The sequence below is a fragment of the Thalassophryne amazonica genome, chromosome 16, assembly GCF_902500255.1.
Source record: "Thalassophryne amazonica chromosome 16, fThaAma1.1, whole genome shotgun sequence".
NCBI lineage: Eukaryota > Metazoa > Chordata > Actinopteri > Batrachoidiformes > Batrachoididae > Thalassophryne > Thalassophryne amazonica.
This window is the reverse complement of record NC_047118.1, coordinates 42,617,229-42,865,255: the sequence shown is the minus strand read 5'-3', so window position 1 is coordinate 42,865,255 and position 248,027 is coordinate 42,617,229. Positions and strand designations below refer to the sequence as shown.

Sequence of the window (248,027 nt, the reverse complement as noted above, 5' to 3'; positions counted from 1 at the left end):
TGCTCGTTTTTTTTTCTCTGCTAAGAAAATGTGGAGTGTCATTTAGTTAAATAAATAAATAAAATAAATTAAAGCTTGTTAATGGTTCCACACAGAAATTGTACGTAAATTTAACTTGGTATATTATCTCACTTTTGCAAGAAAATGTTACTCACTTGTCATTTGTAAAATCTGCTTCCAAATGGTTCCAAATCTAATAAAGGAAAAATGTGAGGTACTAGTTTCTTATCTTAGAACGGACTCTCCTAATGTGATGCATCACATTCACCACTTCCTCCTTACTGATGAACATTCATGCACACACACAAGATCTGAACCACCGACTGTTCAGTTCCTGGAGACCTGATTCTTCCATCGGAGTTACAGTAAAGTTGGGTACTTACTCCAAGAAATTTGAATTTGCCAGTACCACTCCAGTTTTGCGAAGCGACAATTACACAACTCCTGGTTGGCTTTAGATGGTTGTGCCTCAGCTGGCAGAGGCAGTTACTCGTCGATTAAAATGTTGGAGTCAGGAACCAGAGGGTGTGCAGTTTGGTGACCTCAGAATAGCATCTCTGCTTTTTGCAGATGATGTGGTTCTGTTGGCTTCATCAGACAGTGACTGCCAGTATGCACTGAGCAGGTCTGAGGCTGAGTGTGAAGTGACTGCGATAAGAATCAACACGTCCAAATCTGAGACCATGGTCCTCTGTCGGAAAACAGCGCATTGTCCCCCTCTGGGTCAGTGGAAGAGTTACTGCCTCAAGTGGAGGAGTTTAAGTATCTCGGGGTCTTGTTCATGAGTGGGGATATGTTGGAGCATGAGACTGACAGACGGATTGGGATGTCGTCTGATGTCTTACGGATACTGTTCCGGATCGTCGAAGGAGCTGAGCCACAAGGCGAGGCTCTCAATTTACTATTTTTTTCAATTTATTTTCATTTACATAGCGCCAAATCACAACAGAGTTGCCTCAAAGCGCTTCACACAGGTAAGGTCTAACCTTACCAACCCCCAGAGCAACAGTGGTAAGGAAAAACTCCCTCTGAGGAAGAAACCAAGGGTGTCGATTTATACTCCTATCCTCACCTATGGTCATGAGGTTTGGGTAATAACTGAAAGAACACGACTGCAGATGCAAGTGGGGAAATGAGATTCCTCCGTCAGGTATCTGGGCTAACACTCCTGCACAGAGTGAGAAGCTTGAATATCCGGGAGGGGCTCAGAGTATAGCCGCTACTTGTTTGCAATGAAAGGAGCCAGTTGAGGTGGTTCAGGCACCTGGTGAGGATGCTCCCTGGTCATCTCCCTAGGAAGGTCTTCCAGACATGTTGAAATGGGAGGAGGCCCCGGAGAAGACCCAGGACATGCTGGAGATAATATTTACCAGCTGGCCTGGGAAAGCCTTGGGATCCCTTGGGAAGAGTTACAGGACTTGGCCAAGGATAGGGAATTGTGGGATGAGCTACTTGTTCTGATGCCACTGTGACCTGGATCCAGATAAGTGGCTGAAAATGAATGAATGAACGAACAAAAGGTTGGTGGTTCAATTCCCACTTGTGTGTCCAAATTTCCTTGAGCAAACGAGAAGAGAAGGTTAAAGCTCTTGGGGTGAAGGGATGAGAAGCATCACTGTAGTGTTTTAAGAATATGTTGCAAAAAACTATTTTTACTAGACTTGACACAGTTCTGAAGTAGAATTTACTAAGTACATAAAAAGTTACTGACAAAAACAAGAGAATACACCCAGTTAATTTTACTTAGAATTTCTGTGTGGAAATTATTACCACGTTTTTCCTGTTTAAATAAATTTCACTGCACATTTTTTCCAGCACAGTTACAAAACAAGTAATACTGAATATTGGTCTCCAGGACACTGCAATTAGCAACAAGTCTTCACAAGCAACTTGACAGACCTGCCTGCCTTTTATTTTGTTTTACATGATCAAAGATGACAACATGGCCCAAGATATGAGATGCACTGGTTCACCTCTATCTATCACAGCCCAAAATTTCAGAGAATATTCATTAGTTTTTACAGAGTTACTTATGGAAATTTTGTGGTCTCACTGAGTCAATCACTGACTGGGTCCATTAAACATAAGGATGCCTTGCTAGTTGTGAGGGTTGGGGGTGGGGGGACTTGGCATCCAGTGAAACAAAACACAAAAACAGAATAGCATTCTTTTTGTTGTTGTTGTTATGGCTGTGTCTGTGTTGTTTTTTCTTTTTCTGTCTGTTTTAAAAATGAAGCAGGGAACTTGGAAAGCGCAGACCCCTGCTAAAGTCCAATGGTCTTCTTTTCCGTGGTATGCATTTTGAGCCTCATACAGCCCAAAAGACGAAGCACTATCAGCCACACTGAGATGTTCCCACATAAAGGAACATCTCCCAGATGTTAATAAGGCCTGAGAAGATGAAAGGTAACACCATCTTTACTTCAGCAAACTACAGTATATTCTGTACCTAGCAAAGCCAAGACTGTGCCAATTGTCTGTTGTACACATTAACTTAAAACTACTGTAAGTACTACAATTGCTGACAGTTCGTCATTAGTTTGACATCACTCACTTTGTAGTTAACGCACTTTGGTGGCCTGAAATCTTTTTCTCAGATTAATTTCCAAGTAGATATGAAGCTAAGTTGTCTTTTGTGATGCAATAATATCTATGACGTGTGGCATCATACCTGTGAGTGGCTGCAGCAGCACCTTGGTAACACAGTCTCCCTGATACTGTCCGTACTCCAACACTGTGAGCTCAGTCTGACAAGGCTTGGGGTTCTCACAGCCTGGTGAAAGAAGAGCAGGACAAGTGTGAAAGAATGAAGTATAACTGTGACGGGATATGTACCCGCTTTAACACACTGCAGGGTGAGTGGGTTTGTGTACCATCTGTCCCCTCGATACACATCATATGTGTTTTGCCCTCTGAGGAGTTCTTTCCAATGGAGAAGTCAACTGTTTGTGTCTCCTCTTCAACCCAGCCACGCAACTGCAACACAACAGAGAATACAAATTGCGTTTCCCTGTAAATCGTTTATGTTACAAGAAACTATGTGTGTGCGTGTGCCCTACCAGGGAGAGGTAAGCTTTAGTGACGGTGCGGTCTTTAAAGCAGCGGTATGCTCGCCCGGCAGCAGCCTTGTTCAAGGCAACACAAAGAGCCCCACTGGTGGAGAAATCCAACTGATGACAGAACCTGGAAAGACGAAGACTGACAATGAACTGCTGCAGAAGATGGCATAGTGACTCTCAGAAGATGGCACAGTGATTCTGATCTGCTGAAATTGCCTCAAATCAAAAGGTTTCTAATTCTGAACCTAACAGGAGCCTTCCTGTTAGGAGTTTGGTCCTGTGGATTCCCCCTACAGATGGGCCTGTCACAGTATGTAATTACTTTTGTTGGACCACACACTGTACCATGGAATAATTGTGATAAATAATATTATTGTCATTTTAAGACTATTTTATGCACCAACAATGCAAGTGCACCCTTTTAAAGAGCTATGAATTATTAATTCTTAGGAATAGTCAGACATTGGAATGTGGAAAACTATTTGAATATTCATAAAATAAATAAATTTAAAATGCACACACAACTAAAAAAAAAAAAATGTTTCTTTGGCTCTGTTGTAAAGGGGGAGGGGGGCACACACACATTTGGAGTGTAGATACTGACTCAATCAAGTTAACTGGCTCACCTTAAACCCAATATGTTCCAGCCCCAGAGCTGTGGAATCAAATTTTGAAATCAACTACACTTATATGAGTTACTCTGGAATTATGCAGTGCTTTCAAGGAGTTGGGGTGGGTTGAGAGCACAGCTTCATATCTTCATGTATAACCACAAATCAGAAAGAGTTGGGATGATATGGATAATGTATTGCAGATGAAATAAACCTAGTGTGGTCAACTTCATCTAATTTCTTAGTGTACATCCATTCCTTCATTTAAGGCCTGCAACACTTTCCTAAAAATGCTGGGACAATTTATTCTAAATATAAGGACTAAATCAGCAATTTCACAGCCAGTTTTCTTGAGACAGGGAAAGGGGAAGGGAGGAAGGAAGGGGGGGAGCTACATAGCTCCCCATTTCTGGCAAAATTCAAACACAGATAGCAGATGAGAAAATGGCAGAAACGAAAGCAAAATGTGTCTCCACATGTTTTGTTTTCCTGTTTTTTCAGTTTTTATATGGCACCCAAGTCTGATAATTGCCATGATAACCCTGCTGATGAGTTTTTTTGTTTGTTTGTTTTTTCTTTTGTACGAGGATGGGTAAGAATCATGTATTTAAGATTCTTATGGAAACAATCGTAATCATGTACATACAATAAGCAACATCAAATTCAGCAAAAACTATCAGTCATGTCCATATATCATACATGAACTTGGTATAGCAATTACTGACAGGCCTAGCTGTGTGCATTCAAATCAAGGAAACTGGAAACTGCAACTTTCTCATATGCTGACAAAATATTCTCCCATACAAACTAATGAATGGATTAAAAGTTTGCTCTTAAATTAACCCTTCAATAAATGTATGAAGACTTGGCATCCTTGTTCTGCCACTGTCACGCTACGTTATCCACAGGTCTGAAAAGTCACACTCATGTACACTTTGCTGTTGTTGCTATTTCAGTAGTTCAAACCTGAATCCGTAGTAAGTGTCAGGATCGGCCAGTTGAGGGAAGCGGTGTCGAAGCTGTGCCTGTACGGTGTGTTTCTCGTACCACATTTTGCTGTCGATACGGATGTCCCAGTGCTTGTTCACCACAATAAAATCATCACTCTGGTACAGGACACTTAGGCTCTCCAGGCTCGCAGGTTCTGTGGTAACCATCTGTGACGATTCGCGATCAAAACTGCCGACCTGCAGAGAAAATATTTTGATATTACAGTGTACAAAAAGATTAGGTTCTTATCTATTTTAGATAAAATGTTTTTTAACTGCTTGAATACAAAAGATGAGCTGGTTTAAACAGCAATGGAAAATTGGTTTAAATTGACTAAGTTTAAGATAAACCTATTTTTAATTTTAACCTTTATTTAATATGGTTTGGACAATTATAAAGTTTTCAATTCACCTACATAATCATGAATCCATCAGTAATAAAATAGGCCACCCTGCATCATGAGCAATTTTGTTTTGAGTAAGTTTGATCATGTTAATACATTTATTGATTTGCCTATGTAACATTTTCAATGCGGGACGTCTGTCAAAGAGTATTTCTCCAGCGTTGCATTAATATATATTTTTTATTAAAATAAAAGATCTGAGAACTTCTTCCGCCACTGCCAGAGAACATCTGCACTTGTTAGCAGGTTAGCATCATTAGCGTGCAAAAACAATATGACAACACAGTGACAACTGCCAAACTTTATCCGGATAAGCAGCTTATAACCACATGATTTAGTTAATAAAATACTTTACCAATGCGTTTCAAAATACAGATAATTAGAACGTATCAGATCGTTAACAGAACAGATACATGGCTCCAGCTTCTTCCTGTGATTTTTGGTGGTTGCCAAAATGAAGTGCACTGCCGCCACCTACTGGACTGGAGTATGAAGCAATCTCACACAGAGAGCGAGAGCGAGAGAGAGAGAGAGAGAGAGAGAGTTTGAGCCCAACCCTCTTCAACCTATACGTCAAAGAACTGGCAAAATCATTAGAATAGTCTGCAGCACCAGGCATCACTCTAGTGGACACAGAAATTAAATGCCTGTTTTTCGCAGATGACCTGGTTGTTATGTGTCGACGCGGGTTGAGGAGCGGACCTGCGTCTGACTGAACGCAGCGCTAAATAACCAGAAAGCGGTTCCAAAAACAAAACAATTTTATTTTCCCCTATTCTGTGCAATACTTGTGAACAACATAAGATATGGTTTGTCTGGCGGAGTGAAGGACGGCGCGCTCTCCAGCGCCCAAAGGAATCGAAGCCCGGTGCTTCTGGACTCAATTTCACCGCCAAACACCCCCCCAGGTGGACACGACAAACTGACTCTGTGAAGGATAGAGAGGTGAGGTAAGTCAACAGCTACAACTAATACCCTTCAAAGGCACACACTATCAGCAACACATTCAGGTCTGAATTTAAGCTTTATGTAAATGAGCAGCTTCTCACAACAGGTGGAGGATCATCAGTCCGCACGCCACGGCCGTGAGAAGCGAGCTGCACAATTCTCATCAATATTCAAATATACTGCGTAACAAAATACCAAATTACTATTAACACTTATTCAGACAATCAATCACCTCTGATGTGTGCTGACAGCATGTGTCCCTCACCCGTCCTCCTTCACAGGCACAATGTGTCAAACCCAGGCGCGGTCCTCAGCGTCTCACAAACGAACCTCACAAGGTCGAGTTCCCGGCAATTCTGCTTGAACCACTCATGGCTTAAATGCAGAATGCCATCTAATTATCTGCTTCAGCTGAAAGTCCTTAAGTCTGCACGTGAGCATCATCCACAGGTGCTGCGAGTCATTAGGCCTGCACGTGGACATCCTCCACAAGTGCAGCCAATAATGTTGATGAGGGTGAAGGATTCTTCTGCCAGCACCTTCTCCACAGACAAAAACCAGATTGCATACCACCTGGAGAGCAAAGAAAAGAAAACAACACAAAAATATCCAGCCAAACCCCCCAACACACAACAGTACCCCCCCATCAATGGGAAGCCTCCCGGCGACCGAACAGACCAGGCCCGAGAACAACACCTCCCTCCGGGGTCCATGACAGCAAGCAGATGGCGTAACGCTCCCAAGGTCCACAGCAGACAGCAGGACAGGGCACCGCGGCTGGAAGGCCGGCTGGCATCAACAAAACCCCAAAAAAGTCCCACATACAACCCAACATACAAAAGAAAAAACACAAAACCCACCCAAAACCTCCCCAGGGGACCGTCCCATCCAACCCCGGGACGAAAAGAAAAACTACCAAATGCAAAAACCCAACACAGCCCCAACAACACAATACAAACACAAATTCACAAAGATAAATAACAACCAACCCCCCCCCCCCCAGAACAATATGCAGCCCCCCCCCCCCCCCCCCCCCCCCAGAAGACCTTTACCACCAGTTCTAGGAGAGACAACCAAAACCGGAATCCCACAGAGGTTCCCAGGTTTACATGGAGGAGCAGCGCCCCCCAGAGGACCGTACCATCAACCCCAGGAGGCCCCCTCCCCACAACCCAGGAACCTCAGACCCGGCCACACTTGGTGAGTCGGCCCCACAATCAATTCCCCCCCCAGAGGACCGTCGCATCAACTCTGGAGGTGGAACCTGGAAGGAAGCATAAAAACACAAAAATCCAACCCCCGGCGGACTTCATTAAAACACCCCGGGGGCAAATAAAACAACTGAAAAACCCTGTTACCTCCCCCGGCACCCCGAAAGACCCCAGATCACTCCCAGAGCCAGTCGTTAGCTCCATTTTGGCGAACGGCACAAAATTACTAAGCCGGGGAAGGAAACAGGAAGAACTAATCCGGTCCCAACCCCGAAGCGCAGCGGAAAACCGGAAATACGTCCGGTGCCCCTACCCGACCATACCTCCAGCCTATCGGGAGGGGCGGAACTACCGAAATGGCGAACGGCAACAGATCGGCCCACCCCTCCGACTGAGGTATGTTCCCGCTGCACCACACCCCGGTAACACCAATGACGAACGGTCAAAGGCCCACCGAGGCTGGAGTGGAACCGGGCCCTAACCAAACCCCCCCAAAAAACACCCCTGACAACCCCCCCCAGGTGCAGAGGTCTTCTGAGAAACACTCAGCATGACCAACCTGCACCACCCCACAACCCACAAGACGAACGGTCTTAGGGCAAGTGAGGTTGGGGTTAGGGAAGCAGGGAAATAAAAAACAACAAAACAAAACGACCCAATCCCAAACAGAAAATACCTAAATTCAAATGATAAAAACCGACGATTGGCTGAGTCCAGCCGAGCTCCGACCCGCCAGTCGTTCACTCCACCAGAACCGCCTCCAAACACCCAAACAATTTATAACCCCTCACAAAAAAACAAAAACAGCCCAAGAAACTAATTATGTTTTGTTTTTTTTTTGTGTCCATTATCGTGCCTGTCCCAGAACACCTGGATATACGTCATCACTATCTTTCTTGACGCTTATGTGACTGGGGCAATATGGCGGCTTCAGCTCGTCCGAGCTGCATGGGTTCATCCGCAAGAGGAGCCAGAGGTCCCGTCGGAGGAGTCACAGTGGGGTGAAGAAGAGGCGGCCCAGATCTGTGTCGGGGAAAGCCCCGAGACGAAAAGACCCCCTCTGAAGTCCGCCCTCTCTCACGTCCACGCTCCTTTATTGGATCATCCAGATGAATAACCAAAGATATTAGCTCATCTAAATCGTTTGGTTCGTCACGGACTGCTAGCTCGTCTTTTAATGAATCGTTCAAACCATCCACAAACACTCCTCTTAAAGCTGCGGCATTCCAACCGGACTGAGCAGAAAAAATTCAGAAATCCACGGAATAATCCGCCGCACTCCGCCTCCCCTGCCTGAGATTCAGCAACCGTTGGGCAACGGTATTTGTTTTCACCGGATGGTCAAAAACCAGTCGGCACTCCCAGGAGAAATCCTTAAAGGATCCTAACAATGGAGAGTTATTACTCCATAACGCAGTGACCCAAGCTAAGGCGTCACCTCGGAGCAGCTTCGTCACATATGAGACACGGCTACCATTAGAAGAGAAGGAAGCCGGTCGCTGAGCAAAAACCAGAGAACATTGCATCAAAAACGGAGCACAGGCTTCAACATTTCCCGCATAAGGCTCCGGATGACAAATAATTGGTTCGGAAGCCGAATCTCTGGGTGACAGAGTTATCTGCACCGGTATCGATGGTGCCGCAGCTGGAGCAGCAGGAAGCGGAACGGCTTGCGCTGCAAGCTCCGTAACGCGGGCATCTGTTTGTTTAATTTGGTTTGCGAGATGCTGTAATTGCTCCCATATTTTCTCCAAGTGTTCTCGGACTCTTTCGGCAAACGGAACCGCTTCTGCCGCTAGGTCCATTTTAAAATGGCTGGGAACTACTGTTATGTGTCGACGTGGGTTGAGGAGCGGACCTGCGTCTGACTGAACCCAGCGCTAAATAACCAGAAAGTGGTTCCAAAAACAAAACAATTTTATTTTCCCCTATTCTGTGCAATACTTGTGAACAACATAAGATATGGTTTGTCTGGCGGAGTGAAGGACGGCGCGCTCTCCAGCGCCCAAAGGAATCGAAGCCCGGCGCTTCTGGACTCAATTTCACCGCCAAACACCCCCCAGGTGGACACGACAAACTGACTCTGTGAAGGATAGAGAGGTGAGGTAAGTCAACAGCTACAACTAATACCCTTCAAAGGCACACACTATCAGCAACACATTCAGGTCTGAATTTAAGCTTTATGTAAATGAGCAGCTTCTCACAACAGGTGGAGGATCATCAGTCCGCACGCCACGGCCGTGAGAAGCAAGCTGCACAATTCTCATCAATATTCAAATATATTGCGTAACAAAATACCAAATTACTATTAACACTTATTCAGACAATCAATCACCTCTGATGTGTGCTGACAGCATGTGTCCCTCACCCATCTTCCTTCACAGGCACGATGTGTCAAACCCAGGCATGGTCCTCAGCGTCTCAAAAACGTACGTCACAAGGTCGAGTTCCCGGCAATTCTGCTTGAACCACTCATGGCTTAAATGCAGAACGCGATCTAATTATCTGCTTCAGCTGAAAGTCCTTAAGTCTGCACGTGAGCATCATCCACAGGTGCTGCGAGTCATTAGGCCTGCACGTGGACATCCTCCACAAGTGCAGCCAATAATGTTGATGAGGGTGAAGGATTCTTCTGCCAGCACCTTCTCCACAGACAAAAACCAGATTGCATACCACCTGGAGAGCAAAGAAAAGAAAACAACACAAAAATATCCAGCCAAACCCCCCAACACACAACACTGGTATTGCTGTCTCCAACCAAAGAAGGACTACAACAACTTGACCTTCTATACAATTTCTCCCAAACCTGAGTCCTGACGGTGAATCTAACCAATGATATTCCAAAAAGGACTCATCCTCCAGTCATACAAATATAATTTCTTCCTGGATAAGATGGCCCAAGAACACACAAAAAACTATACCTACCTCAGAATAAACATCAGCACCACAGGCAATTTCAACAAAACTGTGAATGACCTGAGAGACAAGACAAGAAGGGCTTTTTAATGCATCATAAAGAACATCAAAGTGGACATCCCAATTTAAATCTGCCTCAAAATATTGGACTCCATCATAGAATCCATTTCTCTTTATGTTTGCAAGGTCTGGGGCCCGCTTGCCAACCAAAATTTTGCAAAATGGGACAAATACCAAATTGAGACTCTGCATGCAGAATTCTGTAAATCCATCCTCTGTGTCCAACAGAAAACACCAAACAATGCATGCGGAGCAGAATTAAGATGATACCCTCTAATTGTTAAAGAGAGCAATTAAATTTTATGGCCACCTTAAAAATAGTGACTCAAATACACTCCATAACAAAGCCCCAATCCACAGACAGACTACAGAGAGATCCCCCCTCAGCCAGCTGGTTCTGGAACTCTCTACACAAACACAAACAGGGCCACCAAACAAACCCTATTAGACAAAACCAAATTATAAGAAAACAAAAATAAAACCATGTGATGCATTGGAAAAAGTCAACCAAAAACCAGAGTAAATTGGAATGCTATCTGGCCCTAAACAGTCAGTATTATGTGGCAGAGTACTGTGACCAACCCAAAGCTCAGGAAATCTTTGACCATGTACAGACTCAGTGAGGACAGCCTCACCGCGGAGAAAGGCCACCACAGACAGACCTGGCTCCCCAGAGAAGACAGACTGTGCACATACTGCTCACAACACGAGGTGGGGGGAGCGGCAAGCTGCACTTCCAAAACCACCTGCCAGCTTTACCAAGACATCAGACACACCACTGCCCACAGATCACACACACCCAAAAAACCTTGCAAGTGTAGCAAGATAAAGTCCGGATTTAAAAGACGTTCCCGTTAGAGGAACGGCGGTGGGATCGAACCCTGGACTGCTTGAACTAAAGACCAGAACTCTACCAGGTCAGCCAAAGGGGAATTCCCCCTTAGCCAAGCTAGTGGGAACTTCTTTTCAATCCGGACTTCATCTTGCTACATATCTCCCCACCATTTTTGACTTTGTCCCGAAGTCACAGGTGCATTTATGCATGTTCTGTGACTACCCACATCCTGCCAACAACGGCAATTGTGACGGTAGGACCTTTGTGGCCGGGACGGCAGTGGGATTGAACCCTGGACTGCTTGAACTAAAGACCAGAACTCTACCAGGTCAGCCAAAGGGGAATTCCCCCTTAGCCAAGCTAGGGGGAATGTCTTTTCAATCCGGACTTCATCTTGCTACACAAGCATGAACAATATAGAAAAAAAAACTTCTGGAACTGTTGCGTGACATACAACAATGCACAAACACAGGTGCCCAAGGGGTTAGAGTGCTTGGTTTTAGTGCGAAAGGTTCTTGGATTAAACACCGCCCCTGTGATATTTTTTCCATGTAATTGTAGAGTTGCATCAGATAAGGCATCTGGCATAAAACTTGTGCCAAATCAATATGCAGATCTGCTGCGGCTGTCCTGAGTGAAAGCAAGGGAGCAGCTGAGGGGACTTGGATTCCCTTACTAAAATAGATGTTTGATATCATTGTTGTTGTTTAAATAGTTTCATTTAGTGTCAATTTAACAGAAAATGATGGGGATCAAATTTAGTTTGTTAACAATGACCTGCCATCTCAGGTCAAAGATTGTAGATGTTTGTCTGTTGCGTGTGTAACCCATGGTTATTTTGTCCAACTTACTGGTTTATTTTTATTTTTTCCTTCAAACATTAGAATTTTTGTTGAGTTTAGGTTTTTTGCATTTACCATGACAAATATCTGAAGCTTTTGCACAACAACCATTTCCACATAAATTCAGCATTATTTCATCATAAAAGACGGAGGAAGCAATCAGAGTGCTGCAGCCATACTCTCATGAGCGCCACTAGCTTAGCTTATGGCATGCTAAAAGTGGACACTCTTGTTTTGGCCGAACTATTATACAGAGCTGCGCAGGGTCAAAATTACTTTCATGGCATCGAGCTGCACGGAGAAAAGTAAATTTCTCTGCACATTCCCTCGGTCGAATGCGTGAAACAATTCTTTGACCCATGATTTTGAGCATTAAATCTGTTTTGTAGATGCACAAAAGTGTTGTGGAAGTTCAGTCCTGTAAGTTTTGAGCCCAGGAGAGTGAATGTATTTTATGAAGAATATCCTGGTGAGTCTTGCACATTTGTGGTCATGAAATGTGATTGAAAGAATACTTTTGAGTAATAAAACCAATTGAGATATGCGATTGTGTGGAGAATGTGACTGTGACTTTGCTGGCCGTTGTCACTGACGAACGGTCCCCCCTAAAAACTGGTCTGCCTTGCCTTCACTGCGCATGCGTCATTAGCCGTTTCTGCTTAAAACTGCACTCCAGTCATCATCTATCTCAGCGACAGATATCTGAAGCTTTTGTACAACAGCCATTTCCACATAAATTCAGCATTAGTTCATCATAAAAGATGGAGGGAGCGATCAGAGCACCGCAGCCACTCTCACGAGCACCACTAGCTTAGCTTATGGCAAGCTAAAAATGGACACTCATTTTGGCCAAACTATTATACAGTTTTTGTATATTCTGTTAGTACACGCCCGCGGCCGACGTGCTTGATGAATTCCTGTGCAAAAAGTAGTTCCCAAACAATTCTGTATTTGCGATGACAGTGTGTTTTCATGGGTAACAAAAACATAAGGAGTATATTTGGCACAAGAACTTGTGTAAGTCGTGTGTTTTTATGCCTAAATGATCGTAAGTCTATGGGTTGCCGCTGACTTTACACCGAACGTCCTCTGGTGGCCATTTCTGGCCGATGAACACATCGCCAAGCTCAGTAGAAATACATGTAATTTGGTCACTTTTCAAAGGGGTCAGACTCATCAATAAAGTCAATTTAATGTACAATAGTTCATTTCAGGTCAGGTTGGTGTATAAATCTCATCGTTTCAGGTGGTGAGAGCTGTCATCTGGTTGTTAGAAGCAAGTTAGAGACAAAAACCATATGATTTCAACAGTGGTTTTCATCAGGCAGCCAGTCGTGGAAGTACGAATTCTCGCCTTCGGATTGGCCACTTCGCCGGAAGTGACATGGCTCCGTGGCAACCCATACTCACACTCATCCAACAGCATCTTCTCATGTCGGCAAATTCAGCACTGGGTCAGGCGAAAGTAGTCCGGCGAGCTATCCCACAATGCCAAAATAGCAGAGATATCGCTCCAATGAGAGTGGAACGCTGAGCAGGGTACGCCGCAGCTACACGGGCTGCTAGCTGATGTGTTCACTTTGCGTCGGTCATTTCAATGCCTCATTTCTGCTTAAAAGGGCCTCGTTTCTGCTTAAAACTGACTTTGGAATGATTTAAGAGGTTTTATCTTGTCATCTGATGGTTAATAATCCCATTAGTCCATTTGATCGCTTTGGGTGAAGAGACTGTGTCTTAGACAAGCGACTGAGCTCCAAAATGACGCATGCGCAGTGGAGGCAGGGCGAACCAATTTTTAGGGTGGACCGTTCGGTCTGCAACACCATGTTAGCTCCCACAGACATTATATACATAAATGCTTCATGGACTGCTCCTGCCTATTGGAGCTGATGTATCTGCGCCGCCACCATCTTGGTCCCTTGCACAAAAGCAGCACAAAATACCAACATATTTGTTCATTCTCCATCGACTCCGGTTGACTCTGGTGCCAGCCTATTGTGAAGAAACCTATCCAATATGGTGGTGACGCTGGATTACGTTGCAGCAAGTCATGAGGCGTCTATGTATATAATGTCTATGGTTAGCTCCATGGAAATTAAGTTAGCGGATACACGTGCTTTCCTAAGCTAATGCACTTGCATGTGAGATTTAAGCTAACCCAACATGTGCACGGTGTCACTGAGGACCCCTCCCCATAAGGTTGTGATATGCAATTAGTTTTCACGGTTTGGTTGCTGTCCACTGATATATGTAAGGATTAAACAACGAGAAGCCGTGCATTATACGGTTTGAATGCACGACGAGGAGTCTAAGACACCACGACGCGAAGTGCATTCAAACTGTATAATGCACGGCTTGAAGTTGTTTAATCTGCTTAAACCATGGTCCCACACAGTGAGTAAACACACAAATATTTATTTAAGTAAACAGAACTTGATAAAAATGCATAAGTATTTGGGACTATTTTATGCCAGTCTCAAGATATTTTCATCCTTGGCAACCCTTCTCTTCTTTCCCGTCTTCAATCTTGTCCAGTTCATCCGATGTTAAATCTTTATGCCGTTGCTTTTGCTGTTCTTCTCGTTTGCCCTCCTCCTCTTCCCATTCCTCAAACATTTTATTTTGGCCGAAAATATTAAAATTCACTTGGAAATCCATGTTTTATCACATTTCTGTCATTCATCTGTCAAAACACAGCTGATCTGCACCAATTGATTTACGCATTGCTATGGTGATGACCAGAGCTGAGTGAAATTACAGTGACTTGACGAAATACATGTGCGTATACACGAAAAAAAATTACACGCCATTTAGACATGGAATTCTCACTGACCATGGTATAAATGTAGTTATTGCCATTAAGAAACGTATAGACATGAAGGTGGAAGACAATGCATTGGAAATGGGAAATTAATTTATTTTTAATTTAATTTTATTTTAATACAAATGTGATACAAGAGTAGTTATATAAGGTGGATTATATGTTTTATTTTACAAATGAAGTAATTTCTCTGCACATTTGTGTGCAGGCTGTTTTTTTTTTTTGTACAATCTACTCCCAAGGACTGAGCGGTGTCATCTAAGGAGTGGATGCCACCTGAGATGTCTACGTGAAGCAGCAGGACCTTCGTGGCAGGGACGACGGTGGGGATCGAACCCACACAGCTCGTACAAAAGACCGTTCCTCTACCAGGTCAGCCAAAGGGGAACTCCCCGTTAGCCAAGCTAGCGGGAACGTCTTTTCAATTGGGACCCGGGACTTTCATCCCGCTACATATGCAAGACATTCCAGATCTGAAGGCCACCTGTCTCCGAAGAGGGTGGCAGGATGAAAAGCAGATTTCCCACATTGTTTGGAGGATCCCCCCCTTTTTTTTTTTTTTTTTTACTGAGATCTCAGACATTTTGTTTTTATGGGGTCAGGCCTGATACCACACAGATAAACTCATGCATCAGGAAACTGTGATTACTGGACAACTGAAATAACATTGACGTACCAACTAAACGGTGAGTAATAGGTGCACTCAACTGAAATGGACAGTATTATTTGGGGCCCTTATGGACACTTAACGGAATTTCATGAAGCATGATGAAGTTGCATATTCAACCTGAACTAACTGAATTGAAGGGTTACATGTATTTGTCTACACCCGGATTTGTTTAGCATTCTACATGTTAATAGTTCAATACATTTCACCATTTTTTTCCCTCTAAGTGGTAAGTGAGTTATCACTGCAGTCTCCTGACGAACCCAGTTGAACCCAAATTAAGTAGCGATAAGACATTTAGGAGTTTCTTGAAACTACCTTGTTAGGTACTTAAGATTTTCCTGACTACTCAGTCAAAAAGGGTAACATTGCTCTCCAGGTCCTGTAACTCTACCAGCACTGAGATTGGAGCTGTTTCGGTTAAAGAACTTTGAAGGAGAAATCCTGCTTCTTACTCAAGCTAGTCTGTTACTGCATATCATGTGTGCACATTACTGAACTGTCATAAATTGTTCAGAACCAACTACCCAAATTTACTCGCAGTTGAAAAAATGGCTGTAATGTCCAGGAAGGAAATAATATTCCAGTGACATGTCCGACCTTCTCTGCTCCTCGAGCTGTGATTGAATTGACCGTGTTGATGTAACACAGGTTTACAAATAGTTGTATTTGCAACAAAAAAAAAGCCTTCCTTGGACTCCACTCTTCAAATGCTGTTCTGGTGAATGTTCTAATGTCATCAAGTTTGATATCAATCAAGAGGAAGATGATGTGAGAGTCTTTATAGTTTTCAACTGAGACTATATTTAGTTTGCACTGCACACATTTCAGATTCATTCTTCCAAAGTTATAATCATACTTTCATCAGTTTTACAACTTGTTGGTACCGGTAAAGTAGAATTATACATGAAATGTGTCATACCAAGAAATGCCTATAAAATGATATATGCACATATAGAGGGTTTTCATGTGACGTACTGGCCACCTGATTTTGCGCCCCGTGGCCATTTTGGATTACGACACGGTGGCTGCTGTGATACGCTATGTGCATTTGGTGAACAACTGCAGAAGCTTCAACAATGGTCAACTTCTGTGCTGTCGTCAGTTGTTCAAACAGAGATGATAAAAATGAGGCAGGTCGCTCATTTTACAGGCTGCCAGCAGTTATTGTGCATCAAGCAGTGGAGTGTTACGAGCTTTCTAAGTGACACAGAGAGACCTGGCTCAGCAGATCTGAAGGAAGCTTTAATATGGCCAGAACCAAGCAGACCGCCCGGAAATCCACCAGAGGAAAAGCTCTGAGGAAGCAGCTGGCTACCAAAGCCGCCCGGAAAAGCGCTCCGGCTACAGGCAGTGTGATGAAGCATCACTGTTACAGGCGCGGCACAGTGGTGCTGAGAGAGATCTGCCGCTACCAGAAATCCACTGAGTTGCTGATCTGCAAGCTGCCCTTCCAGCGCCTGGTGAGAGAAATTGCTCAGGACTTCAAGACTGACGTCTACTTTCAGAGCTTCGCTGTGATGCTCTGCAGGAGGCCGGTGAGGCTTACCTGGTCGGCAGCTTGTTGGTTTACATAGAATGAATGAGTCAACCAATCGGTGTTAGCGGAGGCACATTTTACCCATAATCCTTTGGCATCTGTCTGTGTTTGTTTACAAAACTTCAGAATTAGTGCATTATTCAACATTAAAAGATAAATGTTATATTTTAACTTTGTACAAATGACAGAATTGACATTAATGGAGTTATTCTATCAGTATTAATTTTATTTATAAACCAAACCATAAGCAGACTTGGGGAGTAACGGAATACATGTAACGGTGTTACGTAATTAGGATAAAAAAAAAAGGTATTCTGTATTCCGCTACAGTTACAGAAAAAAAGACGTATTCAGATTACAGGTATATTTAGTAAAAATGGGGATTAGTTCGCAGGATTACAGTTTTAATGCATTTTTTGATATTATCCAGGGTTCTAGCTAGCGCAAACTTGCGTAACGGCCCGTTACGCTATAATTTTGGACAGTTATGCTTATTTTCAATACAGCATCTGTAATCAACCGTTTCTGCAGCGCAACTCCAGTTTGAAGCGTGAATTGAAGCAATGCTTCGGCTCGTGGCTCTTTGATTCGGGGCTCTTCAGAAGCGGTAAGTCTGCTTCTTAACCCCTCTGAAAGCCATTAAAATATCATGAGTCACTTTTGTATGAAGTGCCTGAAGTGCGGGCTTCAGGCACGAGATGGCGCCAGAGCAACCGGGAGTGACAGCTGTCACTCATCAACAGCAACAGCTGTCACTCATCATCACCAGCACCATAAAAGCCAGGCAGCAACTTGCTGCCGAGATATCATCTACTAACTAGGTAATATTCTCTGCTGTGTCTGAACGTTGACTTACGTGTGATCTGTTTGCAGCCGTTGTCCTGTGGTGCCCTGTCAGCTGGGTTGGCGGTCAGTGAGAGTGCCGACGTCTTCGCCTCTCACTCCAACCAGATAAGTGGTAACAGGAGCTGCTATCGTGTTCCTATTTCGGAGGTGGAGGTGCTCCCTCCTGGAGGAACTGTGTCTGTGAGTGAGGATTTACTGGGTGTGTATCCACACACCCACCATTAACTGTCTCTGCTTCCTGCCAGCAGTACCAGGTCTGACAGCTGGAGACGGTGGCCACCTGGAGATTCAGGACTTGTCGGCTCCGGTGTTCGTCAGATCCGTTGGCGGTGGAAGCCGTGTGGGACTCGGCTCTTCTCTGGACGGACGTCTTCTATCCTCGAGCCTGCCCACACGTCACTTTTCGTATAATTGACTATCATTCTCAAACTGCATTTGTCTGTATTCCGTTGTGCACAGTTTGCAACATTAAATTGTTATATTTTGGCTTATCCATTGTCCGTTCATTTACGCCCCCCTGTTGTGGGTCCGTGTCACTACACTTGCCCAACAGGATATCTCGGCCAACGTCATGGATCCCGAGGGGCGTCAACCATCGGATGAACAACCAATGGAAATGCTAGGTGCACAGGCGCCAGCAGGAGGCGTGTTAGATGAGCTGCAGCAAATCTTAACCGCCTTCACTGCTCGGTTGGACTTGGTAACCGAGCAGAACGTTATACTCAATCGGAGGATGGAGGCTCTCACCGCTCGGGTGGAAGCGCACACACAGGGCGCTGCTGCAGCGCCTCCTCCTGCTGACCGAGTGCCAAATACAGACATTCCAGTGGTCGTTCAACGAACCCCCCTCCCGTCCCCTGAAGCATACATAAGCCCTCCGGAACCGTACGGAGGTTGTGTCGAAACATGTGCAGACTTCTTAATGCAGTGTTCGCTCATCTTTTCACAGCGTCCCGTCATGTATGCGTCAGATGCAAGCCGGGTGGCTTATGTAATAAATCTGCTTTGAGGAGAGGCACGTGCCTGGGCTACGGCGCTCTGGGAGCAGAATGCACGGCTCCTAACGATATATACTGAGTTTGTGAAGGAGTTCAGACTGGTGTTCGATCACCCACATAGCGGCGAGACCGCTTCGAGTGTGCTGCTGTCTATGAGACAGGGGCGTCGGAGTGCAGCCGAGTATGCAGTCGCCTTCCGCATCGCGGCAGCAAGGGCCGGCTGGAATGCTGTTGCGCTCTGCGCCGCCTTTGTAAACGGACTGTCTCTGGTCCTTAAGGAGCACCTGATGGCTAAGGACGAGCCGCGGGATTTAGACGGGCTTATCGACCTGGTAGTACGGTTAGACAACCGTTTAGCAGAATGACGACGGGAAAGGGGTGAAGGGCGTGGTCAGGCATGAGCCGTCCCTCTTCCTTCCGGGTCCGAAAGGGAGCCATCTTCCCCACGCTCCACAACCAGAGGGCTCCGTGTGGCAACAGCTCCCCCTGCTGATGTTGTTAGGGAAACGAGCAGGGCCAAAATTAGATCAGATGACAGACTGAGGAGGCTGGCCCGCAGGGAGTGTTTTCTCTGTAGCTCAAAAGAGCATATACAGAAAAACTACCCCAAACGGCCAAAAAGACAACACTCGCCCTTAGAGACTGGGCTAAGGGTGGGTTATAACACGCACGAGGGGTGCGCACGTAAATCTGCACGACTCCCAGCTACGATCCTGAGTGGGGATCTAACCCTTCACGCCCCAGCACTGGTGGACACGTGGTCGGAAGGGAAAGGAAGTGGGGCTCCCTCTAGTGGCCCTTCCTTCACCATTGAAGGTACGGGCACTAGATGGCACCCTTCTCCCTTTAATCACACACAAGACACAGCCAGTAACATTGGTTGTGTCTGGGAATCATCGGGAGGATATTGTGTTTTTTTTAACACATTCTACCTCCCACGTTATTTTGAGCTTCCTATGGATGATAAAACACAATCCCCGGATTGATTGGCCGTCTGGGGTTGTGGTTCAGTGGAGCGAAACCTGCCACTGGGAGTGTTTAGGATCCTCGGTGCCCCCCGGTATGACCGCTAACGAGGAGGTTAAAGTCCCCCCCCCCCAATCTGACGGTGGTGCCTGAGGAGTACCATGATCTTGCTGATGTCTTCAGCAAAGATCTGGCACTCACTCTTCCCCCACAGTGTCCGTATGATTGTGCCATTGATTTGATCCCGGGCGTCGAGTACCCATCCAGCAGGCTGTACAACCTCTCACGTCCAGAGCGCGAATCAATGGAGACCTACATCCGGGACTCGTTAGCTGCCGGGCTGATCCGGAACTCCACCTCCCCGATGGGTGCTGGTTTCTTTTTTGTGGGCAAGAAAGACGGCGGACTCCGTCCATGCATTGATTACAGGGGGCTGAACGAGATTACGGTTCGCAACCAATACCCGTTGCCCCTGTTGGATTCAGTGTTCACGCCCCTGCATGGAGCCAAAATATTTACAAAACTTGATCTTCGTAATGCATACCACCTGGTTCGGATCCGGAAGGGAGACGAATGGAAGACGGCATTCAACACCCCGTTAGGTCATTTTGAGTACCTGGTCATGCCGTTCGGCCTCACCAATGCGCCCGCAACGTTCCAAGCCTTGGTTAATGACGTCTTGCGGGACTTCCTGCATCGGTTCATCTTCGTATATCTGGACGATATACTCATCTTTTCCCCAGATTCTGAGACCCATGTCCAGCATGTACGTCAGGTCCTGCAGCGGTTGTTGGAGAACCGGCTGTTTGTGAAGGGCGAGAAGTGCGAGTTCCACCGCACTTCTTTGTCCTTCCTGGGGTTCATAATCTCCTCCAACTCCGTCGCCCCTGATCCGGCCAAGGTGGCGGCGGTGAGAGACTGGCCCCAACCAACAAGCCGTAGGAAGCTGCAACAGTTCCTCGGCTTTGCAAACTTCTACAGGAGGTTTATTAAGGATTACAGTCAGGTGGTTAGTCCCTTGACAGTCCTGACCTCCTCCAAAGTCCCCTTCACCTGGTCGGATCGGTGCGAAGCCACATTTAGGGAGTTGAAACGTCGGTTCTCGACTGCGCCAGTTCTGGTGCAGCCCGATCCTAACCGCCAGTTTGTTGTTGAAGTGGATGCCTCTGACTCAGGGATAGGAGCCGTGCTGTCCCAGAGCAGGGAGTACGATAAGGTCCTCCACCCCTGTGCCTATTTTTCCCGCAGGTTGACCCCGGCTGAGCGAAACTATGACGTGGGCAATCGAGAACTCCTTGCGGTGAAAGAGGCTCTTGAGGAGTGGAGACACCTGTTGGAGGGAGCTGCGGTTCCATTCACGGTTTTCACGGCCCATCGGAACCTGGAGTACATCCGGACCGCCAAGCGTCTGAACCGCAGGCAAGCCCGCTGGTCACTGTTCTTCGGGCGTTTTGACTTCCAAATCACCTACCGCCCCGGGACCAAGAACCAAAGACCTGACGCCTTGTCCCAGGTTCACGAAGAGGAAGTCAAAGCCGAGCTGTCAGATCCCATGGAAACCATCATCCCCGAGTCCACTGTCGTGGCCACCCTCACCTGGGATGTGGAGAAGACCGTCCGGGAGGCCCTGGAACCCGGACCCGGGAACTGGCCCGAAGGACAAGTTATACGTACCACCAGAAGCCAGAGCTGCGGTCTTGGACTTCTGTCACGGTTCCAAGCTCTCCTGTCACCCAGGGGTGCGAAGGACCTTGGCAGTGGTCCGGCAGTGCTTCTGGTGGGCATCTATGGAAGCCGACGTCCAGGAGTATGAATGAATGAATGAATGAATGAAAACTGTTTATTTCGAACATTTGATACAACAACAATTACAAGATAGATCAGTAAAGACAACAACAAAAAAGTTCCTACTGTGTACCCAACATGTCCGAAAAGGGGTAGGGTGAAGCATCAGCTTATTTATCCCTATCCTTATTTATACCCTTTGCCACATATACACATAGATTCCTACACACCTAAACCGATATCAATATATATATATATATACACATATACATACACATACATATATACATACACACATCAACATACATACACATATACATATATACACATATATATATACACAAACATAAATATACACCTACACATACCTACTTACATAAAAAATACTATATATTTACAAGCCGAAGCAAAAAACAAAAACACCCTAACCCTCATTACCCTTCCTCCTCCCTATACCCAGAAAAAAACATATTTTTGTACCGCGGTTTGAACTGGTTCATGCTTGGACATTGCTTGAGCCCCACTCCCAATCTGTTCCACATCCTCACCCCACAGACAGAAATACAGAAACCTTTTAATGTTGTTCGTGCCCACTGATGCTTTAAATTAAATTTCCCCCTCAGACTGTAATCCCCTGATCTGTTAAAAAACATATTTTTAATATTTGCTGGAAGTAAATTGTTTATTGCTTTATACACAATTTGTACTGTTTGAAAATGAACCAAGTCTGTGAATTTTAAGAATTTGGATTGTAAAAATAGTGGATTTGTATGATCTCTATAGCCAGTATTATGAATAATTCTTATAGCTCTTTTCTGCATTACTGATAGTGATTGTGTTGTACCTTTATAAGTATTACCCCATACCTCTGCACAGTACTGTAAATATGGTAAAACCAGTGAGCAGTAAAGAATGCGGAGTGAGTTGTGGTCCAGAATATGTTTCGCTTTGTTTAGAACTGAAATGCTTCTTGACAGTTTACTTTGTATATGTTTTATATGAGTCTTCCAGTTTATCTTATCATCTATTATCACCCCCAGAAACTTATTTTCATGTACCCTTTCAATATCTACCCCCTCGACTTGTAACTGAACCTGTATGTCTGTATTACAATAGCCAAATAACATGTATTTTGTTTTACTTAAGTTTAATGATAATTTGTTTCTGTCAAACCATATTTTCAATTTTCCCATTTCTATACTGATCCTCCTCAGTAACTCCTGCAAATCCCCCCCTGAACAAAAAATGCTTGTGTCATCTGCAAATAATACTAATTTTAATATTTTGGAAACATTGACAATATCATTTATATAAATTAGAAACAGTTTTGGACCCAATACTGACCCCTGTGGGACGCCACAAGCATTGTCCAAGCATGATGATGTATATTCCCCCAACTTCACAAACTGTTTTCTGTTACTTAAGTAGCTTCTCGTCCAGGCCTGCACCACCTGCGCCAGGGGAAAAGCTGACCACCAACGGGCACAGGGACTCCTCCAGCCATTACCTGTGCCTCACCGCCCCTGGTCCCACATCGGCCTGGACTTTGTCACGGGCCTCCCGCCCTCCCAGGGCATGACTACCATCTTCACGATAGTGGACCGGTTCTCCAAGGCGGCTCACTTCGTGGCCCTCCCGAAGCTCCCGACGGCCCAGGAGACAGCAGACCTCCTGGTCCACCATGTCGTACGTCTGCATGGGATTCCATCTGACATGGTCACCGACCATGGTCCCCAGTTCTCCTCGCATGTCTGGAGGAGTTTCTGTAGGGAACTGGGGGCCACCGTAAGCCTCTCGTCCAGGTACCATCCCCAGACGAACGGACAGGCAGAGCGGACCAACCAGGATTTGGAGCAGGCTCTCCGCTGCGTGACCTCCGCGCACCTGACGGCCTGGAGCAACCATCTGGCCTGGATCGAGTACGCTCACAATAGCCAAGTTTCATCTGCTACCGGCCTCTCCCCATTTGAGGTATGTTTGGGGTACCAGCCTCCATTGTTTCCGCTCGTGGAGGGAGAGGTCGGGGTGCCCTCAGTCCAGGCCCACCTCAGGAGGTGCCGTCGGGTGTGGCGTACTGCCCGCTCTGCCCTGCTGAAAGCCCGGATGAGGGCCAAGGCCCATGCAGACCGCCGGTGTTCCCCGGCCCCTGTATACCAGCCTAGGCAGGAGGTTTGGCTATCCACCAAAGACATCCCACTGCAAGTGGAATCCCAAAAACTTAAGGACAGATTCATTGGACCGTTCCCCATCCTATTATCTATCGTCCACCTGGTCGTTACTGTGAGTTTCTCTGTGAATTTTCAGACCTTTTGTCTGACTTAGTGCTTAGCTCAGATAAGATAATTATAGTGGGTGATTTTAACATCCACACAGATGCTGAGAATGACAGCCTCAACACTGCATTTAATCTATTATTAGACTCTATCGGCTTTGCTCAAAAAGTAAATGAGTCCACCCACCACTTTAATCATATCTTAGATCTTGTTCTGACTTATGGTATGGAAATAGAAGACTTAACAGTATTCCCTGAAAACTCCCTTCTGTCTGATCATTTTTTAATAACATTTACATTTACCCTGATGGACTACCCTGCAGTGGGGAATAAGTTTCATTACACTAGAAGTCTTTCAGAAAGCGCTGTAACTAGGTTTAAGGATATGATTCCTTCTTTATGTTCTCTAATGTCATATACCAACACAGAGCAGAGTAGCTACCTAAACTCTGTAAGGGAGTTAGAGTATCTCGTCAATAGTTTTACATCCTCTTTGAAGACAACTTTGGCTGCTGTAGCTCCTCTGAAAAAGAGAGCTTTAAATCAGAAGTGTCTGACTCCGTGGTATAACTCACAAACTCGTAGCTTAAAGCAGATAACCCGTAAGTTGGAGAGGAAATGGCGTCTCACTAATTTAGAAGATCTTCACTTAGCCTGGAAAAAGAGTTTGTTGCTCTATAAAAAAGCCCTCCATAAAGCTAGGACATCTTTCTACTCATCACTAATTGAAGAAAATAAGAATAACCTCAGGTTTCTTTTCAGCACTGTAGCCAGGCTGACAAAGAGTCAGAGCTCTATTGAGCTGAGTATTCCATTAACTTTAACTAGTAATGACTTCATGACTTTCTTTGCTAACACAATTTTGACTATTAGAGAAAAAATTACTCATAACCATCCCAAAGATGTATCGTTATCTTTGGCTGCTTTCAGTGATGCCGGTATTTGGTTAGACTCTTTCTCTCCGATTGTTCTGTCTGAGTTATTTTCATTAGTTACTTCATCCAAACCATCAACATGTTTATTAGACCCCATTCCTGCCAGGCTGCTCAAGGAAGTCCTACCATTATTTAATGCTTCAATCTTAAATATGATCAATCTATCTTTGTTAGTTGGTTATGTACCACAGGCCTTTAAGGTGGCAGTAATTAAACCATTACTTAAAAAGCCATCACTTGACCTAGCTATCTTAGCTAATTGTAGGCCAATCTCCAACCTTCCTTTTCTCTCAAAGATTCTTGAGAGGGTAGTTGTAAAACAGCTAACTGATCACCTGCAGAGGAATGGTCTATTTGAAGAGTTTCAGTCAGGTTTTAGAATTCATCATAGTACAGAAACAGCATTAGTGAAGGTTACAAATGATCTTCTTATGGCTTCGGACAGTGGACTTATCTCTGTGCTTGTTCTGTTGGACCTCAGTGCTGCTTTTGATACTGTTGACCATAAAATTTTATTACAGAGATTAGAGCATGTCATAGGTATTAAAGGCACTGCGCTGCGGTGGTTTGAATCATATTTGTCTAATAGATTACAGTTTGTTCATGTAAATGGGGAATCTTCTTCACAGACTAAAGTTAATTATGGAGTTCCACAAAGTTCTGTGCTAGGACCAATTTTATTCACTTTATACATGCTGCCCTTAGGCAGTATTATTAGACGGTATTGCTTAAATTTTCATTGTTACGCAGATGATACCCAGCTTTATCTATCCATGAAGCCAGAGGATACACACCAATTAGCTAAACTGCAGGATTGTCTTACAGACATAAAGACATGGATGACCTCTAATTTCCTGCTTTTAAACTCAGATAAAACTGAAGTTATTGTACTTGGCCCCACAAATCTTAGAAGCATGGTGTCTAACCAGATCGTTACTCTGGATGGCATTTCCCTGATCTCTAGTAATACTGTGAGAAATCTTGGAGTCATTTTTGATCAGGATATGTCATTCAAAGCGCATATTAAACAAATATGTAGGACTGCCTTTTTGCATTTACGCAATATCTCTAAAATCAGAAAGGTCTTGTCTCAGAGTGATGCTGAAAAACTAATTCATGCATTTATTTCCTCTAGGCTGGACTATTGTAATTCATTATTATCAGGTTGTCCTAAAAGTTCCCTAAAAAGCCTTCAGTTGGTTCAGAATGCTGCAGCTAGAGTACTGACGGGGACTAGCAGGAGAGAGCATATCTCACCCGTGTTGGCCTCTCTTCATTGGCTTCCTGTTAATTCTAGAATAGAATTTAAAATTCTTCTTCTTACTTATAAGGTTTTGAATAATCAGGTCCCATCTTATCTTAGGGACCTCGTAGTACCATATTACCCCATTAGAGCGCTTCGCTCTCAGACTGCGGGCTTACTTATAGTTCCTAGGGTTTGTAAGAGTAGAATGGGAGGCAGAGCCTTCAGCTTTCAGGCTCCTCTCCTGTGGAACCAGCTCCCAATTCAGATCAGGGAGACAGATACCCTCTCTACTTTTAAGATTAGGCTTAAACTTTCCTTTTCGCTAAGGCTTATAGTTAGGGCTGGATCGGTTGACCCTGGACCATCCCTTGGTTATGCTGCTTTAGACGTAGATTGTGGGGGGGTTCCCATGATGCACTGTTTCTTTCTCTTTTTGCTCCGTATGCATCACTCTACATTTAATCATTAGTGATCGATCTCTGCCCCCCTTCACGGCATGTCTTTTTCCTGGTTTTTTCCCTCAGCCCCAACCAGTCTCAGCAGAAGACTGCCCCTCCCTGAGCCTGGTTCTGCTGGAGGTTTCTTCCTGTTAAAAGGGAGTTTTTCCTTCCCACTGTGGCCAAGTGCTTGCTCATAGGGGGTTGTTTTGACCGTTGGGGTTTTTTATAATTATTGTATGGCCTTGCCTTACAATATGGAGCGCCTTGGGGCAACTGTTTGTTGTGATTTGGCGCTATATAAGAAAAAAGTTGATTGATTGATTGATCCTCAAAGTCCTCAGTCCGGCCGCAGTGAAGCTGAAGCTACCAACTTCACTGCGGATCCATCCTGTCTTTCACGTGTCCCGGATTAAACCCTACCACACTTCACCACTCTGCACCCCTGGACCGGCACCGCCTCCTGCCCGGATCATCGACTGAGAGCCGGCATGGACAGTACGCTGGCTCCTGGACGTCCGTCGGAAGGGCCGGGGGTTCCAGTACTTGGTGGACTGGGAGGCATATGGACCTGAGGAACACTCCTGGGTGAAGAGGAGCTTCATCCTGGACCCGGCCCTCCTGGCCGAGTTCTACCACCGACATCCCGACAAGCCTGGTCGGGCGCCTCCTGGTCCTGTTGTGTGGGCCGCTGAAGAGGAGGTACTGATGGCCCACCACCAGAGGGCGCCCTGCCTGAAGTGCGGGCTTCAGGCACGAGAGGGCGCCGGAGCAACCGGGAGTGACAGCTGTCACTCATCAACAGCACCAGCTGTCACTCATCATCACCAGCACCATAAAAGCCAGCAACTCCACCTCACTGCCGAGATATCATCTACTAACTAGGTAATATTCTCTGCTGTGTCTGAACGTTGACTTACGTGTGATCTGTTTGCAGCCGTTGTCCTGTGGTGCCCTGTCAGCTGGTTTGGCTGTCAGTGAGAGTGCCGACGTCTTCGCCTCTCACTCCAACCAGATAAGTGGTAACAGGAGCTGCTATCGTGTTCCTATTTCGGAGGTGGAGGTGCTCCCTCCCGGAGGAACTGTGTCTGTGAGTGAGGATTTACTGGGTGTGTATCCACACACCCACCATTAACTGTCTCTGCTTCCTGCCAGCAGTACCAGGTCTGACAGCTGGAGACGGTGGCCACCTGGAGATTCAGGACTTGTCGGCTCCGGTGTTCTTCAGATCCGTTGGTGGTGGAAGCCGTGTGGGCCTCGGCTCTTCTCTGGATGGACGTCTTCTATCCTCGAGCCTGCCCACACGTCACTTTTCGTATAATTGACTATCATTCTCAAACTGCATTTGTCTGTATTCCGTTGTGCACAGTTTGCAACATTAAATTGTTATATTTTGGCTTATCCATTGTCCGTTCATTTACGCCCCCCTGTTGTGGGTCCGTGTCACTACACTTTCCCAACATTAAGACTCAATAAAATGTTGTTCAATTTCAATTTAATCAGCTTATAAAGAGCCAAATTACAACAAAAGCTGTCTCAAGGTGCCTCACACAGAACACTTCAACATTAAAAAATTTAAATGAATAAATAAATAATAAAAAAATTAAAATACCTAATTAAAAACAGAAGTAAAAGAATAAAACATAACAAAATAAAAACTACTCATAAGAAAGAGAATAAAAATAGGTTTTAAGTCTTGACTTAAAAATGTCCACGGACTCCGATTGCCTCACTGAGGGCCATGTACTGGCTAACCCAGAATTGCCCACTCAACAAACTTCCCCAGCCTTATGTGTTGTGAAAGTGTAGTGACACGGACCCACAACAGGGGGCGCAAATGAACGGTCAATAGATGAGCCAAAAGGTAACAATTTAATGTTGTGAAATGTGCACAACGAACATACAGACAATCTCAGAATATAATTACAGTCAAATTACAAAGGTGACGTGTGGGCAGGCTCGAGGATAGAAGACGTCTGTCCTGAGAAGAGCCGGAACCACACGATTTCCGCCCCCACAGAACCTGGTGAATACTGGAGCCGCCAAGTCCCGAATTCCCAGGTGATCACCGTCCCCGACTGTCGGATCTGGTACTGCTGGCGAAGAACAAAGACAGTCAAGTGTGGGTGTGTGTACACCCAGTAACAACAGCGGTGGGAATGCCACCTCCACCTCTCACTCAATATGTTGCAGAGTACCGCAGTGATTCCTCAGGGGAAAAGAGTGCCGCCCTGCACTCACTCAGCCTCCACAGAAAAAGGAGCCGGTACTCCTGCAAACACTCACAATATACAGATATATTGCAAAAGACACAAACGGCTGAGGATATTACCTCCAATGAAGTATGATATCTCGGCGATGAGGTGGAGATGACGTCTGGTCTTTATGGAGTGCGATGATGAAGAATGTGTGACAGCTGTCAGGAATTAATGAGTGACAGCTGTCACTCCCGGCTGTGTCCGTGGCGGCAGCGCCCTCTCGTGCCTGAAGCCCGCACTTCAGGCAGGGCGCCCTTTGGTGGTGGGCCAGCAGTACATCCTCTTCTGGCAGCCCACACAACATTATGGACAAGATGAAGGGACTTGGGCTGTCGTACCTGGCTTTTCCCCTTTGGGTACCCCTAGAATGGCCAATTTTTACCATGAATTTTCAAAAGCTTCCCCCCTTCCGCACCCCCCCAGTCGCTTCACTCCCTCAACATTACCACTACGCTAAACTTTTATCCTAGCTAGAACCCTGATATCTGTATATATTTTTTTTCTTTGAAAGGAAAACGTGGACAGCATGACATCTCCTAACCGGGCAAAATATTGATGAAGTACCCGGATGTTAATGCATTTTCAATGGAGATTCGTGACTGAACACACTCAGAAAAATGCTTGGAAAATACGTGTAAAAAATGCCATTTTGACCTGGATATCGAGCCAGTAAAATTAAATGACATTAAATTATGTCAGGAAAGTATTAAACTTACTCTGACACACACACATTCCCAAATATTAGTGTTGAAAGTTACACGGATCTGCGCTGTTCAAGCTGCTGAGCTGAGGCGTCCTGCAGCTGCTGTTCAACACAGCTCCTGAAACCATTACAATACATTTATATATATATATTATATTATTACACAAATATCCTTTATTGACCGAGTTTCATTCATGAAGTCAGTGGTGTGGGTACACATCTCTATGTGTGGGTGTGACAGTGAGCGGCACAGCACAGGTCAATATAATCTCATTATTTTAAAGTGCAAATTTTAAAAAAAATCCCAGTCTTGTTTAACAATTTTAATCACTAACAACAAGTATTGTAACTAGACATTGATCTAGCAGTGGAAAATATCAACTAGACATAAGTGAAGAGTTAATGGTCCGTGTCATCGGGCGACATGGCAGGAGACATACAGCTGTTTATTATCCAAATATCATGGAAAAAGTGACAAGAATAACCAAAACCACTTACTTATGGAAGGAAATGTTGTCTTCCTTGTTCCTCCATTTGTGGCTTTGCCAACATGCGCAGCTTTCCGGCATATTCCACCTGTTTCTTGAGCTTCTATGCACGCAAATCACTAACTTGCCTGGAATTAAAATGGCGATCATGCCTCCTTACTGACAGTATTTAATGGTTTTCATTATGCTTTTGTTCTTATTTTGAAAGTTCAATAAGTGGACTGATATGTTAAACATGGTGCGAATGCCATGTGAAAGACTAAAGTAAGATAATTTTATGTTTACTGAACAAGTAGCAGAATTTTTTGTTTGTTTTGTATATTGTTCTGCAAGCCACTTTTAATTACAAATTCATCCACCCACCACCTGAGTTTTCATTATTGTTGGGGAAGTGTCGTAACACGGACCCACACCAGGGGGCGCAAATGAACGGACAATGGATAAGAAAAGGAGTAACAATTTAATGTTGTGAAAGAACACAACGGAATACAAACAAGAATAATAATGCCAATTATACACAGGAGGACTGTGGGCAGGCTTGAAGATAGGAGACCTCGGATGAACGAAGAGCCGGGGCCCACACCGCTTCCACCACCAACGGCCTGAAGAACACCGAAGCCGCCAAGCCCCGAGTCCCCAGGTGGTCTCTGTCCTCCGTTGTCGGCCCTGGTACTGCTGGCAGACAAGAAACAGAAGGTGGTGAGTGTGAGTCCTCACACCCAGCAACCTTTACAATTAATTCCTCCGGGAGGGATAACCTCCACCTCCAGGTACGTCTTTACTCGTGCAGCTCCCGTTTGTCCCTCTTCTGGGTCTTCACGGGCATGCGACTGCACACAGAACAATATTAGATAATCAGTAATCACAGCAGAGAAGATTACCTCTAGTCGTAGAAGATTTCTCGGCGAGGAGGTGGAGTTGCCGTCCGGCCTTTATGGTGATGGTGATGAGATGAATGAGTGACAGCTGGTGCTGAGGATGAGTGACAGCTGTCACTCCCAGTGGCTCTGGCGCCCTCTTGTGCTTGAAGCCCGCACTCCAAGCAGGGCGCCATCTGGTGGTGGTGGGCCAGCAGTACCTCCTCTTCAGCGGCCCACACAACAGGACCCCCCCCCCTCAACGGGCGCCTCCTGGCGCCCGACCAGGCTTGTCCGGGTGTCGGTGGTGGAAATCGACCAGAAGGGCCGGGTCCAGGATAAAGCTCCTCTTCACCCAGGAGCGTTCTTCGGGTCCGTAACCCTCCCAGTCCACCAAGTACTGAAAACCCCGGCCCTTCCGACGGACGTCCAGGAGCCGACGAACAGTCCATGCCGGCTCCCCGTCGATGATCCGGGCAGGAGGTGGGTCGGGTCCAGGGGTGCAGAGTGGTGAGGTGTGGTATGGCTTGAGTTTAGAGACATGAAAAACCGGATGGATCCGCAGTGAAGCCGGGAGTGTCAGCTTCACTGCGGCCGGACTGAGGATTTTGGCGATGGGGAATGGCCCAATGAAACGGTCCTTTAGTTTTTGGGATGTCACCTGGAGCGGGATGTCCTTGGTGGATAACCACACCTCCTGCCCCGGTTGGTATGCAGGGGCCGGGGAACGCCGGCGATCTGCATGGGTCTTGGCCCTCGTCCGGGCCCGCAACAGGGCAGAGCGGGCGGTCCGCCACACCCGGCGGCACCTCCGCAGGTGGGCCTGGACCGAGGGTACCCCGACCTCTCCCTCCACAAGTGGGAATAATGGGGGCCGGTAGCCCAGACACGCTTCAAAAGGGGAGAGGCCGGTGGCAGATGATACTTGGCTGTTGTGAGCGTACTCGATCCAGGCCAGATGGTTACTCCAGGACGCCGGGTGCGCGGAGGTGACACAGCGAAGAGCCTGTTCTAGGTCCTGGTTCGCCCGCTCTGCCTAGCCGTTCGTCTGTGGGTGATACCCGGACGAGAGACGTACGGTGGCCCCCAGCTCCTTACGAAAACTCCTCCAGACCTGCGAGGAGAACTGGGGACCACGATCCGAGACGATGTCCGACGGTATCCCATGCAGGCGCACGACGTGGTGGACCAGGAGGTCTGCCGTCTCCTGGGCCGTCGGGAGCTTCGGGAGGGCCACGAAGTGGGCCGCCTTGGAGAACCGGTCCACTATCGTCAGTATGGCGGTGTTGCCCTGGGACGGCGGGAGGCCCGTGACGAAGTCCAGGCTGATGTGGGACCAGGGGCGATGAGGCACAGGCAGGGGTTGGAGGAGACCCCTGGTCTTGTGATGGTCCGCCTTGCCCCTGGCACAGGTGGTACAGGCCTGGACGTAGTCCCGGACGTCGGCTTCCAGTGACGCCCACCAGAAGCGCTGCTGGACTACTGCCAAGGTCCTACGCACTCCGGGATGACAGGAGAGCTTGGATCCGTGGCAGAAGTCCAAGACGGCAGCCCTAGCCTCTGGTGGGACGTAGAGTTTGTTCTTCGGACCGTCTCCCGGGTCCGGGTTCCTTGCCTGGGCCTCCCGGACGGTCTCCTCCACGTCCCAGGTGAGGGTGGCCACGACAGTGGACTCGGGAAGGATGGTGTCGATGGGGTCCGACAACTCGGCCTTGGCCTCCTCTTCGTGCACCCGGGACAGTGCATCGGATCGTTGATTCCTGGTCCCGGGGCGGTAGGTGATCCGGAAGTCAAAGCGCGCGAAGAACAGGGACCAGCGGGCTTGCCTGGGGTTCAGCCGCTTGGCGGTCCGGATGTACTCCAGGTTCCGGTGGTCCGTAAAAACCGTGAAAGGCCCCGTAGCTCCCTCCAACAGGTGTCTCCACTCTTCCAGAGCCTCCTTCACCGCGAGGAGTTCTCGATTGCCCACGTCATAATTCCGCTCAGCGGGGGTCAACCTGCGGGAATAGTAGGCACAAGGATGGAGAAGCTTATCGGACTCCCCGCTCTGGGACAGCACGGCTCCTATTCCTGAGTCTGAGGCGTCCACCTCCACTACAAACTGGCGAGTAGGATCAGGCTGCACCAGAACTGGCGCAGACGAAAATCGGCGTTTCAACTCCTTAAACGCGGCCTCGCACCGGTCCGACCAGGTGAAGGGGACTTTAGTGGAGGTCAGGGCGGTCAGGGGGCTAACAACCTGACTGTAACCCTTAATGAACCTCCTGTAGAAGTTTGCAAAGCCGAGGAACTGTTGCAGCTTCCTACGGCTCTTTGGTTGGGGCCAATCCCTCACCGCCGCAACCTTGGCCGGATCCGGGGCGACGGAGTTGGAGGAGATGATAAACCCCAGGAAGGACAAAGAAGTGCGGTGAAACTCACACTTCTCGCCCTTCACAAACAGCCGGTTTTCTAACAACCGCTGTAGGACCTGACGTACATGCCGGACATGGGTCTCAGAGTCCGGGGAAAAGATGAGTATATCATCCAGATATACGAAGACAAACCGATGCAGGAAGTCCCGCAAGACGTCGTTAACCAATGCTTGGAACGTCGCGGGCGCATTGGTGAGACCAAACGGCATGACCAGGTACTCAAAATGACCTAACGGGGTGTTAAATGCCGTCTTCCATTCGTCTCCCTTCCGGATCCGAACTAGGTGGTACGCATTCCTAAGATCGAGTTTGGTGAATATTTTGGCTCCATGCAGAGGTGTGAACACCGAATCCAAGAGGGGCAATGGGTATCGATTGCGAACCGTGAACTCGTTCAATCCCCTGTAATCGATGCATGGACGGAGTCCGCCGTCTTTCTTGCCCACAAAAAAGAAACCAGCACCCATCGGGGAGGTGGAGTTCCGGATCAACCCGGCGGCCAAGGAGTCCCGGATGTAGGTCTCCATTGATTCGCGTTCCGGACGTGAGAGGTTGTACAGTCTACTGGACGGGTACTCAACGTCCGGAATCAAATCAATGGCACAATCGTACGGTCGGTGCGGTGGAAGAGTGAGTGCCAGATCTTTGCTGAAGACGTCAGCCAGATCATGGTACTCCACTGGCACCGCTGTCAGATTGGGAGGGATTTTAACCTCCTCCTTAGCCGTGATCCCGGGAGGAACCGAGGATCCTAAACACTCCCGGTGGCAGGTTTCGCTCCACTGCACCATGGCCCCAGACGGCCAATCGATCCGGGGATTGTGCTTCACCATCCAAGGAAAACCCCAAATCACTCGGGAGGTAGAAGGTGTCACGTAAAACACGATCTCCTCCCGGTGATTCCCAGACACAACCAGGGTCACGGGCTGGGTCCGGTGTGTGATTAGCGGGAGTAGAGTGCCATCTAGTGCCCGTACCTTCAAAGGCGAAGGCAGAGCCACTAGAGGGAGCCCCACTTCCTTTGCCCATCTGCTATCCAACAGATTCCCTTCGGACCCCGTGTCCACCAGTGCTGGGGCGTGAAGGGTTAAATCCCCACTCAGGATTATCACTGGGATTCGTGCTGATTTGCGGGGTTTCCCCGTGTACATGTTATGGCCCACCCTTAGCCCAGTTTCTAAGGACGGGCGTTGGTGTTTGACCGTTTGGGGCAGTCTTTTAACATGTGTTCACATGAGCCACAGTAAAAACATTCCCCGCGGGCCAGTCTCCTTTGTCTGATATCAGATCTCACTTTGGCCCTGCTCGTGTCCATAGCTTCGTCAGCAGGGGGAGCTGTTGCCACACGGAGCCCACTGGCAATGGAGCGTGGGGACGACGTCACCCTTTCAGACCCGGAAGAGAGAGGGACGGTTTGTGCCCGGCCACGCCCCCCGGCCTGCTCCCGACGGTGTTCATTCAAACGGTTGTCTAAGCGTATAACCAGAGTGACAAGCCCGTCGAAATCCTGCGGTTCGTCCTTAGCCAGTAAATGCTCCTTCAGTACTGGAGACAGTCCGCTTATGAAGGCAGCGCGGAGCGCAACGTCATTCCAACCCGACCTCGCAGCCGCGATGCGGAAGTCGACAGCGTAATCAGCTGCGCTCCGACGCCCCTGTCTCAGTGACAGCAGCACGGTCGAGGCGGTCTCGCCTCTGTTGGGATGATCAAACACATGTTTGAATTCCCGTATAAACCCAGCGTATGACGTCAGGAGCCATGACTTCTGTTCCCAGAGCGCTGTAGCCCAAGCGCGTGCCTCACCTCGAAGCAGATTAATTACATAAGCCACCCGGGTGGCGTCTGATGCGTACATAACAGGACGCTGTGCAAAAACGAGCGAACACTGCATTAGGAAGTCTGCGCACGTTTCCACACAGCCTCCGTACGGTTCGGGAGGACTTATGTAAGCTTCAGGGGACGGTGGGGGGGGGTAGTTGAACGGCCAGTGGAACATCTACATTAGGCCCCGGGCCAGCAGGAGGAGACACTGCAGCGACGCTCGACTCGCGTGCTTCCACTCTGGCGGTGAGAGCCTCCATCCTCTGATTGAGGATTGCATTTTGCTCGGTTACCAGCTGTAACTGAGCAGTGAAAGCGGTAAGGATTTGCTGCAGATCACTTACCACGCCTCCTGCTGACGCCTGCGCTCCTTGTTCTCCCATTGGCTGTTCAAGCTGTGGTTGACGCCCCTCGGGATCCATGACGAATGGCCGAGAAATCCTGTTGGGGAAGTGTCGTAACACGGACCCACACCAGGGGGCGCAAATGAACGGACAATGGATAAGAAAAGGAGTAACAATTTAATGTTGTGAAAGAACACAACGGAATACAAACAAGAATAATAATGCCAATTATACACAGGAGGACTGTGGGCAGGCTTGAAGATAGGAGACCTCGGATGAACGAAGAGCCGGGGCCCACACCGCTTCCACCACCAACGGCCTGAAGAACACCAAAGCCGCCAAGCCCCGAGTCCCCAGGTGGTCTCTGTCCTCCGTTGTCGGCCCTGGTACTGCTGGCAGACAAGAAACAGAAGGTGGTGAGTGTGAGTCCTCACACCCAGCAACCTTTACAATTAATTCCTCCGGGAGGGATAACCTCCACCTCCAGGTACGTCTTTACTCGTGCAGCTCCCGTTTGTCCCTCTTCTGGGTCTTCACGGGCATGCGACTGCACACAGAACAATATTAGATAATCAGTAATCACAGCAGAGAAGATTACCTCTAGTCATAGAAGATTTCTCGGCGAGGAGGTGGAGTTGCCGTCCGGCCTTTATGGTGATGGTGATGAGATGAATGAGTGACAGCTGGTGCTGAGGATGAGTGACAGCTGTCACTCCCAGTGGCTCTGGCGCCCTCTTGTGCTTGAAGCCCGCACTCCAAGCAGGGCGCCATCTGGTGGTGGTGGGCCAGCAGTACCTCCTCTTCAGCGGCCCACACAACAATTATCCTTCATTTGTTTGGCATTTTTTGTTGAAAATTTAGCAGGTGAACACTGGGTGTGTTTAAAACAATATTGTGGCGCTCTTAATTCATAATGTGAAGTAAAACAGAGCATGCTATGTAAAAGAAACAGTTTTATTTTTGCTTAATAAACTGTACTATGTGGTCAAGACTATTTATATTTAGTTTCTTTTGTCTGTATTAGCATATTTGATATTGGAGTAATCCAGAAGTAACTGAAAGTAATCAAATTACATTACTTTAATATTATGGTACTTGGATTACGTTACTGACTACATTTTTCAACAGGTAACTAGTAACTGTATCGGAATACATTTTTAAAGTAACCCTCCCAACCCTGACCATAAGTCAGCACTGCTTCATTTTCCAAAACCTCTGCCTCACGGCAACGCTGTTATTGAGTAGAGAGTTGAGCTTCGTTGCTCCGCTCAACTGCTTCACTACTGGAAGCTATGTAGGAAACACAAGCTTCCAGCAGGGAGCAGGGTGCTCAAAGACAGAAGTGCTGACTCATTGTTTGAGTCTGTGGTTGCCTTTGATGCTTACAGAAGCAATCGTGGTGTTAAAAATCAAAATCAGCTTGTTAGTAGTTGCAAGTGTACTGGAGACAATACTGGAAGTTATCGGTTATCTGTAGCTTCCAATAAATTTTTGGGTGGTTTATTGGTTTAGCTTTATAAAAGATAACTTTTCAGTTAGCTGATTATCTGTTATCGAAGCTAATTTTTTGGTTAGCTGTGCCCACCACTGGATCAGACTGCACCACAAATAGAGAAATGCATTACATAAAAACAGAAACATGTACAAAACTAGGAGGGACATTCAGAGAGTGCAAGACGTGTACCGTACACATTTGACAATAAGCCATGCAAATTAATTTTGTGATTCAGTGATACCATCCTATATAGTTCTGTGTGACTTTGACATTAGATAAATTCTGTCCCAATCTGACTAATTAACACACAACTCCTCCACCATACAGGGGAGGTGATGGTTAAAGCTTTGGGCTTCCAACCAGAGGATCCTCGGTTCAACTCCCCGCCTGACCAAAATCACTCAGGGCCCTTGGGCAAGGTCCTTAAAATGTCCCTACCACGCCATGACATTTTTACATATTCTTGAAGAATAAAAAAGCTTTTTCCACATGCTGTCATTGTTTTTTACCATAAAATTACACTGAACAAGGATTTAGACGTTTCGTTACCCATATGAGAATTTGTATTTCCTGCCTCCAAGCTTGACCTACTTTATCGCTGCAAGGATAGGACGTCATGCGAGTAAAGATGTTGAAACGAGGCTCTGTGTATCAACACGGCAGACACGGACAGCGAAGGCATAGTGAGCGATTATAGCGAAGATTTAAGTAACATATCGATTGTTTTTGAAGAAGATAAGGAAGTTTCTGATGAACGAAGTGGCGGTGAAGATAATGAGGGGCTCCAACCGTATACAGTATGTTCAAGCCGTATGCGACAGAAGACGAAGACGAAGTGGAGGTGTAAGGGGATGACAACAACAATGAAGGCGCTGTCAAGAAGGATATAAGCCGCTTCCAAAACACAGAATGATTTCTTCACTCACCACCTTTTCTTAAAAATGATCATTTATTCCTGGGTAATAGACAGTTCCACCTGCATTTTGATCACTTTGGACCTGGACTGTGGTGTGTTTGTATGTGTATGAAAAAATGATTTCAGCAGCACATCGTGCTTAAATTCAGGAGTTTGTTTTAAAATCACTGAAAATAAAGTTTCTGCACATTCTGTATATATTTAATCATTTATAAGTCAGTTTCTTGTGATTGCTAATTCTTCACATTTTATTCAAAGCAAATGATTGCTAATCTTTATCTGAAAAGCTGCAGACCCACATGGCATGGGGGGAAAAAAAAATTCTAAATAAAAGAAAATTTGACTTCTATATCTGTTGTTAAATTTTATCAGGCATAAATATTGTAGAAAAAAGTTTATGCTAAATGGAGACTTTCCTGTCTAAACCACACATACAGTACATCTGTAATCAAATTGTATCACATCTAATCTACTTTGAATGAACAGAATTCTGAACAAAAAACAGGCCGTTCAGTTTACATGCATATGTATATTTGGAAAACATAAAAATGTCAATGTTCTGTTTTTTTCAGGTGCTCATGTGAACACAGTCAGCTGATGCCACTCGTGATCAAGTCTCGCTGTTGCAGGGAAATTTCTGCTGTCCTGACGGAGATGCAACGTGGTGGCGAAAATCCTCAATGTGTCACACAGCTGGCTAGTTTCTCGATTGTGTGTTTGGATGCAGATGTCCTCAGAGTGGCACACTATGCCTATATGATGCTCCACAGTACGAGTAAGCACATGAAATAGAAAGTTTCATTTTCATGGTTTATAGAAAAAAGTAAAAAAAATATTCAAATACAAAAAGAATAAACTGTTATTTTGAACATAAATCCATGCTGGTTTTTTTTGTTGTTGTTGTTGTTGCAGAAAGTATTGTCATATCACATATCGGCAATTTTTTTGGTTGTGCTGGGGACATTTGAGAAGGCACAGAAGGGTGCCACTACCAGCTTGTGTTGTATTCAAAATAAGGAGTAATAAGGCCGCGGAGTGCAGCCAGGCTGTACACCAAAGCTACACTCCGCGCGAGATTAATTTGACTTTCTGTCTCACTGGTGTTTCTTGACTCTGTTTGTCTTATCAAGGTTTTAAGAATGTTTGGAGGAGAAAATACCCAACATTGACTGGGGGCTACGTCCGGGATCTCAACAATACCGGAGGTGTCCGGCGGGGGTCGCCAAGTCCAGACGTAAATCCTTGGCCAAGGTCCGATCGATTGATCGTGTCTGCAATTGTCGACCGCCGTTGGCATCGTCTGGTTGACGAGATTTTCCCGAAGAAGACAGACAGGAAGTCGAGTCAGTGAGTAGAATTTCTTTGTAACAGTACTGAGTGAGTGGTGATCAGATCACATAAAACAGTTAAACTCCGTAAGCGATGGCGTGGAATCGTCTGTTAATGTAAAGCAGTTAAAATCCGCGAGGAGGGCGGACTCCTCTACGGTTGCGAGGAGCGCACGTAGTTAAATTCTGGAAGGAGGGTACGGACTCCTCTGTTTTAATACGTAAAGGAAATCCCGGGTAGAAATACGTGCACTGTAAAAAGGCAGTTAAATCTAGCAGGGACGGCGGAGTCCCCTAATGCAGGACATTAGTTAAATTTCACGGGAGGGCGAGCTCCCCTGGCCTAAGAATACGCGTACGGTTATTAAAGGTGTTTCTATGTGTAAATAGTGTTTTGTGTAAGTGTAAATAGAATAACTGTGTGAAAGTGTAAAACTTTGGACAACGTTAGTGACAACCGTGTGTGGATGCGGAGGCAAGTGATTCCGCTTCCTACGGGGAGGTGAAAGGAATCAACCACACGACGGCAAATTAATTGTCACGTCCAAAGAAAGTGTGAAAACTTCAGATTTAGAACACCCTAGGTGTGCCCCCATCTGAAGTCCAAATTATAACAAAGAATAATAATAAAAATGGGGGGAAAGACGTCTAAAAATAAGGGAAATTTATCAACTGACGACTGGAAATTTATGGAAGCAAAAAATCCAAAAGCAACAAAGAAATTGGAGACCTGGATAAATAAACATGACTTTGACGGACGACTAAACCTGACTAGTATTCAAAAACTGAAGGAAAGGTTGGAAAAGGAACATAAAGGTGATAAAAAAAAAGAAGCAGAAAGTAGGGGCAGATTTAGTGGCATTTTTGGAGGAGGAAGCAGAGAACAGACGGAAGGGAGCAGAGAAGCGACGATTAGAGAAAGCAAGGAAAAATAAAGCTGTAGGTAAGGCAGAAGAAGATGTGATAATTCAGCACAGAGAACCTGAACAACCTCAGAAACCACCGACGGCTGGACCGCCGGCAACAACGCATTTGTACCCTCCTCTACCAGAGGATGATGATGTGCCGCCACCGCAGTATGATATGGCGGTGCGACCTAAAGTAAAAAGTGAAAAACAAGAAAAGCCACAAACACGCAGTCAAACAAAAGTGCCTACAGCTCCTCCCATGGAGGAACACAGTGACCAGGAAGGTACCTATCCTTTGATAGAAGTACCAAATCCTCGTGCAGGAACTCCAGGGCACCGATCAACCATGCTCGTATATCGAACATGGAATGCTGATGATATCAAAGCAGCAGTTGACATGATACCATCACCTCATGTTGACATTGAGGGATTCATGCAAGACATAGAAAACATTAGAAAGTCGTATCACCTAGATAGAACTGTGGAAGGTGTAACTCCCCCACGAGAAGATGTAGCCCAGTACATTATTGACGTAACCGCTTTGGTTAAATCCTACAATCTTAGAGGGGATGAAGTTCAACAAGTCATAATGGCAACTGTGACAAAGGATTGGGCTGATGTAAAAGGAGATTGGGATCCTGCAGAGGCAGACCACACTCCATTAGCCCATGATAGTCAGGAATTGGAAGATCGATTGGCCGCACTATTGCTGAGAATTAAGCAGAAATACCAGCAGAAGTCAAATTACACAGAAATAAATCGCACAAAACAGAAAGATGATGAACCATTCGAAGACTATCGACATCAAATGGAAAAAGTTTTAAAGTGCACAGTGGTCTTCTACCACTGAAAAATGATAGCGTGTATGAACAACAATTGAAAAATGCACTCCATGCCAACTCCAGATCAGATATCCGAGCATGGGTAGACAAACACATGATAACGTTCCCAACAGCTGGGTTACAAGAGTATGTAGACCACGCCATACACGCAGAAAGAAATCTGAAAACAAAAAAGGCAGCCCGCTACTGTATATACAAATTTGGCCCAGGCCTGGCAGTGCTCTTTGGATCTGTCGGAATTGAGACAAACTGAACAATTATTGGAGGAAGGTCTGATGACCTGTGAAAACAGAGAACATGTAGTAATGATGTCATCTAAAGATCTACACATAACTATACTATTCACTCCACGAAAGGATGAAAGGTATGGAGCAGGATTTCTGAAAATTCCATCAGAATTACAGACAGTAGCACACTTATACACAGACAGAAAAACCACCTCTGTGTGTAGTGTAGTGCTGACCCAAAGTGCAGACAAATGGTACAGAGGAAAACCTGAGGCTGTGCCGCATATTTCACTGACAAGGGCAGACACTCAGTCCTGGAAGGACCTTGGAGGAATTGTTAAGATAGCTGAGGAAGCAACTGATTGGCATGAAGCAGATGCAATGTCGGTGTGGGATTTCAGTCCATCCACAGGCTTGTATCGGAAATACAAGTTTGTAAGTGCTTGAACGACACCGGTGATACATGAAGTAGATCTGGATGATTGAAATTTAACAACATCTGTGTTGTTGACACAGGAAGATGAGACTTTATTGGCCAAACTGCCTCCTCATCTCTGGGTGAAAGCACCCACAGATGTAGGACTGTTGAAAAATATTCCGCCAGTCGAAATTAAGCCACGATCTGATTGGAGACCACGGATCAAACAATATCCGTTAAAACCTGAAGCAGAAAAAGGAAATGATGACTTTTCTAGGTATCTGTAATTATTGCAGAGCCTAGATTCCATGTTATGCAGAGATGGTGCAGAAATTGCAGGATTTAATACACTCTATACCAATGGATATGACTGACAAAATACAGTGGAATAAAGAAGCTGAAGAACAGTTTACAGCTCTTAAACAAGAACTTGTGAGTTCCACAGTATTATCTCTGCCCAGTTATGCCAAGCCATTCACTCTCATGGTGGACACAAAACGGGGATTCATGTGTGCAGTCTTGCTACAACAACATGGTAATAAAAATAAACCAGTTGGCTATTATTCCAAACGTTTGGATACATTCTTATCGCCTGCCAGACAGACAATGAACCATTAATAGATTCTGACCTTTTATTGGATATGCAAAAACAGGCACCAGCGCAGGAACGACATTTGTGGTTGAAAAATGGGGCAACCCCAAACCCCAAAGGACTTTATTGTATACTTAACAAACCCATCCTACCCAAAAGCTTATTCAAAGCAGCTGCAATTGCGACACATGGGTGTGTCGACAGGGGGGATGGTATATATGGTAGACCAATACTTTACTACCTATGGATTTAATTTATACTCAAAAAATTTTTGTAAAGCCTGTGTTACCTGATTGAAACACAACCCACAGGGAAGTATAAGACCCCGGAGAGGGCAATTCCCAAAACCACAGTATCCTTTTCAAATTGTTCATATGGACTTTATTGAACTAAATCGATGTGGACCTTATCAATACAGTCTAGTATTATGGAATACCAGAGACATTGTACAGTGATAATGGAACACATTTTGTAAATGAAGTTGTACAAAGAGTAGCAGAACACATGAAAATTAAGTTAAAACATCATTGTGCTTACCACCCACACAGTGCAGGATTAGTGGAAAGGACAAAGGGCACAATAAAAATAAGATTAAGGAAATGTATAGAAGAGACAAAACGAACCTGGATTGAATGTTTGGACCTAGTAAAATTGTATATGAGAATAACACCAACACCATCAGGGTTAACACCATTTGAGATACTTTATGGACGACCATATCGTCTACCAATTTTGACATGGATACTAAAACAGCAGATGAGGAACAAACATTAGCAAATTTTATGAAAAAGACATTAACACAGAAAGAGATAACTTAAACACATTTACTGCCGAATAATTTTGATCTTCCACAGGACGGCCTTCCAGTAGTCTAGCCAGGAGACTGGGTGTTCATCAGAGTGATTAAGAGGAAGAACTGGTCCAGTCCTCGTTGGGAAGGTCCATACCAAGTGCTGTTAACAACACCAACTGCAGTAAAGATAGCGGAGAGATCAACGTGGATACATCTAAGTCACTGTAAGATACAGCGTGTGATGGCTGCCTCCACAGTGTAAGGGGAAGTCTGGCTACAAAGGGAGTCTATTTAATTAGTAATAGATTGTCTCAATGCCAGTGAAGCAGGGAGATCCTTGCACTATTAGGTGAGGTTGGTTAACAACACTGTATCCTAGCAATCATGACTGAACTACAGCAGACCCCGGAGCGGCGTGCTCAGCGCCGCCGCTGCCGGACTGTTGGTAGGGCAGCCGGTTGCGTTGTGATCTTAGTGTGTTTCGTGCTCCTCGGATTCCTGGCCTGGTGGTTGACCCAAGAATTGCAGCTCACTGTGGACCGAGCCAGAGAACAACGCAAGCAACGTCAGAAGAGGTTTATTCATAATGTTAATGAGACAGATGGACACCCTCATATATACCATACTAATATGTGGTACAGATATGTTCATTTATTGGCTATGGAATTACATTACTAATTGTTATGTTTGTTCGCAAATACCTATATCCTCAACACACCCAGCTCTGACGGCTAAACCGTACCCTGCTAGGGTGACAGAATGTCTTATCATACGGATGCATAATCAAACTGTATTTCGGGGGCAGCAGTTCTCAGCAAATCTGATAAGATGTAACACCACTTGCCTCAGTGCAACCACTTATATGATAGGGATTTCAACAGAGGACGTACAAGCGTGCCCAAGTGCTGCTCCATTGACTAGACTGAAGGGAAACGCAAAAATATCATCACGTTAAATTGTCATCACAACGGCCATTCCCAATTTGCTTTTACGGGACAGGGAATAAAACTGTAGGTAAAATTAAGAAACGTCTGTGTACCCAAACGTATGTTTTATCAAATAATTTAAGCCTAACCAAAACATAATATGTGGATGGTACTTATCTTCATCACATTGGACGGGGATGTAATTATACAGGCTCCTGTCCATGGGGAATGGATGAATCATGTGCTTATGTTAGTAAGTTTTTGCTACCACCTGTAAATGGTACTCCGGTGTATGATGACATCTATTGGCTTTGTGGTTCCAGACTGTACATGAGTCTCCCACCAAATTGGGGTGGTGTGTGTGCACCTACCCAGGTGACTGACCATACATATGTGGTAGTGCCAAGGACCTCCACAGAGAAGAATGGCAGCACCAGACGGAGGAGATTGATATACCCAGATGTGTTACCACATGATCACATGTGGGGCTCGGATGTACCAAAGGACCAAAAATTGTGGTCTGTAGGAGATAAAATAGCACATTCATTGTTCCCCTGGATAGGAGTGGGAAAAAATTCATTAATGATTGAAACTCTGAATTATCGATTGGGTCTGTTCATGAATGTAACTGAAAAAATAGTAGCAGCTCAAAACACTGAAATAGATGCTTTACGTACCATGGTGATGCAAAATCGCATGGTTTTAGACTTGCTTACTGGTTCACAGGGAGGAGTTTGTGTTCTGCTGAACACAACATGCTGTACTTTCATCCCGGACGAGCCCCCAGTCAATGTTGGGTATTTTCTCCTCCAAACATTCTTAAAACCTTGATAAGACAAACAGAGTCAAGAAACACCAGTGAGACAGAAAGTCAAATTAATCTCGCGCGGAGTGTAGCTTTGGTGTACAGCCTGGCTGCACTCCGCGCAAGATTAATTTGACTTTCTGTCTCACTGGTGTTTCTTGACTCTGTTTGTCTTATCAAGGTTTTAAGAATGTTTGGAGGAGAAAATACCCAACACTTTTCCATCACTATCAGCTAACTACACTGGCTTTACACCAGTTTCCTCCTCTGGAGTGAGGGGTTGGGCTCATCGGTCCGCTTGGCAGCATCAGCTTCAGCTTTGTCCGTTCATGATGGCTGTTCAGCGGAGGAGGATCATTGGTGGGGATTTCTGGGCGGTTTGGTGTTTTGCAGGTCTGAAGAACCTCTTTTGCTGTGTCGCTCACGTAGACTGAATAAAATGTTTTTTTTAACAAATTGTAAAACACTTCTCATTTGAATGAAACAATGTTAAACTTATGTGAAACATATTTTTTATTCATTTTATCATGCTATATAAAAATATACAAATAACAATGGTTTTTTTTTTTTTCTTCATTTTTCACATACCAAATGTTGGATGGCTAACGTTCTCACTGTGAATCCTCCTCTTTTCCACTAAGGAAAGTATATTCTGAACCTTGGTCTCCCTTGCTTTGTCTGGTTTTGTTGTCTCCCTGCATTTTCATTAAAATGAAGGGTTGCCACCAGTCCTAAAACAGAAGTTAAAACAAAACACACAAACACACTACAATACAGGTCCAAAGTGATCAAAATGCAGGTGGAACTGTCTGTTACCCAAGAAAAAAATGATCATTTATAAGAAAAGATGGTGGGTGAACAAACCATTCTGTGTTTTGGAAGCGGCTTATATCCTGCTCGACAGCGCCTTCGTTGTTGTTGTTATCCCCTGATACCTCTGCTTCATCCTCGTCTTCTGTCGTGTATGGCTCGAACATATACGGTTGGAGCCCCTCATTATCTTCACCATCACTTCGTTCATCAGAAACTTCCTCATCTTATCAAATTATCGATATGTCACTTAAATCTTCGCTATAATCGCTCACTATGCCTTCGCTGTCCGTGTCTGCCGTGTTGATAAACAGAGCCTCGTTTCAACACCTTCACTCGCATGACGTCCTATCCGTCGCAGCGATAAAGTAGGTCAAGCTCGGAGGCATGAAATACAAATTCTCATGGGTAACGAAACGTCTAAATCCTTGTTCAGTGTAATTTTATGGTAAAAAACAAAGACAACATGTGAAAAAAGCTTTTTTTATTCTTCAAGAATATGTAAAAATGTCATGGCGTGGCAGGGACCCTTGAATCCCCTAGTTGTTCCCAGTGTGTAGTGGGCGTCTTGCATGGCAGCAGCCTGACATCGGGGTGTATGTGAGGCATTGATGTGTAAAGTGCTTTGAGCGTCTGATGCAGATGGAAAAGCGCTATATAAATGCAGTCCATTTACCTTTTAGACTTAATCTATATTGGCTTAAACTGTTTGAATTACTGGGGAACTCCAGAATTTTAAAACCAGGGCACCATTTTTAGATGTTTTGGGGCTCATCTTTTCAGAATCAGAATCAGAAGTTTATTGCCATTGCCAATGAACAGGATTCACAGACTAGGAATTTGCTTCGATATAATGGTGCAACATTAAACAGAGAGCAATATAAAATGCTAAGATAAAATATACAATATGTGCCAAAATAAGACAAAATATAAGATAAAAAATGACATATGAAATATGAAAGGCTGTGTGCAACAGAAAAACAGAAAGAAAGAGGAACAGAAAACAACAGTGCAGTGGGAGGAGTGCAATTAAAACCAAAGTACATTGTCTAAAGTGACCCGTGATAAAATGATAAAGTGACAGAGTTAAGGTTAAGGTGACTGAGTTATGAGGAGTTCATGAGTCTAAAGGCAGAGGGGAAGAAACTGTTCTTATGGCAGGAGGTTCTGGTCCGGATGGACCGTAGCCTCCTGCCCGAGGGGAGTGGTTTGAATAGACTGTGTGCAGGGTGAGAAGGGTCGGCTGTGATCCGACCTGCTCGGCCCAGAGTCCTGGAGACGTGCAGGTCGTGGAAAGATAGAAGGCTACAGCCGATCACCTTCTCAGCAGAGGCCACAATGCGCTGCAGTCTGTGTCTGTCCCTGGCTGTGGCCCCGGCGTACCACACCGTGATGGAGGAGCAGAGGATGGACTCGATGATGGCCGTGTAGAACTGCACCATCAGCTGGACAGGCAGCTTGGCCTTCTTCAGCTGCCGCAGGAAGTACATCCTCTGCTGGGCCTTCTTGATGAGGGAGCTGATGGTTGACTCCCACTTGAGGTCCTGGGTGACGGTGGTGCCAAGGAAGCAGTGACAGTCCACAGTGGTGATGGGGCTGTTGGTGAGGGCGAGGGAGGGCGGGGGCTGTGGCTTTCCTGAAGTCCACGATCATCTCCACTGTTTTCTGGGCGTTGAGTTGTTGCTGCTACACCAGGTCACCAGCCGGTCCACCTCCCTCCTGTAGATAGACTCATCCCCATCCGAAATGAGTCCGATGAGGGTGGTGTCGTCCGCAAACTTGATGAGCTTTACGGAGTCGTGGCTCGAGGTGCAGCAGTTAGTGTACAGGGAGAAGAGCAGAGGGGAAAGCACACAGCCCTGTGGAGATCCTGTGCTGAGAGCCTGAGTGTTCGAGACATTCTTTCCCAGCCTCACATGCTGACTCCGGTCCGTCAGGAAGTCTGTGAGCCACCTGCAGGTGGAGTTGGGCACGTGGAGCAGAGAAAGCTTGTCCTGGAGCAAAGCCGGAAGGATGGTGTTGAATGCAGAGCTGAAGTCCACAAACAGGATCCTAGCGTAGGTTCCTGGGGAGTCCAGGTGCTGCAGGATGGAGTACAGGGCCAGGTTTATGGCGTCGTCTACAGACCTGTTGGCTCTGTAGGCAAACTGCAGGGGGTCCAGGAGGGGGTCGGTGATGGACTTCAGGTGGGATAAAACCAGGCATTCGAAGGTCTTCGTGACTACAGACGTGAGAGCCACAGGCCTGTAGTCATTAAGTCCAGTGATGCGTGGTTTCTTGGGGACTGGAACTATAATGGAGGACTTGAAGCAGACTGGAACATGGCATGACTCCAGGGAGGTGTTGAAGATCCCCGTGAAGACTGGGGCCAGCTCATCAGCACAGTGTCTCAGGGTGGCAGGAGAGACACAGTCTGGGCCCGGGGCCTTACGTGGATTCAGCCTTTTGAAGTGTCTTCTCACGTCCTCCTCTTGGATGGAGAGGGCAATGGGGGGGGGGGGGCAGCGGTGAGAGGGGGGAGGTCCATGGTGTTTGAATATCCAGTTGTGTGGGGGGTGGGCAGGTGTGAGTCCTTGTCTTCAAAGCGTGAATAGAAGACGTTCAGGTCGTTGGCCAGCTTCAGGTCGTCAATAGAACGAGGTGCTTTGGGCTTGTAGTTGGTGATCTCTTTCAACCCCCTCCACACAGAGGCTGAGTCGTTGGCAGAGAACTTTTGCTGCAGATGTGAACTGTACATGGATTTAGCCTTTGCCACCTCCTTGCTAAATCTGTACTTTGCACCTCTATAGCTGTCTCTGTCTCCTTCTCTGAAAGCCACGTCTTTCTGCTGACGGAGCTGCCAGAGTTTAGGTGTGAACCAGGGCTTGTCATTGTTATATCTCACCCTGGTGCGCTGTGGGATGATGCTGTCTTCACAGAAATGAATATATGACGTCATAGTGTCCGTGTAGTCATCTAGACTGTCTGTTGAAGCCTCAACCATATCCCAATCCGTAGTGCCCAAGCACGCGCGTAGCTCCTCCACAGCTTCATTGCTCCATACTTTAGATGTCCTCACAACAGGTTTAGAGAGTTTTAGTCTCTGTCTGTATGCGGGGATCAAGTGGACCATCACGTGATCTTAGAGTCCCAAAGCTGCACGGGCCACCGCGCGGTACGCACCACTCACTGTCGTGTAACAATAATCTAATGTGCTCCCTTCTCTGGTCAGGCATTTAACAAACTGTTTGTATTTTGGTAATTCCTGACTGAGATTCCCTTTGTTAAAATCACCGAGAATTATAACAAGAGAGTCCGGAAAGTCTCTCTCCACGCTCATAATCTGATCCGCGAGCGCGCGCTCGGCCTCGTGCACGTCCGCGCTCGGTGGAATATACACAGAGCAAAGTATGAAAGAGTTAAACTCACGTGGAGAGTAGAATGGTCTGCAGTTTATGAGGAGATATTCCAGAGAGGGAGAGCAGTGTTGGGAGATCACAGTCACATCGGAGCACCAGGCGTTGTTGATATAGAAGCAGAGTCCTCCACCTCTAGTTTTTCCACCAGAGAGTGCTCGGTCTCTGTCTGCGCGGAGGAGTTGGAATCCCTCTAGTTGGAGCGCGCAGTCCGGTGTCTGTACATTTAACCACGTCTCCGTGAAGCACAGTACACAAGATGAGGAGAAATCTCTATTCTTCTTCATCAGCAGTGCCAGCTCATCCATCTTGTTGTGGAGTGAGCGGACGTTGGAGAGAAATATCCCAGGTAGGGGTGTGCGCGTGCCCCTTCGTCTGAGGCACATGAGAGCTCCAGCTTGTTTTCCTCTCCACCGGCGTCTCACTCTTTTGGCCAAAAAGTGAACCAGTTCAGCTTTTCACTAAGAACAAAAACTATTTTAATCGATCCAACTTCTTTTTTGCATAAATGCACTATACAATGAAAGTATGAGGGTAGGCTGAAAAGTTCTAAGGCTCACTATGATGCAGTTAATGCATTAACTGTATAGTAACTGCCTCGTATGTGAAGCAAGCGAAAACAAAACAGTAAAGCACTTCTTGGCATTTAATAGGCTAAGTGGATTCTGTCTGCTCTTCATCTGTTAAGTGCGGGCCATACTATCGTCAATAGTTTTACATCCTCATTGAAGACAACTTTGGATGCTGTAGCTCCTCTGAAAAAGAGAGCTTTAAATCAGAAGTGCCTGACTCCGTGGTATAACTCACAAACTCGTAGCTTAAAGCAGATAACCCGTAAGTTGGAGAGGAAATGGCGTCTCACTAATTTAGAAGATCTTCACTTAGCCTGGAAAAAGAGTCTGTTGCTCTATAAAAAAAAGCCCTCCGTAAAGCTAGGACATCTTTCTACTCATCACTAATTGAAGAAAATAAGAACAACCCCAGGTTTCTTTTCAGCACTGTAGCCAGGTTGACAAAGAGTCAGAGCTCTATTGAGCTGAGTATTCCATTAACTTTAACTAGTAATGACTTCATGACTTTCTTTGCTAACAAAATTTTAACTATTAGAGAAAAAATTACTCATAACCATCCCAAAAACGTATCGTTATCTTTGGTTGCTTTCAGTGATGCCGGTATTTGGTTAGACTCTTTCTCTCCGATTGTTCTGTCTGAGTTATTTTCATTAGTTACTTCATCCAAACCATCAACATGTTTATTAGACCCCATTCCTACCAGGCTGCTCAAGGAAGCCCTACCATTATTTAATGCTTCGATCTTAAATATGATCAATCTATCTTTGTTAGTTGGCTATGTACCACAGGCTTTTAAGGTGGCAGTAATTAAACCATTACTTAAAAGCCATCACTTGACCCAGCTATCTTAGCTAATTATAGGCCAATCTCCAACCTTCCTTTTCTCTCAAAAATTCTTGAAAGGGTAGTTGTAAAACAGCTAACTGATCATCTGCAGAGGAATGGTCTATTTGAAGAGTTTCAGTCAGGTTTTAGAATTCATCATAGTACAGAAACAGCATTAGTGAAGGTTACAAATGATCTTCTTATGGCCTCGGACAGTGGACTCATCTCTGTGCTTGTTCTGTTAGACCTCAGTGCTGCTTTTGATACTGTTGACCATAAAATTTTATTACAGAGATTAGAGCATGCCATAGGTATTAAAGGCACTGCGCTGCGGTGGTTTGAATCATATTTGTCTAATAGATTACAATTTGTTCATGTAAATGGGGAATCTTCTTCACAGACTAAAGTTAATTATGGAGTTCCACAAGGTTCTGTGCTAGGACCAATTTTATTCACTTTATACATGCTTCCCTTAGGCAGTATTATTAGACGGTATTGCTTAAATTTTCATTGTTACGCAGATGATACCCAGCTTTATCTATCCATGAAGCCAGAGGACACACACCAATTAGCTAAACTGCAGGATTGTCTTACAGACATAAAGACATGGATGACCTCTAATTTCCTGCTTTTAAACTCAGATAAAACTGAAGTTATTGTACTTGGCCCCACAAATCTTAGAAACATGGTGTCTAACCAGATCCTTACTCTGGATGGCATTACCCTGACCTCTAGTAATACTGTGAGAAATCTTGGAGTCATTTTTGATCAGGATATGTCATTCAAAGTGCATATTAAACAAATATGTAGGACTGCTTTTTTGCATTTACGCAATATCTCTAAAATCAGAAAGGTCTTGTCTCAGAGTGATGCTGAAAAACTAATTCATGCATTTATTTCCTCTAGGCTGGACTATTGTAATTCATTATTATCAGGTTGTCCTAAAAGTTCCCTAAAAAGCCTTCAGTTAATTCAAAATGCTGCAGCTAGAGTACTGACGGGGACTAGAAGGAGAGAGCATATCTCACCCATATTGGCCTCTCTTCGTTGGCTTCCTGTTAATTCTAGAATAGAATTTAAAATTCTTCTTCTTACTTATAAGGTTTTGAATAATCAGGTCCCATCTTATCTTAGGGACCTCGTAGTACCATATCACCCCAATAGAGCGCTTCGCTCTCAGACTGCAGGCTTACTTGTAGTTCCTAGGGTTTGTAAGAGTAGAATGGGAGGCAGAGCCTTCAGCTTTCAGGCTCCTCTCCTGTGGAACCAGCTCCCAATTCAGATCAGGGAGACAGACACCCTCTCTACTTTTAAGATTAGGCTTAAAACTTTCCTTTTTGCTAAAGCTTATAGTTAGGGCTGGATCAGGTGACCCTGAACCATCCCTTGGTTATGCTGCTATAGACGTAGACTGCTGGCGGGTTCCCATGATGCATTGTTTCTTTCTCTTTTTGCTCTGTATGCACCACTCTGCATTTAATCATTAGTGATCAATCTCTGCTCCCCTCCACAGCATGTCTTTTTCCTGGTTCTCTCCCTCAGCCCCAACCAGTCCCAGCAGAAGACTGCCCCTCCCTGAGCCTGGTTCTGCTGGAGGTTTCTTCCTGTTAAAAGGGAGTTTTTCCTTCCCACTGTAGCCAAGTGCTTGCTCACAGGGGGTCGTTTTGACCGTTGGGGTTTTACATAATTATTGTATGGCCTTGCTTTACAATATAAAGCGCCTTGGGGCAACTGTTTGTTGTGATTTGGCGCTATATAAAAAAAATTGATTGATTGATTGATTGATTGATAATCACAAAATGGGGGAAAAAATGTAACAAAATGGAGCAGATTGACCCAGACTGACTCCAAATAAATACTTTAATTGTTTGGTGTTTGTTCTTTGTGAGATGCGCTCAGTACATGTACTCGGGGCAGGTGCGCCATCTGGGGTTCAAGAGATGAAACTTCAGCCAATGGATCAGTCTGCTTCGCTTAGTTACGTTTTACCCCATTTCCTTATCAGTCCCCATTTTGCTCCATTTCGCTAAAACAATAAAATAAAAGTTACTTAACTGAATCATATTTGGAGTCAGTCTGCTCCATTTTGCTACATTTTACCCTCATTTCATATCACGCGTTCTCCAGATCCACAAAGCACATGTGGACTAGTTTGGCGAACTCCCATGAACCCTCGAGCACCCGATGGAGCTTGTAGAGCTGGTCCAGTGTGCCGCGACCAGGATGAAAACCACACTGCTCCTCCTGAATCCGAGGTTTGACTATCGGTTGAATTCTCCTCTCCAGTACTCTGGAATAGACCTTACCGGGGAGGCTGAGGAGTGTGATTTCCCCTGTAGTTGGAACACACCCTCCGGTCCCCCTTCTTAAACAGAGGGACCACCACCCCGGTCTGCCAATCCAGAGGCACTGTCCCCGACCGCCACGTGATGTTGCAGAGGCGTGTCAGCCAAGACAGTCCCACAACATCCAGAGACTTAAGGTACTCAGGATGGATTTCATCCACCCCAGGAGCCTTGCCACCGAGGAGCTTTCTAACCACCTCGGTGACTTCGGCCTGGGTAATGGATGAGTCCGCCTCCGAGTCCCCAGTCTCTGCTTCCTCTTTGGAAGACGTGACGATGGGATTGAGGAGATCCTCGAAGTATTCCTTCCACCGCCTGACAACATCCCCAGTCAGGCTCAACAGCTCCCCACCCGCACCGTAAACAGTGCTGGTGGAGAGCTGCTTCCGCCTCCTGAGGCGTCGGACGGTTTGCCAGAATTTCTTCGAGGCTGATTGATAGTCCTTCTCCATGGCCTCCCCGAACTCCTCGCAGACCCGAGTTTTTGCCTCTGCGACCGCACGGGCTGCGGCACGCTTGGCCTGCCGGTACCTATCAGTTGCCTTCAGGGTCCCACCTACCAACAAAGACAAGTAGGACTCCTTCTTCAGCTTGACGGCATCCCTTACTTCCGGCGACCACCACCGGGTTCAGGGATTGCCGCCGCGACAGGCACCAGAGACCTTGTGACCACAGCTACGAGCAGCCGCATCGACAATGGAGGTGGAGAACATGGTCCACTCAGACTCCATGTCTCCAACCTCCCCTGGGATCTGGGAGAAGTTCTCCCGGAGGTGGGAGTTGAAGACCTCGCTGACAGAGAGTTCCACCAGTCGTTCCCAGCAGACTCTCACGATACATTTGGGCTTGCCAGGTCTGATCGGCTTCCTCCCCTCCCAGCGGATCCAACTCACCACCAGGTGGTGATCGGTCAACAGCTCAGCCCCTCTCTTCACTCAAGTGTCCGAGACATGTGGCCGAAGGTCAGATGATACGACTACAAAGTCGATCATCAACCTCCGGCTCAGGGTGTCCTGGTGCCACGTGCACTTATGGACACCCTTGTGCTCGAACATGGTGTTCATGATGGACAAACTGTGACTAGCACAGACGTCCAACAACTTGGGTTCAGATCGGGGAGGCCCTGCTTCCCGATCACCCCCCTCCAGGTCTCACTGTCGCCGCCCATGTGGGCATTGAAATCCCCCAGGAGAACAATGGAGTCCCCAGTCAGAGCGCTATCTAGTACCCCTCCCAGGGATTCCAAGAAGGTCGGGTACTCTGCACTGCTGCTCGGCCCGTAGGCTGAGACAACAGTGAGAGACCTGTCCCCGACCCGAAGGCGTAAGGACACAACCCTCTCGTTCACCGGAGTGAACTCCAGCACATGGCGACTGAGCTGGGGAGCAATAAGCAATGCGACCCCAGCTCTCCGCCTCTCCCCATGGGCAACGCCAGAAAAGTGTAGCGTCCAGCCCCTCTCCAGGAGTTGGGTACCAGAGCCCAAGCTGTGCGTGGAGGTGAGCCCGACTATCTCTAGTCGGTATCTCTCAACCTCCTGCACAAGCTCAGGCTCCTTCCCCCCCAGTGAGGTGACATTCCACGTCCCAACAGCCAGGGGCTGTGAGCGCGGACCGGGCCGCAGGGCCACCCGCCCTCGACCGCCACCCAGTCCTCTCTGCACCCGACCCCCATGGCCCCCTCTGCAGGTGGTGAACCCATTTTACCCCCATTTCATGATTATGAGGCTCCATTTCGCTCCATTTCATATTTTAGTAGAGCCAGTTAAGTGCCTATATCATCTATCTATGCTTCTATCTACAGTCTGCTGTGTGCCAGTTTGTGTTATGGTAGTGATGTAGCTTATGCATTGCCTGCTGGCGCCCTCTGGAGGCGGGTAACGAGAGGTTACGGAGGAGGACAAAATAAACGGTGGCAAAGAGTTCAACACGTACCTGTCCAGGTCTTGTTCCTTTTGTACTGCCCGCACTTACAGTTACCAGGACATGGTGTCAGAAGTCGTCCAAGGAAGCGAGAAGTCAGAAGAAGAACTTTCCTTCACTGACCGGAGTGAACTCGCGTCATAAACCGACAGAAACAAGTGCTAAATGTTGAGCTAACCGGAGCTAACAAGGCATTCACCAGAAGACAGAATGGCAGCAGCTGCAGCACCCCACACTGCATTTCAAGTTGCACCGCCACCGAAGTTTGACTTCAAAAATCCAAAAGAGTGGCCAAAGTGGATCAAAAGGTTCGACCGATTCAGGATAGCTTCTGGGCTCGAGCTACAACCGGAGGAAAACCAGGTGAACACGTTGATTTATACTATGGGAGAAGACGCAGTGGACTTGCTTATCTCACTAAACACCACAGAGGTGGAGGCAAATAATTACAATGCTATGAAAGCCAAGATAGAAGAGCATTTTGCCGTGAGAAGAAATGTAATTTTTGAACATGCAAAGTTCAACCAAAGACACCAAGACATAGGAGAGACTGCAGACAGCTTTATGACATCATTGTACTCCCTGGCAGAGCACTGTGGCTATGGTGCGCTGCACAATGAGATGATCAGAGACAGACTTGTGGTCGGGATACGGGATAAGCGGCTCTCGTAGTCACTTCAGATGGATGCCAATCTTACGCTGGATAAGGCAGTCTTAAAAATTTGCCAAATTGAACTTGTAAAGAAACAGCAGGATTTTCTAAAAACCTAGAAGCATTCGGAGAGCGCAAACCAAGGCCATAGGGTCACTGACGTCACATGGAATACCCTTTGGCAAAGAGACTTATTCCACATCGTTTCACGCATCTACCGCCATGTTTCAGATTCAGTGGTTAAACCCTTAGATCTTCAGTAAATATATTTATAAAGAGAAACTACAGAGGAACTACACAAGTTTTTTAATTTTCTAATAAGTTTATTCATTGAGGAGAAACAAATGCTAAATTATTGTTGTGTTGTATCTTAATTTTTGTTCAGCCTTTGTGACCCGTCTTCATGAAGTTAGATGCAAAAGTTTTGAAACTGGCCCTATCCTGCAATGATAAAGAATCCTTTAAAAAAATTACTGGATCCAGATTGTGTTCTGGATCATTACCAAAATTTAATGACTTCTAAGTTAGGCCAAGATACACCCCTGGTAAAAAATTTCATTGAAATCCGTTGAGGATTTTTTGAGTAATCCTGCTAACCAACCAACCAACCAACCAACCAACAAATGGACGCAACCGAAAACATAACCTCCTTGGTGTAGGTAATAATTTCAAGCAAGAAAACCCCTGCAATGTAGACGGTGTCAAAGGGAAAACAAAAATAGTCTCAAAAGCATTTAATAAACCAGCAAAGATAATGAAACAGGGCCAAGAAAGACACACAAAACAGGACACTGAACAATGCAACAGATGTGGAAGAGCACCCTTTCACAGTAAACACATTTGCCCAGCCAGAGATGTATTTTGCAATCAGTGCAAGAAAAAGGGACACTTTGCACATGTGTGTAGGTCAGGAGCAGTCAGAGAAATCCAGGCTGCAGGTCATGACAATGACTGTGAGAGTGAAGTAGCATTTTTAGGCCCAGTGGCTTCAAATAAGTCAGAGGATGCATGGGTTACAACAGTTAAAGTTAACAACCTGGACTGTGCGCTCAAGATAGACACAGGAGCATATGTCACTGTTCTTCCAGAGAACATATATAATGCTTTAGCTCAGACACCTCAACTAGAGCCGTCTAATCTGAAACTGTATGGAGCAGGCATGTCGCCTCTTGCGGTCAAAGGGAAGTTTACAGCCAACTTAAGCACAGCAAAAAAATCTACAGTACAGGCAGTACACGTGGTAGCAGATCTGATACAGGGTTTACTCAGTCGCACAGCGAGTGTAGCTCTTGGGTTGGTGGCTAGACTGGAGACAGTCTCCCTTACATCCGTAGAGACAGTGAAGGAGCAGTTCCCAAAACTATTCAGTGGCTTAGGTAAGATGGAGGGGGAGAATAAAATCGGGCTCAAAGAAGATGCTAAGCCATTTGCTCTGACAACTCCCTGACGCGTCCCACTACCCCTGTTACCTAAAGTAAAAAAAGAACTCACTCATATGGAGGAGCTAGGGGTCATTTCAAGAGTGGAGCAGCCCACTGACTGGTGTGCAGGGATGGTCCAGATTCCAAAGCGAACAGAGGATGAGGTGCGAGTGTGTGTCGACCTAACAAAACTAAATGACTCTGTTAAGCGAGAACGACACATGCTACCATCAGTTGAGCAAACCTTGGGACAGCTTCAAGATGCAAAGATCTTCACGAAACTCGACGCAAACTCAGGATTTTGGCAAATCCCTTAGTCCAGGGAATCAGCACTCCTTACCACATTTATCACTCCTTTCGTAAGATTTTGTTTTAACAGATTCTCTTTGGAATTTCATCTGCTCCCGAACATTTTCAGAAAAGGATGTCACAGATTTTGGAGGGGCTGGATGGTGTGGTGTGCCAGATGGACGACATACTGGTGTACGCCAAAACATAGGCCCAACATGATGTACGACTGGAGCCAGTTCTACAGCGACTGGAAAAGGTGGGAGTAACACTGAAAAGTGACAAATGTGAGTTCTCCAAAACTTCTATAAAGTTTTTAGGACAGCTCATTGACAGCTCTGGAGTGAAAGCAGACCCAGATAAAGTGAAAGCAGTGAGCAACATGGAAGCACCCACAGATGTCAGTGGCGTGAGGCGATTCCTGGGGATGGTTAATCATTTGGGAAAATACCTTCCTCACCTCGCAGAGAAAACACAGCTACTGAGGGATCTGCTGAGCACTAAGAGCATGTGGTGCTAGGGGAAATGCAACAAAAGGCGTTTGACACTATCAAGTCAGAAATAAGCAATTCACCACACATGGCACTGTACAACCCGAGAGCACAGACAACTGTATCAGCTGACGCATCTTCTTTTGGACTTTGAGCGATGCTGCTTCAAAAACAAGAGGATGGCGTAACCAAACCCGTTGCATTTGCATCAAGAGCACTCAGCCTGACAGAACAAAGGTACGCTCAGATTGAGAAGGAGGCACTGGCCATAACCTGGGCATGTGAGCGGTTCTCAGGCTTCCTAATAGACTGACCACAAACCCTTAGTGCCACTTTTGGGCTCAAAGAACCTCGATGAGCTCCCGCCTTGTGTACAGAGACTGAGAATGAGATTAATGAGATATTCTTATGACATCTCACATGTCCCCGGCAAAAGTATAGCAACCGCAGACGTGTTATCCAGGGCACCGCAAAAGACAGAATATGACAAAACATTTGGAGAGGAAATAGACTTGTATGCACACCAAGTTGTCACCTATATTCCTGCGACTGAGAAAAGGTTACAGCAAATAAGGGAACAACAAGACAGAGATGATACACTGAAACAAGTGAAACAATACAGTTGGAAAGGCTGGCCAGACAAACACAAAATACCAGGGCCATGATTTCCCTACCATCAGCATGCGGGTGACCTCACAGTGGAAAATGGTCTCCTGTTAAAGGGGACACGGCTAGTTATTCCCAAGTCCCCGCAACAGGATATTTTGGGGCGACTGCACACAGGCCATCAGGGCATAGCAAAGTCCAGAGAGCAGTCAGTTTGGTGGCCACTGCAGAAGCTAGTGTCTGAATGTGATACATGTGCTAAAGAGAGGCAACACTACAGAGAAACACTGTTGACTACAGAGTTCCCATCACGTCCGTGGGAACTAGTCAGTGCTGACCTCTTTGAATGGAACAACAGCCAGTACCTGCTTGTGGTGGACTATTTCAGCAGATTCATAGAAGTGGCCAAACTCACTCACACTACTTCTAGTGCAGTGATAGAACACATGAAATCCATATTCGCAAGGCATGGAATTCCAACGGAGATTTGGAGTGACAATGGCCCACAATTCTTATCAGAGCACTTTCAAAAGTTCTCAGTGGAATGGAGCTTCATCCACACCACCTCCAGTCCAAGATTTCCCCAGAGCAATGGTGAGGCTGAACGAGCCGTGAAAACAGTCAAAAGTCTTCTACAGAAAGAGAGCAAACCCCTATCTCATGCTCATGGCATACTGTGCCACTCTACTAGCTAATGGCCACAGCCCCGCAGAGCTCCTGATGGGAAGGAAACTTCACACTACAGTGCCTGTTCTTCCATCTTGCCTCAAACCTGGGTGGACAGACATCACTACTCTGAGAAAGAGAGAAAGGAGGAAGAGAGATAAACAGCAGAAATGGTTCAACCGCAGACACAGAACACATGACCTTTCTGGATTACACCCAGGAAATCAGGTTTGGATCACAGACATGAAAGAAAACGGAAAGGTTTCAGCCAGAACATACACCACGGTCTTACCTGGTTCAGACTTCCAGAGGACCTCTTTATCGCAACAGGAGCCATCTTGTCACACTAAAAGGGACTAAGACGGAACCAGAAGACTTCCCTGATCCTTTCCTGCCTGTGAATGACAACGCAACACCTGATGCACCTACCACTCATCCGCTCCCTGCATCTCCAAACGACGATGCTGCTGAGAGATGGTACCCAACCAGAGAGAGAAATCCTCCAAGGTACCTTAAGGACTTTGACTTAGGTAGAAGGTACTCTTGAGCACCTGAGTGACCAGCCCGGGGCAGAATAATTCCCTCACTCAACCGAAGGCATGGGCAGTCTACCCCACCTTCGTAGTTATCCTTAGTTTAGTAAAAAAAAAAAAAAAAAAAAAATGTTTTCAGCAGTTGAATTAAGATGACAGTTCTATTAAAAAAGTTATTTACAAGTAAAATGTTTCTTATAGCCATAAATACCAAAAGTACCTTTAAATGTTTACCTGCTTCATTATATAGATATGGGTATAGTTTCAAGTTAACATTATTGCTCATAATATAATTAGAAGGGGGGATGTTATGGTAGTGATGTAGTTACACAAAGGCCTCTGGAGACGGGTAATGAAAGGTTACGGAGGAGGACAAAATAAACGGCGGCAAAGAGTTCAACACGTACCTGTCCAAGTCTCGTTCCTTTTGTACCACCTGCACTTACAGTTACCAAGACAGTTTGAATTCCAATTACGTGAAAACCTGCCAGTTTCTTGAGATCTATTTATGGGGTTTTGTCTAGGATCCATCACCTCAGTGTTAATGGGGAATTTTTGTCTCCATTTTAATAACTGTTTTGGAGACATCCGATTGTCCATATTGGTTTGCAGAACACGAGCCCTTGAAATATTGAATTGTGAGAGTAATTAGTTTTAGTTTTGTGTTTACAGTATCAGAAGTACTTGAGAGGCTTGTGTGGATGGCCGCGGTTAGATGTAGTGAAAACTTGAATTTGCAAAACTTAATCACATAGAACTGAGGTGCACACTGAGTTTAAACCTCCAAACACTGCTACTGTATCTTTTTAATATACAAGTCAGATTACAACAGTGGGGTATGTGTACTAACCAGAAGGATGGCTTGCTGGTTAATGATGGCTTGTTGCTGTTGTGTCAGCGTTGCCTGATCTAGTTATTGAAAAGGGGGTTCCCTCCCACTTCATTCTTGATCCGTGACTTTTATGCCTCTCGTCGTGCTGTGTCTGGGCCGTCCGGGTCGGCCGTGGGGGGGGGGGGTACTGTCAGGAGTTGAGTTTTTGGTTGTCTCATTTATCACCCAGAAACTCTAGGGCCCTAAGTTAATGGTTTGTATCAGGTGTCTGTCCAGGACAAGTGCTAAATCATGTACAGTGCTCTGACATGATGATTAAATCTAGGATGTTCAAATCAGAATGAGCCAATAAATTTTTTTTTTTTTTAACCGCCAGTCAGCCTTGTTGCTGAGTTTGACTGTAGACTGTATATATAGTGGACAAAGGCTACGTGACATCACCCATATGTTTTCTAACAGCCAATATAAAGCCCATATCTGGGCATCGCCATGTTGGCAGCGTCAACATGGTGACTTAATATGGACTTTTCTGCCTTCACTGAATGTTTCAATGTCCCACCTTAGCCAATGGTCCTGAAGTGATCTGAACTGGGGTTTTCAGTGGAAATTAACAAACAAGAGTAAGTTATCTTACAAACTTTAATCTGCAATATTATTCACATACATTAACAATATACAGTAGTTCATTATAAACAAAAATGACGTGTAAATAATAACTTTCTTAGTACAAAGTTTTCAGTGGCTTTTACTTGTGCCAAAATGTGCAACATCTAACATTATGTTTTCTTTTTGAAGTCTTGGTTTCATAGTGTGTGTCTGTGCATGTGTGTGTTGGGGGTGGGGGTGGATCATGAACGTTAAATTATTTAATATCAAAATATTCTGCTTCTGAAACAGAGGTAGATACAGTGCATTTGTGAGGAAGAACGTTCATTATGAGCTCGTATGTCGCATGAGCGCTACAGCAGGGTGATTTCACTCGGTGGCAATGTGAGTCTCTTCTCTCTGAGTGACAACATGTTCTCCATGTGCATGGCAATCACTCTGCACAGCTCCAGCCCCTGCATGTTAACACACAAATAGTGGTTTCCGTTGAGGCACGGATGGAAATTTTCCAGACCCACTGACTGACACACTGCCTGTCTGACTCCATGAATCCTGTTCTTGCCCTGTTGTTTGCCTACATAGAAAAACAATACTTTAGAAGCAGGTCTCTAAGTGCACACCTGTTCCAGCTGTAGCTGCATGATGTGTTGGTTGAGAAGGTCTCCAATCATGATATCCACATACGGGTAGCTGGAACCTGACGTTGGTCTCTGGGTGCGTGTCGACTGGACTTCCTTCATAGGGAAGCGTACTGTGGCCTCCTAGTCACACATACACACACAAAACCAAATACAACATTTTCACACACATAAACAACACACAAAAATAACGTACGAGGGCTGTCAATAAAGTATAGGTCATTTCAGGCTCTATTGATCCAGGACGTCGTGAGAGAACAGAGAAGTTTCAGAAGAAGTCGGTTTCAGCATTTTATCCGGATATTCCACTGTTAAAGGAGATTTTTTTAATGAAAGACGTGCGGACGGATTGCAGCGTCGGCTCGCAGCCGCTGCGATGCTCCGCCACAGGAAAAACACCTCTGTTGGAAGCCTTAAGGACAAGTTGGAACATGTCCAGCTGTTAAACAATTTCTCATATACTCACTCCAGTGAAAGCCATCAAAAGCCGCCTGGATTTTACAAATGGTTATCAACACGGAGGTGTTTTTCCTGTGCCGCCACACCGCGGCGGCTGCGTCCCGACGCGCGGACCCGTCCGCACGTCTTTCATTAAAAAAATCTCCTTTAACAGTGGAATATCCGGATAAAATGCTGAAACCGACTTCTTCTGAAACTTCTCTGTTCTCTCACAACGTCCTGGATCAATAGAGCCTGAAATGTGGAGGTTTTCAGCTTGAAACAGGCTGACGACGGCGCCTGAGAGCGCTGCGCGATGTCTCGCACTGTGGGAAGTCCTTAAAGCGACAGTATCACCTCAAAATCTCTCATCAGCCGTTAAAATTTTCACCGAAAACCAGCTTAAATTTTCGAACCGTGTCCACTTCGATGTGCCTCACAGGTTTAGAAAAAATTTTGATCAAACAAAGCGCCAGTCTCTCAGCAACTTCTCAGACAAAGGAATTCTGACGAGGGGCTGGACGACTCCTCCCACAAGGAGTGATCACAGGTGAATGACGTCACCGACAGGCGTGGAAAAACTCACGCATGCGCACAAGGGTTTAAGCATGTCTGACGTAAAAACATATGAATGAAATCCATATAGTTTTTGAAAAAAATAAAAAGGACCTATACTTTATTGACAGACCTCGTATATACATGCATGTACACAGTAAATTTTGCTGAGTAAACATTTGGTCCCAGTCTAAATAGAGTAAAATACACTCAGAGTGAAATCAGCTCTACCCTTGTCACAGACTGAATGGTCCCCCATAACAATTGGTCTGCCCTGCCTCCACTGCACGTGTCATTTTGGAGCTCAGCAGCTCCTGGGGATGGACTCTATTCACTGATGATTTAAGAGGTAAAACCTCTTAAATCATTCTAAAGTCAGTTTTAAGCAGGAACGAGGCAATACTTGGTGACGCTTTGAAATAACACTCAGTGAACGCAACAGCTCTGATCACTTCCTCTGTCTTTTATGATGAAATAATGCAGAATTTATGTGGAAATGATTGTTGTACAAAAGCTTCAGGTATCTGTCACTGAGAAAGATGCTGACTGGAGTACAGGTTTAAGCAGAAACAAGTTGATAATCGATGAACCGCAGCTGATGACGCATGCGCAGTGAAGGCAGGGCAGACAGATTTTTAGGGGGGACAGTTCGGTCGGTGATACCATCTAATCAATGAAAGTCGTTCTACTCCAATAAGAGTTGATTTTGCACTGTGTTGAGTTGATTTAGCCCCGTGGTAGAGTATATTTAACTTTATTTAGACTGGGACCAAATGTTATCACAGCAGATTAAATTTTACTCAGCAAAATTTACTGTCTACTGACATATGCACAGTACATAATAACTTAAGATTTGTATGAGAATAATGTTAAAATAATCATATTTGGGCAACAGATTCTATTAAATTATTGCTGTCTATATTCCAGTGATGTCATCATCATACCTACAGTGATATACCGACAATTACAGTTTTCTTCTAGATAGTGTTGAAATATGTACAATGTGCATTTTGTGCATGTTTGATAGTGCATGTAGCTGTGTGACGTACATGAGTGTCCTTGTTAAGGAAGTGTAGTCCGTTCAGATTAACAGCCAGGATGCACGGAGCGTTGATCGAAGCAGAGCTAGAACTTTGGATGTAAAAAAAGGAGGAGCCAAACATGGGGAAGGCGCTGACAAGACCTGAACAGAAACATCACATTTTTTTAAACTGCTATTTTGAAACAAACTGAGATGAAAAGCCAGGGCAGTCTGGAACAAAATATTTCTTTTTAACATTTCTTTCTCTCCATACAGTACTAGCTGAGTTACCCGTTTTGCTCTCTGCAAATTGCTATCTGCAATTTGTGACAGCCTCAAGTGAATGATGATAAAAAGATGATAGCATGTCATATTACTGCAATGCTTTGGCATTCTGTACACAGCAGGTACATTTTAATTGAAAAAATGCACGCCTAAACTAGCACACGGCACGCAGTGGCCTGTTCAGATTGTAATTAAAGTGCACCCTAGCCAGCCACTACTACGTAGTAAGTAAAGTGTGATGCTTGCTACCTGACCTGAGTACCAGATGAACTGTGAAAATAAGGGCTCCAGTAAGTGGGTCATGATCTAATATATAAGGCTGACTGTGTGTGTATTCGCACGGTCAGCTACATATATTAGATATGTGTGTGTCTAAAGATCTCCTGTTGTGCAACATTACTACAAGAATTATTGTTTGAGATTAAGAACAGCATATGCAGCCACATATAGTAGATATTTCATATTACAATGGAGCATCATACTTTCCGGAGTACAAGTTCCACTTTTTTTTTATACTAGTTTGGGAGGTCCTGCAGGATAATCCAGTGTGATTTACATACTGAAAAATTCCACATTCAATATTAAAAAAGTAAAATAATAATTGCTATTATTATAGGTCTTTCAGTGGGGAGCTTGGAGTAGAGCCGCTGCTCCATCACATCGAAAGGAGCCAGCTGACGTGGTTCGGGCATCTAGTAAGGATGCCCCCCTGGGCGCCTCCCTAGGGAGGTGTTCCAGCCACGTCCGTCTGTGAGGAGACCCCAGGGAAGACCCAGGACTAGGTGCAGAGATTATATCTCCACACTGGCCTGGAAACACCTCGGGATCCCCCAGTCAAAGGTGGCTAAGTGGCACAGGGAAGGGAAGTCTGGGGTCCCCTGCTAGAGCTGTTGCCCCCGTGACCTGATTCCAGATAAGTGGTTGAAGATGAGTGATGAGAGTGAAAACAATGGACAAAAATCCCCAAATTAAAGAGCTGATAATACAGAAGAAATGTGTGATTTACACTCTGGTGTGCCTTATATGTGGGTTTTTCTTCTTCAGGAGGCATTTTTAAGAGGTGTGACTTATACTCTGGAAAATATGGTACTACAGAGGGGACACAACTGAAAATACTTTGGCCCCTGGAGCTGTAAATGCATACCACATTGACTGGGGGAATAACCTGCATTGGAGTGGAGTCCCATCCTGGTGGTGGCATAGACTCTCATTCACTTATCAATATGGAATCTTGGAAAAGCACCAGCAGTAATGTGCATTAGGACCTCCACAGGACTTTTTTCTTCTTCTTCTTCTCCCTCTTTTTATTCTCCTCTCTTCCACCCATCCCACATCAACACAACTTTCCTTGTTACATTTTCACACAAAGTACACACATGGTTTAAATTGTCGTGGCAATCCCTCAGTGGTGAGGAAGAGTGTCTCTGGGTAGATTCCTGGAAAGGATGGCGGAATTCTACATTCAGGGTCAATCCAGAGACACGTGCATGAGTTTGTTTAAAGTGAGAATGTCGTTGCTTGCTGACAAACATGCGGCCCTTGACAGATCCATAGCCTGGTCCGATGGGTGGGAAAACCCAGACAATCGTGGGTCTGAGGACCTGCTGCAGATGTCATCTGTGTTCACAGCTGTTGGGTTACAAGCCATCACCTCCTCCACCTGATCTGTCGTTGAGGGCTTCTTGTTTTACCAGAGCCCCTTTAGCTGTCTGATGTTCAGTGTTGCTGTTGGGCCGTCATGGCTACCACAGTGGCAATGTGGCACACAATATCACCACCGCATTACACCCCAACAGGCAATCCCCTACTTGATCCATTATCCAGGTGTCACAACGCGGATGAGGGGTTGGATTTTGACATACGGTTTAAACAGAAAGTTAACATTCAGTCATCTGAGTGCGCTTTGGCATGTTAGTCTTAAAAGGAGGCGTGGTCAGACACAAGTGCTGGTGCATTGTTAATTGAAGGCAGCAGAAAACAGTTGCACCCTAGAAGACCAAAAACCTGGACTAACATTGAGCATTCTGCTGCTATTTACATGGCGCAATATTCATTTATGTCTTATAATTCAAGGTGTGCGCATTCAAGGATGCCCATGAGTGCTCATATTCCTCCTCTTCAATCACCAAAGGAAAACCAAACTGAATAGAACACAAACATAAAAAAAGGTAAAAACTACTGAGAAAAGAAAGTAAAACAAATGGGGAAAAAAGTCTGAGATTGGGGTGGAGACTGAAACTTGGATGGAGGAGGTGTTGTTGAAACAAAGCACTCAACTGCCTCAAGCTAGAGCTGGCACTGCTTTTTTCAAACATATATATATATATATACACACTCAACAAAAATATAAACGCAACACTTTTGGTTTTGCTCCCATTTTGTATGAGATGAACTCAAAGATCTAAAACTTTTTCCATATACACAATATCACCATTTCCCTCAAATATTGTTCACAAACCAGTCTAAATCTGTGATAGTGAGCACTTCTCCTTTGCTGAGATAATCCATCCCACCTCACACGTGTGCCATATCAAGATGCTGATTAGACACCATGATTAGTGCACAGGTGTGCCTTCGACTGTCCACAATAAAAGGCCACTTTTAAAAGGTGCAGTTTTGTTTTATTGGGGGGGATACCAGTCAGTATCTGGTGTGACCACCATTTGCCTCATGCAGTGCAACACATCTCCTTCGCATAGAGTTGATCAGGTTGTCAATTGTGGCCTGTGGAATGTTGGTCCACTCCTCTTCAATGGCTGTGTGAAGTTGCTGGATATTGGCAGGAACTGGTACACGCTGTCGTATATGCCGGTCCAGAGCATCCCAAACATGCTCAATGGGTGACATGTCCGGTGAGTATGCCGGCCATGCAAGAACTGGGACATTTTCAGCTTCCAAGAATTGTGTACAGATCCTTGCAACATGGGGCCGTGCATTATCCTGCTGCAACATGAGGTGATGTTCTTGTATGGCACAACAATGGGCCTCAGGATCTCGTCATGGCATCTCTGTGCATTCAAAATGCCAACAATAAAATGCACCTGTGTTCTTCGTCCATAACAGACGCCTGCCCATACCATAACCCCACCGCCACCATGGGCCACTCGATCCACAACATTGACATCAGAAAACCGCTCACCCACACGACGCCACACACGCTGTCTGCCATCTGCCCTGGACAGTGTGAACCGGGATTCATCCGTGAAGAGAACACCTCTCCAATGTGCCAAACACCAGCGAATGTGAGCATTTGCCCACTCAAGTTGGTTACGACGACGAACTGGAGTCAGGTCGAGACCCTGATGAGGACGATGAGTATGCAGATGAGCTTCCCTGAGACGGTTTCTGACAGTTTGTGCAGAAATTCTTTGGTTATGCAAACCGATTGTTTCAGCAGCTGTACGAGTGGCTGGTCTCAAACGATCTTGGATATGAACATGCTGGATGTGGAAGTCCTGGGCTGGTGTGGTTACACGTGGTCTGCGGTTGTGAGGCTGGTTGGATGTACTGCCAATTTCTCTGAAACGCCTTTGGAGACGGCTTATGGTAGAGAAATGAACATTCAATACACGAGCAACAGCTCTGGTTGACATTCCTGCTGTCAGCATGCCAATTGCACGCTCCCTCAAATCTTGCGACATCTGTGGCATTGTGCTGTGTGATAAAACTGCACCTTTCAGAGTGGCCTTTTATTGTGGGCAGTCTAAGGCACACCTGTGCACTAATCATGGTGTCTAATCAGCATCTTGATATGGCACACCTGTGAGGTGGGATGGATTATCTCAGCAAAGGAGAAATGCTCACTATCACAGATTTAGACTGGTTTGTGAACAATATTTGAGGGAAATGGTGATATTGTGTATGTGGAAAAAGTTTTAGATCTTTGAGTTCATCTCATACAAAATGGGAGCAAAACCAAAAATGTTGCGTTTATATTTTTGTTGAGTGTATATATATATATATATATATATATATATATATATATATATATATATAACAGAGAGGGTATGTGAGTCGGTGTTGAATTACTTATGAGAGCTGGGCGATCTTACCAAGGAACTGTGCACGGGCCTGGTGTGGATTTAGGGGTTGGATCTGCTGCATGTGTTGAGTTGCCATATTCAGCCACTGCTGTGGACCCTGTTTGCTGTAAAATTGAGGGGGGACACACTCCTGCACCTCACGCCTGTTCACACAAACACAGTAATCCAAATGTGTCCTTTGTAACAGCTCTAACACAAGCCTGCATGCTAGTAACAGATGTTTGTATAAGTAGCGTGCATGGCAGTGTATTTGCAAAGATGAAAGTGTATCCTATGTAAGGACATGCCTGTGTTGCTTCATGTGCAGTGTGTATTAGTATGTGCTCATTTACATGGTGGGGAGGTAGACTGTGTCTTTGGCACGGTGCTGTAGGGCTGCCAGTCTGGCGATCTGCTGCAGATGCTGTTCACTGGCCTTACCCTGAGAGATCACACTCAGCAAGGCCTTAAAGTAATCTGGCAACACCTTGGACAGAGAAATATAATTTATTCTTAGTATTGTTCCACTTTTCACTATGGATACATTTGCTCTGACAGTTCTGATGAAGTATAGCGAAGACATGAAGGAGATAAATCGTATTTGTGGAGTGTGAGAAAACTCATGGTATTGTATTGAGGTGGAGATATACTCTGGAGAGAAAAGGAATGAAAGTCAGTTGGAACAAGATGAGTACGCTTGTGAATCAGAGGCAGCACAGTGAAACTATGCTTTTACAAGAGCAGAGGTGGTGAAAGTGGATAAGGTCAAATGGTTAAAGTAGAAGGTGAAGGTGCGCTCTGGAAAGAAGGGGAATAATGGAGTACGTTTGTGTGAGTTGGAATGCATCCGTTGTCATGTTTGGTGTGTGACAGACCAACATCAGCCAGTGCTAATGTTGGAGTCTGAGTGATTTAAAACCAATATCTGCTCTCAGGCCTTAGTGGTTATTGAGATTTGAGCATTGGTCGAATGTTGTCCGTTCTGGAAGTTACCAAGGTCACACTTCATTTTCTCATAATGGTGATAAGAAGCATGCAGAACATGTGTTCATATTCCAAACCAATTTACAGTCTTGTATAAAGTATCTCAAAGTGATACTTGAGTGAAAGTGTAAGTATCTTACCATAAAATTACTTTGGTAAAAGTTAAAGTCTCCTTTAAAAATATTACTTGAGTAAAAGTCTTAAAGTATCTGGCATTTTCTGTACTTAAGTATCAAAGTAAATTTCTCATATAAAATGTACTTTAAGTAAAGGTATCGAGTAAAAGTAAAAACCAAAAGGAGTGGAGAGTGAAACGGCAACTGGATAAACCAGGAGGGGGCCTCAGCCCCTATGAAAGGCTGGATCCGCCTCTGGCAGAGTAGTTGGTGTTGTTGACAGGATGAGAGAGCAACAGGCAGATGGAAATAGGTGTAAAACCCTGCCATTCTTTTTCCTGGAAGACCTACACACACTTTCTGTTAAACACAACAGCCAGGCTCTTGTGAAACAGAACAGTCATTTATAGCTACACAGTTGTGCCAAATTTAAGGAAAAGTAAAAAAACAAAAAACAAAAACAAAACAACGCAAGCATCACCAACACCAGTGATGGGCACAGTTCCAGTAATCTGCTAATTATCGAAGCAAATGTTTTCATTATCGGACTAGCTTTTCAGATAACTTTGACAACCATCAGCGGACCAATTATGTTCCGATCAATTTTGGTCCGATAACTTTTAGATCGCTAACATATTATTGCAGGCATAGTGAATAAAGCTTTAACAGTTAAAAACATTAAGTCTGATATCAAAGATTTTAGTGCTTGCTTGTTAAATGTTTTGTAGCAGATGTACATTTCTATTTTCTGCAAACAGAGGAGAGCTGGTTTCAGGAGAAACTGCTCTATCCTCTGCAGACAAATGAAAACTGGTCACAAGATAATTTCTTTTGACAACATACTAACTTACCGGCAATATCACCCAAGTCATCCAGAGGCATACAGCTTTAACTTATGGTTAAAATTTGAACCAAACTAAGTTTGGACAAGTTATTTAAATTAACGTCATTTCTGAAGTTTTATAAAGTGAAAATGTCAGCTATATGTTTCAGTTTTAAAGTATTGCACTTATTTTGAAGGTTTTAGTGTGGACATGCCTCAGCAGTGCCAGTGCATTATGGGTAAAAGTTCATGAGAGGAGAGATGCATTTGAGATGCTCTGATCAGGCTCCACACGGACAACAGCATTAAACTCTGTATATTGTGCCTAAAACTCTAGTGAATATATTCTCTGGGTTTACAGACTTTTTATTGTGTTTGTTTTATGTAAAAATGCCAGAAGAAGCTCATGTTGATTCTCCATTATTTTCAATTGGAATCACTGTGAGCTGCAATTGCTTCCTGTTTACTCTTTAACGTCTTGCTCATTGTCCTTTACAACAGTGTTTGTCATCTTTGTTCCAGATTAATATATATATGGTTAAACATTGCAGACATGGATTATTTATTTGGAATTATTTGTTTTGGCAAGTTTTCACAGCCTCTACTGTTCATGGCAGTATTCGCCCTAAGTATTGAGATGTACATTTTGGTTGTATAATGTTCATTTAAAATTGTCGTCATGGATTCTCTCTGTGCTGTTTAACCTGCAGCAACTCTGTGGCACGCAAAAAAAAAAAAAAAAACCTCTGGTGTGCAAAGGATTATGGGTTACGGTCTGAGCATCTGGATGCCAGTACATGGCAGTGTTCTATGCATTTTGACCCTGGTTATATGAGACGGTTGTCTAATCACAACTTGACTTTTGGCTTTTGCAAATGTCTTTTTTTTGCATGTGAATGAAATGGTATATTTTACAAAAGCACATTTATATGTAAACACCAACACACGTCACGTCACATTAATGTGTTGGTTTTTACATAGAATGAATGAGTCAACCAATCAGTGTTAGCGGAGGCTCATTTTACCCATAATCCCTTTGGCATCTGTGTGTGTTTGTTACAAACCTTCAGAATTAGTGCATTATGTGAAATTAAAAGATATGTGTTATATTTTAACTTTGTACAGATGACAGAATAGTCATTAATGCAGTTATTCTACCCAGAGTAATTTGATTTATAAATCAAAACCATAAGTCAAAACTGCTTTATTTTCCAAGACTTCGGCCTCACAGGGAAAAACTGCTACATGCTGTTAAGGAATAATGATTTTTCTTCTTTTTTTGTAGCAACCTGGCAGTCAGGCTCCTTTTGCTGCAGTAGAGTTGAGCTTAACACCTCTCTGCTTCACTACTGCAACATATGTAGCAAACAGGAGTTTCCAGGAGTGGGCAGGACGCATGGAAGTGACTCATTGTTTGGGTTTATGATTGTGGTGTTAAAACTCAAATTGCCCCATCAGATTTTTTCTTCTTTTATATTGTAGTAACGAGTGATGACCATGCTTCAGAGAAATGTATTGGAGTAAAAGAATACATTGTATTGAGGAAATGTAGTGAAGTAAAAGTGAAAATTTGTTACGTTACGACACTGTCAATTTATCAGATTCTAGAACAATTTTGACATGCAGATCAACTACAACCCAGAAATCAGCTGCCTGTCTGTCTCTACCTGATTGTAGTGCATGGTGACATAGAGTTCGTTGTCTAATTTGAGAGCCAGACTCCATATGACCCTTCTGAACCACAGGCTATAACTGGTATCCACTGCCTCTGCTTCGGTAGCAATGTCCAGGATGTACTCACGCTTGTTTAAGGGGCGCACATTCTGACCTGCACACACACATCAGGTTTTTAAGGCTGCTAACTGAAGTGTGCAACCTTTGAGTGTTCACTGTGACGTGACATAGCAGATCCATCTTACCTTTGTGCGTGACCAAAAACACAGCATATTCATCCAAAGCCTCCTCCCTGTGTAAACCCATCTCATAGCAAAGCTCCTCAATGACATCCAAAGCAACCTGACAATGAATAAATCCATTCAGGAACAAGCAACACTGTCATTATGCAGCAATGTGCAACATCAGATGGGTCACTGCTTTTCAGAATGTGCGAACAACGACCCCACACTTTCTATCCATTGAGGATCAATTTGGGAACAAGCTCTAAGCCGTCACCTCAGCCTGTCAATTTATCTTTTTTATAGTGTTATTTTTTTCATAATTGTATACAGCCTAATTAAATCAACTCTGGACTCACTGCAGAAATATTTTACTCTAAAATCTACTCTGTGCCATTTTCAAGTTAGCTTTGAGTGACAGTTAAGTGGTTTATGCACAATTTAGGCACAGAGCTTCCACAAACACATCATGGCCCTCTGTGAATCAATATCATTTCACTGTATTCCATATATCTGTCACTCACAGAGCATGTCTTGATTTTCAGGTGTCTTTCAATCCCACCTGGAAGTAGGAACAGTTGTCTCTTGGAGCTCCGCCCAGCCTGCACACAAACAACCAGAGACACTGGTTAGTTAACCCCAGCAAAGGAGCACATGATCGAAATCCTCACCGACCACAGGGTCTGAAATGGCTTGACATAAATAAGAAAATGTATAAATATTCTAACTTAATTTATTTTATTAAAAATAGTGTGCTGCCTGTGGGGATCCACAGGCCTAGACTGGGTAGTGTTTATAAAATAGGTTGCTGATATTTTTCAAGGGTGGTAATAAATTATGCAAAGTTTCTATAATGAGTTGGAATAGTGTGTGTGAGTCCAGAATGCTGTCTGTATATAGACGCCTTTACGGTGTCAAATCTCGTGCGTAATCACGTTCTCGCTGGGGAGGCCGTGCTGTCGTCAGTGTAAACAAGCATTTGCGGCAACTTGTTTGCAACACTGCGTCGTTATGGAGGTGAGTTCAACCAAAATATGTATGTAGGTGTTTAACTAAGATAATCGTGAGTCTTTAATGTGAGTTTTACAAAAAAAAACGGGTTGGTGTTAGGATTGCGTGTCGGGAACCGGTTCTTTTCGGGTATCAATAAGAAATGATTCAATCCATCTACATCCATTCGATCCAAAGATTCCCTTATCGGTCCTTCAGAGTGGCCGTTGTTTTGGGGGTGTTTGTCAGGAAAATGATCATTTCTCTACATTGATTACAGACCCTGCAACAGGTCTGTATACTCAACCATTTCTGCAGTGCGGCTTTGCTTGGAACCTTGAACCAATGAAGCAGTGCTTCGATCTTTGATCTGCTGCTTTGTTGGTTCTTTGTTTTATTTCGCTTTATTTTAACTTGTTCCTGCTAAAACCCTACAGAGCATATGTCTGTGAGTAATATTTACCTTCTTTATGTTAAACCAACCTGTTATGGTCTTCTGAAACAGTTGATAGATATATGTTATAACTTAAAAACGGGACCGATGCTAACGTGTTAGCATGTCTATAGCATTTCCAATGTTAAAGTTAGCATTAGGCTGAGCCATTATCAAGCCTCCCTCCCCAGCGTGCAAAGGATTCTGGGATACTCGAAAACCATGAATGCTGGAGTTGCCTTGACAACAGGAGGTTGTGGAGGAGGGCTGATAGATAAGAGGGGAGCCAAATGCTTCACCAAGGCCGATGAGATCATTCTGGAGGAAAAACAAGCCTTTAACCTTTGGTAGCTGATAAGCTGCCATGTTTGGGGTTGGTTAGAGAAACACAGAAATTCCATGGCTCCTCTGACCATCTGAAATCAATTTATGAGTATTCCCTGGTCTCCAACATCTTCCTTTGCAAGGCGAACATTTGCTCCGAGATGGTATCCGACTTGTGTTTGAGTTCAAAAATTAACGCAGTCTGAGATTGTACCACTTTGCCCACCTCATTAATCATGACGGACAGGTGTGGGGTTGTGGTTCTGGCAGCAGCTGTCTTGCCAATTTTTCAGTAGGTCAGGGCAGTGTATAAACCAATAAGCACCAGCCCTCCTGCCATAAAAACAAATAAAAATAAATCCTTGACGTCTTCCGTGGAGAGTGGTGCCAAGCACGCAACACACCACTTCTCCCAGGCGTTGAGACCATAGCCCACAGGATAGGTTCCATCTGGGCACGCAGGGCTCCCCACACCTGATTTCCTTGTTGAAAAAAATGATATCAATAGCATTGAGACACCAGCTGATCAATTCCATGGTTATTCCAAATGTAGTTTAAATAATTCACAGTCTGCTGAAGTTGGGACTTTTGAAGGTTAGAGCAGAGATAGAGACAAAACGGAAGGGGAGGAGAGGAGAGGAGATGCGACCGCCCTCGCCGGAGTCCCGAGCAAGAACTCGGACCCCGAGTTCTTGCTCGATATTATGTACTTACATTGAACTTATGAAATAAAATCAGGCACACATGCTTTTAATATATTGATAATTTACAGCCCCTCGCTTGGATGGCATGCGAGTCCAGAATGAAATTATCAACATCCATTGTTCAGTGATGTAGCTAATATATATAGTTTCTCCAAAAATATTAGTCCAACCAACTTTCCAATTTTGCGGCGTTCATCTTTAACCCAAAATACGAACATAAGCATACCAAACAGCAAATCTGCTCTCCCCAGTTTGCCTGTGATCAAAGTTATATGGAGGCACACACGCAGAGCTTTTTGTCTTTTCTCCATTCTGCCTCAAGCAAATGCTTTTCTTTTTACACACCCACAACAAGAGATGGTGGCAGAGGACATCAAATGCCATACACGTCTCACTCATCGTAACGGCAACATGACACAAATGAACTGACTAAACTCACTGAACTGTAAAAACACAACAAATCAATAACACTAACAACACTGTTAAACTAATGAGAACTACAATAACATTTAAAACCCCAAACTCCCATGGTGATGTCCATGGTTCACTGCTGTTAGCTAATATCACAAATGTCTCCAAAAATATTAGTTCTATTACCTTTCCGTTGTTGCAGCATTCATCCTTGACCCAAAATATATAAGCATACCAAACGGAAATTGTCAGCTCTCCCCATGCACAGAGTCCACTTGGCTATGATAACATAGACAAGATAAGCTGCTGTGAAAGACTGGTAGCCTCTTTAGGATTTACCCCACCTCTCACCCAATGAAAAAACAGAAAATTTGAACAATCAAGGCAATAAAGGTTTGGTCATTACTCAGACTCAAGTCTGACAGGTTAAGAAGAACACTGATTGGTTACTACAGATGGACTAACCAGCATAGCTTTGAGTTCCATGGTGTTTGGATATTGAAGACGTCCTCCATATTGAAAAGTCCTCCTCAGATTCTGCTCACACGCCTTGGCAATTCCTATGAATTGATGACATCAATCATCAACCAGGTGTCGTTGGGCTGTGGCAATTATTTTTAAGCAGTGAGTGAAGGGTACCCTGGTACTGCAGGCCAGGAGTAGCGGAGACATCCTGCAAGAACTTGAACAGGAACGGCTTCATGACATCGGAGCAGCGATGGAAGGCTGTCAGGATGTACAGCAGCCTCCATCCTCTCTGACAACTGTCTCTACATGCATACAATTACAAATCATGGTTTGCAGAAGTACTCGTACAAACTCATCAGTATGACGCCAGCTGATTGTGAAGATGCTAAAAATACTCACGGCTTGGGGCTGGTGTTGGCAGTGACCTGCTTCATCACCTGACAGTAAGCTTCATCTTTCATCAAGCCGTGGTCAGCACTTAACTACATCATCAAGTTATTAGGACATGAAAGGCAGAAATTGAGACAGACACATGAATGGATTGAAATAAAACTCGGAAAAACATGGACAAATACAATACCTTTAACAATAAAAAGTACTCGCCCAATTGGGAGTTTAAAAAAATCAAGCTTCTTTATCAGCATTTTGTAATTTATATGCCTTTAAATCATCAATTTGATAAGTCCAGTGGCTGCTCCATTCAAAGTCAAAGTGTTTTTATTAGTGTCTCTAGGGAAAAATTTATCTTGGGCAGAGGGGTCTGCTGCACAAACAACACATACAACTCACTGCATAATTAAAATACAAATACATAATCAACAAAAACATACCAGCATCGTAGTGAAAATTAAGCAACATATGACCTTATACTATCTTTTCTCTCCACCCTGAGCCATCTGCTCATTTATGAGCTTCACTGACAATGAGATAAAGGAGTGATTGTATGGGTTATATTTACAAAGAGGAACTACGTATGTCCCTCCTTCCTGAGTTAAATAAAATATATTCAGAGTGCAGTACATGAGACACATCTGATAAACTATTGTCTGCAGTCTGAGGATTGCTTGTTCAAAGAAATCTTTCACGTAGGGTCACCACAGCAGATTCAAGGTGGATCTGGATGTCAATTTGGCACACGTTTTACACCGGATGCCCTTCTTAATGGAACGTCACATTATATGGAGAAATGTGACAGGGGTGGGGTTTGAACGGGGAACCTTTTGCACTGAAACCAAGCACACTATCCACTTGGCCACCACCCCTGCTAAATCATTAATCTTAATAATTTGTGATTTTGTTTTCTTGCAAATTTATAATTGCATGAGAATGTGAGTTTTTGCTTGTTAATTTGTATTTTTTTTCCTACAACTTTTTGGCATTGTAATTTGAGATAATAGTTTTGCTCAATAATTTGGGAGTTTTGTTTTTCTTACAAATTTATGACTTGATAATCTGAGAGAATATCTGAGATTTTATTTATTAATTTGAGAGTTTTTTTTCTTGCAAATTTATGACTTCATAATCTGAGAGAATATGAGTTTTTTCTCATTAATTTGAGGTTTTTTTTATTCAAATTTGGCTTTATAATCTCAGAGAATATCTGAGATCATTAATTTGGGAGTTTTTTTCTTGCAAATATATAACTTCATAATTGAGAGAATATCTGAGGTTTTTTGCTCATTAATTTGGGAGGCTTTTCTTGCAAATTTATGACTTCATAATATGTAAGAATATCTGAGTTGTGCTCATTAATTTCAGAGTTGTTTCTTGAAAATGTATGACTTCATAATCTGAGAGAACATCTGAGTTTTTTCACATTCATTTGAGTTTTTTCTTTTTTTCCAAATTTGCCTAAATTTGGCTTTATAATCTGAGAGAATATCTGACGTTTTTTCTCATTAATTTGAGAGTTTTTTCTTGCAAATTTATGACTTCATAATGTCAGAGAATATTTGAGGTTTTTCTCATTAATTTGGGAGTTTTTTCTTGCAGATCTATGAGATCATAATCTGTGAAAATATCTGAGTTTTGCTCATTAATTTCAGAGTTGTTTCTTGCAAATGTATGACTTCATAATCTGAGAGAACATCTGAGTTTTTTCTCATTCATTTGAGTTTTTTTTCTTTTTTTCAAATTTGCCTAAATTTGGCTTTATAATCTGAGAGAATATCTGATGTTTTTTCTCATTAATTTGAGAGTTTTTTCTTGCAAATTTATGACTTCATAATGTCAGAGAATATTTGAGGTTTTTCTCATTAATTTGGGAGTTTTTTCTTGCAGATCTATGAGATCATAATCTGTGAAAATATCTGAGTTTTGCTCATTAAGTCGAGAGGGTTGAACACAGCAGCTCAGCTGCTGTGAAAAGCTGCTGTGTTCCCGTGTGCACAAAACAGTCGCAGCATGTATTTTTTATTTTGTTATTTATTTTTTCTTCACAGCAGCTGCACAATGTGTAAGGACATTGTGCAGCTGCTGGCACTGTGTTCTCGTGTGCACAAACCATTGCAGTGGTACTGTGCACACCTGCCCGTCGGCGTGATGTTTGCGTGGTTTGCTCATACAAGCTGTTCCGCCGGGAGTCGCCATGAGTTGTACTTTATTTGCACTATGTGTGAAGGGGCCTTAAATTTGGCTATAAAATCTGAGAGAATATCTGAGGTTTTTCTCATCAATTTGTGAGTTTATTCTTTTTTTTCTTTTTACTTGCATCAGTTTTTATTCAAAGTAATATAACCCCAATTCCAATGAAGTTGGGACATTGTGTAAAATGTAAATAAAAACAGAATACAATGATTTGCAAATCCTCATCAATCTATTTTCAGTTGAATACACCACAAAGACAAGATATTTAATGTTCAAACTGATAAACGTTATTGTTTTTGTGCAAATATTTGCTCATTTTGAAATGGATGCCTGCAACACGTTTCAAAAAAGCTGGGACAGTGGTATGTTTACCACTGTGTTACATCACCTTTTCTTCTAACAACGCTCAATGTCCTCTGCCAATGTCCTCTGTCCTCAGCATATTTTGCGCTTCATAATGTGCCACACATTTTCAATGGGCGACAGGTCTGGACTGCAGGCAGGCCAGTCTAGTGCCCGCACTCTTTTACTACGAATCCACGCTGTTGTAACACGTGCAGAATGTGGCTTGGCATTGTCTTGCTGAAATAAGCACGGACGTCCCTGAAAAAGACGTTGCTTGGATGGCAGCATGTGTTGCTCCAAAACCTGGATGGACCTTTCAGCAATGATGCTGCCATCACAGATGTGTAATCTGCCCATGGCGTGGGCACTAACACACCCCCATACCATCACAGATGCTGGCTTTTGAACTTTGCATTGGTAACAATCTGGATGGTCTTTTTCCTCTTTTGTACCACCAGTAGAGGCAAGCTCTTGCTTTAGTTAAGGCACGTAAAGATTACACTGGGAAACAAATCGTAATCTAGATAACTAGATCAATCTAACTGCGCAGATTAAACAGCAGTAGAGGCAAGCAAGAGCTTGCCTCTACTGGTGGTTGGCTCTCACTGCGGTATTGTATCACTTCCTGTTCCGGAGCACAGCGGTGTTTTGCTGTATCTGTTAGCTGTTTAATCTGCGCAGTTAGATTGATCTAGTTATCTAGATTACGATTTGTTTCCCAGTGTAATCTTTACGTGCCTTAACTAAAGCACTCCTTCTGCTGAATCACCTCTAAATTATTTACACATTATTCACTTTGCGTGTTTTTAGGAATCCGCTAGCTTAGCGTAGCTACTAGCTCTTAGCCGATTTAGCATGGCGGCTTCTCCTGTCTCTCCCGCACTTTTCTGCTCTGGGTGTGAAATGTTTAGTTATTCCTCGGCCTCCTTTAGCAGTAACGGTACTTGTAATAAGTGTAGCTTATTCGTAGCTTTGGAGGCCAGGCTGGGCGAATTGGAGACTCGGCTCCGCACCGTGGAAAATTCTACAGCTAGCCAGGCCCCTGTAGTCGGTGCGGACCAAGGTAGCTTAGCCGCCGTTAGTTACCCCCTGGCAGATCCCGAGCAGCCGGGAAAGCAGGCCGACTGGGTGACTGTGAGGAGGAAGCGTAGCCCTAAACAGAAGCCCCGTGTACACCGCCAACCCGTTCACATCTCTAACCGTTTTTCCCCACTCGACGACACACCCGCCGAGGATCAAACTCTGGTTATTGGCGACTCTGTTTTGAGAAATGTGAAGTTAGCGACACCAGCAACCATAGTCAATTGTCTTCCGGGGGCCAGAGCAGGTGACATTGAAGGAAATTTGAAACTGCTGGCTAAGGCTAAGCGTAAATTTGGTAAGATTGTAATTCACGTCGGCAGTAATGACACCCGGTTACGCCAATCGGAGGTCACTAAAATTAACATTAAATCGGTGTGTAACTTTGCAAAAACAATGTCGGACTCTGTAGTTTTCTCTGGGCCCCTCCCCAATCAGACCGGGAGTGACATGTTTAGCCGCATGTTCTCCTTGAATTGCTGGCTGTCTGAGTGGTGTCCAAAAAATGAGGTGGGCTTCATAGATAATTGGCAAAGCTTCTGGGGAAAACCTGGTCTTGTTAGGAGAGACGGCATCCATCCCACTTTGGATGGAGCAGCTCTCATTTCTAGAAATCTGGCCAATTTTCTTAAATCCTCCAAACCGTGACTATCCAGGGTTGGGACCAGGAAGCAGAGTTGTAGTCTTACACACCTTTCTGCAGCTTCTCTCCCCCTGCCATCCCCTCATTACCCCATCCCAGTAGAGACGGTGCCTGCTCCCAGACCACCAATAACCAGCAAAAATCTATTTAAGCATAAAAATTAAAAAAGAAAAAATAATATAGCACCTTCAACTGCACCACAGACTAAAAAAGTTAAATGTGGTCTATTAAACATTAGGTCTCTCTCTTCTAAGTCCCTGTTGGTAAATGATATAATAATTGATCAACATATTGATTTATTCTGCCTTACAGAAACCTGGTTACAGCAGGATGAATATGTTAGTTTAAATGAGTCAACACCCCCGAGTCACACTAACTGTCAGAATGCTCGTAGCACGGGCCGGGGCGGAGGATTAGCAGCAATCTTCCATTCCAGCTTATTAATTAATCAAAAACCCAGACAGAGCTTTAATTCATTTGAAAGCTTGTCTCTTAGTCTTGTCCATCCAAATTGGAAGTCCCAAAAACGAGTTTTATTTGTTATTATCTATCGTCCACCTGGTCGTTACTGTGAGTTTCTCTGTGAATTTTCAGACCTTTTGTCTGACTTAGTGCTTAGCTCAGATAAGATAATTATAGTGGGCGATTTTAACATCCACACAGATGCTGAGAATGACAGCCTCAACACTGCATTTAATCTATTATTAGACTCTATTGGCTTTGCTCAAAAAGTAAATGAGTCCACCCACCACTTTAATCATATCTTAGATCTTGTTCTGACTTATGGTATGGAAATAGAAGACTTAACAGTATTCCCTGAAAACTCCCTTCTGTCTGATCATTTCTTAATAACATTTACATTTACTCTGATGGACTACCCAGCAGTGGGGAATAAGTTTCATTACACTAGAAGTCTTTCAGAAAGCGCTGTAACTAGGTTTAAGGATATGATTCCTTCTTTATGTTCTCTAATGCCATATACCAACACAGTGCAGAGTAGCTACCTAAACTCTGTAAGTGAGATAGAGTATCTCGTCAATAGTTTTACATCCTCAATGAAGACAACTTTGGATGCTGTAGCTCCTCTGAAAAAGAGAGCTTTAAATCAGAAGTGCCTGACTCCGTGGTATAACTCACAAACTCGTAGCTTAAAGCAGATAACCCGTAAATTGGAGAGGAAATGGCGTCTCACTAATTTAGAAGATCTTCACTTAGCCTGGAAAAAGAGTATGTTGCTCTATAAAAAAAGCCCTCCGTAAAGCTAGGACATCTTTCTACTCATCACTAATTGATGAGTAGAAAGATGAAATCTTTCTACTCATCACCGATGCCTCCGCTAGCAGCGGAGGCATCGGTGGAGGCGGTTCATTCAGGCCCGAGGCATCGGTGGCGGCGATACATCCAGGCCCGAGGCGTCGGCTACATCCGAGGCTAACACCGGCTACATCCGCGACTAGCAGCGGCTACATCCGGGGCTGGCGGCGGCTACGACCGTGGCTGGGGCGGCTGTGAATGAGGTTAGCAACGGGGAGGGTTGGGGTGCGGCTACCGGACCTGTGGTGGTGGAGGCTACTGGTGAGAATTGTTTTTGTAATCAATAGTGGCCATACTGAGCCACGACAGTCGGCATGGCACCACCCAGGAAAACAGATAAACTCGAGGAAGATATAGAGGAGATAAAGACCTCATTAAACCATATATCAAAAGACATGTCTAATCTAGACAAACTGATGGTGGAAATTAAAGAACTCCAAAATCTGGTTAAAGAGAAGGACAAGATCATTAAGAAACTTGAGCAACGTGTAGATGAACTTGAACAATTTACTAGAAAAGATGACGTTATAATATCTGGACTAGAAACAAGGCATCGGACATATGCAAGGGTGGTGGATTCTGGTGGAGCCAGTGGGGAGGATGCACCACCTGAAGAAAGACAATCATTGGAACAACAAGTTACAAACTTTTTATATCAAAAAGGTGTTGTCATCCATCAAGACACAATATCAGACTGTTATACTATTCCAACTAAAGATAGAAAAAATAAACTATCTAACATTGTTATACGATTTACAAGCAGAAAATATAAAAATGAGTTATTAAGACAGGCAAAGAATTTGAAAGGAACGAGTGTCTATATAAATGAGCATCTAACAAAAAAAAAATGCAGATATTGCTAGGGAAGCAAGACTACTAAGAAAACAGAAACATATTGTTGCTACATGGGTCTGGAATTGTAGGGTGTGGATTAGAGTGAAAGAAGGAACAAACGGTATACAAATCAAAAACATGGAGGACCTTACAAAATACAGACCTGAATAGACAATCAAATATAACATCTGTTGGTAATTGGACCAACAAAAAATCAGATCAAACATGGAAACAGAGGATAAAATATATGACATAGACACTAATATTGATGAAAGTATATTTGACTTAAAAACAATTGGTTGTGAGTATTATACAGTAGAACAGCTGAATAGTGAAAAAATTGCAGAAGATACCCTGTCACTCATACATATAAACAGTCGAAGCTTGTATTGTAAAATGTCACAAATAAAAGATTATTTAAATCAGTTTAAAAATAGATTTAGTATTGTTGCAATCACTGAATCTTGGCTTAAAGATGATCTCATGGATGAAGTTCAAATGGAGGGATATGAGCTGTATTTTGTAAACAGAAGATATAAAAAAGACAGTGGTATTGCTCTGTATACAAAAACAGATCTGATGTGTACAACTGTTGAAGAAATGACAATTATGAATGATGTCATAGAAATTGTAACAGTGGAACTTGTACATGAAACATCTAAGAATATTTTAATCAGTTGTGTATACAGAGCACCAGATTCTTGTGTTGTGAAATTTACAGATAAAATAATTGAATTATTCCATCAAATTAAAAACAAAACGCTTTTTATGTGTGGGGACTTTAATATTAACATAGAAAGCTCCAGCTGCCAAAGATTAAGTGATTTTGTGAATTCAATGTATAGTTTGGGGTTATTCCCCTTGATAACAAAACCAACCAGAATTACATTGCAAAGTGCAACGGTAATTGATAATATATTTACAAACAGAACAGATGAAATTATCAAGAATGGGATCTTCATGACAGATATTAGCGACCATTTACCAATTTTTTTCAATATTTAAATATAAAAATAGGTACAACAAAAAAACTGATATAAACTTTAAAAGAGATAAGTCAGTAAAAGCCTTAGAGGCATTAAAATATGACCTTAAAAATCAAAACTGGGAAGAAGTTTATGTCAGTGATGTTAATGTAGCATATAACTCATTTATGAAAATATTGATGAAATCATACAATAAAAATAGTAAATTAATTGAAATTAGTAAGAAAAGAGTAAATAAACCATGGCTGACAAAGGGAATAAAAAATGCTTGTGCAAAGAAAAACTATTTATACAGGTGCTTTTTAAAATTGCAAACAAAGGAATCAGAACATAAATACAAAAAATATAAAAATAAACTATTAACAATAATTAGGAAACAAAAAAAAGATTATTACAGTGAAAAACTAAATAAGAGTAAAGATAATATGAGGGTAACATGGGGAATTATAAAAAGTGTGATTGATAGTGATAGAACGAAAGAAACTATTCCAAATTACTTTGTTAAGGAAAATAAAGAGATATATGATATAAAAGAAGTTGCAAATGGGTTTAATGATTATTATTATTATGTAGGGTCAAGTCTGGTGGGAAATAAACCAATAATAGAAGATAAATTATGTACATTGGTGAATACGGTCAATAGTATTTTCCTGGACAATGTGGAAAAAGATGAAATAAGAAATATTGTAAAAAACTGTGTAAGCAAAAGATCAACTGACCATGAAGATTTAGACATGATGACTGTAAAAAGTATAATAGAAATTGTTATTGAACCATTTACTTATATTTGTAATCTGTCTCTGTCAACTGGGGTTTTTCCAGATGAAATGAAAATTGCTAAGGTAGTCCCATTATATAAAAATGGAGACAAACATAATTTTTCTAATTACAGGCCAGTATCATTGCTTCCACAGTTTTCTAAAATTATGGAAAAAGTTTTTGTAACAAGATTGGATAAATTTATTGAGAAACATCATATTTTAAATTATGCTCAGTATGGATTCAGAACAAAACATTCGACAGCTATGGCAATTATGGAACTAATAGAGAAAATATCAACAACAATAGATAATAAGGATTATTTTGTAAGTATTTTTATTGACCTGAAAAAGGCTTTTGATGTTATAGACCACTCAAGATTGCTCCACAAGTTACAACAATATGGAATAAGAGGTGTTGCACATCAGTGGGTAAAAAGCTACTTAGAAAATAGAAAACAGTTTGTTCAGATAAATAATACTAAATCAGAATTGTGTAACATTATTTATGAAGTACCACAAGGATCGGTACTTGGACCCAAACTGTTTATTTTGTATATCAATGATTTTGTGAATGTATCCAATGTGCTTGGCAGCATTTTATTTGCTGATGATACAACGCTGTTTTACTCTGGATCAGATATACAGGAAGTAGCACAAGTGATAAATACAGAGTTGGAAAAAGTTAAACATTGGTTTGATATAAACAGATTGTCACTAAATATAATAAGACAAATTTCATATTGTTTAATGATAGAGCGAAAAAAAAATAATGTGTCATTACAAATAGATGGAATGGATATACAAAGGGTAAAAGAAATGAAATTTTTAGGAGTCATGATTGATGAAGATCTTACATGGAAGTCACACATAAATTACATAAAAGGAAAAATAGCGAAAGCCATTGCTGTTTTGCATAAAGTAAAATATTCATTAAATAGTTATGGTTTATTAACATTGTACAATTCATTGATTGTCCCATATTTAACTTACTGTGTAGAAATCTGGGGATCAACATATACAACCTATATACAACCTTTATTTATTTTGCAGAAAAGAGCTTTAAAAGTGATTAGTAACAGTGGTTTTAGAGATCCATCTAATCCATTGTTTATTAAGTATAGGGTACTTAAATTTCATGATTTAGTCGATTTGGAAATATTACAAACGATGTACCAAGTTAATAAAAATACTTTACCAACAAACATTCAAAATATGTTTGAAAAAAGAGTAAGTAGTTATAAATTGAAAGGAATAGAAGTCTTTAAAAAAACAAGATTTAGAACCAAAGTAAAGGAAAGGAGTATTGCAGTAAATGGTGTCAAATTATGGAACAAACTTAATAAAGAAATTAAAGAATTAAGGTCGCTTTCACTGCTTTCAGTGATGCCGGTATTTGGTTAGACTCTTTCTCTCCGATTGTTCTGTCTGAGTTATTTTCATTAGTTACTTCATCCAAACCATTAACATGTTTATTAGACCCCATTCCTACCAGGCTGCTCAAGGAAGCCCTACCATTATTTAATGCTTCGATCTTAAATATGATCAATCTATCTTTGTTAGTTGGCTATGTACCACAGGCTTTTAAGGTGGCAGTAATTAAACCATTACTTAAAAAGCCATCACTTGACCCAGCTATCTTAGCTAATTATAGGCCAATCTCCAACCTTCCTTTTCTCTCAAAAATTCTTGAAAGGGTAGTTGTAAAACAGCTAACTGATCATCTGCAGAGGAATGGTCTATTTGAAGAGTTTCAGTCAGGTTTTAGAATTCATCATAGTACAGAAACAGCATTAGTGAAGGTTACAAATGATCTTCTTATGGCCTCGGACAGTGGACTCATCTCTGTGCTTGTTCTGTTAGACCTCAGTGCTGCTTTTGATACTGTTGACCATAAAATTTTATTACAGAGATTAGAGCATGCCATAGGTATTAAAGGCACTGCGCTGCGGTGGTTTGAATCATATTTGTCTAATAGATTACAATTTGTTCATGTAAATGGGGAATCTTCTTCACAGACTAAAGTTAATTATGGAGTTCCACAAGGTTCTGTGCTAGGACCAATTTTATTCACTTTATACGTGCTTCCCTTAGGCAGTATTATTAGACGGTATTGCTTAAATTTTCATTGTTACACAGATGATACCCAGCTTTATCTATCCATGAAGCCAGAGGACACACACCAATTAGCTAAACTGCAGGATTGTCTTACAGACATAAAGACATGGATGACCTCTAATTTCCTGCTTTTAAACTCAGATAAAACTGAAGTTATTGTACTTGGCCCCACAAATCTTAGAAACATGGTGTCTAACCAGATCCTTACTCTGGATGGCATTACCCTGACCTCTAGTAATACTGTGAGAAATCTTGGAGTCATTTTTGATCAGGATATGTCATTCAAAGCGCATATTAAACAAATATGTAGGACTGCTTTTTTGCATTTACGCAATATCTCTAAAATCAGAAAGGTCTTGTCTCAGAGTGATGCTGAAAAACTAATTCATGCATTTATTTCCTCTAGGCTGGACTACTGTAATTCATTATTATCAGGTTGTCCTAAAAGTTCCCTAAAAAGCCTTCAGTTAATTCAAAATGCTGCAGCTAGAGTACTGACGGGGACTAGAAGGAGAGAGCATATCTCACCCATATTGGCCTCTCTTCATTGGCTTCCTGTTAATTCTAGAATAGAATTTAAAATTCTTCTTCTTACTTATAAGGTTTTGAATAATCAGGTCCCATCTTATCTTAGGGACCTCGTAGTACCATATCACCCCAATAGAGCGCTTCGCTCTCAGACTGCAGGCTTACTTGTAGTTCCTAGGGTTTGTAAGAGTAGAATGGGAGGCAGAGCCTTCGGCTTTCAGGCTCCTCTCCTGTGGAACCAGCTCCCAATTCAGATCAGGGAGACAGACACCCTCTCTACTTTTAAGATTAGGCTTAAAACTTTCCTTTTTGCTAAAGCTTATAGTTAGGGCTGGATCGGGTGACCATGAACCATCCCTTATTTATGCTGCTATAGACGTAGACTGCTGGGGGGTTCCCATGATGCATTGTTTCTTTCTCTTTTTGCTCTGTATGCACCACTCTGCATTTAATCATTAGTGATCGATCTCTGCTCCCCTCCACAGCATGTCTTTTTCCTGGTTCTCTCCCTCAGCCCCAACCAGTCCCAGCAGAAGACTGCCCCTCCCTGAGCCTGGTTCTGCTGGAGGTTTCTTCCTGTTAAAAGGAAGTTTTTCCTTCCCACTGTAGCCAAGTGCTTGCTCACAGGGGGTCGTTTTGACCGTTGGGGTTTTACAGAATTATTGTATGGCCTTGCCTTACAATATAAAGCGCCTTGGGGCAACTGTTTGTTGTGATTTGGCGCTATATAAAAAAATTGATTGATTGATTGATTGATTGTCCAGAGGACACGACGTCCATGATTTCCAAAAACAATTTGAAATATGGACTCATCAGACCACAGCACACTTTTCCACTTTGTGTCTGTCCATTTCAAATGAGCTCGGGCCCAGAGAAGGCGGTGGCGTTTCTGGATGTTGTTGATGTATTGTTTTTGCTTTGCATGGTAGAGTTTTAACTTGCACTTGTAGATGTAGCGATGAACTGTGCTAACTGACAATGGTTTTCTGAAGTGTTCCTGAGCCCACGCAGTAAGATCCTTTACACAATGATGTCGGTTTTTAATGCAGTGCCGCCTGAGGGATTGAAGGTCACGGGCATACAATGTTGGTTTTCGGCCTTGCTGCTTACGTCTAGAAAGTTCTCCAGGTTGTCTGTATCTTCTTATTATGTTATGGACTGTAGATGATGGAATCTCTAAATTCCTTGGAATTGAACAATGAGAAACATTGTTCTTAAACTGTTGGACTATTTTTTTCATGCAGTTAATGTGTTACAGGCATACATTTCAAAATAAGCAAATATTTGCACAAAACAATAAAGTTTGAACATTAAATAGCTTGTCTTTGTGGAGTGTTCAATATAGGTTGAAGAGGATTTACAAATCATTGTATTCTGTTTTTATTTACATTTTACACAACATCCTGACTTCATTAGAATTGGGGTTGTACAAAAATAAAAATGAGTTAGTCTCCCCACCCAAAAACATTTCATAAATAAATCTGCTTTTTGCTTTACCGTGGAGTTAAAACATGTGTTCTTCTTGCATAAATTGTTTCATATAGTTCACTCGGCCTCTGTATCTTTGCTGTGTTTTAGTTTGTGTGTCTTGTGTACCTTGAGTATAGTGGTGACCAGGTCCTGTTCAGTTTGACCTTTCAGTGAAGAGTCTCCCATAAACCTCATAATGGCTGGACAGAAAACAGCAAGTGAACGTAGAAAAGCACAGCTGTAATCACATTCATTGAAATTATCATCTAGATTAATGACTGTTTTATCTAATTCCTCATCCCTGTTAGGAAGAAACTGCAAACAATCCAAACTTTCCTGAGTCCAAGTGGGTTCAGTTTAATGGTTAAATCTACAGTTAGTGTTGATCTGTAAATCTAAACTTAAATAAATGGCTACTGCCACAGACAAGTTCTCTATTTTCTGTTTTTCTATCACTATTCCTTCATCTGTTGTGCTCTTCTCACCTAAGAAGATGTCAGTCGCCACTCTGTTCATCCCGCTGTCAGAGAAATCAATCAGCGACTCTTGGATCGGAGACTAGATACAAATAACAACAAAAAAATAACTGAATTGTTGCACTTACATTTCTAATGTCTGGTCACATCAAAAGAAAATAAATACTTGACAAGATATTTGTAAAGCAGGACTAAAGAAAACAGTTGGATAAAAATACATGAAGACATGAATATAGTTTCATGGTTCTAGTTTAATATGAACATGAATGCTTTACCTTTGAGAATTTGACCATGTCAGCAGGATCCCTTCCCTCCTTCCCCTTCTTTAGTTTTTGATCACTGTGGGCAAAATAATTAAAATAATTCATTATATAAATTATATGTGTGAAAACTAGAATTTTGACAAAAATGTGTGTGTGTGTGTGTGTGTGTGTGTGTGTTTGTCTTCATTAAAGGTTCAAAGACTTTATTGTTATATGATGGCAGTGCAAAGAAATTCTTAGTTTTCCATCTCAATCCTGAATGAGAAGTCCATTTAGAAGTTAAAAAGAAAATACAAAAGAAACAAAAAATTATTTAAAAAGAAACCCACACAGTCACGATCCTGTGGTTTGTTTTTGCTGTTATTTGTTTGTGTCAGGTGCTGATTAATTGAGTGGAGGTGCCTGGGCCCATTGCTTCTGCTTCAGCTATAAAGGATCACTCAAGCTGGGATTCTTTGCTTTTGGTGTTTTAACTGTAAAAACCCCATCTTGTCTTTTTTTCATTTTGTTGTGTCTTCAAGCTGGATATTACAAATTTATGTGCTTGTCAGAGTTTTATATTCCCCGTACTTTCACTGTGTTAAGCACCTTCACACATGAATGAATCATGACTACTGTAACAACAGAAAATAAAAATTCTCAAATAATACTGTCATAAAAAAATCAAATGTGAGATTTTATTTCTATCCAATTAAAGAATGTTATCAATTAATTTGTAGCTGTTCTGTCCAGTACATGACAACACAAAGACAGATGATGACCAATAATCAAATGATAAATAAATACAGCTGTCAGACATTTACATACACTCATCATGGGCATGAATGTCATGGTACTTTTGAGCTTTTAATGACGTCTTTGAACTGTTCTTTTGCTGACTGTACAGCATAGATCATGACTTTAAAAAATAAGAACTGGGTGCACAAGTTTGAATTTATTTTGGATCTTCTCTAATCTCTGGCTAAATAACAGTTCAAGGACATCACTAAAAGCCTAAAATCAACAAGACATTCATGGTCATGGTGAGTGTATGTAAATGTCCGGCTCCAACTCTGCCTTCTGATTTTGTTTATCATTTTGCAGACTACCTGAAAGATGCTGCATATTTTTAAACGTAAAGAGAGGACACATTTTACTTATGTTGGTATATTTCTAAATATAACAGACACAATTGTGAGAAGTGGTAATGGTGTCGCAGACCGAATGGTTCCCCCACTAAAAATTGGTCCGCCTGCCTTCACTGCGCATGTGTCATTTCGGACCAGAGCGGCACGTCTGAGAAAGAGTCTCTTCACCCAAAGTGATCAAATGGATTAATGGGATTATTAACCATCAGATGACAAGGTAAAACCTCTTAAATTATTCTAAAGTCAGTTTTTAAGCAGAAACAAGGCTGTCTTAAGCAGAGCAGTGAACGCATCAGCTAGCAGCTCATGTAGCTGCGGCGCTGTAATCGCTTCCTCCGTCGTTTACGATGAAATAATGCTGAATTTATGTCGAAATGATTGCTGTACAAAAGCTTCAGATATCTGTCGCTGAGATAGATGATGACTGGGGTGCAGTTTTAAGCAGAAACGAGGTGATAATCCATGAACTTCGGCTAATGATGCATGGGCAGTGAAGGCAGGGCGGACCAATTTTAGGGGAGACCGTTTGGTTGGCGACACCGGCACAGCTTCAGAGGCAGAGTGAAATACTGAATGAACCTTTCATGTTTTCAACATTTTTTTAAAGTCATTTAACCACACAGCAACACGTTCAGGTACAGGTGCTATCAAAATTAATCTAAAAATAATTAAGCTATTAAATTTACAATTTATGATGATTTACTTAATTAATTAAAAGCCTGGTTTATGCAGCTGCAGCTCTGTAACTCCGTGTCATACAATGACATGCGTAACAGTTAAATTCTCCATCTCTGCTTTATGCTTTATTCTGGACTAATTTGACCCTCAACAAGCTGTTTGTGACCGGATGACTTATTTTTGTGGCAAGGATGGTGGTGGGATTCAAACACCGGATTGCTCGCACTCGAGACCAAGACTCTACCAGGTCAGCCAAAGGGGAATTCCCCGCGAGCAGGAACATCTTTTCAGTCTGGACTTCACTTTGCTACATTTGCAACATACTTTGTTGCTTTCACTGCGCAGCCCGCAGCAGCCTGACATGCGTGTCACGTTGTAGGCAGGATTTTTTTTTTTGACTCATCATGGCGCCACTCTTTCTATCTTGGCACACTAAGGTAGAGAACTCCCCCCCCCAAGCAAATAAGCTTGTCTGCCCTTAGCTTACAAACCTTATTGGGGGCTCACAACATCCAGTTTAATTCATTACTTTTTTAAAGGTACCATAGCCTGATATTGTACATTTATTTGTTTGTTTTTTGCTGGTTCTACACACCAACTTTCTTGACAGACCATATGTTGCACAACTGATAAGACCCCTCACTCTCCTGTGAGCAGTTGGGTGTTGTACCCTTCCTGTCGTGGCATCTCTATGAGCAGTTCATCATACTCAGCCAGCTTGTACTCATGGCCTTCCAGCATCTTAGCCTCAGAGAACTGTCACCTTGGCACAATGATTTGATCTCTTGGTAGCAGCGGTGCATTCATTTGTATACTATTAATAACAGTACATAATCACTAGTCTAATATTCATAATATATATTTACAATATTTTACAGTGTGTGAGTTTGTATATGTGTGTCTAACCTCCTGTTCCTCTGTGCCTCTCTGAAGTACTTCTTAGCAAATTCCGCCATGTGGTACTGGCTACTTTGCAGAGGTAAATCGTCCAGGCCAATGCTCAAACTGTCTCCGTGAGAGTCGTTTACAACCTGGTATATTAACACATACGTGAAGATCACAGTCATTTAAAGAAACATGTAACTAAAGAAGTACAGGGCACAGGAACAGTGGCTGATACCGTAATGCAGTACATTATGTATGTTCACAAGTTCATGTTTATTCAATTAGAAATGAAAGAAATTATATTTCTGTCTTCATGCTAGAGTACAGAAGTTAGACATGACCTCAGCACTCCCTATGCTCTTTGGTTAACATGCTTCTTCATGGAATTGTTGCTGCTGTGTTATGGACCTTTCACACTGAACACGTCAGGCTGATGCGTCAAAGCTTTCCAACGCGCCGTAACGCCAGGCCGATGCGTTTCCAACGCGTCGTGACGTCAGACGCTTCGCTTTGGAAGCGGCAAGGGGGCGGAGATTGCTACGTCACACTCTGGCTGTTTCCACAATCTTAAAAAAGTTCAGCGATCGCCATCTTGAATTTGCATCGCCTGAACCACAAAAAAACTTTTAAAGAAACAGCAGTAGAAGGATTTTCCCATCACCCTGCTGGGAGAAGCATTTTTTCAGCTACTTTTCAGAGTGATGCCGACCGAGGGAGGACTGAAGACTTGGTGGAATATCGATCAAATCGCGACAGCAGGCTGACCCGCAAGGAGACTGTGCAGACCGAGCCAGGCAGCCGGGGGATGGAGCAGACCCACTCAGTCCGAAAGCTCCCACTTTTTGGATATATGCGAAGTCCCAGTTTGACCAGTGGAGTTTAGTTCTGCAGCTTTATCAAGGTGAGAATGATATAAAAGTAAAAACGTGACATTTACTGAACTGCTGTGAAGGTTTAATGATCAGCTTAGCCTTTTAGCACAGTTGATCTGAGTGAACGTTTTAATTTGTAAATGGTTCAGTCTTTTTTATTTTTACCAAATAAAGCTACAGCTTTTTTCAGAGACCACAAAAGCTCAACTTTAAATAACGTCTTTTTTTTCGGGTGTTTTTTTCCATAGTTTTTTTTCTGTTTTTTCATATATATATATATATATATATATATATATATATAATTAGTGTTTCTTTATATTTTAAGACATATTTTTATTTGTCCCAATCAGGAACATTTGCAGTGCAGACAACCAAACTTCCAGTGATGAGCTGAACACCATGAAGTCCAGTCGAAAGAAAACTGCTCTGCTCTAAAAAATAGGACAAAAGTGTCTTCAGCAACACCACCAGAGTTCAAAGCTGCAGAAGAGACCTTCATCTGGTCCTGAGAATCCAGCATAACATCACCTGCTTCTAAATAAAAGGCTCTTTCAACAGCAACTATTTTATTATTTTTTAAAAAAGCTATTTCATTTTATATTTTAACAATAAATGAATGGATCATTAAAAATGTCCACAAAATCAAAGTCAAAAGACATTTGCACAGGTAGAAGCTCTCCACTTATTGTGCTCAAATTCATATTTTACTCTGATAACAACATTAAAGGCAATTACATATTTTGACGTAATTACAAGTTGAAATGACTATAAAAAATCATCATGAGGTTTATGTCACAGAAATCCTACTTTACAATCACACTGCAGTCATTGTTAAATTATTTCCTGTTGCATTTATTATAAACATTTGTATTTATTTACAGTGTCTGTTTTTCTGGTTGAAATGAGATATAAATAATCTACCAGACTTTAAAAATGTATAAATTTCCATGTTATTTTATTTGTCTAAAAATAAATGTCCAAGGTTCCTTATGTTAAACAAGAAATTATCTAATCTGAAATAACAGGTGGTTTTAATTTACAGATGAAAGGTTTCTAAAGAACCATTTATTGATTTATTTAGCTATTTTAAGTACAAGTGTTCTAAACTTTTTTTAACAGTAATCAGAAATTCTGAGGTAACAAACACCAACAACAACAGAAAAACAGTTCCAAGGATTTTTCTTTAGAAAACTGCTCTATAAATGAGCAGTCCTGTGACATGTTTCTGTTTTGTACAGATCAGTGGTTTCTGCCACTAGTCTTCCATGTTTTGGCCCAACACATCATTCCTATTGGACAGCGCAAAGCTACGTCACAGCTCAGAGTGTCGAAAGTTGGATTGGGTTGAACTTTGACCGCGTCAGCCTGCCGACAAGCGGCAATGCGCGTTCCTGTCAGAAGTGTCGCTTTAGCTCAGCTTTTGACGCGGCGCTTCTGACACATCTAAAAAGCAACGTGTCTCATTGAAAATAATGCTTTTTAGACCGATTTGTGAAGCCTTTGACGCTTCTGATGTGTTCAGTGTGAAAGGCCCATTAATTTCAGTGATATGCATCATTTTCAAGTTATTTTCTCAACTAGACAGTAAACCTGGCAGTACTCAGACCTGAAGACTTTGCTCTCCATCAAAGTATGCAACCGGTGCTCATTTAGCCCCTGCATTATGTTGTGTTGCCCCACTAGGGGCACAAACTCATGATATACCAGAGGGGAGGCAGGCACTCGAACCACAAGGCTAAAACCCATGGGCTCTGGCATCTGTGGCCAGAACATCTTTTGGCATTGGGGGGGGTCAGGTTTACTGACTACATATGCACAACAACTCCTGTTGGCCTCTGTCATAGTGTTGTTGTAGAACACTGCAAACAATCACAAAAATGAAGTTCCTGCAGATTAGTAGCGATAACCCTTATCTGAGTCTTCCTAAGTAACCGTACTTTTGACACAAAAATATTCAAGGGGCATCCAAGTTGGGCTGAAACGATTAGTCGAGTAACTCAAATAATTTGATTACAAAAAATGTTTGAGGCACATTCTGTGCTTCAAAGCTTTGTTTAACGTTGTACATTTGCCAGGCCTGTGTGTGGCACTGTAACATCCCCAGAAAAACAAATAGAAGAAGACTAGAGCATGCATAAGCTGTCAAATTAGCACAATAGCTACAGCTTTCCAACGCGACACAGAGTGAAATAAAGGCTTTTGGGAGAAAAACGGTCCATGCTGCTCATCTGAAATAGCTTACTGCGCATTTAAAGTGAAGCAGTGTGTTTGTCAGTTTTTTTAGAAAAACACCATTTCGTCTGCTGCCTGCTCTCCACTGTATGTGGGGAGTGGCTATTCGCACGGCGGCCGGCTGCTGCCTCTCTCTGCCCGGTTTGAGCGGCTCAGCACTGCCCTCACAGCTCCGTCCTCGGCCACACTCCACTCTTCCTTCTGTGTTTTGCTCAGATTCGCACTGAATGTTTCGCTTTTTAATTTTCATTTTGTGAGCAACACACAACACTTCACAAGCAAATAAAATAATAATAATTTTTAAAACATGACTGTGAGGCATGCATGTTCAACCTCCAGCTGAAATTCACTGGCTGAATCGCAGAGAAAGAGGGATTAAAAAAAAAAAAATCACGCAGGGACCCAGTTCACCAACCTTAAAAACAAAAAAACTTGAAAGGGTTACATTTTAAATGATGCATTGATTCTGAAGTTTTGTAACAAACACAGACAGATGCCAAAGAGATTATGGGTAAATGAGCCTCCACTAACATTGACTGGTTGACTCATTTATTCTATGTAAAAGCCAACACGTTAGTGTGACGTGACATGTGTGTTGGTATTTAAATGTGCTTTTGTAAAATATGCCATTTTAATTATATGTAAAAAAAAGAAGAAGCAATTGGTAAAAGCCATAACTAAGTCAAGTTGTGATTTGACAACCGTCTGATGTAACCGGGGTCACAATGCATAGAACACTGCCATCTACTGGTACCCAGACGCTCAGACCCTTGCCCATAATCCTTTGCGTACAGGTTTTTTTTAGCGCCAGCGAGTTCTGTGGTTTAAACAACAGAATCCACAACGACAATTGTAAATGAACATTATACAACCAAAATGTATATTTTTTCTTTATCTGCAGCAAGAGGCTGCAACAATTATCAGGCGCGCAAAGAATTATAATTTATGGGATATCTCAATACTTAGGGCTAATACTGCCATGAACACTACTGGCCAGTAGATGGCAGTAGAGACCGTAGAGCAAACAGGAAAATATTGGAGAAGCAACCTGAGCTTCTTCTGACATTTAAAACAAACACAATAACAATTAACAACATCTATAAACAAAAAAAAAAATCTAAAATCTTTGATATCAGACTTAACAAAAGTTTTTAACTGTTAATGCTTTATTCACATCCCTGCAAAAACATATTAGCGATCTAAAAATTATTGGACCAAAACTTACCGGGAGATAATTGGTCCGATAATGCTTTTCAAAGTTATCTGAAAAGCTAATCCCATAATGAAAACATTAGCTTTGATAGCTAGCGGAACTGTGCCCACCACTGCTAAATACGTTAAAATAAATGGATGACACAAGAAAGTGAAAACACTTATTATAGAAGGAATAAAAATATAATAATAATAATAATAATAATAATAATAATAATGTATGTATGATAATGTAACCCGGAAAAATATATTAATGTATTGACAAAGTTCACAAGATTTGCTACAGTTTAAAAAAGGTTAAAAAGTTTGAATAGTTAAAATATATCATATAAATATGGGTAAATAGCATTTAATTTATGTTTTAAAGGAATAAGAACTGCTAAAACTACCTGGGCATTAGTTAAAAACAAGTAAAGTATAAAATGCTTTTGATGTATCTTATTTTTGTTTTATTGTGATAAAACAAAGGAAGGCCTGTGTCTGTATACCATCGCTGCCAGTCTGTTGTTGTAGTAACTTGATGCGAGTGAAAAAAGTTGGGAGAGAGAAGCTTTTGATTGACCACAAAAACGCACCTTGAAGTCAACATTTGCACCGCTGTTTGAGTGATTAAATGAGTTTCCTGATCGTTAACTCAATGGTCGGTAATGGACACTTGTTTAATGCTTTTTAGGCTACATGTGGACATTTCAGCTAGAAGTTTCTGTGATATTTTAAAGTGGTTTAGCATATGGACATTTAGCATTTGCTGGCTAAGTGAATGCATTGCATGAGAGCTAGTTCAGCTAACTCAGCTGACTACAGAGACTACCTGTTCATCATTCCAGCCTGGATATGAAGACTAGTCATAAGTGAAGTGCTAAAAGTGTGCCTTTGGATGATATCTTTCCCTGGAGATCACTCACTAAAGTTTAAGCTTGGACCACCAGACGGGTAACAGCATCACCATCTTAGGACACGGTTTGGTTTCTTCCTCTTCACATGAATTTGGACAAGACTCCATACCTCTTGAACTACTAAATCAGGTACCTATTTATTTTGATTTTGCTCCGAGAGTGAGGCAGCCATTAAGTTCTGGGCTTGCCGCTCCAAAGCATCACTCATGCCTGCAACTATAAGGATTTGATAACTTATGCTGCGTTTACACATAGGCAGGACGCATTCCAAATGTCATATTTGCGTCATTCTTGGCACATTCCTGACATTCTTAATGTGACTTAATGCATGTGAATAGGTTTCTTAATAGTGTGTGTTGGTGCATGATATTCGTGATTTTCGTAGAGCATGTTTTTGCCTGTCAAAAAATCTTCCACGAATGTGACGCACCACCCTCATTCGGCTCATGTTGTGGTGGTCGCAACCGAGCGTGTTGATCCGTCTTGATTAGTGGTGATCCTTAATAGAGCGTGACAACGTTCTTCTCTGACGTGCGCACAATTAAACCCTGCAGCACCGCATTCAGTTTCATTCCTGCAGTATGCTGAAGAAGGACAGTGACACCAAGTCGGCTAAAAGTCTCGTTCCAGTGCTCATCAGCACGCTCCTGCAGGTGTTCCACCTGCTGCTGCTGTGCCTGATGTTTGGGAAAACAAGCGAGACAAGAGCCACGTTGATCCAGACATCTGGCTCTCTCCGTCTCCTCCTCCTCTCTGCGCCACTCCATGGCACAGAGCCCAACTAAGCATGCAATCACAACATTCTGCTGTGGATTAATCTAGATTTTGAGGAGAAAACTGGAGCAATCTGAATTACTCAGCAGCTGACAGTAGGATGAATATGGGGGTGTGTGTGGAGACAAGTCACCTCATTCACAACAGGACAGAATGTAACGATGCGCTGTTACGCACAATAGCATGGAACAGCACGCAACAGCGCAGAACTTTATTCTTGACCGTGCCATTAACAGTAATGCATGGTAACAGGTTACAGCAGTTCCTGAGGAGAACTGATGCCTCTGCCTCAAATCAAAACATTCCTGATCAGCGGCCAAGAATGTATACTTCATGGCATTCATAACTTGTCGTCGTTATGTGTAAATGCAGCATAAATAAGCTGGCTGGTGTGAGTGTGTGTGACTGGTGAGTGGGCCCCTCACATAGAGTCTATAGTGCAAAATCTGGGATGAGATGTGTTTCATAATGATATGTATGTTTGCGCGTTATACGTTCAGTAAACAAGTTCAACCTTAATTATGGTTTGGTTATTTTGCAAAGTTTGAAAGTGTGTGTGACTATGGTTTGACCACTGTGTGTTAAAAGGGTGAATTAAGAGTTAATATAGTACTTTGAAGGGTACATGGGACTTAAGAAGCAGTAAGTTAAATAATGTAGTTGACCTTCATTAGTCTCTAATACTAAATATAAGAACTTAGGGGGAGGCCTTACCTAGTACCGTGGGTAAGGGGGGCTACAGTAACAAGAACCTAAACAAATTATGAATACATTAAGACAGTAAATTAACATTAAAAAATTATGTAATTAACAGGAAATAAAGTTTGAGTTTTCTAAAAACTGTTGAGGTCTAAGGTTCTAAAAAATTGTGAACTCACACTCCATTCCAACTCATTATAGAAACTCTGCATAATTTATTGCCACCCTTGAAAAATGTCAACTACCTATTTTATTTACCCAATCTAGAGCCCGTGGATCCCCATGGGCAACACACTAGTTCAATGACAATGCTGCAATCTAGCCATCAGAGCCTTCTTATTCTCAATAGAATGAAGAAATAATGGGAAAACCATAATTCTCTAGGATGGCTAGATCACAGCAGGACCACTGAAAGCGTTAACAGATGCAACGGTCTCATGGAATTGCCCAGCTGTGTTGTTGTTTGTGCTGCAATATTCCCTGTAAAGTCAAATGAAAGTGTGGTTTATTTTCTGTAGTGCATTAATGGTGGAACTATTAAAGCACAAGTTAATTTGTTAAAATGTTCATTAATTCATTCATGTCCCAGACCTACTGAAAACCTTATGGAGTTATTGGCCCCCATAAATTTTAGGTGCAGACTTCGAAATATATTTAGAAGTAAATGCAGATTAACTTATTTTGGGATTCAGGGTCATTACCTCAGTGGACAGGTCAAGCTCATGGGCCAAAAAGACATTTGCACAGGTAGAAGCTCTCCACTTATTGTGCTCAAATTCATATTTTACTCTGATAACAACATTAAAGGCAATTACATATTTTGACGTAATTACAAGTTGAAATGACTATAAAAAATCATCATGAGGTTTATGTCACAGAAATCCTACTTTACAATCACACTGCAGTCATTGTTAAATTATTTCCTGTTGCATTTATTATAAACATTTGTATTTATTTACAGTGTCTGTTTTTCTGGTTGAAATGAGATATAAATAATCTACCAGACTTTAAAAATGTATAAATTTCCATGTTATTTTATTTGTCTAAAAATAAATGTCCAAGGTTCCTTATGTTAAACAAGAAATTATCTAATCTGAAATAACAGGTGGTTTTAATTTACAGATGAAAGGTTTCTAAAGAACCATTTATTGATTTATTTAGCTATTTTAAGTACAAGTGTTCTAAACTTTTTTTAACAGTAATCAGAAATTCTGAGGTAACAAACACCAACAACAACAGAAAAACAGTTCCAAGGATTTTTCTTTAGAAAACTGCTCTATAAATGAGCAGTCCTGTGACATGTTTCTGTTTTGTACAGATCAGTGGTTTCTGCCACTAGTCTTCCATGTTTTGGCCCAACACATCATTCCTATTGGACAGCGCAAAGCTACGTCACAGCTCAGAGTGTCGAAAGTTGGATTGGGTTGAACTTTGACCGCGTCAGCCTGCCGACAAGCGGCAATGCGCGTTCCTGTCAGAAGTGTCGCTTTAGCTCAGCTTTTGACGCGGCGCTTCTGACACATCTAAAAAGCAACGTGTCTCATTGAAAATAATGCTTTTTAGACCGATTTGTGAAGCCTTTGACGCTTCTGATGTGTTCAGTGTGAAAGGCCCATTAATTTCAGTGATATGCATCATTTTCAAGTTATTTTCTCAACTAGACAGTAAACCTGGCAGTACTCAGACCTGAAGACTTTGCTCTCCATCAAAGTATGCAACCGGTGCTCATTTAGCCCCTGCATTATGTTGTGTTGCCCCACTAGGGGCACAAACTCATGATATACCAGAGGGGAGGCAGGCACTCGAACCACAAGGCTAAAACCCATGGGCTCTGGCATCTGTGGCCAGAACATCTTTTGGCATTGGGGGGGGTCAGGTTTACTGACTACATATGCACAACAACTCCTGTTGGCCTCTGTCATAGTGTTGTTGTAGAACACTGCAAACAATCACAAAAATGAAGTTCCTGCAGATTAGTAGCGATAACCCTTATCTGAGTCTTCCTAAGTAACCGTACTTTTGACACAAAAATATTCAAGGGGCATCCAAGTTGGGCTGAAACGATTAGTCGAGTAACTCAAATAATTTGATTACAAAAAATGTTTGAGGCACATTCTGTGCTTCAAAGCTTTGTTTAACGTTGTACATTTGCCAGGCCTGTGTGTGGCACTGTAACATCCCCAGAAAAACAAATAGAAGAAGACTAGAGCATGCATAAGCTGTCAAATTAGCACAATAGCTACAGCTTTCCAACGCGACACAGAGTGAAATAAAGGCTTTTGGGAGAAAAACGGTCCATGCTGCTCATCTGAAATAGCTTACTGCGCATTTAAAGTGAAGCAGTGTGTTTGTCAGTTTTTTTAGAAAAACACCATTTCGTCTGCTGCCTGCTCTCCACTGTATGTGGGGAGTGGCTATTCGCACGGCGGCCGGCTGCTGCCTCTCTCTGCCCGGTTTGAGCGGCTCAGCACTGCCCTCACAGCTCCGTCCTCGGCCACACTCCACTCTTCCTTCTGTGTTTTGCTCAGATTCGCACTGAATGTTTCGCTTTTTAATTTTCATTTTGTGAGCAACACACAACACTTCACAAGCAAATAAAATAATAATAATTTTTAAAACATGACTGTGAGGCATGCATGTTCAACCTCCAGCTGAAATTCACTGGCTGAATCGCAGAGAAAGAGGGATTAAAAAAAAAAAAATCACGCAGGGACCCAGTTCACCAACCTTAAAAACAAAAAAACTTGAAAGGGTTACATTTTAAATGATGCATTGATTCTGAAGTTTTGTAACAAACACAGACAGATGCCAAAGAGATTATGGGTAAATGAGCCTCCACTAACATTGACTGGTTGACTCATTTATTCTATGTAAAAGCCAACACGTTAGTGTGACGTGACATGTGTGTTGGTATTTAAATGTGCTTTTGTAAAATATGCCATTTTAATTATATGTAAAAAAAAAGAAGAAGCAATTGGTAAAAGCCATAACTAAGTCAAGTTGTGATTTGACAACCGTCTGATGTAACCGGGGTCACAATGCATAGAACACTGCCATCTACTGGTACCCAGACGCTCAGACCCTTGCCCATAATCCTTTGCGTACAGGTTTTTTTTAGCGCCAGCGAGTTCTGTGGTTTAAACAACAGAATCCACAACGACAATTGTAAATGAACATTATACAACCAAAATGTATATTTTTTCTTTATCTGCAGCAAGAGGCTGCAACAATTATCAGGCGCGCAAAGAATTATAATTTATGGGATATCTCAATACTTAGGGCTAATACTGCCATGAACACTACTGGCCAGTAGATGGCAGTAGAGACCGTAGAGCAAACAGGAAAATATTGGAGAAGCAACCTGAGCTTCTTCTGACATTTAAAACAAACACAATAACAATTAACAACATCTATAAACAAAAAAAAAAATCTAAAATCTTTGATATCAGACTTAACAAAAGTTTTTAACTGTTAATGCTTTATTCACATCCCTGCAAAAACATATTAGCGATCTAAAAATTATTGGACCAAAACTTACCGGGAGATAATTGGTCCGATAATGCTTTTCAAAGTTATCTGAAAAGCTAATCCCATAATGAAAACATTAGCTTTGATAGCTAGCGGAACTGTGCCCACCACTGCTAAATACGTTAAAATAAATGGATGACACAAGAAAGTGAAAACACTTATTATAGAAGGAATAAAAATATAATAATAATAATAATAATAATAATAATAATAATAATGTATGTATGATAATGTAACCCGGAAAAATATATTAATGTATTGACAAAGTTCACAAGATTTGCTACAGTTTAAAAAAGGTTAAAAAGTTTGAATAGTTAAAATATATCATATAAATATGGGTAAATAGCATTTAATTTATGTTTTAAAGGAATAAGAACTGCTAAAACTACCTGGGCATTAGTTAAAAACAAGTAAAGTATAAAATGCTTTTGATGTATCTTATTTTTGTTTTATTGTGATAAAACAAAGGAAGGCCTGTGTCTGTATACCATCGCTGCCAGTCTGTTGTTGTAGTAACTTGATGCGAGTGAAAAAAGTTGGGAGAGAGAAGCTTTTGATTGACCACAAAAACGCACCTTGAAGTCAACATTTGCACCGCTGTTTGAGTGATTAAATGAGTTTCCTGATCGTTAACTCAATGGTCGGTAATGGACACTTGTTTAATGCTTTTTAGGCTACATGTGGACATTTCAGCTAGAAGTTTCTGTGATATTTTAAAGTGGTTTAGCATATGGACATTTAGCATTTGCTGGCTAAGTGAATGCATTGCATGAGAGCTAGTTCAGCTAACTCAGCTGACTACAGAGACTACCTGTTCATCATTCCAGCCTGGATATGAAGACTAGTCATAAGTGAAGTGCTAAAAGTGTGCCTTTGGATGATATCTTTCCCTGGAGATCACTCACTAAAGTTTAAGCTTGGACCACCAGACGGGTAACAGCATCACCATCTTAGGACACGGTTTGGTTTCTTCCTCTTCACATGAATTTGGACAAGACTCCATACCTCTTGAACTACTAAATCAGGTACCTATTTATTTTGATTTTGCTCCGAGAGTGAGGCAGCCATTAAGTTCTGGGCTTGCCGCTCCAAAGCATCACTCATGCCTGCAACTATAAGGATTTGATAACTTATGCTGCGTTTACACATAGGCAGGACGCATTCCAAATGTCATATTTGCGTCATTCTTGGCACATTCCTGACATTCTTAATGTGACTTAATGCATGTGAATAGGTTTCTTAATAGTGTGTGTTGGTGCATGATATTCGTGATTTTCGTAGAGCATGTTTTTGCCTGTCAAAAAATCTTCCACGAATGTGACGCACCACCCTCATTCGGCTCATGTTGTGGTGGTCGCAACCGAGCGTGTTGATCCGTCTTGATTAGTGGTGATCCTTAATAGAGCGTGACAACGTTCTTCTCTGACGTGCGCACAATTAAACCCTGCAGCACCGCATTCAGTTTCATTCCTGCAGTATGCTGAAGAAGGACAGTGACACCAAGTCGGCTAAAAGTCTCGTTCCAGTGCTCATCAGCACGCTCCTGCAGGTGTTCCACCTGCTGCTGCTGTGCCTGATGTTTGGGAAAACAAGCGAGACAAGAGCCACGTTGATCCAGACATCTGGCTCTCTCCGTCTCCTCCTCCTCTCTGCGCCACTCCATGGCACAGAGCCCAACTAAGCATGCAATCACAACATTCTGCTGTGGATTAATCTAGATTTTGAGGAGAAAACTGGAGCAATCTGAATTACTCAGCAGCTGACAGTAGGATGAATATGGGGGTGTGTGTGGAGACAAGTCACCTCATTCACAACAGGACAGAATGTAACGATGCGCTGTTACGCACAATAGCATGGAACAGCACGCAACAGCGCAGAACTTTATTCTTGACCGTGCCATTAACAGTAATGCATGGTAACAGGTTACAGCAGTTCCTGAGGAGAACTGATGCCTCTGCCTCAAATCAAAACATTCCTGATCAGCGGCCAAGAATGTATACTTCATGGCATTCATAACTTGTCGTCGTTATGTGTAAATGCAGCATAAATAAGCTGGCTGGTGTGAGTGTGTGTGACTGGTGAGTGGGCCCCTCACATAGAGTCTATAGTGCAAAATCTGGGATGAGATGTGTTTCATAATGATATGTATGTTTGCGCGTTATACGTTCAGTAAACAAGTTCAACCTTAATTATGGTTTGGTTATTTTGCAAAGTTTGAAAGTGTGTGTGACTATGGTTTGACCACTGTGTGTTAAAAGGGTGAATTAAGAGTTAATATAGTACTTTGAAGGGTACATGGGACTTAAGAAGCAGTAAGTTAAATAATGTAGTTGACCTTCATTAGTCTCTAATACTAAATATAAGAACTTAGGGGGAGGCCTTACCTAGTACCGTGGGTAAGGGGGGCTACAGTAACAAGAACCTAAACAAATTATGAATACATTAAGACAGTAAATTAACATTAAAAAATTATGTAATTAACAGGAAATAAAGTTTGAGTTTTCTAAAAACTGTTGAGGTCTAAGGTTCTAAAAAATTGTGAACTCACACTCCATTCCAACTCATTATAGAAACTCTGCATAATTTATTGCCACCCTTGAAAAATGTCAACTACCTATTTTATTTACCCAATCTAGAGCCCGTGGATCCCCATGGGCAACACACTAGTTCAATGACAATGCTGCAATCTAGCCATCAGAGCCTTCTTATTCTCAATAGAATGAAGAAATAATGGGAAAACCATAATTCTCTAGGATGGCTAGATCACAGCAGGACCACTGAAAGCGTTAACAGATGCAACGGTCTCATGGAATTGCCCAGCTGTGTTGTTGTTTGTGCTGCAATATTCCCTGTAAAGTCAAATGAAAGTGTGGTTTATTTTCTGTAGTGCATTAATGGTGGAACTATTAAAGCACAAGTTAATTTGTTAAAATGTTCATTAATTCATTCATGTCCCAGACCTACTGAAAACCTTATGGAGTTATTGGCCCCCATAAATTTTAGGTGCAGACTTCGAAATATATTTAGAAGTAAATGCAGATTAACTTATTTTGGGATTCAGGGTCATTACCTCAGTGGACAGGTCAAGCTCATGGGCAGCTACCATTGAGCCCATTGCAACAGCAACAGAAGCAGAGGCAGCAACTCGTCCCTGTCTGTCACGAGGTTCCACCCGCTCAGCAGGGAGGACCAGGAAGTCTGGAGCAGCAACGGGATGGACGTATTCACGTGGAAAGAGTCCAGACTTTCCGCACACAGCTCCAAACCGCCACCCTGCATAGAGTATATACAGGTGCATCTCAAAAAAATTACATTATTATAAGAAAGTGCAATTTTTTAATCAGGTATTTCAACAAGTGAAAATTTTGTATATTATAGATTAATTACATATAAAGGTGAAATGGCTATGATAGGCTCCAGATTTTGGAGCTGTAAGAGATCAATCCACAGAAAGGATTCATAATACAGAAATGTCAAAGTTCAGAAAAGTACTTGGTTGGGGCTCCTTTTGAATGATTTACTGCATCAGTAGGGTTTGGCATGGAGGCAATCAGCCTGTGGCACTGTTGAGGTGTTATGGAAGCCCAGGTAGTTTTGATATCAGCCTTCAGCTCATCTGGATTGTTGGTTCTAGTGTCTCTAATCTTCCTCTTGACAATATCCCCATAGAGAGAGGCACTGTCTTCCCCCAGACTCTGGGACCTTTATTTCCAAATTAAATGCAAGATTGACTTTTCTGAAAAGAGGACATTGAAATACTAAGCAACTGTCCACGTTTTTCTCCTTAGCCCTGCTTGCTTCTGACATTTACTCTGGTTCAGGTGTGGCTTGACTCTCAGAATGCAGCACCTGCAGTCCATTTCCTGGACACATCTCTGCATGGTGGCTCTTGATGCAGTGACTCCAGCTTCAGTCCACTCCTTGCGAAGCTCCCACAAGTTCTTCAGTTGGCTTTGCCTGACAATATTTTCAAGGCTGTGAGCATCCCTGCTGATGGTGCATCTTTTCCAGCCACACTTTTCTATTCAACTTTCCTTGAATAGGCTTTGATCCAGCACTCTGTGAACAGTTAGCCCGTTCAGCAGTGACCTTCCGTGACTTCTCCTCATTGTGAAGGGTTTCAGTGAGTGTCTTGAAATGGACTGCTTTTCAATATGAATCAGAAACTCAAAATGCTTTCCAATGACGCTTCGCATTCACCCATTCATGTCAGGATGCTACCATGCAAGGTGCTCACAACACATCAGAAGCAACTTGGGGATTAAGGACCTTGCCCGAGGGCCCTTAGTGATTTTCTGGCCTGACAGAGATCTAAAACAAGGATCCTCTGGTCTCAAGCCTACCACTTAACCACTAGACCATCACTTGGTCATTTGCCTCTTCTAGGAAATGTCAAGGCAGAATTCTCCCCTGTGATTGTGGTTGTGTGTACTGAACCAGACTGATAAATTCATGGTATTTATAGTGCATAAATAGTAACTCAAACTTGAAATGAAATATTCTAATATTTTGAAATACATGGTTTCTGTGTTTTGAGGTGTAATTTGAGGGCCGTAATTCTGAAAATTAAAACACAAAATTTTTGAAACAGTTTAGTTTATATGTAATGAATCTAGCATACATAAAATTTTATTTTTTGTGGCATTCTAATTTTAATACATCTGTTTCATTTCCACACAGAGGTACACAAACAAATGCTGCACAGAAATCCAAAGGAATGTCAGGCAGCCAGCGTGTGTGTAGTGCAGTAGTGCATGTGGGCAGCAGCATAAGATACTGTGTGGGAGCAGAGGAAACACAACAGCTCAGAAAACTAACTTCACATGCATCAGGAACATATGAGTGTAATAAGAGATTATATGTTGTTTTTGTACAAGGTACTGGTAATTTGCAGAATGCAGTTACAATATCATACATGCTACTGCACAAACGGAAGATGCAAAGAACCCAAAATTATTATTTTGCCTCTTTCATCCAGTGTTATTCATCAGCACAGGCAGAACAGATGACAGTGTTGAACATTATTATTACTTACTGAGGCGCTGCTGGGCCGATAGCATAGATTTACATTTACGCTATCTGTCCATACCTGCCCGCAGTAACAGGCGGGTATTGGGATACCCGACCGCTGTGCATAAAGTGATGATGTCATAGCATGCGCAACCCAAGAACTGTCCACAGACAATAACATGAAAAGGAGAGAAGTGTGTGTTGGTACCAATATGGATATTCTGGATGATTTTATCATGGATAGTCCAACAATGAACAGCAGCCAAAGCAGCCAGCTTGATGAGGATGCCCTGGTGAATTTGGAGACCAGCGCGGTACCAGCCAACACTACAAAAGTTAAAGTGAGCCAACTTTTTACATAAGTGTTTGCTGGGTGTTGTGCGTTTTGAAATGACATTAAATATTGTTAATGTGATTCCACGTGTTGTGTATCTCAGTAAGTGATAATAATACAAATAACATGCAGTTGTCGTGCGGTATGCATTTTCTGAGTCCCGACGTCTATGCCCAGTCGCCCAAAATGACCGATATTCGCCCAAGTTAGGCGAGGGCGAATATCGGTCATTTTGGGCGACTGGGCATGGACATCGGGCCTCTAAAAATGCATACCGCCCTCCAAAAGCATGTTATTGTATTATCACTTCCTGATTCTTTCTCATCATGTTAGGTAACACTTTATATTAACTGCATGCTATAAAGCATTTGTAAAGCATTTCTAAAGTGTAAGTAGATGCTTAAGTAACTACTTGTAAAACATTTACAAAGCATTCTTTTTTATTAGCTGCTCAATGATAAGAACATAAATAGATGGCTTAATAATTATTAATAACAAAATATGTAATGTCTTTATAAAACATTCATAAAAATTTTTTTAATTCTCTATAAACCATTCAGGAAAAGTTGATCATTAATTGTTTACCATTTACAAACGTAAAATCAGACACTATTCATTAGTGATAAAAAATACTTCACAAATCATATTTTTATTGTCTTTACATTTTTTTCCTCACAAATTAAGCATTCTTTTTTATTAGCCACTCATTGGTAAGCACAGAAATAGATGGCTTAATCATGATTAATAACAAAATATGTAATGTCTTTATAAAACATTTATGAATGTTTTTTAATTCTCCATAAACCATTTAAGAACCCCACAATAACTACTTCTCTCTGCACGTATTGGTGGTTCATCACCTTCTTCTGTTCTTTTAGCTGCTACCTGCTCTCTAATTCTTTCCTCTTTTCCTTTTTAGCTCTCTCAAATACTGTACCTGCAATTAAGGAGGTCCTCATATTGCGCTTTTTCCCAGTGCCATCTTTTTTATTTTTATTATTATTATTTTATTTATGTATTTATGATTATTTATTAGTCCTTATGTTTATTTTATTTTATTCAATTCCTTAATTTTTTGCACCCAATCGTTTATTTATTTTACGTTTTATTAAATACATTTCTTAATTTTAGGCAGCCAATCTTTTCTAGGAATATAAACCTATTTTTTCAAACCAAATAAGATGTGATTTTACTTACCTCACCGACAAATGGCTGCAACACCAAGTGCAAATGATACTATATCGCCAACAGATGGCAGCAGCTCACACAATTTTCAACAAATTAAAATGGCGAGGAAGACATCCTACGACATTTCCTGTTTCTGTTCTCATTGTCAACGAACATCTGAGGAGAAAGATGGTTTTAACCATTTTTTCAGACCGTATGGACTAATGCTGCTTAATCACTGGTATTCTCACGCACACTTCCCAGCAGACACTTCACCGAAAGCAATGGTTAATCAGCTACGCGCGTAAGTGTTAGCGAAAGCTAGGCTAAAGCTGCATTGGCTAACCGTTTTCGTACCAAATCTAACTTCTTAATGTATTCTAAGGTTGAAATTCATGAAGTGGACACTTTGTTTCCATCCGAGAGGCTACCCACTTGATCAATGTGAATTTATATCGTCAGATGTAAAACCTCATTAGTTTCTTTTTAATACCAGTTAGCCGATTAGCCGCTATTGCTTAGCGGCACAAGTTTAGATATTGATTAGCAACTAATGGTGGCGCAATTACTCGCAAATCGACACCACCTCCTAACTGAACACTTTAACATTTTGTGACGAATGAACCCGCACTCATCTAATACCGCCGTACAAATTCCTCAAAACAAAATATGCAGTGATAAGTATTTGTGAATGGATATATAAGTGAATTGGTCAACTGTTGGTGACTCTGACACATATAAATAACCCTAACACATATAAATAACATCTAAAAAATGAGTTATAATGCAAATGTAACCTTCACTTTAGTTAAGCTCACACCAAATACTTTACTAACAGCTTGTAAAGGCTTTATAATAGTATTTTTAAGTTTACTAATGCGTTGATAAGCATTTATAAATCGACATATAAAAGTGAACTGGTCAACTGTTTGAGATTGTGATTAAAATATATATTAAGTATATACATATGAGTTATAAAACAAATTTAACCATCACTTTAGTTAAGCTCACACCAAATACTTTACTAACAGCTTGTAAAGGCTTTATAATAGTATTTTTAAGTTTACTAATGCGTTGATAAGCATTTAGAAATGGAGATATAAAAGTGAATGTCAACTTTGAGACCGTGAATAAAATATATATTAAACATATACAAATGAGTTATAAAACAAAGTTGTACATACATAAAATCTTTAAAACGGCATACTTATAGTGATGGGGAAAGAGACTTGAGCTTTGTACATTATTAACAAATGATACATAAAGTATTAAGGAATAAGGATAAGTAGTTAATGCGCTCTTTACAAATGTTATATCTGATACATTGAGCATCAACTAATGGTTTATTAATGCTTAGTAAAGACTTAATTTGTGAGGAAAAATGTAAAGACAATAAAAATTTGATTTGTAAAGTATTTCTTATCACTAATGAATAGTGTTGAATGAATGAATGAACTAATGAATGAATTATTGTATGGCTTTTGCCTTACAATATAAGCGTGATTCTTAGACTACGGGCAATTATTATGTCCTTTGATCATATTGTATGAAAAACAGAAAAAATAGTTATCTTTACAATGAAAGTGTGTTAAGAAATTTGTTCAAGTAGTCTTTGATGACTTTTTCACCTTTTTTCCAGCATCATTACATGCAAATATTGCCATTTTGTGCTTGTCCGACACCCAGACTTTTGATCTTCAATGATAAAAATGAATGGTAAAGAAACATTTTTTCTAATGTTTTAAAATATCTCTGAATAAAATATAAGTAAAATAATCAAAACATAATTGGGGTATTCAATGTCATACAACTGTTGTGATTTTTTTAAACAAAATGTAGTTGTCCCACACTATTGCCGTAATTTCCACCACAACACTGTAATGTCCCTTTAAACAGTTTGTATGAAAGATTGTTTGGGTAGTTTCTATGGAGATAAACAGTGACATCAGAGCACATGTATATAGCACCAAATCACAACAAACAGTTGCCCCAAGGCGCTTTATATTGTAAGGCAATGGTGTGGTGGAAATTACATTTACAAGGCCAATAGTGCCCGTAGTTAAAGAATCACCCATAAAGCGCCTTGGGGCAACTGTTTGTTGTGATTTGGCGCTATATAAATAAAATTGATTTGATTTCATTTAGTGCCTGATTTTACGTTTGTAAATGATGAACTATTAATGATCAACATTTCTTAAATGGTTTATGGAGAATTAAAATCATTTATAAATGTTTTATAAAGACATTACATATTTTGTTATTAACAATTATTAAGCCATCTATTTATGTTCTTACAATGAGTAGCTAATAAAAAAGAAAGCTTTGTAAATGCTTTACAAGTAGTTACTTATACATTTACTTACACTTTATAAATGCTTTACTAATGCTTTATAGCGTGCAGTTAATATAAAGTGTTACCTAATGTTAATTTGTTTTCTATTTCCTTTCTATGTGTATTTTGTATTGTGTGCTATTCCTAAATTAATACAATTAAATATAAAGCAGAATCACAAAAGTCAAGGCCCTAGTGATATTTAATGCTGACTAGGATTTGCCACAGATAAATGATCCATGGGTTTTAACGTGACAGGAGCTGAGACAGAGTGACATACAGGTTTATTATCACAGCAAACCCAAACAAGTCAGACAACAAACAAAACCAAAGACCGCAGGCAGATCACACTAAAAAAAACCAAACTGATGCATTGGATGAACTCAATTCAATTATGTGCAAGATTCCCATCAACTAAATTTATGTAGCCCCAACTGAAATAAAGCACATCCATGCAAGATAATTTAATTTAATTTAGTTGGGACTACATATACATATTTATTAGATGGAAATCCTGCCATAATTGAACTGAGTTCATCCAGTGAGTCATTTGTTTGTGTGATACACTCAAAAAAAAAAAAAAAAAACTGACTCATTGGATTGGATTCCATCTAATAAATATATGTAGTCCCAACTCAATAAAATTACAATATCTTACATGGATGTGTTTTATTTGAGTTGGGGCTACATATATTTATTAGATGGAAATCCTGCCCATAATTGAATTGAGTTCATCCAATGAGTCATTTGTTTGTGTGATACACTCAAAAAACTAACTCTTTGGATTGGATTCGATCTAATAAATATGTCATCCCAATTCAATTAAATTACATTACCTTGCATGGATGTGTTTTATTTATGTTGGGGCTACATATATTTATTAGATGTAAATCCTGCACATAATTGAATTGAGTTCATCCATAGAGCCATTTTTTGAGTGCACTTCCACCATAGTGAGCATCACAATAGCTTCAGTAATATAATAACAAACAAGATTTTTGCTCACCAACTCTAGATGAATGGATCACATTCAGTCTGGATCACATTAGTAACAGAATGTGCCTCCCTTTTTTAATTTCAGGATTACAAAAAAACTAGGTAAAATGTTGAAAATGGCTTTATAGCTTCAGACTCCTTTAAAAATTTCCACAATTTGTTGCTCGAATTTCAATTTGAATAGGTTTATTTCAACTACTTGAAAGAAAACAACAAATAAACCAACAGATATTTTTTTGAAACATAAAAAAACATAATTTGCGCATAGTTTATCTGTCTGTCTGTTCCCCTATTCCTACCAAACTTGGTATGTGGATGAAGATCAACGCTGGACTTGTCCTTACAGGGTTATCTTGAGCAAAATTCAAGGTCGTTGGGGTCAAAGGTCAAAGTTTCAGTTTTTTACTCTGATTTGCCCCAAAGGTAGCACACAAATGGAGGTGGATTCTGGAATTTCCCAGGCGAAGTCAAATTTGCCAAAGGTCACTCAATGAGGTAAAGGTCATGCCTGCCTGTCTGTCTGTTAGCCTGCTTCTCCCAGCATCTTTTGCTGATTTCTGTCACACTTGGTACGCCAGTGAAGGTTGACCTCAAAGTTGCACTTAAAGGTCAAGATCAAGAAAAGTGATTTTTAACCTGATCTGAACCAAACGTGACACAAACGTAGATAGATTCAAGAATGGGGCAAGGAATATCAGCCAGAGGCAAATAATTTTGAGTGAAGATCAAAGTCACTGGGGTCCAATGTCAGATTGCTGGAGCCATGACTGTCTTCATGCCCATGGATATTATTACCAAATATTCATTAAGAATAAACAACCAAAAATTTTGAAAGAAAAATAACTGCAAAGATGGAAAAGTTATCAACTTGAACAGAAGCTTGTGCTCAGAACTTTAGAATTTAACCATCTGAATCCAGATGATGTTGGAGCAACATGGTACCACATTTAATTTGTACTCTCAGTAATGTTTTTAAGTCAGTGACAGTGAAAGAGCAGCCAAATGTATCAAAAATAATTTTATCTGTTGACCAAAATAAATCACATTCAAAATTATGGTAGCCGCCACACACATATTTTGGGGATTGGAGGAAGGACTGAAAAAAGTGACAAGCAGCAAAGCAAACACACAAAGGCAAAACATCGCCAAACCCACCAAACTCAGACGTGTCCCTCTTGAGCTCTTCCAGAAGCATGACCTTCTTCCTCACTATGCAGCCGTAATATTTACCTGAACAGTGACACGAGGCCGTAGGTGTGACGCAAAGTAATCACAGGCATAATGTAAGACACCTTGAACAAATTAAGGACCCCAGACACTGCCACGTGTGCTGTATAAGTGTGCAGCTCTCACCAGCATCCAGCCCATCCATGTGCTGTAGTCTAATAATGTCCCCCTTGTGGAAGCTCAGCAGATTTCTGTCCTCAGTGATGTAATTCCTCACCGCCACCACATACTCAGAGTCCTGACAGAGACAGTGGTGGCATCAAACAACAATCTGTGCATTCAGACTGACAGCGAGTGGATGTGTGAGCCATGATTACGCCCGCCAAGGACGTAATAAAATCATCAGTGGTTATTTGTCTGTTTGTTTGTTAGCAGGATTACATCAAAACTACAGCACAGATTTTGATGAAATTTTCACCACAGATACATATTAGGTTACGAACAAACCCATTCAATTTTGGAGGTGATCCAGATTCGGATCCAGATTCTGGATCAAGTTTCACTTTATATAGGCTTTGAAAGATTACCAATAGCAGGATTACGTCAAAACTACTGCATGAATTTTGATTAAATTTTCAATACAGATACATATTAGGCCAGGGAAGACTCCATTAAATTTTGGGGGTGATCTGGATCCGCTGTCGCAGATCGAACAGTCCGCTCCTAAAAATCGGTCCGCCTTTTGCATCTGCGCATGCGTCGTTTCAGACCACAGCAGCACATCTGAGAAGGAATCTCTTCACCCAAAGCAATCAAATGGATTAATGGGATCAGATGATGAAGGTAAAACCTCTTAAAGTTTTATTTCATTCTAAAGTCAGTTTTAAGCTGAAACGAGGCTGTTTTAAGCAGAAACGAGGTGAAATTCCGTGACGCTTTGAAATGTCTGGCGCGCAGTGAACGCATCAGCTAGCAGCTTGTTTAGCCGCAGTGCTCTGATCGCTTCTGCCGCTTTTTATGATGAAATAATGCTGAATTTATGTGGAAATGATTGTTGTACAAAAGCTTCAGATATCTGTTGCTGAGATAGATGATGACTTGAGTGCAGATTTAAGCAGAAATGAGGTCTTAATTCGTGAACCGCATCATCAAGGGGGACCGATTTTTAGGGGGGCCGTTCGGGCTGCAACACCAGATCCAGATTCTGGATCAAGTTTCACTTTATATAGGCTTTGAAGGATTACAAGGACTGTTAGAAAAGTATCCGACGTTTTGATTTTTTGCAAAAACCGCGGCGCGCCCTCAGCCGTTGTGGGCCGTCTTTAATCCAGTTGTAATGCTCCTTAATCTGTGTGATACCCATAAGATCTTCACCGAAAGCCATCTGAATTTTCCGAATGGTTTCCACCTGGCTGTCTCTCACAGTTTCTGAAAAATTTTGATGCAGTAAAGCGGCAGTTGCTCAGCCATTTTCCTGACAATGAAAATCCGCGGGGGGGGCTGGACCACTCCTCCCACAAGGCGTGCTCACAGGCGAATGACGCAACCGACAGGCGTGAAAAAACTCATGCGTGCGCACGAAGGTTCAAGCTTGGCTGATGCAATCACACATGATTCAAATCCATATAGTTTTTGCAAAAAATAAAAAGGTCGGATACTTTTCTAACAGACCTCGTACGTCAAAACTACTTCAGTTTCTCACCAAATTTTCACCACATTACAAATGAGGCCATGGAAGACTCCATTAAATTTTGGAGGTGATCCAGATCCGAATCTGGATTCTGGCTCAAGATTTCATTTTTTATATGTTTTGAAGAATTACATCAAAATTCTTCACAGATTCTCACCAGATTTGTACGACAGATAGATATTAGAGAATGGAAGACTCCACTGAGTTTTCAAGGTGATATGGATCCAGATCCTGGATCAAGATTCACTTTATATAGGCATTGAAGCATTACATCAAAACTACTTCAAGGATTCTCGCCAAATTTTCACCACAGATAGATATTAGCCATGGAAGACTCCACTGAATTTTGGAGGTGATCCGGATTGGCAGACGTCAGACATCTCTGATTGCTCTTGTTATATAATATTGCTACATTCACTGGATCAAATTGACAACTGGTTCCAGGCTACCCCTGCCCACTCTCCATGTAATATACAGTTGCATCAGGAGGAGCATCTGGTGTCAAACCTGTGCCAAATCAACATGTATATCCATATCAGATCGACTGTGGTGAACCCCAGTGTGGAAAAAGAGAGAAACCAAAACTAGTCTCAGTAGTTCATATGATGCATTGAGTAAGGATTTCATAAAGGTCAAAACAAACCTCTCTTTTCATTCTCAGGATAAATAAATGTTTATTAGGAGTAATTCAAAGCCTTTGGTATTCTGAGCAGTTTAAATCTAAAATCGGCAAGTTACTGAGATCTGAGTCCGCGTGAATGTTGTTGTTGTCTGCTACTGTGGTAACTTTTCAGTTTCTGATAGATTTTCATTACAGCATGTAAAAAACCTATTTTTGAAAATAATGTTGCAACAGAATAAAGAACGTGCAATCACACACAAACTGACGGGTATAATACAAAGCACTGCACCTTTTTCACCCTCATTTTTTAAAAATCCATCCTTCAAGCTCACAAAATGATACTCCATACTAGTTGTTTGCATGCTTTATACACACACACACACACACACACACACACACACACACACACACACACACACACACACACACACACACACACACACACACACACACACACACACACACACACACACACACATATGTATTTATATATACACACCACTGCATGCACATTTTCTCCAATTCTGGCTGAAGAAGCCTATAACACCTTCAGAGTTTCCAGAGTTGTCTGAATGTTTTGGTGGCTTCCCTCACGAGTCGTCGTCTTGCACATTTATTAAATTTTTTGTGGACTGCCAACTCCAGACAGATTTATTACATAATACTGCAGTGTTTGTATTTCTTAATGATTGATATAAATAAAGTCCAAAACCTATTCAGTGACCTGCAAATGTTCGTATATACACCCCTTGATGTGTCTAAAGAAAACTGCCTGAAAATGTGATGATGTGTATTAAAAATTATCCCAAATATTTACTTTGTTCAATTACTTATGGGCTTTAATTTATGAACATTATAGACTTAAATAGCCATAATTCCAAAATGGATAATGTGATATTGTTATTAATAAACCCTTTGAGTTGAAGTTGATAGTCTACAGGCACATCTTGATTTATTTAATTTGTACTCCATTGTGATGGTGTACAGAGGCAAATATTACAAAAATCCCACTATCCAAATACTGAAACTTTGAAAATTCTCTTTCTTTCTGAAAGACTTTTGGCACTTTGATGAGTAAATTTAACTTGAACACCAAATGCAAAAAGCATTAAAACCTTATAAAATGGGGAAAAAAGCCACCTGACCTTCTTGAGCTCGGTGAGGAAATGGTCGATCATGTGTTTGACCTGCGCCGCCTTGGCAGAGAAGAGGATCAGCTTCTCGTTGGTCAGGTTGAACTCCAGCATGTTGTTTGATGGAACTGACACAAAAAGGATGTCCGAGTAGCTGCACAGGAAGTGATAAGAAAATAAACCAAGAAGCAAACATAAATTCACAGACAGTGGAGGTTGTACGGACATTCCTTTGCCTCTTCCTCTGCCTTATCTCAATCCAGTGCATTTCAAAACTGTAAATCCTAAACTAAAAAAAAACTTACATTTAACCACTTGCAGCTCTTTGGTTCTCATAAGACTGGCCATTGTAAGGGACTGAGTTTGTATAACTTCAATCAAACAGTATTTTCAGCATGAAATAAAAAAAAAAGGTTTTTACATGTTCACATTTTAGTAAGTTGATAACTTACAAGATGTTCATACAGAATTGGTCACAGTTTAAAAAACAGTTGGACATGGTTTATCAACCATTTTAAAATAAAGAGTTTGATCATAAAATGGGAACTGCAACACGTAATTCATTCTGAGGCAGCACAAAGTGGTTACCACTGTTGCCTCACAACATGAAGATCGTGGGATTGCTTCCCGCCTGATCCTTTCTGTGTGAAGTTTCCATGTTCTGCCCATGTTTGTGTGGAGTGCTCCAGCTTACTTTCAAAGACACGCAAGTTACATGAACTGGAAATGTTAAAGTGACCCCTGAATTAACAGCCCAGTCTCACGTTTTTTTTTTTTTCATGCTCCCGTGACGAAATTAGTCAAAATTTTGTGATGGGGCTTTTTTTTAAACTCATTACCAATCCTACTCCCACCCCCCATACCTAACCTTAACCATAATCTAATCTTACTCCTTCCCCCGACCCTAACCATAACCACCACGACCCCCCCCGCTTCACTTTTAATTTCATGCAGCCATCACGGAATGAATGAGAATAAATTTGTGCTGCCGTGACAAAAATGAGGCGCTTTTCATCACAATATCACAAACCAATAGATTAATGTATATTTCGTGCTGCTGAATCACAACTTGCGATGAGACCAGGTTGGAATTAAAGTGCCTGTCTTTGTCCAGAAGCCAGCATAGTGAACCTGGAATAGTAGTAAAAGAGTAAAAGTTTTTTTTTCTTCTGATTTTGGTAGTGTTGGGGTCTCTCTTCAAGAACTGAGTGATGGCCAGCTGCCACTATTATGGAATTTCCACAGGTGGGACAAAGTCACTCTCAAGTCATAAATCTGCAAGTCCCAAGTCAAGTCTCAAGTCATAATGACCACCATTTGTTTGCAAGATGATGAGACTTGACTTGGGACTTGCAGATTGATGACTTGAGAATGACTTGACAGTGACTTCGTCCCACCTCTGGGAATTTCAGATATTAACCCTTTGATGTCTACATGCCTCATCTTTTGAGTCAATATTCTTTTTTCATGGAATTATTCCCCACTGAATGGACATACTTCACTTTTTCTGAATGCAAACTGACCCCCAGTACATCTTTGACTCATGACTATGGCTAATTAATGAGATTATCACTTTAACCTTTTGTTTCCACAGCTGACAATGACAATCCAGTCATTTTCGTAAAGGTCAGGAAATGTAATTTTGTCCAGTCATTTTCCTAAAGGTAAGGAAATGTAATTTTGTATTGATATTCTTGATATTTTGAGGATAAAAGGTAAGCTGTTCAACTAGCTAGTTCTTGGCTTACGTCACTGGTTAGTGTCCAAGTCTCACTACGATATCGTCAGAAAGGTAGCCCCTTTTGCTTGGACCTTGAATCTCCTGCAAAGATATCAGCACCACCAAACACATCTGTCCAGCGACCTCATGACTCCAGATCTTCACAGGCATCTTCTGATCTCAAGGAACGGAGACATGAATGTCATTGCAAAGATAAGTAAATGCTTCCACGAGTCTACATACAGATAGACTTCTGACGGCCAAGCCCAGGGATCCACTGAAAGAGTGGATTTTAGTCCTGATCCAGGACAATCGCAAACCCAGACATTCTGATTCTTCACTCAGCTTCTCAAGTGCAACAAACTGTTGTGAAAATATCCACTCCAGTTATAAGAAATGAAGGATTGTAAATGGCTGATGTTTTCCTGATGAAATTACATGACACAGTAACATCACAGTTAACACCTTGATGTTTTTGACAATTTATGTTTGAGATCAATCACAGAGGAAGAAGGCTGCTGCCTTGAACAGATACAAGTTTGACAGTTAAGAGACAAAGAGACTATCACTTACCTGTAAAATCTCAGCACTTTGAAGTAGTCTGGCGCGGTGGAGCTGCTTCTCACCATCTTCAGTAGTTTGATGCCTCTGTGAGACACCGACAACACCTGCACCCCAGTGCCCACACTGCCCTACAACACACAGCGCAACATGGGTCTGAGCACACACACCCATATTATCATCCAAATAATAAAATGAGCCTGTGAATCAAAACTTCATAGCATGTCAAAGACTCACTGAGGCTGGGAAGAGTCGAGAGAAGTAGATATCCAACGAGTCTCTTGCCATGGCGACCACTTTCTTCTTAACATTTTCATCCTGTGTTCCTGCAATCTGTTCAACTCGGTTCTCCGCTGTCAGAAAAAAGAAGATACATCCTAAAGAAATGTGTCAAATCCAAAGAAAGATGCTTCTAAATCTGCAAAAAAAAAAAAAAGGTAGTTGCAGCAGACGACTGTCATGATGTGTTTGTGACATTTCTCACACAAGCGACCGGGCATCCCTGTTACGCTAAGCAACGTTGTCTGCACATAAATTCTTGACGGAAGTGTAGAAGAAGAAACTGAAGATTGAAACTGCTAGGCTAAGAGCTAAGCACGTCATTCTACAGTTCGTATGTGTCCGTAAATGTTAATAAAGCCAGTTAATGAAACAAAGTCTGGATAGTTCATGACAACAACCAACCTGGAAGTAAACAAAACTGTCACGGATTGGAGCCGTCTCTTGGCAACAGCACACGCAAGGCTGTTATGCCTGTGAAAACCGCTGATTAATGTAAGATGGCTAATCTACAAGTTTAACCCTCGATGTAAAATGGTGATTAGACGGATAATGTTGGACGACTAACTGTAGTTGACTAAGTAGGTTTAGCAGACACTTGGAGGTCCAAGCTTTTCTCTTCTACCTGTAAAGCCCACGGAGAGTCAAATGACCCTGGCTAGCTGACTTGGCTAGCCACATTCTTGTGTTTGCATAAAGCCCATGGAGAGTCAAATGACCCTGGCTAGCTGACTTGGCTAGCCACGTTCTTGTGTTTGCATATTTGCTGTCTGTGTGTTCTGAGACTTCCTTGTTTACATAACAGAAGTAGCTCTCCACAGGGGATCTTGGAGTCACTTGCCTGCTTAGCTGAAAGGGCTGCGTATGAAGCAGGAGCTGTGTGCAAAACATGTAAAATTACAGCTGCCTAGTACACCTATTGCTACAACTATTTGTGCACCACAGCGGCTGAAAGATCTGTCGTTCTGGATGTCCCAGCTGGACAACATGTACTGTGTTTGGATAGACATGGACTAACAACTGCCCACTGTGACGCATGTGAGTCTGCTTGCTGTCATCATGTGGACATAATGACATAATAACAGTGTGGGGACTGTTAGTCATTGTGAGTGACTGTAACCTGTACCTATTGTATATATTTTGGTTTTCTGGTGTGTTTTTTTTGGTACATTTCAATAAAATCCAGAAAACAAAGTTTTCTTTTAGTGTGTTTTTTGGTACATTTCAATACAATTCAGAAAACAAAATTTCATCTCTCCCCCAGGGTAAAGTTATTTATCCACCTAAGCACAAATCAGCAGCTTCTGGGTGTTAGACTGCTTTATGAAACCAGGGTCAGATGGTTTTCTATTGTACCTTCAGCATAAGCACAGAAAATCGTAAATGGACTGCATTTATATAGCGCTTTTCAATCTGCATCAGATGTCAGCACATTACAATAATTCCTCACATTCACCCCGATGTCAGGGTGCTGCCATACACGGCACACACTACACACTGGGAGCAACTAGTATAATCCTGTGTTAGTCATTTGTTTTTCTTACCAAAAAGAGTTTTCATCTTTTGTCTCTCATCCTGGGTGATTCGGATACAGGCCTCAGAGAAAGTGTCATGTACAACCTGCCAAAAACACACATGTTCAAAAATATGGATTAAAATATGGACTAAAGTGTGCAACACATAGTGGCCCATAATCTACCATGAAAGTAAAATAAGGAATAATGATGTACAATTTACAATAAATAACTCTCAACACATCTCAAGCAAAGAAGAAGAAAATATCAGAATATTTCATTTCAAGTTTGAATAACTCACAATGGATGCAGTATAAATACCACAAACCTCTCAGTCTGGTTCAGTGCACACAATCAATGACAATCATGAGGAAGCCTGCTGATTTGACAGTTGTCCAACAGACCCTCAGTGACCCCCCTCCATAAAGAGGGTAAACCACAGAAGGTCATTGATGAAAGGGCTGGCTGCTCGCAGAGTGCTGTATCAAAGCATATTCATGGAAAGTTGACTGGAAGGGAAATGTGTTGTAGGTAAAGATGCACAATCAACAGGGATGGCCAAGCCTTGAGAAGACTGTCAAGCAGAACTTGGGGGAGTTTTTCAATTTTAAATTTATTTTGATTTATATAGCGCCAAATCACAACAAAGTTGCCTCAAGGCGCTTCACACAAGTAAGGTCCTTACCAACCCCAAGAGCAAGCACACAGGCGACAGTGGTAAGGAAAAACTCCCTCTGATGATTTGAGGACGAAACCTCAAGCAGACCAGATTTAAAGGGGGGACCCTCTGCTTGGGCCATGCTAGCGACACAATTGACAAAACAATTTACAAAACGAATAAACAGGAAATTTTGCTGTTGCACAGGATAGGAGGGTTGCAGAAACAGACACCACAGCCAACTCTGGATGGAGCCCCACCTCAAACAGAGAGAAAATAACAGCATCAGGCATCGGAAAGACAACAATACAGTATAATTTGTCAGTAAGCAACAAGAAAAACATAAGAAATATTAAGGTGATCGCTGGCCACTAGCCCTAAGCTTCACTAAAAGACCCAGATTTTAGATAAAGTTGAGGTCGCGGCCCACTCTGTTTCCTAATAACATGAATTTAAAATTGTAAAAAGCATAGTAACATACTATGCTAGCCATACGAAATGGAAAATAAGTGGTCTTAAGTCTGGACTTGGAAGTGTCTACAGAATCTGACTGTTTAATTGACGCAGGGAGATCATTCCACAGGAGAGGGGCATCATAAGAAAAAGCTCTGTGACCCTCAGACTTTGTATTCACCCTAGGGACACAACGTAGTCCTGCACCCTGAGAACGCAGAGCCCGGGCTGGTACATAGGGTTTAATTAGGTCAGCTAAGTAGGGTGGTGCTAGTCTGTGAACAATTTTATAGGTTAGTAGCAGAACCTTAAAATCTGATCTCACAGAGACAGGAAGCTAGTGAAGAGATGCCAAAATGGGTGTAATGTGGTCAAACTTTCTGCTTCCTGTCAAAAGTCTGGCAGCAGCATTTTGAACCAATTAAAGACCCCTAATGCTGGACTGAGGTAAACCAGAAAATAGAACATTGCAGTAGTCCAATCTAGAAGAGACAAACAAGCAGTGGACTGCGGTCAGTGCATCACCAGCCATCACACTTGTCCAGGAAATAGGCTACACGTGTTGCAGTTTTAGTGCCAAGCCACTCCTGAACCAAAGACAATGTCAGAACCATCTTAAATGGGCTAAGGGGAAGATGAACTGGACTGATTGTTCAGTGGTCCAAAGTCCTCTTTTCAGATGAAAGTCAATTTTGCATTTCATTTGGGAAATAAAGGCCCCTGAGTCTGGAAGAAGGGTGGAGAGGTATAGAACCCAAGTGGCTTGAAGTCATGTGTGAAGTTTCCACAGTTAATGATGATTTGGTTTGTCATATTACATTGTCATGCCTGGCCCTGGTCAAGGCCTTAATCCTTATTTTGCCTCTTCCTTTGGCTCACCTCCTGCCCCAGCTTTGATGTATTAGTTGCTTGTTTACATCATGTGTTTATTCTCTGTTCTATTTTGCTTTGTCACTTTCTTTGTTACTTTTCATACTTCAGCCATTGTCCAGTTCTGTTCTAGTTTTCTTCAGCTGGTTTGTGTTTTCATTGTTTATCATTTAGCTATCATCTGTTTATTCTTGCTGTTCTCATTTCTGTTGTTTTCTGTTGTACCTTTATATCGGGTTTTGCTTTCTGTTAATTAGTCAGTTCCTGTTTAGTTTTGCTTCAGCATTGATTTTCTATTTTCTGATCACTTCTCATGTAGTTTTCTTTTGTACTTATTATATCTTGGTTCGCGTTTAGTTTCCATGATTCATGCTCAGTCCTGGTCCACTAGTATTCTGTTTTAGCTCTGTTCTCACTTTGTCCTCATTTGTTTGTGTTCACGCCACTTCTTGCACCTGCCTTGTGTCTTTGTCTCTCACACTTTGATTCTGTCTGCTTTGCATTTTCATTCACTCCCGCTCTTGCACCTGCTCACATGTCTTTGTCTCTTTCATTACTTCACTCTGTGCGTTCCTTCCTTCACTATCTTGCACTGTGCACAATCTTTGTCTCCCCCGGTCACGCGCCCTTCCAGAGGCTTCCACACACCTACTTCACATCACCCTAATTTGTTTACTCCTTATTTAAACCCTCACAGTTTCACAGCTCACTGCCAGTTTGTCTTTGCTCTTTGCACACATTCCAGCCTTTTGTTCACAGTCCTGTTTTGTTTAGCCATGTACCATCTTCTGCTCTGTATTCCTCGACCACGCCTTTTGCCTCATCCCTGACGACTGTGTTTGCTCGTGCCTTTGACCCCTGCTGGACCATGACTGCGTATTTGCCTGATCCTGTTTTGTACCTCTGCTCCGCTGCTTGATTGCCTGTGCATCGAACCTAAGCCTAGAATAAAGACAAAGATTTCTTATACACCAAAGCCTTGTTTGGGAGTCTGCATTGCGAGTCCAGCCGCTATGGTTGTCGGGCATCCGCCCGACCTTATAGTCATATCATCTGCTGGTGCTGGTCCACTGTGTTTTATCAGGTCCAAAGTCAGTGCAGCCATCTACAAGAGAATTGTAGAGCACGTCATACTTCCAACAGTTGCCAAACTTCGTGAAGATGCTGATTAACTTTAAAAGCAGGACCTGACACCTGTGCACAGTGCCAAAAGCACTCGCAACTGGTTTGCTAACCATGAACTTGGACATTTCTGTATTATAAATCCTTTTAGTAGATTGATCTCATTAAATTTTCTGATATTTTTAGATACGCATTTTCTATTTTTGGAGCTGTAGGCCATAATTATCAAAACTAAAATTACAAAAAATACCTGAAACATTTTAGTTTCTGTGTAGTCAGTTTAACTTGTATATCAATTTCACTTTCTGAAATACGTGACAAAAAAATTGAACTTCTTCACTTGTATTACTCAGCCAGCAGGTGGCAGACTCGTCTATGGCATATTACATAGGCAAAACAGAGTTACTGTTGATCTGGTGCATCAAAGTTCACCATCATCCAATCACTCCATTCTCATTATTTACTCTTTTGATTATTATTATTTTTTGAGTTATTGCTTACGGAAACTGGCTGAGTTGGACCAAACTCATCCATATTTATGCTGTAGAACCCCTATGCTATGACTAGTACAAGGAATAAATAAATCTCAACCTGTCTGAAGATCAGGTCCAGAACCAGTGGATTGTTAAATGTCTCTTTTGGATAAAACACCTGCATACAGAAAAAGACAAACAATTGAAATGCTTCAGTAAAAATGAGCATTCCACAAATGCATACCTCCACTAATGCAAAACAATCCTGGATGTTTGCAACGTGATGTGGTCGAAATATCACTTGATGGTTGTCTGTCATGAAAGTTTTCACCAAAAAAATGCCCCCATGTCAGTACATTAAGCAAAGTAAAATGAATCAGCTGAAATCACGTGAGGTCTTTGATGAATGTAAATGTTGAAACTGTGTGTGTGTGTGTGTGTGTTCACTGAAAATAAACTTAGAAGGTTAAGATGTGTGCATGCACACCTCTTTCCTCATGTAGAGCTTCCAGGGGACGTTGGTGTAGGTGTAGTACTCGTCACTGGTTCTGCTGTGCAGTTGTGTTTGAATGATTTCTTCCTCTATGGGCAAGTCCCTAGAAACTGGACACAAACACAGACTGTTAAAAATTAGTTTCTTAAATCTGCATCACATTGGTCTTTATAATTTAGTTGCAATCATATATTCTGATCATCCTGGAGATTCCTTGTGAGAAACTGCATGCCAAAACTTCACCTGGAGGAGGGGAAGGGTTTATATCGGTGGTAATTGAGGTCTTGCTCATCTTGGAAAACTTAACTCTTCCCTCCTCTTTAGATTTTGAAGACAGAGACTTTCTCTGAGTCTGAGAATGGAAAGAAGACAAATAAAGGAGATTTTTATTTTGCAGCTGGAACAAAAGGTTAAGATATTTGCGTTAGTTGCAGATGGGTGAATCTTGGGTACTGGTTGTGGTGGGTTGGCCATCTGGTCTTTCAGGATCTCCATGGCTTCATCATGAGGGTCTGGCTTCTTTGTAAACATCTTGCCCTCTGATTTTCTACGCACACAGAAAAAACACAAACAGTAACAGAAAACAAACAAGAATCATGGTACAAAATATTCAACACATGGTTATGGCATAAACAAAGCTTTTTGAAATGTTGAATTGAGTCAATCAATTGGTTCACAAAATGATTCATTGTATTGGTATGCTCGTTCTTGTGTTGACATGCTCAAAATAATACATGTATCAGCTGCTTCACGTTATGTTTTTAAAATGTTCCAAACAGTAAATTAAACAATTAATTCAGACAATATTTGAAACACTACACAAAACAATATCTGCAAAAAATGATTTGCCATTTCAAAATGCATGAATCGGTACTGTGGTTGCAGCAAACAGACAAAGTGCATCATCATTTCACGGTTTTGAAACATTTGAAAGAGGAAATTAAATATTTCAGAAAAGAGTCACTACTGTATTTCAAAATGCTACAAACACTAAATGTACCAAATACTTCATAAAATATTTGAGCATTTCAAAATGTTTGAAACAGTATGATAATGATGACAACACTGAGTATAGATAGTGCCCCCCATCCCCACGAAAAAACCCCAAAACAACAACATCAAAAAAACATTTAAACCTCTCACAACGTATTTCAGACTTTGTTATGGCAGTAACCAGCTTTTTATAACTTAAAACCAAATCATTCATTAGCCTACCAAAATGATTCAGTTTTTTATACAGGTCAAAATAGTAGATGCTACAATTATATTAGAAAATTCTTCTTATTAGTTTTAAAGTGCATGAAATACTAAATGGCAACATATTTGCCTCAGAAAACTGTTTCAAAAGACTTAGCAGAGTAAATGAATCAACTGCTTCAGATAACATGGCACTGTTTCAAAATGCTTGAATCAGCAAGTGAAAAATTATTGCAGAAAAATGTGTTAATTCAAAATGCTCCAAACACCAAAGGAAACAGTTCCTTGAAGAAAATGGTTCTGTCCTTCAAAATGTTGAAACATTTAAATGAATTGAACAGTGTGGTGGTTACATCAAGTGGACAATGCCCTCCTCATTCCTCCCGCTTAGGGGCTACACCCCTGGATTGCATCACTGAAATATGATGCTACTTCACCTCAATAAGGTGGGGATATATTTTCGTCTGTGTGGATTTATTTTTTGTTTATTTTTTTTAGCAAGACTGTTAAAAAAATGTGGTGGAACAGTTGAATTTGGAACACAAACCACAAAATTTGGTGCCTGATTTATATAAAGAAGTGCGGATAGGATGTTATTTAGCACTTAAAATGAATGCCGTGTGTGTTCTAATATAAACGCTCTTGTCGTTACTGGGTGCCGTTGTGTGTGCTACCTTTGTGTGGGAGATCCAGTAGGAGCAGGTGGTTGGTGCTGTTTGATGATGTCTTTGATGTCATGACTTGGGTCATTGCACTCGCTGTTACTCATGGTGGATTGAACCACATCCTCAGGAGAGGGACCACCAGTCTGACCTGAGATAAACTTTCAATTAGACCAAAGACACATTTTTCAAGACAAAATATCCAAATTATATATTCTAACAAGTTATTTAAACAGCAAGTGGTTCCAATTTTGAGTCACTCTGCAAACATTCAGTGCATCTTAAGTGTGTTCTGATGTACTGATTCATGTGTTTTGTTTTGTTGTTCTGGATACTGTTTTTAGTCAATGCCTCGCCTAGAAAGGTACGGGACACCTGAGTGTGCTAGAGAATGTTTGTGGATCCGGTCTGCAAACAATAATGCCTTTGTATCCATGCAGCATTTCCAGTGCAATTATGAAACCTACTCATTTGTCGCTGAGCAGCAGTGGAACTCAGCTTATACAGTGACTCCTCGCGCTGCTTAGTCTGCAAGACAGGAACACAGGAGTGATCTCAGGCAGCACTTATTCATATAACATTTTTCAGATAACTTTATTGTTTTGTGTGTGTGTGTGTCATTTCGAACTGAAAGCAAATAATCATCTGTGAAGTTATTCAGCTTTAATTTCTGCTTACTAAAAGACAAATTGGGTTAACAGTGCAGGAAATAAAGTAGTTTGTGCATGCAGTTTCCTGTTTGTACTCACAGGGCTAGGTGTGTGTTGCTGCGTGTGTGAGTGATGCTGTGAGGGTGGCAACTGGGGGGCTGGTGTACTGGGAGGGAAGGATGACAACATCTGCTGCTGGATTGCAATCGCCTGCATGGTCATCTGCTGTGCCTGCAGCAAACATCAAACATTACCGTATTTCCCAAAGTAAGTCACTATTATTTTTGCTTGTTTGGCTCATCCTGCAACTTATATTTCAAAGGGACTTATATTTAAAAAATACGGCATTATCAACTATGACAACAAGAACAAAAGGAGACCGTCTACACGTGTGACAAGCTGCACCTGTATATTGATTTGAAGAGGAACTGTAATTCACACTCCAGACCAGAAGGTAGCAGTAATACACCAAGCTGGATGTTAACAACCGAAAAACAAAAAGAAGAAGCTCTAAATGAGGAGGATGTGCTGGGTCTTACAGAATGAAGTGAATTAATAAATCATTGTCTTAAACTGAAAGATCGTGGTCTTGAAAAAAGAGGGAATAAATTTCATACCACTTGGCAAGCCACTTGTTTGCAATTTGTTGGACAGCCAGAACAGCACTGAGGGGCATGAGGAGCACAGCCGGGCTAAGGTTAGGCGAACTATCATGTTTTAAAAATACAGCGCATACATGTCCTCGGGGCAGGTTCGCCATCTGGTGTTAAAGAGATGAAACTTCAGCCAATGGGTCAGTCTGCTCAATTTCATTACATTTTACCCCCCACTTCATTGTTATCAGTCCCCATTTCACTTAAAATTTTATTATTTTTTAAAAAGTACCTAATTGAATCATATTTGGAGTCAGTCTGGATCAGTCTGCTCCAGGGGTGGGAGTAAATCAAGTCTCAAGTCATAATGACCACCAATTCTTTGCAAACTGACTTGAGACTTGACTTGGGACTTGCACATTGATGACTTGAGAATGACTCGACGGTGACTCCCACATCTGTTCTGCTCCATTTTGTTACATTTTCGTGATTATCAGGCTCCATTTCATATTTTAGTATAGCCAGTTAAGTGCCTACATCATCTATCTATACGCTTCTATCTACAGTCTGCTGTGAGCTACTTTGGATTCCGATTACCCGAAAACCTGCCAATTTCTTGAGATCTAAATATGGGGTTTTGTCTAGGATGCATCACCTCAGTGTTAATGGGGAATTTTTGGCTGGCCGCAGTCAGATATAGTGAAAACTTGAATTTGCAAAACTGAGGTGCACACTGTATCTTTTTAATATACAAGTCAGATTACAACAGTGGGGGATGTGGACTAACCAGAAGGATGGCTTGCTGGTTGATGATGGCTTGTTGCTGTTGTGTCAGTGTTGCCTGATCTGGTTATTGAAAAGACATGAACATCGAAACTGTTAGTACAGAAGATGTTGGTGGCAAACAGTGGAAACCCACACAAAATCCACTGCAAATGATCACCACTACTAACACATCTGTGAATCCTCATAGTGAAGTGCAAGATATAAAATGTTTGGAAATACATTGTGACATTGGTAAAATGCTTCTGCACGACAAATCAAATGTCAGGTCCACGCATGCTTGAAAACATCAAACATCCACTGATGGTGATTGTACCTGGAAAACCTGGCATCACAGCCAAACCTGGCGCCATAGACGGGGCAGGGACTGAGGGCACCCCTGGCATACCTTGGGGTAGACTGGTGACACCAGTGACTGGGGATTCTACTTCAGCACCTCTGTCAGTAATAGGGGTAGCTGCTACACGTGTGGCAGGGGGAATCTGCTGATGGTAGGGCTGTTGGGGACGATTGTATTGGTGGTATTGTTGTTGCTGCTCATGTTGTTCATGGTGATGGTGGTGGGAGGGTATGGCAGGAATGGGTGGCATCATTCCTCCTGCTACAGGAAGCACTGGCACAGCTTGTGGAGCAACAGGCAGGGAACACAGTGTTAGGAGGTGCGTCATTCCATCTGAGGGTTTAAGACTTCAATGGAAATGTCAAGTGGTAAGGCCAGTTCAAAAGCTCACAATAAGAGTGTAATGTTTCCATATCTCAACATATAAATACAGCCTTTCTTTCTTTTTTAACATCTGCAAAATCACAGAATGAATTTCAAGTACAAGAAAAACTTTCAATTTTTGCAGTGTTAAATTAAAACTGCAGACAGTGCGTATGCTGCCATTCAAAATGGGGTTAAATCATCTTGTCATAATTTTAAATTATCTCTACCAAAGCCTTAATTTAACACAGCAAAATTTAATTTATATCTCAGAGATAAGGCACGGACAACCGGGCCCCCATGACAGCTCCACCCTCAACACCTACAGGCTACTTAAACCCCCTACAGCATATCAAGACTTCAAATGGAAGCCATAAAGCCAGCTGAGGTCATCTTGATAAGATTTATCTTCCAGATCTCTGTTGGCAAAATCATTGTTGAAATAAGAGTTTGAACAAAATCACATATTGTGAACAATGTAAGGACTTTTTTAACATGTGCTCAGTGACAAACAAAACCAAGAGGTGTATTTTGTCAGATGGATGATTCACAACATACTTGGCAGTCTGGTTCTTGTCTGCCAGTCACACCACTCATCTTCTCCCAGAAATAATGATGGCATCTAAAACTCCACTCTGATATTTTTAAAGCATTTTTGTACTGTTGACTGTGGCTTGTTGACTGAATTTCATATTTATCAGATAAGTAGCTTTGAGTCTAAAACAGATATGGTATTTTTTCAATGCAAACTCTAATTCCCCTGTCACACATAACCGGAATCACACAGAGTGGCGTCAGACTTATGAATCTGCGCACACCCGAAAGGTGTCGGATTTCAGTTCCAAAATGTTCTGACAGCCATCTGTGGAAGTCCACACAGATGGTCAAAATCGGCCGGCGGCCCCGAGTGTGACGCACATGTTCATAACTCTCTGGGTACCATCGAGATGGGACACCTATCTGACGGCGGGCCATGTGTTATCTGAGGACCATCTAACTGCAATTTACATATTCTGAAGGTGGCTAAACAGGATCCAAAACAATTTGAGAGCGTATGAGGGAACCTGGAGATGGACCGGGCATGGCAAAGCCTGCCAGCATGACCTGCACATTCCCCCCCCTTCCCCCCCCCCCCCCCCCCCCCCCCCCGGTGGGGGGGACCAATGATGGTTGATATGTATGTGGCACGCAGCCATCCATGTGCAGGCGATGTGAACACAACGCGAACAAACCAAAAGCACCGTGTCCACTAATAAAAACTAATAAAACAAATAAAAACCGACTTAAGGAGTTAAAATGAATAGCAAGAATAAATAAAAACATAGCAGACCTGCGGAGCATTTAAAAGTTGAATCACCGAAGGGATAAACGACTTTAAAAACTGGTTGGTTCTACAAACTGGGGAAGCATAACAGCGTCCTGAAGGAAACAGAGAAAACTCTCCTAAAAGAACATGACCTGACAAGGACAAGATGTTTTAGCCTTCCAGAGGATCTATTGATTACAGAAAGAGTTTAAGTCTCTTTGTTTCACCCCGATAATCTTTGAACAGATTTTAACAATGTTGTTCAGACTGTTTCTGACTTTCACTGGGAGACTGTGAATGAAAAACACAAAAGACTCAATAAAAGACTGATAAAAATGACAAAGGATGGCAGGCCTGACACAAAAAGAATTCAGTTTACGGACAAGATAAAGTCTCTGCTGTCGTCACTTTGGAATGGTGTCTGTGTTCACATCAAACTTCAGCTTGTCATCCAAAATATTCCTCAAATACCTATATGATGTGACAAGTTCCACTTTTTAATTGTGTATAATACTCTCCTTGGCCACATCCCTGTTAAGTCTGAAGTCAATGATCATTTCTTTAGTTTTGGACACATTTAAATCCAAAACGTTGTTATCACACCAACAAATAAAATCTGATAAAGCAGCTCCATGGTCTGATTCTGAACCGTGGAGAAGAGACAACAGTACAGTGTCATCAGAAAATTTAACCAAATAGCTGTCGTCTTGCGAACTCCTTATACATAATTAAAAAGGAGGGTTGAGAGAACACACCCTTGTGGTGATCTGTAGACAACACAACAGAGTCCAAGAAGCAGCCATTTACAAAGACCCTCTGCTCCTGGTCAGATAAAAAATTAAAAATACATAAAAGAAGCTGGTGAGGCAGGTGAACATCATGTACTAAAAGATAAGGCTACATCGTATTAAATGCAGACGAGAAGTCTGCAAACAAGAGTCTGGCATGTGCCTGTGGCTTCTCCAGAGGTTTATACAGGGAGTTGAGACTAAAAAGCTTTGTATCCTCCACCCCCCTCCCTGCCTGGTAAGTACATTGAAGTGTGTCCAGGGCTCCATCCACCGTCTCCAGAATATGAAAAGATATTCGGTATCGAAAGATATTATAAAAGATCTCACCGCTGTAATAAAGAAATTATTGCTTGATCACATTTAATTCTGTCGGACATATGACGTGGAACTGTTTCGCCATGACAACATATGAAACAAATCTCACCTCCAGAAGCATTTCACAGCGTAGTGCATCAGGACCACACAGCTGTGGTGGAATGCTGGAAACAATGACAGCATAAATAATTCCAATGGGATAATCCGACCAGAAATCACAATGTAGAGTTGCATTGTGGGGGGGGGATTAAAGTTTGCTCAAAAGGTTGCGTCTGATAATACAGTGGGAAAGCTCACTACAAACTTTTGAGCAAAGGTGTCCTTTGACTGCCAGCTAAACTTCGTTGCATGTGCGTGCATATGCAACGAAGTTACAGGTCCAGTACAGGTCCTGTACAAAGGGATGAAGACAGCGCTCTGGTCTGTTTGCCATAAACACATTTGGACATCGGGCAGTCTGCAGCGCCTTTTATGGCCATCTGACATCAGTCTGTGTCATCTACATACGCTTTTCATGCGATCTGACAGGTTTGGACAAGGCAGTCTGTCTGTATACTGACAGAGCTGGCTGTGCCTCTTTTCCTCTCGACGGCGTCAGATTATGGCATTATTTGCTGTGTCGGGTATGGCTCTGGCAACTTCTTGCTATGTGTGACGGGGGCTTAAAGCATCCACTGAAATAGTGTATTTTAAGTCACTCTTTCTTATTTGGCTGGTCCTGTGGCTTATATTTTGAAAAGACAAATGTCAAAAAATATACTGTATTATCATCTGCAGCCACAAGATGGCACCATCTACATGTGTGACACATTGCTCCTGTGCACTGATCTGAATAAGGTAATGTCTTATGCCACGTTCACACCGGGCGCAATCAGATGCTACAAATTTGCGGGGGTCGCGTGGCGATGGACGCGCCTCCTTCGCCCAGTGTGTCGCTCTGCTTTTGCTGTGAAAATTCGCCCCGGTGCGTCATCAAATAGGAGGAGCTTCCATTTTTCTCGTCGGTTCCGGCTGTCAGTCAAGTTAACATGACGGACCTTGATCACATGGTGTGAGTTGTTGTGGAAAGCTCCTAATACAGAGAGCATCATTATTTGCTGCAGGAGCTGCGTCTGGATGACGGCCGCTTTCAGCGGTCTTTCCACCTCTGCGGGACCCAGTTTGAGGACCTCCTGTCCCGTTCATGCGTGCACATATAAACAATTTAAAAAAAAGAAACTCCGCTGCTAAAAAAAACTCTGTCATAATTGTGTTTAGAAACCAGTCACCATTTGTTTTATTATACATCTGTGTAGTTAATAATTAAAATAATCTTCAGGGATGATTCGCTCGCACGCACACAGAAAACAGAAAGAAACTCTGCTGCGTGCTGTGGGGCTGCTCCTCGCTCTTCCTCAGAAACTGTCATAATGGTGTTTAGAAACCAGTCACCATTTGTTTTATTATACATCTGTGTAGTTAATAAGTAAAATAATCTCCATGGATGGTTCGCTTGCGCGCGCACGTAAAATACAAAGTGAAAGAAACTCCACTCCCCGCTGCTGTGGGGCTGCTCCTCGCTCCAAAAACTCTGTCATAATTGTGAAATAAAGGACAAAAGAGGCATAAGTCCTGCTCACAGGCTGCTACCAGATACAGGACATGTTCACATCTTCAGTCAAACTCCAGACATCTCCACATCACTACATATTCAATCCCTGATTGGTCATCGCGGCGCGATGAGACGAAAAAGTTCAGATTTTTCAACTTGGGGAGGAGGGCAACGCTACGTGATGCGACGCAATATCGCGCCACAAATACGCCAATCGCTCAAAATCGCTTCACTCGCGTCGCTTCATTCGCGTCCATCGCGTCGCGCTGCGTGACTTGGCGCCAAAATGCGTCCTTACATAGGGATTACATGGCAACCTGCTGCTGCAGTCGCTCGCGTCACGCCCGGTGTGAACACGGCATAAGTCACACTTTGGAGGCCACAGTGGTAGTAATGCACCATTAGCCACCACAGAAGAAGAAGAAGATCTGAATGCACTCTGTGAGATAGTTGCAATGGAGGTGGATAGCTAGGGTAAAGTACGACTAGCTGTATAATCTTTGGCCATTTAAAAAAGCTTATTTATACTTAGTGAGGTCAATGTGCACATGTTTTAGCTCTGCACTGGGCTGTGCTTTCATCTGTTCAGAGGTAACAAGAAGTAGCTTACACCGAGTTCTTTGTGCTTTATACAATAACAATAATTAGCCCCTTAGCTTATGCTTGCTACCACAGTGATTGCGCTTAAAATAAATAATGCACCAATAAAATTAATTTTGCTTCTTGTTGCGTTATTTCACGGTTTTGTTTTTGTTCGTATGGCAAAAGAAGACGTCACCTTGCTGACTCTGGTCTGCTCAAGATTTCTTCCTGTAATCAAAATGCCTGCGGGAATTTTTCCTTACCACTACTGCCAATGTGTTTGCTCATGGGGTGGGTAGGGTTAAAACTTACTTGTGTGTTGTACTTTGGGGCAACTTGCGTTGTGATTTGGCCCTGTTTAAATAAATTTAAGTGAATTTTATTTGACATAATATTTCATAACGTGTCCATACACTCACTGAAATGTATTTCAATTAAGTATTACGATTTAAATTTAATAGCACAATAATATAAAACTTGACAGCTGGCCATTAGCAGTCTAAAACACTCTACAGTGCACAAAGACAGATACAAGGACAGAAAATAGATGAAAAGTGAGGGATGATAAAAAAAAATTTAGATTTAATTGAATGCTGTGTTTAGATTTATTAGTCACACAATCATGTATAGAAAATAAATAACAGACAGACCATCAGAATTAATGGTGTATCAAAATATTAAATGAATGAATGAGTCATATGTAATAACAGTTAAAGAAATTATTTTTAATATCAGGCTTTTTGCTTATCAGTGAATTTGAAGTTTTACTTAATTGACTAATGTTAACAGATTATGGATACAGTGGGAAAACTTTTCTTTGCTGTATCTTAACTATATGTTTCTCGATCGCAAGATTTAAATGTTTTAACTTCTGTATTTTGAAACTCTGCAAAGAGAAACAGTGAGGAAAAAAAGAATAGTGCTGTGTACTGATCCGAGCCAGATGATTTAATGCATAGTTAACAAGATGAATTATTGATAACTGCATAGCGACAGGGAGGAAAAAGGATGCCGGGACAAAAGAATGAGTGTAAAGAAAAACCTAGTCAACAGAGCAGAAGAGGACTTAGTGTGGGATTCTTTTAATTGGACTTTGAAAGAGTAGGAGACATTTCTAACCCAGATGGAAGCATTTAAATTGTATCCTACTTGTTTAAGGGCCACTTTGACACATAGTGCGAATTTGGTCAATTTGCGCATAAAGTGCGCATGAAGCAAGAATCGTATGCAAAATCTTAATGTCTCATCCACCTGTCGCTACAACTATTTGCGCACACCAGCAGCTGAAAGACAGAGTGTGCCCTGTGCAAGCCCATCAAACCCTCTCACGGCAGGTGTTGTCCAAATTCCAGGTGACATGCACAAACATCTAACACGGCTCGCATGGCACTTAGAAAATGTGTGGCCATTCGCACTATTAACACAACAACAGTCAGCAGACAATCATTGTTGTGCTGGCAGTGAAATTTGTATAAGTGCCCCATGAGTGTGGCTTTGGTGTGTGCGTTAAACTGACAAGAGGTGTGGCCGCCGACAGAAGCAGCTGTGGAGATCTGTCGATCTGCACATCCCAGCTGAACAACACGTACCGTGTTTGGACGGACATGGACTAACAACTGTCCATTGTGATGCGCATGTGTCAGCTATGTCACGTGGACATAAATAAAAACATATATCACTGTGGCAACAGGTTGCAGCGAGCAAGCGCACGCCTGCTACCCCAGGTGATCCGGACCATCAGGTCATAACACGCAGCAGGCAATCTGACTGTCACGTCACCCACGTGAGCTCTGTTCCACATGACGTGGTGTCAATCCTGCGACGCACCCTCCACAAGACATGCGTGTTGGGCAGGACACACGCGGGCTGGCTGGACGCTGCAAGCAGATGTGGACATGATCAGAGCACACTGCTACTCATTCATGTCATTTCATGACTGTACGTAAGTGACCATGGGTCATCTACAGAGAAGATGGATCATAATTGTATTGCCCACTTGATAAATGCGGTATTCTATATGGTGTGTGGTTTTACGTCCATGTCCTTTCTGATATCAGGCAGTTGTTTCCTGCAGCTTTCAAAGGAAAGTTTTTGACTGGCAACCAGAGCTTTTGGAAGGCATGGGTTTGATTTCCCGTGGGTGGCATGTCATTTTTTTTTTCCACACATCATGCAGCTGCTGTGAAAAGCTGCTGTGTTCCCATGTGCATGGAACCGTCGCAGCATGTATTTTTAATTTATTTTTTCTTCAGAGCAGCTGCCACCACAGTGCCAGCACTGCACTGTGTTCCCACATGCATGAACTGTCACATCGGCATCGTGCACGCCTGCCCGTCAGCGCAATGTTTTGTGGTGCACTCATACGAGCTCTAACGCCATGAGTCGCCCTGGAGTTGTACATATTCGCACTATGTGTGAAGGGGCCCTAAGGCTGGAGTTCAGCTATACGAGGTCTGTTAGAAAAGTAACAGACCTTTTTATTTTATGCAAAAAATATATGGATTTGATTCATATGTTTTTACGTCAGCCAAGCTTGAACCTTCGTGCGCATGCGTGGGTTTTTCCACGGAATGATTTGAGCTTTGCTCCATCAGAATTTTTTCAGAAACTGTTAGAGACAGGCAGCTGGAAACCATTCGGAAAATTCATTTGGCTTTCGGTGAAATTTTTTTGGGCTTCACAGAGATTAAGGAGTGTTACTACTGCTTTAAGGACGGCCCACAATGGCGCACGGTGCACCGCGATCGACAGGCAGAAACGACCATTTCATTTCTAAATGGATGGCTGTATGGCTCCGGGACCATCGTGTGCAATTTCTCTGGTTATCACAAGAGCTGAACATCAACCATTTTCTGGCAGATTTCACTTTTAACAAGAGATTTTGTCATGGAAAAAAATGCGGAGGCTTCGCGCGTCACGACGGATTCGCTGATGGAGCGAGACAAAGAACACATCCGTTTTGGAGTGTCAGAGGACAAGTTGGGACATGCCTATCTTGGCTTTCAGTGGCTTACCAGTCGAGTGAGTATAAGAGAAATTGTGGAGAGCTGGGCATGTTGAGTTGAAAGGTCTCACATGTAAATAAATGGTAAATGGACTGCATTTATATAGTGCTTTTCCATCTGCATCAGACGCTCAAAGCGCTTTACAATTATGCGTCACATTCACCCCGATGTCAGGCTGCTGCCATACAAGGCGCTCACTACACAGACCTTGTCCAAGGGCCCTTAGTGATTTTCCAGTCAGGTGGAATTTGAACAGAGGATCTTCTGGTCTCAAGCCCAACACCTTAACCACTAGACCATCACCTCCTCACATGTAGATGTAGGAGATTAGTGCGTGTATGGTGTCACAGAAGGTAAAGCTTTACAGCGGTGGCACAATTATCTGTTGTCAAGTGGCAAAGTTTACTAGAGACCAAAAGTCCAAATGCTGTCTAAGGTTTTCAGCTGATGGCTTCTTTTTAAAATGTAAACTTGGAGTTATTAGAAATAAAATATCCTGACCTTCACTAATCATGATGGGAAACTCCCCATCAACTGACTTTGACATTAGTTCTGGCTTCAAAGCCATTACTATTGCATAGTAGTGACTTGGACATTATTTCCTTACAAGTACTGGTATTGTGATGGGTTCCACATGTACTACTTGTCTCCCAACTAAGCTTGTGACAGGGCTAGTCCACAGGGTGCCGGTCTCCTACAAACGGCCACAATCCAAAAAAGTGCAAAAACAGGATGAAATGGCTTAACCCCCCTCCCCCATACTAGTAGCTGCAGGCTTGCCTCATCTACCATTTCACCCTTGTCCAGACATGATTGAGCTATTCAACTTTGAACAAAAACCGCAACAAACGTTAATCAGGGCTGCTTCTGCTTCAAATTTTTACCCCAGTGGAGCATGTTCAAAACAAGTATCAAGCCGTAGTCACTATGAATACCGTTTAAAAAAGTTCAAACATGCCTGAAGCTCTTAAGACTACAAATACCTGAAGGTTAACGTGTACTATCAATAAATTTTAAACACTTCAAAAATTTTATCCCAATTTAAAGCTGGTGATGATGATGACCATAACTAGTATGTATAGTAAATTTATTCAAGATTGACAAAGATGGCTCAAGAAGTTACTATGATGCTTCAAATGCACCCTGATTTGCTATAATAATAACAATAATAATATTAAGAAGAAGAAAAAATATACAAGCTGAACATTACAAAGATGAAGAGCCTATCTGTTGTGGGCTGCCTGCTCTGTTCTGCTGCTGCTGCTTTCTCTCCTCTCTGCACAGGTGGCGTGCCTCAAGCTGATCAACACACCTGTTTCACATTCCATCAGCTCCTGTATATCAACCCCGTCTCTTCATTCCATCCTCGCCAGAAACTCAGCTAATCCTCGCGGTAAGCTTGACCTCGCTATTTTCCCAGAAAGAATATTTTCTGACTTTTTTGGTGTTCCCGCACACCTTTGTCGGAGCTTCAGCTCAGAGCTGACACCCTCCTTGTTGCTGCTGTTCCAAGACCAGCTTTTCCTGCAGCCTGGGCGCGGAGTTCTCACACTCAACAATCCACCAGCTAAGTGTCTGTCATTTTTGTACACACGAGCAGCTTCACACGGAGCTCTGCGTGGAATATTGTATAAACGGAACTGTGAACTCTTTCTAATAACGAACATAAAGAAGAAACTGAACTGAATTATTCTGTCTAATTATCTGCATATCTGGACCAGCTGTGATAGTTTGACCCTAATTGACTGTGAGAATCACTTCTGGAAAGTATCGGCTCAGCACTCACCCATCTGTTTCTCCTTCTCAGCCACGTCGACAGCTTGCAGGCGGCCACCTGGCTCCGGATCCACCCACCAGGACAGAAGTACTCTGGGCTGCGGTTCTCCTGTTTCCACCGCTGTGCGGGCCGGTCTCCACTCAGATAGGCAGCATTATAGACTCTGAACACTCTGAACATTTCTTGCTGTAATAAATCCGTGTTTAACACATTCCTTTTTGCTCCCTGCTTCTGGGTTTGTTTTCCGTTCACACCCGAACCGTAACACTATCTTTCAAACCCAAAATTAAAAGAAACATAAAATCTGATAAAATGCAAACTCAATCAACCATGAATGAGCCACTAGACATGAAAAGAAGGAAAAATAAGTAAGTCTGAAAATAAAATCAGAACTACTAAATGCTTATCACACACTAACATAGACGTTAGACCCAAATAAATATAAAGCAAAAGCACAGAAACGATGTGTTTCACCTCCAGGGTGTATTCCTGGTGGGTATGGCCGGCTGGAGGTGGTACGACTCTGGTCCCCATCGCCTCCTCCCGTGATGCCTACACCTCCTCCTCCCTTAATCCTTGCGGACAAATTTTCAGTCTTTTCCATGTTTCAGGAGGCAAAGAAAAACCGGGGACAGAGGAAAAATATAGAGAAAGAGATGCATTAGTGAGAGGAAAGGGTAAAGTTTGAAGGACATTAAGAGCAGCATGAACAGAAAGTGTGGAGGGGGAGAGAGAGTATCGTTACGGTTCTTTCAGACCCACTGTGAGGTACATGTGGTAACTGAATACACACCTGGGAATACCGTACACACTGTAAGATGTGGATCTTATGTTTTACATTGAACAAGTATCTTTGATGACTTCAGGTGAAAGCCAAGCTGGCTGGACTTTGTCCTCATCTCCTGCTCTAGATGGTGCCTTGATGCCTTTTTTGTTTAATACGAAAATATGAGATGCGGGTCACAAAAGCTAAGAAAGTGTGCTGCCTGTTCATACAGGTGAATACGGTAGGTTGCTCTGTAACCTAATCACTCTCCTGCTGGGTGATCATGCCTACACCATTTATACACCAAGAGCACCAGTGGGCCACATGTTCCACCCATCCATCAACACTCTCTTCTGTTCACACTCAGACAGTAGATCGGATGTATTGTGAGCGTAACATGACAGTTGTATACGTTTTCAAGGTATAATAGAAACAATAGTGAGAACAGTGTGGCTTATTGGAGATGGGTACTCACAATACTGCTGTCGGACAGCACGGGGTCAAACAGACTGTCCAGGTAATGGTCCATTCCCCTCTGCGTCTGACCATCACTCAATGTGTCCGCCTCTATGAGACACAAACATAAGAATAGTTTTAAATACGATCATTATGCTCTGCTAGAGTCACTTGGGTTTAATCAAATAAAATATATTTTACTTTTCTGTATATAACTAGGGCAGCACGGTTGATTAGTGGTTAGCACTGTTGCCTCACAGTGAGAAGGTTGTGGGTTCAATTCCCATGGCCTTTCTGTGTGGAGTTTGCATGTTCTCCCCGTGTGTGCGTGGGTTTCCTCCGGGTGCTCCAATTTCCTCCCACATCCAAAGACATGCGGGTTAGGTGGATTGGAGTCTTTAAATTGTCCGTGGGTGTGTGTGTGGGTGTGTCTGTGCTTGTTTGTCTGTTTGTGGCCCTGCAACAGACTAGCGTCTGGAATCATCTTATGCCGTGTGACTGGGCCATAAGTCCGACACCACTCTGCATGATTCTGGCTATGAGTATACTCGATATAAAAACCGGCTTTTGTACTGTGTGAAAACATTCAGCTGGTTGAACGAAGTCAAACGAAAGGCTAACATTACAAAAACTAACCAAACGATAAGAAACCGTCAAGAACGACAGGAAAATGAAATACGGATGAATTGAGGTTTTCGTTGCCCTTCGTTCAAATTGTTCGACAGTTTAAAAATCCTGACGAAGCAACCGCTGCAGGACCAAAGCTGAGCGAAGTTTAAACTATGTCAATGAAAGTCAACGAAAGTCCAGATTTCTTGTTTCATTAGGGCTTCATTGTCCTTCGTTAAGTGTCATGTGACTGGGCCATTATGAAATCGCACATCCAAAAAGTGGCAGATTTCAGTTCGAAAACGTTCTGACAGCCATCTGTGGAAGTCGACACAGTTGGTCAAAATCAGCCGGCGGCCCCGAGTGTGATGCACATGTTCAAAATTTTCTTGGCACTGTTGAGATGGGACAGCTAGCCGACAACGATCCATGTATAATCTGACGACCATCTGGCCACAATTTACATATTCTGATAGCTTCAAACAGCATTTGAAATGATCTGATCACGGTTGATTAAGCTCTGAGATCGATGGGTCACAGTGAAGCCTGCCAACACGTTGTGCCATGTTTGTCCACCTCCACTGAACCCCGGCCAGGGAGGGCAAAGGAAATGTTATTTTATAACATGTATGTGGCACTGTGCGCGCATCAGAGGCTCGGCGCAGTGTCGCAACGCAGGTGAACGGGATGTCACCGCTGTAACGCAGGTATTATGACACATACACATCCTAAGTCTGTAGCAGATATGACGTGGAAATATTTGCCCAGCACATGACAACATAAATAAACATGTAACTCGCCTCCAGTACCCTGTGCTCCACAGCGCAGCGGAGACAGCAGGCCAATTCCCTTTCACCTAGCTCCTCGGTGTGCTGGCAGCATCGATCAGCTGACAAATAAATAATCCACCTCTGGTATGAATAAATCCTAGGTCAACCTGTTTGTGCGCTCTCTGGATGGACAGCTCCTGTGCTCGCGTGCGCATGCGGAGTGGCTGGTACAGCATTTCTGAACACATATACACGCAGCTGAGCGAACATTTCGGCCACACACTCGCACACTGCTTTGATCACCTGTTCTACACACGCAAGCACACGCGGCTCGTTCAGCCATTGTGAACACACACGTGCAGCTGAGTGGACATGCACTCATCACTCTGATCACCTGTTTACGCATGTACATGCGTGCACTCCACCATGTGAGACCCACACTGATGAGATGTCAGTTTAGTGCTGGGAATGTGAGGACGAGCTGAGATTTGATTGCGTAGGTGAGTGAGTGGGTGAGTGATAACTCCAATGTCGGTGCCGTCTGACAGCAGTCTGTGTCATCTGATTGTTGTCTGAAATATGTTTGGGCTGCATCCTGCAGGTGTGCACAAGGCAGTCTGGATGCGTTTGGACCACGGCTGGCCACGCCTCTTTTCCTCCCGACTGCGTTGGATTATGGCAATATTTTCCGTGTCGGAATGGTTCCTCCACATTCTTGCTATGTGTGACGGGGGCTTAAATCTTATACACTGTATCTTTAAATTGTTGTAGCACTTTCATAATTTGTGATATCAAAATGCATATTAACTTGATACTATTATATGTGTTTGTACCGTGGCTGTAGTAACCATCAGAATCAGGCAGACTGTAGGCTGGTCTGCTGCTGTTGAGAGGACTGAAGGGAGTGAGCTCCTCATCTGAGTCAAAACCACTGCCGAACAAAGTCCTAAGAGAAGAGACAAGAGGATCACCGACGTAATCTGATTTTTGGTGCACAATGGAGCAGTTGCATGTTTGAATCTTTTGAGTACTGACAGGCTGGTGTTGGCTCTGACTCGAGTAGGATTGTCAGTGCTGATGATGAAGTAACTCTTCTGCTTTGGAAAGTCCACTGGAAGCTCCAGATCTGCAATGAGGTCCATGACATAGTCATGGCCGGCTAACTCCACCCACTGGCCCTGCTCCTTCATGAGAACTGAGCTCCCCTTCCACCAATCAGACACTCCCCTGCAAAACCACACATTTCAAACAAGTGGCTATAGCTGTGCGCATGCAAATATTTCTGTACTTTAATACTTTGGACCCACAGCAGGATGTACAGGTGGACAGGTTACCGACCTGTGACGCAGGATAAGTCCAGCTAAATCCTCACCACTGGTCCAGGAATGGACTGGGCATAAGAATGAGCCTGCTACAGACAAGACAGTAGGAAATATGACAAACCAGAGCTCAGTTTTATTACATTAATGGATTTGAAATCACTGCAGGTGTTTCATGTTGACGAACTCAATGGAATACACTGTGCAGTACAAATTCACCTGACATTCCATCAGCTGATTGTGACTGGCTATGAATAATCAATTATCTCAGGCTGTAATCAATATCACTCAATCAAAGTGATGCCTGCAGTCTCCTTGCTGTGTACTGAGGTGTGTACTCATTTAAAATGCTGCCAAAAAGATTAGTCACATGATACTAGCCTGCTTTTTTTGTTGCAGCAACAAACATTAAAGGGGTCATATTATATTACACAGCTTTTCAGCAAGATAATACTTATAGGTTATCAGGTGTCTCAAAAACAGTTCTTAACATCTGTAGCCAAATAGATCCCATAGGGTCCTGAAGTAATTCATACTAGAAAAAACAAAAATGGCAATAAAAATAAATATAACGCAATGTTAAAATACTCTCAGACATGAGCATTGTGTTCTTTATAATTTGCATTTGTTCAATTAATTGTTAAGATCCTAGTGTCTTTCATTCAATTTGTACATGTTCAATAAAGCGCCTTTATCAATCAATCAATCAATCAATCAAAAACAATATTTATGTTTATCGCTTCTGCAGGAGGCCTTGCGTGTGCGCATATATGAGCGTTTGACAAGAGTGGAACTTGTGCAAATCAAAGAATATTTGTAGATCACCCTCTGTGCATTTGCAGGAATTAATGAGTTGCGTATACTAACGTCTGCGAATTGTCTTGTAAATCCTTCCAGAGGTGTTATCAGGTTACAAAAACAGCATTTTCAGTTTTAGAAGTGTTCATTTCTCACTAGCTTTTACATAATATATGAGAAAGGCATTATTTCTAGCCAAAAACAAAGCATAGTTAGCATCTAGCGACACCAGGAAGTGACGTCACCATGCTAACTTCTGCAAGATCATACCATAAAATTAGGTACAGACTTTTGAACCTCTTAAAATACCTCTTAAAATAGGTCAAGGTTAGCCATCTTTGGATTTGTCCAACGCCTGTAAATTTGAAGACTCTGGCAGTAATTGGACTGGACTTATGCTGAACACAGACAGACAGAAGGATGGACGAAAAGCCTTCCGGCCATCGGGTAATAAAGCTACTGTTGTTTGGGTGTTGTAGTAACAGAAAATATACAAAAGTTAATTAATTAATTAATTGGTGTTGTATGCCTGCTTACTGCAATTAAGGGTCACGAGTTGTGGGGGTGGAGCCTATCCCAGCAGTCATAGCCTGAGAGGCAGGGAACAGACAGGACGATAGTCTGTTGCAGGGCACTTTACTGACTTGAACAGCAATAAACTTTAGTCCTCTTAGGTGTATTTTTTTATAACTTTGGAGTGAACAGTGAGACACACCATAGCAGTGGGCAGAGAAAAAAAAAAATCTGGACCCAGTCTTCCTCATGCTCACCATCAAAGCAGTGCACATGTACCACCATGATAGCCTTCTTCCTATTGGCTGTCCACTCCAGCAGTGACAGCGGATAGGTCCGTGCAGTATCGCACGCAGAGCCTAAGCTCAGCTCAGATTTCTGATTGGCTTGGATGAGCCTGTGTTGCAGCAGTGACTGACACCCTGCAGGGGCGTGGTCAGATACAAACCTGAGGAGGAAAAAGACCATTAAAGCTGTGCTGTCACTGTTATATTAAGACAAACCGCCTTAATTTCCACTTTGGACATCTTACTTAAGGAGGTATTTGTCCATTTTGGGCGATGGGGCGAAGCTACAGACGCACGCTAGCAGCAGCAGCCAACCCCTCTCAGCGTTATCTACGTTTATGTTCCTCCACACCTGGTTGACAACCTGAGACAGAATCTCATCCCGTAACCCTGGTGACGACAGGCCCCGCTGGATGATGTAATTCCCAAATAAGTTCTCCTGTGCCCCATTGAGGTGTGGGTCGCCCATAAACCTTAATACCTGAAAAGGATAAGGAACGATAAAACCAAATATTTACTGACTGCCTGACATCTGTATTACTTGTTGTGTCTTTTATCCCTAAAGTCTTTAATTTTCCAGTGAATGTTATATGCTTTGCTGAAATTGTTCTCCCTCCCCTCATTAAAACACTTGGGATTTACTGTTCAACCTGACAAAAATTTCACACCAAAATCAATACTGTTCAACCAGTGCAAAAATCTACATGGAAGGCAGCTTTTATTATTCAAGTTGACCAATTTTTCCAAATTGCAGCAGGGCCAGAATAATACCAGGTTCTGAGATGACTGCAGATATGGGTTAAATACCTGAATGATTGAATCCATAATTATTGGGGGAGATGATGGTCTAGTGGTTAAGGTGTTGGGCTTGAGTCCAGAAGATCATGGGTTCAAATCCCCGCCTGACTGGAAAATCACTAAGGGCCCTTGGGCCCTTGTATGGCAGCACCCTGACATCGGGGTGAATGTGAGGCATCATTGTAAAGCGCTTTGAGCGTCTGATACAGATGGAAAAGCGCAATATAAATGCAGTCCATTTACCATTTACCATATATTGATTTGGTAAGGTGTCACCAGTAATTAATGGTGAAATATGGATAAAAGGATATTGTTTTTTTGTTCAGATTGTCACATCTGGGACATGTTTAAGGGACTTTGTCCACCTTTCTTTGGGCAAGTTACAGGCATTTTTATATCCATACATTCAGTCATATTTGTGTAGTTACACAGCGGAAGCATGTCCAAATTAAAAGCACACACCCCCCCCGGCGTTCTACATGAGTATTCAGTGCGCATGTGCGAAACAATGGAACAATGGTCTATTAAGCTCAAGTTTTTAAGTCCAACACCTTGAAAACGTTTACAGCGCTTCATGAAGTGAGTTTCTGTAATTTTGTACATTTGAAATTATAGCTGGTGTGAACGTGTGTTTTGATGTGTGACGCTCAGAACAGTAACGCAGCACTGAACCAACAGCAGGTGTTTCTTTATGAGCTCCATAAAGATGTTGAAGCAGTCTACCATGATGAAAAGCTGAAGAGCTTCTCCTCTCAGGTTGTCCTCCAAACGGGTCAGTGGAGATTCTAGAGGGGCCAAAAGCATCCCAAACTTTGGCTCCTAAACAGAAAACAGGACCAGCAGCAGATTTCACTATAATCTTTTGTCAGTATATATAGGTAGTGCATTGGAGCACAACTCACGGTGAAGTAGATCTGCACATAGCGGTAGAAGGGGTAGTTGTTGATGTCCAGAGGCAGAGTGAGCTGAGCATCCTCCTGGATGTGAGGAGCCTGCAGCAGAGCCAAACAGTCCGAGTGCAGCTCCCTCTTGACTGCAGACAGGCGACCAATTAATGCAAGTACAAAATCCTTCAGAGGACAAAACATTTTCTGAACCTAACTTTTCAAATATTTATCCATCCATCCATTTTCTATTCCCGCTTACTCCAATTGAGGGTCACAGGGGGCTGGAGCCTATTCCAGCAGTCATAGGGTGTGAGGCGTGGTACACCCTGGACATTATGCCAGTCTGTGGCAGGGCCACATATAGACAAACCAACACATTGACACTCGCATGCAAACGGACAATTTAAAGTTTCCAATCTGCCTAACCTGCATGTCTTTGGATTTGGGAGGAAGCCAGAGCACCCGGAGGGAACCCACGCAAACACGGGGAGAACATGCAAACCTCCACACAGAAAGACCCCAGGTGGGAATTGAACCCATGAACTTCTTGCTGTGAGGCAACAGTGATAACCACTCATCCACCATGCTGCCCTATAAATATTAATCTTCAACAAAATTAAAACACTGAGACCAGCTACATACAAGGTCTGTTAGAAAGTATCCAACCTTATTATTTAAAAAAAAAAAACATATGGATTTGAATCACATGTGATTGCGTCAGACAAGCTTGAACCCTCGTGCGCATGCGAGAGTTTTTTCATGCCTGTCGGTTGCATCATTCGCCTGTGAGCAGGCTTGGAGTGAGGTGTGGTCCACCCCTCTCATCTATTTTTTATTGCGAATAAATGTCTGAACAAATTGGAGCTTTGCTGCATCAATTTTTTTCCAGAAACTGTGAGAGACCTCCAGGTGGACACCATTCGAAAAATTAATATGGCTTTCAGGAACGATTTTATGGGGATTAAACAGATTACGGGGTGTTACTGCCGCTTTAAGGACTGCCCACAACTGCTGAGAGCGCGGCACGCTCCCAGCCCCCATCGACAGGCTGACACCCTGCTGGAACAACCAGATCATTTCCAACGTGAAAGCTTTGTTGATCCGGGACTTCATCTGACTTTCACAAAAAGGCAGAAGATGTGGACATCAGCACTTTTTCCGGCACATTCCACCGTTACAGGAGTTTTTTTCATGGAAAGAAAAGCGGAGGGACGCGCCACGGCTCCGTTCATTACACAGGACAAAACCACCTCGGTGTTGGTCTCTCAGGATGGCTTTCAGGTGGATTCCGGTTGCTTTCCAGTCGTGTGAATATCCGATTGTGACTGTGCATGAGCTGGCTCGTTGTTGCCCGCAACAAAAATGGCCAAAAATGACAAATGTCCCAGTATGAATAACGGATATATTAATAATATATAGCGAATATATGATGAACAATCACGGTTATATAACGCATGTAGTGAGGAAACTGATCCGACACATTGAGATTATCACGGCAGTATTACGGGTGTATTATGAATGCATAGCGCATGTGTTGCACGTGCACGGCATCTGCATTGCGGTCATAAAAGAAGCGCACTCGGGCCGTCGGCATCACTATTCACACCAACAATACAGCCTCTGGAGCATTTGCTGGACTTGGACAAGTTGATCACAGAGTTAATGTTCATTTTGGAGCGGGGGGGGAGCCGCTTGGGGTGTGAGATGGTGTTTTTTCTTTTTTTTTTTCTTTTTTTTTGAGTGACTTGTGGGTAAACAGCAACTCTTCCTTTTGTTGGTGTTGCAGCAGCTACATCTTTGTGGATCTGCACAGCCGGACCGGCACTGACTGGCAAGTATGTCGCTTTCTGCCACATATAGTACTTTGGGTTTACGTGATGTGTTTGTTATGCATTCACAGATTGTGAAAAAAATACATTCGCACACCAAACAGGAAATGTCAACTCTCCACAGTTTGTGCATGATCAAAATTGCACGCAAGCACACACCCACGCCGAGCTTTTCGTCTTTTCTGCATTCTGCTGTGAGCAGGTGCTTTTAATTTGACACACAAACAAAGACGGTGGCATAAGACATTAAAGGCACTACACTTTTCACTTATGATACCGGGAGCATGACACAAAGTCATTCATGGTAACAGTAACATAACACTTAACTACACTGACTAAACCAACTGAACTACAAAACCACATTAAATCAATAACACTAACAACACTGTTAAACTAACATGAACAACAATAATGACATTCAAAACCCCATGGTGCACTGCAGCACAATGTCCATGGTTAGCTAAAATTACTCATTTCTCCAAAAATATTTGACCCATCACCTTTCCATTTCTGGTGCGTTCATCATTGACCCAAAATATAATAGCATATCAAGCAGCAAATGTCAGTTCTCCTGGTTTCCCGGTGATCGAAGCCATACGCACGCATGCACACAGAGGCCACTTGGCTATTATAATATAGATTTGTCTACTTGCAATTTAAACAAATTTGAACAACATAAGCTAAATCAAGCTTTAAAGCCAAGTAAGATTAAGAAAGCAAACACAACTAGCAAATGGAGTAATATGGTGTTTTTAATGAATAAGTAGAAAAAAAAATTTTAAATGGCAAAGATGTTGTTTTTCAGAGAATGTATGGACCAAATCACTTGTGTCCACTGCTTTAGCTGAACCAGTCTCTGCTCATTGAACATGAAATCATTATTGTTATTTATTAGTTACCGTTACTTTGTTGTGAAATGATGTTTGTGCATCAGATGATAAATGCACACACACACACACAGACCGATGTGCACGCACCTGCAGCCACCTGCAGCAAAGTGCCCAGCTCTGCAGGGATCACCAAGTGCGTCACATTAACCACCTCCCTCTTGGTCAGCTCCTGGAAGAGTTGTTCATTTGTCCACAAAATTTTCCACATTAAGAAAGTATAAAAAGATAAAGCCTTTCTGCAGTATCAAATCATCTGCATATAGATTTTGTACGTCTATGTGTGTAACAGTGCTGCATAATCTCTTATGTATACCATTTCTCTTCTCCTTCTCTCTTCCTCAGCTTTCCTCTGAGCTTCAAATGTCTTCTGCAGACATGTAAAAAAAGAAAAAACAATTGCAACACAATTTCCAGATGGAGAGAAAGGTGCAGAAAAAAAATGGTACTTTGTCCGCATGAATGACTTGTATGAACACAAAAACAGGTCACAACCACACTTTACTGTTAAAAGAAGTCCTTTTTCCAAGTACACATTAAGTACCTTGATGTATCGTTTGCGGTTGACATACATGTGAACAAGAGATCGAAACCGAACCAGACTCTCCCTCATCTTCACATAACGCTTCCTGGAAGACCAAGGACAGTAACATGATCAAACAGCAACCGTGCAGCAACAATTTGCTGTAAACACATTTAAATTCAAGATAATAACAGCAATAATAATATTTCTGTGTAGGCTCTCAGTTGTCCAGATGGTTTCCATAGTAGAGAAGCTTGAATCTTCGACTGGACTGGGTTGCTTGACGCGAGGATGTTTCGCTTCAAATCGCAGAAGCTTCCTCAGCTAAAATTCTTGCTCTGGAAGTCTGACTTCTGTCTGACTCTTGTAGAGACGAATGAACAGAAGCCAACAAAAGCTGGAATTTTAAACCTAACCAGACCCCTCCTACTGAGAGGCAGACTGCTATAGGCTAGTGACTAAACAATAGCTCTAATTAGCAACTATTGTGCTCTAGTTAGCACTCTCCTAATGACAGGGCAGCTATCCCTCCTAATGATGGGATGAATGCCTTTCTTGATGGCTCCCTTGATGACTCTCCTGATGACGTGAATGACTCATTACCATGAACAAAAGACTGAAACTCCTTTGACCTGAGTACCCCATTGTAAACAGGGGATAAAGCGTGTCTAGGAGGATTTTGGGTCTTAGAATTAGAAGACTTCATTTTAAAATATTAGACCTCCAAAATAATCTGGATAGTCTGCACAAAATGTTAAAAACTTTAGTGGGGGAAGAGGCCCATAATAAGATCACAAAGTTCATTGTTAAAATTCAAATGGCTGAGCATTTAAAAGTAAGGAGCGGCAAATCAGGAAGTTTCACAACCTTTTAGTGCAGAAAAGGCGTATTTTCAGTGGGAGTATTTTTAAAGATACACCCAGACAAATTAGTGACAACAGGGAAAATTGGGTAAAGAATCTCTCCAACAGGGTTCTTACACAGACAGAAAAGGATGTGGTCGCTAAAGGACTAAATTTCTCAGTGACCCCTAAACATATACCGACAGTAGATTACATCACTGCAGTAGAGTCAGCCATTAAACATAACATTTTGTCAGAGTCAGAAGCTGGGGACCTCCGACTAAGAGTCACAGCAGTGCTGAACAGTGTTAAGCCTCCTCCGTCCAACATCACAGGAGAAGAACAGAAAGCTTTGTCAGCACTGAAAAAGGACCAAAGCATCCTTATCCTGCCAGCGGATAAAGGCAGATGCACGGTGGTCCTGAACACATCGGACTACGAGGCCAAGATCAACAACTTGCTCAGTGACTCCAACACATATGAACGTCTGAAGAGAGACCCCACGAGCGGCTATAAGAAGAAAATCATTAGCTACCTCCAAAACCTGGAGAAAGAGGGACTCATCGACAGGCAGACATACTACAGACTGTACCCTGGGGATGCCACTCCGTGCATCTATGGACTGCCCAAAATCCACAAAGAGGACGTGCCACTCAGGCCTATTGTATGTAGTACAGATTCCATCACGTACAATTTGGCCAAGCACCTCAAGTGGGTTTTGGCTCCTCTAGTGGGTAACTCAGACCACCATGTGGAGAACACACAAGATTTTATGAACAAGATCAAGGACCTACAGCTGGAGGCAGATGAAACTATGGTGTCATTTGATGTGACATCGTTGTTCACCTGCATCCCCACCGCTGAGGTCGTCTCAGCTGTGAGGCAGAGACTGCTGGAGGATGTGTCTCTACTTGAAAGGACCAAACTCACACCAGACCACATCTGCCAACTCTTGGAGATCTGTCTCAACACCACGTATTTCCTGTTTAGGGGGAATTACTACAGGCAGATTCATGGTTGTGTGATGGGGTCTCCGGTATCCCCCATTGTGGCCAATCTGTACATGGAGCGAGTGGAGAAGACAGCCTTGACGTCTTTCACGGGCATCTCTCCCAGTCACTGGTTCAGATATGTTGATGACACATGGGTTAAAATCAAGCAACAGGAAGTTGAGGACTTTACAGAACACATCAACTCGGTGGACGCCAACATCAAGTTCACACGTGAGAAACGCCAGAAACAACCATTTAGCCTTCTTGGACTGTGATGTTATGATTGCAGAGAACAGGCAGCTCCAGACAGGGGTTTACAGAAAACCAATTCACACTGACCAATATCTGCTCTTTGGCTCAAACTACCCTCTTGAACACAAGCTCGGGGTGATCAGGATGTTTCAACACAGACCCTACAGGTGCCCACAACTGCAGAGGGAAGGGCTAAAGAACAACAATGTGTCCGGAAAGCCCTCACAGTATGTGGGTACCCACGATGGTCCCTGGACAAAGTGCAGAAGTCCCAGAGAACAAAGAGACCAGATAGACAGGAGACGGAGACAAGAAGAAGAGGAGTGTCTCTCCCTTATTTAGCAGGAGTAGGGGAAAAACTACAGAGGATCTTCAGACAGCACAAAATCCCAGTTTACTTTAAACCGATTAACACCTTGAGACAGAAATTAGTTCACCCTAAGGACATGATCCCTAGTTACAAACAGAGCAATGTAGTGTATTCTACCAGATGTCAGGAAAACTGTAACGAATACTACATAGGTGAGACTAAGCAACCTTTACACAAAAGACTATACCAGCACGGCAGAGAGGGCACCAGTGGACCTCAGTCTGCAGTTCATCTCCACCTGAAAGACACTAACCACACGTTTGAGGACAAGGAAGTTAAAATATTAGCCAGAGAAAAGAAATGGTTTGAGAGAGGGGTCAAGGAGGCATTCTTTGTGAAATGTTTGAAACCCAGCCTTAACCGGGGAGGGGGTCTGAGACACACTTTATCCCCTGTTTACAATGGGGTACTCAGGTCAAAGGAGTTTCAGTCTTTTGTTCATGGTAATAAGTCATTCACGTCATCAGGAGAGTCATCAAGGGAGCCATCAAGAAAGGCATTCATCCCATCATTAGGAGGGACAGCTGCCCTGTCATTAGGAGAGTGCTAACTAGAGCACAATAGTTGCTAATTAGAGCTATTGTTTAGTCACTAGCCTATAGCAGTCTGCCTCTCAGTAGGAGGGGTCTGGTTAGGTTTAAAACTCCAGCTTCTGTTCATTCGTCTCTACAAGGGTCAGACAGAAGTCAGACTTCCAGAGCAAGAATTTTAGCTGAGGAAGCTTCTGCGATTTGAAGTGAAACGTCCTCGCGTCAAGCAACCCAGTCCAGTCGAAGATTCAAGCTTCTCTACTAAGCAATAATAATACTAATAATAGTTATTATTTATTTATTTAGCACTCTCAGTTGTATATGCAAAGTGCTGCACAAAATAAAATACATTAAAAAGAAAAAGAAATGCAACTTAAGTGGACTGGAAACTTTCAATGAACTGTAGATGTGTGTGAGAGTGTGAATGTGTCTGTCTATATGTGGCCCTGTGATAGACTGGCGTCCTGTCCAGGGTGTACCCCGCGTCACGCCCTATGACTGCTGGGATAAGCTTGATCCAGCCCTCCCGTGACCCTTGATTGAAGTAGGCACATATAGAAAATGAATGAATGAATAAATGCAAACATATAATTCACACTGATGTAAAAAAAAAAAATTAATAGGAAATGCAGACAATACAAATTAAAAAAATAAGATAAAAAACAATTACGGCAATGACGGCGCACCTCGTGAGGAAGCCTCGGCACTGCGCCTGTAGCCCAATGATCTTGTGGCGGAAGGCCAAGTAACGTTTCCTGACGAAGAACATGCGGGTGTAACGTTGCAGGGTTAGGGCGGCGAGATGCCGGGCACGATCCAGTTTACTCTCCAACAGCTGGTAGACTTCCTCCTTCAAAAACAACTGCCATTCACACACGTCACATCCACATAAGTGCATCATTTAAAAAACCCACACAGATGATGGGTGATAAATGGACGTTTCCATCCACTTGATTACCCCTGTGATGATGACTATTAACATTGCCTCATATCAATTAAAAATCTGCCATAAATGTTCAGTTTTTGGGGGAATCTAGTTCTTGTGAAGCCCACAGTGCGTGATTTAGACACCCATCAAGATGCAAAAGTTTCATCAAGTTGAAAAATTCTGTACAGATTTACAATGATACTTCCTTTATACCAGATGACCAAACAGAAACAGAAACCTGATGGGATGGTAACAGTATATTACAGTGTATATACAGTATTTCCTTTATTAAATGCCTGTGTGTTTATTTTTTCCAAGTCTGGCGATTATTAACAAAATGCTGCTTGCTGCCTTCACTGTAATATGGTGTTAAAATTCACACATATCCCTGGGTGTGGTGAACCAAAGACAACCGCTTTAGGTCAGAGCCCTTTGCGTCGCTGCGAACCCACTCCAAGCCCCTCTCCATAGCCTCACTTGCACCTCCCAAAAATTTAAACTATACATCAAAATGACAGAGACCACAAGGGCTGTAATTGGTCACTTCACTCCTTCCTCTCCCGTCATATTTTAAACATTTTTGCAGTATACATTTCAATGGCGGATCAAACAGAGGAACGTTTGGCAGAAAAGTGTGGAACTATGACCAACTTCACAACACGGAGCCAAAAAACTACAGACACTCTGGTCCAGAAAAAGGGAGGAAAAAAATGACCAGGGACCAGGAACAGTGGCGGTGCACACCTTGTTCTCCATGTTACACCCCCTACAATTCAGGCAGCAAATTGCATTACAACACTCACCAATGTGATGGAGAACTTTGAAAAGGGTAATGCTCCCTCGGATGTGAGAGTTATCAAAAATAAAAAGAAAAAAGAAAGAAAAAGAAATACTGGAAAATATAGCGCCTCGCAGTTACGCAGATTTTTTTAGTCCAATTTTGCATGCTTTTTTTTTTTTTTTTTTTTTACAGCGCATTGTGCTCTGCATCCTCATCAAGCAGGCCAGTGTTCTGTCGAGATGACGGGACACCTGTTGCTGCACCGCGAAGGGAGAGTACGCACATTGTGTTCTGCGTGTCTGTTTATAAGAATCTTCTCGCCCAGAAGAAAAAAGAGCGCCAACAACTACCCATAACTGTGTTCTTCACTCGGAAAAAGACACCTGCAGTGAGGTGTGAGTGGAAAAAGGCGCGACAGTGGAGCGGCGCCAGGACGAAGAGTCACGATCAGAGGAACTGTGAAATACTGGTCAGTTACTATTAATAATTTCTTATGTGTCCAACCTCGTAGGTTGATCGTTAAAATTAAATTTGTTAGTTCTAAAAGCCATCATAATTATTTATAGGAAAACGTTCTATTTTTATTTCTCAAACAAATGTTTGTGTTATGTGTCGACGTGGGTTGAGGAGCGGACCTGCGTCTGATGGAACCCAGCGCTAAAATAACCAGAAAGCGGTTCCAATAACAAAACAATTTATTCTTTCCACCCTCTGGTGCATAACAAAGTGAATGAACAAAAGATGCGTCAGTCTGGTGGAGTGAAGGCTGGCACGCTCTCCAGCGCCTAAAAGGATCGAAGCCCGGCGCTTCTGGACTCACTTTTACCGCCAAACACCCCCCAGGTGGACACGACAAACCGACTCTCTGCGAAGGATAGAAGAGGTGAGGTAAGTCAGCAGTTACAAGCAATATCCTTCAAAAGGCACACACTATCAGCAACACATTCAGGTCTGTATTTAAGCTTTATGTAAATGAGCAGCTTCTCACAACAGGTGGAGGATCAGTTGTCCGCACGCCACAGCAGTGAGAAGCGAGCTGCCCAATTCTCATCACAATTCAAATATACTGCGTAACAAAATACCAAGTTACTATCAACAAGTAGTCAAACAATTAATCACCTCTGATGTGTGCTGACAGCATGTGTCCCTCACCCTTCCTGCTTCACAGGCACGATGTGTCAAACCCAGGCGCGGTCCTCAGCGTCTCACAAACGAACATCACAAGGACGAGTTCCCGGCAATTCTGCTTGAATCACACATGGCTTAAATGCAGAATGCCATCTAATTATCTGCTTCAGCTGAAAGTCTTTAAGGTTGCATGTGAGCACCATCCACAGGTGCTGCACATAACGTTGAAGAGGGTGAAGGACTCTTCTGCCAGCACCTTCTCCACAGACAAATCAGTTTTCATACCACCTGGAGAGCAAAGAAAAGAAAAGAACACCAAAATGTCCAGCCACACCCCCCCAACACACAACAGTTTGGGCCTGAAAACGGGTTGGTCTCATTTTTCTACTAAGGTTTGAACTTTGAGAGTGTTTACACACGAGAGAAAAGTGAGAAAATGTTAATGCCTGTTTGAGAAAAGTGTATAAAGTGTGTAGTGAGGGGTTTTACAGCCTTAAAACATCTATAATAATTGTAAAAAATAACGGTCTACTTCACATATTTCGCCTATTGCGGGCTATTTTTAGAACATAACTCCCACGATAATTGAGGGACCATTGTATATCTACATGAAAGGTTTATCTTTGACCCGTTGTGTGACTGTCATGCCCAATTGCGCTGTGTTTGCGCTTGTGATGGAGGGCTGTATGTGGGGTTAATCTACTGTCTCGTTTTCGTTTCTCAGATCAGTTGTTGGTTTGGTTTTGTGGTATGCAGATCACTTGACCGAGGGTCTATACATTCAAATAATAATTAAAAATACTGTCATCACTCTTTACTCTTACTCAGTCAGTGCCTTACAACGGTGTAGCCTAAATACACGAGCTTTCTAGGAGCGCACCCAATTCATTACGCATGCTCAGAGGCAGGTACCGTCCGGTGCGCACTTTTTTTGAGCGGGTGGGCGACCCCGCCCACTGTGATAAACTCATCGCCCCCTTAATATTTTTTTTCTGGCGCCGGGCCTGGCTTTCTGTGCCCATGCTACATCACAGCAGTTCCACAAGCGATCTAGGTTTTTTTTTTCCTGATTGGTTAAAATTGTGTCAATGGCGACATTTATGAAATAGTCGATGATGGATGAATTCTGCTTAAATGCCAACTTTCAGAGGTGGATATTTCAGTTGTAAGAGCTTCTTATTTTCACTGATACACATCATTCGTTAGTTCCATTTACTGGAATTTACTATTCATTTTGTTTCCATGTTTTACTCCATTGAATGACTCCACTAACTTTTCATGAAAAAGAGAGAAAGCTATCTATACCACATGGATGTTGCCTTGACAATGAAATATTTAGATGTCATATAAAACAAATAATGAATATTTTCCATTTGTGTAATGGAAATACTTGATTCACTCATTAAAAGATGGAATGTTCCACTCGTGCAAATAATCTTTGCATTACACCCATAAACATTCATATTATTTGGATAACACATGAATGTTATGCTTGTCTGCTCATTTATTTATTCGACCTGTGTGCAGTACTGTCTTTTAAGTCTTGTCATCACTGTGTCTATACATACATTAATTCTTTGTTGTGGTTAATTGTCATCTTATTGGATATTTTTAATCAATTTATGCTGTTATTCATTGTTTAATTGTGACAGAAGGTGTGCATCATACAATAAAACAGGTTTGATCTAGCTTTGATGAAAGTTGGTGAAATGGTCAGAGGTTGGCTAGTAATTCATATTTTGAGGAATATTCAAACACACCTTATTGTGTAATGGATGCCAGGCTGGAACCATGCCAGCCCATTCACCTAACTACAACAGCTTTGCACCATCCTTGGCGAGTGAGATGTGTTACCAAGATGCAGAGCAGACCTCAAATTTGGAAAATGGTGACCATGAACACACAGGAGGAGCATCTCACCTTGGTGACTCCAACATGGAAGGATCCTGGCGTGAGGGGACACAGTTTACTCAGCAACAGCACACAGGTGTCCCCATTTGGAGCTGGAAGCTCTTGTATACCCACCAGGGATTTATACCTGAGGATGACATCAACGCATACATACAAATATGACCCAAAAAAGAGAGAAGGTCATGCTTTCATCTGTTTGGCTTGCTCACAGTGTTACCAAATGGTATATTAAACAACAAGCAAACCTTTATATGTATGTGTGTGTGTGTGTGTGTGTGTGTGTGTGTGTGTGTGTGTGTGTGTGTGTGTGTGTGTGTGTGTGTGTGTGTGTGTGTGTGTGTGTGTGTGTGTGTGTGTGTGTGTGTGTGTGTGTGTGTGTGTTACCTGAACAGGAAGACATAAAATGTCATTCTGACAGGATATCCTTCTCTACGAATCCGAATGGTCTCCAGCACTCCATTGTGCCTCAGCTGGCTACTAACCAGCTCACTGTCAAACACACCTGGCTCCTTTATACGTGTGCATGAAAACAACACTGTCATTATCTACAAGACACACTGAGGATTAAATGGTGCACATAGAAGAAGTAACTTCCACAAAAACACAGGGCCTAATTTACTAACATTCTATATAAGGAGTGCTATATTGTGTGGGCATTTGAAACTTTTTTCTGTTGTGTTGGTGAACTTTTTATGTGACTTAGTCTAACACTTTTTTCACGAAATGAGTCATAGTTTCATGATGTGGTATTTTTTATTTTACTATTTCTAACCCTACCCCTCACCATAACTCCCACAGACCCCTCGTATCACCTCGCATTTAGTGCTCCCATCATGAAATGAATTTGTGCTCCCATCATTTCATGATGGTATCAGGAACCAATAGATTAATGTACTTTTCGTGATGCCATCATGATTTACCATGAGATGTGGATGAATTTAGTAAGAGCAAAATTTAATTAAATTCAGCCACTTGCAGTTACTATATGTGCAGCATAAGACAAACATACACATTTTAACTGAAAATGTCATTTATTGAATATTTACCAAATCAGAATTTAATGTGCCTTGAAAATGGTTTGTCATGGGAGGTGCACAATGTTTGGCACAAGTCCAAATTTAGCACCGCTCACCTGAAACTATCATTTTAAGAGGACAATCTTCAAATGCGCATTCCCATGACGGGGTCCATATCACTCCGGTGTTACAATATTCTTCTCACTTTCACTTAATTGTACAGGATGTGATATAGAATTTGTGTATGTTTGATATGCAGACGGCTGCTGTCCATACTGTTAACCAAGCTGTTCAAGTTTATTACCATAGAGTGTGGTGCTGCCTACTGTCAACACAAACCCTATGCGTGACTGCACATTGGGGGATTTGCTGAATAGATACACACAGGACTTTCCACATATTTCTATTACATGGAAAGACATGATAAATGACACATTAAATTTCATTTGGGATGTATCATTTTGTGAAAATAACAGGCCACAATAGTTTGTGTAATTATACTGTTTTCTGTCTGAAAGAAGTTTACTGAGTGAAAATAAAGAAATGCAAATCAAAACAGCTCACAGGGAATGACGGCATCAGATTTATGTGTATCTGCATTGATCCCGCAACACTCGCTCAGTTAGCACAAAATTTCAAATGTGCAAAAGTATAGACTTTTAGCCTCGATAAATCATGTTGCATGTGCAAGCCTCACCTAATTTGCATGTTCAATACCAACAATTTTGTGCACTTGGGTGGAAACACCTCACATTACATATGCATGAAGGCAAATGTGGTAAATAGACAATATGGGGCATTTGAAAGACACTCCTCCCTGCACACCATTGGGAAATCAGCATGCACATTTTTTAGTGGAAGCTGTGGTGGTGTATGTATATCTCTACACTCACAAACATTTAGTAAATCAGGACAGAATGTTTATGATCATCTACCTTCATGCTGTTCGGTTTAATGCAGCGAACAAAAAATGGGTTGCACCTGAAACAGAAGAACAAAACAAACTGACAGGATCTGGCTTGAGTTCTTTTTAGTGCAATGAATATGGACTTTGATTTAAAACAACTATAGCTGTGTAAATTATTCATAATGTAACACACACAGATTATTATAAAATTCTCAGTTTTCTCTTTTTTTTAACCTTTCCATCTTCTCTACCAGCTCTAGCAGAGATTGTTGGAACTTGCTGCTGACGGTGGGTGCTTGGTATTTTCTGGTCACTGTGCTACTTTTCCTCACATGACCTCTCTGCTGACCCATGACCTCTTTGTGAACCACAAATAGGTTTGACACCATCTGGAAAAACACAAAATGTGTATTGGATTTGGTAGTTTGCTTTCATACATTGAGGTAAGGATGCACTCACCTTGTTTTTACTCTGAATGAACAGATCCAGGACTTCCTGTCTGACCTGATCATAGTTCTTGTCGAGGAACTTGTAAACCTAAGGAATACAAAGCAGATCTGAAGTCACTAAATAACAGAAAACCTGTGCAGGATCTGTAAATAAAGTGCTGCGTACCTGGTAGGTGACCCGACCAGCAAAGTGCTTGATGGTGAACTCTGGAAGAGGCATCTTGGGCTTCACATAGAGTGGGTTGTTGCCATGGTGATAGTGACATTTTTGGAGAAAAGTATGGTCTGTCGCCTGGAAACAAAGCAGTAAACTATTAAATTTCACAATGTTGCACACTTAAACAACATCAACACATCGCATCAACATAAATTAATTAATTAATTAAAATCCAGTTGTCTGTCTTTGCAGGCTTCAGTACATGTGACCCTTTATCTCAAAAGTCAGTTTATTTATTTTCAAGTATACATAGTGCATCCGGACAGTATTCACAGCACTTCACTTTTTCCATATTTCATTATGTTACAGCCTTATTCCAAAATGGATGAAATTCACTATTTTTCCTCAAAATTCTACACATAATACCCCGTAATGACAATGTGAATTGTTTTTTTTTTTTTAGATTTTGGCAAAAATATTAAAAACAAAACAAACAAACAACAAAAAAAAAAAAAGAAAGAAATCACAGGTACTATGAAGCTTAAAACTGAGCTCAGGTGCATCCTGTTTCCACTGATCATCCTTGAGATGTTTCTACAGCTTAATTGGAGTCCACCTGTGGTTCAGTTGATTGGACATTGTTTTGAAAAACCTGTCTACATATAAGGTCCCACAGTTGACAGTGCATGTCAGAGCACAAATCAAGTATGAAGTCAAAGGAATTGTCTGTAGACATCCAAGACAGGATTGTCTCGAGGCACAAATCTGGGGAAGGTTACAGAAACATTTTTGCTGTTCTGAATGTCCCAATGAGCACAGTGGCCTCCATCATCCATAAATGGAAGAAGTTCAGATCCACCAGGACTCTTCCTAGAGCTGGCTGCCTGTCTAAACTGAGCAATCGGGGGAGAAGGGCATTAGACAGGGAGGTGACCAAGAACCCGATGGTCACTCTGTCAGAGCTCCAGCATTCTTTTGTGGAGAGTGAAGAACCTTCCAGAAGGACAACCATTTCTACAGCAGTCCACCAATCAGGCCTGTATGACAGAGTGGCCAGACGGAAGCCACTTCTTAGTAAAAGGCACATGGCAGCCCACCTGGAGTTTGCCAAAAGGCACCTGAAGGACTCTCAGACCACGAGAAACAAAATTCTCTGGTCTGATGAGACAAAGACTGAACTCTTTGGCGTGAATGCCAGGCATCATGTTTGGAGCAAACCAGGCACCATCTCTACAGTGAAGCATGGTGGTGGGAGCATCATGCTGTGTGGATGTTTTTCAGTGGCAGGAACTGGGAGACTAGTCAGGATTGAGGGAAAGATGAATGCAGCAATGTACAGAGACATCCTGGATAAAAACCTGCTGCAGAGCGCTCTTGACCTCAGACTGGGGTGATGGTTCATCTTTCAGCAGGACAATGACCCTAAGTACACAGACAAGATATCAAAGGAGTGACTTCAGGACGATTGAACATCTCTGGAGAGATCTGAAGATGTCTGTGCACCGACACTCCCCAGGTGCTGCAAAGAGGAATGGACAAAACTGCCCAAAGATAGGTGCACCAAGCTTGTGGCATCATATTCAAGAAGACTTGAGACTGCAATTGCTGCCTAAGGTGCATCAACAAAGTACCGAGCAAAGGGTGTGAATACTTAAGTACATGTGATTTCTTAGTTTTTATTTTTAATAAATTTGCCAAAGTTTCAAAAAAAACTTTCTTCATCTTGTCATTATGGGATGTTGTGAGTAGACTTTTGAGGGGAATAATGAATTTAGTCCACTATGGAATAAGGCTGTAACAGAACAAAATGTGGAAAAAGTGAAGTGCTGTGAATGCTTTCCAGATGCACCGTAAGAGAAAGCCTTCAGAGAATCTAAGTGGTATGCATTTATATAGCGCTTTCCCATCTGAAACAGATGATCTAAGTGCTTTACAATGATGTCTCACATTCACAGAGTCACACTGATGTCAGGGTGCTGCCATGCAAGGCGTTCAGCTTCGCACTGTGGGAGCATCTTGGGAATTAAGGACCTTACCCAATGATTTTCTGATCTGACAGGGATTTGAACTATGGATCCTCTGGTCTCAAGTCCAGCATGTTATCTTTTTTGTGGGGTTTTATATGCTGGGAATAATTTCATGATATAACCAGTCCGTAAATCTACTGCCTTGTAAGTAACTGAATCTGTGTATGAGCAAAGTGGTTGCTCATGTGTCTCTTCCCCTACCTGAGGGAAGCAGCTCTGGTCATCCAGAATCCTCAGTATCCCATGAGGCTTAGCAGCAATGATGTCAATGCAGGGTTGGTTATCACTGAATGCAATGTCCTGCCAGGGAATCTGCTCTCTGCTGTACTCCTCCTGCAACAGGTGCAAATAACCAATAATAACTGACTTAACTGGGTGATTGTTTGAATGAATGAATGAGTAAATTAGCTAATTATCTCCACCAAGGAGGTTACGTGTTTAGCCTTTATTTGAATGTTTCTTAGCAGGATTATTTATCAGGCTGTATTTGAATAAATTCTAGTTTTAACCAATGCCACTCTACTTCTTTCAGAACAAGCACATGCACATTTGCAACTGTGCATGTGTCCATTTACGTGTGAGCACTTTCAAGGTGATAAAAAGTGCATTTGGGTAAATGAAGCATGACTCCAACTCACCTGTTCCTCCCTGAATACAATCCTGTTGAAGAAGAACTGCATGTACTCATTTGCATAATTAATGCAAAGCTGCTCAAAGCTGTTGAAGGCCAGATCCTGTAGTTCCCATGAAAAATACACACAGCTGCTGATTCTTTTATGTCTCATTGACACATTCAAAAGATTACTATTCCAGAGTAGCTCTTTACCACCCTGAAAAGTTTACCTCAAATCCATAAATATCCAGGATGGAGATAGAGAGGGTGTGTTGGCGCGGGTACACCTGAGCATTGATCCTCTCTGTCAACCAATGGAAGAGCATCGAGTACAGGATCTTGGCAACAGCATCTCTTGTGAGCAAAGTGAGAAAAAAGCGGACATGAACGGGCAAAGTGACAAGGTAAAGAAAGCTTATAAAGTATCCGGTTCTCTCGCTTTTTAAAGGATGTCACACTGAAATCATAGCAATTTAGATTTAGGCTGTTAGTGACCATCCGATGATCCACCAGGATTTCTTTGTGCACTTCCGTGACCGGTTTCAAAGTATACGGCATTCGCAAGGAACAGCTACGGAGACATCCGAAAACAAAGTACCCATGAGTACTCGTGTGTTTCCAATAGGTGACATAGCTTTTAGAAGTGTCCCAACGTGCGCTTCAATGGAATGTAGCTGCTAATGTTAAGAACCGAGACACAGATTCATTCCAAAGTTTACAGAAGTGTGATCTTGTGTTATGATGACTCATTTTTAAGTGATAACTGTTCATTTTGATGCAGTCGCAGTAAAAGCAGCAGCCCTGAGAAGATTTATGAGTCATAAACACAGCCTGTTAAAATCAAAACAAAATGCTGATAAGTGTTGTATATGACTGTAAAAAAACTTATATATATATATATATATATATACATCCATTTTCTTCTGCTTCATCCGGAGTTGGGTCACGGGGGCAGTAGCTCAAGCAAAGCCACCCAGACCTCCCAATCCACACACACCTCCCCCAGCTCCTCTGGGGGAACCCCCAAAGTGTTCCCAAGCCAGCCGAGAGACGTATTCCCTCCAGCATGTCCTGGGTCTTCCCCGGGGCCTCCTCCCAATGGGACGTGCTTGGAACACCTCTCCAGCGAGGCGTCCAGGGGGCATCTGGAAAAGATGCCCGAGCCACCTCAGCTGGCTCCTTTTGACGTCACACACCGAGAATTGCACAGTGAGACATTTTCTTGAAATGCACCTGTTAACTTCCTCGGGGGGAGGAATAAAACCAGATGAGAGACTTGTCTTCTTCTTCTTTGTCTTTCGGCTGTTCCCATTAGGGGTCGCCAGAGCAGATCAATCGTTTCCATCTCACCCTGTCCTCTGTATCTTCCTCTGTCACACCAACCACCTGCATGTTCTCCCTCAGCACATCCATAAACCTCCTCTTTGGCCTCGCTCTTCTCCTCCTGCCTGGTGGCTCCATCCTCAGCATCCTTCTCCCTATATATCCTGGGTCCCTCCTCTGCACATGTCCAAACCATCTCAATCTCACCTCTCTGACTTTGTCTCCAAACCGTCCCACCTGAGTTGTCCCTCTGATATGTTCATTCCTAATCTTGTCCATTCTTGTCACCCGCAAAGAGAATCTCAACATCTTCAGCTCTGCCACCTCCAGCTCTGCCTCCTGTCTTTTTGTTAGTGCCACCGTCTCTAAGCAGTGCAACATAGCTGGTCTCCCTACTGTCTTGTAAACTTTCCCCTTCACTCTTGCTGATATTCTTTGGTCACAAATCACTCCTCCTGCCACCTTTCTCCACCCACTTCACCCTGCCTGCACTCTCTTCTTCACCTCTTTACTACACTCTCCATTACTTTGAACAGTTGACCCCAAATATTTAAACTCATCTACTTTCACCACTTCTACTCCTTGTAACTGCACAATTCCACTGGGCTCCCTCCCATTCACACACATGTACTCAGTCTTGCTTCTACTGACTTTCATTCCCCTGCTCTCCAGGGCGTATCTCCACCTCTCCAGACTAGATTCAACTTGCATTTCACATGCAGATAGAGATTACACCATAGCCTCACAGTCATATGACTGTGAGAAAACTCTCACAGTCATATGCGCCCTACAAAACAATGATTGCACTTCCACAACCACAGGTCAAGTTGTAATGATACTTCCTGACCACTTAGTAGTGCTATCGTGTTCACCTTCTGGTGTATTCCACAGAGAAAGATGGGCTTCAACAACAAATGCTTTATTAACAAATCCTTAGCTATTTACAAGAAATGTTCAAATTACAAGTGCTGGGAAAAACATTGCCAGAGGCCTGCCTGTCTGCCTTATATAATTCTGAAGTTGTTTACTTAGAATACCATGGAATATTCTATAACTTTGTGGAAAAGCACAGTACTAAGTGCAACATTACAGAACATGCAGGAAAGGTCCAGAAGGCCACAGAACAGTCTAGACTAATCAAGAAATAGGCAGGTTTTATCTTATCTGTAAACAGATTAATCATTCTGGGCTGTTCCACAACACCTCACCACTGAGCCTGAAGGTGTCCCCTGAAGGCTGATGATCTAGAGTGACATCTTCTTCTTGGGTTTTGGTGGGTGCTTGAAACGGCGTGGGTTGTGTGGTCCGTACTCTGGTGCTGGAATCTTGAACCTGGGTGCTGGTGGAGCTTGCTCAGGCAGGTGTACCCCCATCTCCATTGGATGATCTGGAGGTGGAATCACAATCTCCGCTTCTGTGTTGATGCTTCTGTCAGCAGAGAAGTCCTCTGGTGGGTTGACATAATCCTCACTGATGTATCTGGGATGTAGCTGCTCCCAGTGACGTCTCCAGATGTGTCCTTGAGGAATGACCTTCACATTGACTGATCTGGTACCCAGTCATTTTGTGATGATGGCAGGAACCCATCTCAGCTGATGGTCACGACAAGGTCCAAAATAATCAGCGTAGACTGGGCCACCAGCTTGGTAGTTTCGGGTGAGCTTGTCCATGGGTATGTGTAATTCCTGTACCTGTAATTTGGTCGCATGCCGTATCTGCTTTCGTTGAGCGATGTGCGCAGGTGACAGCAGCAGAATGTCGATCCATGCTCTGAGTTGGTGACCGTTGTGGAGTTCACTTGGCGAGTATCCACAGGATGTTGGCATACAGCGGTACTGTAGCAGAAACTCCTGAAGTGCTCTCCTTGGTGGCAGAGATGACTTGCGTAGTGCCTATTTGAAGGTTTGCACTATGCGTTCTGCAGATCCATTGGTAGCAGGATGATAGGGTGCTCTTGTGAGGTGCGTGATTACTCGTTCCTTGCACCAGCTCTGGAACTCTTCTGAGGCAAACGTGTGTGGGTAGCCGAAATGAGTGAAATCCTCCTCCAGAAGATCCATTGTTGCTCTCGACTCAACTGATGTGGTGGAATGAATACACGGATACTTTGAATATGCATCCGTGACTGCCAACTGGTTAGAGCCCATGAAGTTGATCGACATGATCCGGCTTCATGATTTTTCTGGTAGCATCCAGGGATGAACAGCGGGCTGTGGCAGCTTGTTCTGATGTTCTACGCACGACTGGCAATGGCAGCTCACTCCTTCAATGGTGTCATCGATGCCTGGCCAGTACACAGCAGTCCTTGCGAGTTGTTTCATCTTCTCCATTCCGAAGTGCCAGAGATGTAGGGGTTCCAGGACTTGTGGTCTCAGGTGCTCTGGAATCACCACTCTGGATCCATCCAGTAAACATCCATTGCAGATGTTGAGAGATCCCAACAATTTTCTGACCTTTTCTACCTCATCAGGATTGTCTTTCTGTTTGGGTGGCCAGCCTTCACGTACATAGCACTTGACCGTGGTGATGACAAGATCTTTCTCCGACTCTTTAACCAGGAGATTGTTGTCGAGTGGCCTGATTTGCAGACTCAGTGTTCTGATTGTGCACACCATGTCGGTGTCATCATCACTCTCCTCCCCATCGAAGATCTTGTCCTCACCTACAGGCAGACAACTGAATGAGTCAGCATTTCCATGGTCTGACATCTGGCGATACTGGATGGTGTAGTCGAACTGGTGTAGCCAGAGAGCCCATCTCGAGAGATGATTGGCTGCCAGCAATAGTGTACCTTTCTTTGGTCCAAACAGTGCGATGAGAGGCTTGTGATCCATAACAAACGTGAAGCGTTGACCATAAAGGTACTGATAGAATTTGCGCAAGCCAAACATGATAGACAGAGCTTCCTTGTGGATTTGACTGTAGTTCCTCTGGGACTTGGACAGTGTCTTGCATACGTTGGCGATTGGGCACTCGCTCCCATCAGGGAACCTGTGCCATAGTACTGCTCCAATCCCAATGTCTGATGCATCGCAGGACAGTCCGAGAGGTTTCTCCGGATCGAAGTTAACTAGAACTTGGTCCGAAGATAGGATGTCTTCAAGCTCCTTGGAATGCTCCTTGTTCTTCTGCAGTCCATTTCCAGGTTGATCCTTTTTTGGTTAAGCGGTTCAGCGGCTCAGCCAGTGTTGAAAGGTTGGGCATGAATTTTCCGTAGAACTATACTGACCCCAAGAAAGATCTAAGGGTGGAGACATCTGTTGGTGGTGGCATCTTGTGGACGGCATCTACTTTGGGACCTTTTGAAATCCCATCCCATGACAAGATATGCCCCAGGTATTCAACACTGGGTTGAACAAAGGTGCATTTCTGTCACTGACAGCGTAGACCCCTGTCATTGAGCCGGGCAAATAAACCACGGAGGTTGTTGAGATGATCAACCGCGTCTTTTCCACTCACCAGTATGTCATCCAGATAGACAACAAGGCCTGGCAGATCCATCCATCCATCCATTTTCTTCCGCTTTATCCGGAGTCGGGTCGTGGGGGCAGCAGCTCAAGCAAAGCTGCCCAGACCTCCCGATCCACACACACCTCCCCCAGCTCCTCCGGGGGAACCCCAAGGCGTTCCCAAGCCAGCTGAGAGATGTAATCCCTCCAGCGTGTCCTGGGTCTTCCCCGGGGCCTCCCCCAATGGGACGTGCCTGGAACACCTCTCCAGTGAGGCGTCCAGGGGGGATCCGGAAAAGATGCCCGAGCCACCTCAACTGACTCCTTTCGACGTGGAGGAGCAGCGGCTTGACTCCGAGCTCCTCCCGAGTGACTGAGCTCCTCACCCTATCTCTAAGGGGGTGAGGAGCTCGGTCACTGGCAGATCTAATGTGAATTTCTCCATGATCTCCTGGAAGTAACCAGGTGCTGACTTAATACCGAACGGGAGTCTCTACTGCAGTAGTACTGCACGGTGTGTACTAAGAGCTAGTCTTCTTTGACTCTGGGGTGTCAGCTTGATCTGGCTGTAAGCATCTGCTAGGTCTATCTTTGTGTAGCCATATCCTCCACCCAGGTTCTGCATGAGTACGTCTGGGAGAGGAGTAGGTTGCCGATGGATTTGTAACTGGTCATTGAAGCCAGTAGAGTAGTCCCCACAGACTCGAATCTTGAAAATGAGGCACTATTCTTCACAATACCACAAAGCTTCTTGCAACAGACACTCTCAAGATGTCCGATGATATTGCAAAAATTGCACTTAGTGCCTTTGTGTAGACACTCTGAAGCCTTGTGATCCTTGTTAGTGGATCTGGACCGGACTTCTTGAATGTCTCTGAAGGCTTCCTAAATGATCCTTTGGATGAGTCCTTCCTGATTTTGTGGACTCATTTGGACTTTGTCCCATAGACAGTCTCTTTGGCCACTTTAGCTGCGTCTTCTGTCTCGACAGCGACCTCAACAGCCTTGGTGAAGGTGAGCTCATTATCCTTGATCTTGAACAACTCTTTGAGCACTGCTTCATTGTTCACGGAGCAAATGAAGTGCTGACATAGAGCTTCATCCAGCGGATCTTTGATGCTTGCGAAATCACAGGTAGCTGCATCATGGCGAATGCGGGCCTCTAATTTGTGTAGCGTTTCTCCTGGTTTTCGCTGCATGTCACTCCAGAATTTGAACCTTTCTGGCATAGTGAACCTTGTTGGATCATACTGATCATCCATGAACTTCTTGATTTGATCCATGGTCAGTTCGCTGATCTTCCTGGGCACCTTCATCTGCTCGGCGAGGTTCGAGAGCTGCTTGTATAAGGCAGGAGACTTGGGCTTTGATGTCATCAGCGATGGAATTAGCGGCGCAGAATGTACCGAATCTTGCGTAGTAGTCTTTCCACAATTCTGTTCTGTGATTGAATCCAGCAAACGACGTGTTGCTTCGGCCGCGGTGGCTCCTCTGCTGAGCGCCATTTTTAGAATGTCCAGTTCTTCCTTATGCTGCCTTGCCTGAACCTCGCACCGTCAATTCACTTCCTTCCGCTGATTTTCCATCTCCTCCTTGTGCTGTTCACGCTGCATTTGCAACAGCTCCTGTAGCACCTTAATTAGATCAGTTATAGCTGTCTCCAATATGATGCATCTAAGTTCACTATCCTGAAATGAAGATGGAGATCCTTCCCACAACGCCAGAAATGCTCTCTTGTATTCCACAGAGAAAGATGGTCTTCAACAACAAATGCTTTATTAACAAATCATTAGCTATTTACAAGAAAGGTTCAAATTACAAGTGCTGGGAAAAACATTGCCAGAGGCCTGCCTGTCTGCCTTATATACTGCTGAAGTTCTTTACTTAGAATACCATGGAATATTCTATAACTTTGTGGAAAAGCACAGTACAGAACATGCAGGAAAGCTCCAGAAGGCCACAGAACAGTCTAGACTAATCAAGAAATAAGCATGTTTTAGCTTATCTGTAAACAGATGAATTGTTCTAGGCTGTTCCACAACACCTCACCACTGAGCCTGAAGGTGTCCCCTGAAGGCTGATGATGTAGAGTGACATCTTCTTCTTGGGCTTTGGTCTCCACACATCCCCACCTTCACAGTGGGGATGTCTTGCTACTGCACAGGCTTTGTCTCTATTATTGCACATTTGTGTCACTAAGGTTTCCGGCTAGAAAGCAAGAATTCACTGGGAAAAAGACTGACGCTATGCCCCACTCTGCACACTGTGTACCAACTTATCAGAGGTCCCACAAATTCTCAGGGCATCCCACAGTGCAGCCCAGCTAACTGAATCAAACTTAGTGAAAATCCTGCCCAGTCTCACGTTTTTTTTCGTCCTCCCTTCACGAAATGGGTCAAATTTTCGTGACGGGTTTTTTTTTTTTTTAAAACTCACTATTACTAACCCTACTCCTGCCCCCAACCCTAACTTTAACCACCCCAACCCCCCGACCCCCCTGGTCTCACTTGCTGTGAGACCAGGTTGTGAAAATCACCATAAGCTACACAGAAGAACAGATAACACCTGCACTTATATTCAGTATGTACACAAGGATGTAGTTGATGAATGACTTCTTGGGTGTGAAGCCAGACTGCTCCCACTGCGGAGTCATAAGCTACCACATCTAAATATTGTTAAGAATGATCCTTGCAAGTATCTTTCTCAGCATACAGTGCAGTGTAATGTCCCAGTAGTTGTTGCAATCAAGAGGATCAGATACAAAACAGATAATTTGCGATGCCACAAGAACAGAATCTCGACCCACCTGGAGAAGTTCAGCTCCACCACCCCACAACCCTGAAGCTTTCTTCACCCTCAGTTGTTTCACCACCTTTGCAATCTCACAGACATTTTGTGGTTCACAGCCGATTAACTGATCAGCCAACAGAACCTGGAGCCGCTGGAGATGTTGACCATCAATGGGATAGTGTGTCATGCAGGGCATGTTGGGTATTGTAGTTGTTTCTCACCTGGCATCAACAGCACTTTCCACAGTCAGCGGGGTGTAGATCTTTTCCCTCATGGTCTCCTGTGATGAACAACGCAGGGTTTCATAGTGTTGTTGGCACTCATAAATGGATTTAGTGAAAGAAAAAAAGAAACACGTAGAGGTACTTAAATAGAACCATTTCAGCGTATTTAATCAGCTCTGAGAGCTCTTTTTGCTATACTACGTGGATAGTATAAGACAGCAAACAAGATAACACTCCAGTGATAATGACTTAATCAGCATGATGTTCTAATGAAACCATGAACTAGAGTCATTTGCCCAAAATACTTTGATTTGAAGGTTAAAGCTTAGTCTTGTGAGATCACTTTTCATTATTTCTGGAGCTTCTTTGCTTTCTGATTTATTTGTGTTTCATTGTGTATAATACGTCTGCACAGTAAGCTGTAATGAAATGAGAAAACGCTGCAGTGGCAGTAACACAACAAATACAGAGCTCACGCATCATGTTATCTGTGCAGTTATCTATTCAAACTGACACCTGAGTTCACATATTTACAGTTTTAATTAATGACATCTGGTGTAGCAGATAATACCAACTTAACAGCAAAATAGTGCAAATGCTGGTACAAGCATCACATATGGCATGATGATTCCCAAGAGAGTACTTAACAAATCTAATTGGCTGGCCACTTGAAAATGGAAGATGGTGGCCATTTTCCAAGATGGCCACCAAAATGGCCTACCACAAATTACTTTTTACATAGAAATGCTCTTGTCACAATGCATCTGTTTTACAGCATCAGTGAACTCCAAAATGGTGCCAAATTTCAAGATGGATGCCAAATTGGCCCCAAAATATTTTTTTTTCTCTCACAAAAATGTCTTTACGTATTTGATTTGCATAATCTTGTTATCAAATTGTAGGTTTTCAGGCATGCCGGGTTTAATTTTTCATGTTCATGTTTTTCATGACATGAATTGACATTTGTTCATGTTGTCTGCAGATATTAAACATTACAACACAGTATATTCAACACTAAACACTAAGCCTGATCCCGTCAGATCTCAGAAGCTAAGCAGTGTGGGGCCTGGTTTGTACTTGGATGGGAGACCTCTTTGGAACACCAGGGGCTGTGTGCGTTTCTCCAGGTAAAACTGGAGTTGCGTCAGGAAGGGCATTCGGCATAAAACTTGTGCCAAATACCAACGCGGATCTGGCTGTATCCGCTGTGGCGACCCTGAACATATGGGAGCAGCTGAATGGGAAACAAACATATTCAACACTAAGCACCTTGTAATAGGTGGACATGAAGTAGTTTCAAGAGATGAAGACTTTCAAAATGTGTTGGGTGGAACCCATTAATACTAAATGTGATAAACTGCACTCTAATTTGGTTCAAAAGAAAAATAAAATATAATAAATACCATAATTAAGAAATAAAATATAACAAAATGGAACTTGACATAAATATCATTTGAATTAATCAAATAAGAGCATGTCAATGCAAAAATTGATTTCTGATAGGTTATTTTGGCAATCATCTTGGAAAATGGCCACCATCTTGAATTTTCACGCTGGCCATCCACATATGCTGAGTAATATCATGAGAATCACCATGCCAAATTTGGTGCTTGTACCACCAAATGCATGATTTTTGCAGTATCTGCTCCACTAATTTGTGTAATATAACAGTAGTAACATGGTACAGGTGAGGCCCATTTACTCGTGCACCCATAAGTCGCAATTCGTCTTTACTCACGGTCAAGTTGTGGACTCCGAAAACTTAGACTACCTATAGAAGTCAATTTTGATTTGACCATTTTTAGCAAGCGATCATCAGTGTGGACAATGATTTCTTTTTCCTCCTCCAGCTGCTGCAGGTCAGTGATAAGGCAGGATGATTCTGTGTGGAAGATTCCACGTGTGGCAGGCACGTGTGTGGCAGGCGCGTGTATAAATTCTGATTGGCAGTAATTTAATTTAATTAGCTTATAATGCGCCAAATCACAGCAAAAGCCGTCTCAAGGCGCCCTACATAAAGCAAGTCAACATAAAATTGAATAAATAATTAAAAATGAATAAAAAATTAAAATACATAAATAAAAACAAAAGTAAAAGAATAAAACAAATAAAAATAAAAACTATCCATAAGAAAGAGAATAAAAATAGGTTTTGAGTCTTGACTTAAAAATGTCCACAGACTCAGACTGCCTCACGGTCGCAGGAAGACTGTTCCACAGGGTGGGTGCACGATACGCAGTAAGGATCTAAAGAGTTGCATCCAAAAACTTTGAATTGTCAGGAATCTTCTGCACTGACAAAGCCGTCATCGCTGACCTGCAGCATCTGGAGGAGGAAAAAAAAAAAAGATCCTGAACCCAAACCTGATGAAGAAATCCAAGAAGGAATCACGTTTCAAATGGTCAAAACTATTATAATGTGGCAAGGATCCAAACCACAAGGGGCTGGACTGATCGTGAGACACAAAGCCTGAAGCAGGTGCTGCATGCTGCATTTGAAAGTGACCCTGTCGCGGGGACAAGCCCACTGATGGCATGAGGAATGCTGGATGACCCCCTGCCTGTGGTGCTGACACCAGCATGGACTTTTCATCTTTTTTATATTATTAGGTTGTTTGGTTTCCTGTTTTCTGTTTCTTCAGCTTTGTAAAACTTTGCAAAACCTTGCACCAGAATGGCCTAAGCAGTGGGTCACCCCTTTGAGTCTGGTCTGCTTGAGGTTTCTTCCTCAATATCATCAGAGAGGGTTTTTTTTTTTGGTCAACTTATTTAACTTGCAGTTTCAGGTTTTGTGGACCCCAACTCATGCGAGTTAACGGGCCTCACCTATATTATTACTGTGAGTTAGAAAGCCTCACATCATGCTGCTTATAATGATTTTATTTTGTCATCATCATGTTATTTTTCTCAGTCTTTTCTTTCCATTTTGTTTTCCTGCAGCCTTTCAGGCTCCTCTGTTTCCTCTCCTCTTTTATTCATTGACGGGTGTCTGATCAGATGGAGAACACATTGAGACTTGAGACCTTCTCTTTAACAAACACACAATCATCACACAGGAAGTGACAGTGAATGACTCCTCTCCTGTTGCTGTAATTACCAATTCAATTACACAAGAAGCTCTTTACGTAGCATATACGAGCCTGGCAACAGGCGTGTCAACATTAGATGTAGGAACTTTAATTGTATTCTTCCATCACAGGACGGCTGGATTCAGCTCCTGCTCAGGGAGTGAAAGAGGAACGGCAGCACAACAGAATCTGGATTATAATTCGACTGACAAGAGGAGCCATAGTTTCCAACGGGATTACTGGATTCCTGCCACTTAACTACTATAAATCAAAAATGCAACAGTGGAATTACAGTAGAGGGACAACTACATTTTGGGACATTTTGGAGCTTAAAAAAGGCAGAAGTTGGTTTGGATTCACTTTTTTGCAGCAGCTTGAGATGTTTCATGTAAAAATCAAGACTGCCCAAGTGATGATGAAGGTGACTAAGGAGGATGATACCAGGTGTCATGTAGGATGCAGTCGTCACAAAACTTTGCTTCAAACTAAAAAGAAATCTGAAGCAATTTATAACATCCATTCTACTCAGAAACCAAGACCAGCTGTTATTTTTTAAGTGTTCACTGTTTTAAAAGGAGCTTTTATGATGTCCTCATTAATGCAAAAACAGCTTCGCAGCAACCAGGAGCACATCCAGTAATTACATGTAAAGAAGGATCTTCTTCTTTGTCTTTCAGCTGTTCCCGTTAGGGGTCGCCACAGCAGATCAATCGTTTCCATCTCACCCTGTCCTCTGTATCTTCCTCTGTCACACCAACCACCTGCATGTCCTCTCTCAGCACATCCATGAACCTCCTCTTTGGTCTCCCTCTTCTCCTCCTGCCTGGTGGCTCCATCCTCAGCATCCTTCTCCCTATATACCCTGGGTCCCTCCTCTGCACATGTCCAAACCATCTCAATCTCGCCTCTCTGACTTTGTCTCCAAACCGTCCCACCTGAGCTGTCCCTCTGATATGTTCATTCCTAATCTTGTCCATTCTTGTCACTCCCAAAGAGAATCTCAACATCTTCAGCTCTGCCACCTTCAGCTCTGCCTCCTGTCTTTTTGTTAGTGCCACTGTCTCTAAACCATACAACATAGCTGGTCTCACTACTGTTTTGTAAACTTTCCCCTTCACCCTTGCTGATATTCTTCGGTCACAAATCACTCCTGCCACCTTTCTCTACCCACTCCACCCTGCCTGCACTCTCTTCTTCACCTTTCTACCACACTCTCCATTACTTTGAACAGTTGACCCCAAATATTTAAACTCATCTACTTTCACCACTTCTACTCCTTGTAACTGCACTATTCCACCGGGCTCCCTCTCATTCACACACATGTACTCAGTCTTGCTTCTACTGACTTTCATTCCCCTTCTCTCCAAAGCATATCTCCACTTCTCCAGACTAGACTCAACTTGCTCTCTACTCTCACTACAGATCACAATGTCATCTGCAAACATCATAGTCCATGGGGACTCCTGTCTGATCTCATCTGTCAACCTGTCCATCACCACTGCAAACAAGAAAGGACTCAGAGCTGATCATTGGTGTAATCCCACCTCCACCTTGAATGAGTCTGTCATTCCGACTGCGCATCTCACCGCTGTCACACTATTCTTGTACATGTCCTGTACTACCCTAACATACTTCTCTGCCACTCCAGACTTCCTCATACAATGCCACAACTCTTCTCTTGGCACCCTATCATAAGCTTTTTCTAAGTCCACAAACACACAATGTAACTCTTTCTGTCCTTCTCTGTACTTTTCCAACAGTATTCTCAGAGCAAACATTGCATCTGTAGTGCTCTTTCTCGGCATGAAACCATATTGCTGCTCACAGATCTTCACCTGTTTTCTAAGCCTAGCTTCTACTACTCTTTCCCATAACTTCATGCTGTGGCTGATCAGCTTTATGCCTCTGTAGTTACTGCAGCTCTGCACATCACCCTTGTTCTTGAAAATAGGAACCAGCACACTTCGTCTCCACTCCTCAGGCATCCTCTCACTTTCCAAGATTTTATTAAACAATCTGGTTAGAAACTCTACTGCCATCTCTCCTAGACATTTCCATGCCTCCATTGGAATGTCATCTGGACCAACTGCCTTTCCACTCTTCATCCTCTTCATAGCAGCCCTCACTTCTTCCTTGCTAATCTCTTTTACTTCCTGATTTACTCTCACCACATCATCCAGCCTTTTCTCTTGCTCATTTTCTTTATTCATCAACTCTTCAAAATATTCCCTCCACCTTCTCAGCACACACTCCTCACTTGTCAGCACATTACCATGTGCATCTTTTACCAGCCTAACCTGCTGCACATCCTTTCCAGCTCTGTCCCTTTGTCTGGCCAATCGGTACAAGTCCTTTTCTCCTTCCTTACTATTCAACTTCTTGTACAGTTCGCAATATGCCTTTTCCTTTGCTTTTGCCACTTCTCTTCTCGCCTTACGCCGCATCTCCTTGTACTCCTGTCTACTTTCTTCATCTCTCCGACTATCCCAAAACATTTTCGCCAACCTCTTTCTCCTTATGCTTTCCTGGACCTCTTCATTCCACCACCAAGTCTCCTTGTCTTCCTTCCACTGTCCAGATGTCATACCCAGTACTGCCCTAGCTGTCTCCCTCACCACATCTGCAGTACTCTTCCAATTGTCCAAAATTGCTTCCCCTCCAACTAGTGCTTCTCTCACCTGCTCGCTAAATTTCACACAACAGTCTTCCTCCTTCAGCTTCCACCATCTGATCCTTTGTTGAGCTCTCACTCTCTTCTTCTTCTTTACCTCTAAAGTCATCCTACAAACAACCATCCTATGCTGTCTAGTGACACTCTCTCCTGCTACCACCTTACAGTCTGTGATTTCTTTTAGCTTGCATCTCCTATAAAGAATGTAGTCCACCTGTGTGCACCTTCCTCCACTTTTATATGTTACCCTGTGCTCCTCCCTTTTCTTAAAGTAGGTATTCACCACAGCCATTTCCATCCTTTTTGCAAAATCAACTACCATCTGTCCTTCCCCATTCCTATCCTTGATACCATATCTACCCATTACTTCCTCATCACCTCTGTTCCCTTCACCAACATGCCCATTGAAGTCTGCTCCTATCACCACTCTTTCATGCTTGGGCACACTCTCCACCACCTCATCTAACACACTCCAGAAATCTTCTTTCTCCTTCATCTCACAACCTACCTGTGGGGCATATGCACTGATGATATTCATCATCACCCCTTCAATTTCCAACTTCACACTCATCACCCTGTCAGACACTCGCTTAACCTCCAACACACTTTTAACATACTCTTCCTTTAAAATGACCCCAACACCATTTCTCTTTCTGTCCTCACCATGGTACAACAACTTGTACCCACCGCCGATGCTCCTGCTCTTAATTCCCTTCCACTTGGTCTCTTGCACACACAATATGTCTACCTTTCTCCTCTCCATCATATCAGCCAGCTCTCTCCCTTTACCAGTCATACTACCAACATTCAAAGTCCCCACTCTCATTTCCACCCTTCTAGTTTTCTTCTTCTCCCTCTGTTCGTGGCAACGTTTTAATCCTCTTCTTCGTCGTCGTCTTCGCCCAGCAGTAGCCCAATTTCCACCGGCACCCTGTTGGGCAATAGCACCGGTGGCGGGCGTTGTTAACCCGGGCTGCGACCGATCCGGTATGGGAATTCGATTCTGAGTCTGCATAGTTGGGTTGGCTTGTTTTACGCTGGATGCCCTTCCTGACGCAACCCTCCTCATTTATCCGGGCTTGGGACCGGCACTCAGAATGTACTGGCTGCACACCCCATGTGGCTGAAGATCCTAAAGCAAATATAACGTCTCATCCCTGAGGACAAACAGTATGGAAACAACTTGATTTTGCTAAACAAACACTCCATCCCTGAGCTACAGTACTGTTACTAATCCTGAGTGATTATTTCTCAATGATACATTATTTCCTCTTTGAGAGACTGCAAATAGATAAGAGAATTCCAGCACTGGCAGAAGCGTCAGTATAACTCAGTCCTCTAGTAAGTATGTAAACAGTTCTAATACTGCATGTTTATTAGTGTTTGTGCACAGCAAAATCCTCAGTCTTAATTCATATCACATTGTGTTTACATTAAAGATACAAGATAATAGCACCTGTGTGCATGAAGACGCCCCAATGACCCCGACTTTCACATATATGACAAGAAGCTCTGGCTGACCTTGCGAGAGTAATTCTGGAATCCATTCAAGTGTTTGCCATCTTGGTCCAAGGTGGGATGAAAAATCTAATTCCCTGATGATCTAGTGGTAATGGTGTGATGGTCTAGTGCAGGGGTGGCCAAGTTCGGTCCTCAAGAGCCACATTCCTGACACTCTTAGTTGTCTCCCTGCTCCAACACACCTGAATCCAATGAAAGGCTCATTAAAAGTCTGCTAACGAGTCTTTCATTGGATTCAGGTGTGTTGGAGCAGGGAGACAACTAAGAGTGTCAGGAATGTGGCTCTCTAGGACCGAACTTGGCCACCCCAGGTCTAGTGGTTACGCCTTGGGCTTGAGACCAGAAGATCCTCGGTTCAAATTCCAGCATGACTGGAAAATCACTAAGGGCCCTTGGTGCAAGGTCTTTAATCCCCTATTGCTGTTGTGTGGGCCGCCGAAGAGGAGGTACTGCTGGCTCACCACCACCGGATGGCGCCCTGCTTGGAGTGCGGGCTTCAAGCACAAGAGGGCGCCAGAACCACTGGGAGTGACAGCCGTCAATCATCCTCAACACCAGCTGTCACTCATCATCTCATCATCACCATCACCATAAAGGCCGGGTGGCGACTCCACCTCCTCGCCGAGAAATCTCCTACAATACAAGGTAATCTCTCTGCTGACTTATATGTCAAAAATAATCTGATCTGTTTTGCAGCTGTTTTTTCCTGGTGGTATTTCCTTGACTGGATTTTCGGAGCTGCACGTGTGTATGATTGGAGGTGGAGGCTCTCCCTCCACAAGAATCAATAATCAAGGTTGCTGGGTGTGAGGATTCACACTCACTACCTTCTGTTTTTTCTGCCAGCAGTACCAGGGCCGACAACGGAGGACAGAGACCACCTGGGGACTCGGGGCTTGGCGGCTTCGGTGTTCTTCAGGCCGTTGGTGGTGGAAGCGGTGTGGGTCCCGGCTCTTCGTTCATCTGAGGTCTCCTATCTTCGAGCCTGCCCGCAATCCTCTTGTGTGTGATTGGCAGAACCTTTGTTTGTTTTACGTTGTGTACTTGTGCAACATTAAATTGTTACTCCTTTCCTTATCCATTGTCCGTTCATTAGCGCCCCCTGTTGTGGGTCCGTGTTACGACACCTTCCCAACAATTGCTCCTGGTGTGTAGTGAGCGCCTTGTATGGCAGCACCCTCACATCGGGGTGAATGTGAGGCATTATTTGTAAAACGCTTTTAGCATCTGATGCAGATTGAAAAGCGCCATATAAATGCAGTCCATTTACCACTTATTTACCTGACCTTGACCTTTGCCAAAATAAAAAATAAAGTAATGCTAAAATACCCTCGGCCGTATGAGCATTGTGTTCTGTATAATTTGCAGTTGTTTAAGTAATTATTAGCAATCAGACTGTGATGTCACGGTGCAGCTCTACTCTGATTGGCTATCACCCCGCCACTCAAAAACTAAAAATGCTAACGTCTGATAAATGTCTTTTAAATCACTTCAGAAGTATTAATATGCATATGTTGCGGACATGAATGAGAGAAGTTCGTCAGCATCTCACCATGTCATTTAGGTCCTTCAGACTTTATTTTGAGTAAATGCTTCAGGGGAGCATTAGCATGGCAAAAACCTTTCAGCTCCAGACCTCCCGCCTTTTTAAGCATTTTCCTTATTTTGCCTTTCAGCTTCTGGAGGGGCTCTGCCCCCATACCCCCCACCTTTTTAAGCATTATTCTTTTTTTGCTTTTCAGCTGACCCCCCTAATTACAGCCATCTTAACCCCCTTCCACTTTAAGAATTTTTTTATTGTAGATGTAAATTAATATTAAAAGTTTTCAGCTAGTTGACAGTAGGGCTGTACAATATGGCCAAATTATCGTATCTCAACATTGTCATATTAATATGTTATATGATATGACTATGATTTGACACAAAGTGCAGCAACAGTGAAAATTAAACATTCCTAAACAAAACAGTAATAATACCACACTCATTTTGCACTCATCCTAAGTTTAGGATACTGTGCCCTCCAAAAGTATTCAAACACTTGGAATTTCACACATTTTAATCTGTTTATGCTATTTTAAATACAAGATATACAAAAGAATAAAATTTTCTAAAATTATCTTCCTCAAACTCAAACTGAAAGCAAATCTCTAAAACTTGATAAAACCTGTAAATAATAATCTGTCTTTTAGCTTAAACATGTGTATATAAGGCAACCCAAATTAAAGGAGAAATGCTGCTTTTAACAACCTGGGCCTCATTTCTGGCATAAAATATGGTCATTTACTCACCAGTATAAGTTTGGTGTGATTAGAAGTCCATAGTTCAAACATTGTGTTCAGTTCAAATCTGTGGCAAACATTTTTTTTCTTCTACTAAGGTGGATTCAAATTTTTTGTGTATACAGCACAAACTACTGGACAGGAGGAACCAAGCAACCAATGTAACTCACTAATTTCAAAATGCAGCTCTTTCAACCAGATGTGTGGTGCCGTGACATGTCAATCATCTATGTCCAATCAGATTTCAGGGGATTCGAGTGAAACCCTGGCCTCCGCTCTAGCTCCACCCATGCCAGGAAGTGTTCAACATTTGACATTTCCTGTTTTACTATGACTGAAAATTTGGCACTTCCTGTTTGAGTGTGAGCTTGCCACTGAGTTCCCACGAGATTCCATGGGATCTCATCTGTCAATCCAGGAAGTGTTTGACATTTGAACATTTCCTGTTTTACTGTGGATTCAAAATTTGGCACTTCCTGTTTAGCACTCCCCTGTACCATAAGCAAACTTTGCACCGTTGCGTGACGTTTCGCTCATATTAGGTTCTAAAAACTGGAGACTTTCAAGTCCAGACTTAAGATGCACTTATTGTTGGGGAAAATGTAAGACATGGACCCACACAGGGGGCGTAAATGAACGGACAATAGAGATGCCAATAAATACAATTTAATATTGCAAATGTGCACTACAGGCCAAAATACTGCTTCTAGTCTGTCAATCAAAGTCCACAAAAGGTGACATGTGGGCAGGCCTGAGGGTAGGAGACGCCTATCCAGAGAACAGCCGGGACCCACAAGGTTCCACTGCCAACAGAGACCTGCAATACACCGGAGCCACCAAGTCCCGAGTCCCCAGGTGGCCACTGCCTCCAGCTGTCAGATCCGGTACTGCTGGCAGGAAAAACAAACAGGTTACGGTGGGTGTGTGTACACCCAGCAAACAGTCAGCAAAAATACAGTTCCTTCCTGAGGGAAAAACCTCCACCTCCAAACACAGGAACTCAGAGCATGTGTAGTGCCTTATGTAACACTTAATCCAGTCAGGAGTGAGGAGTGGGTACGCCAACTCCTTCCAACTTCCACAAACTCGGCTACACGCTGCAAGTGTACAAAAAGGTTATGACTGCAAAAAGCTCTGCTGCAAAAACGTCTGCGTACGGCACCGAATGGCTGAGAAAGTTTACCTGTCGGGTAAGCTGATAACTTGGCAGGGTTCTGATGATTCTCCCAGGCTTTTATGGTGGTGATGTGGTGATGAGATGATGACTGACAGCTGTCAGCTCCGGACTCCTGGTGCTCCTGCGAGGCGACTACGCCCTCTGGTGCCTGAAGCCCGACATCAGGCAGGGCGCCCTCTGGTGTTGAGCCAGCAGTACCTCCTTTTCGGGCGGCCCACACAACAGGAACCCCCCCCCCCCCCCCAATGGGCACCTCCTGGCGCTCGACCAGGCTTGTCGGGATGTCGCTGGTAGAACTCAGCCAGGAGGGCCGGATCCAGGATGAAGCTCGTCTTCACCCAAGAGTGTTCTTTGGGTCTGTAACCCTCCCAGTCCACCAGATACTGGAGACCCCGACCCCTGCGGCGAACATCAAGGAGCCTGCGGACTGTCCACGCAGGCTCGCCGTCGATGATGCGGGCAGGAGGCGGCGCTGGTCCGGAGGTGCAGAGATCTGAGGTGTGGTATGGCTTTATTTTGGACACATGGAACACGGGGTGGATCCGCAGTGAAGCTGGGAGTTTCAGCTTCACTGCGGCTGGACTGATGACCTTGATGATCTTGTATGGTCCGATGTATTAGTCCGTTAGTTTAGGTGAATCCGTGTGCAGAGGAATGTTCTTGGTAGAAAGCCAAACCTCCTGCCCGGGCTGGTATGCGGGGGCCGGGGCACGTCGGCGGTCTGCATGGCCCTTCGCCCTCGTCCGGGCTTTCAGAAGGGCAGAGCGGGCTGTTCGCCACACCCGATGGCACCTTCTGAGGTGGGCCTGGACTGAGGGGACCCGGACCTCTCCCTCCACAGCCAGGAACAATGGGGGCTGGTACCCCAAACACACCTCAAATGGGGAGAGGCCGGTCGCCGAAGAAATTTGACTGTTGTGGGCGTACTCGATCCAGGCCAGATGTTGATTCCAGGCCGTCGGGTGCGCGGAGGTTATGCATCTTAAGGCCTGCTCCAGATCTTGATTAGCCCGCTCTGCTTGTCCATTGGTCTGTGGGTGGTACCCGGACGAGAGGCTCACGGTGGCCCCCAGTTCCCTACAGAAACTCCTCCAGACTTGCGAGGAGAACTGGGGACCACGGTGAGACGATGTTTGTGGGGATACCATGCAGACGCACGACGTGGTGGACCAGGAGGTCTGCAGTCTCCTGGGCCGTCGGGAGCTTTGGGAGGGCCATGAAGTGGGCCGCCTTGGAGAACCGGTCCACTATCGTCATGATGGTCGTCATTCCCTGGGACGCAGGGAGACCCGTGACGAAGTCCAGGCCTATATGGGACCAGGGGCGGAGAGGCACTGGCAACGGCTGGAGGAGTCCACTCTCTGGTTTATGGACGGCCTTGCCCCTGGCGCAGGTGGTGCAGGCCCGGACATACTCCCGGACATCGGCTTCCAGTGACGCCCACCAAAAACACTGCCGGACCACTGCCACAGTTCTTCGCACCCCTGGATGGCAGGAGAGCTTGGACCGTGACAGAAGTCCAGGGCCGCAGCTCATGTGTCTGGTGGGACGTACAGTCTGTTCGACTCCCTAAACGTGGCTTCGCACCGATCCAACCAGGTGAAGGGGACTTTTGGGGAGGTCAAGGCTGTCAGGGGACTAACCACCTGACTGTAGCCCTTGACGAACCTCCTGTAAAAATTTGCGAAGCCGAGGACCTGTTGCAGCTTCCTACGGCTTGCCGGTTAGGGCTAATCTCTCACCACTGCTACCTTGGCCGGATCAGGGGCAACGGAGTTGGAGGAGATAATGAACCCCAGGAAGGACAAAGAAGTATAGTGGAACTCGCACTTCTCGCCCTTCACAAACAACCGGTTCTCCAACAACCGCTGTAGGACCTGACGTACATGCTTTACATGGGTCTCAGGATCCAGGGAGAAGATGAGGATATCGTCCAGGTATACAAAGACAAACCGATGCAGGAAGTCCCGCAAGACGTCATTTACTAATGCTTGGAACGTCACGGGGGTGTTAGTGAGGCCGAACGGCATGACCAGGTACTCAAAGTGACCTAACGGGGTGTTAAATGCCGTCTTCCATTCGTCTCCCTTCCGGATCCGAACCAGGTGATAAGCATTACGGAGATCGAGTTTTGTGAATATTTTGGCTCCATGCAGGGGCGTGAACACTGAATCTAAGAGAGGCAACGGGTATCGGCTGCAAACTGTAATCTCGTTCAGCCCTCTATAATCAATGCATGGACGGAGTCCGCCATCTTTCTTGCCCACAAAAAAGAAACCAGCACCTAACGGAGAGGAAGAGTTCCGGATCAACCCGGCAGCTAAAGAGTCCCGGATGTAGGTCTCCATTGATTCACGCTCGGGGCGTGAGAGGTTGTACAGCCCGGGATCAAATCAATGGCACAATCATACGGTCGATGCAGGGGAAGCGTGAGTGCCAGATCTTTGCTGAAAACGTCAGCAAGATCGTGGTACTCAGCCGGCACCGCCGTAAGATTGGGAGGGACTCGAACCTCCTCTTTAGCAGTCGCACCGGGTGGGACCGAGGATCTTAAACACTCCCGGTGGCAGATTTCGCTCCATTGAGCCACAACCCCAGATGGCCAATCGATCCGGGGATTGTGCTTACTCATCCATGGATAGCCCAAAATAATCCTGGAGGTAGAAGGTGTTACAAAAAACACAATCTCCTCCCTGTGATTCCCAGACACAACCAGTGTTAAGGGCTGTGTCTGGTGTGTGATTAATGGAAGAAGGGTGCCATCTAGTGCCCGTACCTTCACTGGTGAAGGAAGGCCCACTAGAGGGAGCCCTACTTCCTTAGCCCATCTGCTGTCCAGCAGATTCCCTTCTGACCCCGTGTCGATAAGTGCTGGGGCATGAAGGGTTAAATCCCCACTGAGGATCATGACTGGGACTCGTGCGGATTTACGTGCACTCCCCGCGTGTGTGTTATGGCCTACCCTTAGCCCAGTCTCTAAGGGCGAGTGTTGACGTTTTGACCGTTTGGGGCAGTTTTTCTGCGTGTGCTCCTTCGAGCTGCAGTGGAAACACTCCCCACGGACCAGTCTCCTTAGTCTATTATCTGACTTTATTTTGGCCCTGCTCGTTGCCATAGCAACGTCAGCAGGGGGAGCTGTCGTCACGCAGAGCGCTCTGGCTTTGGAGCGTGGGGAAGGCGGCGCCTTTTCGGACCTGGAAGGAAGAGGGACGGCTCGTGCCCGGCCACGCCCCTCGCCTCACTCCCGTTGACGTTCCTCTAATCGGTTGTCTAACCGTATAACGAGGTCAATAAGCCCGTCTAATTCCCGCGGCTCGTTCTTAGCCACCAGGTGCTCCTTAAGGACCGGAGACAGTCCATTTACAAAGGCGGCGCGGAGCACTACCGTATTCCAGCCGGCTCTCGCTGCCGCGACGCAGAAGTCGACTGCATACTCAGCAGCGCTCCGACACCCCTGTCGAATTGACAGCAGCGCGTTTGAAGCAGTGTCGCCTCAATTCGGGTGATCAAACACCTGTCTGAACTCCCTCACAAACCCAGTGTATGTCGTTAGAAGCCGTGAACTCTGTTCCCAAAGCGCTGTAGCCCAGGCGCGTGCCTCACCTCGAAGCAAATTAACGACATAAGCCACCCGGCTGGAGACTGACGCGTACATGACGGGACGTTGTGCGAAGACGAGCAAGCACTGCATTAAGAAGTCCGTGCACGTCTCACCACAACCTCCGTACGGTTCCGAAGCACTAATGTATGCTTTAGGGGACGGGGGGGGGGGGGGGGGGGTTCGTTGAACGACCACTGGAGGGTCTCTGTTCAGCAACAGGTCCGCAGGAGGAGGAGCAGCAGCCGCGCCCTGTGCGTGCGCTTCCAGCTGAGCGGTGAGAGCCTCCATCCTACGATCGAGTAGTATGTTCTGCTCGGTCACCAAATCCAGCCGAGCAGTGAGGGTGGTTAATATTCGCTGCAACTCACCCAACCTGCCTCCTGCTGGAGCCTGTGCACCTTGCATCTCCATTGATTGTTCAACAGATGGTATGTGCCCCTCGGAATCCATGACGCTGGCCGAGTTATCCTGTTGGGGAAAGTGTAAGACACGGACCCACACAGGGGGCGTAAATGAACGGACAATAGAGATGCCAATAAATACAATTTAATATTGCAAATGTGCACTACAGGCCAAAATACTGCTTCTAGTCTGTCAATCAAAGTTCCACAAAAGGTGACATGTGGGCAGGCCCGAGGGTAGGAGACGCCTATCCAGAGAAGAGCCGAGACCCACAAGGTTCCACCGCCAACGGAGACCTGCAACGGAACCGCCAATTCCTGAGTCCCCAGGTGGCCACTGCCTCCAGCTGTCAGATCCGGTACTGCTGGCAGGAAAAACAAACAGGTTACGGTGGGTGTGTGTACACCCAGCAAACAGTCAGCAAAAATACAGTTCCTTCCTGAGGGAAAAACCTCCACCTCCAAACACAGGAACTCAGAGTACGTGCAGTGCCTTATGTAACACTTAATCAAGTCAGGAGTGAGGAGGGGGTACACCAACTCCTTCCGACTTCCACAAAATCGGCTACAAGCTGCAAGTGTACAAAAAGGTTACGACTGCAAAAAGCTCTGCTGCAAAAATGTGTGCGTATGGCACGAACGGGTGAGAAAGTTTACCTGTCAGGTAAGCTGATAACTCGGCAGGGTTCTGATGATTCTCCCAGGCTTTTATGGTGGTGATGTGGTGATGAGCTGATGACTGACAGCTGTCAGCTCCAGGCTCCTGGTGCTCCTGCGAGGCGACTGCGCCCTCTGGTGCCTGAAGCCCGACATCAGGCAGGGCGCCCTCTGGTGTTGGGCCAGCAGTACCTCCTCTTCGGGCGGCCCACACAACACTTATTTTCCCTTTCACATGGCTAGCATACTGGTACAGTTTTGTTTTACTTTTTACTCTTTTAATTCATTTTATTAGTAATTGGAGCGGGCCGCGGCCTCAACTTTACCTAAATCCTGGGTCTTTTAGTGAAGTTTAGGGCTAGTGACCGGCGATCACCTTAGTATTTCTCTGTTTTTCTTGTTGTTTAATGCTGACAAATTATACAGTATTTCTTGTCTTTCTGATGCCTGATTCTGTTTTTTCTCTCTGTTTAAGGTGCAGCTCCATTCAGAGATGGGAGTTGTGTTCGTGTTGGCGATCCTCCTGTCCTGTGCGCCAATTGCATTTCTTGTATACGAGGTCTATTAGAAAAGTATCCAACCTTATTATTTTTTTCAAAAACCATATGGATTTGAATCACGTGTGATTACATCAGACATGCTTGAACCCTCGTGGGCATGCGAGAGTTTTTTCACGCCTGTCGGTTACGTCATTCGCCTGTGGGCAGTCTTTGAGTGAGGAGTCGTCCACCCTCTAGTCGATTTTTTCATTGTTTAGGAATGGCTCAGAGACTGCTGCTTTGTTTGATAAAAATTTTTTCAAAACTGTAAGGCACAACTGAGTGGACACCATTCGATAAATTCAGGTGGTTTTCGGTAAAAATTTTAACGGCTGATGAGAGATTTTGGTCTGGTAGTGTCGCCGTAAGGACGGCCCACGGCGCCTGACGGCGATCTACACTTCGAGGCGGCAGCGTCTCGCCGTTTCAAGTTGAAAACTTCCACATTTCAGGCTCTGTTGACCCAGGAAGTCATCAGAGAACAGAGAACTTTCAGAAGAAGTCGGCATGAGGAGTTTATTCGGACATTCCATTGTTAATGGACATTTTGTAATGAAAGAACGTGCGGGCAGAGTCGCATGTTGGGCCGGACCTGACCGCGGGGGGTCGCGACAGGAAAAACGCCTTCGTTGGAAACCTTAACGGACAAGTTGGAACATGCCCAAGCTGTTAAACAATTTCTCAGTTACTCACTTGTTGAAAGCCATCAAAAGCCGCCTGAATTTTACAAATGGTTTTCAACACGGAGGTGTTTTTCCTGTCGCGGCGCACACAGATTCGCCAAGTCGTCACGGAAATGACTCGGCAAATTTGCGCGCACGTCTTTCATTAAAAAATGTCCTTAAACAGTGGAATGTCCGCATAAAGTCCTCATGCCGGCCTCTTCTGAATCTTCTCTGTTCTCTCACGACGTCCTGGGTGAATTAAGCCTTAAATTAGGATGTTTTCAGCTCGAAACAGGCCGACGACGGTGCCTGGAAGCGCTGCGCGACGTCGCGCTCCATGGGAAGTCCTTACACCGACAGAAACACCCCATAATCTCTCATCAGCCGTTAAACTTTTCACCGAAAACCAGCTTAATTTCTCGAATAGTGTCCGCTCGGATATTCCTCACAGGTCCAGAAAAAATTTTGATAAAGCAACGCGCGCCGTCTCGAGCAGCGTGTGAAACAAAGGAATTCAGCCGAGAGGGCTGGACCACATCTCACTCAAGGCCTGCCCACAGGGAAATGACGTCACCGACACGCGTGAAAAAACTCACACATGCGCACGAGGGTTCAAGCATGATTGGTGTAATCGCATGTCATTCAAATCCATATAGTTAAAAAAAATAAAAGTGTTGGTTTTTTATCTAATAGACCTCGTATTCATCCGTGAATTGTTCTGTGAATTGTTCTGTAATTTATGTTTGTAGTATGGCCCAAGCAGAGGGTCACCCCTTTGAGTCTGGTCTGCTTGAGGTTTCTTCCTCAGAGGGAGTTTTTCCTTACCACTGTTGCTCTGGGGGTTGGTAAGGTTAGACCTTATCTGTGTGAAGCTCTTTGAGGCAACTCTGTTGTGATTTGGCACTATACAAATGAAAATAAATTTAAAAAAAAAAATTAAAACAGCGGTTTCAGTTTTAGAAGTGTTTATTTCTCCCTAGCTTTTACATAATATATGACAAAGAGGTTATATTTACACACAGACAAAACCGAGTTCCCACCTATAGCTAGCAGCATGTGACGTCACCACGCTAACGTCTGCAAGATCATGCCATTCGCCCCGATTCGCCCTATTGAGGTTTCAAATCCACTCCACTGCACATGGACAACAGCATTAACGTCGCAACATTAAACTCTTTGAATATTCTGCCTAAAACTCTTGTGAATATATTATCTGGGTTTATAGATGTTGTTATTGTGTTTGTTTTATGTAAACATGCAAGAAGCTCAGGTTGTCTCTCCGTTATTTTCAGTAGGAGTTTCTATGAGCTGTGATTGCTTCCTGTTCATGTCGTTCTGGGGGAAAGTGAAGTTTGCTCTTTAATGTCCTGTTTATTGTCCTTTACAACACTGTTTGTCCTCTTTGTTCCAGAGTAATATATATGAGATGTCTGAAATTCAGTTTGCGTTTATTAAATTCCACGCAGATTAAACGTAGCAGACACAGATTATTTGGAATATTAGTTTTAACAAGTTTTCAGAGTCTCATGCATGCAGCCTCTTATTAACGTGATGAAAAGCAAAAAATTTACATTTTGATAAGATAATGTTCATTTGCAATTGTCGTCATGTGGATTCTCTATGTTGTTTAGACTGCAGCAACTCTGGTGCACAAGGGATTATGGGATATCTCAATAGGGCAAATAAAATTAGATACAGAAGGCGACTTTTTAACCTCTTAAAATTTTGACCTTTGACCCCAGTAAATTCTGGTAGATTTTATGTCACTTGAGCAATTCCAGAATGCATATGTATATATGTGTGCCATTTTCTGTTAACACTGGATTAAAAAAATAAACAAATAAAAATCACAATTTTGACCTTTGACCTAAATTATCTTGACCTTTGATGAATCAAGTCCTTTAAAGGAAATTCTGGGGATGACTGTCATCCACATATAAACTTTGGTGGAAATCAGTCAATGGACAGCAGTGGAGTAGTGAAACAAACAAACAAACAGGTTTCTCAAATTATAGTTTGATAATTCCTGAGATTATATCACTCACCCATTCTTAGTTACACTTTCAACAGTGTAAACAGAGTTTAGCACTTCAGAGTATTGCTTTATGACAAGTGAAAATGCATTTACAACACCACAGAAAGTAATTTTAACACTGTCCAGGTTGTTTTAAAAATGAACTTATTTGAGAGTTATTTGTAGGTAAACTACAGACAAAGATCTCAAGTTTGGTTTGAGCAGCATGTGTAACAATGATTCTTTTTCAATTCTCATTCAACTCCTGAGTTTAAAATAACACTTTCTAAGAGTTACATTACTCTTGGAGAGAGTCAAAAGTTGAATTGACACTGATATGTTCTGAGACACGACATACAAGGTTTAACACAGAGAATGTTATAATAATACTTTGAGTTAAGATCAAAATGAACTCTGATAAGCTGCCCCCCATCCCCATTAAAAAAGAATACACTTCTTGATTTTTTTTTTTTTTAATTCACCAAATAGCATTTTTACATGTCTAAATTTTCCTTCTGGCTGACTATTTCATTTTGAAATTGAATAAAATTTGATGTGTTGTGGCTGTGGCCCTATGGTGGCTGCCCACTGCTCCTAGTGGTTGGATTGTATCTAACTGTAAATAGGAATATAGAGGACAAATTTCTTTATATGTATGTACAATTACAAATAAAGGAAATTATTATTCATTATTAGGGGCAGACCGATAATCGGCACGGCCGATATTGGCTGAGTATCGGCCATGCCAATTATCGGGCCAGCTGATTATTGGTCTAGCCGATTATCAGTCTATCCCTACAGAGCAACCAGAGGGATTATTGGCCAATGCCGATTACTGGCCCAGCCGATTATCAGTCTATCCCTACAGAGTACCCAGAGGGATTATCAGCAATGCAGATTATCTGACCACCTGATTATCGGTCTATCCGTATTCATTATTATTATTATGTGCTCAGGGATATCCAAATTACAAGAACTGGCTTGTGTCAATCAATGTTTCATAAAATGGAAAAATTAAATCAAATACAAACTCAGCCTTTTGTTAAAAAAAAAAAAAAAAAATCAGCTGAAACCTAAATATGGTCACTTATTGCACACAAATTTCACTTGGTGAATAAATTGTTGGCCCTTTGACAGGTTCTGACAGATGTGTAGGCTTCATTGCAAACACATGGCAGACCTGTTATCAGAACACCACATGTTGGAAACATTTTTAAATTCTCCTGAAAATGACCTGAAATCTCGCTCAGGTGACAGATGGCAACTCAAGAAATGTTGATATTAAAAGCAGTGAACCACTGTTAAGCAGCTCCATAGTGTGATACTGACCGTGACTTTGAAGGTGACAGCTTTCTGTAGTCCCTCTGGGGAGATCTGTAGCAGCTCTGCAACTACCCTGATCTCCTGAGCACTTACCACTGACGCCACCTCCTGGCCATCAGCCTGCCGTGCAACACAGAGGAAAAGAAAGAAAAGAAGAATTTTCTTATCAAACAGACAGCATTAAAATGACATAAGCTGAAAACATTAAAGAAGAATCTGTTTGGTCGTTTTACCTCGTATCTCTGAAAGTACACATTGCCCAGGTGGAGTATGGAAGAAAGAATTCTAAAAACACCCGACTGATCCTCGGGGGTGAAGTGGAGGATTTCCATGGCAGCCCTCAGACGCCGGAAGTCATCTGCATCATTTTTTCCTCCTATCACACAATCCCCACCCTGTGCAGAAGAGATGTTAAAATATAAAAATCAATAGCAATGATGTGGTTCATTTCACATTGGGAGTGCATCTGTTAGCAGAAAAACACCAGCAGAATTATCCAACTGTATGTGATCTAAAATTAAAATATTGCAATGTCCATGAAAGTGAGGAGCTGTTTATAATTTCAGGGAAATTGTAAAATTCAAATGTAACATGAAAATGTTAATTTAATAATGTTTTTGATTTGTGTCTTATGAACTCATTCATTTGAAAGTGGAGTGCACTAGTGATTTAAGAGATCTTGCTGCATTCATCAATTTCAACAGACACTGAGGGTTTTTTTTTCTGTGGGAGTTTTTCCAGTATCTTATTGTACAGCTTATTATTTGGAGGCAGCTTTAGTTTAAAAATCCTTCAAAATTATACTTAATAATTACGTTGATGTTATCCTTTTTAAAAATATTATTTAAATTGTAGTTTTCAATTTATTCAAAATGCCTAATGATGTCCTTTCAATAGCCAATTTAAATTGGACGTTGATGCTGAAGTATAAAATTAAGATCTTTTGGCTTCTCCCCTAACTTGAGGTAACCACAGCAGATCCATGTCGGATCGACATGTTGATTTGGCACAGGTTTTACACTGGATGCCCTTCCTGACACAACTTTGTTACATGGAGAATGGGAAAAAGTGGTCTTGAACCAGGAACCTTCAGATTTCAAAGCAAGCAAACCAACTGCTTGGCTACCGCAGTTCCCATTCATGCTATAGTATTTAATAATACAAAACCAGCATGAACACGTGCAACTGCAAAATCTCTTATAGCACAGATTCTTTCATCCATCTCTGTGATGAGGTGTACTCTGGATCCCCTCTGCAGCATTGTGATCAAGGCCCAAACACTCAAGGCCAAGGCTTGGGACCAAGGCTTGGACTCCTGAAGGCCAAGGCTTGAAAAGTCCAGGCCAAGGCATAAATAAAGAAAAAACATAAATAAAAGTGGATAATTCACACAATACAGAGACAAATAACATTGACTATTATATTCAAAACTTGGTATATTAGGAAAGAGACTTCATCATCAGCAGCTGTTCCCAGTAAAAGTAGTGTTCTGTATTGTACAGGTTGTTAAGGCACCTAAATTATATTTTAAAATATCAAAATTTCATAGCTTTGAAAATATCTTAAATTTTTTTTAAATTACAAAGTTTTTGAACCCTCAAGGCCACAGCGTCTAAGGCCAAAGCCAGGGCCTGCAACAAAAATGGGCCTTAATAGTGCAACAGCCAACATGTATTAAAAAATTTGATGCCATTTGAATGTTAATGCTAAGCATCCATGCCAGATCAATTAATAATACAGTGAAGAAAATAATGTGGGTGAATGCTAGTCTCAATTTTGAAGTTCAAGGTCAAAATAGATAAAAATGGTCAAAATAGTGAAAGGTCATATTTTATACAAAAACCACCAGGAAACATTATAACAGGACCTAAGATTAACATAACCTTTCATAATGTTACCTAAACTGTTAACTGTACATATAAATGTAAACTCTAAAATGTGCACATTTCATTTCTGTTCTTAATCATTCTTACTTTAACAAGAAATCACATGTACCTTAAAATGCTTCGATATGAATCAGTCTAATTTTAAATGTCTCTCTTGCGCTTTACAATTGTTACAGGATCCATTGCTATTACTATAAATACCTACTCTGTAGAGTACTTTTACATGCCTACAAAGAAATAAAATTAATACATGGTTATACTTTCACTGATCATAACACACATAGGCAAGCTTCATGTTGTTTATACAGCTAGCATATGCAAGCAACAGGTCTACATAACTTTTAAATGGAAAAAAAAAACAACAATTGCAAAATATTAGTTGCATTTTTGGGGTTTTGGAAGCAGCTGCAAAAAAAACCCTGCAATACCAAGAACATACATGTCATCACATGACAAGATCAGACTAGGTGGCAGCATAAATAGGCCTCCTACAGAGTCTAAGACTCCAAACTTAACAGAATTTTGATTTAACACATTCATAATCTGTTTGTTTTTAAGTGTTTTTTTGTGTGTGTGTGAAGGTAAGTATCAATTTTAGCCTGCAAAAATGCATAGTAAAATTAAAAATTTGGGGGTTTTGACCTTTGACCTTTAAGGCATTGAAAATGACCTTAATAGCAAAAATTGACATTAGCATCCACCCACATAATCTTTGTTTTAGGATGATTGAATGATCCAGCACAGATTCTGAGGATTAACAAGATAATGCCACAAAAAGTATATACATATATTCTAGACTAGTTTCCCATGTTTGGCTGGTGTACTATAAGACATCTTATGGTAAAAGTCGAGCATCACAACACTACCCTCCTGTGGCAGTCCTCAATCTCCTTGCTGTGGCGTTATTTTTTGAAATTATTATTATTAATTGTTTGTTGTTTTTTTTTTTTTCATGTCAAATTTTTCTTCCTTTACTTCAATTATGGAGTAAACTTGTGGTATCAGCCCATGAACACCACTTGGTATTTTTCCCTGATTTGCTGTCTTTAGCAGGTTTGTAATTTCACTGATTGTGGTGGTAAAAAAAATTACAGACACACCTTTTTTGATCCAGGATAAATAATCAATCTTTGAAATTTTTAAAAAAGGAGATGAATTTGAAGATACTGAATGAAGATTTTCAATGTAACTTCTTTGAATGACCACCTTTGACATATGAAGCAGGGCGCACAGCTTTAAATTTTATTATTGGGGCAATACTCATGGCTGGTTTACTCACAGGTGGCATTTGCCATGTTTAAACAGGTGATTTGTGTAGTTATGTGAAGTGTGTGGCACACTCAAACAAATGTATCAAAAAAGGAAGAGAAATTGAAGATAAGAATACAAAAATGTTCATGCACGAGTCCCATTGTGTGTTGGCTGTGTGACACCCACCTGGTTGAGGTAATAGTAAGTCTCAGCCCCTTGCAAATAAAAAACCTGTTTCTGTTGTAAGGGCAGGCCTGCCAACATCTCATAAAAGATGTGATAATTCCTCTCATCTTTGGCCTGAAGAAGAAACACATTTATCAGTGTATCGTTTGTAGACTTAAACCACAGTATAACCTCTATTACTGTCATCGTGACACAATACAAAAACGAATGTCACCTGGAAGACAATACGGGACTTTTCCAAAAGGTACTGAGAGGTTATGGCACCACTGATCACACCACTACAGAGACAGAAACCAACAAAAGAAAACCACAAAAACAGAGAATATTTAACTAAAGAATAGATAAAGACTCAAATATGTATTTTTGGTTCATACTCACTCTTCTAGAAAGACCTCAATGTATTTCCCAAAGCGACTGGAATTGTCATTGCGTACAGTTTTGGCATTTCCAAAAGATTCCAAGAGAGGAGTTGCCTCAAGTATCTACAGGTCAACATTAGTAATGTGTGAGCCATCCTGGGGTTATTTCAAATAAAATTCTTCGACTTTTAAGCCTGTGTAAATAGTTGTGATGTGATTTCACTGAGTGCTTATGGCTTTATAACATTACTTAAAAAAAATAAATAAGATTTTTTTTTTCATGAAAATTAAAGTGGGCCATCCAAAGTTTGACACACAAATGAAAATTTTTCATTCATGATTTTTAAAAATTTCTAAGCAAATAAAGAAAGAAAAATTCACAACAAAGATCTGCAATAAATACTGTTACATAACACAGCAAAATACAGCAACATGCTGCTCTTATAGTCAGTGTGACATGTAAAGCACAAATACAGCATGAAGACCCACTACCTCAATCTGCATCCAGGAGGAGCAAACAGATACAAAAAACACAGGAACAAGAAGGCGTTAGTAATCATGACGTCTCCAGACATGTACACATATGTGTGCAAATGTGTACCTGTTGTGTGAGATTGCTTTTGTGATGTATTGCTGCTAAGTAGCGAAGGACAAGTTTGGTGGCTTCTGTTTTTCCAGAGCCGCTTTCCCCACTGAAACAGAATAACAAACTCAGAGGATACTTGGCACTCTGCATATGATGCATTAAAGTTACACTTTGCATGTCCAAGCTTCATAATAATTCTCATGGGGCAACTTGGTGATTGAAAACCACACTCAACAACTCAATAAGTGAGTTTCCTCTTGAACCAGGATTCGAACCAAAGATCTTCTAGTTACAAGCCCAACTCTCCAACCTCGAGGCCACCACCTCTCCAACCTCAAAGCCGTCGCCTCTCCAACCTCAAAGCCACCACCTCTCCAACCTCCAGGCCACCGCCTCTCCAACCTCCAGGCCACCGCTTCTCCAACCTCCAGGCCACCGCCTCTCCAACCTTGAGGCCACCACCTCTCCATCCTTGAGGCTACCGCCTCTCCATCCTCAAAGCCACCACCTCTCCAACCTCCAGGCCACTGCCTCTCCAACCTCCAGGCCGCTGCCTCTCCAACCTTGAGGCCACCGCCTCTCCAACCTCCAGGCCACTGCCTCTACAACATCGAGGTCACCGTCTCTCCAACCTCCAGGCCACTGCCTCTCCAACCTCCTGGCCACCGCCTCTCCAACCTCAAAGCCACCATCTCTCCAACCTCAAAGCCACCATCTCTCCAACCTCAAAGCCACCATCTCTCCAACCTCAAAGCCACCATCTCTCCAACCTCAAAGCCACCATCTCTCCAACCTCCAGGCCACTGCCTCTCCAACATCGAGGTCACCATCTCTCCAACCTCCAGACCACTGACTCTCCAACCTCCTGGCCACCGCCTCTCCAACCTCCAGGCCACTGCCTCTCCAACCTTGAGGTCACCGTCTCTCCAACCTTGAGGCCACCGCCTCTCCATCCTCAAAGCCAATGCCTCTCCAACCTCAAAGCCACTGCCTCTCCAACCTCCAGGCCACCACCTCCCCACTAGTTGCAGTTTTGCACCGTAAAATGGATATGATTAAGCACCAGGAGCAGCCATGTTTGTTTTTGTTCTTGAAGACTCCCTACGGCATCACTGGGATTCCCCTAATGTTTCTTACTCCCTACATAGTGACTAAAGTGAACATTATCTGCATATTAACACCACAACACACAAATAAAGCATCCATTATGTGATTCTTTAAACCTGGGAGAGTCTGATTAAGTGATCATGAGAGAATATAAATGTTCCTTAGAACAGCTGATCTTGATGTCACACGTGTGTGATATTACAAGCAACAGTTGTGGCCACCAAGACCCTGCAATTAGCAACAAGTCATGATTGATTGGGTCCTTTAATCCTTTGCTGCTAATCACAGGGAACGTACACGTAGCGTGCAGTGAAGCTCTCACCACTTACCACTGCAGGCCAATTAACATTAAATACCACCATTTTGTAAGCTTGTATAACAAGGGGAGGTGTTTGGGTATTTTGGGGACAGTGGAACCTTGACAGTATCACAGCATAGGGTTTCAACTCCCTAACCTGTTAGCTAAAAACCAGACCATTACTGGTTATTGTACACCAAACCTCAGTTAACACACACACACACACACACACACACACACACACACACACACACACACACACACACACACACACACACACACACACGTCTGACACATGATCTACTTATGGCCCAGACCTGGCTGGGCTTTCCTTACAGGTGTCTCCTTCAGAATTCACCTGTGGATTTCATAAAATTGGCTGCTGAACATTTCTACTAACACACGTCATGTCGTTTATTGTGGTATATTGCAATTCCACATCTGAGTGTGTGTTGCATATGATGTCTATTGTGTGTGTGCGGGCTCATGCACTGGATCAGTTTTGACATGGAGCAAAGTGTCTGTCACACGTGCATGACTGTAGTGATGGATCTGGTTAAGTGTTCTTGCCAGTAAACCACAGACGAACACTCATGAATTTGCAAACAGCAATTTAACTGGAGATGGAAATGTAGCTGCCCAAAAAGCATCATGGATGTTGACCTACAGTAGTGTTCAGAATAACAGTAGTGCTATGTGACTAAAAAGATTAATCCAGGTTTTGAGTATATTTCTTATTGTTACATGGGAAACAAGGTACCAGTAGATTCAGTGGATTCTCACAAATCCAACAAGACCAAGCGTTCATGATATGCACACTCTTAAGGCTATGAAATTGGGCTATTAGTAAAAAAAAAAAGTAGAAAAGGGGGTGTTCACAATAGTAGTAGCATCTGCTGTTGACGCTACAAACTCAAAACTGTTATGTTCAAACTGCTTTTTTAGCAATCCTGTGAATCACTAAACTAGTATTTTGTTGTATAACCACAGTTTGTCATGATTTCTTCACATCTGCGAGGCATTAATTTTGTTGTCTGGAACCAAGATTTTGTTGGTTTACTAGTGTGCTTGGGGTCATTGTCTTGTTGAAACACCCATTTCAAGGGCATGTCCTCTTCAGCATAAGGCAACATGACCTCTTCAAGTATTTTGACATATCCAAACTGATCCATGATACCTGGTATGCGATATATAGGCCCAACACGATAGTAGGAGAAACATGCCCATATCATGATGCTTGCACCACCATGCTTCACTGTCTTCACTGTGAATTGTGGCTTGAATTCAGAGTTTGGGGGTTGTCTCACAAACTGTCTGCAGCCCTTGGACCCAAAAAGAACAATTTTACTCTCATCAGTCCACAAAATATTCCTCCATTTCTCTTTAGGCCAGTTGATGTGTTCTTTGGCAAATTGTAACCTCTTCTGCACGTCTTTTATTTAACAGAGAGACTTTGCGGGGGATTCTTGCAAATAAATTAGCTTCACACAGGCGTCTTCTAACTGTCACAGCACTTACAGGTAACTCCAGACCGTCTTTGATCATCCTGGAGCTGATCAGTGGGTGAGCCTTTGCCATTCTGGTTATTCTTCTATCCATTTTGATGGTTGTTTTCCATTTTCTTCCACACGTCTCTGTTTTGTTTTTTTATTTGTCCATCTTAAAGCATTGGAGATCATTCAGCCTATAATTGTTTGTACTTGCATATAGGTTTTTCCCTCTCCAATCAACTTTTTAATCAAACTACGCTGTTCTTCTGAACAATGTCTTGAACGTCCCATTTCCCTCAGGCTTTCAAAGAGAAAAGCATGTTCAACAGGTGCTGGCTTCATCCTTAAATAGGGGACACCTGATTCACACCTGTTTGTTCCACAAAATTGACAAACTCACTGACTGAATGCCACACTACTATTATTGTGAACACCCCCTTTTCTACTTTTTTTTTTTTTTTTTTACTAATAGCCAAATTTCATAGCCTTAAGAGTGTGCATATTATGAATGCTTGGTCTTGTTGGATTTGTGAGAATCTACTGAATCTACTGGTAACTTGTTTCCCATGTAACAATAAGAAATATACTCAAAACCTGGATTAATCTTTTTAGTCACATAGCACTACTATTATTCTTAACACTACTGTACATCAGGGTGAAACTGGATTGGGTGAAACTGGATTGGGGGGACTTCGGAAGCTAATAATGACATGAAGGCTCACCTTCAGTTATTTTTAGTACCAATTAGTCAGGATATAATTTTCAACCAAAAATAGATTCAGGAATTTTTTTTTGTATAACTCTCTTTTATTTTGTCATCGAGGAAGCTATGGGATTGAACAAGTGCACCTCTAGATGCTTGATGGATTACTTTAGCGTTTCCCAATAAGTATTTGTTACATTGGAATCAGTCCCAGTGAAAACTGGCGTTTGTCAGGGATGTATTCTAGCTCTACACTGTTCAGTGCTTGGATGAAGCGGGTATTGGGTAAGGTTATGGAAACCAGCAGCTTAGGTCCTTTCTTGTTGAGGAAAGGTTTATAAAACTTGAATTCATGGACAGTGCTATGATCTCTGCAGAAGCACTGGAGACTCTGATTACAGCATTTGAGAAGCTGAGTGAGCAATACGAGTATCTAGGTTTGCGATTGTCCTGGATCAAGATTAGATAAGATCCAGGCTTTCAGTGACTTCCTGGACCCAGCTATCAGAGGTGTACGAGGTCTGTCAATAAAGTAACGGTCCTTTTAATTTTTTTTCAAAAACTATATGGATTTCATTCATATGTTTTTATGTCAGACATGCTTGAACCCTCGTGCGCATGCGTGAGTTTTTCCACGCCTGTCGGTGACGTCATTCGCCTGTGAGCACGCCTTGGGAAGGAGTGGTCCCGCCCCCTCGTCGGATTTTCATTGTATGGAAATGGCGGAATGAAAAGGACTTTTTTCCATCAGAATTTTTTCAGAAGCTGTTAGAGACTGGCACCTGGAAACCATTCGAAAAATTTATCTGGCTTTCGGTGAAAATTTTACGGGCTTCACAGAGAATAAGGTCTGTTACTACAGCTTTAAGGACCCCTTTAAGGATGCTCGGCGCACCGCGCTCCGAGCTGCGATGACGAGGCACAAGCCACCGGACCATTTCTAAACGGATGGCTCTGTGGATGCGAGACCATCGTGTGCTTTTTCTCTGGTTATCACAAGAGCTGGACATCAGCCATTTTCCGTCAGATTTCATTTTTAACAACGAGATTTTATCATGGAAAGCCGCGCGTAAAGACCGATTCGCTTTGGAAGCGAGACAAAGGAACACCTCCGTTTCGGCGTGTCAGAGGACAAGTCTGTGGATACGACGGTCTCGCATCCACAGAGTATCTCAGAAAATTTGAATATTGTGAAAAGGTTCAATATTGAAGACACCTGGTGTCACACTCTAATCAGCTAATTAACTCAAAACACCCGTATTTTCTGAGATACTGAATTTGGGATTTTCATTAGTTGTCAGTTATAATCATCAACATTTAAAGAAATAAACATTTGAAATATATCAGTCTCTGTGTAATGAATGAAAATAATACACAAGTTTCACTTTTTGAATGGAATTACTGAAATAAATCAACTTTCATAATATTCTAATTATATGACTAGCACCTGTATTTTGAGGACAACATAGGTCCAAGTCTTTAGGGTCCCAGTGCTTCTTGTCTTACTGTAATGTTCTGAGTCTTGCAGTTGGATGCAAACCAGTAATCTCAATGACTGGATGTCATTGATACTAGGCCTCTTCTTAGGATCCAACTAAGATGAAAAGTATCACTTGCATTGTGATGGGGTGTCAGCTATACCATTTTGGGCATGTGGCACATTTCTCTGTGCATGATCCAGCACACAGGTGCCTCAGTCCTTTGACCCCAGAGGCTGAAGAAGCCAGAGGGGAGACCCATGTTTGACCTGGCTGTTGCAGATGGACTGATGGACTATGAGCAGTTGTCTACTTGATCTGGGACTGCATCACCACACCAGTGTGAAACATGGCACCAGCGCATGCTCTCAGGCGATATGGGAATAATAAAAAACTCAAGAGGGTTCAGGTTAGCAAGAATTATTCAGGCAGAAAAGCAATTTGTAAGTGGAATAAGGATGGATTTTTGAGAGTGATTAAAAGAAATCAGTCAAAACTAAAATTGCTCTTGGGTTCTTTGTGACTGTTGTGAGAACTTTGTTTATTTGTGTTTGTATGATTAGACCAGTTGTCTGCCTGGGTGGACCCAAGGTAATTCCATAAGGTAGTGCTTGTGATGATGCATTGGATCAGTTCATGGTCCCAGACTGGAAAAAAATTATACTTTGGATCAACTTTAAAAAATTGATGTAATTTGTTACAACAATTTTTTTTAGTTTTTCACAATGTATATTTATGATTTGGTAAAGTGATTCCAGCAGATTTAAACTGGAAACCACAATTTTTTTTCTAATATTTATTTCATTCATTTAAAATAAAAAAACAGAAAAGCAGAAATAACAAAACATTACAAACCGCTGAATGAAAAGGAGCAGATTGGAAGAACAAGTCTTATATTTTCTGCCCCTTTTTTACAATATAATTTTGCAATATCAAGCATCATTAATCAACATAATTTTAACAGATTACATTTCTATGACTTTGTCACATGCCACCGACTTATTTCATAATCTTAACCATTATGTAGAAGATTACATCCCTAATAGGTTACATTTTAAACTTCAAACATTCTAAACATTATTAACAGATTACATTTTTGGCTTTGTCACAGCCCACTGACTTATTTCATAGTTTCATACTTACTAAATACATCTAGTTTAATACGTTTTTTTAAAATAATTTAAGCAACCTTGTTTCTTTGATTTCTTTATTGAGGTTGTTCCATAATTTTACACCATTCACTGCAATACTCCGTTCCTTTATCTTGGTTCTGAATCTTGGTTTTTTAAAGACTTCTATGCCTTTCAAATTATAACTACTTACTCTTTTTTCAAACATATTTTGAATGTTTAATGGTAAGGTATTGTTATTCGCTTGGTACATTGTTTGTAATAATTTCAAATCAACTAAATCATGAAATTTAAGTATCCTATACTTAATGAACAATGGACTAGATGGATCTCTAAAACGACTGTTACTAATCACTTTTAAAGCTCTTTTCTGCAAAATAAATAAAGGTTGTGCATAAGTTGTACATGTTGATCCCCAGATTTCTACACAATAAGTTAAATATGGGACAATCAATGAATTATACAATGTCAATAATCCATAACTATTTAATGAATATTTTACTTTATGCAAAACAGCAATGGCTTTCGCTATTTTTCCTTTTATGTAATTTATGTGTGACTTCCATGTAAAATCTTCATCAATCATGACTCCTAAAAATTTCGCTTCTTTTACCCTTTGAATGTCCATTCCATCTATTTTTAATGACACATCATTTTTTTTTACTCTGTCATTAAACAATATGAAATTTGTTTTATTAAGATTTAGTGACAATCTGTTTATATCAAACCAATATTTAACTTTTTTCAACTCTGTATTTATCACTTGTGCTACTTTCTGTATATCTGATCCAGAGTAAAATAATGTATCATCAGCAAATAAAATGCTACCAAGTACATTAGATACATTCACAAAATCATTGATATACAAAATAAACAGTTTGGGTTCAAGTACCGACCCTTGTGGTACTCCACAAATAATGTTACACAATTCTGATTTATTTTTTATCTGAACAAACTGTTTTCTATTTTATAAGTAGCTTTTTACCCACTGATGTGCAATCCCTCTTATTCCATATTGTTGTAACTTGTGAAGTAATCTTGAATGGTCGATAACATCAAAAGCTTTTTTCAGGTCAATAAAAACACTTACAAAATAATCTTTATTATCTATTGCTGTTGATATTTTCTCTGTTAATTCCATAATTGCCATAGCTGTTGAATGTTTGTTCTGAATCCATACTGAGCATTATTTAAAATACAAGCAACAAAAATATAAACGCAACACTTTTGGTTTTGCTCCCATTTTGTATGAGATGAACTCAAAGATCTAAAACTTTTTTGTTCACAAACCAGTCTAAATCTGTGATAGTGAGCACTTCTCCTTTGCTGAGATAATCCATCCCACCTCACAGGTGTACCATACCAAGATGCTGATTAGACACCATGATTAGTGTACAGGTGTGCCTTAGACTGCCCACAATAAAAGGCCACTCTGAAAGGTGCAGTTTTATCACAAAGCACAATGCCACAGATGTCGCAAGATTTGAGGGAGCGTGCATAATTGGCATGCTGACAGCAGGAATGTCAACCAGAGCTGTTGCTCGTGTATTGAATGTTCATTTCTCTACCATAAGCCGTCTCCAAAGGTGTTTCAGAGAATTTGGCAGTACATCCAACCAGCCTCACAACCGCAGACCACGTGTAACCACACCAGCCCAGGACCTCCACATGCAGCATGTTCACCTCCAAGATCGTCTGAGACCAGCCACTCGGACAGCTGCTGAAACAATCGGTTTGCATAACCAAAGAATTTCTGCACAAACTGTCAGAAACCATCTCAGGGAAGCTCATCTGCATGCTCGTCATCCTCATCGGGGTCTCGACCTGACTCCAGTTCGTCGTCGTAACCGACTTGAGTGGGCAAATGCTCACATACACTGGCGTTTGGCACGTTGGAGAGGTGTTCTCTTCACGGATGAATCCCGGTTCACACTGTCCAGGGCAGATGGCAGACAGCGTGTGTGGCGTCGTGTGGGTGAGCGGTTTTCTGATGTCAATGTTGTGGATCGAGTGGCCCATGGTGGCGGTGGGGTTATGGTATGGGCAGGTGTCTGTTATGGACGAAGAACACAGGTGCATTTTATTGATGGTATTTTGAATTCACAGAGATACCGTGACGAGATCCTGAGGCCCATTGTTGTGCCATCCAAGAACATCACCTCATGTTGCAGCAGGATAATGCACGGCCCCATGTTGCAAGGATCTGTACACAATTCTTGGAAGCTGAAAATGTCTCAGTTCTTGCATGGCCGGCATACTCACAGGACATGTCACCCATTGAGCATGTTTGGGATGCTCTGGACCGGCGTATACGACAGCGTGTACCAGTTCCTGCCAGTATCCAGCAACTTCGCACAGCCATTGAAGAGTACCAACATTCCACAGGCCACAATTGACAACCTGATGAACTCTATGCGAAGGAGATGTGTTGCACTGCATGAGGCAAATGGTGGTCACACCAGATACTGACTGGTATCCCCCCCCCGCAATAAAACAAAACTGCACCTTTCAGAGTGGCCTTTTATTGTGGACAGTCTAAGGCACACCTGTGCACTAATCATGGTGTCTAATCAGCGTCTTGATATGGCACACCTGTGAGGTGGGATGGATTATCTCAGCAAAGGAGAAGTGCTCACTATCACAGATTTAGACTGGTTTGTGAACAATATTTGAGGGAAATGGTGATATTGTGTATGTGGAAAAAGTTTTAGATCTTTGAGTTCATCTCGTACAAAATGGGAGCAAAACCAAAAGTGTTGCGTTTATATTTTTGTTGAGTGTATGATGTTTCTCAATGAATTTATCCAACCTTGTCACAAAAACTTTTTCCATAATTTTAGAAAACTGTGGAAGCAATGACACTGGCCTGTAATTTGAAACGTTATGTTTGTCTCCATGTTTATATAATGGGACTACCTTGACAATTTTCATTTCGTCTGGGAAAATTCCTGTTGACAGAGACAGATTACAAATGTAAGTGAATGGTTCAATAACAGTTTCTATTATACTTTTTACAGTCATCATGTCTAAATCTTCATAGTCAGTTGATCTTTTGCTTACACAGTTTTTTACAACATTCCTTATTTCATCTTTTTCCACATTGTCAAGGAAAATACTATTGACCGTATTTACAATTGTATTTAATTTATCTTCTACTATTGGTTTATTTCCCACCAGTCTTGATCCCACCTTTGAAAAATAATCATTAAACTAATTTACAACTTCTTTTATGTCATATATCTATTTATTTTCCTTGACAAGGTAATTTGGAAAAGTTGATTTCACTCCATCACTTTCCATCACACTTTTTATAATTTCCCATGTTGCCCTCATATTATCTTTACTCTTATTTAATTGTTCACTATAATAATCTTTTTTTGTTTGTTTCCTAATTATTGTCAATAGTTTATTTTTATATTTTTTGTATCTGTGTTCTGTTTCCTTTGTTTGCATTTTTAAAAAACACCTATATAAATAGTTTTTCTTTACACAAGCGTTTTTTATTCCCTTAGTCAGTCATGGTTTATTTACTCTTTTCTTACTAGTTTTTATTAATTTACCATTTTTATTATATGATTTCATCAGTATTTTCATAAATGAATTATATGCTACATTAACGTCTTTGACATAAACTTCTTCCCAATTTTGATTTTTAAGGTCATAATTTAATGCCTTTAAGGCTTTTAATGACTTATCTCTTTTAAAGTTTATAACAGTTTTTTTTTTGTACCTATTTTTAATATTTAAATATTGAAAAAACTGGTAAATGATCACTAAGATCTGTCATTAAGATCCCATTCTTAATAATTTCATCTGTTCTATTTGTGAATATATTGTCAATTACAGTTGCACTTTGCAATGTAATTCTGGTTGGTTTTGTTATCAAGGGGAATAAGCCCAAGCTATTCATTTAATTCACAAAATCACTTGCTCTTTGGCAACTGGAGCTTTCCACATTAACATTAAAGTCTCCACACATAAAGAGCGTTTTGTTTTTGATTTGATGGAATAATTCTATTATTTTATCTGTAAATTTCACAACACAAGAGTCTGGTGCGCTATATACACAACTGATTAGAATATTTTTAGATGTTTCATGTACAATTTCCACTGTTACAATTTCTATGACATCATCTATAATTGTCATTTCTTCTACAATTTTACATGTCAGATCTGTTTTTACGTACAAAGCAATACCTCCGCCTTTTTTATCTCTTCTATTTACAAAATATAGCTCATATCCCTCCATTTGAATATCAGCCATGAGGTCATCTTTAAGCCAAGATTCTGTGATTGCAACAATGCTGAATCTATTTTTAAACTGGTTTAAATAATCTTTTATTTTTGACATTTTCCAATACAAGCTTCGGATGTTTATATGTATGAGTGACAGGGTATCTTCAGTAATTTTTTCACTATTTAACTGTTTTTCCATATAATACTCACAACCAATTGTAGTCAAGTCAAATATACTTTCATCAATATTGGTGTCTATGTCATATATTTTATCCTCTGTTTCCATGCTTGATCTGATTTTTTGTTGGTCATACTACCAATCGACGTCATATTTATTTGTCTACTCAGGTCTGTACTTTGTAAGGTCCTCCATGTCTCTGATTTGTATACCCTTTGTCCCTTCTCTCACTCTGATCCAAACCCTACAGTTCCAGACCCATGTAGCAACAATGTGTTTCTGTTTTTTAGTAGTCTTGCTTCCCTGACAATATCTGCATTTTGTTTCGTTAGATGCTCATTTATATAGATATTTGTTCCTTTCAGATTCTTTGCCTGTCTTAATAATTCATTTTTGTATTTTCTGCTTGTAAATTGTATAATAATATTAGGTAGTTTATTTTTACTGTCTTTGGATGGAATAATGTGACAGTCTGATATAGTGTCTTGATGTATGACAACACCTTTTTGATGTAAAAAATTTGTAACTTGCTGGTTCTAATGTTTGAAGTTCTTCAGGTGGTGCATCCTCCCCATTGGCTCCAGCAGAATCCACCACCCTTGCGTATGACCGATGTTTTGTTTCCAAACCAGATATTATGACATCGTCTTTTCTAGAATATTGTTCAAGTTCATCCACTCGCTGCTCAAGTTTCCTGATAATCCTGTCCTTCTCTCCAACAAGATTCTTGAGCTCCTTGATCTCCTTCATCAACTTGTCTAAATTAGTCATGTCTTTTGAAATACGGTTTAATGAGGTCTTTATTTCCTCTATATCTTCCTCCAGTTTATCTGTCTTCCTAGGTGGTGCCATGTTAAGTAAGATTCAGTACTGGCCACTATTAATTATAAAACAGTTCTCTCTCGTAGTCTCCCTCACCACAAGTCCGGTCGCCACACACCGACCTGCCCCGATGTTACTTGGATATAGCTGCCGCCAGCCTCGGTCGCAGCCGCCACCAGCCTCGGTCGCAGCCACCGCCAGCCTCGGATGTAGCCGTCGCCAGCCTCGGATGTAGCCGTCACCAGCCTCGGATGTAGCCGTCACCAGCCTCGGATGTAACCGACCCCGCGGACCTGGATGGATCGCCTCCACTGACGCCACGGGCCTGGATGTATCGCCTCCTCCAAAGACGCCGCGGGCCTGGATGGATCGCCTCTTCCGCCGACGCCGTGGGCCTAGATGGATAGCCTCCTCTGCCGATGCCGCGGGCCTGGATGGTTCGCCGCCGCCTATTTCGCGGGCCTGGATGGTTCGCCTCTGCTGACGCCGCGGGCCTAGATGGATCGCTTCCACTGACGCCGCGGGCCTGGATGGTACACTGCCGGCCTGGATAGGTCGCCGTTAGCTTCGCAGCTAATCCGATCTTTACTTTACTTACTTTCTTACTGATTTCTTACTTACTGTTACTGTTTTAAGCAGAAACTCAGCGAAATTCTGTGACACACTTCGGATTGGCCACTTCGTCGGAAATAACGTGACTCCACCGATTCCTCCATTTTCCATTAGACCAATGTAAATAATTACTTTGAATGACGTGCACTGATGTTTCACGTTTTTTTCAGTGCAGACCTGACCTGGCCTGTTTGTTTCAAGGAAAATTCTCTTTTCCAGATGTGTAATTTTCATATTTAATGTTCAGCGGTAAGGTGTGCAAAGGTGACAATAAATGTTTAAAACATGAACTTGCCAAGGTAACTTCAGCCAAATTTCTCCCAATATTATTCATGTTTAATAAAATGTAGTGGCAAGGGCTGTGAGAGAATTAGTTTGGAAACCAATGGATTAAATCAAAAAAGTGTAATGAAAAACAACAACAAAAACACCTAACAATTTTCTACAAGTGGCATTATCAGACTGTTTATGGTTTTTTTAAATTGTTTCTTCTAATCAGCATGTAAAACCTGCTGTTATCACCTCTTTAATAAAGGTTAAGTTATGTTTTCACCAACATCTATTTATTAGTTTGTTTAAAAACTAATGAACAGATTATTTTCATGAAAATGGTTAGGCCTATCCTGGAATAGATTACATTATATTTTAGCAAATTTAATATTCATGTAAAGGTGGAGAGCCAAGGCATTTATATATATAAAATAAATATATATAACTGATGAACATAAAATAAATAAATACATAAATAAATGAATCTAGATTTAGCTTATTAGCTGTTGGCGGTCACAAATATAACTCATTTGAGCATCTGATTCTCCGCTCTGCTCAGGATATTACGCATTACTAAGGTCAGAAGAATAAAAATCAGCTGTATTACTTTGTCACTGTATATAGGCCTCCTGGCCCATATTCTGAATTCTTAGATGAATTTGGTGCGTTCCTCTCTAACTTGTCAACTAGTGCAGGTAACATTCTGACTTTAATGTTCATATAAATAAGCCTTCTGATCCCCTCTGCAAATCATTTATGGAAATTGTGGATGCATTAGGATTTCGGCAATGCATTCGGGACTCAATGCACATTAGTGGAAATACCCTGGATCTGGTTCTCACACATGGTATTACTGTCACGAATATTGACATCATGCCTCTTATGTCAGTGGTCTCTGATCACTCACTTATTAAGTTTACAGTTTTGCTGCTGTGTTTGGAACAACAACCTTATATAAAAAAATGAGGTGGGCTTCATAGATAATTGGCAAAGCTTCTGGGGAAAACCTGGTCTTGTTAGGAGAGACGGCATCCATCCCACTTTGGATGGAGCAGCTCTCATTTCTAGAAATCTGGCCAGTTTTCTTAAATCCTCCAAACTGTGACTATCCAGGGTTGGGACCAGGAAGCAGAGTTGTAGTCTTACACACCTCTCTGCAGCTTCTCTCCCCCTGCCATCCCCTCATTACCCCATCCCCGTAGAGACGGTGCCTGCTCCCAGACCACCAATAACCAGCAAAAATCTATTTAAGCATAAAAATTCAAAAGAAAAAATAATATAGCACCTTCAACTGCACCACAGACTAAAACAGTTAAATGTGGTCTATTAAACATTAGGTCTCTCTCTTCTAAGTCCCTGTTAGTAAATTATATAATAATTGATCAACATATTGATTTATTCTGCCTTACAGAAACCTGGTTACAGCAGGATGAATATGTTAGTTTAAATGAGTCAACACCCCCGAGTCACACTAACTGCCAGAACGCTCGTAGCACGGGCCGAGGCGGAGGATTAGCAGCAATCTTCCATTCCAGCTTATTAATTAATCAAAAACCCAGACAGAGCTTTAATTCATTTGAAAGCTTGACTCTTAGTCTTGTCCATCCAAATTGGAAGTCCCAAAAACCAGTTTTATTTGGTGTTATCTATCGTCCACCTGGTCGTTACTGTGAGTTTCTCTGTGAATTTTCAGAACTTTTGTCTGACTTAGTGCTTAGCTCAGATAAGATAATTATAGTGGGCGATTTTAACATCCACACAGATGCTGAGAATGACAGCCTCAACACTGCATTTAATCTATTATTAGACTCAATTGGCTTTGCTCAAAATGTAAATGAGTCCACCCACCACTTTAATCATATCTTAGATCTTGTTCTGACTTATGGTATGGAAATTGAAGACTTAACAGTATTCCCTGAAAACTCCCTTCTGTCTGATCATTTCTTAATAACATTTACATTTACTCTGATGGACTACCCAGCAGTGGGGAATAAGTTTCATTACACTAGAAGTCTTTCAGAAAGCGCTGTAACTAGGTTTAAGGATATGTTTCCTTCTTTATGTTCCCTAATGCCATATAATAACACAGTGCAGAGTAGCTACCTAAACTCTGTAAGTGAGATAGAGTATCTTGTCAATAGTTTTACATCCTTATTGAAGACAACTCTGGATGCTATAGCTCCTCTGAAAAAGAGAGCTTTAAATCAGAAGTGCCTGACTCCGTGGTATAACTCACAAACTCGCAGCTTAAAGCAGATAACCCGTAAGTTGGAGAGGAAATGGCGTCTCACTAATTTAGAAGATCTTCACTTAGCCTGGAAAAAGAGTCTGTTGCTCTATAAAAAAGCCCTCCGTAAAGCTAGGACATCTTACTACTCATTACTAATTGAAGAAAATAAGAACAACCCCAGGTTTCTTTTCAGCACTGTAGCCAGGCTGACAAAGAGTCAGAGCTCTATTGAGCCGAGTATTCCTTTAACTTTAACTAGTAATGACTTCATGACTTTCTTTGCTAATAAAATTTTAACTATTAGAGAAAAAATTACTCATAACCATCCCAAAGACGTATCATTATCTTTGGCTGCTTTCAGTAATGCCGGTATTTGGTTAGACTCTTTCTCTCAGATTGTTCTGTCTGAGTTATTTTCATTAGTTACTTCATCCAAACCATCAACATGTCTATTGGACCCCATTCCTACCAGGCTGCTCAAGGAAGCCCTACCATTATTTAATGCTTCGATCTTAAATATGATCAATCTATCTTTATTGGTTGGCTATGTACCATAGGCTTTTAAGGTGGCAGTAATTAAACCATTACTTAAAAAGCCATCACTTGACCCAGCTATCTTAGCTAATTATAGGCCAATCTCCAACCTTCCTTTTCTCTCAAAAATTCTTCTGCAGAGGAATGGTCTAATTGAAGAGTTTCAGTCAGGTTTTAGAATTCATCATAGTACAGAAACAGCATTAGTGAAGGTTACAAATGATCTTCTTATGGCCTCAGACAGTGGACTCATCTCTGTGCTTGTTCTGTTAGACCTCAGTGCTGCTTTTGATACTGTTGACCATAAAATTTTATTACAGAGATTAGAGCATGCCATAGGTATTAAAGGCACTGCGCTGCGGTGGTTTGAATCATATTTATCTAATAGATTACAATTTGTTCATGTAAATGGGGAATCTTCTTCATAGACTAAGGTTAATTATGGAGTTCCACAAGGTTCTGTGCTAGGACCAATTTTATTCACTTTATACATGATTCCCTTAGGCAGTATTATTAGACGGCATTGCTTAAATTTTCATTGTTACGCAGATGATACCCAGCTTTATCTATCCATGAAGCCAGAGGACACACACCAATTAGCTAAACTGCAGGATTGTCTTACAGACATAAGGACATTGATGACCTCTAATTTCCTGCTTTTAAACTCAGATAAAACTGAAGTTATTGTACTTGGCCCCACAAATCTTAGAAACATGGTGTCTAACCAGATCCTTACTCTGGATGGCATTACCCTGACCTCTAGTAATACTGTGAGAAATCTTGGAGTCATTTTTGATCAGGATATGTCATTCAAAGCGCATATTAAACAAATATGTAAGACTGCTTTTTTGCATTTACGCAGTATCTCTAAAATTAGAAAGGTCTTGTCTCAGAGTGATGCTGAAAAACTAATTCATGCATTTATTTCCTCTAGGCTGGACTATTGTAATTCATTATTATCAGGTTGTCCTAAAAGTTCCCTGAAAAGCCTTCAGTTAATTCAAAATGCTGCAGCTAGAGTACTGACGGGGACTAGAAGGAGAGAGCATATCTCACCCATATTGGCCTCTCTTCATTGGCTTCCTGTTAATTCTAGAATAGAATTTAAAATTCTTCTTCTTACTTATAAGGTTTTGAATAATCAGGTCCCTTCTTATCTTAGGGACCTCATAGTACCATATCACCCCAATAGAGCGCTTCGCTCTCAGACTGCAGGCTTACTTGTAGTTCCTAGGGTTTGTAAGAGTAGAATGGGAGGCAGAGCCTTCAGCTTTCAGGCTCCTCTCCTGTGGAACCAGCTCCCAATTTGGATCAAGGAGACAGACACCCTCTCTACGTTTAAGATTAGGCTTAAAACTTTCCTTTTTGCTAAAGCTTATAGTTGGGGCTGGATCAGGTGACTCTGAACCATCCCTTAGTTATGCTGCTATAGACTTAGACTGCTGGGGGGTTCCCATAATGCACTGAGTGTTTCTTTCTCTTTTTGCTCTGTATGCACCACTCTGCATTTAATCATTAGTGATTGATCTCTGCTCCCCTCCACAGCATGTCTTTTTCCTGGTTCTCTCCCTCAGCCCCAACCAGTCCCAGCAGAAGACTGCCCCTCCCTGAGCCTGGTTCTGCTGGAGGTTTCTTCCTGTTAAAAGGGAGTTTTTCCTTCCCACTGTCGCCAAGTGCTTGCTCACAGGGGGTCGTTTTGACCTTTGGGGTTTTTACGTAATTATTGTATGGCCTTGCCTTACAATATAAAGCGCCTTGGGGCAACTGTTTGTTGTGATTTGGCGCTATATAAATAAAATTGAATTGAATTGAATATCACTACAGCGATGCATCAACTCATCAACTAAGACTAAATTTGAAGCTAAACTGCCTGATGTCTTAGCCTCACATTTGGCAAATACCCAATTGGTAGACAGTCTTGTGGATAGTTTAAACTCAGTGCTCAAAACTACACTCGACATGACTGCACCACCTGTGTTAAAACCGTGCTCCCCCAAATCACAGTCACCTTGGTTCAATGATTACCTGCGTGACCTCAAGCATAAGGCAAGAGGTCTAGAACAGAAATGGCGTCGTTCAAAATTAGAAGTATTCCACCGTGCGTGGCATGATGCTATCTTAGACTATAAGCATGCATTATTGGCTACAAAGCAGACCTATTACTCTGATTTGATCAACAACAACAAGCATAACTCAAAGTTCTTGTTCAACACAGTGGCAACACTTATTCATGGACAACCACCTGCAGTTCGCTCTCCTTTTACAGCACAAGATTTCCTGGATTACTTTGGGAAGAAAATAGAAGACACAAGGTTAAACATATCCCAGCATGCCTTAACCCAGCCACTACACCCTGCTATTGAGGTGGGAGCCATTACTGAGGTATGACCTAGATTTACAGAATTTGATAGTATCTCACTAGGCATGCTGACAAAGCTTGTAATGTTAACAAAAAGCACAACCTGTTTATTTGATCCTAAACCAACAAAACTGTTTAAGGACCTGTGGCCCACTCTTGGGCCGACTGTGCTGGAAATTATTAATCTTTCTTTAACTTCTGGATCTGTTCCTAAATATTCCAAATCTGCAGTGATTAAACCATTACATAAGAAAGCTAATCTTGACCCAGTGTACTGAAAAACTATGGGCCAATATCAAATCTATCATTTTGCTCTAAAATTCTGGAAAAAGTGGTGTCACGGCAGCTTATGGAGTATCTTACTGAGAATAATCTCTTTGAGCCATCGCAGTCTGGTTTTCGAAAATATCATTCCACAGAGACGGCTCTCACTAAAATGGTGAATGATCTTCTGCTTACAATGGATTCGGGCACCACTACGGTTCTGGTGCTGTTAGATCTCAGTGCTGCATTTGATACCATGGATCATCATATTCTACTTGACAGACTGGAAAATCATTTTGGGATTACTGGGAGTGCCCTTGCATGGCTGACGTCATACTTGACCAGTCGTTCTCACTGTTTTGTACAGTAACACTACCTTTAACCTTAGTGACAAGAAATTTGGGGTTCTATAGTGGTCCGTCTTAGGCCCCCTGCTTTTCTCCCTTTATATAGCACCCCTTGAGCACATATTGCGGCGTTTTGGGATTACCTTTCACTGCTATGCAGATGATACTCACTTATACATGCCAATAACTGCTGGTAATCTCATTCACATAAAATCCTTAGAAGACTGCCTTGCATCAGTGAGAAGTTGGATGTCTAGAAACTTCCTACTTTTAAACTCTGATAAGACTGAAATGATGGTTCTTGGTCCAGTGAGGCATCGGATTAATTTGACCAGTTAACGCTCAGCCTAGGCTCGTGTGTCATACATCACATTGACAAAGTGAGGAACCTTGAGGTAATTTTTGATCCTACATTGTCCTTTGACTGCCACATTATAAATATTACGAGGACTCCTTTCTTCCACCTGCGAAATATAGCAAAGATTCATCCCATCCTGTCTATGGCTGATGCTGAGACCCTGATCCATGCGTTTATCTCTTCTAGATTGGACTATTGCAGTGTTCTATTTTCTGGTTTACCACAGTCTAGCATTAGGGCTCTCCAATTGGTTCAAAATGCTGCAGCCAGACTTTTGACACGAAGCAAAAAGTTCACGAAAGTTCGACCACATTACACCCATTTTGGCATCCTTTCACTGGCTCCCTGTCCCAGTGAGATCAGATTTTAAGGTTCTGCTACTAGTCTATAAAACTGTTCACGGACTGGCACCTCCCTACCTAGCTGACCTAATTAAACCTTACGTACTGGCCCGGGCTTTGCGCTCTCAGGGTGCAGGACTACTTTGTGTCCCTAGGGTGAATAAGAAGTCTGCGGGTCACAGAGCTTTTTCTTATCATGCCCCTGTTCTGTGGAATGATCTCCCTGCATCAATAAAACAGTCAAATTCTGTGGAGACTTTCAAGTCCAGACTTAAGACGCACTTATTTTCCCTTTCGTATGGCTAGCATACTGGCATTGATTTGTTTTACGCTTTTTACTCTTTTAATTCATTTTATTAGGAAACGGAGCATGCCGCGGCCTCAACTTTACCTAAATTCTGGGTCTTTTAGTGAAGCTTAGGGCTAGTGGCCAGCGATCACTTTAGTATTTCTTCAGTTTTTCTTGTTGATTCATGCTGGCAAATTATACAGTATTTCTTGTCTTTCTGATGCCTGATTCTGTTTTTTCTCTGTTTAAGGTGCAGCTCCATCCAGAGATGGGAGCTGTATTTGTGCTGGCGACCCTCCTGTCCTGTGCACCAACAGTATTTCCTGTATATTCGTTTTGTGAATTGTTCTGTAATTTATGTCTGTAGCATGGCCCAAGCAGAAGGTCACCCCTTTGAGTCTGGTCTGCTTGAGGTTTCTTCCTCAGAGGGAGTTTTTCCTTACCACTGTTGCTCTGGGGATTAGTAAGGTTAGACCTTACTTGTGTGAAGCGCCTTGAGGCAACTCCGTTGTGATTTGGCGCTATATAAATGAAAATAATTTGAAATTGAAAATTGAAGCCATTGGTGAAAATGTTGGGGTTTTTCTGGAATAGGTGTCGTTTCAGTTTCGGGTACATCTACAGGAAGGGGTGTGGTCATGATATTTAAGAAACATTTCAAGTCCTACATGAAATGTATTCCATTATCATTTGAACTGAAGCTAGAACATGTTTTGGGAAGGAGAGGACAAGACAGACTCTAATGTAGAGGTGAGTAAGTGTGTGCCATGAAGAGCCAAGACGATGCTGGTTTTCCTTTCAAGCAATCACCTCAGCATGTGATTTCACTGATGAGTGCTTCTGGCTCTCGTGAACACCTTTCTAGTTAAATTATAATGAAATGCAACAGAGGAAAGCAACAAATCTGGACTTCTGAGTGTGCAAAGGTGGCACATATTTGGCAGTTTTGCTTATTATATAATTTGACACTCATAGCTAACATTTTGTATTGTACTATGTAGACTCAAACTCTTACCTGATTATTATGACCTGGTTATGTTTGGCATCCATCAGTTTGGAATAAGCAGCATTTGCTGTGGCAAACAAATGCCTGAGGGAGACAGATGAATTGCATCAAGTTATCAGACATTTAAAATGGAAAAAAAAGAAATGAACTCTGAGCACCTAGATATTGTGCCTTCATTTTGTCATCTGTCCACCCATTTTTCTTTCATCCAATCATTGTTTCATTGAGAGCTTCCTTCTTACATGCTTTAGGAAAAAAAAATTGCTTGTCTTACTTGTTTCCTTTAGGGTCCGGTCACACGGCACACGACGATAGATGGACAAAGGATAAAAAGTCAAAAAGTCACAAACCATCGAGAAAAGGTGGATGAAAGATCCTGTACCTTTCCCATCACTGAAAAGCCTGAGAATCCAGAGTGAAGAAAGCAACAAAACAAAACTAAAACTAACAAAAGAAAAACAAAATGAACGTCGACCTCTGTGCTTTAAACTAAATCAAAATTAAACATTCATGATGATGTGACTGAAAGCAGGTATGTAACTGAAGTCAGCCAGCCTCGTCCTCATGTTGGTAGTACTTGCAAGGGTGAGATTTTGTTTGTCTTGACAACAGGTGAGAGATTTTGTTTGTCTTCACAAGAAAGATGTGTCTGCACAAGCAGGACAGGCACAAATGGTTGAAACATACGTAAATAGTTAAAGTAGTTGAGAAAATGTTCATAATGCTAATGTTTCTGTATGAAAACGTTGCTTTTTCGTTCCAAACATGGACGATTCATTAGCGAGACAATGATGTGTCAATCAGCTTGTTGAAGCTTTAGTTCTTGATTCGTTCAGATATCATCAACCTTCATTCAATACGTCAGACTTGGGAAGTTGGACGAAGTTGGACAAAAGTCAAACGACGTTACAAAAACTAAGCAAACAATACGAAACTGTCAAGAAAGAAAGCAAAACAAAATACAAACGAATTGAGGTTGTCATTTGTATTCGTTCAGATTTTTCAACAGTTTAAAAACCTGATGAAGCACCAGCTGCAAGAACAAAGATGGATGAAGGTTAAACAAAGCCTCCCAAAGTCAACGAAAGTTCAGATTTCTTGTTTCATTTGGGCTTTGTTGTCCGTCGTTAGTGCTGTGTGACCGGGGCTTTACTTGTCTCCTGCTTTTTGCCTCCTTTTCCTTCCCTAATTGCATAATTTCCCTTGATAAGGAGGTTTATAGATCCCTGCATGTTTGCTTATTTGACACCAGAGAGAGAAAGAGAATAAGTCTTATATGGACCCTGAGGTCCATCAAACCAGTGCTTATCCCAGGATACAATAAAGTGAAGCAAATGGCTCTAAGAACCCCTCCGGATGGGATGCCAGTCCGTCAGAGGTTACTCCCCCAGCCATGGCTGGAACCCATTTACAGCTGGGTAGACTGGGTCCATGTGGATGAAATGTCTTATCCACTGAGACAAACAGCCTGATGAAAACACCTGGAATCGAATACTAGTCTATAAGTTGGGAGTCCACCTCCTATGCCACAGAGCCACTTGTTCTGTCACTGTGTCACCAGAATTACTAAAAATTATACAGACCAATATTTATTCAACTGGATGGAAGAGTGGACCATGCACCAAGAAAGAAGCATTTAATTTTTCTTGTGAGAAGACATTTTTCTGCCCTGCCCTCTGACAGGGGCACAATCAGTTCTGTCTGTCGGACATACTTCTCACCACAATAAATAAGAGGTGGATACCCCTGGTTTTGGCGAATAAAGGTTACCAGAAAAAGTCCATCCACCCACTAAACCCGCTGATTCTAAATAGTTCAACTCTTCAGGAAGACAGATGGGTTAACCAGTGAAATCACATGTTTTAGGAGTACAGGTAGAAGAAGCACATGGTACAACTTTTACTCACTGAAGATGGGTTTTTCAGGGTATCCCTTATGTTTGGATATGTATGCTATCTGGAGCAAAATTTTGAATGCATTAGAATGTAAGCAAAATGTAACCCTTATGGCCAAGTTAAAAACAGATCAGTCAAACCATTGCGATAAGTCATCAACATTTCCAGTTATCATTCACATATTGGGCCTACAGCTTCTCTAAACCAGAAGAAAGTTTGGATATGAGCACTCTGCAATCCTTGTGACCGAGTTAAAAGTAAGTCACAGCCTAAACCTGCTGGAGTTACTCATAGATATGCACTAAATTGAGACAATTATATGTACACAGTAATTTTGCCGAGATAACATTGGGTCCCAGTTTAAATAGAGTAAAATACATTATTGTATACATTGTAGAGTGAAATCAGCTCAACAGTTGTTGCAGAATGAACAGTCCCCTCCTAAAATTGCATCCACTGCACATGCGTCATTTATGACCACAGCAACTCCTGTGAGATGGACTGTCTTCACCCAAAGCGATCAAATGGATTAATGGGATTATTAACCATCAGATGACAAGGTAAAACCTCTTAAATCATTCTGAAGTCAGTTTTAAGCAGAAATGAGGTGATAATTGGTGACGCTGTGAAATGACGGAGATGCAGTGAATGCAACAGCTAGCAGCTCATGTGACTGTGGCGCTCTGATTGCTTCCTCTGTCTTTTATGATTAAATAATGCTGAATTATTTATGGAAATGATTGTTGTACAAAAGTATCAGATATCTGTCGCTGCGATAGATGATGACTGGAATGCAGTTTGAAGCAGAAACAAGGTGATATTTCCTGAACCGTGGTTGATGATGCATGCGCAGTGAAGGCAGGGCGGACCGATTTTTAGAGGGGAGACCGTTCGGTCTGTGACCCCGTCTTGTCAATTCAAGTGGTTCTACTCCAATAAGAGTTGATTTTACACTGTGTTGAGTTGATTTAACCCTGTGGTAGAGTGTAATTAACTCTATTTGGACTGGGACCAAATGTTATCCCAGCAGAGTAAATTTTACTCTGCAAAATTTACTGTATCAGTTACAAAATCACAAGGCTTGTAAAGCTGACCCCCTTTCAGTTTTACACAATGTTTTATGAAATATTAAATCTTAAATTAAATTTTAATTGTTGTTTGCCCTCTAATTTTTGCCATGTGACTTCTTAATCTTTTAAGAGAAACAGTGAAAGTGACTTACGGAGGGTTCTCTCCCAGAGCGTGACCCTTGTACTGCAGCACAACATCTGTCCCATAGATGTTAAACATCTTATAGGGGTTTACTGATACCAGAATACTGCCAATATATGTCTAAAAGAAAGCAAGAAAGAAAGACAAGAATGAAGTGCCACATTTATTTAAAGAAATTGTGACAGATGATGATGAAGCTTTTGCTTCTGCCCACACCCTTTCGGTCACACAGGTTCACTGTTAAATTGTCCTCTTTCTGGTGAAAACAAAGTAAGTGCAAAAGATTTTAATTAAATTTAAAAAACTCATTCTTCCTACAAATTTTCAGCATCATAATGATCATACTAAGTTGGCTGCATGTGTGGTGGGTGTGAGTGCTGCTAAGATACATACATAAATTAGCTCTCGTTCAAATCTTTTCCTCAGGTTCAGCAGAACAGCATCCTCATGCATCTCCCTGGACACAGACAGAACAAGTCAGAGGTATTTAAGCAGCAGAGAACCCAGCGCACATATTCCACCACCTTTACTACAACCAGCATGACTGCAGACTGTGTTCCTGGAATTTACCTCAGCAATGCCACCCAGCAACACCTTGAACAAAATATAATTATCCCCCATAACTACAGGTCAGGTCATGTCTGCGAGCATGCTCTGGTGCCAAGGGTTGCTACATCCATCACTCTGTGAAACTGCTTTGGGTTCAGGCAAATCCAATCCAACCTCACCTCTCAAATGTAGCCTCCTATCTGTTGCGCCCAGATCAAACCCAGATGTCCCTTTTATCTTCCACAGGCACTGGGGTCCTCAACATTGGGATCATGCAACTGAGAAATGCTCCACGTAGCCAAAATGTCATAGTTGATGTTCCCTCACCATGCAGTTGATGCTCATCTGAATCTAACTATTTGAAACAAAGTCATCCCAGCGATACCCGAGGATCCTCTGAAATGTGTACTTCTGCACATTTAATCTGGGAGATCTTATGCAATTGCCTGTGGTAATAACTGTTCCTTTAATGAAGTTATGCCCTCTGAATACTGTTTATTAATTTGGAAGACTAGTCATTGAGCATTTTGTGTCTGCAGAGCAGGCAAGTCAGCGAATAGGAGATGGCTACCAATATGTAGACCTGGGTTCAGTTCACAATCACACTACCCTTATGTATCCTTAGACAAGATACATCATGTGCATTGTCCCACTCCGCCAGCTTTAAATTAATACAGCCCTTGGCTAAGGACGTAACTTGTAATGAGATGTCACATCCAGGGGGAATCATTGAATCTCAACAACACAAACTGGAATAAGCAATTGTAAAAATAGGCCTCAAGGCCTCTAAAGGTCTTTGATACTCTTTGATACTCCATTGTAAAACAATGTGACTGAAATTCATGGGCTTCATTTTAGAAGCCAAACAGAACTGTGTGATTATTAAGTAATTAGCAAATTACAAAATCTTTCTGGCAAAGAGCTTACATATATATGTCTGTATGGGTGAGACAGCAAAAGAGAAATGTTACTTACTCTAGCTGTGTCATGTCTTCCACTCCATCTTCCTCTCGTTGCACACGGTGACCCATAGTGGTCAGGCATCTGATGGAATACATCTTTAAAGTATGCATAAAAAAATGAGGCTCAGGAAATGGTGCCTCTATTGTACAGTCACAGCACAGAAATGCAATTGTTTTCTACTATTTGTAATTTCCTGTTCTACTTACTGTACTAAAAAAAAAAAGAATCATCACCAAATGGTTGGCGCTTTGAAAAGGTGAGGGGAGTATTTTGAGGAGCTGATGAATAAAGAAAATGAGAGTGACAGAAGTCTGTATGATGTAGCAAGAATAACAACAGCAACTGATTAGTGAGGATGAAATAAGGACAGCTATAAAGAGGATGAAGTGTGAAAAGGCAGTTGGTCCAGATGACTTTCCAGTGGAGACATGGAAATGCTTAGGAAAGATAGCAGCAGAGATTTTAACCAGATCGTTTAATAAAACCTTGGAAAGCGAGAGAATGCCTGATTAGCAGAGAAGAAATGTACTGAATGTGATTTTTAACAATAAGTGTGTTTTACAGAGTTGCAGTACCTACAGGGGTATAAACTTGATCAGCCACAGCATGACATTCCAGACTGAGTAGTGAAAGCTAGGCTTATAAAAGAGGTAAAGGTCTGAGCAGTAATATGATTTAATGCTGAGAAAGAGCACTACAGATGCAGTGTTTGCACTTGGAGTGCTGATTGAGAAGTATAGAGAAGGCCAGAAGGAGTCACATTGTGTGTTTGTGGATTTTGAGAAATATTATGACAGGGTGCAAAGAGAAGAGTAGTGGAATACCACAACTCTTCTCTTCTCACAACCAAATTCAGCACAAATACTCCATAGACATTACTCTTTTGAAAACTGACCGCTTGAATTTTCAATATGCAGCCAGGTAAGGGTCAACTGAACAATTACACAGGGATCAAAATGAAAAGATGCTCCAATCCTATTGAAAACTATACAACATTATTTGTCTGATCATAAAGATTCCAAAAAGGTGTAGTTTGGACTATCTGTGACTGAATGTTATGGAGTTATGGGGTAAAAACAGCAAAAATGCTGACAACGGTCAAGTTCAGTTTTCGCAGGGGTCAAAAGTTACGTTGCACCAATTTTGGTGAAAAAATAAATAAATAAATAAAAAGTGGTGCAAATTATTGGTTGAGCTAATAGGATTAATAAATGGAATAGTTTTGACTGTGTTGAATGTTTGGTCTCCAAAGTAAAGGTCAAATAATGTCAATGTCCATTGGATTCTATGACATTGGTCATATGTTATCCTTCAACACAATGACTAAGAATGATGCATGGTGCAAACTATTGTTTTTAAACCCCTATTAACTCAAACAATAATTTGCATAATTGTTTAACCTAAATTGGAGCAACTTTAACTTTTGGTCCCAGTACAATTTGGAGACAAAGTCAGAGAGGTGAGATTGAGATAGTTTGGACATGTGCAGATGTAGCGGCTGCACTCTGCATTGTGTTGTACAAAAGAGGGACCCAGGGTTTGTAAGGATGCTGAGGATGGAGCCACCAGGAAGGAGGAGAAAAGGGAGGCTAAAGAGGAGGTTTATGGATATGCTGAGGGAGGAGATGCAAGTGGGTGGTGTGACAGAGGAAGATACAGAGGACAGAGTGAGATGGAGATGGATATTCTGCTGTGGTGACCCCTAACAGGAGCAACTGAAGCAAAATGAAAGAAGAAGAAGATCAAATTACCTTAATAAAGAAAGGGCTCACTAATTACAGCATTTTGTTGAATATTCACTCTTGTTTTTACCAGAATATGTTTATTAATTATAAGGTTGACTTGAAGTGCAACTTTTCATATGGTTCAACATCTTTTACCTTGTCATACCAGTGTCCCTGAGGCTCCCCCTCCCTGCTTAGATTCCAATCTCCTGGTTCCTGTCCCATCTGTTGTCCTGTCAGGCCTTGGGGGTCCAATAGCTCCTCATCTCGATACATAGACCACTTACTGAGGTTCTGCACTGTTCTATGAGGTAATAACCTCTCAGCACCCCAAACATCCACATCTTGCTGCATCCCCAAGGCTTCAGTGTCTGTGCCATGGGACCAGTGCTGCTCAGTCCCAGGTCCATGGGTCTGTGGCATTACGACAGCATATGAGAATGGTAAATGATAAGAGGCCCCTGCGAGTTGAGGATTTTTCAGGGCACCAGAGAGGTTAAAGGATCTGGGTTCTGGGGTGCTTGGAGCTCCAAGATGTGCCATGATATTGCCATTGGGGAGACGGTACTTTGCAGTCCGAAGATTCGGGTTCTTTGACAATGCATTTGACAGGTCAATAGTTTGAGGTGCCTCAGCCAGCTGAGAACGCATTATTAGAGTACCATCTGGCAAGCGATAAGTGGCTGATCGAATGTTCTGGTTCCTGAGGGCACTGGAAAGGTTGAGGGTAGAAGATTCTGAATTGTCAGCAGAACCAGGATGCCTCAATAGAGATTTGCTTGAGAGATTGTAAGAGGCACCGCGAATATTAGTGTTAAGTAAGGCACCAGAGAGAACAGGCCCTGAAGCAACAGAGGTGGTAGGTTGGGCTTGGTTTCGTGAAAACAGTGCTGATCCTTGTGAGAGCTGGAACTTTGCATTACGCAGATTAGCATTCAGTAGGGCATTAGATAGCCCCAGTGGTGATTTTGCACTTTCATCATTTCTATTTTGTTGCCCTGGCTGGGTAAGTACTGACCCATCAGGTAATCGATATGAGGCCTTACGGATATTTGTATTAAGAAGAGCAGAGGAGAGAAATGGGGAGGAAGGAGTGACAGGTTCGGGTGCTGGCTCACCCCTTGTAAACAGTGTTCCATCTGGCAGCCTGTAAGTAGCTTTTTGTACATTTGAATTCAGTAATGCCGATGAAAGCATAGGTGTGGGTGGGGATGGTACAGATGTTGATTCTGTCCTGGTAATTAATGTGCCATCAGGCAAATGATATGTGGCCTGTCGCAAACTGGGACTGAGCAAAGCAGAGGACAACATAGGTGAGGAGAGTGGGGATGGTGCTGAAGAAGGTTGAGCAGGATCGTTCTGATTGATTAGTGTTCCATCAGGTAAACGGTAGGTGGCCTGACATAGGCTTTGATTCTGTAGGGCACTGGAGAGCATGGATGGTGTCAGTATCCCACCACCATTAACACCTCCACCACTATTTGTGACAGCTGGAGGCTCAGTAGGACCATGGGGCATTGTAAGAGCACCATCTGGAAACCTGAACATGGATCCCTGGATTTGGGATGTCCTGAGCCCACCGGAGAGAAAGGAGGATGCTCCTCTAATAGTCCCTTGATGAGGATTAGTTGGAGACATAGCAGGAGCTGTAGAGGACAAGGTTGGAAACTGCTTTTGAAAAGGTGAGGCAAAGGAAGCATTACGTAGCTGAGAGTTGATCATGGCTGAGGACAAATGTGGGGAGGTGGGTAGTGTGGGAGCAAGAGCAGCTGCTCCCTGAGGAGGCAAGATGACAGTTGCATGATGGTTGGCATTGCGTTGTAGTGGAGATGAATATGAGGCACTATGAAGATGAGAGTTCTGCATCAAAGCATTAGGAGTGGACTGTGTATTCAGCTGCTGATTTACTACTACATCATCCATTCTCTCCACCTGGCCACTGGGTATGGGAGAAGTGTTTCTCTGGAACAGTGGTGTAATGTTATTGGCATTATGCAGATAAGGGTTCTGAAGTGCATTTCCAAGATGTGGTGATGATTGGCCATGTGAAGGAAGGTTTTGAGGGTATACTTCCTGCTGTGTATGGGGGGAAGAAGATCTTTGTAGAGATTCTGGAAAAGTAGTAGTGGAATAGGGGATGGAGGAATGAAGTTGGGTAGATGAAAAGGATGCACTTCCAACCTCAGGGTTTGGTGAAGCATTTGTCAGCACTGTAGATGGACCTGGTTCCATTACTCTGTAGTTGTAGTAGTTGGTAGTTGGTGATGGTGGGAGAGTACCAGGAGGAAGACTGGGGTGAGGAGAATGAGGTTGAAATAATGCTGGCCCCAGACTCTGAGGAGTCATAGCCCTATGAGGCAAAGGAGAAGGTGGGTTAGTGATGTGGTGCATGGGTGAAGCTGAACGAGAGGGGAGAGGAGATGAATGCCGCAATAGATGTGGAGATGGAGGTCTACTATGTAGCCTACGTACTGATGGTTGAGGAGAAATAGGGCCACTTTGTTTTAAAGGAGTTTGGGGTGAGGAAGGAGGCACTGGGGGTGGTGCTCTGAATGATGGCCTGGATGAAAGAGTGGGCTGCCCTCTGGGCATTCTAACTAAAGGCTGACCTCTACCTACAGGTCTGTGCAGGGCCTGTTGGTGAACACCAAACTGCTGGGATTCTCTTAATACTGTAGGCCGGGATCCCGTTCTGGCAAATGGTGTGGTTGCAGCTGCACCTCCTATTTGTTGTGAGGGAGGGGCTGGGCCACTATGGATAGAAGACCTGAATGGAGCAACATGCTGAGTGACAGGTGGTCTCCGTTTACTGCATCTATTTAAGTAAGGGTTAATTGGTGAGGGTTTGACAGCCCCTGTGGGCACATGACTTCGCCCACCAGGAGCATTTATCAGCCTGCGAGTAGAGGAGCGGGTGAGAATAGAGCGACTGCTTAAATATGGAGGTGAATTAGGACGGTTTGCTGAGGGGGGTCGGAAAGCATGTGGGGGTGACTGAGGTCTGTCAGGGACAGGGGGACTCCGACTTTGTGGAAAGGGTTGAGGAGGAGATGGTGAACGCATCAGCTTGGATGTTTTTCTTCCTTTGAACAAATGAGGTCGTGTAGGTGGGAGAGGCACTGCATCTGGAGGTGGTTGCTTCCTGAAAGACAGCCTTGGGGAAGGAGGTGGGCTTAGTCTCCTTCTTAGTGATCCTCGAGGTGAAGCTAGAGGGCTGGAAATTTGGGAGTGGGGTTGGACAGTTGATGGCACCCTCCTCAAACCAGTTCTTCTCCTTCCTGCGAGGGATGGCTGAGTTCGAACAGATATCCCTCTCCTCTGAAACGGTGGAGAAGCAGGAGGGCTTACTGGTCTCAACCTGTCACTTGGAGAAGCTGCACGCTGACCTATCCTTTGTATCCGGTGGGTGGGCCCTCTTTGAGATAATTGAGGAGAAAAGTGGGGCTCTGCTTGTATGTCTGTTTGAAGTGGCCTATGAAATGATGAGAGGCGGGGTGAAGGAGGTGCCTTTAGCCTAGCTGATCTTACTCTCAGTGAAGGCTGTGGAGATGGAAGTGGGCTCATTCGTCTCATTGGCCTTGGTGAAGCCACTGGTGAATGCAACTGTGATTGCATCAGTGGAGGCATCGGTGGTCGTGCTGGGGGTACCATTGATGACATTTGCCCCATTTGGAACATATGTGGATTTTGAGGGAGGGAGGGAAGATACACCTGAGAGGAAGGCAGCGGTGACAGAGGAGACAGGGACATGTGACTGGGAGAACCTGAGAGAGGAGGATGAATAGACTGAAGGGGAGGAATGTGCTCCTGTTGATAAACCATAGCTGAAGAAAAGGGGATTTGTTGAGGAATAAGTGGTGTTGGTTGCTGGTTCTGGACACTGGGATAAAGATGTTGTGCTGGAAGGTGGGATGGAACAGACTGCTCATATTGTATATTTGGCATCATATCCTGACTGTTGAGGGCCAGAGATGGAGATGATGGAGCAAACATTGGGGAGGAGGGAGGAGGGTACGTAAGAGATGGAACATTTTCCACATCTAGTCTTTCATTTCCAAACAGCATAACCTGGGGCCTGGGGACCTTAAACTGCCCTGCTGAAAATGGTTCAGTGACTGCGTAAGAAAACTGCCCCTGTCCATATAGTTGTTCGGTCATAGTCTGATCTAGAGGTGCATCCATATAGAAACTTTGCTGATAGGGGTTATAAATGGAAGCATCATCTGTATATGCCAGCTCTGGGTCATTATACAGTCTTGAAACCTGATAACCATCACCCATCATGCTGTATGGGTCTGACATCCCATAGGTATAACCCATGCTTTGGTCAAAGTAATCTCCATAAAATGAATGATCAAATGGGTCATAAATCCCATCAAAGCTACTATCATAGTAACTATAGGTCTCTGGCTCCATGGCATATAACATTCCATCTTCACCATAGTAATACTCAAGCTCTTCATCACCATAGTAATCATCGTACTCATCCATATAATAATCATATGGGTTACTGTAATAATCCATATAATCATCATAGTACAACTCATCATCATAATAAAAGTTGTCCTCATCATCAAAATAACCATATTCATCTTCCCAGTCATCATCATAATCATCATAGTAGTCAATTTCCTCTCCATAATAGTCATAAGGGTCATAGGTCATGGGTCGCCTAAGGAATCTTCTAGGTCTCCACTGGGAGTTATAATTGTCCTCATATCCATACTCATCATCGTCATATTCGTAGGCCTCATTATAATAGCCCATTTGTCTGCCCCTGGTGTGCCTGTTAGCAAATGACAGACGTCTATGCCCCCGCCTTCCTGCCTGCCCCCCGAATCGACTTCGACCCTTCTTAGACAGGAACCTCCTTGTCAACCAGTTAGCTGCTGCATTCATCCTTGTTAACAGCCAACTTTTGCCCTTAAAGTTTGATTTAGTTTTCTTTTTGCCGAACATGCCCTTGAACTTCCCTCCTAATCCTTTGGACTGTGTTGCCATTTTAGCCTTTCCCCCTAAACTGGACAGATTTATTGACTTTTTACTAGATGTGGATTCTTTTGAATTATCATCCTTCTTATTGAAGAAGTTGAATTTTGATGTACTCAGGCCAGACAAGCCTGTCTTTTTCCCAACAGTTATGTTCTGGGACTTGGCCCCAAGGCCAGCAAAAAGCTTGCTGGCACCTAGAAGTGGTTTACCACTAGCAGGTGGCTTCTTTTTCTTGGAAAGTCGAAGAAAGAGACGTGAGGTGCTTTTAAGGTTTCTCTTCGGTTTTGCTTTCTGTGGCTGCTGTTGTTTTGCAGCTGGGAAGGTAAAAGGAGAGCCCTTTCCTGTGAGACTGGTAAGGGCTTTGGAGGCTCCTTTCAGTTGAAACGTAGCATCAGCTGTCTTTTGTGCCTTTGATGCTGCTATGTTGTTCTTCTGTGCCTCTGCAGCAAAACCCATCATGGCCTTGGAGGCTCCTTTAAGATGAGCATCACTCATCTTTTTCAAGTTGATGGCTCCCATTCCTTTACCCATTTGTGGTTTCTTCTCTTCTTCATCACTATCAGATGAAGCTGAATGTTTGGAAGGTGGTTTGAACCCTTTCACAGCCATGGCCTTAGACGCCCCTTTCAGAGCAGCTTTCCCTTTGCCTTTGTCCAGTCGTGCCGGCTTCTTGGTTACTGCTTCTTCCTCACTGTCTTCCTCATTGTCCTCCTCGCTTTGCACCTCTTCTTCTTTTTCCTCCGACCCTTCCTCTGACTCACTGACAGGTTTCTTTGCTTTCTTATCTTTTCCCTTCCCTTTAGCCGGTGACTCGTCCATTTTCTTGCCCCCTCTCTTGTCATCTTTCCCTCCTTTTTTATCATCTTTTCCACCCTTCCTTGGCTCCTCTGACTTCCCTTTCTTGGCAGTCGATTTTGTGTCACCTTTTTTAGTTGGCATGATGGCTCATAATACAAATCAACATCCTAATGAAGAAAAATAACCAGTACCCAAAATGGACCTAGGCAAAAAGCTTTGAGAAGACTAAAAACTGCAGCAGCATCCTCTCATTGACTGTTTGTCACATCTTTTCTCCAATATTTTTCCTGCATACACACAAACAGATTCAGTCCCAAGTCAGTTGCTCTGTAATGCACACAGGGAGAAGCACAAACCACAATCCTTCAAAACATGATCTAGCAGTGAAGTCAGAATCTCAGCCATCAGCGCGTGCTCACATTACAAGGCATCTTCAAGCCTTGTCAAAAAGAACTACTCTGTGATCTGTCTGAACAGTTGCTGAGACAAAAAGAAAGACTTAGATTATTAAAAAAGTCTGGCATGTGAAAACAGCTGTTGCCACTGCTTGCAGAGACTCTCAGCATTACCCACTTGTTGCCTCTGGGTCATCATGTTTCTCATCAAAATCCTTAAACAAGATAGCATACACCATACCAAAAGTGCTTGTAAATTCCTGGTGTTGTCCGTCTTTATGGGGTTGTAAGTAACTTTCTCAGGTCACAGGATGAATAAAAGTCCCTGACATCCCAGATGCTGAGTTTGTGTAGTCCTTTGTATGTCTCCCATTGTTGCTTTGTTCTGTGAATCCTTATCTTGGCCGCCGCATCAACATTGGCAGGATGTCCCCCAAACAAGTAGCACCGATGTGCGTGCGTTGGTCTTAGTCTCGGCCTTCAGGGGAGTCCTCTTCTTTGTCTAAGAGAGTGTGTGTTGCATCTGCGGTGGTATCCACCTACATCCACGTCAGCTTCACCTTTGTGACCCACTGCTTCTCTCTCTGGTTACCTTGACCTCCTCCATGCCCTGTTCAAGCCATCTTCAGGTCTTCTTCTCATCCTCAACTCATTTGGAGCTCATATGTGTATAGGTCCTCAATATGTGTGTGTGTGTGTGTGTGTGTGTGTGTGTGTGTGTGTGTGTGTGTGTGTGTGTGTGTGTGTGTGTGTGTGTGTGTGTGTGTGTGTGCATGGTCAAAGAGCATGCGCCCTCAGTTATAGTTTCAAAAGGCACCTCAGTGTACTGGCTATAGTGCTTTGACGTAACCTTATCTGCAGGCTCGCTGCTGAATGAATAATGCAGGATAACTGAGCTGTTGCTAAACTGTGTCTGAGAGGCGTAGTCACTCAGCGCTAAAACCCACGCTAATAGCCTGAGAAGAAGCCCTGCAGCCAGCAAAGAGGCTTGGTTTCCTTTGCTTACGTATATGCAAGCATACATACATGCATTAGGTGCCATTCACACTGTCAGCTAGTAGAGATAAATTCCCTCAAAGTACTGCTTGACTGTTAAAGGTCATATAATCAATATTTTAAACATGAATATAGCAGCCAAATGCTTTCGACGTAAAGGTGTAGTGGCTTAATGGCATCCTGTGCAGAAAATGAAGCAACACCACCTTTATGTGTGTTGTAAGCTGAGTTTTTCTGTTCCTTATTTTCTTAGTCAGACCAAGAAACCATGTTCCTCCCCCCAAGACACCACATTCAGATATATATATATAAAAAATGCCTCTGACCAAGAACATGGTGAGACCAGAAACAACAAAGGTTGGGCTTTTTCCCAGATGGAGGGTTTTAAAGCTGCTGAAGGGTCTGAACTTGACTCAGAATGCCATTCCTCATCGTTGATATGGGGGGGGTAAGGGAAGCCAGTGATTTGACTTGAGATGCTGGTGCATCTCATGGCAATAAATCATTTTTAAGGGTGTTTAGTAATGTTTCCTACTTTATGGAAGTCATTCATTCAAGATAAACGTCCCCTTAAACATCCACCAAAATTTCAAATAATTAAAATGGAAAAGAAAACAAAACAATAATTTTACTTAATTTTGTGCTTGCTCATAATGCAGGGTTCTTCACAAAGATTGATTCACGATCCTATGGTGACTATGAGGTTTTTTAATTACTGACTTTCTGTCTGCAAGTCAGAGCACTGGTCTCCAACATTGTGCAACGAAGCTCCACAGCAGTGTAGATATTCACTCTAACAATCACTTCACTAGCATATTTCAGTGATTGGTACCACCACTTGATGGAGGGAGGGCGTCTACCAATTAACCTTTCATGGCACATGGTTGAAAACCATGGGCTTAGAGGACTGGCATGAAGACTGTTTCCCCCATTGGTCAAAATATTGGTTATTAACAGTAATACCAGTTACCAGTAATAAATCCATGAAAATGATCAGAACATGGAAACAAACAACACTGCTGCATCATTAAGACCACCACCAGATGTCCACGCTGTCTACCTGGCTGAAATATGACAGCTATATGGATATTTTGTTGAGAAATAGTAATTATAGTCCCTGCAATAGACTGGTGGTGTGTAGGATGTATCTCGCGTCTCGCCCAGTGACTCCCAGAATAGGTTCCAAAACCACTGCCAACGCCCGCGTGATCGTTAACAGGACAAACCAGCTTCAGAAAATGAATGAGTAGTAATTCTAAAATGTCACAGATGTAACTTATTCACTCAAAAAAACGTTGAAATTTTGTCTTTAATTAAATTTAGCTTCACAGCAGGTTCCACAAAATTGTATTAGGGTAGTTAAAAGCAAAAAGTTAAGCAATAAATTAACCTGTATTATCTGAAAAAATCTTTGAACTTAAAGTTATATAAAGTGCACAACCCACCACTTTCACTTTTTTGAATGTAGGGTACTGAGTCAAAGGGCTGCTTTGGTTTTAAATGATTAATTGTGCACAAATGTGGTGAATAGCTACAGTTTCAAATCCACTGAAGTACATTTATACGATTAAAAATGTAAACCTCTTTAATTGTCTTGTTCCTGTATTTGTATCACCTCAGACACCCTGTCAGTAGGCTGAACGTGGTGTTAGTGCAATACATTAATGCCTGATGTTAATTCATTGATGATGGGCTGATATTCCAGGAGGTCACTTCAGTGGCAGATATGTATGAATGTTTTATGACTGCCCTGTTCAGCTGAGCACATGGATAAAACATTTATTGCAGACTACTCTAAATATATCACAAAGGGAAAATGGCGCCCCATCAACCATTTATTGTACATACAGGCCAGTGTCAGAGATCAAAAGCCATTTAGGCTGTGGTGTGACCTCCTTACATTTTCTTCAAACTTAAGTCACAGGAAGTACTTCCCATCAAACAATACACCAATTGTTTTTGGACAAGACTCCCATCTGTGGCCTTAACAGAGGTCACCAAAGATTACACCCAAAATTACTGAAATGTGAAATATGGTGGAACAAAAACCTTTGGCCACGTCATATTACACATTCATCGGTCACTTTATTTGGTACACCTGTTCAATTGCTTATTAACGCAAATAGCTAATCAATTAGTCATATAGCAGCAACTCATTGCATTTAGGCATCTAGACGTGGTGAAGACAAGTTGGTCACTTTTTTCCACTTTCTTGTGTCATCCATGTATTCTTAATGTATTTACAGTTCTATTATGTAAATACATTGAACTTACTAAATACACACACACACACACGTACACAGATGCCACTTCACTTTTAATATGTAGATGATTTACCAACCCTGCTGGAATGGTGTGTGAGCCCAGAATTTATCAACGTCCATTGTTCAGTGTTGTTAGCTAATATCCGTAGGTTCTCAAAAAATTTTAGTCCTATCAATGTTCCATTTTGGCAGCGTTCAACCAAGACCCAAAATACATAAGCATACCAAATGGCAAATGTCAGCTCTCTGTTGTGGGCTGCCTGCTCTGTTCTGCTGCTGCTGCTGCTTTCTCTCCTCTCTGCACAGGTGGTGCACCTCAAGCTGATCGACACACCTGTTCCACATTCCATCAGCTCCTGTATATCAACCCCGTCTCTTCATCCCATCGTTGACAGAAACTCAGCTAATCCACATGGTAAGCTTGGCCTCACTAATTTTCCAGAAGTAGAATATTTTCTAACTTTTTGGTGTTTCCACACACCTCTTGTCAGAGCCCAAGCTCAGAGCTGACACCCTCCTTGTTGCTGCCGCTCCAAGATCAGCCTTTTTCTGCAGAATGTGCATGGAGCGCTCACTCTCAGCAATTTACCAGCTAAGTGTTTGTCATTTTTGCCCACACGAGCAGCTTCACACTGAGCTTTGTTTGCGCGGCTGAATACGAGGTGGAGTTCCGCATGTTGGCGGCGGAGGCAGAGTGGAACAGCGCGGCACTTCAGAGTGTGTTTATCAATGGCCTAAATGACGCGTTAAAAGATGAACTGGCGGTCCGGGATGAACCAAGAGATCTGGGCTCACTTATTTCACTGATCATCAGGCTGGATAATCAGATGAGGGAGCGGCGCCGTGAGAAAGGCCATCGGGCTGACCGGGAATTTTCCGCTCGCCCCTTCCCTCGGCACACACCAGGTCCACCTCTTCCAAGCTCCATCGAGTCCTCCTCAGACACGCCAGCTCCCCCTGCTGGCGAACCTATGCAGCTCGGCAGGGCCAAATTGCCCCCAGAAGAGCGCAAACGGAGACTGGCATCTGGGGAATGTCTCTATTGTAGTGCTAAGGGGCACAGCCTTAGCACCTGCCCCATTCGGCCAAAAGACCATGCTCATCTGTAGGGTCCGGGTTACGGGTGAGCCAAACCAAATTCACAGGTGTGGGTTCTAATCGCATCCAAATCCAGGCCACGCTTTATTTCGACAATGAAACGCTTTCGGTTCCAGCTCTAATCGATACTGGGGCTGAGGGCGATTTTATTGATACCACTTTTGTGTCTAAATCTAAAATACCACTAGAGGCACTACCTTCCCCATTGTCCATGCATGCTCTGGATGGCACACCCCTTCCTACTGTCACTCACCGCACCGTTCCCGTTACGTTAGTGATGTCAGGGAATCATCGTGAGTCCATCCAGTTCTACGTGATTCCGTCCTCTTCCCCCCTGGTTCTAGGCCACCCGTGGGTTTTTAGACACAATCCCAGAATCAATTGGCAGACCGGGGCTATAACTCGATGGAGCAAAGCCTATCTCCAGGGGTGCCTTAGTTCCTCGGTTCCTCCCTGCGTGAAAGCCAAGGAGAAGGTTGCCACACCTCCGGACTTGTCTTCTGTACCCTCAGAGTATCACAACCTTGGTGAGGTCTTCAGCAAGGATCGTGCACTCTCACTACCTCCTCACTGTCCGAACGCTTGCGCCATTGATTTGCTTCCTGGCGCTCCTCTCCCATCTGGGAGGTTGTACAATCTCTCCCACCTGGAACGCGAGTCAATGAAGACCTATATCCGGGACTCCCTGGCTGCGGGATTGATCCGGTCCTCTTCGTCCCCCGTGGGGGCAGGCTTCTTTTTTGTTGGAAAGAAGGACGGTACCCTTCGCCCCTGCATTGACTTACGGGGACTAAACGCTATTACGGTCCGCAATAGGTACCCTTTACCCCTTCTCGATTCTGCGTTTAGTTCCTTGCATAGGGCGACCATATTTTCCAAATTGGACCTTCGCAATGCCTATCACCTGGTGCGTGTTCGGGAGGGGGACGAGTGGAAAACTGCCTTCAACACCCCTTTGGGACATTTTGAATATCTCGTCATGCCCTTCGGTCTCACCAACACACCAGCCACATTCCAGGCACTGGTCAACTACGTTCTGCGGGATTTTTTTGAACCGGTTCATTTTTGTCTATCTAGACGACATTTTGATGTTCTCCCCCAATCCACAAACTCACGTCAAACAGGTGTGTCTTGTTCTCCAATGACTGCTGGAGAATAGGTTGTTTGTCAAAGGCAAAAAATGCAGATTTAATCTTGACACTGTGTCTTTTCTGAGGTTCATCATTTCCCACAATCAGGTCAGACCAGACCCTGCTAAGGTCAAAGCCATTGTCAATTGGCCAGTACCTTCAACAGTTAAAGAATTACAGCAGTTTTTGGGTTTCGCGAACTTCTACAGATGTTTTATATGTGGCTTCAGTCAGATTGCCACTCCTCTCTCCGCACTCACCTCTTCAAAGACCGCGTTTCAGTGGACTCCCCAGGCTGACTCCACCTTCTCCGTTCTGAAAGAACGATTCACCACAGCTTCAATACTTATCCAGCCTGGCCCGGACCGTCAACTCATAGTTGAGGTTGACGCTTCTGACACTGGTCTTGGTGCAGTACTATCTCAGAGGTCTGAGGGGGACAATAAGGTACACCCATGTGCCTACTTCTCGCGGTGCCTTACCCCCGCTGAAAAGAACTATGACGTGGGTAACTGGGAACTCCTAGCTGTCAAAGAAGCGCTAGCCAAGTGGAGACATTGGCTGGAGGGGGCCGCAGTTACATTCATCGTTTGGACTGACCATCGCAATCTGGAGTACATCCAGACTGCCAAACAACTGAACGCCTGGCAAGCCAGGTGGTCCCTGTGTTTTGGTAGATTTAATTTCACCATCTCCTATTGACCAGGTAGCAAAAACCTCAAACCTGATGCACTGTCCCGCCAGTTTTCACCTTCCAAAGACCCATCAGAGACTTCAGAGACCATCCTGCCTCGATCCATGGTTGTGGGGGCACTGACCTGGGATGTTGAGCGAGCCGTCCAGGAAGCCCTCACCCATCATCCGGATCTGAGGGGGGGGGGGCGCCCCCGCCCTTTGGCTTTTTGTTCCACCGGAGGTTCATTCCCAGGTACTTCAATTCTGCCACTTGTCCAAACTGTCATACCATCCCGGGGTCACCCGTACTCTAGATCTGTTACATCATTGTTTCTGGTGGCCCACAGCCTGCTCTGTCTGTGCCCACGGCAAGTCCTCCCGCCAACTGCCTGTTGGATTCCTGCAGCCTCTCCCAATTCCAAGCCGCCCGTGGTCACACCTCGGGATGGACTTCGTGTCAGGACTTCCTCCATCCCAGGGTAACACAGTTGTCCTCACAATCGTGGATCGGTTCTCCAAGGCAGCCCACTTTGTGCCCCTGCCAAAGTTACCAACCGCCCAGGAGACTGCCGACCTTCTCATCCTCCACGTTGTCCAGCTGCATGGCATACCCCAGGACATTGTATATGACCGGGGACCCCAGTTTACATCGCAGGCTTGGCGGAGCTTTTGTGCTGCGCTTGGGGCCTCGGTCAGCCTGTCGTCCGGGTTTCATCCACAAACCAACGGGTAGGCAGAGTGGACTAACCAGGACCTTGAGGCCACCCTACGGTGTGTCTCTGCCACGCACCCGTCGGACTGGAACCAACACTTACCTTGGGTGGAGTATGCACACAATTCCCAGGTCTCTTCGGCCACAGGACTCTCCCCCTTTGAGGCCTCCCTGGGATATCAGCCACCTCTCTTCCCTTCTCAGGAGGCCGAAGTCTCGGTTCCATCTGTGCAGCTCCACCTCAGGAGATGCCGGCGGGTGTGGAAGACCGCCCGCTCTGCCCTGCTGAAGACCCATACCCAGACGCAGGGCCATGCTGACCGGCATTGGACCCCTGCCTATCGACCCGGGAAGGAGGTGTGGCTTTCCTCTCGGGACATTCCCCTCCAGGTGGACTCTCCAAAGATGGCTCCCCGTTATATCGGGCCTTTTATCGTCGACCGGGTGGTTAATCTGGTGGCGGTCCGGCTCCGTCTCCCCCGCTCGTTGCGGAGCCACCCGGTCTTCTACGTCTCCAGACTTAAGCCGGTTCGTGTGAGTCCGCTGTGTCCTCCTGCTCCTGAGCCACCCCCTGCCCGGATGGTGGATGGTCACCCAGCCTGGACCGTCCGGAAGATCCTGGACGTTCGTTGTCGGGGGTGGGACTTACAGTACTTGGTGGACTGGGAGGGCTAGGGACTGGAGGAACGCTCCTGGGTCAAGCAGGGGCTCACTTGGATCCCTCCCTCATCCGGGACTTCTATCGGGAGCACCCTGATCATCTTGGTAGGTCGCCTGGGGGCTCCCATGGGGGGGGTACTGTTGTGGGCTGCCTGCTCTGTTCTGCTGCTGCTTTCTCTCCTCTCTGCACAGGTGATGCGCCTCAAGCTGATCGACACACCTGTTCCACATTCCATCAGCTCCTGTATATCAACCCCATCTCTTCATCCCATCGTCGCCAGAAACTCAACTAATCCACACGGTAAGCTTGGCCTCGCTACTTTTCCAGAAGTAGAATATTTTCTAACTTTTTGGTGTTTTCACACACCTCTTGTCGGAGCCCCAGCTCAGAGCTGACACCCTTCTTGTTGCTGCTGCTCCAAGATCAGCCTTTGCCCACACAAGCAGCTTCACACTGAGCTCTGCTTGGAATACTGTACAAACTGAACTGTGAACTTTTTCTGATAACAAACATTAAGAAGAAACTGAACTGAAACTGAACTGAACTGAATCCGTCTGTCTAATTATCTGCACATTGGGACCAGCTGTGATAGTTAGAGATGTGATAGTCTGTCTCTCCTCTCCAGCCTCGTCAACAGCTTGCAGGCGGCCACCTGGCTCCGGATCCACCTACCAGGACAGAAGTACTCTGGACTGCGGTTCTCCTGTTTCCACTGGCGTGCGGGCCGGTCTCCACTCAGATAGGCAGCTTAAAATACTCTGAACACGTTGGATACTTCTTGCTATAATAAATCCGTGTTTAACACATTCCTTTCTGCTCCCTGCTTCTGGGTTCGTTGTCCATCCACACCAGAACCGTAACACTCTCCCCAGTTTGTCTGTGATCGAAGTTATATGCACACAGACGCCCCTTGGCTTCTAATGCATAGATGATTTCCTGCCCTCTGCTGGAATAGCGTGTGAGTCCAGAATGTAATTATCAACGGCCATTGTTCACTGTTGTTACCTAATATCCCTAATTTCTCCAAAAATATTAGTCCTACCAACTTTCCATTTTTGCGGCGTTCATCCTTGACCCAGAAATGAGATTGTGGCATGCGTCATTGTTGCAGGTACAGTCTTCCTGTCATAAACCTCTTTGAAAACTTTTGATAGCAATGGGACCAGTTTGGTTGCAAATAGTTTAAAAAATTCAGCCGGATATACATCTGGGCCAGGGGCCTTGCCGGATTTAATTTTTGTAATGGCATTACTTATTTCTGACTGAGTGATGTCGGATTCCAACACGTTTTTGTCATTGTCTTCTAAGATGGGGAGGGGTAGGGTGCTCAAAAAATTTTCAACTTGAGTTGGGTCGGCAGCTTCAGAAGCGTACAACTTCTCATAGAATAGTCGGAACTCATTGTTTATGTCCTGTTGGTCTGTTAATACATGTCCGTGTTCATTTTTTATTGCAGAAATAGAGCCTGCTGTTGTATGGCTGGGGGTGCCTGGCTGCCTTTTGTTTCTGTCTTCGTTTCTGTCTTTTGTTTTTCCTTCCAGGTGGCTTGCGTTCAGGACTGAGTGGCTGTGTGGCTGAGCTATCAGGACCTCACCCTGATCACCTGAGGCTGGTCATGTGCAGCTCGTCAGGACTCGCAGCTGTGGTGCATCTACATGGATTGGAGCATGGTTGCATTTAAGTCTGGAGTACACAGTGTGTATTTGCCAGAGACTCGACCTTGTGACCAGATGGGTGAGATCGTCATCTCGAGAGCCATCTCATCATCATGGATGCAGAGACCGTACCAGGTTTTGATGCCATGGTCTGTGAAAGAGGAGGGGGTGAGGTCTCACGCTCGTCAGCACACTTCCTGAGGTGCAGTAGGTTTTGTGACTAACATTAGTACAGTCAGTAAATGTGGTGTCCTTCACACCTTATTATATTGAGCTGTTATGTTAGTCATTTAATCAGCTTCCACTGCAGTTGAGAATGTGAACTGGGTGTTCCATGCCTGCAGGGTGGGAAGCTGATTAGTGATTAAGCCAGGAAGTGTTTGCTGTTTATGTACACCTTTGAGTGGTCTCTCTGTGTGTGGAGTGTGGACTCACATGATGGTTTCTTCTTTCACAGACTCGGTTTGTCGCGGCCACCTGGGGGGTGTCGGCGGGGTCCTTGGGTCTGAACTGTTTCTGGCTCCGGACCGTTTGTGCTGCTAGGAGCCCACCGTATCTCCACCTCGCAGACCGCGCACTCATTTGTTTGTAATTTGCACATCACTGTTATGTTATTAAATTCAGTTATCCTTTGTACCGTGCTCTGCTTATTTTATACTGGGTCCTTCAAACGCTGGTCGGTTCTCCGTCCTGCGTCCGACACATAACACCTGCAGCAGTTATTTGCTTAATTTGGTGGGATAATAACTTGTTAGCGCGATCGCCATGCTCATAGTGGGTGAGCCGAGACCTCAGATGGAGATCAATTGCTTTGACATTCGTAATCGAGTCATATTCGGTCTGGAGTAAGCTTCTCTTCTGATGTAATTCATCAGAGGGTGATTCTGAGTGCTGCCGATCCAGTTCCTTTATGTCCACTAAAATTTCCGACGCTCGCTTCATCCGCCTCTTTTTCTCTGCTGCTGTATAAGATATCACCTGCCCTCTCAGATAGGCTTTCAGAGCTTCCCAAATGGTAGAATAGCTTATCCCGGGGGTCAGATTCAGTTCCAGGAAGAGGTAAATAAATAAATAAATTCCACAAACCTTTCATCAGATAAATGCCTGATATTTAACCGCCACGGAGGGGGACGAGCAATATTTTCTGGAAAATTCAATTGTAGAATTACTGGTGAGTGGTCTGAAATGACTATACTGTCATAGGTGGCCAGAGGTGCGTGAGTTTATTAATAAGTTCAATGTAAGTACATAATATAATTGTAAATATGTTAAAATTACATGTATGACACAAGAAAGTGAAAATGCTTGTTTCTGTTGTGGTCCATTTAAAAATCCATCCAAATTTTGTGGAGTTCAATCATCCTATCTCTTCTTTAAGATATATTGGTATTGAACATGTAACTCTGCCACCAAGAGGTGGGAACCTGGAAGTGCTACTGTCAAAAAGAGAGCACTTCTGGATCCACCATTTGAAGACTCTCACTCCTCATGGACTTAACATTGACTTCGATTTAAGATGTTTTTTGTAATCATGTATTATTTATGCTGATGTTTTTCCTATGAACATTTAATAATCTTGTCTTCTGATTTTTAGAATGGGCTGAAATCACTGGGTGACATCACTTTTGGGACCTCCCACTCGTTGGAGGGGGTTTTGAGCACCTGGGTTGACAAACAATTTTGAACACTTGGTCCAACTGAAGCTGCAATCTGACGAAGGCCTTTGGCCGAAACATTATTATGAAATAAAACAGCGGCAGGACATCAATATTTTGAGTGTGCTATGCTTTTTCTTTATATCCCATTTAAAAATCCAATCATAAAACAGAAATAATCATAAAATAAAATAATTTCAATAATACTGATAATAATAATAAAAATAATGATAATATTAATGTGTGAATATGATAACAGCAACCTAAACAATTTTTAAATACATTAAGACAGTAACATAAAATTACGTAGATCAAGCCGGTAGTGTGTTACTGACTCACTGTCATCCTACATATGGAGAATGTCTCTGCTTCCTCTCTGTCTTTCCCACCAGCTTGTCTGCTTAAGACACTCTTGGGCTTCTTAAAAGTCCTCCTAACTACTCTTACCAGTTTGGCACCTTAAGAGCTCTCTTAAGGCCTAAGGTTCCTTGTGGACAACTTTCATCTTACCAAGGGAAAATTCTGAGAACTATCTAAGAATTCGAGGAATTCTAAGATTTTTCTTAGATTTTTCCTAAGTTCCTTCCTAATTCCTTACAATGCTTCGTGCATATGGCCTAGATGTATAAGATGAATTAATCAACATGAACATGAAGATTCAGCCAGTTAGGTTCCAACTGTTGGTTTTAACATTTCTGGTTACTTGCCCGGCTGTTCACGTGTAAACACTGTGTTTAGTTTCTGAATGCACAGAGACTGAACTATGGGACTTTGACAATGTTATTCATGAAACTCAACCATATTTAACAATTAACAAGTGCATGGTCTGTGTGACGGACGCCAGCAGGGGACACTGTGCAAGAGTTGCCAATAAACCTCACTCCTCAACCCAACAGCTAATAGGACTTTCTGGCCACAGGGCAAGAGCCTGTGTTTTTGGCCTTCTGGTTAGCAAGTCCACCTTCCATGCCAGAGATCTTGAGTTTGTGTCCTGCGTGGAGCGAGTGGGAGGAGTCAGGACAACACAACGCAGAATACAGAGACATTACGAGCCGCTACCTCTGCACTAACCCATGGCACCCAAGGTAAACATTACTAAGCTTACTCTTGAAAAGATACAGTTTTCTGCAGAATGCTTTTAGAGGGTAAATTTCAGTTATTCTGACCTTTGACCTTTTGATCTCAAAGCCAATCGGCTTCTTAAAGTCAGTACACCTAATACACAAACCAGGTTTCCACAATCAGGCAGTTTACAAAAAATTTGTATGCTCACAACATTTTTGACAAATTCCATTCTAGTAACATTGACCTTTGACCTCAAAATCAACAGCTTCTTGGGGTCACTGTGTGTAATGTAAACACCAGGTTTGGTGACAATCAGGCAAGTACAACTGAGGTAATCTACCTCACAAATACAGATGTTGAGCTCACTGGCTGTGCCATATAGGGAAAAACAGCTAAAAACCAGTCCTGTCCGGTATGACCCTGCTGAAGGAACGTGCAAGTTTGCCTTAGGTTTGACTTGATTGGGAGCAGAGCAAACGTCCCTATGATGCAATTGTCCACGTGGTCAGCAGGCTGCACAGCAAGAACATCAGCAACAGCTAAAGAAGAGGAGATGCAGGAGTTCAAAAGTCTCCTCCTGTTCATCACATCCACAGATCATCAAATCTGTGGCCTCCAAACAGGCAAAGAGATTCAATTTCAATTTATTTCAATTTATTTTCATTTATATAGCACCAAATCACAACAGAGTTGCCTCAAAGCGCTTCACACAGGTAAGGTCTAACCTTACCAACCCCCAGAGCAACAGTGGTAAGGAAAAACTCCCTCTGAGGAAGAAACCTCAAGCAGACCAGACTCAAAGGGGTGACCCTCTGCTTGGGCCATGCTACAAAACATAAATTACAGAACAATTCACGGACGAATATACAAGAATTGCTGTTGGTGCACAGGACAGGAGGATCGCCAACACGAACACAACTCCCATCTCTGGATGGAGCTGCACCTTAAACAGAGAGAAAAAACAGAATCAGGCATCAGAAAGACAAGAAATACAGTATAATATGCCAGCAATAAACAACAAGAAAAACAGAGAAATACTAAGGTGATCGCCGGCCACTAGCCCTAAACTTCACTAAAAGACCCAGAATTTAGGTAAAGTTGAGGCCGTGGCCCGCTCCAATGACTAATAAAATGAATTAAAAGAGTAAGAGATCCACAATGAGATGTGTGTGATAGGTGTGATATGGAGCTGCAGCCTGCAGAGTGACGCGGTAACCAAGAGAACACAGATGACAGCGATGGAGGTACTGAAGAATCAGGAGAAGGAACTCAGCAGAGGAATGGGACACGGAGAGAGAAGGTTGTCTGTGAGGAGTTAAAGTGACAGTGTGTAGGATTTAGGGGTGTTTATTAGTTAAAAAACATGGAGAATTGCACTAATAACCATCTGCTCAATAGGGTGTTATTACCTGCAACAATGAATCAGTGTGTTTTGAAAAGATTACACGGAGCACGCCCCCTCGTGGAGACCACCGTGCTACACCGTCATGTTGAAAAAGCGGCATAAAACAGACAGACTTACTAAAGAAAAGAAGCAAAAATATGAAGAGAAACAAAACTGTCCAGGGACGGCATGATGCAATCTGCAATCTGACCACTAGATGACACTAAAACCTACAAAAAAAATGGAGCTTTAATGCACAGCAGATTCCTAAAAACAGAAACATGAGACACAGACAACAGGAACTGAAATGAAGAAGCAGAAGAAAAAGTGACAGTGGAAGAAAAGCTGAAGATGGAGTGAGAAGGTTAGATGAAAGGGGAGAGAGTCTCTTCTACGTGACACTGACAACACGATTTCATCAAATACCCTCAGTGACACGATGCTGATGAAAGAGATCAGCTGAACACAAAGCAGCCAACAGGCTCAACTTAGGACAGTGTACACACACACATGCACACAGATGTGTGTCACCGAATAAAGACTTAACATGATAAGCAAGTGCACAATCCATACAGCACATATATAGTGGCAGGAAAAAGTAAGTAAACCCTTTAGTGGAGCAGATAAGTATGACTTTTGGCCAGAATTGTTCACTTGGTGATACAGAGCATCATTTTTTTTTTTTTTTTTAGACCCAAAAGCCTGTTGTTTTTTGTTTTGTTTTTTTGTTTTTTGCAATGGCATTTAAAAAATAAGATGTCTAATAGCTCAAGGTTTACATACATTTTCTTGCCACTGTGTATTAGGAACCATGAGTGAGTAGAGAGAGAGGGAGACAGGGAGTGTGTTTGGAGAGGTGAGACAGGTGGATTCTGCACTCAAGTTTCCTGTAAGTCTTTAAGCCTCATTCAGGTCTTAACCTTTGCTGCCACATTACCCGCTGATGCAACATTGGTGAGATGCCAGCATGGCTGCAAACACACTGTTGTCATGACACAGGATCAAAACCCAGCACCAGAGAGCTCAGAGGTTAAAAATCAAAGCTCTCAACAGTTCAGACAGAGCGCTGAAGCTGAGGCATGTCAAAGGCATAATTTCTGGTGAATGGACAGTATTTACAGAATACAGCACTCTTCCATCTGATGCAGATGCACAAAGTGCTTTATAATGATGCCTCACATTAATCCCGCACAGACTCACTCACACACTAATGTCAGGGTGCAGTAAGTAAGGGGAAAAAGGACATGACAGACTAGAACTAGAGATCCTCTGGTCACAAACCCACCACTCCATCCATGATGATCTAATTATATTTTACAAATATCAGCTGCATTCAAAGGTAAGTCCACTTTTTTCTCAACTTTAGTCATATTTAAACTGAATTCTAATCCAATTACATTTTTCCATGAATCTGATTGGTTACGCATGTGAGATTTCAGACCATGTAATATTGGGATAACGGTGGCAAAATATTCGACCGTTTCACATTTGGATGTATTACTCCGCCCTGACTGGTGTTCATTCCTGTACTCCGTGCAACTGCGCATGCGCAATATTGTCGGGACGCAGAAGTGTTGATTTATGCAACGAGATGCACAGTTTGACAGAACACCAGCTGCATGCGCTGCTAGCTGTTAGCACTGTTAGCTGAGAGCGAGAGAAAGTCACGTACCGACGCCGCCACTTAAATGGGTGAATTTAAGCTACCATATGAAAGTACTGATGTGGATTCTGATTGTCGGGATGCGGAAATGTCGATTTGTGCAACGAGATGCACAATTCAACAGACCACCAGCTGCGCACTGCTAGCTGTTAGCGCTGTTAGCTGAGAGCAAGAGAAAGTTGCGTATCTATGCCTCCACCTCAATGGGTGAATTTAAGGTACCATACGAAAGTGTTGATGTGGATTCTGATACAGAATTACCGTTTCACATATGATGTATTTTCACATTTGATGGATTATCCCGCGCCCTGACCACTGTTGGAGAGATGCTGCCTTGTCTCGACGGTAAGCCTTGCCGACCGAATTACCTACAGAAAAATAAGCAATGCAAATGATGTAATTGAATTAGAATAGGAAATAACCCCCTTAACTTTCATGCTGTTGTATGGTCGGAAATAGCCGTTTTACAGCTCCACTAACGCGTTGCTGGTAAAGCTCTATTTGCAACCATATAACCAGCATGAGTGTCCGCAAATCATCAGACACAACAAATAAAGAATTTACCATCTTTTGTCCGTCCCCTGACTTGTTTGAAGAGAACTGGCTGAAAAAACACTAATAACTCTTGTCACATGTAAATTTTATGTCTGCATTTTCTATTTCATGGCATGAAAACATTTTCTTATTGTTGTTGAACAACTTTGAACATTTTATTAAATTTGTGATTGTATAAAATGAATTAATTTGCACTTGCAATTTCTGAACATATTTAAAATTTTGAATTTAAAATGTAAAATTATGGAATTGCCAGCCATTCCGACTGGGGACCTACCCAATCATTTGTTTAAGTTTTATAGGGGAAAATAAAGTAAAATACTTAAAGAAATCCAACAGCAAACCCATGTTGATGCTAAAAGCAAGAACTCATAAGCATTTTTTTTTTTTTTTTTTTAGTTGAGTTGAAACAAAATGAATGACAGTGTGAAATCATAATCATAGTTAGCTATTACTGGGTGACTGACTATATTTTCATGCCAAAACACATTTCCAGCACACCCGATGACAGTGAAAATGTAAAGAAAAACACACAAATAACATCATTCTCTCTGCAGTCTGTCTAATTATAATTTTGCATAACTCACCTGTACTTTTGACTGAAGAAGCTTTGATTGGTGTCTGATAAAGCCCACCACTTGCTGAATATTTTGGTCTTGGTGTCACTACACTGACTCCTCGCCGTCTTCTGCATATTCTACTAATGTTTTATCACCACCCACCCCACACCTACACCCACATCTACCCATTGTGAGTACAGACTCACAATGGGCCTTTCTATAGTAAACATATAGTCCTGATCACAATTACTGGCCCAACTGAATTTTAAGCACACAAATGCAAAGAACTTTGCAAATAAATCAAAATGAACCAATTTTGCATAATCAATACATTTAATATATCTAAAATATAACATATGTATATTCAAAATTAAAGGGTTGGGATTTTAATTTTCTGCACAGTTCTACTGCAGAGCAAAACAGAATCATTGCACTGGCCATATGATCACACTTGACATGAATCCATGTCGATCTTCTGCATGACTGCATAAGCATATAATTGGGCAGGTCCATTGTTTGTTCATGGCTCACACACACACACACACACGCGCACGCACGCCACTATCATCACTCTACACTGGAGCCTTGGCATCACATTGTAAAGTGTGATTTGCTGCAAAGCCTCTGCAGAAACAAAAGGCTGTGATGCGTGTGTGCATGTGGTGGAGCCTTATCAGAAGTCCTCATGCACGCAGTTTACAACAGATATCACGCACACATACACAGGTGGAGGGGGGGAGCTGGGGGGAGAGCTACAAAGAGCTTTGATAAATGTTTACACGAGGTGTGCTGATTCTTTCAGGAATGACGATGTGAATCTGTTACGTTTTCTGCTTCCACAACAAAAGCGGATTACGTGAAGGCCACAGCAGCAGGACAGGGTCAGCTAGAAATGTGAAAGCGAGCACAAACAAACTCAGGATAAACTGGGACAAATTCAGCATTTTTCAGTTTTAAAACTGAACCAACCAGGCACATTTCCTGCAAAGTTCCATGACAAAATCCCAACGAACAAAATCTCAACGGACAATATCCCAGTGGACAATATCACAATAGACAGGATCCCAACTCCTTATTACAAAAATGGTCAAAATCCCAGTTTCATTCCAAAATCCCATCTCACTTGCTAAGTTTTCATCTTTTTCAAAGTAGTGATCAGATTATAAGGTGCCAAAACCTGAGCAGTGTGTTGAGATGACACCATAGTTGTTTAGAGATATCAACTACATTAATGTAGTACACTAACACCAACACTAACCCTAACCCCAACACTAACACTAACCCTAACCCCAACACTAACACTAAAGCAAATACTAACCCCAACACTAAAACTAACACTAACCCAAACCCCAACACTAACCCTAACCCCAATACTAACACTAATCCTAACCCCAACACTAACACAAATACTAACCCCAACACTAACACTAACCCTAACCCCAACCCCCACACTAACATTAACACAAACACTAACCCCAACACGAACACTAACCTTAACCCCAACACTAACACTAACCCTAACACTAAAACAAATACTAACCCCAATACTAAAACTAACCCTAACACTAACACTAACCCAAACCCCAACACTAACCCTAACCCCAATACTAACACTAATCCTAACCCCAACACTAACACTAACCGTAACCCCAACCCCAACCCCCACACTAACATTAACACAAACACTAACCCAACACGAACACTAACCTTAACCCCAACACTAACACAAACCCCAAGACTTACACTAACCCTAGCCCTAACACTAACCCTAACCCCAACACTAACACTAACACAAACATGAACCCCAACACTAACCCCCAACACTAACGCTAACATTAATCATAACCCTAACACTAACACTAACCCTAACCCCAACACTAAAACTAACACTAACCCTAACATTAACACTAACCCTAACTTCAACACTAACCCTAACCTCAACATTAAAACTAACACTAACCCCAACACTAACAGTAACACTAACACTAACACCAGCACTAACCCTAACCCTAACCCTAATACTAACACTAACCCTAACACCAACACTAATCCTAGCTCTAACACTAACCCTATTATATTTTATTATATTTATATATATTAATGAGACTGGGATTTTGTCCACTTTTGTAATAAGGAGTTGGGATTATGTCATTGGGATTTTGTCTTGTTACGTTCCTGCAGTGCACGATCTAAATGCAGAACCTGCTTCAAGCCCAATTTTAGAGCCACATCATTCCCAGTGTACAAAAACATTTCCCTTCTGCATTCTGTCAACATGAGCTGAAAGAAGTAAGCAGTTAAGTAGTTTTTTCTAATACTTGTACTTTTATGAGTATATTTTTATGTCTGCAATTTTACTTGCACTTAAGTACAAATTAAAGTGAGTAATCTGCTTCCCTCTATTTAAAATCACAGTTACTGTATATGCCTAAAATTTTAATTAATATTAAAACCTTTGACCTGCATTTTGGTAGCCAATAACCATATGCGATCACAAAAAGACCAATACGACCCTGATACTGGACCAGGGGGGAAGCCCTGCTGCAGCATTTCGGTGAGCTGCTCATAACTGCACAATGAACAAGCTCTGAGTAATTTACAGAATACTTCAAAGTATTCACAAAATTTTATTCAAAAATGGAGTAAAAAAAATTTTTTCTAAAAATTCTACACACAATATTGCATGATATGAATGTAAATAAAGTTGTTTCGTTTTGTGTTTTATTGGGGGGGGGGGGGGGATTTTGGCAAATTTATATTTATACATTTTTTTTTTTTTAAACTAAGAAATCACACGTACCTAAGTATTCACAGCCTTTGCCACGAAGCTCAAAATTGAGTTCAGGTGCATCCTCTTTCCACTGACTTGAGATGTTTCTACAGCTTATTTGGAGTCCACCTGGGGTAAATTCAGTTGATAGCACATGGGTTGGAAAGACACACGCACCTGTCTACATATAAGGTCCCACAGTTGACAGTGCATGTCAGAGCACAAACCAAACATGAAGTCAAAGGAATTGTGTGTAGACCTCCAAGATAGGATTGTCTTGAGGCACAGATCTAGGGAAGGATACAGAAACATTTCTGCTGCTTTGAAGGTCCCAATGAGCACAGTGGCCTCCATCATCTGTAAATGGAAGAACGTCAGTTCCACCAAAACTCTTCCTACTGTTGGCTGCCCGTTTAAACTGAGCGAGCGAGGAAAAAGGGGATTTAGTCAGGAAGGTGACCAAGAACCTGATGGTCACACTGTCAGTGCTCTAGCATTCCTCCAGCATTCCTGAAGGACAACCATCTCTACAGCAATCCACCAATCAGGCCTGTATGATAGAGTGACCAGTCAGAAGCCACTCCTTAGGTACATGGCAGCCCACCTGGAGTTTGCCAAAAGGCACCTGAAGGACTCTCAGACCATGAGAAACAAAATTCTCTGGTCTGATGAGACAAAGATTGTTCTCTTTGGTGTGAATGCCAGGAATAATGTTTGGAGGAAACCAGGCACCATCCCTACAGTCAGTGAAAACATGATGGTGGTAGCATCATGCTGTGGGGATGTTTTTCAGTGGTAGGAACTGGGAGACTAGTAAGGATTGAGGGAAGATTAATGCAGCAATGTACAGAGACATCCTGGATGTAAACCTGTTCCAGAGCGCTCTTGACCTTAGACTGGGGGGACAGTTCATCTTTCAGCAGGAAATGACCTTAATCACACAAGCAAGACATCAAACGAGTGGCTGCAGGACAACTCTGTGAATGTCCTTGAGTGGCCCAGCCAGAGCCCAGACCTGAATCTGATTGAACATCTCTGGAGAGATCTGAAAATAGCTAGCACTGATGCTCCCCATCCAGCCTGATGGAGCTTCAGAGGTGCTGCAAAGAGGAATGGACAAAACTGCTCATAGATAGGTGCACCAAGCTTGTGGCATCATATTCAAGAAGACTTGAAGCTGTAATTGCTGATAAAGATGCATCAACAAAGTATTGAGCAAAGGGTGGGAATACTTATGTACATTTGATTTCTTAGTTTTTTATTTTAAAATTTTTTTCAAAAATTTCTAAAATCTTTTTTCATGTTGTCATTATGGGGTGTTGTGAGTAGAATTTTGCGGTAAAAAATGAATTTCCTCCATTTAGGAATAAGGCTGTAATATAAGAAAATGTGAAAAAAGTGAAACACTGAATATTTTCTGGATGCACCGTGTGCACATGGAAATGTTATTACTCAGTAAGTTTTATAATTACAGCTAAATCTGAAGTTTCTGATGTTATTGCAAAATACATTTGATGATCGAACCTACAAATCCTACAAATCTCCAATGTGCAGGACCAAATAAAGTGATTTATTTTCCTGTTATCATTTGTATGTCTGGAGCCAGATTCCACTGATAAAACCCAGCACTGCCTGTGTAGGACTTCCACTTGCACATGCAGTCATAAAATGACAACTTTAATGGCTGTGAGGTTTGTTTTAAGTCTTTTTTCTACTGTCTTATTTCTGCCTCTGCTCATTTGTATGCTCCTCTGCAGAACCTATAGAAAATAGAAGATGACTAATAATTTTTGTAGGGTTTGGAAAAGTGTAGGCATACACCGGGTAAAATGCAGTTATGGATGGATGGATGGATGGATGGATGGATGGATGGATGGATGGATGGATGGATGGATGGATGGATGGATGGATGGATGGATGGATGGATGGATGGATGGATGGATGGATGGATGGGTTATTTTGGGTGTAGTTATATTCATGTTTCTGGTGGGAATTAAATGATCCAAGTCCACGCTGGTCATACAACCCCAATTCCAATGAAGTTGGGATGTTGTGTCAAATATCCCAACTCCATCGGAATCGGGGTTGTACTTATGCACCTGATCTGACCATGTCACACAGTGGGAGGTGCAGCAGCATTAACCCACAGAGAGAGGCAGAGGGCAGCAACACTTCAGGGTGATTCAGTGCTGATGCTGCCCAGCAATCTCATGTAATGACAACAATGAAGCAGAAGAGGGCAAAACAGGTTAGGGAACAAGGGATTTATGTGGCCTCCAAATCAGCCTGAAAATCCTCTTCTGTGGACAAAGCTGACCGTGACCCTAACTTTTGAATTAATATTTCAGTCTACTGCAATCCTAAACATAACTGGGCACATTTTCCAGGTTGGATTGAAGATAATTTGAAGTGTAATCATGCTAAACTGAGAACATATGGCGACAGCTGCCAGTCACTCAGCTGCAGGCAGTACGTTTGCACGTCGTGCAGGACTGAGCACTAATGTGTCACAACAATAAGGTTAAGGGTTTGACCCAATCCCAAGACCTCTGTCCGTGTCTAAGTATGAGAGCACAAGTCTACTGTGTGCAGGTCTCAATGTACAGTGCTGTTAAGCAGTGATATGGAAATATCATCTATAAATTTATGTCAAGGTTGGAGGTCTCCAGGAATGGCATAATCATGGCGGGGCTTGAATCCAGCATTTTTTATGTATCCCAAATTAGAAAACATCTGTTTAATCTGTTACATATCAGCTCTGGTTAGCTGATATTCTCGATTTTGTATATAGTCTTGTTTTTTTAGAGTCTATGATCGCTAAGTATTGTTATTATGCTATGTAGATGAGTCCGCAATAAAGCATAATGATTGATTGATTGATATAATCCCTCCAGCGTGTCCTAGGCCTGCCCCGTGATCTCCTTCGAGTTGTACGTGCCTGGAAGACCTCCCAAGGGAAACGACCAGGGGCTATCCTTACCAGATGCAAAGAAGCAGCGGCTCTACTCCAAGTTTCTCCCAGATATTCAGACCTCTCCCCCTGTCCCTGAATGTGAGCCCAGATATCTGACAAAAGAATCTCATTTCTGTTGCTTGTACACTATATATTACAGTAGCATAAACAATATACCATTTATAAGAAGGAGGACAAATTTGGTCAGTGAAATTTGTTTTCTTGCTGCTTCTTCTTGTAACTTGTAAATGTTTATTATTCCAAAGAAATCCACTGCCATCCCTACAGGACCTGTACACCTTCGGGGCCCTGAGGCGAGCAAGAAACATTGTGGCTGATCCCTCTCAGCCAGGGCACAAATGTTTTGCCACCCTCCTCTCTGGCAGGAGGCTGAGGTCCATCAGGACTAAAACCTCAAGACACAAAAACAGCTTTTTTTCTATCTGTAGCTGGACTAATAAACAATGCCAGAGACCCCCACTTACTTGGCCTCCCTCCCCCACTACCATAAAGCATAGATTGGTCATCCCTGTACTGAAAGGTGTACACTTGTACTACAATTACCTTTCTCTGCACTGTCCCGTTCCATTACGGCTTATTTATTTAACAGTTTATTTAACATTTAATATAGTTTTGTCTATTTGACTCTTTTACTACTTATACAAGTGTTTTTCTTTACTTTTTCTTATTGTTTATGCACCAATGACACCAGATCAAATTCCTTGTATGTGCAAACTTACTTGGCAATAAATTTGATTCTGATTGTGATGCGAGTTAAACTATATGACTTGTTCACATGAATGTTATTGATAATTTGTACAATACATATATGAAATTTGATACTGAATTAAAATAGAGGTGCTCGCGCCAAGTAACCCACTGTGCAGAAA

General features: G+C 42.7%; 2 protein-coding genes and 1 long non-coding RNA gene across 3 annotated transcripts in view; 1 reads left to right on the top strand and 2 right to left on the bottom strand.

Annotated features, from left to right (window-relative positions):
• rpusd1 (RNA pseudouridine synthase domain containing 1) overlaps positions 1 to 5,501 on the bottom strand; it is a 7,109-nt gene extending 1,608 nt beyond the window's left edge. Inside the window, exons 1-5 of the mRNA XM_034190777.1 lie at positions 5,419 to 5,501; positions 4,637 to 4,827; positions 3,060 to 3,183; positions 2,874 to 2,976; positions 2,672 to 2,773 (exon numbers count right to left, since the gene is read on the bottom strand). Coding sequence (XP_034046668.1) covers positions 2,672 to 2,773; positions 2,874 to 2,976; positions 3,060 to 3,183; positions 4,637 to 4,827 — 520 coding nt within the window. The 5' untranslated portion in view covers positions 5,419 to 5,501. The remainder of the gene's footprint in view (positions 1 to 2,671; positions 2,774 to 2,873; positions 2,977 to 3,059; positions 3,184 to 4,636; positions 4,828 to 5,418) is intronic.
• Positions 1 to 13,930, top strand: part of LOC117528186 — a 20,666-nt gene extending 6,736 nt beyond the window's left edge. The window contains exon 3 of the long non-coding RNA XR_004565692.1: positions 13,920 to 13,930. This is a non-coding gene — a long non-coding RNA (uncharacterized LOC117528186). The remainder of the gene's footprint in view (positions 1 to 13,919) is intronic.
• A 30,143-nt stretch (positions 13,931 to 44,073) lies between these two features.
• Positions 44,074 to 223,654, bottom strand: myo15aa (myosin XVAa). The gene is made up of 67 exons (XM_034191347.1): positions 219,313 to 223,654; positions 217,445 to 217,527; positions 216,314 to 216,377; positions 215,931 to 216,040; positions 212,823 to 212,897; positions 192,777 to 192,867; positions 192,668 to 192,673; positions 192,195 to 192,298; positions 192,031 to 192,094; positions 191,817 to 191,930; positions 188,727 to 188,888; positions 188,500 to 188,613; positions 168,576 to 168,634; positions 161,023 to 161,146; positions 160,818 to 160,913; positions 160,381 to 160,512; positions 158,162 to 158,287; positions 158,006 to 158,083; positions 157,781 to 157,935; positions 157,575 to 157,620; positions 156,008 to 156,132; positions 155,633 to 155,750; positions 151,562 to 151,737; positions 147,911 to 147,995; positions 147,683 to 147,736; positions 147,457 to 147,520; positions 144,666 to 144,796; positions 144,487 to 144,582; positions 143,211 to 143,446; positions 142,936 to 143,126; positions 141,387 to 141,459; positions 141,084 to 141,275; positions 140,882 to 140,994; positions 138,689 to 138,780; positions 137,922 to 138,042; positions 127,694 to 127,999; positions 127,382 to 127,440; positions 126,101 to 126,232; positions 125,819 to 125,879; positions 125,364 to 125,502; positions 123,925 to 124,039; positions 123,736 to 123,844; positions 123,487 to 123,602; positions 123,118 to 123,177; positions 119,454 to 119,529; positions 117,868 to 117,983; positions 117,643 to 117,761; positions 115,362 to 115,503; positions 112,091 to 112,202; positions 111,893 to 111,967; positions 103,969 to 104,171; positions 90,707 to 90,831; positions 88,008 to 88,071; positions 87,742 to 87,814; positions 87,383 to 87,456; positions 74,994 to 75,076; positions 74,766 to 74,896; positions 74,592 to 74,686; positions 71,789 to 71,866; positions 71,289 to 71,385; positions 71,037 to 71,197; positions 67,800 to 67,933; positions 67,477 to 67,610; positions 63,168 to 63,301; positions 61,108 to 61,248; positions 60,738 to 60,942; positions 44,074 to 44,085 (listed from the first exon to the last, which is right to left on the bottom strand). The coding sequence occupies exons 1-66, from the start codon at positions 223,645 to 223,647 to the stop codon at positions 60,841 to 60,843; spliced, it is 11,571 nt and encodes a 3,856-aa protein (XP_034047238.1). The 5' UTR covers positions 223,648 to 223,654; the 3' UTR covers positions 44,074 to 44,085; positions 60,738 to 60,840.
• Positions 223,655 to 248,027: the final 24,373 nt, after the last annotated feature.

What these genes read in the sequence shown, in the direction of transcription:
- myo15aa (XM_034191347.1), bottom strand. Translation starts at nt 223,647, where the DNA reads ATGGATGAGTACGATGATTACTATGGTGATGAAGAGCTTGAGTATTAC. An exon ending in CTGTCACCTTCAAAGTCACG is followed by an intron (nt 168,635 to 188,499) that starts GTCAGTATCACA and finishes TGTTCATCACAG; the next exon opens with GAGACCATGAGGGAAAAGAT. An exon ending in TTAAACCGAACAGCATGAAG is followed by an intron (nt 156,133 to 157,574) that starts GTAGATGATCAT and finishes ACACGTATAAAG; the next exon opens with GAGCCAGGTGTGTTTGACAG.